This window comes from Pithys albifrons, chromosome 1 (genome assembly GCF_047495875.1).
Source record: "Pithys albifrons albifrons isolate INPA30051 chromosome 1, PitAlb_v1, whole genome shotgun sequence".
Lineage (NCBI taxonomy): Eukaryota > Metazoa > Chordata > Aves > Passeriformes > Thamnophilidae > Pithys > Pithys albifrons.
The window spans coordinates 10,049,465-10,337,822 of record NC_092458.1 but is presented as its reverse complement, the minus strand read 5'-3'; the positions used below and the strand labels follow the sequence as shown (position 1 = coordinate 10,337,822).

At 39.0% G+C, this 288,358-nt stretch overlaps 1 protein-coding gene across 3 annotated transcripts; it reads left to right on the top strand.

Moving 5' to 3' along the window:
- Window positions 1-133,795: 133,795 nt before the first annotated feature.
- GLRA2 (glycine receptor alpha 2) lies at window positions 133,796-269,978 on the top strand. Of its 3 annotated transcripts, none has more exons than XM_071569625.1 (9): window positions 133,796-134,148; window positions 136,311-136,444; window positions 160,857-160,924; window positions 167,709-167,932; window positions 184,763-184,845; window positions 186,851-186,988; window positions 189,236-189,450; window positions 239,897-240,046; window positions 268,462-269,978. In XM_071569625.1, the coding sequence occupies exons 1-9, from the start codon at window positions 134,081-134,083 to the stop codon at window positions 268,741-268,743; spliced, it is 1,362 nt and encodes a 453-aa protein (XP_071425726.1). In that variant the 5' UTR covers window positions 133,796-134,080; the 3' UTR covers window positions 268,744-269,978. The 3 variants fall into 3 exon arrangements, with proteins under 3 accessions (XP_071425726.1, XP_071425709.1, XP_071425718.1); XM_071569608.1 differs by lacking the exon at window positions 160,857-160,924 and adding an exon at window positions 160,693-160,760; XM_071569617.1 differs by lacking the exons at window positions 133,796-134,148; window positions 136,311-136,444 and adding an exon at window positions 160,749-160,760.
- Window positions 269,979-288,358: the final 18,380 nt, after the last annotated feature.

The following is a 288,358-nucleotide window of genomic DNA, read 5'->3' as shown; positions in this document are numbered from 1 at the left end:
TGTTTCTTCCATTTCTTAAGCCAAATGTGTGTCTGAACTTACTGAGCCAGGACTTAGTGGGCAGGAGCTACTTTTGACAGAGACAGAAAATAACATCCTATATTTGCTAGGTCTTATTAAAATAATTAGCTACTCTGGGATGACAAAGAAATGTCACTTAAGCTGTTCTGAGGTGGACTCATGTTAAATGAATTTGTCTAAAAGAGTGGATCTGCTCTAAACTAAACTGTTTATGGATACGCCTTCTCAAAAACCTTTCATATAATCTACTCCCTTTGGAAGTTCTAATTCATCCACATTGACCACAGCTAGAGAGAAAACAATTCTTTAAGTGAGAGATAAATTTCAGATGGTAAAAACTGAGTTATACACTTCCATTTCAATTCAGGAACACTTGTAGCTCTCTAAAACAACATTTTCTCTGGTGCTAAAACATCATAATTTGAAATCCATTTGTAAAGTAGGATTAATATTGATACAGTCCAAGAACATTTATGTAGGGGCACATCTTCACCTACAATTCTTTAAAGAGTTAGAGCTGTTATTTAGGATCAGAGAGCTCATCTCTATTTCCATGTGTCCTGGTTTTTGCTGGATTAGAGTTCATTTTCTTCATTGGAACTCATACAGGGCTACGTTTGGATTTGTGCTGGGAAGAGTGTTGGTAATATTTTAGTTATTGCTGAGCAGCACTTGCAGAGAGTCAAGGCCTTTTCTGCTTCTGACCTCATCCCACCAGTGAGCAGGCTGGGGGTGCACAAGGAGTAGGGAGGGGACAGAGCCTGGACAGCTGACCCTATCTGACCTGAGGAATATCCCATGCCATCTGATGGTTGTCATGCTCAGCAGACAGAGCTGGAGGAAAATGGAGAAAGGCAGAGATGTTTGGACTTCTGGTGATTATCACCAAGTCACCATCACACATTATGGAGCCCAGCTTTCCTGGAGATGGCTGAACACGTGCCTGCCAGTGGGAAGGGGTGAATGAATTTCCTGTTTCGCTTTGCTTGTATGCATGACTTCTCCTTTACCCATTAAACTGTCTTTGTCTCAACCCAGAAATTTTCTCACTTTTTCTCTTCTGATTATCTCTTCTCTCTGACTTGTAGGGAGTGGCTGTGTGGGGCTGAATTGCTGCCTGAGGTTAAGCCACAGCAAAAGCTCTATTTGAGTTGGCAGCTTTCACTCATTCCAGGTTCACACGGCTTGGTATATGGTTCCTAGTTTCTGCAAAGTGCAGCCCTTGTCTGATCTCTGCCCCCATGCCTAATAAGCCCTTCCAATTCCCTAAGACTTCAATCACAGAATTATAGAAAGGTTTGCATTGGGACTGACCTTAAAAATCATCAAGTTCCGACCCTCCTGCTTTGGACAGGGACCCCTTCCACTAGACCGTATTACTCAGAGTCCCATTCATCTTGGCCTTGAGCACTTCTAGGGACAGTGGGTCCACAGTCTCTCTGGACACTCTCAAGCTGTTTTGGGACATCTTCATTGTAATGACAATGTTCATTAATCACATTCTGGTTAGACAGTGGGAAGAAAAATAAATCCTATCAAGAAAGACCTTTTATTTTAAGAACCACTGGTTTGTATGACTTTATGGGCAATGATGTCCACTCTGAAGTTTTCTGAATCATTATTTTAACACTAAAAACATTTTTTACCAAAGCAACAGATTAAGGCACTCTTACAATGTTATGATGCAATTTGCCTGTCCTTGACAGAATGATTTTGACTGTGCAGCTTCAGCTACAGGCAAAGATATTTGGAATAAAACCTTAGCCTACAAATTCCCATCTATTTGAGTAGAACTAGAATTCTCTATTTTTGTTTCATGGGAAGTGATCATGGTGTTTATGTCAGCTGAGATCCTGGCTTGAGGTGTAGTAAAATAGTGCCATATTGTTAGATATGATGAAAAATGCAAGCATGCTAGTAAGGCCAGACCCAACCTCACGATTCAGAGGATAACATTCCTATATAGCTGAAGAAGAAAAGAAGACAAGAATGGTATTCAGCTGGATTTCTCAACACTTAATGTTAGGATTGTGAATAATGACAAGTCCCTGCACTGCTGTGCCCAGCTCCTGCAGATGCAGGTTATAAAGTCATTTCTACTGCTTAGAAAGTGAAGAAAGATCTCTGGTTATAATAGCCGATTCACACTTGACATTTCTATCTGTCTTCTGGCCCATGTGTAAGGAAGTGCATATACGAACTTGTTGGGGAACTGTATTGTTCACTGAGGCATAACAAGGTCTCTCAGCTGTAACTAAAACTGTTCCAGTAAATCCAGCACAGTAGCTATAAAATTCCTTCATGCTGTTATTGAAGCCAGCAGCAGATGGCAAAGGTCATATCTACAGCATGAGATATGAAGCCAGAGCTCCTGAACTGTGTATACTTCAGGGATGGCAGTACCTGCATAGGGTCATTGCAGAAACATCTCACCACTCAACTCTCCAGAGAGCTTCAAGGAAAGGAAGTGGCATTAACATTAGATACCCACTTCATCTCAAGGACAATGCTGTTCTGAGCAATGTCATTCATGGATTTGTTTCAGCTAAATACACCAATGCCAGGAAAGAGTCACAGGCTGACATCAGCCTTATGCTCAAATCCAGGGTATGTTGATGATTTCCTGTATACATTGTGCCCAGGCAATGATAGCACAACACAGTCCTGTAGATGGGAATCACAGAATGGTTGATTGGAAGGGACCAATGGCCTGCTCAAGCAGGACCACCCAGGACCATGCCCAGGTGTCTTTGTATATCACCTAGGTGGGAGAATCCACAACTTCTCTGGGAGACCTCTGCCAGTGATCAGCCAACCTCAGTGAAAAAGTGTTCAGAAGATGTTCAGAAGAAGTCTCCTGTGTTTCAGTTTGTGCTCATTGCCTCTGGTCTTGGCATAGGGCACCTCTTTTCTGTCAATCTGCTTTCCAGCTGGGTAGTCCTCAACACTTACTGGTGCATGGGGTTATTATTCCTTATCTGTAGGCTGAGGAATAGCAGGGTTTGCACTTGTTGAACTTCATGAAATGCCCTGAACTCCACCATCTCATGATTACTGCAGCCAAAACTGCCTTTGACCCTCACATTCCCAATGAGACCCTCCCTGGTGAGACCCTCATTAGTTACTCCAACAGAGTAACTTTCCTCTCTCACTTGGAGGAGAAAGATATTATCAATATACTTCAGAAATCTCTCTGGATTGCTTTTTTCCTGCTATGTTGTCCCTCTAAAAGATTTTGGGGTGGATGAAGGTTCCTGTGAGGGCCAAGACCTGTGAATATGAGGCTGAATTAATGATTTGAAGTAGGTTAGTAATCTGTGATTGCAGATGTCCTTCCTGACCATATGCTAGGAAGTAGTATGGGCTCTTAAGGAACAGGAAACTTAATTCAATTGCCTCTTTGTGGTCAGGAAGCATCTGGTCATCTCTAGATGGAAACTGGCACCACTATCTTTTCAGCTGTGGCACAGCAGTACAGTACTAAAAAGCCTGCTGTGACAATTCCTGTGACTAGTTATGGAATATTTGTATACTGTTAGTCCTGAACTGATACCACCAGTAAGTATATTAATTCTAGAAATGTGGCATGCCCAGTAATATAAGATCATCAAAATCACATCCAGTATTCTCTGAGAGAAGATTCAACTACTGTAATCATGAGGAGTACTTTTACATCTTGGTTTTGTAAAATCAGTCATCAGACTGTAATTTGGGCATACTGCTATTGTATATATTTACTTGCATATTAAGTCCATGTGTTTCAGAAGCTGGGTATTTTCCTCTAGAAACTTGAAAATGCTGTTTCCCAATCATGTCATTGATATCAGTGAAACAAAAAAATATGTATTTGTATCAGGGTACATATACCTTATGCTGACTATTGCATCTCCAATGAATAGTTCAGGTAGAGCCCAATTTCAGTCAGTTATTCCTCTTCTGCCAGTGAGGCAGTTATGACACACCGAGGGCAGTCCAAGAGATAACTGTTATGGGTATTGCTAGAGATGCCCCACTGGGATCAGATGGACACACTCCAAAAATCCAAAGAGATGAATATTATGTGACCTGACAGTAAAATTATACGAATGATAGCCATCAGATCAGGTAGCCTTGGAATTTCTGGGGAAAAAAATCCCAAACACAGAGCATGAATTTGGCACCCAATTCTAAAATACAACAATATTCGGCAGATATAATCACTCATTCATATACTCTGGTCCTGCTGCTATCAAACACATACATCATAATAGTTATCTTTTTACTCCTTATTGCCTTGCCACTTTTGAGAAATTAAAACAGAGAGGGCTTTCTCAACCTAGTATTGCAATGGTCAAATTATGAAATTCCTGCTCTGTGTACTCAAAAGCCTATCACTATATGTAAATACCTTTTCTGTTTTCATCCCTAGAAGGTTATTAAAAAGTAGTAAGAATCAGCTAGAACTTTTCATACAGCATTTTAAATAGGAAGTGAAGCTTTATTTTAATTCTTCCATGTCTGCTCAATGTTTACTTCACTGAGGCAGGGTAAAATTTTTATGAATGATGACATATAACCCAGTTTTCTATAAATACTTTGGATGTGTCATATAATCTCAGTGTCTCTGGGTAACTGATGGAAAGAAATGGTATAACAGCATTTTATTTTTTTGCCTTGCTACTGTGGTAGAAGCTGTTAGACCCATCAATGTGATGATGAGGAATATACCTTCCAGCAGCCTAAAACCATGAAAAGAAAACCTTTCCAATTACTGTTCAAATTCCCTTGCTTTAACCTAATTTCCTTAATACTCAGGTCTTTTTCTGGTGGGCAGTGTATTTTTCTAGCACATTCCCAGCTAGGAGGGAGTACTTTCTTGTTCAGTGTTTTTCTCAACAATTTTCCTTTGATTGAGGTCAGTAACCAGCTAGCAGTATCCTGCTTTGGTCCATTCTCCTAGTTCTTTCACTGCATACACCTATTATGTTGCAAAAGGATTTTCAGAATAAAAAAAGTTACGTTATTGTTCAGGTTTCTTTCAAGTTCTAAACAATGACAGTTTGCTGTCACTAGAATAATCTGTTACTTAGTACTTAAGATCCAAAAGTGGATGCTATAGTTTGAAAAGCAGTCACCAAGAGCATAATGAAAATATGTACTAAAAATATTTACTTTGTATGGTGGATCTCATTTTTTATTTTAAAAATTATTATCCTCTGGTGAATATAATTTTCTCACTGTTAATGAAACTGCTTGTGTTTGTGTCAAACTTTTCTCTTCAGAAAAGGCAGCAGTAAAGACAGATCTGATGAGGTTCTACCTACCTTACTTTGGACCTCATAAATGTAGTTAACTAAATCTAAGGCAGCCCTGCACAGCAGCTCCCATCAAAGTCATTGGTGAGAGATAAGTATTTCTGGGGCATGACTCATCTGCTTTGTTTTAGACTTCTCCTTTGGGATGAAGTGAATCACACCTAAGTAGCTGTTTCTCTGATCTGATTATAAGAGATGATTAAGGTGACTGTGTCTGTCAAATCTCACCTCTCCTGTCCACACTGAGCATCATGGGTGATTGACATGATTGCAATTCCCAGTAACTCAACATCTCAGCTTGAAATGATGGTGTCCAAAATGATAAAACCATAGAAACATAGAATCATTAAGGTTGGAAAAAGCCTCTAAAATCATTGAGTCCATCCTTTGACCGAACACCATCATGTCAAATAAACCATAGCAGTAATTGTCATGTCTAGTTATATCTTGAACACCTCCATGGATGGTGACTCCACCACCTCCCTGGGCAGCCCATTGCAATGCTTGACCACCCTTTCTGTGAAGAAATTTTTGCCAATGTCCTACCTGAACCTCCCCCGGCACAGCTTGTGGCTATGGCCGCTTGTCCTGTTGCTAGTTGCCTGGGAGAAGAAGAGGCAGAATCCCATCTTGCTACAGTCTCCTTTCAGGTAGTTGTAAACAGTGATTACAAGTCCCCTGAGTCTCATTTACTCCAGGCTGAACAGCCCTGAGTTCCCTCAGGCATTTCTTGTATGACATTCTCTAGACCTTTCACCAGCTTCATTGCCCTTCTCTGGACTTGCTCCAGCACCTCAACATCTTTCGTATACTGAGGGACTCAAAACTGAACACAGGATTCAAGATGTGGCCTCACCAGTGCTGATTACAAAGGGACAGCCACTAGTCACCTAATCATGTTGGCCACACAGTCTGATACAAGCCAGGAAGCCACTGACCTCCTTGGCCACACTTCTGGCTCATGTTCAGGTGACTACTGGCACGCTCAGGTCCTTTTCAACCAGGAAGCCACTTTCTCCCAGGCTGCAGCACTGCATAGTGTTGTTATGATCCAAGTGCAGGATCCAGCATGTCACTTTATTGAATCTCATACAATTGGCCTTGGCCCATCAATTCATCCTGTCCAGATCCCTCTGCAGAGCCATCCTACTTTCCAGCAGATTAACACTTCTGCCCAACTTGCTGCTGTCTGTGAACTGGCTCAGGGTGCACCTGGTCCCCTTGTCCAGGTCACTGATAAAGATACACAAACAGGACTGAAATGTAAGAGATGAGTAAAGTTTTGTCTACTCAGATGAGACAATTAGCTTTAGGATGGACAATTAGCTTTATAAACATAATGGAGCAAATTATATTAAAAATATATATATAAACAAATTGGGCAATTATATCTTCCAACATAAACTATAAGCTCTTTTTGGTACATTAGGCAGCTATGCATCTTTCATCAATGATAGGGGACTAAAAATAATAATAAGCTTGATGATTGAGTAACATATTTGTAGAATTAGAATTGTAAATGCACTGGATGCTTTCCCTTGAAAAGGATCACAAAAGCCTTGACAAATGCGGCTAAACAAATAAGGGACTGCTTTGAGTGTGCCTGTTAGGTATGACAGGAAAAAAGACACTTCCTGCTAGCCCCAAGGTGGGGTTTTCAATCGGAAGGACAGTACTAGTAAGGTCTGATACATAAAGTTCTGAAATAATCTTGTTTGGTTTTTTTTTTCCCCCAGTGAAATTTAATAGCTGTTTTAGCTTAAAGAAATCAAGAAGACTGAAAATGCCTTTAGTCCACTTGCTGCTTTTATGCAGCAATAAATTGATGCATGAATCATATTTTCTTCAGCACAGACACACAAAAAGTGCCAGGGAAAGCTTTACCTGCATCTGATGCATGTAATATGCATTTTTATAAAGTAAAAAATTTTTCTGCAATCATGTGGTCTTGTTTATTTTTAAGGGCAAACCATATGTGGAGTGAGTGGAGGGAGTCTTCCAAATCTCATGTCAATACCATTAGCTCAGAGACTGTTGTGACAGTCTTGAAACACAAAGACCATATCAGAGAACTTCACAGTACAGAGGACATAAATTATTTCTCAAAATGATTAAAGACTCTTCTTGCAGCAGAGCAGTACAAAGTCTACAGGGTTTATTTCAAAATCTACTAGCCCTAGGTACAGACATTCCAGTCAGTTTTCTGGTCTCTACACACAGTCAGGTTATAGATGTGCCCTTGGATCCTTTGGAAAAGGATCTTATGCCTGTGTTTGTTCCCTATGGACATAAGTTCCTGCTCTGGTGTTGCAATGTTCAGTGATGAATGTATGAAACAGCAGCACTTTACAGGGTCCAAAATTCTCCATCATCTGGTCAAGAGCATTTCTTCTGTGCATAGCCCTGCTGGGAAAATTAAAATGCCTAAGGCTCATCCCCTCCTGACTACTACTGTCTTGTCTTGAATATAGCTTTTCTTGCCTCTACTTCACTCTTCACACAAATTTTCTTAAATTTCTTCAAAGAGAAGACTTGAAAATGACACTACAGCTATGCTTTAGACTTTGATTTCTGTAGCTTTCTGCTACTCCTGTCACAAACATAAACCTCTCCTTTGCTTTTCTCCTTTTTGCTTCCATGTTATCTCCCAGTGTCTTCAGATGCCTTTCTTACACTTTGACTGTTAGCTGAGAGTATTTCCCCATTTTCCATACTTAAGAAATCCACCCAGAACCTTCAGCTAACTTTCTAAACCCTTTCCAGAACTTTCTTTCTCTCTGTTCCTAAGCTTGTTATTACTCTAAACCCTTTTCTTCATCCCATGTCCAGTCTCTTCTCTCCCCTATCCCTGACATATCTCTAAAACTCCACTTGCCAAGGCTCTTGATGACAGCAAGCTGCATTTCAGATCCAAACCAGTCAGTTTATCATTTTCAAACTATTAGGCACCTGCAGCATTTTTACCAGTCTTTTCTATCTGAATTCTTGTCCATCCTCAGGAACTCTGTCCTCTCTGGGCTTCTTTCCTACTCTCTAATCACGTTGTTTTGGAAGACAATTGCTTTAACTTCCTTGTAAGGACTTAAAGAGCACAATTGCATGTCTCAAACATTGTTAAGACCACAGAAGGACTTTTTCATGAGATAAGCATAGAAAGGAGTGACAGGATGGCACTAACTCTGGGTCTGGTAGAGGAAAGATCTGGTAGGCACATCCTGGGTAGTGCATCCAGACAAAAATTCGTCCTGTGATGAACTGTGTAAAGAAGCAACTGTTAGTATGCATATCACTGGTCAAACAAAGATCATCCCAAGTTATGGGACAGATGGCATCTGAAATCCCTGAAGCCTGCACCCACTCTGAGTATGCCTACATGGGTACCTGGAATTTGGACTGTAATTTAAGCCACTAGGATGGGAATTGGAGATAAGACAAAGGGCTAAATAAAACCAATATAATTGACTTCTGCATACAGTCTCATTTGCAGCTTAATTCTGGCAGATGCAAGTTTCACTAACAGGATCATAAAATTTCTCTGGGTTTTCAATAGGTGTTTTGTGTCTTTTTCTGTGTGTATTTTCTTTGGTTAATTTTGTCAAAACACAGACTCAGCTCCAGTCTCAAGATCCTGGTTTCTCTCTTTGATACCCCCTTCTGGGTGTTCAATGATCCAACTTACTTACCTGTGACTAAAAGCAAACTCATTTTCTCAGGGCTACTTGGCTGATTTATGTCCTATTTGTTCAGTCTTTAGTCAATGGTGTTATGGCCGATGACTGGAGTGTTGCAGCAGTATGACAATTCAAGTAACAAATAACTGTAGAGTTGAACTAGATGGAAATAAATCAATAGAGAAATGAATGGCACATTACCTGGGAGAACACATACATAAAGAATATTTATTGGCATTAAAAAATCCATATTTGAGTCAACTGTTCCATGTAGTTGAGACAATGTCTTTAATAATTCCAAAACCAATACCAACAGTATCGGATGATATGCATGTAGGTTTTGAATACAATCTGGAAACCAAAACATTGCCAATAATTTGGTTTGGCTTGGTTTTGTTGATCTGAAGAATGAGAAAGTCACTAGATGTAAACTGGAGATATACCGTAGGGATATGGAGTCAATGTGATACAATTAAGATCGGATTGTTCTTTTAGAATTACAATGTTAAAAAAGTAGTAATTACTCCATTCCAAGCTTAATCTTAACACTAAATTTGAAAGCAGTGAACTAATAAATAGTAAAGGCTTGTAAAGGAAGTGTGCTGGTGCAACTAAATTTCTATCTAGCTTTTCACTGCAAAATCAATATTGTGAAAAGAATTGCACATGATCAAGCAATTGTAAGGGGATAAAATAGCATATGAGCTTACAATGATCATCTTGGGTAAGCCATGGCTTTATGTGTCTCTAATGATTCTCCTCTTTTCCTTTACTTGATACTTCTTGAAAATCTTCACATCTAGGCACCTCTGTTTTCTCAAGAATTTACAAACAAGACTGACAAGTTTATGTCCATATTCACCCATGCAGGAAAGTACTGGGAGAAGAAATGCATTTTTCTTATTCTTCTGTGAGGCTCTATTGTTCACCATGTAAGAACAGCTTCTTTTTGATTCTCCCTCTCATCTGTAGAAAAATGACATATTTATCTTGATTGTCTCCTTTGATTTCCTATGTATGTTGAAAATAGCTATTGAGTGAAGCAAACTTCCATATTGATGGTTTGAAATTAGATTCATAGAATCATTTAGGTTGAAAAAAACTTCTTAGATCATAGTATACCCATTAATCTAGCACTGACTGCCAAGTCTACCACTAAACTATGTCACTTACTCACACATCTACCCTTCTTCTAAATACCTCTAGGGATCATGACTCAACCACTTTCTTGGGCATCCTGTTCCAATACTTGATAACCCTTTTAGCTGAGAAATTTTTCCTAGTATCCAATCTAAACCTCCCCAGGTGCAACTTGAGTTCATTGACAAGTACAGGACCTGGTTCGTTGATTCATCCTGTTGATATCTCTCTGTGGAGCCTTCCTACTCTCAAGCAGATCACTCCCACCCAGCTGGGTGTCATCTGCAAAATGACTAAGGGTACACTCAAATCCCTCATCCAGATTGCAGATAAAAGTATGGAACAGGACTGTTGCCAGCACTGAGCCCTGGGGAACTGGCTGCCAGTTGGATATAACTCTGTTCACCACTCTCTGGGCTCAGGTTTTTATCCAGTGAAGAGTACATCCATCCACACCATGGGAAGACGGTTTATCCTGGAGAATGTTGTGGAAAACAGTGTCAAAGACTTTACTAAAACCCAGGTAGACAGGTTGGCTTTCCTCCACAGCCTTTCTTTCATCCACCAAACAGGTCATCTTATTATAGAAGAAGATGGAGTGAGACAAGCAGGACCTGCCTTTCATAAGCCCATGCTGGTTAGATGTGATCACCTGATTGTCTTATTACATTGTTTATTCATTACAAATGTAATAAAACCACTTGGTATCTAATGCTTTATCTGAGTATTAAATCACAGACTCATAGAATATGCCAGATTGGAGGGGATCCATGAGGATCATCAAGTCCATCTCCTGACCCTGCATGGAACTATCCCTAAGAATCATACCTTGTGCCAAGAGGGATGTCCAAACCTCCTTTGAACTCTGTCAGGCTTGATGCTGTGACCACTTCTCTGGGGAGCCTGTTCCAGTGCCCAACCACCCTCTGGGTGAAATGCTGAATATAAAAGAAATAGCAGTTGTACTTATTCCCGTGTTTCAAACTAGATTCAATAATATACCATACTTAATATCACTCAACAGTGTATAATATAATTATCATTTGAGGCATGGGATATCCTTGTTTCTCTGATTCAGAATATGTGAAAACCTTTATCAGGAAGAGTCTAATAACTGAGATTTTAAAAAATTCTATCACTTTTAATTAACTTGATGTCATAATTCACTTCTATACTCAGGGAAAAACTCAGTTCTTTGTACTAAAATTGCTAGGGCAATGCTCTCAGGGCCAAAGTTTCAGCTAGAGTAAATTATGTGGTTTGAAGGAATTATGGAGATACTTACCAATTGAGAGTATAGCTTTGGCTTCCATCTTATAAAGTCATTGCTGCCTGTGGGCTTCCTGGCATTCATTTTAGTCAAGAGCTGGTGAGAGCTGAAAGCATTCAGATGATCTTATATCTCTGCTTATAAGGCTTTCCACAGTGTAATTTAATGTCTGTAGTAAATACTGGCTTTGTTCTAATAATGTCAAAAGATTTGATTAATGTTGACAAAAGGGTAGACAAAATTTGTAAAATGACACATATCTGTGGCAAGATCTTTTTCTGTTGTAGTTCACCCTATCCTTGCTAATGTTAACCAGTTGCAGAGCATCTGAAGATCTGAATGCTAATATTACATTTAGGTAGAAATTAAAAATAAATCTACTACAAATGTAAATTTAGAATATCATGCTGTTCTGAAATTTATGTGCTTTTCAGTGGTGTTGTGTTTCAATCAGTTTGTTAGAGTGATTAATATAACAGTTTAAAGCTGCAAGGCACAGAAACACCTTTTTCAGTGTTTTGCTCTTGACTTGAACACCCATTATCTCTCAAGTCCTACATGTAGGACAACTTTCTTGTGAAACCTGACAATATCATAGCAGAATCATCAGACCTCAGATGTGGGGTTTTTTTGGTTGTTGGTTTTTTTTCTGTTTTGTTTTGGGTTGTTTTGTTTTGTTTTGTGTTTTGTTTTGTTTTTTGGGGTTTTTTTTTTGATCTGGTAGTGATATTTTGAAGCACTGGTAACCATAGCAACCAAATAGGTTTTAAAGGCTGCAAACAGTTCAACAGTCTGTTGAACTGACAAGATGGCATGCTCCAGACAAAACGGTAAAATGAGTTGTGTGCCTCTTGGGACAGCTACATGAAGGGATAAGCTGTTTTGTTTGAGATGCTATTGACCTTGAATAGGAGTTTATTTTTTTCCAGATGTGAGTATAAAATAAAGTGTCTGAATACTCAAACAAGTACTGCTGCAAATTTCATTGTGGATGGCATTGTAAGTCCTAGTTTTGTAATACTGCAATCTCTGCCATGGTGGTGTTTGAGTTGCCAGGGAGAATATGTCCAAACTAGGGGCTGAAGAGTGCAAGGGGCCCAGCATAGATTTCTGTCTTACCTGGCAGTAGCACTGCAAACAGAGAGCCCTGGGCATGACCCTGGGTTATGCTGCTGAGCTCTGTACATGACAGAGCATCTTGAATGTGAGGAAAGGTGGCTTGGTCACAGAACCAGGAGAGGGGCAGTATGGCAACCCTGAGGTCCTCAGTGGCTGGTTGGGGACAAGGGACCCAGGACAGCTGCTTATGCAGCTGCTGAAAAGCCCAGTCAGGGATATCCAACACCTCTTGTGCTCTTTGGCTGTCTATTACTGGAGAAACTGGGTACCAATTCTTTTTTCTACAATATGTTCAACTGTGTTATGAATGTAGGGGATCAATTAAAAACCTGCCTCCTTGAGTGAGCATGATCCTGGGATTTTCTGGTCCGCAATTCTGTGTGATTACTTTTTTTACTTGACTGTCAGTATTTCAGGGAAGGTCATAAGTCTAGCTATACTTTATTTGAATTCTTTGGCTGTTATTATTTTTTTTTCTAATCTCCTAACTAAAATCCAGTACTTTCACCACTTTTCTCTTCTTCCTTCTGAAGGATTAATTCCTTCTTCCTGGTTCTGGTTTGTCAATGAAGGTTGTCCTTGGAGCACAGAGGAGGGTTTAAGTGCTAGTCTGCTGAGCCTACTTAGGTTCCAGGGAATTATCCTGTGGTAAATGTAGTGTTGAAATTGGAAGATTTGTACTAAGAATCTATTGGGTCCATTGCTTTCATCCCCACAGTGACACTCTCTTCTGTTCTATATCTCAGTCTAAAGATTAGATCCACTTCTAGGCAGCAGAAACCTAAAGGGAGGTGGAGGTGCAAAGAAATTCCTATTATACTTACATTATCTATTAATCGTCAATTAATTGTTAATTGAGCTTTTCTTAAGTCCACTTTTCCTCATTACTCAATTTTACTCGTAAGTGTTCATGGAGGGACAGGTTTAGATTGACTTCTGAAACATTCTTTAGGGTAAGAGAGTGAGAGTCCCACCAGGTTCTTGTTTCATTGTGATGAGTAGACCAGACCTGGTCTGGTTGAAGACGTGACAGTCTAGATTATGAGCAGGCATTCTGAGCTCAGGTTTCTGTCAGTTGTCAGGGGTGGAGTAGACCCTAGTTCAAGTTGAACAATACCCAACAGTCGGGCTGGAAAGCACCCAGGCAGTGTGACTTTTATGCTTACATATATTCCTGAAGCTGCTATTTGTGTTTCATGGCAAGCAAGAAGAAAATACTGGAGAAAAGAAGAAAAAAGAAGGGATGTAATTCAAACATCACTAAGAAATTCTGATCAGATGTTAAGTTGCAGAAGGCATCTAGAAATACTAGAAGTTAGAAGAATACAGAGTCTTAATCCAACTGCTTTTTCTTGAGTTCTTAGACTCAACAGTTTATTTTAGTTGGAGATTGAAATAATTATTATTCATTTTTGTGTGTGCATAGCTTTAAATTTGGAGTTGGTGAAATAACAGAAAACTGTTGGTAGGTAGCTCAATCACTGAATTATAGAACAAAAGCATTATAAATATAATGTTACAGAAATAGTGAAAAATGCCATTCTTTTTGTCCAGCCCCATTGTATGCTCATGTATGTGTATAGAGGTACATGTATATCTACACACACATATGTAGCTGCAGGTAGCTTTACTTGAATTCAGGGTCAAGTTCCTCAAGCAAAGTGATTCTGTGTACATAAAGCCTCCAAAGGTCTGTACTTAGGAACTTTCCCTTCCTTCCTGCAGCCCTTTGCCTGTGCTTCCCCTAGGCTGCATCTCCACTCCAGTCTCTGGAAAGAGTGTATTTGGAGACTTGGTGTTCATCTGAAGAAAATCTGAGCTGCAGCATGACTTGAGACCCATGCTAACAAATGGAGCAAATGTTCTTCTCTACTTTTCTACTCTGTCTGCAATAGCTTTATAGCAGTCTTTTTCCAAGCAGCCTGCTCCTTACAGAAACTCTGGTGTCCTGATAGATCAATTGCCTGTCACCTTTTCATAATTAGTTCTTAAGGTCACAACGAATGCCTGCAAGCATATGGAGAGTGCTGGTGGGCATAAACAAGAGGTGGGTTGTAACAGTCATTGACAGGGCAATACATCTCTGTGGTCTGGTGTCAGCAGATGGATTGTTCATTTTAATCTGAAGAAACTCCTGCAAAATTGTGTGGAGCAAACTGAGTGTATAGGAAAGTGAATGAAAGCAGTAGTACCAGATGGACATACATATTTCTTAGAAGTTTGTTTTTTTGTTTGCATTTTTTTTATATAAAACCCCAGATGGCTGTAGTTATCTTGTCTTTAGTACATTATAGATGTTTTGCTTCCAACCTGTTTTGACTTCTGTGTTAGTAGCAACTGGCAGTACAAATCACTCCACTTGACTTTCAAGCCATAATACTTAAGTTTAAGCTGGCTGAAGATCAGGCTTGGCTCCTATGGACACACTTAGTGCATCTGCAGAGGAAGCTCAATCTTGCCTTTTCTGGACACCTGTCTTAAAAAGCAATGGATTGCAGTACTGAATCACCTCTTTGTCACTGCTGAATATATGGGGAATCTAAACTTTGGCTCAAGGTGATATGACTAAGTTTTAGAGGACTGATTATAGAGAAGAGAAACCGTGTCAAGATCTATGTGAAGTCTCCCATGCATTGCTGTTCTTATATATAGTTGGTAAAGGCAGAGCTTTAACTGTTCTGTCTTTTAAAAATGATGTGGGTATCTTACTCATTTGGAGAATCATAACTGTCCTGTCCTGGACTCTTAAGTGTACCTGTTTTTCTCCAGGATGTGATGGTCTGACAGGTAAGAAAGGCACTCAGACTCCAAAAGGTGTAATTTTAAATGCTATTAATTAGCACTAACACTGGGAGAACAGAATAGTAGAGATATTACATCTCTTTAGATGTTAGAAACCACAGTCTGTGCAGCATTGAAGAGTCCTCTGATCCATGCAGTGCAGACATCGCCCATGGAAGAGGTTGGCCTGTTTTCATAATTTGAGCTATTATAGAATTTTCTTACAAGAAAACAGCTTTATTCATAATTCTTATTGTTGAACTTGAGGATGTCTTTCTGCACTTTTAGATAAAGGTGAGATCAGGCTGGTGGCACAATCCCTGGGACCTAGTGGGGTACCCAGGCTTCTCTGTTAAAGTGGTTGAGTTTATTTTGCATTCAAGAGATTTAGGGGGCACAACACTGCCTGATGGCCAGGCTGGACTTTTCCCTAGCCTCAGTGCCCAGAAATACAATGTCCTTTTCATACTTGGTTGATGAGTTTTCTTTGTTACACTGATTCTATCTGATTAGGCAGTCAATTTTTTGCTGCTTATGGAAGTTCCAAAACTTTCATAGGGGTGCTTTTCAAGTTATTCCAGTCTCTTAATCTTTCTTTTACAATTTCAAGGTTTTGTAATTGTGTATCTGGCTGTTTTCCATACAAGTTGCCTTCAAAGGTCTTTTGTTTCTATTCATTTTTAATTAAGAAATAATAATTTTCCTCTGTAAATTGAGTACATGCTCAGATTGCTGAAATAAACTTTTTTTTCCTTATAACTTGTATCTAACCCATTTATGCTATCATTCATTCACCTGTCATGAAGGACAGGACAGAAATCCACAGTTAAGGTTTGCTGTAGCTTGAGTTTAATTTTAAAATGTTGACTCAGTGTGTACATAGGATTGATTTAACCTTGATCTGATCACTGTAGACCATTAGATTTGACTTCCTCATTCAGCCATAGAGCTGGTCTAGATGAATACTTGGTGCATTAATTATGGATAATTCTTGCCACTTATGTACCAGAAAAATTTACAAGGGTACTCACAATTACATGTGTACAATACTAGGCATAATAATCATGGTTGCAAGCTAATGAAGATTAACTTAGGTCAGACACCAAAACAGTAAAAAGCTCTTAAAGTAAATCTTAATAAAAATTAAAAACTCCATAATCCCCAGTGTTAGGATTTAACGAAATAGACACAGACTTGTATGATAGGTCTTTATCTTGGATACTAAAATAGTATGATATTTGAACTAGTGTCTGTTTGATGATTCTGTGATAACAGAAAAAAAAAAGTGCTATTAAATGAGATTCCTTCTGCCAGACCTTGAGCACTGAAGTCCAAGTTGCTCCTCTGTTCAGGTGTGTATGTGTTGTTAAGTTTGTTGATGGCTATTTTTGACACAGTATTTCATTAGTTGAAATGCTTCATTAATGACACACTGTGCCTACATAACTTTTTATTGTTTGTAAATAACTGCATATTGACCAAACTCAATTTCATAAACATCTTGGGCCTTGTTTTTATCTTTCAAACAATTTGTTAAGAAAATGCTAGAGTTAAGTAAAATACCATTTTTCCAGTAGCATACTTATCTCTATTTTCAACTTTCTTAGATACCCACAGACTTCTGGAAATGACAGGGTTATTATGAGTATTTGGGAAAAAACAGCTATCATAACTCTTGTGGCTAGCTCACATTGCATTGTGGATCTGAGTGTCTTAAACATTACCTGTGTGTCTGAAGGTAATACTCTCAGATCCTCAGGAGTATCATTCTATTTGACACTGCAGTTCCATGGTTTTCATATTGCTGTACTTCAGTCAGTGCAAATCTGATTGCTGGATTGGGTCCTTCCTTGTGTAGGTTGGGTTTCACACATCTGGATCTGCCTGTACTGAATTATATAAAATCTTTGCCTTGGAGAGTAACAAATGACTCTACCTCAGCATGATGAAGAAATAGAAATTTCCTCTCCTTCCTCCCACTTACAGCTGTGACTTGTTTTGTAACTCACAACTCACAGAGACCTTATTTCACCTGTTTCAAACCTTTTCAACAATACAAGACATTAATTTGTGTTATTGCTTTTTTTTTGCCTACATTGTAAGGGTCTGGCCTCAATATGAACCTTGAGAGATTGCCATACAGGAACATTAAAGAGATTTAAATCGCTTAGTGTTCAATGCTTTAAAAACTATTTTACAATATGCCAATTAAAGGTGACATGTTGCAACTCTTTAATTGTGAATGCCTAGAGAAACAGGATCCAATGGAGTACATTACAGATATGGCTCAATAGAAAATTGGCAGTATGTCATATTTCTCCTTTTGCCATTTCCTTGTTACCTGAAAATTCAACTTTCAAAAGATAAAGAATTCAATACAGATTATTGCTGGGTTGAAAGGTGATGTTTTTATGAAGGAGGGGAAGTTGTGTTTTAGAAGAAAATAATGGCTATCCAAAGTGGGTAATTTCTACTGCAGGAAATATAACTCCTGGAGATGAGGAGCTCTGCCCTCATAAATATTTTCCAGAGAAAGCTATTGAAAGCTATAAACTCCAGAAGAAATGCTAGAGATGATCAGTCTTAACGTTCAGATGACCTTTCTGACCTGTCCTTATGATCTATTTCAGTTGTTTGTAGATGGGACAGTGGATGGCAACTACCACATTTGGGGGACAAGAGAAAACAGAATAGATTCAGCACACTTGCTCTCTTGTTCTCAACACCTTTGAGAATTGTTTAGTTTCTCCTGTACTGCTTAACCCATAGTTCTGATTAAATGGAATAAGATGATGAAGGAAAATGTATTCTGGCCAATTCTGAAGCCAAATCTACCTTTTGTGGAACTAGATGCAATTTCTGAGAAGTCAGGAGAGTTGCATCCTCATATATTACAGATATGTCTGATGAACTTGTATTCTCCTTCTGTTTAATCAAATGGATGGATTAAGAAAAGGCTTTACATGCAGGGAAAGGTACAAGACAGAATTGGTTCCTTTTAGTGCTCACCTGGGAAATGATAGCCCCTCCACAAGTACTGCTCAGCAAGGGCCCTTCTGTGGTCAAAAAAAGTGGAACAAACCAGATACCATTGCAGGTCTGAATATTCTCCATATATTCACTCCTATCCAGTGCCTGAATTAAACTACAGAATTTGTTTTTAAGATGGCATACACAGTTTGTGGCTGAGCAGCTAATGAAGTTAACAGATGGAAGGAGACACAAATGAGTCTTCCTGTTTCTTAAGTTCTTTCATAACTTGTCTGTTAACATCTAAATACTAAAAATTTATCACAGTTATAAATCCAGCTCTCCTACTTACCATCCAGGAACAGTATAGCTATTGCTAAGTGGCCTTAGCTGAGCTATAATCAAGCAGCATTCTCAGAGATGCTCCTACTAGGCAAAGCATATGCCTGGCTGGTTTTTTTTTGTTTTGTTTTGTTTTTGTTTTGTTTGTTATTTTTTTACATTAAGAGTATATTATGTATTCATTTTACATACCTCTTATCTTTGCCTTGCCTCATACTAGAAGGCTCTTAAAGAAAGCAATTTAAAATCTCTTCCCATATAGGATGAACGAACACACCTTACTGTGAATTGCAAAATGTCTGTGTATCTTTGGTTCATCTCATGCCCTGGGTAGGACTGGGGTAGGGCTTTGTTCTCTTCAAAAACAGAATGCCCTTTCAGAAAGCACTTCATTGATAGGAAAAGATCCTATTTTCTGTCCTGCTGACATCTCCTCTGTTGTGTGAGGGGACAGCTGATAATCAGCATGCCTATCCTGAACCTTATCTGTGGCTCCAGTGGAATGTCTTGCAAAGCAAAAGCCAAAGTCTTGAAATTTGCTGTTGATAAGAAAAATACATTCATTCTCAGATTGAGATAAAAGTGACAGATGTGAAAAAGAAGAAAGTCTTCATCACATCTAACCTATTTCCTCAAGCCAGAGACTCCCGACAGACACTGATCTCACACAGCTGAAACAGGGATTGTATTTGGTTATTGCTCAAATGGGAGACTTCAGCTGCAAAATCCCATGTGGATGTAGAAGCAGAGTAACCAGGTGTCAACCATCCCAATCTAGCTGACACCTGGAAGGAGTTCAAGGGAACAGGGGTAATTTCATTTGCAGCTCAGGAAGAAACCCGAGGTCTCAGGGCAGGGGTCTGCTTGAAAACAGACTTTAGTGAAACCTGTTTGAGAGGTGATCCTTTCAGTTCCTGATTTCTGCAGCAGTTTGTGGCCCTTCTCATTTTGGTCAGTGAAATCATTAGTGAGGCTTGTATAAATTGCATCAAGCTATAGTGCAAAGGTGGGAATGAGAGGGCAAGGCAGCAACAGCTTGAAGAGATTTTTGCAAACAGAACTATTTTCTCCTGTAGGACTTCGCACCAGTATAGTCTTTATCAATCCTTTTTTTTTTTTTTTTTGTGGCAAGAAACAGAAGCATCTAATTGGGAAAGTGTTGATTTCAGTTTCCATTTTCCACAGAGAAGAACAAATTGTAAAATTTGTTTCCTGCTCTTACAACGTTAAAAAAGTTACACTAAAAACTAAAGCATTTTACAGGAACAGTGAAATTCCATTTCCAAATATTTAATAATTTCCTGAATTTAGATGTCTTTGTGTAGGTGTCCATGTGGGATCAGATTTGTCTGACTTCTTCACACAGAGGGACCTGATGCCAGTTGAGGTGCTGTATATCTCCTTGTCTTCTGCTGCTGGTTCAAATGGATCTGGGGGTCCTGTCCAGCATCCCTATAATATATGTGTTCAACACACTTCTACAGACTTTAAAGGCAAATCTGTTGGATAAGATGATTGGAACATATGTCTCCTATTCAGAAATGCTGAGTTCAACGTGTCCTTGAGTCTTGGGAGAGGGGAAATAAAATTCATCCCTAAATAGCCCAAAAAAATGGAGAAAGGGCCATCTAATTACTTCATTACCCCAGGCAGATCCTGTTGTGAGCCACTCAGCGTGGTTGCTTCACACTCAGCAGTGAGAAAATGTCAGCAAGAGCAAAGCTGTGAAGCCTTGTGATCAGGAATTTTGCCTAGAAGGGATTTATGTGTGGCTTCAATTCTTTCAGCAATTTATTCATTAATTGTTTAGAGTAGATGCACAGGCTCACAACCAATGTGCTAAGATGTGGTGTGTATTACTTAAGTGCCCATGTTTCTCAGTCTCTAGACTGATAAAGCCTGAATTTGTTGATAAAAGGCAAAAAACCTAAAACCAAAACAAACAGGAGCAAGAGCAGGTGAGTGGCATGTGTGTGTGTGTACTTCTACATCCCTTTCCTACCATTCTCAAAGCCTTGTGCTTGGCATATTCAACAGAAAGGTCACATCCAACATTTGGATCTGAGCACTAAATGATAAGAAGGAAGGCCAAACAAGTCCCAAGTTACTGGGCAATTGCTTCACCAGTAGAGCTGCAATAAGAAATCATGAGCATTGACTTCAGGGATACATTTGAAATATTTTGATATTGCCATGGTTTCTGGTTTTAGCTGAGATCAGAAAAGAACAGCTTTTCTTGGTCTAATGTAAGTGTAATGATTTGGATGAAATCACACGAAAGAGTTTTCTTACTCTATAAGATTTTCTGCAAAGGAGAGTTACAAGTATCTTAGGCTGGTATTTTTCTCATGTCTGCTTAGTTTTACAGTAATTGATCTTTTCTAAGTCCCCAAACAGTGTAAGATTCTGGCCAAGCATTTCACTAAAATGCAGTGCAGGAATCAGATCTGCACACAAGTAGCACCTATTTTGCAACAAATCTGAATTTCTATCTTGAATCAGTGGAACAAACAAATACATTTAATGAAAAATAACTGAGAAACTTTAAAATTTATGTATTATGAATGTGAAATTAGTCATCTTAGCATCCAGTTTTCAAAATTTGACTATTTGTACAGTGAATTCCTAGGCTAATGTTATTAGAATGCTGACCGTAATAATTCAGAGAAGAATTGCAGTTAAATCAATTAGGTGTAGCAGTTCATCTACCAGAAGGTACTCTTACATCAAAGGAAGGTTATATTCAACCTTTAAGAAAAGAAGAGATATTACTAGTCTAATCAGGCTAACAGTTGTTAAAAATTCTTTTCAAGGTTTCTTTGAATACATCTATGATTGAAGAACAAAATTTGTGAGAACATAAGTATCTACATATACAAAGCTAACTAGCCATCACTACAGCACAGTACATAGAATTTCCTGTAGTTCTAATGTTGGAAAAACCAAAACTAGACTTCCAAGTTTTGCTGGAAACTATAATATCATAACCTTGAGAAATATGCAAGGACTCAGCAAATCAATGAACAGAATCATATTCTCCTTGTAATATAGCTCACTGTCCTCCTTGATGATAGCAGAGAAGGGACAGTTTAGATTAGTGTTTAATCAGTAGGTTCTCTAACTTGGTCTTGAAATGTCAGCTCTTAATCTCCCTTACCTTGAAAAGTGAAGATATTGGGGTTTGATATAAAAGCTTTGTCTGAGAGGTATAGTCCTTCTGTCAATACCCACCTCACAGAGAGGCTTGCTCATAACCCAGAGTGCCCTGCATTTCCACTGCCCTGGCCCCACGCTCTATTTCCTGTGACTGAATGGCAAATTTGGAAGTTTTCTCTGTACATTTTTGCAGCCATTTAATTTAAATGCGAGTTTCAAAAACAAAAATAATATATAGCAGTAAAAAACTAGTTCGAACAGTGTGTACGTTTAGGGAAATTGCATGAAGGAGTTATTAATCCTGTGTGTGCTAAAAGTTATGAAATCATAAAGGTGAATTAAACCCCATAAATTAAAATTAAGTACCTAAGCATTTTCCTCTCTGCCCCAACATATCATTATATAGACAGGGTAGTTAAGTAACTGATTTGATGGAGAAGGCTGGTCACATAAGAAAGGAGATATCTGCCAATCTCTAATGACTTTTCTATGAGCTCTGTGGTTAAAGTGGGAAAGACTGATGAAAAGTGAGTAGGATCAGCAGAAAAAGTAGTGGTTTCATGTATATTAAATCCAAATACTAGTGCCTCTGGCTGCTTTATAACTTACTTATATTGCAGCAAATCCTAAACTAATTTCTTGAAGGCTCATCTGCAGTCTTAGCCGGTCATTCTGTCACAGTGAACTTTTCACACAGAAAAAGCAGTAGAAAATATAGATTGCTGATTTTTCATTTGATAACTTAGATCAGAGTTGGTGTTGGAGTGACTATGTCTTTCTAAGGAGGACTTACAAACTACTCCTATTCTCCATGAGTTTAAGCTATACTAAACCTTAGTCCTCAGCTGGACCAGCTTTAATTATATGAAATATTTTTAAGTATAACAGTAGTTAAAAAGTTATGTGCCCTATCCAAAGTTAAGTCACTGAAGTCAGGGAAAGATTCCTAGATTATGTATGGAACATAAGTGGCTTTGTGGGCACCTAGCACAACCATGCTTCTCAGATATCCAGGCTGCAAGACTGCCAGAGTGTCCTGCTTCTGATTTCTATCCTCTGAAATTTGCTTTTTTTCCCAGCGAATTGAAGTAAGGGATTAAAGGGGAGAAAAGGTGCACAGTATTTTGCCCAATTAGACCTTCTGGATGAGAAGTGCTTCCAAATCTGTTAGCATGAATCTATCCCATATTATTTCAGTAGACTTTGGGTGTAACAGCAGACCAGCACTGAAGGTCAAGTTTGAACAAACAGTGTGAAATTAGTGGAGGTAATGCAAAAGAGACTATGTTGCATAATACTTCTTAGCAAACGATATCACCTGCATCTTACTTCCTATGGTATTTTAAAAATGTTTTTCAAACTAGAGTTAATCCATTAAGAAGTTGCAACTAGACAGCTCAGTAAGAGCTGTACAGAATTCCCTATCATGGAACCTAACTTCACCACATCTTGCAGAATTTCTGCCACGCTGTCTGAAGGTGGGATGCAGCAATCAGTGACCGGAGAGGATGGCCATATACTCTGTGCACTTCCAAGTTTTCATTTGGGAGTGCCATGCAAATGAACAAAGAAGCAAGTAATCCCTCTCTGGGCAACCTATTTCTGTGTTTGATCATCTTCACAGTGGAAGAGTGTTCTCTTGTGTTTTGATGCATGTGTATTCAGTTTGTGCCCATTGCCTTTTGTGCTGTTGGTAGGCACCACTGACCACAAGATGGCACCGCCTTCTCCATTCTCTTCTATTGGGTGTTTATACATGTTGGTGTTTCCCCTAAAACTTTTCTTCTCCGGTCTAAGCAGTCCCAGCTCTCTCAGCCTCCTCTCACATGCTAGATATTTCAGCCGCTTTATCACTTTCATGGCCCTTTGCTGGACTTACTTCAATACCCCTGGGGAACCCAGAGCTGAACCCAGGGCCGCAGATGTTGGGTCCACCAGTGCTGAGTGGAGACGAATCCTTTCCCTCAGCTTGCTGACTATGCTCTGCCTAATGCAAGCCCAGGAGGCTGTTGACCTTCTTTGATGTGTAGGCACATTTCTGTACCGTAGTCTGCCTGGTGTCTCTTAGGACCGCCGGATCCTTCTTATAATACTGCTTACTGGGGTGTAGCCCCGAGCCTGTCCTGATGCCTGGGTTTATTCCTCACCAGAGGCAAGACTTTGCATTTCTCCTTGTTGAATTTCATGGCATTCCTCTCAGTCCAATTCTCCAGCCTGTCCAGATCCCTCTGAATGGTAGCATACCTAACTATTGTTAGCCACTTGTCCTAGTTTTGTATTATCTGCAAACCTGCTGAGAGTGAAGTCTCTTCAAACATCTTGATGACTGATAAAATGTTAGACAATATTTGCCTCAGTATTGATCCTTGGGATATTCTGCTTAAAAAGTATGTACAAGGCACTAAGAATATTGAGGAGGACTTCTGTTTCACCATGTGTTTTCCTTACATCTGTAATACAATTTTTGTTCTACTGAAATGAAGCTTAATCACAACTTCCCTAAAATCAGAAATCTCTGTCATCACAATGCTGCTATGTTATGGTGCCAGGGATGTTAACAATATGTTTTCTATTTATTTTTAGCTGATCACATGTTATTGAATCCTAGTTAATTTTACACTTTTTTTTTTTTTAACATGGGTATAATTGACAAATGTGAAGCTGGAAAACAAATTTTACTCAGTTACTTTGTACGAATGACAGAGTGTCACTCTTGCAATCTTTGTAGGGTAAAGTGATACCTTTTCCTGGACTGACTGGAAAAATATGGAGAAGGTATATATAAGGCCTTTGCAGATCTGAAATGGAAGATGGGTGGTGAAATAGTCACATTGACCCTCAAAGGTAAATACAGATGGAGAACAATTGCTTGGACTGTAACCGAACAGTGTTAACCAGTTTAAGAAGAGTTAGCTGTGATGCATAGGAGCGAGGAGAAGGAAATGAAGTTGTTAAGAGTTCAGATCACATATACTGAGGCAATAATTTCCGTATATCACGTGCCAGATTCTTCTGCCAAGTCAGAAAGTGTCATTGATTTCACCCACAGAGAGTAATGCCAAAAATGAGAGTAAGCATCATAAATCTTTACCAAACACTGTAAGTGAAGTCTGTTCATCACTGCTTCCTCCCCTTTCCATCAAAGCATGTGGGACAAGAGTCCTCAAAAGAGGAAAAATTAGGCAGGAGTACAAAAAGAAAAAGTGATAGGAAAAATGAGTGGGAATTAAGTCGTTTGCTTACAAGAGTGGATAGCATGCCCTACATAGCTGCAAACAAGTTGCAGCTAGTAAACAAGTGAAGAGTGGACTGCCTGGTGGATGCTGGTTGGAATTTTCACTTTGTGCCATTCGCTCTGCCCCATGGTAACTTTGTATGTGAGAGGGAGTCAGAAATGTCACCTGCCTTCTCAGCAGGGATGACTTTGTCCCTGATCTCAATGAAGGAAGAGCAAAGAGAATATTTGCTGTCTGCTCATAGATACAGCTCTTCCCCAGAATTTCCTCTTTAAATTGCTGATTTTTGATGATTTTCACTGACAGTATGATGGTGAAAGCTCTGGGAAACATTTCCTCAGCTATTTTTTTTGCTGCTAATAATCTGATGAGAACTACTCATATAAGAAAGCGAATAATGTACTTCCTGTTTTGGTTTCTTATAAATGTATTTGGACACTCATTTAAATGTTACTACGATTTGTATCACACATTTATACTCAACACTTAAAAATCAAAGACAATCTTTTCATTCAATCAAATGGTCTCATGGGGAAAAAGGTAGAAAAATCCTGCAGGGGAGGAGAGCAAGAAAGAAGAGAAACAATTTCAGTGCTTAGGACAAGAGTCTTGACATTAGATATATTTAAGATAGAGCAGTTTTTGTGAAGGTTGGAAGAAACGGTCAGAGGGAGAAGATCCTGATAGGTGTGCAGAATGGGAACAGTAATATTTGTGATAGCATCCAGGAAGACAAAGGACTGAAACTAAAAAGACTGTGCTGAGAAAAATAAAGCATACAAAAATACAGGAAAGGAGACGTACATTTACCCATTCCTAAAATTCAGCTCTATAGGTTATTCACTCTATCTGTAAATATGGTGCTGTCAGGGTGCCTTGCTTCAGTGGTCACTTCATAGGATCATAAAATATCCTGAACTAGAAAGGACCCACAAGGATCATCAGAGTCCAGCTCTTGGCCCTGCATAGGACAGCCCCAAGGGTCACACCATGTGCCTGAGAACATTGTTGAAATGCTTCTTGAACTGTGTTAGGTTTGGTGCTGTGACCACTTCTCTGGTCAGTGTCCATTCCAGTGCACAACCACACTCTGAGTGAAAAACCTTTCCCTAATATAAATATCTCCTATATTATATATCACTTACATCTCCTAATGTCAATCAGGCAACAAAAGCCTAAGACACGCAAATATTGAAGCTCCTGTGAAAAAGAATGTCATCCTGACCCATTTTTGCATCTTTCCTCACAAGGGAGGCCTAGAGCAGGTAGGAAAATTGTACTAAGCAGGGTACGCAACAGAAAAATCCACAGGGCAGTGTGAGGATATCAGGTGAGGTCTCCACACTTGTGACAGAGAAGAGGCCCAAGCCTGCATCTCCTGCCAGAGGGAATGAGTGTGGTATATACAAAATGACACACCCCAAGCACTGGCAAAGACATGAGTTCCTCGAGCATATCTCACACCCAAATCAGAGGTAAGTGTTTTGAGCGCCTTCTCTGTGCAGATACTGGGATATCTGTTTCAGAAATCCAAGTCTGAGAACACAAAGTTTGGTATACCCGAGGATATCAGAGCCACTGCCCAGGATGCTGGCAGGCAGGTACTAGTGACTGCACCCCCGTGGAGCCTCCCTGCGGGCCATCCACTACAGTAACACTGCAGCTTAGCTCCTTGTCACAGAAAGTGTGGACAGGTGATATCACAGCACATCAACTGATGTTCCTACTGCTGCTAATGTTGATGGAGCTGAATGAGCAGATGAAAAAATTTAAAATATGAGGGATTAGAGAGCCCAAAGTAAATATGCCCCCAAATACGAATACTTTAAAGCTGTTATAAAGGGGTTAACTCCTATAAGTATTCCTAAGTATTAAAATGGGATTGCTCATGTGAACTCGTCAGGTCTTATGCAAAGTTTGGGGTATTTTTCTTTCCACATATGAGGTTTTAATGTTACTAGTGTTGTCTTTTCTTACAAAGAAAAACAGATTTTTAGGGTGGCATGTCATATTGTTACCTCTTTCTAGTTTTATAAATACTCCTTTATATAGATAATGGGTTTGATATTATTTGCCTCTCTTACCGTATCATTGGTAATGTCTACATTTGTTTCAAACTGATAAGAATGTTTTTATTGCAAGTCATTTCATTGACTATATTGGAATGAGTCGCGAACATATCTCATACACAATTTCCTCTTATATCAGTAAATTCTTGTTCCTTTTAATCACTTTGTATGACTGCTTGTTTTCTCAAATCCAGTATACTTTGCTTTTTTCTTTTATCTTTTTCTTTTGTAGATATTGCTGACCTTCATCCAAATGCTGTTCCCATAATCAGGTAATATAAGCACAAACTTCAAGCTTCTTCCCAGCTTTATCCTTTCTCACATATGAAGAATGATCTCCGTTTAATCTATAGCCACCAGTATCATTATTCAAGTCCATGCACTGGAGATAATGGGGAGCTTTGCTATGCCTAAGGGAACTGAAATACAAGGGAATGAGGGAAGTTGAGAACTGCAGTAAGGGAGTTTGACAAACTTTATCACAGGACAATGATGGTGACCTGTTCACTCTCTTCTATTTAAGAATCAGTGGAAATGGACTTTACTACAGTGCTTGCTCAAGCTCTGCATTTCCTTTGAAAAAATTGCTATAGCTCTCAGCCTCATTAATAATGTGTACTTTGTCACTGACAATCCAAATCACATGTGTTTTACCTTCTTCTTGGCCCAAAGTCTCATTAAATCTGTGTAGATGGATATGTATATTTCCAATCTGCCTACATATTTCTGTTTGCAAACCCATGGCCAGTAGCCCTGACTTCAAATTTCCTGCCATGCAATGGACATTCAAAAGCATATAAAAAGGAAGTGAATGGGGTTTTTGAATGGACATTTACATATATTGTTCTGCAATATTTGCCTATACTTAAAGTGTTTATAGAACAACAATACATGAAACACAAACTTCATGTACAAATAATGCAAAAATTGCCTAATATAGGCTCCAGACAGCAAAGAAGAATACAAATATTGTATCTGACTCAGGCAAATTCCACTGTATAAATCATTACCATTAATTAATGGATTAATTGATGATCTCAGACGTGTTCCAGCCTGCTGGACAGTTAACACTATCATATATATGATATCATTATTGTATTGATTTGCAAGCTTGCAAAAGAGACAATGAACAGCACAGGTAAAGTAACTGAAATACACCTTGTCTTCAAAACATGCTGCGATGGTAACTTTTATTCCCACTGTTCTTTTGTGACTTCTTTAGGTTGAAAAATAGAATTTTAAGGTCTCTGAAATAGAATCAAGATCTCCAAGCAGGTTTCTGCAATTCCTACATGAAGCTAGTCGTTTTCCTGATAGAATTTTATAAGAAATGTTTTCTAAAAGCTTTATTGATGACTGGAAAATGAGACTTTATTTACAAGCAACCTGATCCTTGGAAAAAAATAAGTTAGTTAACAAAAGCAAAACTAACAATGTGCAAGAATGCAGCATTAATTAACTGATTTATGTGGGAGGAAAATCAGACTCTTCCATGCATCACTTTAAGCTGTGTCTTGTCTTACTGACTACAGATTTGGGAAGCAGATTATTTCCCTCTTCCTTATACTGGCTTTTGATGTACTTCTGTATTTTTCTCATACACCTTGTTCAACATTCTCCTCTTGCTGCCAAGAAAACTGAGTTTGCTCAGTTCTTCCATGTTCTCTTGACTTCTGAAGGGTTTTGCAACTTTCTTATGCATTATGCCCTTAAAACCTCACTAAAATGAATTCCTTCCTTTTTTATCCCTAAAACCTTGTCCTGTGATAGCACTTTTGATTTGCTTGACAAGTTTATCCTCATGGCCTCAGTCATAACCCATGTACTTATTCTTTACATGGTAAGAGATCAACTCTTCAGCTTTCTCCTCTCTAAAGTATAAACCAGATGTGAAGATTTTCATTAATGATTAATAGTTGGTTTTGGTTTATTTTCATCCTTACTATTATGTCAGTCTTCAAGGAACTGAAAACATAATAATATGGTATGAAATCGAGGGTTTGAACATTCTTCGAAGAGCTGTCAATAAAGAATCAACTCAAGTATAGCATAGGAGTGTCATTAAAACCTGTAAAAATTCCTGAATTCTTATCTATCTGATCAGCTTGTCTTAGAAGACATAACAAAGAATTTGAGCATCTGTGTCAAGAAAACATCAAACAGAACTCAATTCTGGGTGGCCACTGCAAGGTTAGAAGTTATTGCTATCTCAATGACCCTTTGCTCAGTATGGCATTGATGAAACATCAGATAATCAGTGGAGAACACCAACAGCATCAAGCTGTGTAACCAGGTACTGATAAAACATGTCACGTAATAGAAAAATGAAACAGATTAGTCTTACTCATATCAATTCATGAATTACCTGGAAACTTGTAGTACAAGTAAGACAAGAATTATTGAGGTATACTGATACTTTCAGTTTCATTTAGTAGTTTCTTCTTCTAAGATTGTTTTCTCTTTGGGAAATTCTCCTCACAGGTTATTATAAACCCACCTCCCTTACTGTTCATAGTATTTCTGTTCTCATATATTTTCATAGCCTTCTCCCCAGACATCACTCCTGAGGTTGTGAGTAGGAAAAATAGAGCAACAATAAAGCCAGAAAGACTTCTTGCTCCCCCATGAAAAACAAAGAATAGCAACATGTATAGAAGATCCCTCTCACTTCCCTGCAGAATAAAACTAACAAACATGAAGTTGTCTGCTGGACTGCTCTCCTCAGTTCCTCTTAAGAAAATAAAATACACAAAACATCAGTAATGAATTCCTGCCTTGTCAGTTAGTACATTCTTAAAACCATGCTACTGTTGGTAAGAATCATATAGAATAAAAGTAATATGTCAATAAACAACCATTATGAGTTTTGGGACAATTTTATCTTTGAGAAGTCTCCTTCAGGGGCACCCCAAGCAGACATTCATGCAAAGAATAAGAGTGCTGGAGATGGAAAATCACATCTGCTGCAGAGTTTGTATCCTGTATAGCACTACTGTCAAAGAGGCACAAAGAAGGAATTATGCAGAGAGGGAAATATGGAAGTTTCAAGTGGAATTTAGGGGAAGAGGGAATTCAGGTGTTGTTTTAGGCCTCCTTTGGATGCATGTTGGCTGGCAACCATGTACCTATAATCCTCTTCTCCCCTTTCACCAGACCACCACTAGATTAATTCTCATGTCTATTGCTGACAGGTTTATGAATTACCTCATTAGTTCCTGTGAGTCTGCATTCTTCCATTCAGTGTGTGAGAACAAATAAGTAAAGACAAGACAAAAACAAAAATTCCAGAGCAGCCTGGAATTAATTTGTCAGGCAACACAATGCTATGGTATAAGAAATTAATGCAATAACAATAGAAAAAATCTTGGTCAAAAAAGTTACATTTCAAGTATGCCAGCCACAGAATGTAGTATCTGGTTTGATTGTTTATTGGAACACTATATTGATCAATCTTACAAGCACATTTTCCTGGAGACCATGTACTCAAACTTTACCTACACTCTATGCTTATTGAACTACTGTTAAGTTGGCATGAAATTATTTTCTTCTTTTTTTGCAATCATTTTACAGTATTAGGTTTGTGCTAACAAAGTCCAGTTTTATGAGTACTGTTTTAAAAAACATACACCATAGGAATATATATTAAAATGTAAACAATAGCTACAACTGTGTATGTGTTTTCAAAGTGAAAAATGGAGGGGTTTTGCACATATAAAACATTTAAATACTATGTATTTATTGATTACATAACAATCATATAATTTCTAGATTAACAACCCTGTTTTGGGGAAGGAAATGCTGCACATCTATTTTTAAAGTTTGAAACTCGGCAAAGCTTCATAAAGTCTTATAACCATGCCTTATAAGAGCTAGTTTCAAGACATATGTTCATAAAGCCCATATTCTTATTGCCCATGGTATGCCATGTTTACAGCATAGCCTGAAAAGTAGTATTCTCTGCAAAACAATGTACACAAAAACTGTGTTCTTTTTTTTGTTCCATGTTCTCTGTTCTGCAAAACATGAATGCGGAAAGTCCACTGTTAAGTGCCTAAAGCATTTTTTTTTTCATTAGCACAGTTAGCAGCTCGCATGCACATTTGTGAGGTATTTTGACACTTCTGAAATACACTTTTTTTTTTTTTGGTTTTTGGAGGTGACAGACTTGGACTGTAGTCTGAGAGTTAAAATGGGTGAAATAAGGTGTCTGGATTAAAATTTGCTTTGTAGACATCTTGGAAGGTAGGTGGAGGGTAGAATGAATGAATTACAGAAAGTAACAGAATATAAATGAAATAAGATAATGTTGCACCATAGTATGTTTTTGTGGTGGAAATTTCACACACAAATAGGCAGAGCAAAATGTGGCAGCCATGTGAAGGACAGCCTATGTAACCAGTGGTGCCAATGATTGTGGAGAGCCAGTGACCATGGAATGATGTGTACTAGAGTCATCCAGACAGGGAGGGATTTTGGAAGGTCTCTGTGTCAAAGTAGGGCCACTTCTAGGGAATGACTGCATTGCTCAGGGCTTTGTCCCCTTGAGTGTTTAAAACCACCAAGGACAGAGATGGTACAGCCACCTTTCAGAAATAATTGAACATGGCCTTGCAATGACACTGAGTAGCTCTCTAACCACTTAAGGATGTATCTCATCAGGTCCCATTGGCTTGTGTATGTCAGATGTTCCTTAACGTGATCCTCCTCCACCTGGCATAAATTTTCCTTGCTCCAGACTTCCCCCCATGTTCTCAGGAGCCTGGGATTCATTTCTAAAGACCAGTGTTGCTAGGAAAGAGTGAGATAAATAAGACACCAAGAAAGTTCAGTCCTTCTGTGACTTTTGTCAGCAGGGTGGCGGCTCCATTCAGCAGCAGGCACGTTTTCACTTGTTTTTATTTTTCTGCTTATGTATCTGTAGAAGCTGTTCTTGTTGCCTTTCACATCCCTCACCAAATTCACTTACAGATGGGCTTTGGCTTTCCTAATTCCATCCCTTGAATACTTGTACAGTGTCTCTATACTTCTCACAGATCACCTGTTCTCCTTCTCACCTCCAGTGCTTATCCTGTTTGAGTTTAGTGAGGAGCTCCTTTTCCATCCATGAATGTCTCCTGCCACCTTTGCTCGATATTCTCCTTGTTGAGTTAAATAATTCTTCAACTTGGAGGTGACTTATGAGGATCAACCAATCCCCAGGCCCCCTCCTCTCTCCATGGCTGTATCCTTGGCTGTATCCTATGAAATTCTTCCAGGCACATCTCTGAATCTGGGTTAAGATCCTGCAGTTTTTTGTTTTGTTTCCTCCTCTCATGAGCCTGACCTCTGGCATCTCATGGCAGCCAAGGCTGCTCCTGGCCTTCATATCCCTGACTTTTCATGTTTTGACTTCTAGTTCAGCTGTGTTGGGACGTTGTTATCAATGCACTTCAGAAATCTCCTCAATTGTCTGTCCACAACATATCCTCCCATTCAGCAGATATGAGGGTCTGAAAACCTGTGACTCCTTCCAGTTATCTGAAGGACTGCAGTTATGCAAGCTATGCCACATGCTGATAAGACTGTATCCCTACAACTGCATACAGAACTCTACTCCTGCCATTCTTCATGCTGCAGAAAGCAGTGTACAGAATTTCAGAGAGGCACTCATGCTGATTTCACAGGAAGAGTATGAGATTTTTTCCCTGGGAAAGATTCCTTTGGAACGCCTGGGAGACTTTTTCACTAGACTGAGGCTAAGAAGGAAAAAATGAGTAATATCAAATGTTTGTAGCTTCTCTGGCCTGTTTCAGATACAGGAAAGTTTTGTCTCCAATATGTATTGGTTAAGTATCCAAACACTATTACACACAAACCTTAGAGCACATTGCCCTACCCATAGAAAAACAGCTCCTGATTTAACCTAGGGCAACATACAGGGATTTGTTTGAGATAGAATTATCAGTCACCTATAACAGTGGAGTTAGACTGAATATCCTGTTAAGTGAAAAATACCCCACCAAAATGGATGGGAGAGTCAAATTATCCAAAAAATAGCAGATGATTAACTAGAAAGTGGCCAAAAGCCTGACAGTATTGCAGACAGCATGGAGACTGTTTGAAGGCTCAGACCAATTTTTTGTGTCAGTTTACATGCATCACAAATCAATGTTTTAGGTTCAGAGTAAGCATATCATAAATCAGAAGGGACTTGAAGAGGATCTTAAAAAAAGAAAAAAGCCCATACCAAAAGAAGAGAAAGAAGGAAGCTCTTGAAAATAAGAAGGTAACTTTAAAAACCTGCTCACATGAGGAAAGAAGAAATAAACTCTGGGAAGTTAAAGGTTAATTCAGAGCAAGGCAAGCCAAAAAGGTTTTGATGAGAAAAGTGCTTAAAACATTTAAACTAGCCATAAAAAGACAACTTTAAAAAAATTATTGGAAGCAGGATGTCTGCCAGAGAAACCATGGGGCTGATAGCTGACATAAGCATAGAAGGATTATTCAAGGACAAAAAGTCATAAATTCTCTGTATTAGTGTTTTTTATATAAAAAGTTAACAATATACCTAAATGGGTTTTAATGTTTAGTGGGACAGGAGTTTGAAAAACTCACTCAAAACTGAGGCATCCGTGGAATATACTGTAGAATAAATTGTCAAAAATGTTAAGACTTTACTTGGACAAGATGATATTTACACATGGATTTCTAAGGAGTTCACACAGTGAATTACTGGATTGCAATGGATAGGTGTATATTACTGCCAGGAAAAAGAACCTCAGTATCAGGCCAATATGAAAGGACAAAAATGGAACTGATTCCCTTAAAATGAGTCTAAGGGTGTTCTTTAAAAATCAGACTTTAGAAAGAAATGTATCTATCAGATTTGTAAAAATAATAGCAAAACATAAAATGAACAGATGCACAAATAAATAGTAATATAATGATCAGGACTCTGTGAGAATTCTATAGAAGAAGGTAATACCTTATAACATTTTTTAAGTTTTGAAAGGCCCAAGAGATGGAAAAAAACAAGAGTGTCTGTTCTCTCTAGTATACATGAATTCTGGAAAAGCTTTGGCAAGGTATGTCAGTAGAGATTCTTAAAGAAATGAAACAGAGATTGAAAAAGGAAGGTGATCTCATGAATAAATAACTGCTTAGAACCCAAATCCCAACAAAAATAGATAAATGGATTGTTTTCAGAGCAGGAAGAAAGATTGAGCATGATCAGCGCCACCCTGCTCAGTGCCACTCAACATTTTTATAAATTATCAGGAAAATGACATGAAAGAAGAGGTGACAAAATCTGATGAGAGTATAAAATTATTCAATATAATGAAAATTAATGCTGCCTATGAAGTTCTGCTAAAGGGTCTGCAATATGGAGATTTGCAAAGATACAATGGCAAGTGATAGGGCTGTGCTAAAAGGGTAATAACAGTCTTTTAGTATTTACTTCTTAGTTTTCATTTATTTAAATTATCTTGATATACAGTGAAAGGTAACCAGACTGGTTCTCTTTGTGGATGAAAGCTTGAGCAGAATATTACTAACCCTTTCTGTGTTACCTGCCTGTACTGTGTCAATGCTTTCACTCATTGGAGCAATGTGGAAGTCAACCAAGAAAAAGAATATTTTCATGCTTTCTGGTATGAACAATTAGAGTCCACATCAATTTATTTTGATTTGGAAATTTAACTCCCAATTGATTGCTGTAAAGATCAGAAAATGTCTCCTAAGCCTTACTTTCATCTCTTGGCAAATATTTTAAAGAGGAAGGATTTTTGTCGCTTAGTATTTGGCAAGAGTTTTCCACCTTGCCTCACATTGATCCGAAACTCCCTTTTTTAGGATAAAGACACTGTAGGGATATGTTTGTGCATTATTGCCTTCCATATTCATTATGTAATAAATTTAATCTGTGTGCATCCTCAGCAGAGATTGAATTTTAAATGTCAAATGGATCCTCCAGGGGCACAAGAAACTGAAACGGCAATTCAAAATACTTTTTGGAATGCATTAATGCAAAAATATACAAATGTAGTAAAGCATCTGTAAAGTACTTCTGCGATGATGGTTATTTTGGAAGACCTATGCCTAGTGTAGGTGGAGTGGTCCTCCATTTGATAGTTATCTGGGTTGGATTTTATATGTTTCTCTTGAAATCACTAGCAAACCATTGTGTGTGATTTTTCCCTGCTCGCAGCCAGACAGGAAGAATTTCTGTGCCTGTGTCAAATCTAACTGGGCCTGAAATGTAATACTGGTGGATTGCAGAATCAAACACCCTCCTTGGGTCAGTACACTGACCTAGGCTACTTCATTAAGCATAAATGTTAGTCAGGAAAATGTCTGTCTGGAGACGTGAGGACTACTAAGAGATCAACCATCAAAACTCCACTCCTACAAAACCTTTGGTGTTACTGATTCCTGCAAATGCCTTTGCTTTGCAGATGAGAGAAACAATCTAAAAATTGCAGACTTGGTTTTAATGGAAAATTCACAGGGGAAAAAAAGCTATAAATTTCTTTTACATGATGTTTAGACAAACGTGTATCCTTTTAAAAAATGGCAACAAAACTGGTTTAGCACACCCACACCAGCAGTGAGTTTGACCCAGGAAATTTAATAATGTTATGTATCAGCAAGATATAAACCATAAGTAGTGTATCTGAGACCTTCAGTCAAAATAAAATAGAGTATTTTTTTTCCAAGTGCAATAACCAAGAACACAGTTACTAGGTCTCCTCTTATATGAAGGAAGAACTCACTCTTTGGAGAGGTTGACAATCTTGAAATGCTTTTAAGAAGCTGGTGGCATGGAGCAGCTCAAGCACTCAACAAAATCCATGGCCTTGGTATGTTTTGCCCTCAGCACAAATCTTTACCTACGCTGCAGATTAGAGCATTGCACTGGACAACTCAGAACAACTTTGCATCTGGAATTTGGCAGGGTTAAAAAACACTGTTCCCTGAGAAATCAATGATTCACAATCAGAAATTCATTGTTTTTCTTTTTCTCTCTCTGAATAACACTTACCCTGTATATACCCATAGCTATGCTCACTTTAGCATGCAGAGTATGAGGACTTTTGGATGCAGATTTGCAAAGTTTTGGCCTTCTAACTGAAAAAAAATTTCCAAGTTCTTCCATTAATGGGTATAATCCATTGCATCTCCATCACAGGAAAGAGAAATTGGGGTGATATTAATTGCTTTCAATATTGCTTTCAAGTGCAATGAAATTACATTTCTTCCATTGCTAGTGCTACCAGTGTATGGATTCATAATTTTATGCCTTTTCCAATGAAAGACCTATAAGATATCAGATTTAATGCAAGAATAGAAACAAACAGAAATAATAAGGATAAATAGGTTTGAATTCTGAGAACACAATAACTTTTTTTAGGTCAGAAAAAAGGAATGAATTCTTCAGAAAGAAGGCACATGTTTTGTGAGCCATTTTCTCTTTAAAATCTTAATGAAACCAGTTAATCTACCCAGAATTCAGACAGTCTTGTAGAAACCTTGGCTAAACAGAGACCACTGGAACAAGAATTTTTTCTTGATGAAATACAAGGTCTACATGTTTGTTTTTCTCCTGAAACATGAGTCTTTTGTTTCATTCAGAAGAATGCACATGCATGTACCTCTGTGGTGTATTTGAGAACTCAGGTGTGTAAAATTGTGCAAGTCAGATTTTCTGGTAGGCCAGATGTCAAAGAAATCATATTTTCATTGAGTATGTGCAAATAATAATGTTGATACTGAAATTACTCACTTCCAAAATGTAGAATATTTTTTCCACTTTGAAGAAAAATTCTTCAGCCTTCTTTCAATCACCATTACAATTAGCTGTTACTCTGATCAGACATCCCTCTGATACCTGATGCATGTGGCCCAGTATGAGACATATGTAGAGGTAAGAAAAAATAATTTTTAGTAAAACTATGAACTATTGGCTTATATATCCAGATGTTAGTATATGTTTTTTAGCTTTGTGGAGTTTGTTGTGTGCGCTTCTGCTTGATATTTTCATTGTAAGAAGGGAACAACTATTGCCTTGTTGGTAGAAGTCAGTAAGTGCTCAGCAGCTCTGTTTGTAACTACCTATTACCTTTTTTTTATCCCCCAAACCACTCTGTTTATAGCTTTAACTATGTTAAAACCAGTTAGATTCCATCCATCTGAATACCAAGTGTATTCTAAGACCTTTGCATGTATAACATTGTAAGATCTTTTTGCAACTTTCATTAGGTCTACTGTCATACAGCCAAGGAGTTGCTGATGCTGTCTAGGAAACTAGGGCAAAACCTGTGCTCATGAGTCCCTGAAAAGGGTGGTGTGAGGACCTTGACTGTCAGGAGGGGCTTCATATGTCCCCATAAAATGTCAGCAGGGAAAACAGACTACTGCTGCAGAAAATGAGAAAGAACAGGTCTTTTAAATACTGTATCCTTCACTGTAAACTGGTGCTCTGGACAGCTGGTTGCCCTATAGTGTCTTGACTTGTGGTAAGGTGTCAGTTCTGGAACGTGGTAACAGAAGTTGAGCTGTGCATGGGCATAGTTTCTGGCCAAGGTTTGTTTGCACCTTGGGAACAGAGGCAGGGGTTGTCACCAAACAGGTATTACATTTTTTAAAATTCTCCCTTAAAGAAAGAATCTTCACACTGACAGTGCAGGTTCATGCTGTGGACAGCCTATATTGTGTGGTCATGCTGTTTGGTGTCAAGCAGTTTAAACTGTAGTAAGTGAAGGTGTGCCTTCATCCTTTCATCAATAGAAAGGATCCTGTCTTTACCATTACATTGTCCTAGACTTTGAGCTGGCAGAAGTTGGAACAGTCTTTGTGTGATTTGTATATACCTAAATGAGACCATGGATGCATGCTCTGCAATAGTCAGAAAAATTACTAAAAAGAACCTATTTCTGGGCTAAGTTCATGCTCCTTGTCACATGGAATCCATTCTGGCTTTTCTGGCCTAGTGCCTTTTAGGAGAGCTGGCTATTGAGCATTGGACTTGCTGTAATTTTGTCTTTGTTTCTTATAACCCAATGTGGGGACTGTAGGATTTTAGGAATGTTTAATTACACTCCCCCAGTCTAAACTCACCTCACCACCAAATAGCTCAACCCAGATCTACTGGCTAGCATGGTTATCTAACAGCAGAGGTATAAATGGGAGTGATAAAGGGTATCTTTGACAAGCTGGATGGTCTTAGTGGGATTTCCTCACAGTTGAGTGTGGCCTCTCATTCACCTGCCTTGTTGTATTCTCTCAGGGGGTTGAGTCCTGCACAGGCCTATATAGACTCATGTTGGTTCCACAAGGAAATTAAAAAGGTTTTGCATTTTATACAAATCCTTCATACCCAGGAGATTTTCTAAAGTATTCCAAACACCCCCAAAAAGAAAAGAAAAGAAGAAACCTGTACTTTTCTTCTGTCAGAACATCAGAAAATAAGGGAGAGACTAAGTGCCTGCATTTTCCTACCTGTCACAAACCTATTGAAAAGGCTAGTGATACAACCTGAACCATCACCTTAGAAAGAAGGCATAGGTGGAGATTAAAATCAGGTTATTGTTATGATGGAACTGACAAAAGCAAAAGCTATAGAAAGAGACTGTTCTGAAAAATAATTTGAAAGATTAATTGGTAAAAAGACAGTCTTATTTCAGAAGTTCCCATCAAGAAAAACTCACCCACCTGAAGATGTTAAAAATAGAAAAGTATGAGTTTTGAGATTAACATTTCAAGCTGAGGGAATGCCTAAGGAGAAAAAAAAATTCAGTGTTGTTGCCTGAAACATTTTCACTTATCTGTGCATATTAAAAAAGAAATTGAGATTCTGTGTGAAGCTATGGGCTCTGCTGCTCAGAGATGCCTCTTTGTAATCAGAATTCTGAACATTCTGCTTGCAATGCCAGGGAAATTATCCTTAGTATGAAAGCAAGATATTCAGAATCCTCCTGAATGCTGAAAAAGTTTGCATTACAGAATTGATTGGGAGGAAGAAACACCTTAGTTTGAGGATCCAATTTTATCCAGGCTTAAAATTATTCAGAGATTGACAGATGTTTCTTTTTCCTTGTGTGGGATGTAAAAATGTAGTGAAAGAAATCATCATTTCATTCACAAAGTCAAACTGGGCATGCAGAAGTTGCAATGATCTTATAAATGGTGCTATGTCATACTACCACTTCAAAAACATACACCAATACTTTGTGTGTCGAGTGTTAGGACAAGTTGCAAACACCCTGGATGAGTGTTCTCACCCTGGTACTTCTGAATTTGCATAGCAGGTGTCTACGTGGCCAGTGAGATCACTGCTGTCACAAGCAAAAGAGATCATTAAGCATAGTCTAGATTTATTCTTCCACCCACACTCACACTGTGTTACACTTTGCTAGGCATGTGCTTTACCAAAGCCCCTGTTCCTTGCAAGAGACACCAAATCCTTTTTCTCAGTTGACTTGCTTGAAGAGTATATGGGACATGGTATTATTCAGTATGATTAAATGTGAGAGAATATGTCCCTTGTTTTTAGGACATAGTGTCTTTTTTTTCTCTTTCTCTTTCTTTGTTTTCTTTTTTTTTTCCCATTTGAAAAAAAAAGCAATAGAATAATTAGGGAAATTATCAAGTCTGGTAGTGATCAGCTGCCAGGCGAGTGACTGAGACATCAGCACATGAATTAGACCTTCACACAGTTGTTTGTGATTTGTTCTTGTGCTCACAGTTCTACAAAGTGTTTGGCATATACCGTAGAATGGAAGAATGATATGGTACACAGTGGCTATGATTACATTTATGGATAAATAAATAACACGCAGACCTGTTGCAGTAATTGCCTCTTCAGAGGCTGCATTTTCCTGATAATTAAGGGCCCATTGGAGTCAGTGTCATCACTCCTACTGATTTCTATAGGAACCAAACAGGCCCCTTGTTTTCTACTCTGTTAACTGTAGACTACCTTTCCCACCCATAATGACAAAAGGTGTGAAGGAAATGTCTAACGCTGTCTTCCATTTTCCACTGTGTCCAATATACAGGGATTTCCAGCAGCAGAAGAGTGATAGCAGACTTTCTCTCCTTTTTCTGTGATAATAAGCTCTTGCCAGATGTTCTCAATGTTTCTGAGTCCTGCTCCTGCACCTGTGGGAGTCTGGATTCAGCAGGGAACCACTGCAAAGGCTCTATGTACCTACTGTGATGGTGGGAACAACAAGGGATTTAGTTGTTATAGCTCCACAAGGCAAAAAGAAACAAAACCAAATCCTCTGCCATGCCAGAAAAATGTCACAGAAGTCATTTTATTTGCTGCTTTAAACCAAATCTATTCCTGTAGGAAACCAGACGTATCACACAAATATCCTCATGGGCTTCTGAATCAACCTTTGCCTTATTTTCATGCAGTGATTTGTATTCGTATGTGAGCGGTACAACTTGTCCATGATTGTGGTGTCTGAAAGAGTTGTGACCTTTGTCTTCCTCTTTGTTAAATCCATTTTTCCAAGGAACACTTGATGCTATTTTAATAAATATATAACCATTTGTTCTTTGGACCACTTGCCTTAAAATTCCTTTTTAGCATTGTACTGAATTCAACTTGATACTAGGCAGAGCCCTTGCCATTTGGCAGAAGAGGCTAATTTTATGCTTGCATATTAAACTTATGACATGTGAGTAAAACTTGCTATTGCTACTGCCATAAGCTGTTTTAAATCAGCAAAAGTATCTCAGATGTGCACTGTGAATCTTCTTTTTATTAAGACCATATTGGAATTTAGCCCCTGTAAATCAAGGGGTTGTCAGTGGGAGAAAAATAGAAAGTATAAGAAATTAATATTTTAAAGTAAGCTGTAAAGGAAGTCCTTGCTGAGAAAACAGACCATACCTTTGTCAAACTACTTTTTTTTTTAATTAAGAATCTCTTATTAAAAATGAGCAAAATAAACCTGAAGACAGGCAACAAGAGAAGCAGTCTTCTTTCCCTGTGAAGATAGCAGAGTTTTTGATTATCACTTTTCAAATCCTGTTGCCATAACCATGACAAAAGGACAGAAACTTACTCTGAATACATTAATGAAAGAACTGGGGCAAATGCAGACTCTGGTAGTGAGGTGCAGTGATTGATGCACTTGTCTGCTGAACTACTCCCAAATATGTTACTCACTTTCACCCTGTGAACACTACTGGCTTATGCAGGATGTGAGGTTTGCGGGTTTCTCTTCCAGATGCTTGTTAGAGGCACAGAAAAACTCATAAAGGAAACCGTCTAGAGACTCACAGTGAGCCTGCGCTTAAGTTAGCAACAGGTTAAATCACACTGCTCATGGCCTTTACCAGGGAAGTCCTGAACACTTCTTCAGGAAACAGGTTCCGCAGCTCCTGTGGAAGAACTTGTTCCAGAGTTTGACTGCTTTTGCCATCAGAATATTTTATTCTAGTATCTGATATCTAATATCTAATCAGAATTCCTCTTGTTGCACCATAACTTTGGCCTGTCTTCTTTTCCACTACGCAACTTCAAGAGAAGTGGTAACACTTCTTTTTTCTAGCCTCCAATTAAGTGGTTGAAGACAGCAGTAAGTTTCCACCCTCAGCCTTCTCATCTGAAGAATTATCAAAGACAGTAGCCTCAAACTCTCCTACATATTTCTGTAGACAATAGCATAGAAATAAATAAAAAGAGGTTTTGGAAAGACAGTGGAAGGGAGGAAGGTCATTGATAGGCTGTCAGATAAAAGATGAAATATATGTTTAGAAAATATTAGTGACAGAGCTATATATCAACTATGGAACTAGTTACAGAACTAAATGTCAATACTTGTGGAGTGGAGATTTATGTTTGTGAAAGTTCTGAGAAAGAGAGAAGGACTCATTTCAAGCACATCTAGCTATATAGCCCTTCTTGCCATAACTATTTTGTTGTCTCCTAGTGTATTCTCATGTCTTCCAGTTACTAAGACAAGGGAGGGTTTATAAAATACATTGATATTATTTTGTTCTCAGCAGCTTTTCATCTAATAGAAACATCCAAATCGTCTTCTCTTCTTTTCTCAAAAATCTTTCACAAACTCCTTCCTTCTTCAGAAGTGCTTGGATATGTATTGCAGTGCAGTACCTGATGTTTGCCACTGTGATAAACAGCAGATTTTATCTCCTTGATATGTGTTGCAAGACTATCACTCCCTGCAATCACAGTGTTTATACAGCAATATTGCATTTCAAGCAGAGATCTATTTTGATTTTCAGGTGCAAGTTGGAATATTTTTAACTCTACATATTTTAAAATATTCCACAGAAGTGAATATCTATGTTTTGAATTATTCCACTCATGGTCTACCTGTTTAAAACCTGACCTTATATTTTTTGTTTCTCATCCTTTTTTCATTTATTCTTTCACCATTTTATTAGTGATTGTAATGTTTCTATTCTATATGGCCAGCAACATGATGTTGACTATTTCCTCTAGCTATGGAAGATTTTAAATTGCTGAGTAGGATTTCTTGCACCAACTGGAATATGCCTTTGCCCTGTTCAGATCTATATTGGCACCTTGTCAGTATTTTTTCTTTTTGCTTCTATTCCTTCACAGAGTTCATTAGTCCTCTAACCTGCCATCCCATGCAAAACAAACCATAATAATTTTTACTATCCAGTACAATAATCACCCTGTAGTCTTGAACAGAGAAATGTTTTGAAGTTTGCCACTACAGGAACCAAAGCAGACAAACAACTGCATATTCATGAAAATGAGCTCATAAAAGTATAAGGAAACATTACGAGTCAATTTAAAACTCTAGGTTATAACTATATCATATGTGAAATATCAGCACAACAATTAGAGACATCATCTTTGAAGAACTTGCTAATATATATGTATATATGGAATTGTGTTATTAAGTTCAACCATTTCTCCTTGCGACCCTCCACACTTTTGAAAATGTACATGTGTTTTTTCATAATAGGATGAATAAATTTCCAACTTGAGATGCTGTAACAAAAGAAAAAGAAAGGCCATCAAATGATATCGGGACAAAATGGTGAATGTCTGAATTTTTTTGTGCCAGGTTATTTCTTTTCCTTTATTTCAAACTCTCTTGCTGTTGGTTTAAAAATCCCACTGGAAGATTTTTTCCAGTAAACTGACAGGTACAGTCATATGGGACTAGACAGAAGAGGCCTTAAAGCTAAGCCTTTACTGTCTTTTGAGGTAAACTTTAAAGACATCTTACTTTCAGCATGCTGCTCCATGTGGCCTCTTTCATGCTCAGTCAGACACCTTGCATACCTTGCCTACCTTTGCATGCAGGCCAGCTGCCAGCACAACTCTGATCCCTGCACCATTCACTCAATTACAAGAAGCTGTGAAATCTTAAAAGGTGTAAAATAGCTGCTATTCCATCTCTTACACAGCTGGGTATCAGATACTTCCAAGTAAGGTTCATGACTACTAGTGGTGAACAGTTTAGAAAGCAATTTTAATCACAGAAACATGGAATAATTTTGATTGGAAGAGACCTTCAAGGAGTATGAAATGGTGGGAAAGTATTATTCAAATAATTCCTTTAGTTTTTTTCCATTATTCCTTCCTTTTAGTTTTTGCTTATCTTGGCTTGAGATTTGCTAATTCATAGAATCATTAGGTTTGGAAAAGACCTCCAAGATCATCAAGTCCAACCTTTGACCAAACACCACAGGGTCAACTAAACCATAGCACTTAGTGCCATGTTGAGTTATTTTTGAACACTTTCAGGGATAGTGACTTCACCACTTTCCTTTCTGTTTCTGTAATTGCTGGTGACTTCATTCAGATTTCTGTTAAATCTGGTAATTATTCTGTATATTCCCTCTTTTCTATCTTCTTCCCTTCCTATAGCTGGTGGTGGGTTGCTACTTTCCCAACTGACTTCTCTTGGGTCAGATTTATTTCTTCTGAATAAGGTCAACTGCACTTTAGTAGATTTTTAACTTTAGTACTTAACCAGCTAATTTCCTTGGCTATTGCCTTATTTTTTCGACTCATCACATAATTTTATCCATACAGATAAAATTTTAAGATATTTCCATCATGGCAAGAAGAATTGAACTACAAATAATATTCTGGGAAACCCCAATTAATCATAATCTGTCTAAAACACCTGTTGCTCAGCCCAATAAAGGCACTTCTTTTAATTAAGTATCAGAATGGACTTCTCTGATGGAAATTGGGGGGGAAATACCAGGAGATAAAGAAATGAGAGCTTTTCCTGCATGGAGTGTTTTAAGCAGTGACCCTGAAGTCAGCTTTAAGTGCTCCTACAGATAGGAAAAAATTCAAAGCACAAGACAATGGCCTTTAAGGTGAAAAATGAATACTGAGGGAACAAAAAACCCCTCACCCAAACCACACATATATAAAACCAGTTTCTGGATTTATAGATTGCTTCAGGGTACAAAGGTGGTTACCTTGTTCCATTTCTGTAAATCTTTCTAGGTGGAAAAGTTCTGGATTCATAATCAGTAGTGCTCCTTGTATAGTAACTATACAGTGTAAAATATTAGATAACTTTCTTAAATATTATTGGTAATAATTTTTTGTAATTACTCAGAAATCCACATATATTTATGATTTTTTGGAGTAAAGTAAGCTTGTTTTTATACCTAGAAGAGAATTCTTTGTGAACCTCTACCCTAAGAGATCTGTTTTTCTAGCTTTGTTATTCCTGGCAAGAACAGAAATCCACAAGGGCCTTCTTCTTCATAACCTACAGGTTTCTCTACCCTACAGCACTTCTGAGTATTTAACGAGCTAGTTTCTGAGTCAGATGTGGGAAGGAGATATATTTACAATAAAATAAAATTGCCAATGGAAGTCTGTAAACTGAACTAGTTATCACTTTCTTTCTCTCACCATTTTCATCATATCATAAATTAGTAACATTTTATTCTCTCTGAAAGGCCTTTGTCGCTACAAATCCAAATGGTTATAACATGAAGACAGTTCATTCTTCCTCCTAGCCTTTAATTAATTTGCATCTCTGCCACTGGTCTCAGCTGAAAAATAAAACTTGGTGGAGAAAGCCACTGAGTTTTTTGACATTTTCCTCCTAGAATTCTGAAATGCTAAACCTTTACATCTCTTGGCTTCATTAATTAACCCTGTTGAACTTGCTGAGAACCACAGTCTGTGCCACGGGATTTTCTGTTTTCAGTAGCTCACTGATTCCAGTGTTGCTGCACTACACTGCATCTGATAAGTGTTGGCCTGCATGATGCCTGAGAGGTTCTGCCCTGCAAAAGTGCAAAACCTAAATCATATCCCAGGCAGTCAGAGAGTGACTGCTGTTCAGGAAGGATGAATGTGCAGATATTCATTATGTTGCATCCTCAATGCTCCTCACGTCCATGTGAGATGCCATCTGTGCTCATGAGAAAATGAAGACTGCATTGGTAGCCAATCACTATGCATGTTCTCCCTTGGATTCATCTTTTTGCTCTGGTAAATGTTATTTAGTAATATTTGGGGTTGTTGTTTTTTGTTTGTTTGTTTGGATTTTTTCTCTCCTGAATCTGGAGCTTGTAGAAAGTGCCAACTGTCCAGGACAGAGTGAAAAGGGTTCCTCCTCCCCCCAACAAGCCAAGGGAAAAAAGAAGAGGGAGAGAGGGAAAAAAAAACTTCCAAAGCCAGGTCTATGCTGAAACTAACTACATGTATTTATATAGAAAAGAGAAAATTAAGAGGAAACTACAATGTAACACACACTTACACAAGTCATGTATAACAAGAAATAACTTCCCACTTCCCAGTAAACACAAATTTTACTATTTTAACTACAAATCATTCTAGAGAAGTTGGTTCTTCAGAGACAGACTTAAGCAGAGAGAAAAGCTAGGAACAAATATTTTACTTCCTTCAGATAACATGATGTTAAGCCGGCGCTCTGGGCTTGGGCCTCCCCATCCCTCCTGGGACAGCAGAGTGTCTTGCTGGCACCACAGCTGTGAAGCAACTGCTCAAGCCACACCCACACACCAGCTCTTACCCCTTTTGAGATGATGCAATATGGTATGGAATACAATATTATTGGCTAGAAGAAGTCAGCTGTTAGCTAGCTCAGCCCAGCTCAAGTCAGCTGACAATTCCCAGGCCTAGCTGAACTTTAAAACCTAAATTTAGGCCCACCTGGCTAAACCCATAACAAGGTACTGTTAAGAATGGAATATATATAGGGATTTTTTCCCAAATAAATTGAAAAAATTCCTGCATGTGTGTTTTCCCTGATTATTTTTTTGCTGGTGGTATTTCGAGAAGGATATTGGCTACAAGAGTCAGTTGGTTCTGATAGTTTTCCTAATTGGAAAAGAGGTTTGAAGAAATATTGGAAAATATGTTTGGAGAAATATGTGTATGAACCAGCAGTCTTCCTACTTTAACATTCATACGTGAAAAATTACTTTATCTCTTTTAAAATGGTAACAGTTTATACACAGATTTAAAAAATCACAGATTGAAAGAGAGCCTTTTAATGGGTGCTGGAAATTACATATTTTGAGCATTTGTTCCAATCAAAAAGCAATTCAGGTTTCCTTCCAGATATCTGATTCCTCCTCCTTTACTGGTGGAATCACATGGCAGTCCTTTCACAGCCTCTGCAATCTGATGTGTGCATGAGAGAAGAAGCAGAATGATTTCTGTGCTTCAGGTGAAATGGCCAGGATGGCTGAAATGAATGGTGATCAGTAGGATATCCACTGTCAAGTCAAGTAAGCAGAAAATACTAAACCAGTAAGAATCCTTCAAACTAATGCAAGCACTGGAACTGTAACCTTTAAAGGCCTTTATTCAATTATTCTAATTGTGCGACCATTTCCTTAATGTTATTTTTCTTCGTTTAAAGATCTAGGTCTGTGAGAAGTTGAAAGGTATGTAGGCACAATCTAGTAGGGTGTCTAAAATGCCAAATGCTGTACCGTATTTCAGTACAACAGAACAGTGTTCTCATGCAATATTCACTGGAGTCCTAAAGAAACTGCTCTGTAGTGCAAAAAGATTTGACTGTGATTTCTGTGGAAAGAGGAAGAGGGGTGGAGAACTAACCTGCCTGTGAGAACACACATGCAGATGCTATATCCATCTACCAGTGCTGTTTGAATAAACTTCTGATTCTCCAGTGAAGCTTTCCAGACTAAATTCTCTTTGGCAGACATACATTACTAGTATAATAATTTATACGCTTTTTTAATATTCCAACAAAGTGTTTCAAATCAACTTGGCATCCTGTATAAAACCCAGACAGGGCTATGTGAATACCAATTTAAATACCTCTAATAATGAGGACAATCAAAAAAGTAAGTCAGTAGTTTAATGTAATGCTTAATGTTGTCCAACTTTATTTTTTAAAGGAGCATCTCAATGCTTCTTTTAAAAAGAACTATTTATATTTTAATTTTCAAATTTTGTTATTGGAGAAAGGTAAGATCAATATCCCTCCCCTTTAAATGCATTGTCCCCATTTAATTTCAGGAAACTGTACCATAAACATATTCCAATGACTTGTCTTCTGTGATCAAAATTAGCAAGCTAGCTCACACTATCATCTGTGGTTTAAGACATTGTGGTTATGCCTTCTGAGAAATAAGATATGCAGTTACACCTTGTGCAGTCTATCAGGAGGAATTCTACAGATTCTCAAATGCTTCTTGTAAATTGATTTTTTTATTGATTTGTTATTCCCCGAGTGTAATGCATTCCCTGCAAAGGGTAAACTGCAGAGTATACTAATGCCTCTTTGAAGCTAGAGGGAATTTCCATATAATTGGTTTACTCATTAACCCCACCTGATTCCTGAATTTTAAATTTAAAACTTTCATTAAATTTGTGATTAGGAGTTTCTCTGATGATCTTTATATGATGCACAGAGTTTGAGGGAATCACATGAACTTCTAAGGTCTCTATTGTCTCACTGATGTTGTACATCTTTACCACTTTTTAGCCCTGATGTTTTAAATTTAGAAGTTGCAATAGATTTTACAATGACAAGTTTACTGAAGATAACATTTCAAGATGGGATTTACTTGAACACACACTGCTTTGCATCCTGTTGACCTGTTAGATGAGAGTCTTCTAAGTCAGAAAGGACCAATGTAGTATTTTCTCTACAAACACATCTGAGAGAAAAATCAAGCCCTTATTTTAATGTTTTTCAGACATCTTCAGACATCAAACCTGCTGCTTTCCAGACACGTCATATGGATAAGAAAAATAAACCTGTAAATAAAACATCTCAGTAACTATACATTTGAATCAAGTTTTGTACATCTGACTCTTGGCCTGCCTTGTTATGTAACTTAAATACTACTTAACAGACACCTTGTCTAGATTTATATTGAATTCTGATCAATACCAACAAAACTTGAGAGAAACAAAAAAGGTCAAATCTTAAGAGAAACAAATAAACCGCTATGAGCCAAGCTACTCTTTCTTTCTGGAACTCCTTTTTCAAGAAGTTGAAGATAGCCATGGCTAGCTGACACATTTGCTAGTTATTTGCTTTTTTGACACAAAGAAACTTGGATGTACAGAAATTAAGCCAAAACCGCTGATAAATCCACACTGAGCCATTCGACTCATTCAGATTCTGAGTGTCTTCCTTTTTTGTAAGAATCATCACAGAGAACATGCTATTACAAACCAAGCCAAAATTAATGCTCATAAATATGTGATCAGAGAAAGGCAGAGTCCCAAGATAAAAGATTAATAATGGCTGAATGGCCTTAACATATTGCCTTTGATTCATGGGAGCATGGTTATAGCATGGGGAAATGCCATTGCTTTCAGATGAAACAAATGGCTCTGTATTGACTATCGAAAGCAACAGATGTTCTGCAAACCAGTACTTCCACAAAGAGACAGCCTTGGAACTGTTTTGTAAACAACCTAGCTTAAATTTTAATACATGCACTTTGAGGATGGCTGTGTGACAGAAGCTTGTGCAGATGGGTCTGGGAAGCTCTGTAATGCAAAGGGCATCTAACTGAATTTGGATAGCCTCAAGCAGTCTGGTTTGTTATTTGGAAAATAAAGGCTGGGAGTACTTGCCTATGCTTGTACATTTCTCTGTGTGTGTGTGTCTTTTGCTGTAGGTAAATATGAGAAAACGAGAGCTCTTTCTTAGAAATGTTCTAAACCCATTATTATTATTGATCACTGTAGATACATACATGTAGTGTTTTTCCCCATTTGACTGTTGTTTTTTTTCATTAAGTGATGAACTTATGAATGGATACTGAATGAAAACATGGTTGAAAAGCAGCTGGAAAACTCAAATGGTACTGTGAAGCCGTTAAATTACTGTCCTCAAGATCTGTGTCTCCTATGCAATTCCCACAATGTGCAGCTTAGAAAGGTACATCAGAGCACCATGAGGTCCTCATCAAGCATTTTCTGATGCTTCATAATGAGAATGGCAAAAGAGAGGTGCCGTTTCAAGGGAAACTGCTGTGTTGGACAGGTGTCCAGCACATACACCTGTGGGATCTAATTTTTGCCAGCTCTGCCTGCTTATTGTCAGGGGAGAGTGAGAACTGCCTGCTCCCTGAGGGACTGGCACTGCTGCAGCATCACCCAAGCAAAGGTGGATGGTCTCAGGCTGAGTTGAAGTGGGACTCCTGAGCTCATGAAAGTGGTGGTGGTGACTGGGAGCAGACATTCAGACTCTATTGGTGCCCTCAGGGGCCTGACACTTCACTGCTTTTGAAAATCAGAGAGCTGTAGTGGGATGACCATCAGTTTACACAAAGCAATACCACTAGACACAATTCTAATATTTACTCTTAGGATTTGCCCTGTTTTAAATTGTAAACATTGCAGGACATAATTCTTTGATGAATTGATGACTACAAAAAAAACTAGAGGGACAATTTAGAAAGGCAAGTAGGGAAAGGACAAGGTGGAATGGTTTTAAAGTGAAAGAGGGCAGATTTAGGAAGAAATTCTTTACTGTGAGGGTGGTGACACACTGTCATAGGTTGACCAAAGAAGTTCTGGATCCTGTAAGTCCCTGTAAGTCTTCAAGGCCAGGCTGGACAGGGCTTTGAGAAATCTGATCCAGTGGAAGATGTTCCTGCATATGGTGGGGGAGTTGGAATTGAAGACTGAGGGAAACCTCATTGCGGTTACAACTTCCTTGTGAGGGGAAGAAAAGGGGCAAGCAGTGATGTCTGTGGTGACCAGTGGCAGGACCAAAGGGAATTCCCTGAAGGTGTGTCAGGGGAGGTTTGGGTTCAATGTGAGAAAGAAGTTCTTCACTCAGAGGGTGTTGGGGCACTGGCTTGCCATAGAAGTGGCCACAGCACCAAGCCTGACAGAGTTCAATAAGTGTTTGAATGATACTCTCAGACATAGTCTGACTCTTGGGGATGGTCCTGTGCAGGGCCAAGAGTTGGACTCGATGTTCCTTGTGGGTCTCTTCCAACTGAGCCTATTCTGTGATTCTGTGATCATTAATGTTTCTTCCAACCCAAGCCATTGTATGATTCTATATTCTTCCTCATCTCTCTTGTGCAGAGTGGAGAAGCCCCAAATGGTGCTGCAGCAAGACCATATCACCAAAATCCATTTGGGGAAGGAGGGAGAGAAAGTCCCACTTGCTGCAGGGTTGGTAAGGCACACTGAGAGGTCCTCTTGGCTCTTGCTGCATCTAGTGGTGTGCTGTGTAGTGGGAACCTCCTATTAGGACTTTTTCTAGCTGTTGATGTACAAGATGCTTTCCCAATACCTGTTGAATGGGTTCACCTGGAAAATCAAGACAAATTTACACTTTTTTCATTTTACACATTACCTCTGATGGCTCCGGGAGATATACCAGCTTTATATTGTAGGAGTCTTTGCGACTACCTATTATCCATTCTTATATATCATAGTCTTCTCTGAGAACCTCCACCCACCATTAAGTTTCAACAAGAAAAGCACTTAAACTCTTTTAAAATTTCACTTTCTGAACGATATCTCAGTGAAGAGAAGAAAAGAATAAATATCCTCTGGATAAGGCAATTTTCTAAGTTTTTGAGGATTTTTTTCAGATTTGCTTGGCTTTTCATTTGTAAGGGCCAAGATTGCAGAAGGACTGAATGTTTTGAAGTTTTGCATAGCCTGTGCACCTCATTTTTATGAAACAGAAAAAATTATTGAAGTTATGTACATTCAAAGTCAGTGAACTCTGATTGCTTATTTCAGCAGTTATCATCATTGACAGACATTTCTAGGCATCACTCTGCTCTTCTAGTATATATATGGCTGAAAGCTCAAGTTTTAACAGGGCTCATGTGCATTGTTTCTCCTGCAATTGGAGAAACAGTTTGTTGATTGGGACTATACACAAACATGCATGGTTATCTGGCCTTAAAGATGAAGTTAAGTTCTTTATTGAAAGGAACATAAGCCATACTTTTAATCTCACTGAATATGTGGGGTTTTCAGAATGTACTTCAGTGCCTTTCCAGTTGTTCTCAGAGCTGACTGCTTTGAGAGTAAAGGTAGCTGACTTAGAAACCCAGGCAAAAAACCCAAAAGCTATTGACCTGTCACTTGTAAAGTAGGTAGAAGAACAATACCAGGCTGTTTGGGGTAGATCCCAGTCAAAGGAGGAACTATTGTCTCATAGACTAACACGTATGAAAAATAGATTGCTGTCTGTTTTAACCAACTTGTAAAAGAAAGTGTGTTGAGGTGAACCTGGTTAAGGTCTTAAATAAAATGACTGAATGACAGTGAGGTAATGTATCGTTAAAACAATGAAAAAGAAAAAAGAAAGCTAGACTAACCTTCAAATCTGCATTACAATGCATATTTTCCATTTCCAGAGAAATGTTGTTTGAGATACTTTTGTGTGGATCATGAAAGGTATTGCTCTGGTATTGCCCTTACGTAGCACATACAGTAGTGTCATGTTACCTCCAGGGACAGATTGAACAATTGCTGTGCTAGTGCCTTTCTCCTTCAAAGATAGTAATTTGCATTGGATTCGGATAAGGTTGTCTCCTGAATGCAAATATGATCCTAATTAATACAAGGAAGGGACAGGCATATACTGTGCTATTATGGTTATACTGTAAAATCCATTATGTTTATAGGAAGCTCCTGACAGAAATAGCTTGCCTTCTTAAATAGCACTAATGAAAAAGAGGAGGACAAAAAGTCATTGATAAACTGCCACCACCTCTATGTCCTTGCAATATATTATCCCAAAATAGCACATTGATGATGTATAAATCTATGGAATTACTATGGAGAAACATGAAAGGTACAAAAGCAGGCATTTCCAAGGGCATTTCCATTATGCAACCAACTACAGTGAGTCAATAGACTTAATGTGTCACTGTCTGATAATTAAAAGGGGAGGGTTACTAAGGATTTTTTACTTTATTGATTTATCAATGTACCAATGGGAAATTAGCATATTCTGAGACCCAGATCTGTCTGTCTTACATTAGAGTTTCTCCATAACCAGAGTAAAGTTACAGTTTCCTTTGACAGGCACAGTGGTGAGTCTTCCAGCTGCTGCTGAAGTCAATAGCAAAATTCCCACAGATACTGGAGTGAGATTTCTTGAAAGGACATTGAGGTTGACGTTGTTATCTACATCTCTCTTCTAAGGAAAAATTACCTCAATTCTGGGGCAGGAAACTTGGTGATCATCCAGAAGATGCTGTCAGCCACTGCCCTAAATCTTGCCCAGCAACCTCAAGAAGAGATAACCTGCCCATAACTGCACTCCTATACTGAGACACACTGTAGTGCCTGTTGGCTTTAGCCCTATATAGACTAGGGATACTTGCTAGATCTTCTCTGTGCCCACCAGTCTATGTGTGAACCAGGATCGATCTTAATGCTGCTTGGACCAGGATGGATCCATGGCCACTTCAAGCACAGAGCTGCTTTGATGGCCTGGTCTTCACTGTGCATGATCCCAATGACCTCTGCACTGTGCATGGTCCCCATGTCCTGAGATAAGCATAAATGCTCTTGGTTTTGTTGTGGTCACAGCCAACCCTGCACAGTAAACAAAGAATGAACAGATTGTGGAGGCATTTCTATCAGCTGAGTGGGAGGTTGTGGTGGCAGACTGACGCGGGGTTTTGGCAGGAGCTTCAGGAGAAAGATGTATAAGAAATTAATTGCTGGCCCTAGCAGATGCCACATACTTCATTAATAAGAGTTAATATTAGCAACACTAATAAAGTGATATTACTCTATTAAATCTAGTTTTGAATAATTTTCTTCAATGTTAAAGTTAAATTTTAGTTTAAAATAAAATTCTACAGAAGTAGTGAGCCTTTATGCAACTAATTTAAGGCATTCTGTAAGAACAAGGACTTACAACGACAGCCTCAAGAGCACATTTGATTTAATGCTTTCTAAGTATTATTTGCTTTCCCTCTGGCAGATATAATTAGTGGCTCCCTAACATGCTCAAACTCTGATTTGCCTTAATTTAGCATAAATTCATGAATCAATTATTTTTTAGATCTGTCATGTATCTGTAATACTGATCAAGAACAAACTGCATGGAATTAGCCTGCACTGGTAGGTAAATGCTTGCTATTTTTGTCTTTGTGTGGGGCTTTATTTTTTTTTTTTTTTTTTTTTTTTTTTTTTTTTTTTTTTTTGGTAACAGAAGGCTCATAATGGCACATCTTGATGTTTTGGGCATATTCCAGCGGAATTTAACCAGAATTTAAATTCTAACCAGTTGCATAACTGAAGTGGTCACTCTGGTTCAGTCAGATCCTCATGTGCATTCAACATGAAATATAAAGATTCACTGTTTCAGTATGTACTGGAGTTTGCAATTTCTGGGAATTGAAACAATAACCTTGCCATCCAACTCTTGTTTTGCAATATCTTGTCTTTGCAACTCTGCCTGTTCTGAGCATCTGAACATCTCTGGATACCATCAACTGCTTGAACATCATTTGCTCACTGGCCTTTTCAGTATTTTTCATTTCTTATTTTTGAAATCTCCTTTATGTGCTACAAAAGATTTGAGGTAATCTGGTGAAAAGACAGGTGAGTGTCTGTCAACAGGAATAAAGGAACCTAGCTATTCCCTGGCATGCAATACAGGCAGCTTTCTGAGTGTTTTATTAGTGATGTTTACAAGCCAATGCAGAGCAATCAAACCCAGACTGACAATCTGAAACTCAACAGAATACGGATCCAAGAGTGAGCTATGCAAAATGCAAGCTGAAAAACAAAGGGCTAATGCTATTTATACACACAAGAGCTAGTTTAAGAAAGCCCTAAATCATCCCTTTTCAGTGACAGTGAAATTGTCTTCATAGTACAACAGTGCCTAGTCTTTTTCTTTGAAGCTGCAGCTAGAATTGTCCAGTATCTTTTCTCTGCTGTGGCTGCAGTTCATTTCAATTCAGTATTTCATTTTGCCATGTTACATCTTACCCAATCAAGTTAAATATTTTAGTACTTATTGATAGTACTGTATCCCACTCCATTCCACGAAGCATTTCCACTTCAAGATGGGTTGATTATGTTGTGGCAAATGCTGCTGTTATAGGAAGCTCCCTGGTAGATCATCAACAACCATGGAAAGCATTTGTGCTGGTACTTCCAAACAAGTTATTGTGAGTATGTCCCTGAACTAAACAGGCATCGTAATCTGTGGGTATTTGTGGGAAGGCAGGAGACCTGGAAGTGGAATACTTTCAAAAATGTGTTTGGGGTAAGCCTTGTGAGTCTTGCCATTTGCTGGAGCAGATGGAGAGTCAAGGAATGGTAGCAGAGAAGATATTTGAGGGAAAGAAGGCACCTGGAGAACACATTATTGTCATGGCACATGACCAAGGGAACAACCAGCTCTTGTAGAGCACAGTCTTCTAAATGTTCACTTTATTTATTCTTAAGAGATTTGATACATCTGGCTTCTTTCAGCAAATCAAAGAGGGACTTGGCAACTAAAAGGGGGAGAGAAATTGGGTCTGTTGTTTTCATAGAGACCAGGGGCACTGAAGAAGAGTTTTCCAAAGAAGCAGTGGAAAAGCTCAGCAGGACTAAGCATTCCAGCCCGAAGGCATGATATCTCCACTACAGTTATGCACAGATGCTCTCCCTGTCACTCATGCTGGAAAAGCCAGACAGCAGGCCTGGCATATGTACAAACGCCTGTGCTCAGTTTATTTAAATATATACTTGGAGGGTTTTGTGTACTGAGGTCTGCAAACTTGTTCTGTCCAACCACTGTGTTTTGGAGTGGAAGAAAAAATGAATCTTGTCAAGATCCCAGCATTCTCACAGTCTGACTCTGCCCTGGGGAGCCCTGCAGATGGCCCTTGTCATCTGTGAGGGAGCAAACCAGCTTCCCAGCACACCTGACACTGGCTCTGCCTGTTCCCCTGGATGCTGAATCCTTGATGGGGGCAGGTTCAGTTTGGTCCTGCTGCTGTGAGAAGTTGCAGCTCATTTAAACCAACAAACTTCATGTACAGGAGGCGGTGAGCAGGATTTATTTCCTTTTGAGCTCTCCAGTTGGTCTTAAATAGAAGGGTCTTTATGTTCTACACTCCTCTGCATACAGGCATGCTTGAAAATGTGTTCATACATTTAGCGGACAGAAAGTACAATATATCAGTCATTCTTGCTGGTCTACATTTAAGACATTGAGTGAAAGGAAAATATGTGTTAATGGCACAGTGTGTGGGAAAAAGAAGTAGGCTGTGATGACTAAAATACTACTTTCTTAAGGAAAGTATATATCCTACAAAATATTTCATAATCTATAGGAACCTCACAGATCTCAGTTTATCCCTCATCTCTCAAAATATTGTACATGTGAATCATCTGCTGAAGATATGTGTGATTCAGCTTGCACTAGAACTTGTTCCTCACCTTGTCAGTTTCAATATGGACAGATTCCAGAGAAATAAATACATTCGAGAGTGGGTATTCCACAAATAATGCAAATTCTCATGTGCTGAAATTTTTCAGAGGACATAATTTCTGTTAAAAATTCTGATGATAAGAATAGGCACAGAGAAAGCACATTCTATATATTTGGTCAGAGACTGTTTCCCAAATGACTGAGTCTTCTGTGATGGATTTCACAAACAAATTTCATTTTATATATGAAAGGATGTATCATACAACTCACCCAAAGTGGCAAACTGGGTTTTTCTTTTCTTTTATCTTTTTTTTTTTTCAAAAATCTGATTCTAATCATCACACTTGGGATTAGAATTTCAAAAGAGGACTTCATACAGTTTTGCAAAAGCCCTCTTCAGTTGAGATTTACAGGGCAAGACATTGCCTGTGTTCTGTTGCCAATGCAAGAAACTTCCACATAGTCAGAAATCTTGTAGCTTTATTAAGAATGTAGTAACATCCACATGCTTCAGTGGGCATCTACTACATGGCAAAGCTTTTAAACTGAGCATTTTTTATAAAATATTATTATTATAAAACATATATATAATATATATATATATATGTATACATATATATATCTGTAAAAGAATTATGTCTGTGCCCAAATAACTACTGCACAGCCAGCACTTTTTTCACAGTTACAACAGTGAGTTGTGGCTGTTTGTCATGGCTAGTGACAAAATGGCAAGGAGTATGAATCACAGTAGGAGATGGAGAAACAGAGGCACTGTGAAGCTGAGATTTTTCTCCAGGTCCCTCATAGGGTGATGGAAGATCTGGCAACAGCGCCTGGTTGAAAGCCTACATAAAGCAGCTGTGGGCCGAAACATGCCTTGTATTACAAGCCCCAGATCTGCAGGTCTTTATTCTGTTCTATAGAATCTGGATATATTTTTCAACTGATTTGAGGCCTCCCAGTCAGAATATTATATGGTTTTATTATAATCAAAATAGAGCTTGAGATGCTGAATTTATCTTTAGATCATTCTCCTGCACTTAAAACACTGCAGGCTTGAGAAATGTCAGATTACAGCAGTGACAGGGAGTCTTCCCTAACCAAGCACCCCCTTGGGTGTAAGTATGATTCTTTGCATGAGCTATTTATAGGTATATGATCTGTGGCAGAACATCAGCCTCAGAACTACACTATAGACTTCTTAGCAAATAATCTGAGAAAATCCATTATTATGGGAGTTGGATTCTGGGAATATAACTAAGTAAGAAGTGTACAATCCTGTGTAAGAATAAAAACATACATTATATTTTGTTTGTCAGTAGTGTGCAAAATGTTTACCAAAATTATGAAAGGGAATAAAGGTCATCTTTCATTTGCACAAATTGATTTTAATTAATCTGATTAATTTTCGTAGCCTGTTGTTTCTGGCAATAATGAATACTGAATTGTGCCAAACATATACTATGAATCTGATACAAAGACATTTGGCAGCTTCGCATTCAATAATTAGCAGCAACATGCTAAACCCTAACAACTGATCCTTCTGTGATGTTTTAGTGCAAACTAGAAAGATAAATTGGAATTTAACTGGGCTGGATAAATGAGCCCATTACCAAGGGTTTAGTTCACTGTCATTTTGAGATGACAGTTAGACAAAAGATCTGTACTTTACTTGGTATTACAAATAAGTCATCATTCTAGATTTTTTCAAGCAGATGCCCCTTTGGAATTAATAATTTACTTATTCCCATTATCTCAGTATGTCTGGGCAACATTTTGTGGGCTGCATTATCAGCAGAAACACAAACAAGCTGGATGCCAGTAGGAGTCCGTTGCAAGGGCATAGGTTGATGTAAATACACCTTTACAGCTACTGTGCATGCATGACTGACACTCTTCATTTCCCTTCTTTGTCTGGCTGGGATGGTTATTTGGGAAAAATTCACATGCTATATTCAACAAATCACATAAGGATGGTTTTGAAAAATGGGTGCCACTGTGACATCACCATAGACATTTGGAAAATTCTTATTCCCCTCATTTTCAACATGCCAGCAACTGCAAAGCAGTTTGTTTATGACTGGTCATGAAGGGCCTATGCTTTCTAGGAATCCCCTATGACAGGTTTATATGTTATCAGGGATTAAAAGAAATGTCTGAATTTCTCCTCTGGAGGGAGCCTAAGTCCTGAGTCGTGGGTTTGTTTGATTTTTTCCTTCAGTGAAAAAGAGACCTATTTATCCAATGAATTATCCAATTCCCAGGATAGTTTCTAAGGTCAAAAAGGAAAAAAGCTCTTATGTTGACTTGAGGCAGTGTTGGCTGCCTGATATATGTCATTTATTCAGAGTTTAATGCAGTTGCCAATATACCTATCTCTCCATACCATGGGCATACACAGACCTAAAGCCATGATCAAAGCTGATGGATGAGGAAATATTTCTCACAGGTCCAGAAAATTTCATTGCAGATCATGAAAACCTGTGCCAGTAGAGCAAGTTCGTCAAAAGGAAGCCAATACCTGCAAATGCAGATATGTAACACGTGGGCAATCACTGTAAAATCTCTGAGTACTTACCATGGTAAAGAAACTCTCATAATTTATTTAGCATTATAAAGTCTTTCAGAAATCTTTGATGGTCATTTTAATCATTGCTATTGAAAATTTTCCAAAGAAGAATTACAATTTTAACAACTCAATCCTCATTTGTCTAATGCATTATCTTTTACAATGTTTCCCAGAATGCTCTTTATATCCTTTCACCCTGAACTATCTTCCTGAACCCCAACAGGTAGTCAGGTCTACACCTGAGTTGCAGGCACTGTGACTGACCCTTTAACCTGTGCATTATTCCACAGTTGTAACAGAGAGCAGACTTGAAATTCACCTCTGATATGCTCTCCTGACTCACTATAAACAAATCAATCACCTGCCTGCCTTTTCTCTGAAATTACAGTCACCTCTGAAAGAATAGGAATCTGCATACGTTAGATCTTTTTTTGAGCTTGGCTTTATTACCCTGACAAGAACATACCATTTCAGGCTGTCACTTCTTGCACATTCAGCTGTAGATGGGTTTCCTAAAGGTCAGGTTATCTCATCTGAAAGAATATCAGTATGGATTGAAAAGTGTGTAAGGGTGTAGCTGGCGTAGCTCTCCAGTGAGACAGCAAGGCTGACTGAAGCAGAATTCAGAGGTCATTTTCTTCTGGTATCAAAAATATGCCAAATTAGAAACCTGCAAACCAGTGACATGGTGTAAGTCACTGACCTTTATAGAATGTTAGGAACTGGAATTAGGTGCTGGATCGCATGCCAAGTTCAGGAGAGCAATACAATAATTAGTGTTCAGCAGAAACCATGAATATTTCCTTGTCTCATCTTTGTGAATACCTACAACAGGATGTGCTCAAGAGTACTTGCAAAAAAAAAAATTCCCTGTGGCAGCCATGCTTCTTCAGTGCTCTGTATTCCCTGAGTCTCTGTCTTTCCCTGCTTTTTGTAGAATTGCAAGGATACTGGGAAATCAACCCAAATCCTTGCACAAGGACATAGTGAAGTTGAATGCACATATTCAACAATGATTAACCAAAAGTATGGTTTTTTCAAACCTTCAGCAGGTGCTGCCTGCAGAGCAGCATCCTAGTGGCATTAGAAAGAGGAACAGGTCATTTATTCAGAGTTGCTCAATCCATGGATTTTGTCTCACTGACTCCACATATGAAAGGTAAATGGAATCTCTGTACACCACTGCTACCTTTGTGATCTGAAAGATATCCTTGAGAGATTGAGACATACTGATCAAAGAAACATTTAGTGACAGAAACAGTCATAGTTCAGATCTATGTTGATCACCCTACAAACAATAGGATATAAAGTAGATCCAAAGTGTCTGAGCATTCCAAAGGAATCTGGTATAGAAAAGAGCATGAAGCCTGCTTGCTTTTTCTTGCACATATGAGAATAAAGCCCTCAAGAATGATTTAGTGAAGATGGTTTTAGGTATTAATCCTATGACTACATGCTTCCTCTTAGGCAGTTGACCATGGTGATTCTTCTGATGTAAAGTTGTGTCTTGTTTATATTTGCTGATTTCCACATAGCTCTATAAAATTCAATATAATAACATAAATACATGATTTCTATATATAATGTTGTATAAAACTTTCACCCCTTACACATTTTTTCTTGCTTTTATGTTCTTTACAGCAATTGAATATTGTAGAACAAATATGAAATTCTTGCTTATTTTTCTGTTTTTCAGAAGTGCAGCAGTGATTCAGTGATGGATTAGAATATGAAAAAAAGGGAAGGTGATGTCCCTTGAGCCAGGGATAACAAGTTGTCACTGTATGTGGTGCAACAACAATTGTGCTAGAAAGCAAAGTTTAGATTGTTATCAATACAGGAAAGGCTGCTTGAAAAGGGCAATACTGTAATATTTGAATTAAAATATCAGTATGTCTGTGTTTTAAGAAAACAGCAAAACCAAGTAACTTAGTTATTAATGTGTTAGTGTAAGAAATATGTAACAAGGTTGGATCATACAAAATACAAGCTCTCATTTTATCAGAGGTTGTGTAGAAACCTTGTGCAGAAGAAAAGCTTTCTGAGTAGCAGCTGGTGTCTAGACTGTTTCTGCTCTCCCAGACTTTTCCATTGAATGTTGTAACCTTATTGACAACATTTCTCCTAATCCTGATTTAATTCAGAGAAATAAAAAGTGAACATTGGCAAGATTACCTTCATAGCCATGAGCATGGCCCAGAGGTCAGTAGGCTTGAAGTTAAGCATGTGTTAACATATATTTTTTTCTGAACTGAGGTTGATAAAACAACCAATTGTTAATTTTCAACTTTCGGAACTTTTTACTGCATTGATAAACCTAAAGTAGAGTTTATTACAACTTCACATAAATGCCTGATAACTACCAGGCTTGGTGATATTTTGCAACCTTCTACTTGCAAACAAGAAGAGAATATTGTTTTATTTGTATAGCATTTGTGGAAGAGCTGTTTTCATACAGATTTAGTATGAAGCTGCCTACTTAACCACAGACAAGAGTTTGCTTTTTGCTATTCATAATTCTTTAGCTTAAAATATGGGCATAAGAACAATGCCTTATGAATTATCTGTCAGATGCACGAAGCAGTCAATCGATCATGTTTAAACACTCATTAAAAGGGACTGAGTTCTAAATTCTGGAAAAATCCAATTTGAATAAGCAAATCTTTAACACAGATTTGAAGGGGTGTGCCTTGTTTTCATGTTTGATATATTTCTGAAAGACATTTGTACTCTGTGACTGTAAAGCTTTTATCTTACCCTCCTCAGACAAAACATTGTTGCACAAGGGCACACACAGTCAAGTCACCTGCAGGATGTCAAGAAAAATTGTCTCTCAGGGTGATCCAACAGGCTATTTCTTCTATGGGATTGACTATCCAAATAGCTGAGGGCTTGAGTAATTCCATGCTTATTAAGTCATATGGGTCTCAGTCTCCATTATCCTGATGTTGTTAGATTTGAATGCATCTTTAAAGTGAGGGGAGCTACTCTCTTCAAAGCATCTTCAAAGAAAAATTGGACCCTATTAGAAAATGGGAGTATTTAGCACTCTTCAGTCAGCTTCCCTGCCATTTTATTTTTCTGATTGCCACTTGAGCCTGAAAACAAGTTTTTGCAGTTCCATGTAGAAATTATTTTAAGACATTTAGAAATCTATAAAGAAAGTTGTAGTAGGGATATATATCCTGTATAACTCATGGCATGGTGCAGCACAGGGTGTAGTCACATGCAATCTAAATTCTTTGGAAAGATGACGGAAGACAGGCTTTATCATACACATGCCACTCTATTCAAATGAAAATATGGATCTCTAAACTTAGGTTTCTTTTAAGCTTTATTTTTCATTCTGTCTTCGTACAGTTGTGCAGACATGCTGTCTGAGTAATTGCAAGAGTGGAGCTTTCCTTTAGAAGAAAAGCCTAGATTATGCTATGAGGCTTCCAGTAAGTTTGCACACTGTGATCATTTCAGCAATTTCCATTTCCAATCACCACATATCTCATAAACAACCTATTTCTTTAACACAGAAACCTTGCATAGGTGTTGTCTGTTTTCACTCACATCAAGGATGAGCAACTCTGTCCAAACAAAACTAATATCTGGAAGAAGCATTTATTGAAAAACCTCAGTCAGCTCTGAATGCAGCCAGTTGGGATGTAGGCTTTCATATGGTCCTTCTGCTAATATTTCTCAGGGACACGTCATGAATCAGAAGGAAGACAGAATTTTGGGCCCTGGATGAATCTGGTATATTTTAGCCATAGACCAGACATAGAAATCTGCAGGAAATAGCACAAATTACTCTAAGAGAAAATGCTGATGTTCTCAGAAAATGAAGTCGTTAGAAATATCATACAAAATCTGTTCTTGCAACTTTGTCCGTGGAATTTCTTAGAACAAACCTTTAGAAAGCATGTATAATGGAGGAATTTGTCTTAAACTAAGAATCACTCCCTTGGCTTTCTTAGTAGTCTAGAAAAAATTAGCTGGAACAGCATTTTCTTTCAGTAGAGCCATTCCTCTCCTCAGCTCCAATAATCTATCTTACTGGCTATAAGTAATGTGAGGATGTTTAATGTGTATCTCTTCACTGATAAATAAATCCACCTTCTCTATAGGGTCATGTATCCTCCTGATATGAGCCTATTTTTTGAAAAGGAGGATGCTATTCATGGAACAAACAACTCTCAGAAATAGCACTGTAGAGGAAAAGCTGACCTTGAAGGCAGCAAGGACATTTACAGTTTCCAGTAATGAGGCACTACATGACAGATGAAGGGAACTTCTGGAAATATGGCAAGATGGTGTGGGACGACTCATATGATGTCTCTGTGGAGCAGTTGTTGAGGTCAGCAACTCAGCAGAGTTCTGTGGAGAAGGAAAGTGTGGGAGAGTTCAAAAGACCCTTATGACAGTCACTGTGACTGAAAAGCAGCCATTTTCCTATTTGCCTGTGGCAGAAGACCAGCTGAGAATAAAAATGCTGGTAAAAGGAAGCATTAGGTTACCTTCCTAGACTGTTCACTTGATTGTGCAGCATTGTTCTCAAAAAATGGACCAATTTCTCCTCTTTGCCATGAGATAATTTTAGAGCTCAGATGATTTAAGGAATTATCTGTGGTGAAAACCCCTCAACTTTCTGACACAGCCAACTTTACGCTGAATGTTGTATAACTATTTATACTGCTATACTGCCAAAGAACATCTGATTCTCTGCTACCCTCCACTCAATGCACTGTTGTTTCGGCTCTGGTAATATGTGGTATCCATAGGCACAGATGTAATTACCTCAGACAGAGACCAATTTTGGAGCTGAGGCAACCAACACACAAGGCCCCTTGCTAACCCTTGGCTACAGCACACAGGTTAGTCCAATGGGAAGACATCAAGCCTTCCCTCATTCTTCCAGCCCTTGGGGGCCACCATAAATAAAGACCTGATGCACTGTGATCTGACACCTGCCTTTTACTTTTCCCCCCGTTCTGCTATATTTTTAAACTGAATAATTCAGCTACATCATATACTCTTCTATTACTGATTTCAGCTGCAGACATGGAGAGGCAGAGGAATCCATTTCATCTACATTGCAGGAGTACGACTTCAGCATGCCTGTGAAGGCTGCCATGGTGTTTCAGGATGTCTGAGAAAGCTGGGGCGAGGGAGGGAGGGGGGGACTGAAGCCTGATGGCCTTTAAGGTCCCTTCCAACAGGGACAGAGACAAGACAGAGGTGTTTAATGCTTTCTTTGCCTCTGTTTTCAACATGGATGATGAGCCAAGAAGGTCTTGCGCCCTGAGCTGGAGGACCATGACTGCAAGAACGATCAGCTCCCACCTGGATCCCTACAAATCTATAGGGCCTGATGGGATTCATCCAAGAATCTGCAAAAAGCTGGCTGATGTCATCACAAAACCTCTCTCAATGATTTTTGATCAGTCTTGGGAATCCAGAGAGGTCTCACCTGACTGAAAGCTGGTGAGCCTTTTCCCAATTTTCAGAAAGGGCAAGAAGAAAGACTCTGGAAACCACAGGCTTGTCAGTCTTACTTCAGTGGCTGATAAAGTTATGGAGAACATTATTCTGGGAAGTATTGAAGAACAGCTGAAAGACAAAGCAGTCACTGGTCACAACCAGCACAGGTTCTTGAGAGAATAGTCTTGATTATCAAACCTGATTTTCTTTTATGACCAAGTAACCCACCTAGCTGATCAAGGGAAGCCAGTTGATGAAATCTTTCTAGATTTCATTAAAACTTTCAATACAATTGTTATATCTGGTTATTATAATTACTAGAAATGCCTCTGCACAAATTAAGGTGCAAAAGAGACCATGTGCCAAAATCAATACTATGGATTTTATTTAACAGTAAATATGAGGCACAGAGAGAGATATAGAACGAAATAGGGGAAAAGGGGGTGGGGGGAGAAGGAGAGTCACAGAGATTAATTAGAAAATGTATCACCCCTCCATGGAACCTGGTGGCATCCCATGGGTCCTCTCTTCTAGTCTTCTCTGTGGTGAGGGTCCCAGAAAACAAAGAGTCCAATGGATTAATATAAGTTCAGGAGATGCCCAGGCATCTCCCCTGAGGGAACAAGCTTTTCAGTCTTTTGTGACAGGCTCTGGATTTGTTGCACCACTTGGATCATGTGCAGTCCTCTGGTGGTAAAAGGGCTCAGAAATGAGTCTGGTGGTGCTTTGGGGGCCTTTGATGGTTTATGTTGCCTTCTCAGCTGTCTCTCACATGAATGGCAAGTGTGTGTGTGGTCTTCCTGGAGCAGGGCTTTACTCCTAATGTTTGATGTGAAGATATTTTGCCATCACACTCCCAAACCCCTTCTCCTCCTCCACCTGCTGAACATTGTTTACTTCTCCTTAGGCCTGAGATAATTAGGAAATAGTCATATCTCAAGTTCCTGTCACGTCCAAATTCTGGCCAGGAGACATATTGTGGTGGAGGGGAAGTGCTTCAGTAGTTGTAGACTGGCAATTGCTTCTTTGTGGTTTGACAAAAAGTCTTTATCTGATTTTGACAATGTTTGATACATTAAAATTTCAGTCTATCATGACAGTATCTTTCCGGAACAACTGTCCATCCCACAGCTTGATAAACACATCATGCGGTGGGTGAGTGATTGGCTTACAGGTTGAGCACAGAGGGTAATAGTGAATGGCATGACATCAGATGGTGACCTGTCATTAGTGTGGCTCCATCTTAGGCCCTGTGCTTTTCAACATCTTCATAAGTAGCTTGTACACAGAATTAGAGGGGATACTAAACAAGTTTGCAGATGACACAAAACTGGGAGGAGCTTTTGACAACCTTGAAGGCAGGGAAGCCCTGTCGAGAGACCTCAACAAATGAGAGGACTGGGCAGTCACCAACCAAATGAAGTTTAACATGGGAAAGTGCCAGATTCTGCACCTGAGATGGGGCAACCCTGGATGTTCATACAGACTGGTGAATGAGATGCTGAAAAGCAGTGCCATGGAAAGGTACCTGGGGATTCTGGTTGATGGCCAGGTGAATACAAATCAGCAGTACCCTGACAGCTAGGAGGGCCAGCTGTGTCCTGTGGGGCATCAGACACAGCATCGCCAGCTGGCCAAGGGAGGGGATTGTCCTGCTCTGCTCTGCTCTGCTCTGCACTGGGGCAGCCTCACCTTGAATACTGTGTGCAGTTTTGGGCACCACAACATAAAGGCATTAAGCTATTAGAGAGTGTCCAAAGGAGAACTGTGAGGATGGTGAAGGGCCTCGAGGGGAAGCTGTGAGGGCAGCTGAGTGGCATATGAGGAATGGCTCCTCTACTCTGTTCAGTCTGGAAAAGATGAGACTGAGGTAAGACCTCCTTGCAGTTTTCAACTTGTGAAGTGAAGAAGAGGTGTCGTCACTGATCTCTTCTCTATGATGACCAGTAGTGGGACCAAAGACAGTGGCCTGAAGTTGTGTCAGGGGAGGTTAAGGTTGGATATGAGAAAAAGGTTCTTCACCCAGGGGGTGACTGGGTGCTGGAACAGGTTCCCCAGGGCAGTGGTCACAACACCAAACCTGACAGAGTTCAAGAAGTGTTTGGACAATACTCTCAGACATATGGTATGACTTTTGGGGATGATCCTGTACAGGGCCAGGAGTTGGACTTGATGATCCTTGTGGGTCTCTTCCAACTGAGCCTATTCTGTGATTCTGAGATTAGAGGCAGACAGGGCTCCTGTTAAGGGCCCTGTGCCCCTGTTCTCCACTACCTTGGTGTCCCAGACCTCAAAGCATCAGGTAAATGAAAAGCTACTCATATCCTACAGAGTCAAAAGTGCTTATACTAATTTGAGACACATGGTGATTTTCAATGCAGTGGAGATGCATGACTTTGTATCTTTCTGAAACGCTTAAGTTGTCTGTGATTTCATGTCTCTTACTACATTTCGAGGGGTGCTGATGACTTTCCATTTCCGTGTCCCTGATAAGCAGACCCATGATAGGCTTCGAGCTGATCTAGGAGGAACATGCACCACGAGCTCAGCTGTCACTTTACTCCACATACTATTACCATTTCCAGTATTATCTCTTATCTGCCTTCCCCTCTGCCTCATGTATTAAAGAAGATAACTCAGTGCTGCTGGAATAAATATAGCACACAACTCTCCTGCCAGGATTCTTTCTTCATTAGTCAAAGAAAAGAAATGATTCTCACAGTTTTTCTCCTTGTAATTTTCCTGAAGACTTTTTTTATTTTTTTTTTTTTTTTAACTGGAGGCCCTGTATGTGTAGTCAGCCAAAGCATATATTGCTTAAAACAATATTTGAGCTCTCTGCAAGTAACCCTTTCAGGAGGATTACTTGTTTTGGAGGAAGAAAGGAATGAGACCACAAGGACTGAGAACTGAAATCTCAGACATTTTTTAAAACACCATTGTTAATTTATTGTCTTATTTTGTGGTGGGCTAGTCAGTGTTGGGTTAACAATTGGACCTGATGACCTTAAAAATATTCTTCAAACTAAACAATTCTATGATTCTATGAATGGTTCATCACCTTCCACAAAGGGTTTAGTTCAGACAAGAATCAACCTGGTTTTGGACAGTCAGACAAAAATTAATTTTGGAGGAAGTAGTGAGATTTTGCAGTCAGGCAACAATCTCAATTATTAGCAAATGTCTCTAGAACACATCTAGACAAACCTAGGAAGGAGTGATTCTTGCCTGTGATATCTCTGTTCCCCATTCACCACGTGTCAGGACCGCAGGCCACAAGGCAACTATGGTGCCATGTCTGCAACAAGCTGTGTACACTTGGACCCCCACCTTCCCATTTCTGCTCTCAGGGGAGTATGGATAAAAGGCCTTTCTTAACAACTTGGAATCTGGCTTTGCTGCTCAATGTGGCTGTGGGTGTGCATCACAAGGGCAATCTTTGCAAGAGCAGTTTTAGTTTGAATATTTCAAATTTTAACAAGGTTTAAATGGACACTATGTCTCAGTCATATGATCTCCTTTCTGTTTCTTTATTTAGAAATACAAGCCTGAAATATTTATTTTAGTCTTTTTTTTAAATTGTTTTCTTCCAGTTTCCTTCCCCACTAAAAACACAGGCACTGTGTACTCCAGTTCCCCAGACAATTCCACGGCTGAGTGAAAAAATCACAAGTTTTTACCATGAGAAACACAAAAGCAGTGAGAAGTGAGAAAGAGGACATGGATTTTTAGCCGTTACTTAAAAGTCTTTCCCTTATCTGTTTTTTCAACTCTTAGTTTATTCAAGCACCTTCCAAACACGCAAGCCTTGAGAAAACTCCACAGACCAGTTTGTCAGTGTCCTAGAAAGGCATTAAAAAATTGAAGAAGACAGCAGATTATATCTCAGAGATAAGAAATAAATGGTAAGCAAAAATCTTTAGAAAAAGAAAGAAAAATCAAGTTTGCCCTTCTTTATGCAAAAGCTAGCTGAAAGAAAGCACATGTTTTTGTGTGCCTATCCAGTGCTGAATAACATGAAATAAGACACTGGGGGCCAGGAAGATTTATAAAAAAACCCTTAATATGAAATGAATCCTAATTTTAACAAAAGAATTATGATTAACTTTGCTGATCAGGAAGAGTGAAAGTTGTATTCTCTGCAAAACATACTGTAGTATATTCCAAGTGGCAACTCCTACATGTAATCAGAATTTCCAGAGGATCATCTCATAGAAAAATATTCACTAAGAAACAGGTTGCTGCAAAACTGAGTAGTATGATTTATCTTGCCAGATGTGGTTAAACTGTAATTTATGGTCAATGGCCTACATATCATGCTTAAATAGTTGCACACTCTTTCAAATAATAAGTATTAGGGTCACCTTTCTTTCTCCTGTGCTAAGCAGGGCTGTCTCTGTTTGGATGGCTGATTCCTGAGCCAAAACTGGGGAATTTTCTTGATGCTAATGGAAGAAGACAGAAGATAGCATGTGAATCCAATTTTGAGGATAATGAGTCTGCTTTCCACTTTCCAGAGCTGGCAGGCTGTTTTCAGATAGAGCTGTAACAGCACATTTTCCTCATTCTCTGCCCTTTCCAGAGGTTGTTTGACCTGGTATACTCTTGTCAAATGGTACAGATTGCAAGAGAGCTCAGACATATCCAGAGTGTCTCAAAAGGTATGAGGTGGATTTTTCTCTCAGAGTAGATATTGTTGCCAGAAGAATTGTTTGGGACTCCACACAGGAAAGACTATGACCATTAGCAGAGTCAGAGCAGAAGGCTGGATCTGAAGTGGCGATGATAGTAGATAGTATCAGACAATCAGCAGGAGGAAGGCGCAGAAATATTTTGAAGCTCAAATACTTATTCCTTTTCTTTCTCTCCATGAAGATTTTATAAAAGGAATTTACTGAGACCATCCTCTGGCAAACACAAAGATTCAGGGTAGTTCTTACGTGGGTGGATACCTATTGTTGCATCTGTAACCTGCATCCCAACAGCTTTTGCTTCTCTTGTGGTCCCTTTAGTTGGGTTTAAAGTCAGAATAAATGACCTGAGGGTAGAGATACAGCTACTAAGGCCTATAATTTGGTCTCACATGAACACATGGCTTTTGCAGTGAAGTGCTGCTAAGTTATAGGCAGGAGAGAAAAGAAAAATAAATAGAGAAGATTAAATAAAGCTTAAGACTTATTTCTGTCCCACAGTCAGTTTCAGGGAATGTTTATCATGTGCATTTTTGAGTTAAACTCTGCATTCATATTTAGCTTGTTGCCAGTTCTTGTTCTGTCACAACTTAGTCCCTCATGTGGAAATCATGCCCTATTTCTATGCAGTTTATAGTGTCTCATTCTGAGATTAGTCTAACAAACTGCCAGGTATGCATGGATAAAACTGCTGTACTAGAATAACTTGTGTGAAAAGCTAGATATTTGCATAACAGGTTCCTGGCACACAACTGACTCTATGAATTACTCATCCTGATATCCCAGCATGTGTTTGTACAAAGTAATTAGCTATACCTTTTGTTCAGTTGTAACTAACTGAGGTGTTAGTGTGTATCAGGGACTGCTGGTGAAAGGAAAACCGGTAGATTAAGGTGATGGTGAGGCTCTTATAAAAGCATTTATATACAGAGATTGTTAAAAAGGATTGTTGAAAAGCCCTGTGCTGTGCAGGAATTCAGGAAGCACTGACATCTCCATCTTGTAGTTCCAACTTAGATACAAAAATTGACAGAAAGTCAAAAATTAAGTACCAAACTAAGCATAGTTTTATGAGGAGAGTCCTTGCTAGCAAGGAATATGCCCTTGTAATCATCACTGTTAAAGACTGGATACACATGCGTCTGACCAGTTCTGCACTCTTGCTCAATGAGGAGAGATCTGTCTTCATGAGAGATGAGCTCTGTGACCTAGGAGTAGTTTCTAGCCTTGCTAGAATTGGATTGAATGATGAAGGAGGCATCTTATGTCTCTTCTCTTCATGGGGCAATGCAGAGTGCAGGACTAGAAATGTGGGGAGCTGAGCAACAACTTCATATCTGAAGTCCTAGTAGGCGGTGCTAAGATCAATCTGTGGTAGAGCTAGGAATGATAGTGACAAAACATTTGGGATGAATTCTAAAGAATTTCAGTAAAAAACCCCAAACAAACAAAAGCAACCAACCAACCAAACCCAAATAAACAAAAGTAGAAAATGGAATATTTTAGAAACAGCTGCTGAAATTAAGAGTCTAACAGGAGTTCACCTTTTTTTATGCTACACAGTTATGCACTTAAAGCAGTACAGATTTTCCTCCTTTGCCTAACAAATATTTATACTAAAACTGACATCATATTGCAGTCATGTATCGGAGTCTCACACCCAAATCCTTGTTAATATCACAGGCAGGGTTTCTGCCAGTGTTTTCTCAAGACAATGGCTCTATTTCATGAAACAATGAAACTTAAATTTGTTTGGTGATCTAAAAGTCATCAACTGCATTTCAGGCTTATAAACACAGTGGGAAGAAAATGATTCCTGAGAAATGAGAGTAGAGTCAAATTGGGGATAAATATCTTAAATTGTAATCTCAGCCACAAATACCGTGTCAGGAGCAGAGCTCAGCCAGGAGAGGTTGTGATCCAGACTGACAAGGGATGAAATTTGCAGCGCTGATTCACAGAATCTAGCACAAGCATGTTAAGCACAGCCACTGAAAGAACAAAAAAGGAGATGCTGGGCTGAAGTGACAAAATCAGACAACAAAATCTGATTTCCTAAAACAATCCATAAAAAGTAGAGTTCCCTCTTAGGGTCAAAAATTACTAAGGTGCAAAGTCCTGTGCTCAGTTACTCACACTCTACTAAAATAGGTAGCAAGCTGCAAGTTATAAAATCAACAGTGATAAAATCAATAGTACATAGGAATCAACCAAAATAATTTCTAACTGAAGTAAGTAAAAGCCTTTCATACTGATTTATATGAGCTCTATGGGCTGTTTATGCGTTTGAATACTAGTGACATTATAACTGTTTTAGATGAGGTCCCTTCTGGACCCAGTGTCCCATTTTCTATCACAGTAACATCAGTTAGAGAAGCAGTTGTGTAAGATGAGAGCTATGCCTGATCACAGTATGAGTCATGCCTTATGGAAACTATGCTAGCACATTTTAACAAATGGATAACAAGGTACTTGGATGTGGCTGAGATGTGGTCATGAGTGACCAGCTCAACAGGAGGATTTATTCTGAGAAAGCAGGGTCAGTGCCCAGCTATTGAGATACTCAAATCACCCCTAGAGAAGACCAGCTTGGCTTGGGAATCTTCTTCTGAGTCAGAAAGGTGCTTGAGCACTGTTATACATTTTTTGCTTGAACTGAATCCAATGACACTAAACTTCTAAGTTCTTCATCTCCTTCAGGGGTTTATGCTTCTTCTGAGCATTGTAACACCAGTCAGCTGAATTTGGAGTTGAACTATTTTTGAACATCCGTTTTAGATGATACTTTGTCAATGTCTCGTTAATTTGTGTTTTGTCTTTTGCAATGTTTTTTGAACCGAAAGTTTAATAGCACATACCAATGAGGTGATACTGCATAGATCTATTTTCTCCTTTATACTGTGTCCTATATGTGGCTTTTTCCCTCTAGTAAAGTCTTCTTCCCATCTCTGATAAATTCTCTGCCAAGCTTTCTCCTTGCCCTGATTCTAAGAAGCACCACATTTTCTGTTCTACATGGCCTGAGACTTAGTTTTCTGTGACAACTGTTTTTCTGTGTTTAGGCTCAGTGGTCTAATTTGCCTATTCAATGGAAAGGGCAACTAGGTGCAAGCGAAGCAAAATTTTGCTCTTTGTTTTTGACACATTTTATCCCATGCAAGAAACAGAGGGATGAGGTAGGCTTGCTCTCACTGAAGCTCTGCTGCAAAACTTTTGATGCTCTTCATCTCTGTGTGTGAAGAGATGATGTCCCAGCAAGAGCAGCTCTGAAAGTCTCTTGCCAGTACACCTCCTACATAAATGGGAAACAGTGAGAGAGACAAGATCTGACTGGAGATTCTTCTGTGAGTTTGTGAGGGGACTTTTTGTTTGCTTGTTATGTTTTGTTTGTTTACTTTTTTTTAATGTAAATGTTCCTAGTGAAAACTCAGTTAGGAAATGATGGCCAGGACTAAGATAGCAGTGATACTTGTCTGGAATGAGAAAAGACAATGTACAGTCTTGGCTAGAGTAAATGAGAGGCCTGGGGCAGGGAGGAGGAGCCTAGTGTGGGAGAGAAGTCTCCAAAGATATTTCAGATGGACCTATCAAAGAAAAGCTGCATGTGTTCCTCCTTCTGTACCTCCTTTCCTAAACAGGAGGCAGAGCACCCCCTTCCAGTCACCCCTTGGTGTCTTCTGATTTGTCCTGTATGTCACCTCTGAAGGGCAGTAGTACCCGCAGATGGAGAGCTTCTTCTGTGCTTTCCCAGGGATGCTTGAGCAGACTATGTTCTTCAGGGTGATTAGTTTTCATGCCAAATTGCAAACAGAAGCTTTAAGAGGTTACTCAAACAGTGGTTTATCCAGAGGAAATCATGTGTAGCTTGTGACATGATGTTATTGTGGCTGATTCAAATAGATTTTGAACGCTCACATATGGTGTTACTGAGTCTGGATTTTGTTGTTCAATGTAGTTTGAGATCAGTAGGCAGTGTTGAAAGTGTTTATTCACGGAAACACAGGGAAACAAGAATCTTATAACTCCTCCCTTCCTGTTCATGACATTCATTTAAGCATGGTGAGAAACGTCTCAAGGAGAAGAATTTTTTATTTGTTTTGCTCTATTTAAAAATAGATTTATGGGAGTGGTGGTGGGCTGATCCCAGCTGGCAGCTAAGCCCCCACCCAATCTCTTGTTCACTCCTCTGTCAGATTGGAAAAGAATTGGAAGGACAAAAGTGCAAACTGCTGGTTCAAGATTATAATAGCTTAATAAGTGAAGGAAAGCTGCATGCACAAGCAAAGTGATTTGTTCTCTGTTTCCCAGTGGCATGTAGATGTTTATTTAGTTCCTGGAAAACAGGGCATCAGCCTGCATAATGGTTACTTGGGAAGGCAGGTGACATAACTTGAAATGCCTATCACTTCCTCCTCAGTTCTCCAATATTTATTGCTAAGCACAATGTCATGTAGAATGGAATATCCCTTCAGGGAATTCAGATTGGCTGTCCTGGTTGTGTCCTGCCTCTTTCTTCTAGCTCAGGATGCTGGGTACCTGAAAATCAATCATTCTTGTTATTGAAGACTGAGGCAAAGAAAGCATGAAGTACCTCAGCCTTTTCCTCTTCCTTTGTCACCATGTTTTCCCTTTCCTTCTCATAAAGAATGGAGGTTCTCCTTAGCCAAACTTCTGTTGCTAATGTGCTTATAGAAACATTTTTTATTGTCTTGGATGGCGGTAGCCAGATTAAATTCTATCTGGACTTTGTTCCTTCTCATTTTCTCTCTGCATTACCTCAAAACATCCTTGTAGTCCTCCTGAGTTCCATGCACCTTCTTCCAAAGGTCATACACTCTTTTTTTTTTTTTACCTGAATTCTAACTCACTGGTTGGAGTGGTTCCTCATATAGTGCTTCCTATAACATACAACTCAAATCATGGGTTACAACAATTTAAAGTATGCCTAAGATTAAATTTTCTAGATATTTCACAGAGCAGAAATGTTTTGGTCTGACTGTTTCTGGTCACCCAACTGGGTTCCCCAACCCTGTGCATAGCCCAGAATCCCATTTCAACCCCTCAGGGTCATCCCACCCTGTTCACAGGAGGGCTTCCTCCTCCCACCTTGTTTCAGCTTTTGTTTGTTTTCCACTTCCCACATCCAAACTGAGTTTCTTGCCCAAGCACAGACCTTAGACATGAATCTTTATAAACAACCATAACCAAAAATATTTCACAGACAAATTATGATGTGTTTGCACTCAAGAATACATTGACTAAAAGGCCAAGTTTCAAGAAAGGGTAAAAATGAACAGAACACAAATTAGTCAAGAATAGTTTGTAGGCAGAAATATGGAATATAATTTATGTGTAATTGTGAAAGTTGTTGTTCTAATGGAATACAGAGTGTGGATATTAATAGAGGTTGACCTCTAAGAAATAACTTACAAACAATTGTTTTCTCCAGTGTCATTGGTTTTGATAAAATTAAAGTGTTTCTTTTATACTTTTTCTGTGTTCTAGACTGATTCTTACTGCTTTATTTGGGCTGAACATTTGTAATACATTAAAATATTCCTTCTGCAAAAGCCTGAGTGGATGTTTGCACTCACAAAATTCCCCTTAGTACTATCATTTTAAGTATTCAGCACTTTGTTGCTACAGTAAGTTTTCTCTGCCATGTTATGTGTGCAGTTCTTCATGCCTGCTTTGTAAATTCACAGGGTGAACAGTCAGGCTACGTCAGGTCCAACCCCCAGTCAGAGATGAGTGTTGCTCTATTTTCTGAGAGGCTGACACCAGGAAGAAAAATGACTTCTCATTCATGTTTTTAAGGAGCTACCTTCAGACTGTTAAGAATTAAGCACTTGACCTCATAACATGGGTATTTAAGGGCTGGGTCAGGTTTGTATTCTGAATTACTTCTTTTTTAATTTTTAGTACTGCTGACCAAAGTACCTGGATACTGTGATCATTGTTGTACACACTCTACTTTTTTAGAAGAAACATCCAAAATTCCAAGCCAGCATTTCAATTAACAGGTAGGAAAGTCTAATATACAACTGGCTTGTAAACCATATGTAAGTGGACCTTCCAAATAATTTTTTTTCAAATGAGAGATTGGCATATTTACAAGGAAGTCAGGGGAGGTAACTCTGCTACTATAGGCAAATAATGCTTATTTCTCAGCCAAAGCTTAAAGTAACATCATATTTCAGAGCAATTTAGAAAGCAATTAACATTTATTTCTCTGTGTACATTCCATTTCTCTTTTGAATGAACTACTAAAGGAATTCAACAAAGATATGTCAATCTCCTCCTACTGGTGACAAACAACCCTGAAGCAGATGATGTAATAAAATTAACAAAGCAGCACAAAGGAGGAAGAATGAGAGCTCTGATTCTGGCAGCTTGAAGCCAGGATATATTCAAAATTTTAATGCTGATGTAGTTTGACAGCTCTGATGAAATCATAACACTATGTGTGCACATTCAGCAAAAAACCCATAGCCATGAACTCTATCTGTCTTGACACACTGCCACTTGAGTGAATGCATACTTGATTAATATTATCTTTATTCACAGTGCTGCTTGGCATGAGCAAATGAATTTCAAAATATCGAGCTAAATGCTTCCATAATTCACTATTGCAAGAAGGATACAGTGCAACTGTGACCAGGAAAATTAGTCCTACATTAAACACAGTCCATCACTTTTCCAGAAGTTTGGCTCCTTGGGGCATACAGGTAGACTTGCACATTACAATAATCACTAGAACACATATTTTACATAAAAGCAGTTTAAATGCTTATCCATGTTAAAAAAAAATGTTTTACTGATTTGCTGAGCACGGTCTTTATCTGAAAAAAATACTGTTCTGTTTCATGAACTCTAGACTATCATTTACTATACTTTTATTTACCTTCAATTGCAATTTGTAAATAAATTAATTCTCCCTTTAACAACTGAATCTAGAGGTAAGAGGATCCACCACAAAAGCTGTCCTATTGGAAACACATAATTTTGTAAAGATAAAGATTCTAGGAGGAAATTCAGGAACACTTATTTTAATGTGATTTCCTTGTACTACTAACAATGTTTTGTTCTTGTTTCTAGGGACCCATTTAGAATATCAGGGAACCTTCAGTTACGCTTTCCCTGTTGTAATTTTTGTTCCATAATTCAAGCTGCTGTTATATAGCTTGGCTTCTCATGGAAGCTGTCAATGCTATTTCTGGTTGCAACCAACATCGTAATATGAGAGATACTGCCATTTTGGCTTAAAGGAAAGGAAACACATCTATGATGTTTCTGTATTCTTTTAGGTGCAGAATGGCCCTTCTTTGGCACAATTGCAGCTATGTATGATTTGGAAAGAGCTGTGCTAAGATTTCTCAAATCTGTACCAGAAATTCAGTTCCTAAAGGGCTTAGAAATGGAGGATTTTTTTTCTCTCCTGGCTAGAAAACACTGGTATAAGTGAAATAGGAACCACTTGGTGAGAGGAACCAAAACTTGAAGATTATGTTACTTCAAGAAAGAGTTTTTGTTATACTCCCAAGATTTTTACCTTGCAAATCATAGGGTACTATTCAGTTGCTGATGGGCCAGTGTCTGGTACCATTTGAGATGCCTTGAGACACCTGAGACATTCATAAGGCTGCAGGAGATTGGTACCCCTTTAGTTGTAGTCCAAGTGGAACTAGGGAGACTTAATTGACACAAGATGTCTCATGTCTATTTGGTAGATTTCTGTATATGTCATCTCTCAGCTGAGTACCCTGTGGTTGTAAGGACAAGGCAAAGAGAAGGGAAGTTCACATTGTATATGCTTAGAATGTATTTTGTAGGTTAATGTCCCACATCCCTGCCACAGCTGGATGGAAACTCATGTTTGACATAGCATTTAATGAGTGTGCCTTTCAACATCTGAGTTGCTTTTACCATATTTGCTCTGAAAACTTGCTCCTTTCTCTGCAAGAGTTGTGATCTGGAGAAGAGGAAGCTTGAGCACATCAAGGCATGGATACTTTGTAGAAAATCATGCTACAAAGACTGAACTGACTTAATGACCTTTATGCATAAAAATATATTTAAACACATTTATCTTTACTGTTTCTTCGAATCCTGGCACTGAGAAAGAGTCAGACTGGTTATGCTGAGGTTCTCTATTTGACAGAACCAACAGAAGGAACTGTTCACTACACAGCAGTTCATGGTCAAAAAAGGGTTTTTATGTAAACTGTATTTCTATTGTATTCTTATGTCATGTACAAGAAAATTCAAGTGCATTTGTTTTGAGTTTTTATTCTGGGAACAGGAAAAGTTCTCACAGCATTTGTTTGAACATGCCCTAATTTTCTTTCCCAATCTAGGACAAGGTGTTTTGGAAATTGCCTTAGTAGACTGCTCTGGGAACTGTTCCCAACTAATGAACACTATTAAGTAGCCAGATCTAGTTCAAGGATGATGGCTTTGGTAATTCTGTGTAGAGAAGCATGCTGGTTTTGCATTGCAGTATAATTAGTCTGTGCACAATGCACACCTGTTTTATTTAAAATGTAAGCCCTATGCTTGGTTTATGAAAACTGAACATGTGCCATAGAGTTGTTAAAATATATACCTTAAAATATGCTTTTGATCTGCTGCTATGCATCTTAAGAGGAATAAACACAAATGCATATTAATATTTTAATGCAGAATTTATGATTGTTTCTCATTTAATTCGTAACTCTTCTCAAGAACTGTACTTTTGACATGAATAAGTCACTTTGTCTAAAAATGTCTTTCATACTTCTGAATCACCTTTTACATATTAACTGGACAGTTTGCTTCTCTCCTAGAAAGAATAGATCTCAAGAATTTCTCTGCTTAATAGTACTTGTATTGAAGCCTCTTGACCATGGTTTAATGAGGTGTACCCTTAAGAGATTTAAGACCAGTTTATCTTCTGTCAGTTTCTAACAGAGAAAGAGGCACTGATTGATGGAATGACAATTTAAAATGCCCCACATATTTGGAAATTGCCATAAATTTTCTTTTTTGCAATGGCATTTGCAAGAAAACTACTAAAATATATGAATAGAATAGACGAATGTGAAGGTCAGGCTGATTTTTCTGCTGTAACAAAAAGTTTAACAACCTAAGGGGTGATAGCTTTTACTAATGAGAAGCCTTTCTGAACAGTGTACTAAGCTTGGTGGAAGTTTTTACTTTATCTCTCCTGATTACTGTGACTAGAACATACACTTAATACATTTTATAATTAAATTGTCTAATTACCTCATGTCAAACTCAATAGTACTACTTCAGCTTGTACTGAAATCAGCAACCCACCAAAAAAACCTTGGCAGTATTTTCATCACTGTTTTTAAATTACAAGCTTGAAAAACAAACTAAAACATGCATGATGGCTTTTTTTTTTTCACTGAACAGCCTTTAGCCAATAACTGATTGCTTACACAGAATAAGAACAAGAGGATAAATCTTGCTCCCACAAGACCCTAAAAGTGAAGGGCCTAAGATTTCATGCCTTTCCTATAAACCATTGAAATCTCCAATTACAATTTTGGCCTCCAATTACAGGAGTACCTTAAGATATTGCTGTTAAAAACAGCAGCGATTTGTTCTGAAGGTCATTGATGTATTTCATGTGAGGAATTATTTCTAAAAATCATCTGTTTCCTGAACAGAGATTGGATAGCAGCATAGTATAATGTTAATTCAATGTCTTCTCTTACATTTTCTGCTTGGATTTCAGTGGGTGTTTTTTAATGGGGGAGGGGGGTAGGGGGGGAAAGACAAGGAGAGGCGAAATAAAGAGAAGAGTAGATGTCTTTAAATAAGGCTGTGAAAAATAACTGTGACATTCCTGCAATGAAGTATTCATCTTATTCAGCAGACAACTGTATGGAACTGTCTTTCATTAAAAATGGACAGTGCTAAATTGGAAGTATTTCTCAGGGATTTCATTGAGTGTTATAAAAATAAATTTGCTTAAGCTTCATTTCGAATTAAAAAAAATATACAGCTTTGTATGCTGTGTGTTAATGGTAAATTTGAAATACATCACACTAACATGATTATGTATGTATAATATGGTATCATTCAAGTGTTTTAATTTTTAAAAAAGAAAATTGGTACTTTAGGCTGAGGGCATTCTGAGTTTCAGTCAGTGGAAAATTTTTATTTTAATTACAAGTTTTGTTTCAGGAGATAAACAGTGAACAGCTCTTCATGTAAATAAAGTTCTGTAGCAGATGAGTTTGCTACCTACAATGAGAAATATTCTGAGATGTTACAAATCTAATCTGTTTTCACATACTTGGCAATCTTCAAGAAAGGCATAAGCCAGCACAGGGAAAACTTGGGAAGTCAGTGATTCTTACTACTACAACACTTTAAGAGGAGGAACTGAAACAGAACTCAAAACCAGCTTGTTCGTTTTGCTTTCTTAATACCTTAGTGCATAAACTAAAACATAGTATTGTTTTGCCTTATCCATTTGTCAAGGAGAGAGGAACTTTAAGTTTGTGCCTCTGTTTTTGAAAAATGCAGCTAGCAGCTAGTACATGAGGGAGTAACCTTTTCATCTAAACAGCTTTTCAGTGCTTATATATGTTTGCAAAAAATAACATTTTTTTTCCTAGCATCTGTCTGGAGGGCCATCTGCTACTATGCTTCAGGCAGCTTCAATTGTGTAAACCCAGCTTTTCAGTTTGCCAAATGTAGTGGCTTTTAAAATACATCCCCATTCATCCCCTACTAAGACATTTGGTGGCTTCAGCAGACCCAATGCAGAATGTGCCAACCTTATCTACAGTGAAAACATTTCTTGTTTCTTCACGTCTGCCTCTGCCTTCTCACATGCTACAGACACTGGGTAGAACCTTAGGGACAGATAACACCATTGTGTCTGCCACTAAATACACATCTGTAGTAATTTTTAATTCCTTTATTGGGTTAACACCTGCATTCACAGCTTTTTAACATCTGATAACATTATTTTCTCACGGCTGCTGAAAGACTGAGTGGCAATATTATTAACACACTCTTCTATGTTGCATCAACCTGAACCAAAACATAAAGTCTTGTCATTTTCTGGACTGCTTGGGTAGCCATCACTTATGCTGTGCTTGTACAGTTATATATCTATTCCTCTGCTGAATAACCTTAAACTTTCTGTCATAGGACCTATGTCCTGTCTGTCCCCACTACAATCGCAATGTGTATGGACAAAATTTATCTGTATCCATGGGATACTTGGCACACTGTTGTGCAGAATTGATGTTTGTGGGGTGTAGCCCCAGTTACTGAATGATACACACAACTGAGTCCGGGAATTTTTCTATGGAGTGTTCTGGGTGTTTTGGTTGTGTTTTTTGTTTGGTTTTTTTTTTCTGGTTTTGTTTTGTTTTGTTTTGTTTTTTGTTCCTTCTATGTGAACAGCTTCCACTTTAGAACAGCCATCTTAGAAGTCTTGTCATGGCTTTTGCTAACATGAGCTTTCTGCATTTTATTTATAGGAATGTGAAATAGTCCAGATGTGAAGATCCTCAGTGAGCAGTGCAGAGAAGTCAGTCAAAAGGTCAAGTTACTAAAGACTTCTATGGCTTTATGAAGGAAAAGTTTTAGGGGACAGGTTGTGGGGAACTTTTTCCCAGCTGAATCTGCAGAAGTACTTGGGCTTTTGTACACAATAGCCCTACTTGAGCTCTGAAGGAGGAGCAGTGTCGCACTTTGAGTTTAGAGCAAACTGGGAAAAATTAAGTTAATTATGTTAATCTATATAAAATTGAGAGAAAAGATTCATTGGCACCTTTTGAGCAGAGAAAGATGCTAGCAAGGGAAAGAAAAGTTAATATTTTTAATCATTTTGATTCAACAAAAATAAAAGCAGGTAGTGATTACCAGTGGAATTGGGAGGGTATTAGAGGCGATGGTAGGAGTAAATATTAGTGTGCTAAAATAATATTTCTGTGTCTGTGATTCTAAGTATTCATTCAAATGATGAACTGAGTTTCCAGTTTTATCCTTTGGGTCTCAATTGTCCATCATCCCTGAGACTCAGGACTGAATCACCTAGAGACGGGCTGGTTGTTTTGAGGAGCACCTTCTCCCACTATTAGCTGTGCAATTCTGCCCTTCACTGACCATGAATTCATCCTTGTGAGTGCAACACATATTACAAGGACTGCAAAAGATGTGTTTGACCAAAGAGAGTGAAGTATCCTACTTGACTTTCTTGAGATGTCTTGTGCTATAATCAATACTGATCTCCATTTGAGTCTCTGTGTTCCAGCTGAAGAGATTTGCAGACCCCAAGAGACACAGATGCTATTTTGTCCTGTCTATAAACTTCTCTCAGAGGAAATGCATACCCTTGAGGAACTTGTGCAAGGAGCTTGCTCATCCTTCTGGGACCAGAATGCATGAATGAATTAGTCTGAGACTGTACCAGCAGGAACAGGTTTCACCTGAAGTCTTTGCAAATGAGCACAGAGTTTTTAACCTGGACAGGAAGAACCTGAATGTGAGGGGTTTTTGCAGTGCAGATGCACTCCTACTGCAAGTACTGGCAAGATATCTTCCTATCCTGTACCTTCATAGCCAGGGTGGAAGACATGAGTGTCTTTTCTTTACACACAGCATGCATCAAATCTGTGGGTAGATTGTGGTAGGTATTATGCAAATACATGGATAGTATTTGCACTACAAGAGCTTCTCAAGAATGATGTGAATCACAAGACAACTTGTTATGGCAAAGACAATGTGTTAAAGCTTTCTTCTGCTTCCTCATATGATTTAAAAAAGAATTTAATATATTCCAATGTCAGAGAAGGTCTGATTTATACACTTTTAATTGCTCCTACGTAAAATGGAGAAAATGCAAAAGTGAGCAAAGCTGTAGGAGTTGGTGGAATCAATGCATAGATCAGAAAGTAGAAAAGTTCATTAAATTCTAATGAGTGGTAGTGATTTTAAATGTAGATGGTTTAAATCCCATTAAAGTGCCAATTGTCACTTTTTGAGACTCAAGCAAAATAAATAATTTTTGTACCTTAATGTACATTAAAGTGGATCATAATATGTTCTATGGAAAAAATAACAGAAATTTACCAATTGAAAGTGATTGTGAGATGAAGGGTCGAAAATAAAGAACATTAGAGTTCTTGTTAGCAGCAGGAAGCCAGGAAGCTGAGGCTGATACATGCTCAAACCTGTTGCTCTTGGGACCTATAGAGCTGCGTGTCTTGGAGCATGACTGTACACATAGAGGAAAAGGCACAAGAAGTTCTCATCAAATGAAGCTGGATATGTTCCTCAGAGGTGACTGTACAGTCTGAGACAGTTGAGTGAAAGCAGTGGTAATCTCACATAGCTGAAGAATTAAATTTCTTTTGAAGGTGATGACAGTGCTATTAGTCTATAAAGCGACAGGTGAATGTAACGTGATGCTTTCTAGCCTCAAGGATCCTAGTCTTACCCTACACTGAGATGGTAAAATGAAGAAGTGTGGAATAACTATATGTTAATGATCTAATTTTAGTAAGCCATCTGATAGTCTGCTAAACTATGGCAGCTGGTACTGTCTTTACAGTAGCCTGCAGAAGCCATGTAGAAGTATTTAGTCCCTCTCAGGTAATATGGAGAAAAGAGATGTCCCCATACATGCAGAGTATTAGCAACATGTCTCTTTTTTATTGAGTATGAAAACCATGGACAAAAACTACCCTTGTCTATATACATACATGAAAAGTATCTTGAAGGCTACGATTTATGACAGAGAAGACAAGGTGACTAATTAATTTCCTGGAACAAAGTGCCTGGGTACTTAGTAGAGAACACAAGTGCACTTGGACTTGCATTAATAATAGCTGGTAGCAGTACAGGTGAGAGACCTTGTCTGGGTAGGAGGACACCGGTCCAGCTCAGTCTGACTCTAAGTGTGCAGAAAATTTCTGAAGCTGTGGAGCATACTTGGCTTTGTTGCTAGAGAAGCCAAAGCTTAAAATTACTTACTGGACTAAGCAAGGCCTTAATATCTCTAGTACCTCCATGGAAACCAGACTGATGAAAACTCCAGTTTCTCTGAGAGTTGTACTTAGCATCTGCACACTTAATTCACCAAATGAATAGCTCTCTTGTTGTTTTGTTTGTTTGTCTACTTTTTTTTTTTGAGAAAAGCAGACCTTCTAGGGTTAAAAGAGCCCAGGTTCACAAAGAAGCAATTAATTTATTCTCTGTGATTCCAGAAAACAAATATATGTTTTCTTGGAGTCCTTCACATGGAATTGGGGCAGTAGTGGAATAGGTGGGGATGGTAATACCTAATTCCACCACCCCCTCACCCTCACCCCCCGCCCCGAGATTGAAGATTCTTAATGCAAATGTAAGACAAAATAACCAAGGATACAATCAGCCCTAAAAACCAGACAGAACACTTATGGTAAAGAGGTTGGATTTTGCATTATTGGGGAAATAAGGAATGTTCCTGTCTGAAAGCAGCTAAGCAGCATTTACCTATGCAAGAGAATTAAGTATTCTTATCTGGTTATGACCCTGATGGATTATTCTTTTCAAGCATTAAAGGCTTAAGAAAAACAGGGAGGAAAAACCAGGGACAATTGATATCTCAAATCAGAGGCACCATTCACACATTATCGCTGGGATAATCCACCTTCTGCTTGATCTTGCCAGACTGACATAAAGCGTTGTAAATTATGTAGGAAGTGGAAGCACTAGAGGGTGTCACAGATGGTGCTGGCTGTTGGACTTCTGGTCCTTCTGTGATGGAGGTGAGCTGGACTATAATTCTCATTCCTAAAGTAATTATTTTTCATGTAAGTAACAACTATGGACTTTTTGAATGGTAAAACCAAGAATTTTTCTTCTCAAAGCTGCTGGTTTCTTTCTTCTGCACTCAGACTGCCCCTCTTCCTATGCTCTCTTCCTCATAAAAACAAGAACATAGAAGTGATACAGCCAGTAGATGTAATTTTTTTGATGTTGGCAAAGCTTTTGATACTGTCTCTCACAGTATCCTTCTGGACAAAATATCCATCACACAGCTGAATAATTGTGTTCTGTGATGGATGAACAACTGGCTTACAGGTGGGACACTAAGAGTTGTAGTGAATGGGGTGACATCAGAATGGTGACCTTGTCACTAGTGGCTCCACCTTAGGCCCTGTGCTTTTCAACATCTTCATAAGTGACTTGAATATAGGACTGAAGGGGATACTAAACAAGTTTGCAGATGACACAAAACTGGGAGGAGCTTTTGACTCCCTTGAAGGCAGGGAAGCCCTGCAGAGAGACCTCAACAAATGAGAGGACTGGGGAATCACCAACCAAATGAAGTTTAGCATGGGAAAGTGCCAGATTCTGCACCTGGGATGGGGCAATCCCTGATGTACATACAGACTGGGAAATGAGATGCTGGAAAGCAGTGCCCGGGAAAGGGACCTGGGGATCCTCGTTGACGGCAAGTTGAATCTGTGTCAGCAGTGCCCTGGCAGCCAGGAGAGCCAACTGTGTCCTGTGGGGCATCAGGCAAAGCATCACCAGCCAGTCAAGGGAGGGGATTGTACCGCTCTGCTCTGCTGTGGCTTCACCTTGAATATTGTATTCAGTTTTGGGGATCACAATATAAGAAAGGCATTAAGCTATTAGAGAGTGTCCATGGGAGGACTGTGAGGATGGTGAAGTTCTGGAGGGGAAACTGTATGAGAAGTAGCTGAGGACACTTGGTTTGTTCAGCCTGAAGAGGAGACTGAGGGGAGACCTCACTGCAGTCTACAACATTCTCATAGTGGGAAGCGGAGGGGCAGGTGCTGATCTCTTTACTCCCATGACCAGTCACAGGACCCAAGGGAATGAACTGAAGTTGTGTCAGGGGAGGTTTAGGTTGAATGTCAGGGAAAGGTTTTTCATCCAGAGGGTGGCTGAGCACTGGAACTGGTTCCCCAGGGAAGTGGTGGCAGCATCTGCCTGAGTTAAAAAAGCATTTGGACAATACTCACAGGCACACAGTATTGATTCTGCGCAGGGCCAGGAGCTGGACTCAATGATCCTCATGGGTCCCATCCTGTACAACATATTCTATAATACTGTGATCCTAAGGCTTTCAGATTAACACTGGTGAGGGTGTTGTGTCAATAAAGACATTAGGGGCAGTAGATGTTCTATGAACATTTTTGTGATTAGTGGTTGATGACACTTGAAGAAAACTGTCCTTGTCTTTGGAGATCAAGTTGCCCCATGCAGTGGTGAGGTCCTATGAGTATCACTGGGATATAGCTCATTATATTACAGCAAATAACTTGTACAGACAAATTTTTTTGCTCCCATTTCCAGGACTTCTCTATACCATTGCTTTACTTCTGTAAAAAAAATTTGTATTTTCAAATAATATATAAAAATGTAAGTTCTTGGTGTATTTGACAGACATTTCTAACATCCTAAGCTAGCATCACATATACTCATATCAACTTTCTGGCTAACTGCAAGTACCTATGTCCTGCTGTTCATCATTTACCAGGAACACTGCAGGTATGTCAAGTGAGTAAGTGCTAGTTCATAGCTTAAATTTAGTCTAAGTAAAAGTTGCAGTTGATACAAACCACTACATTAAACAAAACTATTTGGTTGCCTTTGCAGTCAGCATTGTCTATATCATACTCAAAAAATATCTGCTATATAAAGGAGTCTAAAACCCTTTACAGATGGCCTTTATTGGAGATGAGACATATTGGACATATCAGTGTGCTCAGCACCATTCAATGAAAAGCAGAGAGATAAAATTATCAACTAACTGTAGATGTGTGGGTCTGCTGCTGTTGATTTTAGTGCAAATGAGAGAATATTAAGGATTATTTCATTTATACCAGTCAAGAACGGCCTCAGAAACTGAGTTTGCTGCAGTGTAGATGGCTTTCCCATCTTCCTCTGGATTCAGGAGAGTGGATTTGTTTAAGGCTTATATGAACTAATCAAACAGGCAGACCCCTGCCCTACTCCCCCCCCCCCCAACATTGGATAACACTAATTGCAGATGAAGCTATGTAACTTCTATAGGTGCTAAGTTTTATGTAAAATGTTAGGCAAAAATTTAAGTGTAACTGAATTAAATTAGATTCAAGTTTCCCAGCCCATAATCTGTTTCCAATGTCAGTCCAAATCAGGTAGCCAGGGAAATGCATCAGAAAATGGGTGCATGCAATACTTTGTCCCTTTTTTGTCCTGCCATGATTGCATAGATCTCTGCATATTTCCCTCACCTGTATCTCTACTATGCTGAAGAAATTTAATTACAAAGTCATTATGCAGAAGCCATTGCTTATTTTTGATCACTTCCCTTGCCCTTCTTCAGCTCTTCTCTAGTTACATTGTATCACTGTTGATATAAAAGGAGCAAGACTGCATAAGCAAATGATGCATTGACATAGGGAAGTCAGTTATTTTTCCTTCCCCTTTTTCTATTCCTTTCCTAATTAGTTCTACCACTGACTTGCTGTTTTCGTAGGTACTAAACTGAAGTTTTCATTGAATTATCTATGATATGGACTCCTGTGTTATAACAGACATCCCAGTGCCCATCATTTTAACCAGTTATAATAGGTGATTTTGCATCCCTTGAATATAGAATGCAATATACTCAATTTCATCTGCCCTTTTATTTACAATCACTTGACTTGATTGCCAGAGTCTTCTGGCAATCTTGATGACTGGCACATTTCTTTGGAGATGCTGTTCAGTCTTTGTATGCTCCACTTTTGGTCCATTAAACTTCTTTTGTCCCACTGTGCTTGTTTACAGGTATCTGGAGTACTTTTTGCTATTTGCTTGTTATCATCCTTGTGGCTTGGCTCAAGAATAGTATAAAACTTTTTAGGTGCCCTGAGTGAATTAGAAGACTGTTGGTTTCAATACATCTAGGCATCAATAGGCCCTTAACATGTAAAAGTTTGTCATGCAACAGATTTTAATATCCATTCTAGTAGCTATCACAGGGAAGATAAGACAGGAATGTAACCTTCAAAATGGCAAATCAACATGCTCACGTGTTTCAGTCTTAAATATTCATGAATATTTCCCCCCTTGTTTCTTTGAAGAGTTTTGACATTTACTTAAGTAATTACTGTCACCTCCAAATGGCTGCCCATATTTTGTCCTTTTCTAGTATTATTTATACCTTTGTTCCATCTTAGCTCCTTGAGCCAGGCCTTTATCGTGTCTGCCAGGTGTACTGTGCACACACATTCTGAATTAATCTCCCTAGTCTGTCAGAGTGTAAGGAAGTTTATTTATTCAAAGGATGAGGAACGAGGGAAGGAATTCAGCCTGAGATACCCTGGTCTGGGTTGTCTTTGTGAGTTACTTCTACTGAGCAAAATGCTGCTTCCCACATGAACAGTTTCAGTGCAAGCAAAGACATGTCAAACACGAGCAGCCTCAAGTCAAATCCTTTGCCATCAACATGCCTCAAAACAAGCTGATTAATTCTTCAAACCTTTTAGTCCAAGAGCTTTGCTGCACTGCACACACTATCATCATATACGATCTCATAGCAATCTGCTTTCTCATCAAGAGTGAGATGGCAGACCTGGTTTTGCAGCTCAGCACTTTGCAACCCATCTCATTGTAGCATAAGTAAATGATTTGTAGCTTTTCACAGCTGGGCAAGTAGATTTACAGGTACAAAATGACATGAAAAGCAGTACAGTTGCATGAGTCTACTTTATGGAGCTGGTTTGTCTGATCCTTCATTGGAAGGCTGACTGGCTGGGAAAGTTTGAAGCATCACATTGTGGTATTTGAACATCTCACTGATGAACTGGGAACTCAACCCTGGGTCACTGGTGTTATTCAGTCAATAGTCAAATTTAAATAATCAGGAATGCAGAATAAGTTGGCAAGGAGATGAAAAAAACCTGGAATATCTTCTCTTTCAAGTCAGGCTCATCTGGACTCAATGTGACTCCTTCCAGATGATTTGGAAGAACTTGGCTCTTAAATTAGAAGAAACAGTGTCTCTGAGTGACAATTTTCGATTTGAAAATGAAAGGCGGAAAAGGAACTAGGAAGAAACAAATTATAAGTATATTGTGAATAAACCAATGCTGTTATTTAAGTTTAAAAACTGTTGAAGAAATATATGAAGTGAAACTGCTCGCACAAATTGGTGAAGACAGTCCTGAGCAGATTTTGCAGTGCACAGCGGGACTGTGTGAGAGCTCTTAGATCCTCTTGAGAAGGAAGGTCTGTGAGAATGCTTTGAAGGCAGATAATGAATACAGGCAGAAAGAAGCAACTGGGAGATGTTAGGAAAAGCCCAGTGAGTGCTGAGAAGAATCACACTGGATATCCATCATCACAGGTTCTGTCTTTGATGTGTGCTTTGGTACAAAGTTTTGGGAGAGAAGAAAATACAACTAAAGAAGAGGGAAAAAAGTTATTTCATACTTCATATGTTGACAAGGATTCTTTCTCTTTAAGTTAGCCACTACAAAGCCTATCACATCTGCGTTCAGCTGATATAAGTGACTGCTATGCCAATAGATGTCCCTGAAGGTGCAGTGATGTGATCCATGATGTCTTCTTTGAGTTTAATTGCAGTCTAACTTCAGGCCTAGGGGGAACTTCAACTGGAGAAATCAACAAATATTGTTTTAATTTTTTTTTCCTAAAAAGTTGGTTTTAAAATTAAAAAAAAAAGCATAAGGATTGGCATTTTATGTTAGACACCACTGTCAGATTCTTGGTAGACAAAACATACAGTGACTGGAGAAAAATGAATGAATGAACTTTTGACCAGTCGTATTTCCTAATTCAAAAAGTTGCAACCATGTAAGAGTATTCTTAAAAGACATACAGAAAGATCCACAAAGGCATGCATCTAACCTTTTAAGTCTGCCTGCAGCTTTATTAGTATTTGTTTTCCAGCAAACAGCTTTGTCATTTCTTACACTTTGAAACACAACCTGCTTGCTGGATGAGCTGCCCTGTTAAGTTTCATTCCATGTTGGTGCTTTGAGCTTTGTCTCTCTGCTTGTACATCCACCAGTGCCAGGAAAACTCTCCTCTGGTCTACTGACAGGTAGCCTGGCAAGCCCTGAAGCCACCTGAGTGGCCACCCTCAAAGAGTGGGTGCAAGAGTTTTCTGTGTGAGGGAGCAAAGTAGGTTTTCATGTGCTGGTGTTTGTGAGCTGCGGTTTGTGAGAGAAGAGCAGACAGGCTTCAGTCACATGCTGGGAAGGAAGAGAGAAGGAAAGCAAACTAGCATGGTCACAGGAGAAAAGCCCTCCCGTGTCTTCTCCCTGTTGAACCACTGTAAGAATGCCAGCAGGTATGTAGAGCAAGGAGAATTTATTTATCTTTACACATGAGATACACAGGAAAGAAGTTCTATGAAGAGAAAACAATGGAAATCAGTTTGGAGGAGAGAACGTAGGCCAGTTTTGTTTTACCTCTGGGAACTGCAACTAGAAAAGTATTTTAAAAAGTTTCCTGTTATTCTTGTATTACTTGTGAATTTTTTAATCTAATTTTTTGTATTATATTTGTCATTGTTCTCTCTTGGTATTTGTTTGCTGTTATGAATATTGTAATTGCATTAAAAATACAGAAAGAGAGTAATAGCCTGATTTCTTCTGTGTTATGATGCCTGAATGGCACCTATAAGTGTACGCAAACTATTTTATTTGTCTCACTTGCCTACTCAGTACCTTCAAAAAGTTCTTGGTAACTACTGAAAAAAATATACTTATTACAGTATTTACTGAGAGGAGTTTTGGTTCTTAACTTGTAATTTCAGAGAAAACCTCTCATAATCTTTTTTGCTTTCCCTTTCTGTAGACATATGTGATTAATTTTCTTATGTCATAAGCATTTATGGAAAATGAAACTTACTTGCTCAAACATTCACTTAAAACAAATTTAAATTCTTTCTCCATAAGCAATTTTCTCATCAGGTAATCATCAGACTTGACACCTCTGTTCCCTGAAATCTTACAATCTGTTGACTTATAAACCTGTCCCTGTGGCTCTAGCATGTTCTATGCTCTGGGTTTATTTACCAAACAGACCAGATACAGATTTCCTTCCCTCTGCTGCAGAGTTCACATTAGATACCCTGCAGTAGGTTAACATTTTGTATGCAAGAGGAAAAAAAGATGTTTTTTTTATTTTACTGTTCTGTATTGAGGACCTGTAACTCCTGCCATCTTCAAAGGATCAAGACAATTTGTGAGTTAATAGACTAGACATGATCACACTAAAGCAATTTCAATTTGAGTTTATGGAAGTAAGCTGTAGTGGCAGGTTTATGAACCAAGAGATCATAAGGTTGCAGTGAACTGAGGTTGCAAATTTGATGCTTCTGTGCTCAGAAAATTGCCCAGCTTCCACAGAAGCTGACAGATACTATAGTTCTGACACTCTTGTTACTGTTATGATATATGTCCTTTCCATTGCTGTAGGCCTCAAGTCTTTGGGGTTTGTACACAGAAATGGCTTTAAAACACTGCAGTTTCAGTTTGGGACTGGACCATGATTGAGATGGAAAAGAATCTTGTACTACTCCCTCTCCTCAATTTTGCATGTAATACATAGGAATGGAAGAACCTTCATTGTAAAAGGTGCAGTCTCTCTGTTGACTCTTGCTTTGCCCTGTGTTTAGGAAGACATTAGAAACTTGCCAGAGCAGCCAGTTGCATCTCACCTGTTTTGCACATTAACTAAGTGGCCCCTAGCTGGGCCTGTGCATTTTCATCATGATGCTTTTCCTCAACAAAGGGCAAGAAATGTGACCCTTTGTAAGCTAACACAAGTAAAGTGATTATACTCTTTGCTACACTGTGAGAAAGGTAAATTGCAGTACTTGATTCCCATAGCCAATTTGTGTCTTCACATCATTTTGGCAACACCAAACAACTGCAAGCCTGTCCAGTTAAGTGTGGCTGATGGCTGTTACGTGCTTCTGTTGGAGTGTAAACACAGCAGAGCTTGGCAGTGACTGTAGCACATTGTAGCTGTGAAAGAATTGCAAAATCACAGCCCAGTTCCACCCGTAACTGTGCAATGCCTATGTACGGGTTGAGAGGATGCTCTTCTCAGCCCTTTGGCTCAGTTGGTTTAGGTACCTGGATGTACATGTGCTCATGGTGACTGACCGTGAATGACAGAAAAGCGTATTTCTTCTTGGTTGGTTTGATATTACTTGGAGGAAGGGCTATAAGAGCTATGTGTTATTGCAACACAGATACAATATAACATGTACTTGCAAGAGCTATAGCTCTGCTCTCTGCATGAGTGTTTACGAATCTTCTGTTATTTATTCAGTCACACCTTGTTCCGTTGCTCACATGGAAGAGGTGTGCTTAGAAAGCTGAATGCCTACTGCACTTGTCTGATGTTGGGCTACGCATATTTCTCCTGTTAGTGTTCAGACACATTTCAAGATGTTATCAAAATAAATTAAATAAATATGAAATAAAACTGATTTAAAAGTGCTGATATTTTTAAAGCATAAATTCAAAACAAAACCTCCCAAAACCTATAAAAAGCTTCTAGCTTCTCAACTTGAAAGTAATTCCATTATGTGTCATGGAGGTTGTAGTTTGGTTGCCTTAAATTTCCATTCCCTTCTATATACTACACGTAACCAGAAGCAAGAGTCACCTTTCTAGTGAGAGAAGGTCCTTTTTTATCATGTGTCAATGATCTGAAAATGAAGTGCAGCCACTGAATGCAGCCAGTAGGGGAGAACTAGTACAGGAGATTACTGAAATGTAACTTTTCTGAACAAGAAGAAGGGTATTTCCTTGCAAAAATTGCAATAATATTTTTATTAAGGAGAAAACATGCATTTTGCCAAAACTCTATTGGGTACTGATAATAGATTAATCTGAGATTTTCAACCCCACAAACATGTGCAGATGGATATACTCATTAGCTATTTAAACTTCAGAACTCACAAGATGGCTTGTTGCTCTCTTTTTCTCACGAATCACTCCATGTTCTCACCTTTTAAAACCTCTCTCAAGGAAATTATGGGGTTATGTAGAGCCTGCATACACACTGGGAAAGATAGGAATTTACACTCAGAGATTTAATTATAGATTCTAGTTTGTTCTCTAACCATTTTTTTCTCTAACAATTTTTTAAAAAAATTATCAATTCAGACTGCTCAGTGTGATGATTTCTAAAATCAACTAAGTGTAATCAAATGAGTTCTCAGTCTTTATAATCTTTTACACTTGTGTTTGAATAAATAGAGAAAATACTTTAAAATTAGCTTTTTAGGCCCTGTTTTCACAATTCTGTGGCTTAGAAAACAAGAAAAAAATCAGAGAAAAGTTTTCAGTCTTAAAGTTGTAAAACATTTAATATAAAATTGCCCATGTCAAGCAGATGCCTTAGAAATCATCTACTATTCCCTAATTTTGGACTAAATCTCTTTTATGCAGTCATCTGAGTTGCTAACTCAAATGTTGCTGAATCTGCTGGCAGATATTCATAATAAAAAAGGACTCATCCACAGCTTTAACATCATACAAGTGTTCCAGATCCTGAGCTCAGGCACACCAACAGCTTGGTTGCATCTCTAGTCAGTGCATAGAAAATGTGGCACATAAATGAATGCCACAATAATTCAATAAACACTTTTATGTTTCCAAATGCCAATATGAGAAAAGCACACTGAGAGATGGTTGAGGCAACTGGTTAGCTTTTGAGAAAACTAGGAAGTAAACTGGTAGCAACAAGTTTATGTGTTGCCCTCTCTGACCCCAACTAAAGTGTCTTGACTGTGGGTGAATTTGATCTTTTTGAGTTCTGAAGTCAAAAGTCTTGGCTTAGACCACATTCACAGTGGGTGCTTGTAATACAGCTTTTGACCTTCACATTACTTTACACTGTATTTTGCTCATGTTCAACTCAGCTATTGGGGTCACAGAATCACAGAATCATCAAGTCTGGAAGACACCTTCAAAATAATCTAGTCCAAACATCAATTCAGCACCACCATAATCATCCCTAAACCGCAACCCCAAGTGCTGCATCCAGATGACTCTTGAATACTTTTAGGGACAGTGACTCCATCACTTCCCTGGGCAACTTATTCTGTGTTCTTATGCCTAATTACTCTTTCAGTGAAATATTTTTTCCCAGTATTTCAACTGAACCACCCTTTGTACAACTTATGGCTGTTCCCTCTCATCCTTTCACTCAAGACATGGCAGAAGAGACTGACCTCCACCTCACTACAATCTCCTTTCAGGTAGTTGTAGAGTGCAAAGAGGTCCTCCCAGAGCCTCCTATTCTCCAGACTGAGCAACCCCATTTCCCTCAGGGACTGTAGAAATTCAGCCTTCAAATTTAAGGTATGTACATTTGGTGCCTGAACTTGGGCTGAACTCCACTCCTGCTGCTTTAAAAGGTTGTAAAATTAAAGCCTGCCAATAAATATATGGTATTAGCATATGCTGCATTTTGTCATAAACCATTAGTGATGTGAGGAATTCAGGGATGAAAAAGAGATGTGTAGATGTATCATAATTACATTGGAGACAGATCCACTTAGAGTAATGAGATAAACTTTCACACTTCAGGACTTAACCAATTCTTTTTGTTCACTTCCTGAAAGACATTGCAAGAGTGGTTGCTTAAAATAGCAAGGGATTGGATTCACTGATCAATCCTTGGTTCTGTTCATTAAGACCCAGAGCATGAAAGATTATTCCCTCCATGAAGAATAATTCCCTTAATTGTCCATGACAGGCTGTTTTTGTAGCATTCTTTGAAACATGCACCACTTACTGCTCTTGGATATCGGGTATTGAACTTGATTAATCACTGCTCTAGGCTTAGCCATCCCTGCACACTGTATCCAATCAGCCACTTTTGTTATACAGTCTTTATTAGCCTCTAACCTTTAGGCACATTAAGCAAGATAAAGCAACATCTTATTTCTGAAATGCTGATGCATAAGGCTGAGTGGTGTTGGGGCCAAGGGACCTTGTTCTCACTCATGACCTTTTTCTCTGTGATGCTTTATCACAAGCAGCTGTCTGCATCACTGGTGAACCATTCTGACCTTTGTTTATTTTTGCTTATCTGCTTTTGTTGCAGATGCTTTTCTGCCTTACTTCTGTGGGGCAGTAAAGCATTAATACTTAGTATGATGCCCAAGAGACTTGCTGACAAATTCCTGGTTTACAGGTGGATTCACTTAGAGTTTATACAGTCTTCTGCTCTAATGGCTATGTGCCACAAACTTTGTGATATTTGCAAGGACACTCTCAGAGGATCTTTCCGTTTCAGTTTAAGATCCTTTTCTTCTTGTATTTGTTAAGTTGCCAACTGAACTTTCAGTTTTTGAGTGTGGACTTGCAAAGTGCTTTTTAAACTCACTAATAATAGCTTTAATTCTTCACTGTAGACCTTAGCATTTCATGAGACAATTATGGCATCAAAATAAGTTGTAACTAAAGGCACTGAGTGGCAGTCAGCAGACTCCTCTGATGTTCACAGCAGTGATGGGAAAGCTGACATTTCAACTTGGGACAAAGGATTCAATTTCCACTTGCACAAAAGCAGAGCAGAAAGAAAAACAAGCATGAGATTGCAGCTGAGCTAGATCCTAACTCAGGGGTGCAGACAGGAAAAGCAATACAAAAAAGTCATCTTCTTGACATTGCTACTTCCCCCGCAATGTTCTGAGATAAGTGCTACAGAACACTTTCCAGATGGATGAAGAAATGGACTGTGTGTCACATTTATTCTTTTTAATGCTTCTGAACTAGTAATACTGCTCGGGGGGTAACAATTTTTTTTCTTTTTTAAACTTATATTTCAGCAGACTAGGGTGTAGTGTGTTGTTTTTGACTGTTATTGTTACTAGTCATACAAATCACAAAATCAGAGTCACAGAGTGGCTGAGGTAGGAAGGGACCTCTGAAGGTCACCAGGTGCAACTCCCTTGCTCACACAGGGGCACCTACAGACTTTAAAATATCTCCAAGGATGGAGATACTCACCTACTCTCTCTCACTCACAGTTCTCACATTCAGAAGAAAATATGTAAGTGGTTGTATATGAATGAATTAGTGTGTGCACACCTGTGTGCTTCCCTACCCTTTTTTAATACTGTGAGGAGGGTCTGTACAAGAGATAAAACTCTGTATCTCCTTCAAGACCCTATAACTTTTTATCTCAGGGTAGGACTCAGTTCTATTTGATCTACATAAAAAATCAACAATACTTAATGATCTAGTACAAATCTCTTTGGTGTCCCTAGAGTACAGAGCCACATGAATGAAGCTGCAAACTCCATAAGATATTAAAAGCAGTAGACTTGTCAGTGTGTCATTATTAATTGATTGCATTAATTAACTGTCAGTATAGCATGAAAACTTTATGAAGTATTTTACATATAAGTAAGAAGGCACCTTTTTTTATCCCCCAGTGCAACATACTTAGAGCAAGAGCCTACCTTTGGAGCTGATCAATTATCCCTCCTCCCTTTGTTTCTGTTTTCCTGGAAATAAATGTAAGAAAAAAAAAGGCACTTCAGTGAAAGGAGAATTGCAATTCTGAATCTAGATTTTTGATCCTGTAGGCTAAAGTGCAGGCAATTTCCTCAGTTCTGCAGCAAGCTCCTCCGCCTCGGGGCTAAACAGTATCAAGAGGGGAGAGCCTGAACCTTTACAAGTGAGTGTTACAAGTTAGTCAATTGGTTCAGGAGACATCGAGATTATGGACACAATACAGAGATACCCTCCTTAGGGTGTTTCATTCCTTTTCCTGTTGTCTTGTGCAGAACTGCTCATATTCAAATAATATAATGCAGCTGAGATGAGTGGGGTGGAATAATGGCATATAGTAAGATAACCAGGGCAGTAAACTTCGCAGTGCATTTCCCATTTCTGCAGCTTAAGTTCTGACAGTACTCAGAACTGAGCCATCTCCATCAGAAGCAGGAAAATCAACTCAATCTCTCCTTAACTTGGTGACAGAGTTCCTAAAAAGAATCAAAGACCTTAAGAGTCCCTCCAGGCACATCACTACACTTTTATTCATCTTGACAATATTTAAACTTTTGATTTGTATGGATTTATGATTTCGAAAGATGCCAAAGGGAGTTAATGTCACATTGAAGGAAAATATTAAAATGTACAGCTGCAAGTTTGAGACATAATGCCTTGACTTAGATACAGGTTGCACTTAACAGAACTTCTGAAGCCTCTTTATATGTCATTGTGCTGTATGTGATATCTTTACAGCCTGTGACTGCCTGCCTTAAAAGATTCCATTTTACTGTGCTCTGAAGCATATACTGACAAAAGAGCCTTCAGAATCACCTTTGGCAGTAGCCTGCATGAGAAATTCTTGGTGCTGCATTTCATTGGAAACATTTATTCTTAATTTGTGTTTGCATTGCTCTTTAGTGAGTTATAAAAAGTTATAGTAACTGTAGTATAGTTACAAAATAATGGATAGAGAAAATTGTAGAGATACAAGTGAAAAAATAGCAAGAAAAATATTCTTTCCTTTTTCCCCTGCTACTGCTTATGCTAAGACTTCAGCACTTAATGTTGTAGATTGTCAATATGATAAGCACCTGAACACCTGTAAGGACTCCTTTCTTGCTTTGAGGGGTACATCTGAAGTACATTGAACATTGAATGTGAAGAGATTTCTGGAATGTTTTCAATAATTCTATGAGTTTGATATTTTAAAGAAAATTTGAAGTACATATTAGAAGTACTTGGTGAAGATAACTGAATTTAATTGTCTAAGTATATCTTGGATATAATTTTTTTCCCTTAAAGTATATGTACCAAAAAACTCAAATGCTTTCAGCTACTTTACATTTGGTTTGAATTTTTTTAGTCACTCAAATTCAGTGAAATACAGTAACAGGGAAAAAAGCTATATCCTTTTATATATTGAAGAAAATTTACACTATATTTAGAAAAAAAACAATAATTGGGATTTTATATGATATATATAAACTTTGTATGATATATATATATATACTTACAAAATAAGGTGAAATAATCTAAAAGGAGACACACATAAAAACATTTTGAGTAGCAAGCTTGGAATCAGTTGCCTCTTTCAACTATTACTCTGCAGAGCCCATTTGATGGTAATATAAAAAAAAGGAAAAAATAATTGTTTGAGTATTGACATTGTTCATTGGGATGACATCTGACTGATTGACTTGAAATACAAAAGCATATGGTACTCTTGATTGCCCCATGGTTAAGAAGGATGGCATCAAGTCTAGGCAGAAGAATGCAGGTACTACCCAGTGACATTTGCTTTTTTCCTTCAGTGAGGCTTAAGTAACTGACAGAGAGGTAATAACTTAAAAAGTGTAAAGTCTAATTTGAGTCATGTTTGCAGCACAAATGCTTCATGATAATTCAGTGTGTGGGAACATTATTCTTGGAGAACATTATTTTTTCAATCCTTTAAGAAAATCTCTTCAGACTCCAAAACTGGTACATTTTCTTCCTTCCTGTAGTACATGATGGTGTGGATTCTAACGGGACATTGGAAAGGCATAAATAATCCATCTAAGGCTACCCAGCTTGGGAAGTGGCTCAATATAGAAAGTAGAGCTCTTTGAAGGCTGAAATATCAACATAGAGCAGCTGTTTTGCATCTATGGGATCTTCATGTTCCTGCAAGTAACTGCCATGTAAAAAGGGGCTTTTTATTTATTTGGTTTTAAGTAAGTCTAGAGTTCTTCTGTCTAGTGACAGAAGGCTTGCTAACTTTGTTCTCAAGCAGTACTTTTTTATGAGCTGAAAAATAAAAGCACAGACCTGTTGCAAACCAGGGGCCAGACTGCTACACAAATAACTGAGAAACAGTGAGTCTTCTATAGTTTTGAACTGCTTGTCTTGGAGGCCTGACAGATAAGCAGTGTGCTGTGTGTGGACACTTCCCTTTCTGCTGCACATGGAAGAGGAAGAGTATGGGAGATCTTTGAGATCCATGGATCTGCAGCTGCACAGCTAATTTGGCACCCTGGAGGGATATCCAGAAAGTAGCCTCCCCCACAGGAAAGGAAATGAGTAATAACTGACAGAAACACCATAATTTAAAACCTGCTCAGCAAACACTGTAGGAAAAAAATAAGGACTTATCAAGCAGTTGTCTGAAAGCAATACCTAGCAAACTAGCAGCTCCCATGTTTTCATTTTAGGTCATGTCTCTCCAATCACTCTTCATAGTGAATGGGCCTTAAAACTCCTCTTTCCTCATTTCACCAGCCATCCAGCTACAACATGCTGCATGAATTAGCACAATGAAAATAGAAATGTAAACCACATTCCACTTGTAGTATTTTATCAACAAGTTGGCGACTTCTCTTTGAGAAAGTAATAGGATAAATCACCTATTTGATTTAGGTGGCCAGGTCTTGCATGGTCAGGTTGGGTCCTGGCAGAAATACTAAATCTAGGACAAAAACCTACTGAGTTAAAACAACTTGAAGAGCAGAATGTTCCCATGGAGACAAGGTTCTGGAGCAAACATTCTTCTGGGGCAACTGGCAGGGCAGAAACACTTTGCCATGATCTGATCTCCTTGTATGGTCTTCTCTGAAGTAACTGTTTTTCTCTATAAGATCATTCTTCATCCCATCTGTAGTTTGAGAACTTGTTGACAAATGTTCATTAAATTTTCAGAACTGGAATTTCCCTTGAAACACTTTTCACCACATTCGGCCATATCTCAAGCCAGTTAGAACTGCCTAGTAAACTTTAACAGTTCAATGAGGTTGAAGGGGGGTGGACTGTGAAATTACTTTGGCTCTCAGGGTCCAGGTCTTGGCCTGCACTAAAGGCATAAATACATGTCACTTTAAAGGGATGTCCAACATTGCCTCTAACAGGGGCACATGTACAGATCTGTGTCCTCGGAACTCTGAATGAGCTCTAAAGTGTATTACAAGCTAAAATTCCTTTCAGAGGTCTGCACAGAGAGTGTGGGCTGCAGTGAAGTTGGCATATGCTAAAACAAAGTATTCCATTTCCAGCATCCACTTGGGAAAAATATCTGCAATTTGACCTCCACAAAATGCCTGAGATACCTGAAGGCAACTTTTTGAAGTGTGACACCAATGGTGTTCAAACAGCACAAGGGCCGGAAAGCTCAGCCGAGGCTGGGAGCTGATCTGGCAGGATGAGGGTTAGTTAGTGACACAGCAAGTCATAGGGAAGGTGAAACAAGAGAGAGTGCTGTGGGTCGAGTAGAGGCATATCTGTCTACTTATCAGAGTTAATTTTTCATAGCAGCTTGACATTTAAGTCTTTATCTCAGATAACGGCTAATGGTGTCCTTAAGTTATCTTTGCTTGAGTAAAAGGATTGTGTGTCTTGCATGCAAGAAAGGTTAGGGCTTTTTCGTGTGGTTGTTTTTCTTTTTTATTTTCTTTTAATTTCTTTTTTCCCCCTCCTTACAGTAGTAGTGTTCTTTTATCTATATTACAACTAATGGCAATTCCTAGAATACTGAAAATCATGGAATTGTGAGGCGGTATCATTCTCTGGTCATTCTGCAAAGCTTCTATATTATATTTACCATACTGCAGGCATGATAAATACTGAAAGAGTTCTTTTATCTCATGGTGTATAACATAAATGTTAAGCATGTTCTAGTATAACACTAGAATGCTCCAAAAGATCCTGGTACTTGCACTTTGTAGTCTAATGAAATAAAATCCATTAGAGAATTCTGCATAAAAGTCTGTTTCTGGTGCAATCAAAATCGGTGGTTGAGTTGTGGTACTGCTTGTACCTTGCTAAAATGCTCATGGGAAACTGAAAATATGTGCAGAATATATATATTTCTGAATTCATAACGAGAAAAAACTTGAATTTTATGGGAGTAGCAGTGAAATGAATCAATGGATTTCAAAAAATTTGCAACCCAAAATCTTTTCCTTATGCAAAACAACAGACCATTTCTCAGTACACACAGAAGGAGGTATTGACTCTTACATACTTCTTGTCTGTGTAGGGTACGTGATCTCTGGCTTCTGCACAAGGCAGAAAGAAGACACAGATCCTTCTATTAGTAAGTAACCAATTTAGAAGAGGAAAGTAGTAGCTGGTAAAAGTAAGAGGGTAAGTAGTTATTTAGAGAAGGATCATTGCTACTCTCAGTTGAATGCAGTGGGGAAGGTGGTGTCTGTTTGGGAACACAAAACTTGTGAGAAATGTAGAGTGATTCCAAACCCCTCTGATTTCTTATTGGTTATCTTTGTTATCAGAGCACAGGGATTTGCATAATGTGGGGTTGTGAAGGGAAGGTGCAAACAGGTAATTTATTAACTCATCCAGATGGAAGTGAGGGTGCATATTGTAAGTCAGATGGCAACAGACATTGTAAGCTGATTTCAGGAAAGATGGTAGACTCCTACTCACTGAAATATTCTCTTTCCCTGGCACAAGCTAAAACCCATTACAGAAACTTATTGCTGCAAATGTCCTGATGGTTGAGAAGCTGATCAGCTCATGGCTGGCCACATCTGGGAGATGATCTGTGCAATCGCTGAAATTGTCAGTGAGGAAATTCACTGCCAAGTGCCTGATGATGATGTAGAAGGCTAAAGCTAGAGAGGGATGAATAGAGGAAACTGCTTTTCAAAACTAAAAGTTTTAATAAAGCCTGAATGAATGCATGGTTCCTGGGATGCAGTATTTCTCAAAACAATCTGGGTGCCAGGTTTAAGGAATCAAAGAAGCTTGCTGGATTATTGTCTCAATCCCCAATTATGATAGGGAGGGGAAGTTTTTAAAACAGTGTAGCAAGTAATGAAAAGTGATCCTGAGTACTTCCTGCTTTAAGGATGTGGGATGGTTACTTCTTTTTACTCTTCTTTCACTACACTAATATGAAAGACTTTCCTCAGAAATAACTGTGAGGAAAAAAATACAGACTATGCCCCATGAGCATGATTCTCAGTATGTGAAGGTGGAATGTGAGTGGAATGAATCTCAGGCAGCTAAACAGCTCTTCTCTCTGTGAGATCTGAATAGCTAACAGATGGGTAATCTGACTGGCATAAACCAGGCTGAAAAAACCATGGGAAAATGAACAACAATGGTGCAGGAAGAATGCATTTTGAAGAGTAAAGAAGCAAACAGCTTTCAAATTTAAGTTATAATTCTATTTAAGGGGAACTAAATCTTCCTTTATTCATGAAGACATTACTGATACCTTCAGTGTTCCACATAACACATTCCAGATGTGTTATGAGTGTACTCAGAGACTGGCAATGAAGATAAAAATGAGGCCTTACAATGTTTAAAAAAAGCGGGTGTTAATATATAGAATATGCCTTTAGAGTGATTAATTTCTAAGAACTTACTCCTTATTTGCTGATATTTAAAGTATTAACATTGGAAACAAACTTAGTATACCTATCTTTAGTTATACATACACTGTTGTATGTAGTTCGCTAATAAATGGAAAAATTGAGGTTTTGTGCTAATAACAGTTCAGATAATTTGAAATAAGGTATAGCCCATGGTAACTCAAGTATTCATTACCACATTTTTATTCCAAGAAATCTGTTTTTAATAATGGATGCAAAGTATGTGTTACTGTCACAGTTTGTTGTTTAATTAGTTTTCTGATCAAACACATTAATGAAGGAAGACCTAATAAATCATGCAAGAGCAAAATGAAGTACTTAGTTAATATGTGTTGCATTGATTAATGGTGATATGAAACCACAGCATTCTTGAACCAGTGGTTACAGTGGTTATGTGTGACCATGCAAGGGTACCTTCAAACATATTTCTTAAAAAAAAAGAAAAAAAAAGAAAAAGAATAAAGAAAATAAGAAAAAAAAAGAAAGAAACCCCTCAAAAACAGTGGAACACGAAATTCTCCTAAAAATGAGAGTGCCTGGGGCATTTTCTGACTTGCTCTGATTTGCAGGCTTCAGTGGTGATGGATTAAATATATTTTGAAGTCCAAGTGAAAACTGGATTGCTGTGGTTTCCCAGCAGTGCTGCTGTGGTCAGTGCAGGTGGTGCAGGGTTGTGGGAAGGGGATATGAGAGATGAAGTTGAACCCTTAATCAAATGAGCAGTAGTTTAGTACAGGCTAAAACAGACAGACCTTCGTATAAATCTGAGTGAGTTCCCTCTAAATTTCAACTGGATTGCACTTTAGTGACTGCCTCCTTGAGCTGAGACCTCTCTTGAGGTTTGAGATTCTTTATGAGACTGAAAAATCCTTCTTTACCCAAGGTGGAGAGATTCCTTATTCACAACAGATCGTAAGGAAGTGGCTGAGAGTGTGCTAAATCAATACCAATGAAATCCATGTAGCTAATTCCTTTAGACATAAATCACTGTCCAAGTCCAAGACTATGACTGGACCTAGCTGCACCTAAGATCTATCAGGAGTTCAGAAAGCAAGAATGTCCACTCTGAGACTCATGAGTTGATGGCAGAGTCTCCATTACCCTTTTGAGTCTTCGGTTTCTGTGTGAATTATTCTAGCTCAATTCTAACTCAATTTTCCTTTGTACATTTCATCTATATAATAACTAACAGAGTGAAACTTACCATCAAATGTTTTAATGTCACACTTTTACAAATTCATATTAAACCCACTTTTGCTGATACCATTGACAGCGATTCTTTAAGTAACCCTCAATCACTCATCCACCACAGGGAACTCTGCAGGGCATAATGTGGTAGCATCTCTGTCAGTAATCAGGAGATTTAAGGTGAAAGTTGTCAATTATAATGGCAGAAAATACACCTCTTCTTGCTCCAGGAGAACATATTGGACTATCATTTTACCATCCCCTAACACTAATACTATTGACTACATTATTCTAAGCTTAGGGCCATCTGGCTGTGTTATGGTACTCGCAAAAAACGTGGTTGGAAGCAAAAGGGTAAAATAAGCAAGCATGACATAACAGAAATATGGCAGACTGAATGGAAAAATATGTGCAGATGATAAAAAAATGAGACTGTCACCACGTGGGTCTACTCCATTTGGTAGTTGAACCATAGAATCATTAAGGTGGAAAAAGACCTTTATGATCATCAAGTTCAACAGTCAACCCAGGACCACCACTATGTTCACAATTAAACCATGTACTCAAGCACCATTAGAACATATATGAGAATTGTGTGTTATGTGTGAAAGAGTAGGATACCCAGATCTCTTGAGCCTAGAGAGATATATTGAGCTTTCAATTTTCATTTATCTTCAATTTTCAATGTGTAAGCTGCAGATACCTACTAGAGACTTACATTTTTTGTAGTGCTGCACATTCCCCTCACTCCCTGAAGGGACTGATAGTACCTTTTAGACCCTTTAAGTCTGTCCTCTCACCTGCCACAGCACCCAGTGTTTGTGGCAATGGGCTCATGGCTAAGTGAGCTGTCTTGCAATTTGGCCTGTTAACATGGGTCTGCAACTAAGGAAGGTTTCTAGGACCATCTGTTTCCCACTTAGCTCTGGGCATTTTTGAGTATGTAATGCTCAGATGATCAGTCAAATCTGCAAGCTCTGAAGTACCAGAAAAAAAAGGAATTTCCAGTAAGTGGATGGAAAGCACCAGAGTTGCTCCAATGCTTTGGAAAATCCCAGTGGCCTTTGATTGTATCTATTATGTGCCAAAATATTCTGAAAACTCTTGCCCTATACAGCTTACTCTAAGTTCCACTGTTGGTATGTGTTACAGCAAGGTCTTCCTCAGCCTACCCTCACCAGCAAGGCAACTGCCTTGCCTTGCCTTTGCACTGTCTCCCAAATGGCTTGCTTCCTGAAGCAAGAACTTGCTTTTCCTCTCCTTGTACAGCCCCTGAGGAGATTCCCCCACAAACTGCTATGATAAATGTATACATGATCAGCTTCCTCTCCAAAAATTGTTCCTTTTGATTTCTAAACAAACAACAGAAAAAGGATGGAACAAGTTGTTCACCTGCCAGAGGAATAGAGAGAGCTGACCTGGTTTCCCTGAGACACAGCCATAACTGGGAAGGAGAGAGTATGAGTTCGGTTGGCTGAGCCTTCACAAGCACTTTATTCATGCATTGCAAACTCCACTACCTTCCAGCTAAGAGAAAAGTGAGGTTACAGTTTTCTTTTTGCAGCACACCTTCCTATACTTCCAAAAGGATGCAGTTGTTTCTTTTGAGTTGATTTCACATGAGAATAAACTGGTTGTTTACAATATTCTTGGACAAGGCAAGAAACACAAATTAGATTTAGGATCCTGTTGTTGGAGTATCTCCAAAATGAAAAGTTCATATCATATAAGTATCATATAATTTGAGATGTTTAAAAATGTTCATGTGTGGTAAATTCAGGAAAATGATAAGAAAAATATGTGCTGGATTGTGTATATTTGATTGAATATGTTTTAAAGAGGCAGAATAGAGGTAGAGGCAGAACAGAATCACACTAATTACCTTTTGACTGACACCATTGACAGAAATTTTCCTTTAGAAAATGGAAATGAATTCATACAACCTGATGCCATTATGAAACCAAGGGCCTAAGCCCCAGGGTCTGCTGGAAAGGAAAAGGAAGTAATGCCATAAGCAGATAATTTTTATCTTTGTATTAATGTTTATATTAATTCACTTTGGTAGAATCTATTCATTTTTTTCAGTAAAATAGGAATCTTCTTGGAAATTATGGCAGCCCAGGCCTCTCATGGTGAGGTGAATCTGCTCTATTGTCTTTCTTAGAGATACTAGGGAACTCGCTATCGAATGAGTATTGAGGATGGGGTCCAGAAGTAATTTTCTAGCTTTGTGTCATCCTTGTGGGTTGTGTCACTGCATAGACTTGAAGGAGATGACATGCAACATCTTCCTCAGAAGTGAAAGACAGACAGCAAGAGCAATATGATTTTATGAACTAGGAATTTTTATGGTAGGTTACTGTGGCAGCAACTTTGGTTTAAGTAACAAAAATTGAACCAAGTCAGATTAAAGTGTGCAATCTGTAATCCCAGACTCCCTAGAACAGGAATAACAAATTTATAGTGTATATTCAGACACAACAATCATGAGATAGTATCTCTTCCTATCGTGTTCACTTCAAGACACTTGTGAGATTCTGCGTCTAAGGGTGTCAGCCTCTGTTTCTGAAGTGGAAAAGCAGGCTCAGAAGAGGTATCCTCTGGATATTTTGGAGAGATGAAGTTAAAACATTCATTGTTCACTCTCTGTTTATGATAACTTTTGTACCACTATAGAATTCCTGACTTTGAGAGAGACAGGATTTCATTTCTGGCATTTGATCTCCAAAATCTCAGATTTCATGATGGATTAATTTTAAATAAATTTCTTTTAAATTAGGAGAAGAGTGATTGCAATTCAAGCAGAAAGAAATATTCAGATTTATTAAGAACTATAGGGAGGCTCTAATCATAAGTAAAAAATAGGTTTTTCCAAGCAGTTAACTTAAACTAAAAAAGTGAAAAACAGAAAGATTTTTTTCCTTTCTACAACAAATTCTCTAATGTGAGCAGAAAGCCTTGAACATCTGTTTTTTCCTTCATAGACAACAAATAAGTGTATTGAAATGTTTCATGAGAAGTGGTGCAAAAAGACAGTTGTCCATTGGAAGAGTTTTCTATTGCTTTCATTAATTTTACTAATTGTTTCCTCAGCCTAATAAACCAAAAGGTTGTTTCCTGCTTTTATTTTCTGGTGAAAAGATGAGTCTTTCAAAGTCTTTTTCTCTGCCAGTCAGAAAAATCAGATGCCACTTTGTTCCTTGATCAATCCATCAGTTCATATAGCCTGTGGGGATAAAAGTGAAGATAAAACTTCACATTGAACCTACCAAAGCGTTGGTTTAATGTGAAGTTCCATGGAATTCTCAAAAAGTCACTGGGCTGTGCTAAAAAGAAACAACACTTGCCAGAAGTACAAGGTCTGAACAAATGACAAATGTGGCCAGAGTGAATGAGATTCAGGGCACTTGTCTTCCAGTCCACAGAGACCACACCTGAAGAAGTGAGGAGACTTACCTGCTCATCTTCCTGCAGTGAGAAGAACAGCTTGCCACACCTTCAGCTTCCACATTTCTTGAGGTGAGCTCCATGGGTGATGAAAGGGAAGGATGCTACCCACTGAACAGAAACGTCTACTTTCTTTGCCTAATGAAAGATGCCTCCAAAACCCCTCCTTTGCTTACCACACCATGCTAATAAAAATCCAAAGGATTGTTTGAAAAGCCTTCCCAAAGATTGTGGAATCAGAGATCAGGCATGTGTCATGTCTGCAGGGGGCTCAGATCACTTAGAAAAATTATATATCATGAGGTATGAGAATTGTCACAGCTTCAGACAGCTGAGTTGTGATTTGAATAATCGCTTTTTACTCTTCACCTATTTTAATAAAATTAGGAGTTACAGACATCAAAGACATTTGTGCCCTGTGACAGTTTATTGCTAGAATATAAATGGTGAGATCTGATGCACATCACTTGGGTGAAAGACTGTTAGGAACCCCTGCACTTTCCAGCTATCTGCCCCTAACTGTCTGATTGGAACAATAAAGAGCTGATTCACCACAGGTACTTTAAAACCGCCTTTAAAGGCATAGATTATGCTAGAACATGTGTGTTGCTCTAGGGCATCTCAAGAACAATGTACATAAAGCACCATGAGAACATTATGAGCTCCGATAGTACAAATTAATTCAATACATTGTAAGGTTAATGCCTGGATGCCCACAGGGTGAGAGAGACTGGAGGAGGTCACACTTCTTTTTTTTCACTGACACCCCCTCCGATTTCTGCACAAAGCTTCAAAATCTCCTATGTCTGAAACTTGTTTGAGCCCTTGCTCAGTAGCCTGAAAGCTGAGTGATGTGCCAGTCTTTACAGAAGAGATCAGGGCAGGGCAGCACTGTCACACTGACAGCTGGGGGTGGATCTGGCTGCAGGGGGGACCCCAAGGGCATAGCAAATGGAGCTACCTGCTCAGGTGAGCAAAGAGGGGTGCAGGGTTTACTGTTGTAAATACGAGAATGAAAACTCTAAGAAATGAATGGCATATCACTTCCAGAAATACTGTGTGTTTCAAGATTTAAAAATCAATGATTCTGTCTTTGTTAGGATGTTGAGGGTTTATCTGGATTGAAAATACTGGACACTGGTTTATCACCTTTTTCCTGAAACAGAAATCACAACAGTGAAACTGGGGGCTGGACTAGGTGATCTCCACAGGTCTCTTGCAACCCCAACCATTCTGTGATTCCGTGAAACCAGTAGAGTGAAAACCTTAAACTGTAATTAGAGTTCCACCAGAGTACAAACAAAACCAACCTGAACTATATAGCACTAGACTGATTTTAACTTAAAATGCCACAGTATTGATAAATACAAACTCCATAAACAAAGTCAGTCAAATATTATACAGACACCTTTGATGTATATTTATAGATCTAAGCTTGCTGGCTGCATTTGCTTTTAGTTAGAACAAAACAACATCAGAAGAAACTGACTAAAGAGAGATAATTACATTCTGCTATTGCTACTTGTAAAACCTTGAATGGGAGAGTTTCCTGGCCAAACACATACACCTGTGCATATGCTCATAAGAAACATGCACCCATATATATAGTTCTGACACTATTTATGTTTATAATGCCATCAAAAGCCATTGAGAAAAATATTTATATTGACTTCTGTCTTGACAAGACTGAAAACTTTTTATTTGATGACATCAAAAAGTAGATATCTGACCAGTACAGTGTATTACAACAGTTAACAGGATACATGTGAGGGGTGTGGTGAGACTCTCACTGTCAGAAGAGGCAAGGGCTGAGCATTTTTGGGACATCTCCATTTCTGCTTGACATGAAAGAAGGGCTACAGCTTCTGGATCGTCCTCCCTTACAATATCTCCTGGAACTATTCTTATTACTTTCACATTCAGTATATTAAACACTGTGAACCTTGGTTGATATTGTTATTTGAGGTTAACAAAACAAATTGCTTCAGTCTAACTAGAAAGCATTTAAGAGTGTATATTCTGTTGGCTATACTGGCACATCAGGTCTTTATTCTATTTCAAGTCATATTTTGCAGTTGCAACAAGGTTTTTCTTGGAAAGTGCTTTCATCAGAGGTCAGACATCAGCTAGTGTGTTGGTTTAGGAGATACTTTCTAACAAAAAGTCCATTTAATGTAAAATGATTACATGGATTGTGGCTAAACTTACTTTAGGTACTCTTTTTGAGTATTTAAACTTACTCTTTTTAAGCAAAATTATCTCAACTTTGATGCAAAATTCTGAAATTAAAACCAAAATTAACATTCTGTTTCTTAAACTAATTTAATGGATGAAGTCCATCTTGTTCCCATCTCAAATATTTAATTCAATATTTCATTAATAAAGGTAGTTTTTGTCAAGATTAGAAGGTATATGCTGGTGTCAGTAGGAAGAAGTAAAAAAAGTTTAAGCATATCCTAATCGATGCTAATATTAAAAAGCCTGCCATTTTAGTTCAGTTCATACACATGCAAATACTTTACTGCAGACTGACATTTTTAATAAGGGCCAAGGCCAGAAGTTTCCTGCAATGCTTCAAATTATACTGCCAACAGCAAATTTAATTGTTGTTTGCATACGGCACATTAACATTTATTTACACTTTGTGCCATCTTGAACTGCACTGCAGACACAAAGGCAAGATTGTAAGAATTGTAAGAATTAAAATAAATGTCATAGGCAACAAATTTATGCCATGTCATACTAAGGTATCTTTAGGGCAATATCCAGTAAACCTTAAAATCATTTAAAAACTGACTCTGAATGCCTTTCATTGTGCAATGGTTTATATGACAGCCTGCAGAGGCATGAGAAAGAGGTTTTCAGTGCCATTTCTTCTTCCAGTATTTTGTTACAGGCAGGTCTGTTTCTATTTCACACTGAAATTCTTAAATTCATCTCCCCCAATTTTCACCACCTTTGCTAAATGGCATCAACATTTACTGCGTTATCTGGTGAAGAGTCGGTTATCCAGTTAATCTGAAGAGATGTAATGATGAATCATTTCATCTGGTCACCTGTTCTTGCTTGATATTGGATAAAGACAAGGTGCTCAAAAATCTCAAAATGTTAGCATGTTCTCTGGTGCAGTTTTAGTGGTCAGCAAACACTCTTCATGCAAGGCCAAATGTGGTTTAGGAAATAGCACAGACCATGGAATGTTCCTAATGGATGATACGGATAATACTGTTTTGGTTTTGTGGGTTTGGAGGCTTCAGTATAGACATGCAAGCTGTCCTGTGACTCTGCTGAAAATGAACAGGCATAGATGTGCACTGCTTTTAATGCTTTGATAGACAAGTGTCTAGTTCAGAGAAGAGTAAGCCAGAACACTTATCTCTATGGCACGGAGACAGTGTTCTTTTTTTTGCTGGTATACATTTTATGCATAGATACTTTGTCCTGTATAGAGTGGAAGTAAAATTCCAGACCACTGAAGAGAAAGAGGTGAAATTGACTTCTGTTCCCAGTGTTTTATCTTATGACTGTAATTTAAAGGTTTTTCTCTGCACAAATAGTTCCAGTAGTTTCCTTGCTCTGGTACCTTCTCAAGCCTGCTGACTGTATTTCAGCCTTCACTGTCTCAAGCATTTGCTTTCTAACTGTGAACAATTTTCCTGTCCTGAGAATAGGAACGGAAGTTTATTGTTGAAGTAGGTAGAGAATGGGAAAAGTTTCCAACAAAACAAGTAGAAAGAGGAAAAGTATTTCTAAAAGTAGCTGGGATTGAATCTTGTTTCTTTGTAGAAGGATTTATGAAATTTCACTGTGCTTTATATGACAATGTAGTGCTCAGTGCATCTGCCCCTCAGTGATGACTTGTTGGTTTAGAGCATGATTACACATGATCTTCTGTTGTTCTTTCAGATCTTTGTATAAAATATGTTTTATTCTCTAAGCACTGCTCAGCAATAACAAAAGCATCTCTCTATATTATCAACCCTCTGTTCAGCACAAATCCAAAACACAGCCCCACACTAACCACTGTGAAGAAAATTAACTCTATCTCCACCAAAACAAGCAGACCAAGATACCTTGCCTAATTTTGTATCACTTTTAGTTGTATTTTTGTGCTGGTTTGAAGGTGAACCAGCAGGGGAAATGAACTCACCACGAGAGAGATTATAAGTCAGACCTAAAATTTAATAATAATATTACAATAACAACACTGACACACAAGGGAAATTGCTTTCAACTCACAAAACCCCAGCAGTATAACCCAGTGTCCTGGGGCACAAACCCAAGGGGGTTTGTTTGCCCTTGTGCTGAGACCCCTGTGGTTCCCCCAAGAAAAACCTGTTGGTGCAGGTGAGGGCTGTGGTCTGGGCGAGAGCGGGGATCTCCTCCTGTCAAGGTCCTGCTGCTACTCTGGATCCGACAAGAGGTTCCCGAGGTCTTCTTACCCACCACTTATGTACCCTCAGGGAGCTCTCAGTCCCTCCCCCTGGGCGGGGACTCACACAATGGGTGATTAACTCTGGGAGCCAGGGGGTATTGAACTGTTGATGGCCCATTAGCAGCTCCGCCCCCCTCAGGCTGGGTGTGAAGGTGATAATGGCTCCCTGGGCAGCTGCTGCTAATGGCCCATTGACCTTGGGGAATGAATAGAGGGGGTAGAATACACAGCTTTGATCACCCCCACACAGGGTTAGCTGGTCCCTCCTGCTGAACTAGGACAATTTTTTATTAAGTAGGCAATACTTATTCTAGTGTTTGTATACTTGTATGTTTATATTTTGCTGGCAAAAATGGCATGGATTGCATATATCTTCTTATTTGAGGCACAGTCAAGCTGTAGACTTACCTACTTTAGGCTGTTGTTTTTTATCTTCTGTTTTATTAGAGTTATTTGTAAGTAAATTTCATCTTTGCAGGGTGGGATCAGCTAACCTGAAAATAAAATACCCGGATATGATGGGGGACATGTAAAGTTTACTGCTTTTATTTCAATACTAGAGAAGTTGTATTAATAAAGCTCATGATACCTCTAGGTAGACCTAAATGAAAAACTTTTTATCAACTATTGTAGCTCAAAAAAAATGAGTCTGTTGCGTTCCTAAAAAAAAGATTTAGAAATGGGCTTTGCAAAATAGAATATCATTACACATGCAATTTCATCAGTTTCTCAGTTACCCAGAGCAAAGGCATAACTGCCAAAGAGTTTGCCACACCATCTGGGTTTTTTAATTTCAGTTCTCAGTGCTTGTGATACTCAACTCCTTGATCTGACTGCTGTTTTTCAGTTCTCTAAAGAAATGTGTTATCCATGCTCTTCATTTTGAAAATTGATCACCCCAGTTCATTTAGTAATAATACAGTAAGAAAGAAAATAGAATGTTCTTAGAATTTTTATGACTAAAGTATGGTATAAAAGTATGCATCTTCAGTGTGCTTTGGCAGATTGGATTGGTGCTACCACTGCAGTCAGTGCAACCCCAAGGAGCTCAGCAGGGCTCCACACCTGGGTGAAGGTGGGAGTGCATAGATGGATGGGTTGGACTGGGTCAATCAGATACTCTCCTGTGTCGCTCTGCCAGCAGCTGGAGACTGACAGCAGACATGACAGCATTAGGTAATAGGAGTAGGTGGGGGTCTGGAGTGTTACAAGAGTCTGCTACACAAACTGGTCTCAAGAAAGTAGGAGAGGTCAGGTGTTGGGCAGTGTACCTGGTGAGTAGGGATCTGCTCATTGATCTGTGCTCACCCTACAAGCAGGCTCTGTTAACAATGATGAGTTTTAAAGTCAAGGTCAAAATTGGGGTGGTTCCACGATCCACAAAAAGCCCCAAAAGCTTAAGGAAGAGTCTCTGTGAAACAGAAGTGCAGGGAAATAGATTAAAAATGAACGAATAATCTTCCTTACTATGTGTGTGCTGTAGTGAAAACAGATGGCAATGCACGAATTTATGAGGATTATAAAGTAGCAATTAATCTTTCTTCAGACATGGATCAATGCTTCCTTCATTCAGTGCTTCACAGGAGGACAGGGCCTTACTGAGCTCAGTCCCTTTTTACCGGAAGGTGGTGCTGGCTGGTCACCCTGACCTGCCATCCATTATTGACAGGATTATTCCAGTGTAACTTGTTACCCTGGGATGCAGAAGTGCAGCACTGGATTTTTTTCAAATCAGTGTAGAGCAGCTGCTACACAGAACTATTTGGATGGCATCCTACTGACGGCAGAAACACAGCAGTACTTACAACTTGGAAATTATATTAAGAAGAATGTCCACCTTTGTGTTGAGGGTGAGAAAGAAAACCACAAGTGTTTGCAGGCACTTTTAAATAATTTCAGAGAAAGAGCTGATGGTGTTGGAGTTCAGTTATTAGAAATGCAAATGATAGTTCCAGCACAAGCGGTGGACTCTCCTGCCTTTGCTATGATGGTAGAGACAAGTCATTTCATGCTTCCTTGCTCTTGCAAAACATGTGAGCAAATTGTTTCTGAAACATAAAATATTGGGGTGGTCATATGGATGCCAGCTGGCATTTATTTCCAGTTAATATAAAGCAAAGATTTTCTCTTTCTACCTTTAATACCAGCCTGGAGAAAGAGGTTGATAATGAAACACAGAATTTGTCTTTGGCAGTTGTCAGACTGTAAAAGATGTTTTGGATATTTTTCATAGTAGAAATCTTAAATTCAGTGCACAGGTGTTATGCAGACTGTGTTTACACTGAACGACCTTCCCACAGGAATTAAATAGGTTCTTTAAAGAGCGATAGAAGGTGGAAGGTGGAAGAACTTGATCCTGATAGTAAGTGGAGAAAACCCTTGAGAGAACAGAGCACATCACTGGTCAGTAAATGGGATTTTTTTAACTTCCTTGGAGTAACATATCTCTGTAGAAATGAGACTAATGATCTGCAGCTTCAGAACAGAAATTCTTCCCATTACTGGCACAAAGAATATTTTTATTTTTTATTAAAAAGAATGAACTTATTTGGACAGCAAGCCGTAGAGCCTTTATGCAAGAAGACCTCAGTAGAATAGTGGAGAAAATACCACAAGGAAAAAAATAATCCATTGAAATTCATGATGATATTCTTATTTAATTCATGGAGAAGTATACCATCCATAATTATTATACCCTGTTGCGCATGTGCTTTTTAATAAAGTTTTGTTTGTGTGTATGAAACTTTCATTATTAGAAAACTAAGGAGGCCTGTGGTGTTTATCGTCTTTTCTAGCTAGCTGTTAAATTTTAATTATTGTGTATTTAATTTTATAAATTAACGGATTTATAATGACAGACTTATTTACTCCAGACAAACAAAAAAACCACCCTCACATGTCCCACTCATCCTTGACTCTACTTGTTGAAAATATTATTCAAATTGTGGATCTATATTTCTAGAAATGTTACTTTTCTATTTTCTATTTGATATGAACTTTGTAAGAGCTGCAGACTAACAAACAAACATCAACTGCTTATGGAAAGCACATAAAAATCTCCATAACCTTTATTTCATGGTTAGGCTTCATGAATGAAGATTTGGGAAGGGCTCTCCCCACGTGGGTGTGTCCTTCAAGCCTGCGCAGTGGATTTTTTACACAGCGTGCGCAGATCTGGCCCCACCGTTTAAGTCCTGAGGTTCATCTGCCACGGCCGAGCGAGCTTGGACAGTGACAATGAAGTCCTCAGGACTAGAACCTACAGCCCCCGGTATTCTCTGGAGGTCTCTCATCCAAGTACTAACCAGGGCTGACTCTGCTTAGCTTCCAAGATCCAACAGGATTGGATGTCAGGATGGCATTTAACTGCCTACATAAAAATCTAATGAAATATGAAAACTCCCAACTTTTTAAACTATTAAGAATCAAGAAATATCTATCCTACAAAAACCCCTCAAACAAACAAACAAAAACCCCAGAAAACAAACCACACAGGTCTTTGTCAGTTTTCATAAACCTTATCAAAAGTTTTTCACTGGATTTGAAGTTTCCCCTCCATGGAAAGGCAGAAATTCAGGTTTTATTTGGCCAAACAATGCACAGCATTCCTGTTGTTATCCAAGCCAATCCAACAGTCTGAATAATTCTGTCCTGTTTCTGTCCTGTGTTGTGCCAGTTGCTAGACAACATATGGAACATCATTGCTTTGTGCATTTCTTTCTGAAACACACCTACAGTTTTGCAGTGAAACATCTCTCCTCGATTCGCTTCTCTCAAAGAGCCGAACAAACCCTGTTTCACCTCTTTGGCTCACAAGTACTGCACAGGCACAACGTGCAGATATTATCACAGTCTCATTAAAAGTAATTGCAGACAGTAACGCAGGTAATTATTTCTGACTGACTGAGTTGCTGATCTTTTTGGTTCAAGGAAACAATATGAAGGTCTTCTGCCCTCTTTCCTTGTCTCTTCCTGTTTAATTGACATGGCAGTATTACTTACAATATGCTGCAGATTGCAGTCTCCTGTCAGAAGACATTCTGAATTCAGAGTATAGTCTTACACTGCTTTGCTGCTAAGGTTAATTAACAATTCTTTTTGCTGATATCAGAGACAGAAATATGAAGAAAGAAAAAAAAAACAGGTGTAAATGGAAGTCTGCCAATTATATTCTGAGAACTCAAGTTTAGATATTACTTAGTGACAGCAATGAGAAAAATAAATTTATCATTTCTATTTTGTAGAAAACATTTTTTCCATATGCAGTAGGCATTTGTAACACATAAACACCATCCTTTTTGTCTTTTAACTGAATTTTTTAGGGCAATAGCTTAATTTACTTAATTTTGAGTGACCCTTAATTCTTGAATATTTGCCCTTAAATATTTTCTTAAATGTTTTTATTATTTATGTTAACTCTTCCCCAAAATAGTTCCAGTGCAAGCCAGTTTTTTTTTTTTCACTATTCTACCTTAATAGAATTCCTCATCTTCATTTAATGATTTCTCACTCTTTTTATGGCAATTATTTCCAATTTTCAGTTCCTACAGTTTCACAGATTTTCTTTACAGGAAAAAATAATCGCCCACAACTAAGTCCACACTTGTATCAAGGCCGAGTAAGAAAGCAAGTTTCATTGAAAGTCAGCTGCCTCTCAACTAGCAGGAGGATTAGTTCCTTCCAGCAGCTCTATTTTGGAAAAAGAAACAATGCTTTTAAAACTTTTCTTGAACACACCCCATACATGGAGATAGTGGTGGACTGTAATGTAACAGTTATAATAGTTGCAATACTGCAAGCCAAGCAGGATAGATTTAAGATTAACTTTGAAATGATGAGAGAAATTTACAGAAAGGACTTTGAGGTCACCACTCCTCCCCAAAACTCTTGTGCCACACTGCATAGTTGTTTGCCTCTTGTGACTACCTTAGTGTGAAATGGCTTTATACAAATACAAATCCATATTTCCTTATGAACAGAATTGTTCTGCCTCTCTCAGTCTATGTTCATCCACTGGAATAAACATTCCTTTTTACCTGTTGAAACTCTAAGAAGGGTGTGTGACCAGGTTCATGAGAGGTGTTTTGTAAGGGACATGCTCAACAAACACTCATTTAGGCAGAGCCATAAATGAATGTGTGACCAGTGAGAAGAGCATCCTCATGGTAGCCACGGTGCACATGATTCACTGTTTCTGGCAGATTGTGTGAACTTGATGGTTAGGGTAAGCTCATTCGAGGTGTAAGTGCACTTCAGAAATCCCAAAAGGGAAATATATTGTGACGAAATAGGAAAATATCAAGGAATTTGTCTATTGAAATCAAGTTTCAGCTAGAAGGAACTGGAACCCAAAATCAATGTGTTTGTAGCAGCTAGAGAAGCCCAATATGTTTTCTTTAGGATTAGCCTTAGACTAAAAGAGGAAGGCTGCTGGTAAGACTTTTCTGTTTAATTACTTCATCACAGAGAGATTTTTATTGGTGATATTCCAGAATACCCCAGAGTACACTTCTTTGGACAACCCAGAATGTAAGAGAAAAATAATAATTTAAGTTAGGATGTAATACTCTGCCATAGGAAGTGGGGAATTATCTACTTTAATGCTTACAGTGAATACATTGTGTTGTTGGCGTTTTTATTTATTGAACTAGACAAAGCTACTGCATCAAAATGGGATCTACAGGAGTAGAGTATGATAGGTTAATTGGATCATTACTGTAGGATGGCACAATGCAATTATCACTTCTAATACAATGTGGAAGTGTAGGTTCACAGTATATTACAACCTATTGTAAAATCTCACGACTGGTATGAAATTAACTATGTTCAACATTGTAATATGGAAAAAATAATAGTAGAAATAGTGTTCGCATACTTCCAGTTCCTTAAAAATACCCAAACTGTTCTTCCTAAATTCAGTGTTCTGCAAATTAGAAATAAGTACATTCAAATTGATTCTGTCTCTTTGGGACTGTATTGTAATTCTGCAAAAGGCACATTATTAATGGTAGAATATTTTGAAGACCTACTCCAAGAACACACATCAAACTAGGAAGTGGAAAATTTCATAATAACCTTAGAATTTTACGTACATATTTATTTATTTATTTCTATGAGACAGAGAAAGCAAATATAAGATTATGTAAATCTGTATGCTTTGGGAATATCATCAAAGATTATAACGGCAGGAAGTCCAATAGCTCTCCCACAGAACAGGTAGAAAGTTTTCACCTTTCATCATTCCTAACTGACATTTGTCTTGTCTATATCCAAATTCAATGATGAAGACTTCAAGACATTCTGTAGAAGAGTTTACCTGTGGATTTTTTTAATGGGCACTGTCTAAAACAAATCTGTTGCTAAGCTAACTTGGTTTAAACTGAGTCCCAAAAATGCCAAGGGCCTCAACATTGCAGTGAAGGCAATGGTGGGTGATGTTTGCTTTCACACTGAAAATCAGGACAACATCTTTCTCACAGTAAGACACCAAGTTTCAATTCCTAACCCAACTAATCCAACACAGAAAGCTATTATCCAGCTAGACACAACTGTCATACATTTCGTGATTTTACTGAAAATTAGAGAATTCCCATAGCTGAACATTTACTTTCTGTGATATTCTTAATATTTATATGACAGAGATTACTGAAAAGGCATAGAAAGGCTCTGAGGAAACATTTAGGTTGATGAATGGCAACTGTGCTGTGCATTTTATTGTGCTCTTAATTTCCAGGCTCCAATCTAGCTGACCATTTAGTTTGGTAAAACTAATAGTTACAGTTTTTGCATTTGTGGAGGAATGTTATGCAGCTGAAATGAAACCTGTGTTCTCTCTTATGGCTTTATTGGCATTTAACATTTGAATAGGGGAAATTATAAGAGGTGTTCCCAGAGTGCTTTCTGTCTGCTCTTTGTAGATCTGAGCAATGTCTGAAACTCAGTAGAATGGGTGTCTCTCTCCTCAGCCATTCCTGTTGATTGCTTCACTGGTCCCTGGAACTATTCCTTGCAGCTCTGGTCTTCAAATCTTTTTATTTAAAGACATGGATATTGTGAGTAATAAGAAAAATAATTTTCCAGAAGTACACTGATTTCAAACACTGCTTCCACATGTCATTGGATTCAGGGTACTTTCTTGTTAGCACTTTGATAAATTTTCTACCTCCATTTGCAATAATGTCTATTGCTGTTTCTCCAGACATGGGAATTTGTAGATGCATTAACATCTGTATGCACCTCCACAGATTGTGAAAGATAACTGTTCTTCTAATGGGAGGGCAAGTAGACAAGGATACATAAAGTTTTAAGTTATTAACAATTCAGAATGAAAGCTGGAGGAGATAGAATATTAATTATAGAAAAGACCATACAAACCATGATGGACACTTTTCTCTTCAAACAACAGCAAAAAATATAATGTCCTGATGGGGCCTGACCAACTAGGACAGTTGCAATGTAAACTGGCATTGTTTGAGCAGGTAAATAAAACCAAATGACCTTCAAACATCTCTTACAAAGTAAATTACTCTTTCATTCCATAGATGTATTTTTATCACGTAAAAAACATAGAAAATTGCACTGCACAAGGCTTCAGGAAACCATTTAGTCCCTCCTTTTCCTATTCAATGTTACCTCTTCTCGATATTCCTGTTTCTCAAAACTGACGTATTGGGAATATCCTTTGTGGCTGTACATTTATTTCTACAGCCTCCCAGAAATCTGTTCCAGAATCCAAGGATTCTTATTATTTAGAACACTTCCTTGACATCAAATCTAAATATCCCCTGATGTAATTTAAGCTGATTATATTTGCCCTAAACTCAGTGCTGGCAAAGAAGAGTTCATTAATCATTTGTTTTGCAGCTACCTTTTCTCTATCAGAAGCCAGCTGTACATCACCTTAGGCTTCTATTCCCTAGACTAAGCAACCCAGATTTCTTCAGTCTACAGGGCATGAAGACATTTGAGCATCCTTATTATTTCCCTTGAACCTTCTCTAATGACTCCATGGATCTCAGAAAAACAACTCCCCACCCTGGACCTAGTTTTAGAGGTGAGCCCTTCACAGTACTGTGTAGAGCAAGGATTATTTGAATTGGTTTAGCAATGAGCCTCCACTTTGTAGATCACAATACAATTTTACCATTTTAAATCCAGCGTAATATCACTGACTCAGCTTCATCTATAAGTATTTTAAAGCATAGTCCTCAATCTGAATGTTCTCAAACATTTTTCAATTATCACATTGCCATTATTATGTCTTTTGGTGAGATACAGCTCTCTATAGAAGCTAGCAGAAATTATAGAACACTGAGTGGAATGCTGTGGTACTCAGAAGAGATGTATTTCATAGGAAAATGTGAACATGGACTTTTCTATATGTCTCCATGTGCTAAAGAAATACATGATGTCTTCTGAAAGGAAGCAATGAATACTTAGAGCCAAGTAATAATATCTTAGCATATATTTTCAATTAGTTATTGCAAATACTGTGTGTTGTTTTGTCATCTGCTATCAGACAGAACAGCAGGCTGCATGGAATTTCCTACTCATTGCAAAGGAGTGTTTTTTTTTGTTTTGGTTTTTGTGTGTGTGTGTGTTTTGGTTTGTTGGTTTTTTTTGTTTTGTTTTGTTTTGTTTTGTTTTTTTAAATAAATAAAGGGAAAAAAAGGCACAGTTCCTGTGCCTGGTTGGCTTTCCTTATTAGCTACAGTACCTTTTACATTGCAATTTTTATTCTGTGTTCTCTGCAACAAAATACAATTGTTAACAGTCATATTCTGAGGGACATCTAGGAGTAATGAGGAGGCCTGTAAATGCTGCCTTCCCTACCAACAAAACACTACCATTTTAATGAATGCTTCTAGGAATGCCTCGGAGTATTATGAACAGGATGGATAACTTCAGATTATGTAAAATAATGATGCCTTATAGAAAACATTTTTAGCTCTTTCTCTCTCAAACTGTGACAAAAAACACCAGTGAAATATTGACCTTCAAATCCATCAGTGGTCATTGGATGCTTTCCTGCATGAGGAAAACTGAGACCAGAGAGAATTGTGAGGCCAGTCTGCAAGAGATCTTTGACAGAATGAGGTACATCTAATGAATCTTGGTCTGAAAGATGCAGAGCTATAGGTTATTTAAAGAACTGAAGGACAAAATGTGACTATTAAGCTTAAAGAGGTATGCCATGCAATGTTAGGTTTAGGTACATACTGTTTCTAAGGTATACAGATGAAAGAAGGAGATAAGGAAAGCCATCAAATGGCAGGAGTGCTGGAATTGTGCACTTCCTACTGAACTCCAAGGCAAATGCAAAACTTCCCATTCATCTAATCAGTTGTCTCTAAAAGTGACCATCAGAGTCATTGTCTAAATTACTGCCAACTTCCACAACTTTTCATGGACCACTGGGCATTCTTTGTGTCAAACTTTTATCTGAAGAGAATTTTTTTACCATTTCACAGACATCAGTGAATTGTGGACCATTGTTGTGAAGTCATTAATCTGAAGAGACATAGATCACAAAGCTCTTGCTGTTTCCTGTGGGTATAAAAGGCAAAATAAAATTTTAGTTTGAGTAGATGTGTCACAATGTTAGCATTTCACATACTTACACCAGCAATATGGATAAAATAACTTCCAATGCATAGCATCAAATAGAAAAAAAACAACAAACCAAACAAAAACCACTTAGCACTTACAGCAACAATTCAAGTTATGTTAGGGAAGTTTATTTTCCTTGTACACAGAAATAAATTTAATGATTATTTCAAGCTGTTTGATCCAAAATCTGAGGTAGACTTATCTTTTTGGTTTTCCTTTATTTTTATCTGCTGGTTGTTGGCTGTTTCAATCCTTTCATAAAATCAACTGTAGAAATTAGGTTTTCCTGCAATATTAATCCCCCAGTCAGTAAATCACTACAGAGTCCAGGTAAGAGGAAGAACAATGTGAGTTCTGTATGAAGACATATAGAAATCACTGATACAGGTCAGGGAAGAGAATTTAGATATAAAAAAAAAATAAAAACAAAAATAAATATGAAATATATTCCTCTCAGTGTATCTGTGGGGAGAGGGAGGGGAAACCAACACTGATAGAGGCCAACATTCATAAGTTGGATACGGAATATGTTAGTGAATTTAACAGTGTGAAGCTTTCCTTGTAAACTGAGGATAGTTTCCTTTTCCAGATGAAATTAGGTAGCAATGTAACATTAGGAAGTGGTCAGAGTATGCACCAAATAAATATTTTCAATTCTCTGGGCTGCTTATTTACAAAAAGCACCATCAATGATATACAATAAATCCTCAAATAACCAAAACAGGTTGGATGAATAATTCATGGATATATCTTCAGCAGTACTCTGAAGGAATCAGTTAGGTCCACTACATAAATAAATCTGAGTTTTTAAAAGTCTGCAAGCAACTTACCTGCTTGCTAGCAGAACTTGGTACAGTATATCACACTTCTGTTTGGCCTGAAGCACATTTGATTATCCTTCTTGGTTAAGCACACTGGGAAAGATGATTAATTAATTACGCACTGATTACCACTTATCCTAAGTTTGTGATCCTTTTTTTTTCTTTTTCAGTTGTTCCAGTTACTTTGGGTTATCCCCACAACTGATACTGGAGGCTATATTCCCACATTAAAATATTCCAAATAATCATACCACCAAAAAGAAGATCTCAGCATCCTAGCAAATGTTTCTTAGAACGTAAAGAAGGAATAGAGAGTTAACTGAAAAACATGAACTTCTGGTTAATTCAAAGACATAAATTGCTTTCCTAACACTGCGCTGGTTTAAAGGTAAACTGTCAGTAGAAGCGAACCCAACACAAAAGATTACAACTCAATAAAAATATCACAATAAATGCAATGATACAAAGAAAAATTGGTTTTGACCCACAAACCCCAGAAGTATAATCCAGCACTCTGGGGCACAAATAGAATGATGTTCATTAGCCCGTGTGCTGAGCCCCACATGGTTTCCCTGAGCCCAAAGTAAAAGGAAGGGAAAAACTTGGTACAGATGACAGTCACAGTCAGCTCAAGAGTGGTGGTTGCAGTCCTGTCAACATTCTGATCCTCCTCTGGATCCAGTGAGTGGTCCCAGAGGTCTCCAAACCCCAAGATTATGTGCCCTCAGGTTCAGGTGGGAACGCCCAGTACCTCCCCCAGGGCAGGTAGTTCCACAATTGCTGGTCTAACTCTGTGAGTCATGGGATATTTTTGGAATCATTGATGGCCCATTAGCAGACATGACTCCTGAGGTGGGGTGTGGAGGTGCTAACGACTCCCTGGAGGGGAGTTATCACAGCTCCTATCTCACAGGCTTCTTTCACACCCAGCTTTCAGCCTGAGGGGTCAGGTGTGCCCTGAGCAGCTGCTGCAAATGGTCCACTGTTAACAGTTCCTGAGAAATGACATAAAGAGTGGAGAATACACAGCTTTGGTCACAGCCACACGATGATAAACTGGTTCTGGCTACTGACCTAGGACAAAATATTGTGAATTTCCAGTTCCACAGCTCTGAAATAGTAACATCAGAAGAGCACATGCACCTTCAGTTGAGCTTCCTGTATCTTAGAATTCATGAGAATTCACAAGATGCAGATGAAATTCACTGTTTGCAATGGCTTGAGTAGGAGAGCATAAGGCAAGCTAACATTACTTTGAGTTATCTGAAGGTTTTCTAGAAAGCTGCCTTCAGGTGCCCAAAGGTTTCACATGCAAGTGAATGGCAAATCTGAGTTTAAATACTGGGAAAATTGACACACTGATTGTCAGCTCCTTCAAAATTTCTTTAAGAATATGGTATGGAATAGCTACATATTTGCTGTGATGGTGGCATTTCCCCTGCATTTATAGTATAAACATTAATTTTCTCAACCATGCTCCTAAATAATTTTTGGTTGGCATCCAAGAGAGCAAAGTTGGAAGTGCTTACAAATTGTTGAAACATCAGATCTGGCAGCCAGGAGCAAAAGCTACCTTGGTTTGCACCAGCAGAGAGAGGTTAGAGGATGTAAGAGAGTTTCTACTTTTTCCTGGGTGATAACTTGTTGTTTTCTGAGTCTCAGTGAAAGCTTCACAGGCTTCAAAGCTTTTCTACATCCTGTTTTCCCAGATCAAACTTGAAGGATGTTATATACTTGTACTGGAACTTTTATTCATGCTATGGGGAGGATTTCCTTTAAATGAAAAAAAAAAACATGATCCAGGCTGGGTAATTTTTTTTAATGGTGCCTTCTTCTGAGTGTCACTAACAAAACCAGAATTTGTAGGGTTTGGTTGATTTTATTCTAAAAATATTTTCCCATGGTTTTAAAATACTGCTGAATTCATGTGACTGAGTCACTCAACATTAGAAAAAAAATTACATGTTTGAAATTTGAAGACCTTAAGTTTAAGAGAGGAGTAGAAAAATTGGGGAGGCTGGAAGTCCTGGAAGTCCAGGGTCCCTGTGTCTCTAACTGAATCGTGGAAACAGTCTAAGTGTATCACTAAGTCTCTCTAGATATGCTTTGGGTGCTGAATACTCCTGTATCTATATTTGCTTAAGTAAACTTGAAAGCTGTCTTTCTGTATTGGTGTCAACCTTTATGTTGCTAACAGGATTAATTCCACAACACCATAACTTTAACTAGTAAGTGGTTAATATCCTTCTTTCAAAAAATCAGTACTGTTCTAGCCTTTTTACACAGAGAACAACCACTGCAAGACAATCTTAGTATTTTTAGATTATATTGCTAGAAAAGCTTTAGATTTATTAGTGTTTCTTTTATTTCTGATTCTTTGTTATATTAATAACTATTGGAGCAGCAAGAGCTGATCACTTCAATTTGAAAAATATATATTCCTTCATGAATACCAGATTCTGGAGTTATTCTTAAGGTATACCATCACCAAATGATTTTAGGAGAGGCAGTACCTACCTAACTTGCCTATTCTGCACTGGCCTTTTTAGCCAGCACGCTTGCAGCAAGTGTGGGTAGAGCCCTTCCCAAATATTTGTTTGCAAAGCCTAGCCATGATGATATACCTAACTATAAAATGCAGCTGGTGGAGATGATGGAAACCTTGGCATAAGCAGTTTTACTGAAGCTTTAACTGCTTTAGAAAGCAGGCATTTGTTTGTTTGTTTGTTTAGTTTGGGTTAGCTTTTTTTGTTGTTGTTTATAAGAGCTTTGAAGCAAACCTGTTTAACAAGCTGAATACTATGATGTCTGAAAGCTCCAATGAAACTCCAATTGACTTTAATTTGGTTCATACTTTGGCAGGAAAGGAGAAAAGCCTGGGAGAATGACCTTTACTTATTCCCTAGAGTGTAAACAATTGAGAGATAGATATGAATAGATCCACATTCTCTGTAGGAGACTTTTTCTCCTCTCAGTGCGCACTGTGTAATGAATCTGTAACTCACATTGGTGTCGATAGTAATTATGTACATGCACTGGGAGGGAATGAAATTTTAAATTGGTAACTCTTCATAAAATCTTATTACAACAGTTCTATAGGGCACTGTTCAATGCAGTGGGTTAATAAGTATTAGTCAAATTCCTGTCAGGGCATAAGGAATAATACAGGTAAAATGTTTAATAGAAACTTGTTGCTTAACTACTTCCCATAGAGAAAAGAGGTTGACTAAAATGTATGTTTTGTAATAATTTTTTCTTTATATTGGCTCTCTGTCACTCAGTACTGGTTTTGTCAGTGAATACCACCAGATATGAGAATATAATTTAAACTACTGAATTAATAAAAATTTCATATACCAGTCAAGGTGCTATGTTCAAGAACATAGACCTGTATGGTTAAGCATTCCAGGAAATGCACAGGCAATCTTCATTTTACCCCATAATGAATAATGCATTACGTTATAGCTTTTAATTATATGATTGTATACCACTTCTTGAATAATGAAATTTTCTTTAACATGTTTTAAATACTGGTTTATGCAATTTTTCTAGTATTATCTATTATTCAGTGTATGCTAGAAAGAACCCAAGAAAGACTTTTATATAAAATGATATAACATGCTAATGTTGCTCAATACATTTACAAATAAATCACCCCTTTCTGGAACACTGTTCATCTTCAGATCTCAGACAGCCTTACAGGGAACTGAGACATAATTCAACAGAATTTTCATTCCTTTAGGTCCCAAGAACCTGACCCTGCCACAGCATGAATTGCTGTCATAGGAAAACAAGTGTTCTACAGTTAAGAAACAATCATGGCTCTAATATTATTAATGACTTAGCAGATACCTTGCAGATATCTCTATTCACAGAGAAAACTGATTTTGAACAAGCATACCAATAACATGCAGTCTGTGATGCTGGAGTCAATATATTGCTGGACCTTTTCTCTGGTTTTGAGGTTCAATAGACTCCTTATCACAGGAATATCCAAATTCTGCCTGCTGCCAGGCAGATGCAGAGCTAGCAGTGAGGCACTGGAATGCAGAACCTGAGACCCCTCCTCTACACTGCACCACAGAAACTGAAGAGATTGTCAGCTGAGTTAGAAAATACACTTTCTCTCCAGTAACTAGAACAGGGGAAAAGATATGGGCAAAGAGTTTATGCACCCCCACTTTCACATGGGTTTGCTTCTGATTCTCCTCTCTAGTAAACTCTAGGGGAAAATATAGAAATGAGATACTTCTGTGGTGAAGAAAACCACAAAATATTTTCAGAATACACGTTAGTATTTGGTTTTAGATGTTGACACCTTATTGCATACTCCACACTACTGTAGTTTTATGCCACAGGTAAATATCCTAAATATCATCTGAATGAAGTAGTTCCCCCTTTCTGTTCTGTGGGGTTTCTACATCTGTTAGCAGTATTGAAAATGAGTATGTGTCTGCATTTTGGTTTTGCTAGAGAGTGGCTAATCCTGGTAAGGTAGAAACCAGCACAAGTGGGACACACATAACTATCTAAATCATCTGTGTTTTGTACCATGATTATTTTTATCACAGTCTCCACCAGGCATATGAAATTAAAAGATCAGTTTAAAGAAACCCTTGTAATCCATTTATAAATAAATTAAGCTTTACAGCTTTTCTTGAGTCTCCATACATGATTACACCACTCAAGATCTCAGCATCCTTATGGCTAGATCAGATACCATATTGTAAAATCTGTTTTAAAATGTTATTTTGAATCAGCTTAATAAGCATTAAATGGGGTAAAAAAATTGTTTTGTTGCAAGCCAGGAAGAATGCATACTCAATTAAATATCAAAGACCAAAATTTGTGAAATAACACCATGAGAACAGAAGCAAACTTAGCTTACAAGCATTAAGGGAAGACATGATTAAACTGATTACTATGCACAGCATTAATCATTGTTACTATACAATTCTGCTGTCTGCTGAAATCTCTAATCTACAATACAAGTAAGATATTTTGTCCTTCAAGTTAATATATAACAGCTGGCACAAAATAATTACTGCAAATGAAATCAAGAAGTGTGACGGTATTTTCATGTATTTATACATAAATATATTGGAAGAAAGTGTTCACAACATAAATCATCTTAACATAGCAGAGCTCTTTGTTAGTCACCTTATCAGACATACATTAGATAAAACTCTTGTATAGTTCTTTCTTGTTGCTGTTTCTGTCAGAACTTGAAAGAATCGAAATGTTAATGATTACTGAATGCTGGTCAGACATTGAATTTGGCTACCAAATTCTAAGAAATAGATGGCCGGTTGATCTCTTGTGAAAATCTCTTCTCTAATAGCTGTGGTTAGCTCAGATAAAGTAAACAAAAGAGGTGGGTAGTGGCATATGTGTGCCATAGTGGCATAAATTTGTTGAGTGCAGGTTTATGTATGTATGTATGGCTAGGCTCCCTGAATGAAGATTTGGGAAGGGCTCTCCCCACGTGGGTGTGTCCTTCGAGCCTGCGCAGTGGATTTTTTAGGTGAGGCACAGCATGTGCAGAACTGGCCCCACCCTTTACTCCTAAGATTCATCTGCCTCAGCCGAGCGAGCTTGGAGGGTGACAGTGAAGTCCTCGGGACTAGAACCTACACAGCACCCAGTATGCCCAGGAGGTCTCCCGTCCCCTGCTTAGCTTCTGAGATCTGATGGGATCGGGTGTCAGGGTGGCATTTAACTGCATGCTACAGGTTCATATGTATGTATGTATGTATGTATGTATGGCCAGAGTTCGTGAACGAAGATTTGGGAAGGGCTCTCCGCACATAGGTGTCTCCTACCAGCCCGTGCAGTGGGTTTTTTAGGTGAGGCTCAGCGTGCACAGAACTGGCCCCACTGTTTAAGTCCTAAGGTCCATTTGCCATGGCTGAGCGAGCTTGGACAGTGACAGTGAAGTCCTCGGGACTGTCACAGCACCCGGTACTAACCAGGGCTGACCCTGCTGAGCATCCAAGATCTGACAGGATTGGGTGTCAGGGAGGCATTGAACTGCCAGGGGACACAGATTCATATACAGTAAACATAAACATACCTTAGTTCAAGTAATGGATTTTCCTTTTGAGTGGCCCCCTTTAGTAATCTCAATGTGCGTGTGATGTATTTCGTAAAAATTGTAACTAATGATGTTTCCATTCAAGTGAGATCAAAACTAGAGTTTTAGTTGGTTTAAATTGTTTTTTTCTGTATTTTTTATGATTTAGGGGTGGTGATCCAAATCACAGACACATACAAAGGAACAAGAATTTATCTCAATTCACTCAACTATACTTTGGATATAAGTACAAACAAGGTTATCCCTAGACTCTATACAAAGACAGGTGATGGATACTACCCTGTCAATTCAGGACACCTTCTTTGCCTCCTGGCTATCATAAACTGAAGTAGCACAAGACAGAGAGGGAGAGATCCACTGCTGGAATGGGTCTGGAACCACTTCTGGCTACTGGGGTTCCTTACTCTAAGCCATCATTTCCAAGTAAGGAGGGTCTGATTTCACATGAAGTGATTTAAAAAAAAAAATCAGTTTAATGTTTAAAACTGATTTTTTTCATCATGACTGGAGACTGACTTTGGAAGAAGAGTCCTCTTTGGATACTTTCCTGAAATGTGCAATGTAAAATACATCTTGTCTTAAGGAATTTAAGTCACAAATGACAGTTAAGTGCTGAGAATGACCCTGATTCGTATCCAAATTGCCAGGAGGAAATATGAAAGGTGAAAAAAACCCCAATTTTGTGGTGTTTCTGACTACCATTTTTTCTCCTTCTTGGGTATCTGACACCCCCTTCCAGTATGAACCACAGCTGGGGCTGAAGGTCAAGGACTGAAAGAGTTGCTCATTTTCACCTTTCTTCCTTCTTCCACTGGCATTTTGAAGTACAAATAACTTTATATTAATATTTTCTCCTTATTTCTAACATTGTTGTATTCCAAATGCCAGATATTTTCACTTTATTTATACAAAATGCTCTCCTATTCTGTAATGGTACCACATGAGGAGTAAAGTGTTACCAATCATGCAAACCAGGAATCTAATAATGCCAAAAATCAATAGCTGAAACTACTTGAGACAACTGGCAAAATTGAAGCCATTCCCTACATACTGACACTGTAAAATATTCAGACCATTAATTTTCAAATGAGATTTAGTGTATTCTTTAATTCTTTTATTTTTCAGTGTAAAAAAATTACACCAGAAAATCATATTATAAGGTTCTTTATAATGCAAAGACAAATACATGCCTATATTAGATTGTTATGTATGTAGTATATATAATATATATTCAAGATTTCAGAAAACAAAATTCAGATATAGGAAGCAAACTCAATATGTACCATATATTTAAAATATCTAATTCCATTTCAAACAAATGTATTATTCTCTCTTTCCAGTTCTATTTTACTGTTTAAAAGGGAAAAAATCTGCATAATAGAGAACAATAAGGAATTTCTATGTGGGAGATTTTTTTAATTAAAAAAAAGGAAAGGTGTTAAAATATTTTTAATATATAAAAAATGGAGCTGTACTGACAATGTTGGATATAAAAATGATTTAAGTACATCATTTGTTTTTAATACAGACAGCTGAGAAACTACCTATTGCCTTGTCCCAATATAACTAAGGCTATCACTGTCATTCAGTGAAAGAGGCTCCTTATTAACAGAGTTCTCAAATTAAAGAGGATTTGATTACATTGTTTGAGCCTTTACACAGTTTGTTATGGTTCATACACGGTTGAATATGGTTCAAAATACAGGCCAGTTTGGTTTCTTATCCTCAGCTCAACATGCAGTCATGTTAGATTACCTTCAGGTTTTTGTTTTGGCTTTTTCTTTTCTTCACTTTAAGTGGATATTTTACATAGACTGGACTCTTTATTCATTTATATTTGGCACTATATTGAAATACACTTGGCATTGTTAAGCAGAATCCAACAATTATGATAATTTGACATACCATTTTAGAAGTTATATTGAATTTTCTCTTCTTATAGACACTAATTGCATATTTGAAGTGATGGATTTTGTTTCCTCAGAAGCATGCTTCTGGATCCCTTATTTATCATAATTTGAGGAAGTGGTATGACCTTATTTCTTCCATTTCTTAAGTTTTCAGAAATGCATAAACAGTGCAAACAAACATAAATCATGTGCCATCAACTAACTGTTATAAAATCATTTACATAGAAACAGGGAGATTCTGTCCTATTTTCTACTCAGTAGTTAGTGCTTAAGAAATTCAGGTGGAATAGAGAAATTGGACTGAATTAGCTCATACTTTAAATAATATGCCAAATTTGGTACGATTATTAAACTTTTGTATATGCCTGGGGATCCACAGGGATGTGTTATTTTTAGCCTTTTCACCTTAAAAGCATTTCTGTCTCCTTCACATCTCTGTGCTGTTTTACTACAAGCATCCCCTCCCATCCCAGGTGGGAGTCATTGACTCCCATTCATTGGCCACACTTTTGATATGAAAAATGTGTTGTGGGAGATAACAAATCAGTGATACTTGAAAGAACCACATCTGTGCAATTCAACATACACAACTCATCCAGAACACTGCTGCTCATCAGTGGCTCTCCTCCTCATAGCTCTGGCACTGGCACAGGAAGGGGACACCAGCAAGTGCAGTGTACACCCAGGCACAGAGCTCCCAAATGGTTTCACCTGGTCTGCAGAGCTGTAAATCATCCCTCACCATCAGGTGTACATTTTATAAACACTACTTAATTGTGAATGCATGACACCTTGGAGACTTACAGTACTCAAATCAACTATAAACAACCTTTTTATGTGAGGAGGATGAGGTGCAAGAAACGTGTTGCAAGAACGAAAGCAAGAACTTTTTGATGTATGTGTTAACTTATGGAAAAGTGGTGATGGACTGAAATCTGAGCCCCCTTTCTCCTCTAATATAGATGGGAACTTGAACTGGATTTGAGAAAATGATTGCTCTGAGCCCTTAGAAGGTCAAACAGAGGGCTATTTGAATGACTGTTGTTGTTATTTAAATAATCATCAGTGACATGCTATTTTCAACCCTTACTAATTGAGTTTTGTTTGACACTTGTATTTAACCACTATGCTCAGTAATATGTCCCTCAACATTGGGCATTTGGAGGTGTAAGAAATGATGGAGCAGGCACTTAAAATTTTCATTATTACATCTTTCATGATGTTTTTCAGTCTTCAGTTAAGGGAAGGATGTTTTGAAGAACTTCCTGCAATTTTTATTTAGCATTTCAAATAGCCATGAAGAGCAGAAAATGGCTAGTAGCAGCTAAATCTTGGAAAACAGAATTTTAAGTAGGGTTTCTTTAGTTAGAAAACTTACAGAAATGTGCAGTTACTTTCAGTTACCAAAAAGGGTAATGAACATTTATAGGTCTTTAAAAGCATGTCATGTCATGAAATTGATAGTTACAGCCTGATTGGGAAGGCATCAGTGACTTCTGCATTAGAAACTCTGCAAGCAGTTCTGAGATTCCTCACACTTTTAAGCAGGTGGCAGTGTAGGTTAAAGAGACATAGATTTTTCTTGCAGCTGATAAAAATCGTTGCTCTTCAAATTTTCCATTTATCTTAAACTAAAGTAAAAATATACAGCACTATTACTGGGTTCTTATCTAGATGGGAACAGGCACAAACTTTGAAACACGTCTGTTGACTCAACACTATTCCATTATTTCCAGGTGCAGCTTTGTGAGCTTTATTTCTCAGAACAAGATACTGCAGTAAGAGCAACACAACCTCTCTTTTTTAATATGACAGTAGAAAGACCTAGTTTCTGAAGAGGTTAGAGGATGTTATAGTGCAGTGATTCAGCACCAGCCCTCAATGCCTAATGTTAAACATTGATGGTTTTAATAAAAACAAATTCAGTGGCCTTTCTTCTACTGGACCTTCTTGTATGCCACTGACACAAACTCAGCAGGTAAGGCAATAAGGGATTTACCTTAGATTTGCAGCTTTGGGCTGCTTTTTTCCAGTTATTTCAATTTTTTTGTGCATAAAATGCTGCACTACCTAGTGTTTGCACCTATGAATCACTGTTAAGGTGGATTTTAACATCTTTGACAACAACATGGATGGTGGAAAGAGTGCACCCTCAACGAATTTGTCGATAACACCTATGTGTGTGATTTGGTTGACACGCTGGAGGGAAGGGATGCCACCCAGAGGGTCCTTGAGAGGCTTGAAAGGTGGGACACATGTACATTGTGAAGTTCAACAAGACCAAGTGCAAGGTCCTGCACTTGATCAGGGCAATTGCAGCACAAATACAGGCTGGGTGCAGGATGATTGAGAGCAGCCTTGGGGAGAAGGACTTGGAGGTGTTGGTGGATAGGAAGATGTTGGTGGAAATGAGCTGGCAATGTGTGCTTGTAGACCAGAAATCCAAATGAATCCTGTGCTGCAGAAGTGTGACCAGCTGATCAAGGGAGGTGATTCTTCCCCTCTGCTGTTGTGAGACCCCATCTGAAATGTTGTATCCAGGCTCGGGGTGTCCTCAGTACAAGAAGGACTTCTGAGTCCTGATCTAGAGGAAGCTGTCCCTGTCCATGGCAGGGATGGAGGTGGAACTAGGCTATCTTTAGGGTACCTTCCAACCACAACTATTCTATGATTTTCTATAATTTTTATTTTGTGTATTTTCTTTATTTTTTTTCAGATACATCCTACCTTATTAAACTAAACTAAACAAACAAAATGCAACAACTGAGTTTCATTTAATGAATGGTATGTGGCTTTGATTTTTTTTCCCAATGTGTGAACAGAACAACTCCTTTTCAGAAGCATTTTTGTCCAGATTACTACATACATGATAACAGTGCCCATCAGGAAGTAGCATTTTTTTTACTTGAAGATATGAGAAAAGCGTGTACATGAAAATACCTTTGCGAAGCAGTGTTCAGGTAAACTGGCTCTGTGGCAGGAGAATATAGCTGGACTTAAAATTACAGCTCAACCTAAAACTGAAGAAAAGAGCAGTAGTTTGTTTATTTTGGGAGTGCAGGATGGGTAAAACCAACATCTTCAGAGGAATTGATTTCCACATTGTTGAAATAGATTTGATCCTGATTTACACAAAATTAAGGCTTTTTCAGTGGGAACAAACTGAAAGGGTGGGGAAGCATCCAGCTTCTTCTCAGGGAGATGCACAGCACACAGAATCAGATACTAACTAGTGGTGATAGGGAAGGCAAACCATGATAATAGCAGATGAAAAAGCATTTTATATTCCCTGAACACTACAAGACAAGATTACCCAACTCCCTATTTAAAACCATGTTACCAAAATGCTCTAAGGATTATGGTATTTGTTGAACAGGGCTTCTATTCAGTCACCAGCTGTGCTTCAGAGGCACCAGTTATTCTTTTCCTCCTCTTGAAGGACATGGTGCCACAGTGACAGCTTGGGTTTAACATGAGAACTTTTAACAAAGCAACTGAAGATGTGGGAATGGTTATTAGAAGGACTGTGCTTTGGAGAACGACAAAACTGGGCCTAACCTCTATTATGACACTGGTCTTCTCTGGGGTCTATGGTAATTACATTCCCTGCTCTCACTCCCTATGCATAAAAAGAAAAGGATCTTCCTAAATGTTGGGGTCTAAAGATGAAAACATCCCCTAGTAAGCTGCTGCATTGTTTTCTTCTCTACACCATGGAGAAATAAAATTGACAGAAATGGAGATTATCCAATCTTCCCCTTTGGTTTTTCCACAAACTTCCTCAAACTGTTTTCTTTTTCCACTTCTCCTGCTCACACCCACTTGGGTCTTCATGGAATAGCTCCCACAAAGGGTCCAACTCCATGGGACGTTCAGCTGCAGGGACTGTCCTCTTCCACACCCACCATAAAATCACAGAATAAGTCAGGTTGAAAGGGACTACAGTGGGTCTTGTGGTCCAAGCTCCCTGCTCAAGCAGGCTTATCCCAGAACACATGGCACAGAACTGGATCCAGACAGTTCTTGAATACCTCCAGTAAGGGAGACTCCACAGCCTCTCTGGGCAATCAGTTCCAGTGCTCAGTTATAGGCACACTAAAGAAGTTCTTCGTATTCAGGTGGAATTTCCTGTGCATTACTTTCTGCCTGTTGCCTCTCGTCCTAGTGGCTGGCACCACCGATAGGAGCCTGGCACCCCCCGCAGTAGATATTTGCACACATTAATATGGTCCCCTATCTGTCGTCTCCTCTCGAGGCTCCCTCAGCCACTTGGGTGCTCGTCCCTTCCCTTCCCATCCTCCTTCTCCTCATCGAGGACGGGGAGCTCCCTCGCTCTGCCTCTCCACAGATACCAGAGGAAAGGCGGCACCTCCCGCCTGGACACAGACCCCAGAGAAACGGCGGCACCTCCCGCCTCTCCCCTGCCCGTGGAGCGCCCGCCCCAGTGCCCGATGGTGCCGCAGCGCCTCCCGCGGCGTGTGCTCGCACCCGTCCCCCGACAGCGACCCCGCGGACCCCACGCGGGACTCCCCCACTCACAAACACATCACGCGAATACACACACACAGACACATACACACAAACACACACCCACACAGCCACCCCCGCACTCACAGCCCCCCGCTCAAGCAGGAACACCCCCACGCCATGCAGGGACACCCCCACGCCACGCAGGGACACCCCGCAGCCAACACACCCGCGCGTTCCCAATCGCCGAAACACACGCCCCCGCACGCCCTTCCAGGGGATACCACCCGCTCCCTCCCCGCAAAGCCCCCGCACACGGCATCCCCCGCGCGCGGCCCCGCACCCCGCGGGCACCCCCCGGGCGCGCCCCCGCAGTCCCCCCCGCCCCGCATGCGCAGCGCGGGCGCGGAGCTGTCCGAGCGCTGAATGCGCGCTCCCTCCCGCCCCATTCCAGCACAGCGACCGGGGCTCCCGCGGACCCGCGCCCGCTCTCCAGCACAACCTCTTTCCCTTCCTCCCCGGCAACGCCGACGCTTCCCTACCCAAAAAGGGGGAAAGCGGACGAACCCAGTAGCCCCACCACCGTTCATAAATACTAATTTTCCAAGCGAAAGGGGAATTAAACATACCGGCAACAGAACTGCTGCCAGCGCTCTTCCCTTTTGCCTGATGCTCCTCGCATAGTTGGGTTTCCTCTTCTTTTCCTTTCTTTCAATTTCTTTTCTTCTTTTCTTCCCTCCCCTCCACCCCCCCCTCCCGCCCCCCACCTGGCAATCACCAAAAGCAAGTCGGGGGAACGACTGGGTTTGATGCCTTATCTCTTTTGTGCTGGGTGCTGGAGATGAGCCTAGGCTTGACCTGACCATGATTCCAAGGACTGGCACTTCTCTTTTACCCCCACTTTATAGAGATCCAGACCTTCTCTTCCTGATTGTCAAGAAAATTAAATTGTAGCTGAATTTGGAAATCTAGACAGCAGCAGCAGCTTACTTTCCCCCTGCATCTCTCTGGAATCGTTTCTGGGATATTTTCCAAATCATCACAGAAAGCAGAAGGAATGAACCGGCAGCTAGTGAAAATTTTGACAACCTTGTTTGCATTTTTCTTAGAGACAAACCATTTCAGGTAGGTGATACCACTCTGTAATAATATTTGTCAAAAGGTTGTGGGAATCATAAGTATAAAGATACTACGTCACATTAACCTAGTTTGTTTGCTGTATTTCAGAGTGTTTTGTGTTCATTCTATATAGACTATCCCTTTTACACTCGGAGACTCGTTGCTTGGTAACAAACACAAAAAATAATAATCTCAAGTTTGGGTGATCTATTTCCCATTTTCTGATTCAAAGACGTGGTTTTCTTTTCACTGAATATCAATATAGCTAAAACCAGTTTCTTTGTCTTTTCTTCCAAAATGCAAATTCTGTGCTCCCAGCACAGCTTGTTTAGGAAGTTGCTTTGGTTCCCTCCTCTTTGAAAATGATTGTACCAGTTTTGTAAGGGATGTAGTTATTTGAAATTAGAGAACCAGCCCTCTGATTTTGGGAAAATCCTGGGTCAGACCGGTATTGTGCTCACTTAAAGTAGCAGTGTTTCTAAATTTTTTTTTTTAATGTTTCATGAGCTTTGGCTCAGCTATTGACTTTTTGTGGTAGTAAGCAAACAGGTCAGTATTACTAACCTAACTACCATTTTAGATGAGATTAACTATCATATTCTATGCTGCTCTGCATCTGTAAATACAGTTGTGTCTGTGTGTAAAAGTGTTTTTTTTACAAGTGATGAGGTACACATACAGTGACAGAGTGAAACACAGTGTTTATATTTCTGAGCCTGAGATCACAACACAACTCAGAACTAGTAGGCTCAGAATGAAAACAAAAGTAATTTGTCTAGGAATATCCCAAGTAGGTGTACTAGATTAATTTTTCTGTTTTCATTACCTTAAATGATTTTTTTTATTATTCATGTGGGATATATCATCTGCTATGCATTAAATATTAAAGATATTTTAAATAGCATCATGTCACCGACAAAAGCAAAAAGAAGCAACCACCCCCTATAAGTGGAACCTGAAAAAGCGTATGGAATCACACCACAAGAATTTACTTGAAGAAGAAATCACCTTGCCTTTTAACTATTCTGGTGCTTTTGTAAAGACCAAAAGGATTTCATATTTGCTTCTCATTTCAGATGATCACATGTATATCTGACTTTCCATAGTTGCATATAAATGCACAAAATACCCCATGAAACATTCCTAAAACTTAGTGGTTCCCTTTGGGCATATATATAAATGGAGAGTGGCTAAGAAGTCAGTCAGAATTACTTTTAATTTAGCTCAAAGATAAATTTGAAAGAGGCACATTGAAACTGGTCATTTAGGAATCAAGATAATGTTTTATTATTAAATCTTGCCTCTACAAACTAAATATGACGATTTCATTCTACTTCCTTTCTCCCTAGGGAACAACTATGGGGAACTCCTAAACTGTCTTTCTCTACAATACATAATGTGCTTGCAATATGTAATATGCTATGTACACAGCATTTCACATGCATCATATGGTACTAGAAGTTTGCTCTTAAATCTTGAAAACAGATGTATTTCAAGAGCTTGCCTATAAATACCAGCTGATGATAATAAATTTTATTAGTCAATCCTCATTGAGTGGGGGCAAAACTCCCATAAAATCAGCTGTGACTGACTCCAGAACCCTTTTTGCCATGTTGTGGACGAATACAGACATTTACTAGCGTGATTTAAATCTTTATTTGGTAGGATCTGTAAACCCCAGTTTTTTTTTTCCATCTATATCTTTCCCAGCATTAACAAACCCAGCATTTTTCAGTGTTTCTTGGAAGGTGTTACAGGCTATTGTTTGGAAGTTTAAGACCACTTTAAATCGGTGTTAACATATAGTTTTAACAGCATGCATGTAATTAAAATAATGATATGAAATAGGGTATCAAAGTCAGTGGAGGATTGCTCTACACATTAAGGTGGAGAGTAAATTGGATCTTCTAAGGCCTTAAAACTATGCTAAATTTATTTTTAAAGCTAAGGTTTATTTTCTGAATAGAAAACTGTGTTCATGCATACTACCTAAAACTCATTTTTATTTCTAGAATAAAGTTTTCAGATGAAAGAGTATATTATTCTATAAAAATATTAATCACTACCTTCCCTGAATTGAAACAATTTTATTTGGTGCTATAATTTCTCCATGACTTGAATACAATACAAACTAAATATCAGCTAATGGTGGTTAATAATTTATTTAGGACAACTTTCTGTAAAGAACATGATGCAAGATCTGGAAAATCCCCCTCACAGACCCTGTCTCCTTCAGATTTTTTGGACAAATTGATGGGAAGGACATCGGGCTATGATGCTAGAATCAGACCAAATTTTAAAGGTAAGTTTTTTTAAGACTTCTGATTAATTAATTGCTACAACTTTGGACAAATTTTAGGTTTGAGGGGTTCTTACCTCTGAGTTTGGATTATGTTTTCTACAACTTCAGTTTTCTACTGTTGTAGTGTCATGGAGAACAGTTGATCCATGGGGAGGACTAGGAGACCAGTATAGGTAATAAGGTCCAGAGCTTGAAAACCCTCTTTTAACATGGCAGTGATGTTTAGCTGTCAGACAGTGCTCCTGAAGACCTTACTAATTTAATATGGTAAATAGAATTTCAGGTTTCATACTAAAAGCAAATGAGATTACTTGTTCTTGAATTTTTAAAGCCATGAAAGCAATACCATTAACACCTCCATGCTGAGCTCCTGTCTTCTCTATAACAGTGTCTGAAGCAAAGGTCCATGCTTTCATTCAACTCAAGGAAAGTAAAACCTTCTTCCCCAAAATAGGGAGATAGGACTCAAGGAATGCAAAGAGAAGATTTTATCCTGCAAATCTGAATGACATATAAGAACCTATGTCTCAGGATCCCTGAAAAATATATGGACTGTATTCTGTTTGGTGCTTCTATGACAGCTCCCTTTTCTTCCACAATTAGACTGAATTGTGGAAAGTCATCACCAGCATTCCAGCACAAAGAAGATTGTGTACTGGAGGCTTCTTTTGCAAATATTATTACTCAAAGCAAGTTTTCCTTCCTGTAGTCTCATAAACCCCGATGGAAGAGAGCACAGAGTATCTTATGTATTGTATGAAAGGAGTTGGGAGAGAAGTTTTCATTGCAAATATTTAGCATTTTGGGAGAGCCCTATAATCCCACCAAAACTGGCTCTTCTATGCTCAAAATATGGCTTGTCTTTGAAAACTGATAAAATGCTTTGTCTCTTAACAAATCTCATACCAATGGATGTTTGCACTCATACCCATTACAATGCTTTGGTTGCTGAAATGCATTTTTTCCTGTATTAAGCCTTGTTAGCTGTGCTGTGAAATATGGTAATGACTGGAAAAAATTAAGAATTTCTTAGTCTGTGAATGAACTGTAAGGAGAGAAGAAGCTTGTATGTCAATGAGAAAAGTGTTTAATTAAATTTAGATCAAAGATCAGTTTCTTCTCTGTGTTCCAATGTGTAAATTACAAGATTTGGAACAAAGTGCCTTTTTGACTGCTTCCTATGCCCGAGTGAGGAGCAGCCTCCTATGACTTTCAGATCCAAAGGTTTAAAAGCTGACGAGTTAAAAAAACAGTTAGTAATGTCTGAAGTCTTAATTTCAGAGTGCTTATTGAGTTCCTGAACTGGTGTCCACATTAGCTTACAGTAAGTAATATTGCAGTCGGCTCTCACATTCATTTTGAGTGTTTGTATGAGTAACAGTGAAGGTTTAGAGAATGCAAATGAAGGCAGAAATTGCCTGAAATGAGCAAGGTAGCATTCATTAAGAAGTTATTCTTACCCTTCCAATGAAAAGGGCATGAAAAAAGCTTTATCTCTTGTAGCTCAGATAAAACCAGAAACAGCAAGTCATAGGATGATTTAAGGATAGCTCTCTATTGCTCCCCGGTACGTGTCTAAAATCATTTAATGAAAAAACATAGAAGACAGATTCATAGCTTTGTTCCCCTGTTTCAAGTGGGTAGAGCAGGTATGTTGTGCACAACGTTTGCACAGACACAGCTGTTTGACAGACACTTCTCACCTCTGAGTCCCATGTTTTGTTTGTGTTCCCAAAGTGAAGTTGCTGCCTCTCAACAGCTATGAACCTGTACTGGGAAAGCATCTCTTGTTTCTTATTTTGATTTTTTTCAGTAAGTCACAGTCCAGAGCAGGATGGTCTTTTGCAGCAGTTTGAACTGATAAACAGATGTTCAATATTTTCTCTTAACTTCATATCCGTGAGCTCTCCCAGAGCTCTGTCTTCTGGTGAGGGGTCTGAAAGGTTTTCTTGTTCTTTAATAAATTCCTTTGAATGGTATTTTGGGCCTCAGAGTTCAGAACTAGAGAGTTAAGGTTTTGAACCTCACATCACCATTTACAACCTTGTCAGCTGATAACCATGTTTCAGTCCACATGATGTGCACTGATATTCTAGTTACCCAAATCTTGTTAATGTTTAAAAGAAATTGAAAATGCTTATTGTTCTATATTGCATACTTCTTCCTTTTAAAGTGTAAGGACAGCTGCAAAAAAGTGAAATTAAATTTATTTTTCTTGAAATTAGTATAATAAAGATTTTTTAACTGAGTCTTTATTGTGATCATAATATAAATTGTTTCAGTTTCTACTGTTCACAAATATATTTAAGATAATTTTGGAGATAAAGGCTATTTTAATGTAATTTGTCATTATAGTCTAAATTATATAAATGGATAAATGTATGAAATGTTGACTTATTTACTGACTTATAGCACTTATAGCAGTTTTTCTATTTTAAACAAAAAAGACGCTGCACAAGAAATGGTTTAAACCATGGATCTTCTGTCTGGCTTTGATTTTAGTCTGGGGTTAGTATTTGTTTGCTAGGTTTCTCAAAAGATGTGGATCAGGATAGTCATGCCAGTACTCAGCTGCTCCTTGTAGGGCCTAGAGGGGCAGCCATATGAGGAGTGGCTGAAGTCACTTGCCTTCTATAACCCTCATTGCAGTTACAACTGGGGAAAGTTGAGGCAGGCACTGGTCTCTCTTCTGCAGTGACCAGTGACAGGACCCGAGGAAATGACCTGAAATTATGTCAGGGGAGGATATCAGGAAAAGATTCTTCACCAAGAGGGTGGTTGGGCACCAGAAGAGGCTTCCTAGGGCAGTGGTCACTGCACCAAGCCTGACATAGTTCAAGAAGTATTTGAATGATACTTTCAGGCACATGATGTGACTCTTGGGGATGGCCCTGTGCAGGGCCAGGAGTTGGATTTGATGATCCTTGTGGGTCCTTCCAACTCAGGATATTCTATGATTCTACTCATGCATTTGTTCAGCTTTTTCCTCCTTAGACCAGTTACATAGCCTTCTCTGGGTCCACTACAGGCATTTTGGAGTGTCAGAAAAATCTGATTTCATGGAAGTGCAACTGAGCAGAACATATTTATTTTATACTACTGATTATACAATAATCAAATATACTTTTATGACTAGTTCAAATTACTGGAAAACAGCAGCTATTTGATTAACTTTTGAAATAAAGGCTATGCATTCTAAAGAGAAAGGAAAATGCTACTTACTGGAACAAGGTGTTTTATCCAGATAAAGCATTTTGTCATTAGCTACTGCTTTTTCCTAACTTGTTCTTGCAAATTAAAAATTGAGGAAGATAGTGTGAGAGCAACAGGTGAATATATAAACATTCAGACATCAACAACATGGATGTTTGAGGTATATTTCGTGTGTGTATTTTTTTTTTCAGAAGTACGGTATACTGAAAGATCCTTTCTTTTCTTTTTGTATTTTTTTAATACAATCATTTGAAAGCAGAGAAACCTATTTCTTGTTCTTCCTAATGCACCGAGTTGATGGGATACAAAATGACCAGGCTCTGAGGGGAAATATTCCCCTGATGAGAAGTCAGAAAGAAGAGCCAGACTGCCAGCTTTCAAAATGTTTTTTCTTTAATCACTCTCTGTCAGATATTTAATGCATACTTTTTCATCTTCCACTTATCTTTCATTGAATTTGAATAGGCTAATAATTTGTGTAAGGACACAGAGGGGAATACTTTTAAATGTAAATATGATAACTGTAATCTAATACTAACTGAAGTCCCTGAAAGCCTTTCTGTTGACTACAAATATATACTCATAGCCCTGTGAGTTGATTTGGTTTCTTCTTCACTTGCATCATCAGTTGAGCATGGTTTCTGTAAAGCAATAAAAGATGAAACTTGCATGGTTCATTTTTATCTAATTAATATTAATTTTCTAGTTTTTTAGTGGTAAAATCGGTGAGGAGTGATGTCTTTTACTTTTTCCACTGCTCACTTTGCTTTCAAAGTGAAATAAAAAACCAGAAATAGCAGTGTACAGCACCTGTGTTATAAAACTAGTGAAGAATGTGCTTTCTTATTACTAGAAACTGGGGATTGTGAAGTGGTGTCTTGTATATTCAGCTCAGGCTCCCTCAGGAGCCCTGTATGTAATGCCATGATATAAAGGATCAATCTGCAATTAAATCACAACATGAGACATGGAACTAATGGAAAGTCAACTTGAATTTAACATTTTCCTAGCAGGTGTTGATTTTCAGTGGTTACTAAATATTCCCATGTTTTAACAACTTTATCTTCTAATACTACTTAAAATCTAAACATCACCTGGAAATTATCAGATAGAAAAACAACATCAATAGGCACCCCTACATCCCTTATGCTAAATACTTTCAGTAGTGGGCTGGCTGTTTTGCACTGGGTAGAGAGCAGGGTAGTTGGTCAACAAGAGCTTCAGAAGTGTTATCTTCTGGTAGGGAAAACATTTTCAATGAAGATGATAGTGATTTTCTTTTGTATTAAATTTTATTCCATGTTTTAAGTTCATTCTTTCCAATTAAACCATTATTTATTAGAGAATATTACTTTTTTTTTTTTAATGGAGTTACATGAAGCTGTGCAGCAGCAATGCCCATCAGTGTTACCCTCATCACTGGATGGTGCAATGCAGCCTAAATTAACTTGCTTAAAAGCTACTGTTTTGTTACTGATTCAGTTTGGGAGTGTAGTGGCTATAGTTGTAGAAATTAGTCTATGATTATAGCAGTGTAGTGTCATTTTCATGCTGAGTCAGTGGGTTTATATCTGAATAATAAACACATGGACTAAGTAATTTACTGTAAATTAGCTTGACAACTGTTACAGGAAATGGCTTATGCACTTTAATACTTTAACTCCTTGGCAGCAAGGGTCAGTTTTTCCCACATGTTCAAGGCCATTGCTTACTTATTTTGCCCCAGAGTTGACCAGTAATGAAATGCTTAAAAAGCATGAATGGAAATCATTGAATGACATTTAAGGGTGAAACCAGTGGCATCAAGCTTAATAAATAAAAACACCTTGTGTACACGTGATTAGAGGATCTGTCTGCAAAAGCTGACCTTAATCTAAACACATAAAAGATGAAAAACATACCCAAGATAAGCTGTGGTACTGCTGTCATTTTTTCTCTAATGGTTAAGAACCTTCCCAAAGCAACACTTCAGTTGGTAACAACTACTGGCCATGAAGTCAGCTGTGCTGAGCATCTTGTACTGGGCTATTTTTCACACAGTTCAAAGACTCAAATGGCCAAGGGCAATGGAGACTCAACTCCTGATGAGGCACAACAGTATATAGTAGGAAAGGGCACATTATTGGTGCATTCAAGTTGTAGGGCACAGGCTGAAGACACATTGTAGGAGAAGGGAGGTTACCAAGCCAGTTTTCAGATGTGGCCAGGACATGGCACTACCTAAATATACGTTGCTTGAGATGTCCAAACATTCATTATTAGGAAGGTAAGCTTCTGGTTTATTTTCTGTCTTGAAACACACTTAAAACTTTACACTGTTGTGTACACACATCTCGTTGCACAGTAAGATACTGCACAAGAATCTTTACATGCAGAACATTGGGTTGATCTGGGTTTGGTTTATTATTCTTCAACTACAAAAAATAGGTAAAGAATGATGTTCAGCCCCTACCCTACGTATGCACATTTCCAGGCAGAAAACTTTTACTGCAATTATGCAAGGATCCTTTTAATTGTGTTTCTTTTAAAACTGCTAGGGTGAAAAAAAGGAAGGGGAGGAGGGGGTTGGGGAGGGGAGGGGCAGCTGTGGACCTTGTTCTTCTTCCTTCCTTTCTTTAATTTCAGGTTCTTTCTGACAAAATGAATAGACTGGCTGAGTTGCATGGCTAGATATGTGATGTCTAGGCTACTAGACAAATGGGGGCAGACAGCAAGCCCAAGGCACCCCTTTGATTATCTAGGCTGCTTAGCTGTTTGCTCATTCCCTGAATCTCTGTCCGAGCTTCCTGCATCCAGCTGCCTCCAAAGCAAGTCAGAAAGGCTGTAAGCATGCAGCAGTCTAAAGCACAAGCTAACTAGTGCTGCTTGGCATCCAAGCTGAGGATCAGTCCTGGTCTTCTTTTATATTTATAAGATTAACCACAGTGATCCATATCATATTGGTGTGTTGCCTTTATTCAGAACCAATTATGTAATTAAGAGATAACAATGGATTTGGTCACCGTCATGGAATATTTTTCAGCTCCTACATAAAATGCCAAGGGGATTTATGAAAAACAAATGTTAAAGCAGAGCCAAAGACCTTTGATATCAAAGAAGCAGATGCTATTGTGTTGGTCATGTTCTAATTTAACTGTAATATTTTTATCACATCCAGTGTCATGTTCAGATTTAAATTATCTATACAGTTGAAGCCAAAGCCCTTGGGTCACTCATTAAGCATCTTGTTGTGTTTTGGCTTTCTTGGAAAGTATGCAGTTTATGTTTAGAATATATAAAAACATGTACACTAAATTTACTACAAGTATACCTATTTATAATCAGCAAATCTATTTCATACAGTGATATAGTTACTGGAAATATGTATTCTTAAAACAGAAATATGCAACTTTATTAGACAAACTGTCTCAGGTTTGGCCTAGTGCTTTACCAACCCTGGACTGCCTCCCTCCCCCTCCTCCCAAAGCCTTCCCAGCAAAGGAGGGGAGAAAAAAGTGAAAAGAAAATAGAACTCAAAAGAAACTGAACTGACTTAAAAAGAAATTGTATTTTCTAACATCCACAAACACGTATGCAATTTACACACTAGGTGGGGCCCCACCCGGGGCGGGGTGGGGGGGGGGGAAGGAAAAAAAGGGAAAAGGGAAGAATGCTTAACAAGAAATAAGGGGACACAAACTCAAACCACAAATGAAACAGACAAATACAATTAAAGACTTCAGGAAAGGGAGAACAAGCATGAAACAATCTCACCCACATCCCGGGCCAGGGAAAAAAAACCCAACAGAAACAGAACAGATCGTCCAGGCTTCTCCTACTCCCACCTCCCGGAAGAAGGAAAGCTAAACTCCCTTCTACCTCCCCTCCTCCTCTGTTACATGGAAAACACATGTGGAGTACCTTGTAGTGTCCACTTCCTTAGTTACACCATTTACTGAGGAAGCCATGGATCAAACCCATTACACAAATTAATTTTTTCCCCTCTGAAAATATGAATATAGAATAATCGAATCATAGAATGGTTTGTGTTGGAAGAGAGCTTAAAGATCATCTAGTTCCAACACCCCTGCCATGGGCAGGGACACTTTCCACTAAACTGGGTTACTCAGAGACTCAGCAAGCCTCTCCTTGAACACATCCAGGGATGGGGCATACACAGCTTCTCCGGGCAACCTGTTCCAGTATGTCACCACCCTTACAGCAAAGAATTTCTTTCTAGTATCTAATCTGAACCTACTCTCAGTTAAAGACATTACCTCTTGTCCTGTCACTACATGCCCTTGTAAAATACCCCTCTCTATCTTTCTTGTAGGCTCACTTTAGGTACTGGAAGGCTGCTGTAAGATCTCTACCTAGCCTTCTCTTCTTCAGGATGAACAGCCCCAACTTTCTCATCCTGTCTTCATAGAAGAGGTGCTCCATCCCTCTGATCATTTTTGTGGCTCTTCTCTAGATCCGTTTCAACAAATCCACAACTATCTTGTGCTGATTACAGAGGTGGATGCAGTACTCTGTTGGCCACACTGCTTTTGATGAAGCCCAGGACAGGGTTGGCTTTCTGGGCTGCAAGCACACATTTCTGGGTCATGTTCAAGTATTTCTCCGCAGGGTTGTTCACAATATATTCTCTGCCCAGCCTGTACTTGTGCTTGGGATTGTCCTGACCCACACACAGGATCTTGCATTTGGCCTTTTGGAACTTCTTGAGGCTTGCATGGCCCATCTCTCAAGCCTGTCAAGATGACTCTGGATGGCATCCCTTATGTCCAGAACTTCAACCACACCACACAACTGGGTGCCATGAGAAAACTTGCTGAGGGTGCACTCAGTCTCACTGTCCATGTCACTGACAAAGATGTTAAACAGAACCAGCCTCAATACCAATTCCCGAGGAATGCCACTCATCTTTAATCTTCACTTGAGCAATGAGCCTTTGACTGAAACTATTTGAGTGTGATCACACAGCCAGTTCCTTATCCACTGAGTGATCCACCCATCAAATTCATGTCTCTTTGGTTTAGAGACAAGGATGTTGTCTACGACAGTGTGAAATGCTTTGCACAGGTCCAGGCAGATGGCATCACTTGTTCTTTCCTTATCCACCAGTGCTGTAATCCCGTCATAGAAAGTCACCAAAATTGTAAGACATGCTTTGCCTTTTGTGAAGTCATGTTGGCTGTCACAAATGACCTCCTCATTTTCCATGTGTCTTAGCATAGTTTCCAGGAGATCTGCTCCAGTAACTTGTAGGACATAGAGGTGAGATTGACTGGCCTCTAGGTCCCCGAGTCTTCCTTTCTACCTATTTGAAAATGGGGGTTATGTTTCCTCTTTTTCAGTCAGTGGGAACTTCACTGGACTACCATGACTTCTCAAATATGATAGATAATGGCTTAGCCATTTCCTCCACCAGTTCCCTCAGACCCACAGAGGTCATCAAGTCCTACAGATTTTGACACCTTCAGGCTCATTAAATGGTCTCAAACCCCATTTTTGCCTATGGTGAATGTTCTTTCATTCTCCCAATCCCCGCCTTTGCCTTTGGTGACTTGGGCAGTGTGGCTAAAGCACTTGTTGTTGAAGAAGTCATTGAGTACCTCAGCCTTCACCAAGTTCTGGGTGGTTGGGTCTCCTGTTTCCTTACAGAGAGGACCCATGTTTTACCTAGCACTCCTTTTATCACCAAATGTGCCTATAGAAGCTTTTATTGTTGCCCTTACTATCCCTGAAAGGTTTAATTCTATAGGGCTTTACCTTTCCCAACCTGATCCCTGGCTGCTCAGATGACCTCTCTGAACTTCCCCCAGACTATCTTTCCCAGCTTCCACATTCTGTAAGGTTTCTGTTTGTCTAAAAGCTACTTGCTCATCCACACAAGCCTCCTGGCATTTTTTCCTGACTTACTCTTTGTTGGGCTGCATTGCACTTGAGCTTGGAGGAGGCAATCCTTGAATATTAACCACCTATCTTGGGCCACTCTTCACTGTAGGACTCTATCTCATGGCACTCTACCAATCAGGTACCTGAAGAGGCCAAAGTATTCTCTTCTGAAGTTCAGGGTAGTGAACTTGCTGTGCACCCTCCTTGCTGCCCTAAAGATCCTGAACTCCACCATTCCATGATCACTACAGCCAAGACAGCCCTTGCCTATTCTTCAACAGCCCCTTCTTGTTGGCAAGAACAGGGTCCAGCATGGCACTTCTCCTCATTGGTTGCTCTATCACTTGGAGAAGGAAGTTAACATCAACACATTCCAAGAACCTCCTGGATTGTTTATGCCATGCTGTGGTGTCCCTCCAGCAGATGTCAGGGTGATTGAAGTCCCCCACAAGGACCAGGATTTGAGGATGTGAGGGTGCCCTTAACTATGTATAAGGACCTCACCCACTCAGACTTCCTGGTTGGGTGACCCCCACTATAATGTCACCTGTCCTTGCTGTTCCTTTAATCTTGACCGATAAGCTCTTGGTCAGCTCCTTATTCTTCTCCAGGCAGAGATCCATTCACTTCAGCTGGTCATTGACATAGAGGGAGACACCCTTTCCTTATGTCCCCTTCCTGTCCTTCCTAAAGAGCCTGTATTCTTCCATTCGAGAATTCCAGTCACAGTTGCCATATTACCACAACTTCATGATACCAATGTGATCACACCCTGTGGGTGTGTGCACGTCTGTAGTGCACCTGGTTTATTCCCCATGCTGTATGTGTTTTCATAGAGGCATTTAAGCTGGGTCTCAAGGAAGCTGACTTACTGGATGGTATTGGGGAAATTCCTTTGGGCCACCCTTGAGCTGCCCTCCTGCTGACCTGCAATCCCTCTTCAGGCTCTGGATGTCTCTTCCTGGCACTGCCATCAAAGTGGTAGGAGTGGGGTGGATTGAGCTTGCCCTCCCCTGACAACTGTAGTGTAAAGCCCACTTTCCCAGCTTGGCAAGCCTGTGACTGAAGACATTCCTCCCCTTCCCTGACAGATCGACCCCATCAACCTCCAGTAGACCACATTTCTCAAAGTGAGTCCCATGGTCTGACCAGTCAAACTCCTGCCTATTTTGCTGTAGCCATTTGCTGATTCACTTGTTTTGACTAGCTCTTTTAAAACCCTTCCCTCTACTGGCAGGACTGATGAAAGAGCTTCCTGTACTCCAGAGTCCCTTATCACCACCCTCAGGGCTCTGTAATCCTTCCTGATAGTACTCTGGCTGTATCACAGGTGCTCACATGAAACAACAGTAGCAGGTAATAGTGAACTGTGTGAGGGTTGGTAGTGTCTTGGAGACACCCCTGACACAAGGCCCTGTAAGCTGCACACCTCTCTAGAGAGCATGTGTGGTCAGCATGTGGGTGCCTCTCTCTGCACCTCTCAGAAGAGGGTTATCCACTACCTTCAGCTGTCACCTTTTCTGAGCTGCACAGGTTGTTACACAGGGAGCAGATGGAGCTGCCTTGCTCAGCTCCAGTGTCTCTCTTGATGTGATGGTTCCTTCCTCTGCACTCTCCAGAATGGTGTATCAGTTCTGTGAGGGCACTTCAGGCTTTAGGGGAAGTTTCTTCCTTCTGCAGGTCCTTTCCACTTCAAACTTCCATTCTTCTGCATTGTTGTCCCCTTACCTGTGTGTGTGCCAGTGAGGTTCTTGGCTGTTTGGCCATGGGCTGTGGCTCCATGTAAATCTCTGATTAAGTAATCAATAAATGTATGTTTGACAGTTCCTCTTCCAAATATGCATTTCACAGTCTTTCCAGGAAATGAGTGACTTTAACAGTCTGCAGAGAGCAGTCCCTCAGATGATGCAGACACAGTGGTATAAGGACTGACAGCTCTGAGATGAAGGGTGCACAATGTTTGGCATAAATAATGACCTACCAATATCATAAACACCAAGTCCATGATTAAAATTCAAAATTTACAGAAATATAAAAGCTCTGATTCTGGAAACTGCAAGATCTGAGCAGTGCAGTACAGTACATGAGAGAAAAGTGTAATTCACCAAGCATTAAGTTACTTATAAGGGATAAATCAGAGCAGCCTAGTGGCTTATTTGAACTGTGCAAGCTACCAACAATCCTCAAGTATTGCCAGGGCATGAAGACAATGATTACTCCTTATGCCTCAACTATGTGTCTGTAGCTGGGAGGCGTTGAAGCATAAAGATTTCATGAGTCAATATAAGAAAGGAACATTTAAAACATGACTTAAATGCCCCAAATCAACCCTCTCTAGAAATCCCTCATCCACCTGCTGTGTACCTGGCAGCATATTACAGTTTTGCTTTAAAGTTCCTCAGTTTCTCTCAGTTCTGCTCTTGAGTGTGGATAGAACTGTCCTAGTCTGCCTCACCTAGCACCCACCTCAACCCTAACCAAAATTCAGGCTCTCTGATGAGGCACTGATCCATCTCCATCTCCCTGTATGGACCAGGTATATCAGAACCTGCCTTATATTCCACAGGAAAGGGATTCCTCTCATGGTGGATCTGTAATGACTCAACACTCCACACTCCAACCTGCAAATAAACGGTGTCTGTGGGTGGCTTGCCTTCCTCTATAATATATAGAAATTTGTTGGTCCAGTTTTCCCTCAGCTTAAATGGTTCAGTATCTCATCCAAAAGACTATAAATGATCTTGAGAGGTCTATTTTTCAAACTTAACTAAGCCAGGAAAAATATCCAAAGGGAACATGACTTTTCAACCTTGCAGTGTAAGTGCTTGTTTGAAAGGGGAGAGCCTCTTGACCACTTTGATGTGATGCGCAGAAGTGCCTGTTGTAGCCAGTACACCTTAGAGGCAGCTGATGTAAGTGTTAGAGAAAGCACTGTAAGGACAGAGATTGAGAGCCAGCACTTCTCTCACTTTTGCTCTTTATTATCCTGATCGCTAACATAGAAATATTTGTGAGTGCATTTTCCCTCCAAACGTTGTATCCTGAATGCTTTGCTACCCAACTTTCTGGGTACAGTAGGCTATCTACACCTGATATTTTTAGCAGTGACCATAGCTGCACTTTAGGATGAATCCTATCTCCTCTGAGTAAGAGAGAGTGAGAGATGTCCCACCACATTTTCAAAGAAACCCACAACCTTGTAGCCTATGAGGTGCAAGTTGGCACCCCTTCAGTCTAAAGAAGGTGTAGAAGCTCTTAGAAAGGACCCTTTCTGCACAAAATCTCTGCAAGTTTTTTATTGGCTGCAAAACTGTGTGTGTTGCAGACAGAAACACTGAAAATTTTGACTGATTTTTCAAAGATTGTAAATGTTGATCTGTTGTAGAATGGCCTGAGCGGTGATCTTGAATCAGGTACCTCAGCCCTGCTGAAAAGCAGTTTCAGGAGTGCCCACAGAGTCCATTGCAGATTATTTGTTCTCTGCAAGTGGTCTGCTACTGTGCTGAAGCATCGTGTTCTGCCCAGGGAATATATGAGATCCTTACATTTCCTCTACCAGGATCTGGGTATTATTCACTGCACCATCAGACATTGCAACACCTTCTACCTGCCATGGGGCTGAGATTTTTTTGGCCATAGCAAACAGTGGACTTTTTTGGCCATAGAAAACAGTGTCGAGGGAAGCACAGTAGCAGTATGATGCCCTTCTCTGAAAGCTAATAACCCCTACCTGTGTGTTTCTGTGTCTCCAAAGCCCAGGGCTGCATAGAAATCTCTGGGCACATCTGCAACTAGCTGAGTTGTGGTCACTTTTCCTTAAAGCATGATAACCAACAATGAGTTGTTACACACTGCATGAGCAAACTAATTCTTCCTCCAACCCAGGAACACAACTATGGGTTATCTCCCTCGCTTTAGTACTTGGGGAGACATATCTGAGAAGAGGCTAAATGCTTTCCTTAAACTGGCATAATTGGTCAGGGAAAAACTAGGATTAAAATTTGCCAGACCAATACTCATTATGTTAGCCTGCCTCTAATCCCAATGTGTGTTGCTTTTATGTCTATGTTTCAGGCTATGAAACCAACTTACCAGAATTACTATTTCTTCTTGTACTGTTTACTAAGTCTGAAAAAGGATTAGTCCTAAATAATAAATTAAATAACAGAATAGTTGTGCTCAGAATGCTATTATAAACTCTCACAGTTTAAAGCAGTCATTGAAGAGGTGCAAATTACATGCATGGTGCCAAACCAGGAACACATGAACAAGGTCCTTTTTTTTCCCGATATGGATGTAACCTGTTGCCTGTGCATAAATGCTTGCACATGCTCTCTCCATGTCAAACTAAAAATGAAGATGTGTTCTCTTCACATAAGTTCTTCTTTTCCAACCAGTAATATCCCATCAGATGGAGCAGTTGGAGGTGTTAAAGACCTCTGGCCAGTCTGTTTATAGGAAGCACCCTAAAATAAGCATCTGGGAGAATTTTGCAGCTCCTTGGCTCTGTACTCCCGAGAAAAATTATGCACTTTTTGTCTACATGCCCCTGACAATTTTGGTTTTGTCACACTTCTGAAGTGTGTTTTGTGTGAGGCAAAGCACATAAAATCTGTAAAAACCAGATTTAACTCCTTGGGGTTTTAATAAAATAAATGTTTGAATTAGCAAAATTATAAATAATTAGGGACAGATTCAATTCAGGTCAATAAACTCCTCAATATGGATATAGTTTTATTTGGATGACTTTGTAAAAGACTTGTGCTTGTGTGACTATTGGTGGTAGAATCCAGAAAAAGACCAGACGCCTGACACTGCAACATGGTTTGTGCCAGCAGAGCTCTGAGCCTCTGCGAAAGCCATGTGATGCTCCTCACAGAAATGCAGTGAACATCCTGCATCAAAAAGTAAGCCTGCCAATCCAGGAGATGCTTATTTTCTAGGCTGGTGAAGAGTTCTCATTCATGTCCCATTCTTCCAGTCATTTTATATATAGGAAGAATTGATGACTGAAAAACCTGCTTGTGAAAGACATCCAAGAAATACCTTAAGGATATCTTACAGTAAAAATACAAATCCTTTCTGGCATTTTGGATGTGGGAGACCAGATAGGAGATTCCCGAAAGAAAAGGATGTGTAAAGGAGAGGGATAGAAGGCTGAGTTAAACAGGCAATAGATCAGCTGATGAGAACATTGAAGGGGACAGTCAGGACAGAGGAATTAATTTCGAAGCAATCTTCTGCAAAGATTGTATGGAAATGAGTTGAACTGTAAGGAGGTAAAAAAGGGGAAAGCTTTGAAAATTAAAGGGAAATTTTATTTGATTAATACTAGCTGTGTTGAGTATATCGGTCAGTGTATCTCTGATCTGTTGCAGATTGACATCCATACCAAGTCCTGACCATTTCTGCTGTTATTTCTCCCTATCCCTGAGTCATTCCTTTTGTCCAAATCCCATTGTTCATCTGTGTCCTATGTATCATTTGGTATAGAATTCCATAGCAGCCATAAATCAATGTCTGCTTTGTAATGTTAGTCACCCAAGATGCTTTCTTTCTTCAGACAGTAAAGCAAGAAACATTATGGAGACAGTAAAGGAAAAGCTGGCAGAGTTGTGAAATAAAATGAGTGTCTGAGGCTCAGAGGAACAAGAAAGGAGTTAAAATCAATTCTGGGTCCTCTCTGTGGCCACAGAGAGAAGTATTGACCGAGCCCTGTATTTGAGACTGTACCTATCGAGGCTTATAACTGACCTTCCACTAATTTTTTGCAACACAAGATCAGAATCACAAAGAAGGAACAAATTAAGACATACTTAGAGAGAAAGGAAAAAGGTAACGTCTTTTTAAAGATATATTTTGATGGAAGTATGCTAAGGAAAACGAAACAGTTCATTCTTGCTTAAAATAGAAACCTTGACTGGTTTTATTTTAACAAAACATTTTAAAATTATTGTTAATACTTTTTTTTTAATTAAGATCTTCCCTCCTGCCTTCTCTTCTCAGTGGATATTTTTATCTTGTGGTTCCATGCAGTCTTTAAGATGAGTAGGTTACCCTGGCTTCATAAAATATTATTAATAACACAATTACCCAGAAGGAATTTATCTGACCCTACACTGGAGTGCAGAATTCATGACTATAGATGTAAGACCATCTTTCATTTAATCACATTTAGGAGTGTCCCAGGGCCCTGCACATATTTTGCAATTCACATGCTGATCAGCAGAGAAGAGCTCTGTCTTCATTAATGCAAAGGAACTGAGCAGTTTCTCAGGATCAGCTGTGAGAAGCATCTCTGCTACCTACTTGCAGTGAGGCTGAGAGCCACTTCAGTGAGGTATGTTTTGTGATAAGAAAAGAAATAGGTGCCTAGGACTTTTCATATCAGAAGAAAAGCAAACAAGTCAGGTTCCCCAAATGTTGTCCATTGTTCTATTGCACTGGAAGAAGAGAAACTTTGGAAAGAGATGCCTTATAGTAAGGCGCTTGTAATGATTTGGAATAGGAAGATTTGAAAGATTAGTGGAAAGCTCAGAGAAAGAGAATGAGTTTGATGGACATATGAAAGATTAAAGCATTGATTTAAATATTTTTAAAGTTGACATACATACTAAATAACTTTGCACTGTAAGCTTATAATTCCAATGGGAAGTTTCCAGATGTAATATTTCTGACTTTTTTAGATTTATTTCTACAGTCTCATTTGCACATGGAAGACTTTAGCTCTAGGACTGGCCACACTTGGTCACAAATATTGCTGAGGGTTGTGTAGGAATATCTGAGTTACCTTTTAGGTAATTTGCTCAGAGGTGCTCTGCACCACACTGAGATGATACAGAGCTCAGCATATACTATAATATCTGAGGTTAATGGCCCCCAGGGAATTCCAGCCTGTCATGACTACCTTGGTACCATCCCTCAAACTACCCAGATGAAAGCCAGCTCTAGAGCATTCATACAATCTATTGTGACTGCTATGGCAATATATTCTTTGTAGACTAGCTCAGGTTAGCTGGGGAAATCAGGAACATGTCAACTGTTTAAAGGGCTTTTCTTTTCTGAACTCCCAGTTTGTGAAGTGAAATAAAATAGTGCCTGAAAATTGTTCTTGTGCAGTGTCTATTAGATAACCTGTGTGGATATATCCCACTGTAACCCTGAGTTGACAGCAATATATGTTTTTGTTATCAGCCTCAGCAGAAAGAGTCAGGGAAGAATGAACACATCATATGGACTATCCTGTAATGCCAAATGCAGACCCGAAGAGGTTTTGTAGTGTGAGACTTACCTTCCTCTTCCAGAACTGGGTCTGCAGACAAAAGCATTCACTGAATGTGAAGCGTGCCAATCCAACAATTTTCAGAAGCTCTTTAAGGCACAAAAAAGTGCATCTTAGCAGGGATTCTCCTTCCTTGAAATGCTGATAGGATTTTATCGGCATGACTCCTGTTACATTTAGCAGTAGTCCTACAGCTGAAAACTCACATACCACTTCAGAAATTGACTACTCACTGTTTGAGTTCAAACTGTGTCAATGTATATATGGAGAGATGGCTTTAGCTGTACTTATTGCAGAGAATTTTCTGTCTATGACTCTTTCTGTAATCGTCTGGACCTGACAATCATGAGAGTATTTGTCTTGTGAGGCCTCAGTGGAATTTTGCTGAGGAAGATGTTTCAATTCCGGAATGTCACATGACATTTTTCTATCCAGGACATGTCATAAGGCCATGTTCTTGCTCAGATGCTTTCTCAAGGATCTAAGGGAAGCAGCTTAAATCTTGATATATGAATAGAGTTCTCTTTATGTTACTTTGTTCATTTATATTTGTGTGTGTGTCTGCATGTGCACTTATGGAAATAGGCAATGGGAACTAGAAAAAATTGCACTTTCTGCAATTTGTAATGCTTTCCTGATGATTCTACTAAGCATTGCCTCTATCTCTCACCTGCTGTAGGTGATGCATGTTGTGTCTTCCCCAGTCTGTAAGATTCTGTTGTCATAAATGGTGTTGCTCATATATATATGTCTGATAGTTGGTAATTTTTGGACTGAGTGATATCAATGGGAATGAAAGTACTAAGAAGAATTTCAGCACCAAAAGACCTTTTCAGGTTTTTCTCTGGTTCTCCAAATGCTTTTGGGGCTCTTGGCCTTATTCTGTTGATCATTAATGTATATTGATTACATAGAATATGATTCTGAGTCTTAGATGCACCAGTAAGCAACCAAAACCATTGCCGTATTTCTAGCAGGAGAAGTGGCTTTCTCAGCAAGCTAAGTTATTATATATGACAGATGAACTTTCAGAGGATGTTTGTTTTAGCTTGATGAAGCAGAACGATAATTTTGTCTTTATTTGATTTTACCAGCAAATTGCATCAGTGCAAAATACCATACAACTACTACGTTCCTTGAGACCTCTGCACTTCCACTTTTTTTTTTTTAATTTGGAGTTCTGTTTATTTGTTTATTAGTAGGTACAATCATCATCAATGAATAATAAATGACATAAGTTTAATAATCCACTTTGGATTGTGTTGAACACTTCTAAAAAAGAAGAAATTCTCTGTTTACTGGACATGATTATACTTAGGAGGTCAGGGTGATGCACTTGCCAGAAATCCTATAGAAAGACAACCTCATAAATGAAAGGCGTCATTCCCCAACAAAAAATGCCACCATGATTTGTAAGCCTTAGTGTAACTACGTTGTCTTGGTGCCATTAATTTTGCCTCCTGTGACTAAGCTGTTAACACTCTAATGAGATGATGATACTTAAATAGAGGAAACCATTGGTTTTGCCCAGAGGCAAAATGATAGGGAAAGAAAGAAGTCTTACCGAGGTGCTTGCAATAAAGACTACCTGTGGTCTGCCTTCTGCTTTCTTACTAGAATCTTAAGCAAACTCATTAAATCTTGTGAATTTTCTCATCAGGGTTTGTGCTACCCATTATACAGGTCCTTGAAAACAAGTGTGCAAGCTACACTGCATGTGGAGGAGCTGCAGGATCCCTGTGACACAGAGGAACTTTTCCAGTGCATCAAAGCCACCTTTCTCTTTCTGGCCCAATATCCACGGTCCCTGGCCACAGGACAGGCTGAGCTCCAGTCTTTATCCTGTCTGCCACACTCTGAGCAGGGAGGAAGCCAGGATGATGAACAACTTACTCCTGTCTAATGACCATGGTCAGCTGATGTGTCCCAGCAGCAGTTCATCCTTGTTTGACTTACAGGAATGTGCCTGCAAGGCCATGAAGAGGTGAATTGCCAAGCTCTTGAAGTGGTAATTCAGGCACCTGTAGTACTGCAGCTGCAGAAGTAGAGCCCTCCACAGGGGTTAGCTCTGTTTCAGGTCTCATGAGGGCAGTGCTGAATATTGGAGGCTGCTTAGTTTGTTTGTGGAAAAATGGTTGCTAAACCTCCAGCTGTCTCCAGCACTGACAATTAAAAACTCATTTCCAACAAGTTCCTCCACCCTTCTCTGCTGTACTAGGATATGTGTTACTGGTACTTTGGTCAGCATGTGGGTTTTTGTCCTGCCCTCATTCTCATTTTGATCACCTCCCTTGTTTGAGCTCAGACATGAAATTCCTGCCTCACAGATGACAGGATGCTCAGTCCCTAGTGGGATCACTGCTTCGTCCCTTTACCCCTTGATCCTGTTCCTGGATCCCTGCCTATCTCCACACCACGCAGAATTGACTTTAGTAATTTCAAACAGTCCTGATGTTTATCCTTCTCTCTGCAAGGGGAGAAGGGGAGTTTGGCTCACCTTTCTCCCCTGTGTATGGAAACAAAATAAACCATCCAAGATGGTAGAAAAAAACTCTATGCATTTTGGCACAAGGGCCAAAGTGTATGTGTAGAACTTTGTGTAGGATTCTTCACAGATCTGTAAGTATCTTGCCAGTATTTTCACTGTCATTCTGTGAGGTGGTTCTGCCTCATTATCACTCGTTTTTGCTTTTGCATCTCTGCTTTTCCTGTAGTTCTCTGTAAGTATGTACTGCACTTTAGTCTGCCTTAGAAAATCCCTTAATAAATACACATATCCAAGAAAATTGGCAAGTGCACAAGTATCATTTTAAATCTCTTGTATGATTATAATATTCCCACTAAGGGCAATTTATCTATGTGGTTGAAATTACTGTGAAGGCAAAAAGGCTGCCAGGCACAACCTGGAAACTCTACACCAAAAAAAGGCAAGATTTGGGATGAAATTGAGGACACAAATATTATTAGTTGCAGTTAGGATGATGTCCAGGGCAACAGTACAAGCAAGTCTTCTCAAGAATATACCGAATGAAGGCAGATTTGTGGCTGTGTGCTATCAATACTGGAGAATATTTAACAAAGGCTGGAGTTAAGAGCTGGATGGGGATCAAACACTCATCACTCCATGTGGGGACTGTCCCACACATTGAGATGGGTTCACCCCCTCTGGCAGCTGATAAAGAAAGGATTCATTCTCTAGCCAGATGGAAACAAGATCACAGACACCTTTGGTACAGGTGTTTTGAGGCAACATGACAGAGCAAATTTGGGGAAATATTTGGTATATTCAGGTTTCCTGTGGTTAAGGTGAGCAGATGACTGTTGAGTTACTCTAAGTGCTAAGTGCCCTGAAGTCACAGGAGGTGTATGACACATTATAGTGTCAGGGTTTTTCAAGAAGGCAGTGTATCAAAAAGTCCTTTTGACTAGCAGCAGCAGACCCTCTGGGGAAGTAGGGAGGATGGAGCTGCAGGGAACAGAAGTGATATCTTAGCTGTTTATCAGAATACCAGACATCTACTTTCTGGTTGATTTGAGCATTAGCTGCCTAGTTTGGTCTTGGTTTGTGTTTTTGTTTCTGAGTCCTTATAATTCAAAGACGACTTTGATAATCTTGAATGTGCCCTTAAAGGCACCTTTTTGCATTGGAGATGACAAAAGGAAAACTAGAGATAGAAAAGAATTTAGTTATAAAGTATGGTTTGCTGAATTTTTTTACCGGTAATGTCAATTCATTTTAGATTTTAGGCGGTAAGGTCAAATTAAATTTTTCCATTGGCTTTGATGAACTTTAGATCGTGTTCTCAAACCTTGGCTATACTTCACAGAAGTTTACAGCTTTCATTTTAAATGAACTATTATATTAGACAAATCTTACAGGATGGAGTGTATTTTAGTTTAAAACTGCTACTCCTTGTTCTATTGCACCATGCCCTGGTGAAAAAAAAACTTGTTCCTGTCTTTCTTACTGGGCTGCTTTCCAAAATGATGTTTCCCTGGAGCCTTCTCTTCTCCACGCTGAGGAAAGCCAATATACTTTTCCAATTTACAGAGGAGGATGTTGTGGAGGACTGTGTCAGATGCCTTACAGCAATTCAGACTGATGACATCTGTAACCCTTCCCTCTTCCAATCATGGAGTCACTCCACCATAGAAAGCCACTAGGTTGGTCATACAGGACTCATCCTTGGTGAAGCCATACTGGCTATCCCGAATCACCTCCCTGTCCTCCATGTGCCATAGCACATCTTCTAGAAGGATCTGTTCTATGATCTTCCCAGGCACAGAGGTGAGATTGAGAGGTCAATAGTACCAAGGATCTGCTTTTCTCCCCTTTTTAAAAATAGGTGTAATGGTTCCCTTTTGCCCTTCACCAAGAAATTTGCCTGATTACCATGAAGAGTATCATCGAGAGTGATTTGGCAACTACATCAGTCAATTTCCGCAAGATTCTGGGACTCATCAAAGCAGGTCCCATAGAATTGTTTATAGTCAAGTTCCTCAAGTGTTCACAAACCTACTCTTTTTTTTTTTCTACTGAGTTTGATGAGTTCTTGTACTGTTCCACATTTACCAGCAGAAGGCAAGTAAAAGGCACTATATAATTACAGTAGGGAGGTAAGTAGGGAAATGAAGGAAGGTATTTGCTTTGTTGTAAGATACAGTGCTCTAGCAGATACCTACTCAGTGTACTTCTGGATTGCAGTCTGTAATGCAGTAGCACGTTTCCTTACATATGTAAGCATGCCTTCATCATGGAGTTAGCATGTTTACTACATACTTACTATGTTCTGCTGGCATGTTCTACTGGCACTCAGGAACTGAAAATGTCATGCTCATGTGTGAAGGTTTTTGCAAGACAACACCTTGATATTAAAGAAAGCTTTACAAAGTGCATGGGAAAATGCCAAGGAACTCAGCACTTCCTTCACCACAGTCTTTACTCTTAAGAATGATCTTCTGGAATCCCATGCCACTGAGACCTGTGAAAAAATCCAAATCAATAAAAACTCAGTGGAGAAGAATTAGGCTACACAGCATTTAGACAATCTGGACACAGTCAAGTCCATAGGAACAGATAGGAAACACCCACAAGTAGAACATGGTGGTAATAACACCAAGATTATGGGTTTGATTCCTGTATTGGCCATTCACTTAAGAGTTGGACTTCATCACCCTTGTGGATCCCTTCTAACTCAGAATATTCTGTGAAAGTGCTGTGAAAGCTAGGTGGTTGCATTCTTAATTATCTTTGGAAGTTCATGGCAACTGGAGGACATTCCTCATTACACAGAAAAATAATGTCATGCCTCTGTAAGAAGGACAAGGAGGAGAATACAGGAGCTACAGGCTGGTCATGCTTACCTCAAAGCTTGGAACAAATCCTCTTGAAGTAATTTCCAGAAAGGAAGATGACTGATGTTAGTCAACATGGATTTATGAAGGGAAAATCATTACTTACAATGCTAGTAGCCTTCTATGAGGACTTGAAAGGTTCAGTGAATAAGGGGAGAGAATTGTGTATCTCAGCTTTAGCGAGGCTGAAACAGACTATAAGAAGAGACTGGCTACAATTATGTGGAAAACTGACAATTAAAGAGTTGTGATCAACAGCACAAAGTGCAGCTGTAGGTCAGTCCCTACTAGTGTACTATGAGCATTGATACTGGGTCAATACTGTTTAACATCTTCATGTATTACCTGGATGATGGGATATTGTGCACACTCAATAAATTTGCAGGAGATCTAAGACTGGAAGGAATTGTTAATGCCCTAGAGGGTTATGTTGTGATTCAGAGGCACCTGGATAGGCTTCAGAAATGGGCCAGCAGGACCTCATCATGTTCATCAAAGGGAAATGCAGTCTTGCACCTGGGAGATGACCAGCTGGAATGCAGCTTTGCAGAAAATGCCATGGGGGTCCTGGTGGACACCAAGCTGATCATGAGCCAGTGATGTGCCCTTGCTGCAAAGGCAGCCAATAACCTCTTGGGTTGCATTAGGCAAAGCGTTGCCAGCATGTTGAAGGAGGGGATCCTTCATTCTGCTTAAAACTGGGGGGACACCTAGCATGCTGAGTCCAGCTCTGGGCTCCCCAGTGTGACAGACATGAACTAACTGATATGAGCCCAGCAAAATATCATGAAGGTAATCAGAAGACTGAAGGACCTGTGATACAAGAAGTTGTTGAGATTGCTGAGGCCACTCAACTTGGAGAAAAGAAGGTTCTAGTGGATCTCATCCATGTGCATGAATAATGATGAGGTTTAAGTAAAGAACATGGAGCCAGATTCTTCTCAGTGGTGCCTAGTTACAGAAAAAGAGGCAGTGGGCACAAACGGAAACACAAGAAATTCCACGTAAACATAAGAGAAAACTTCTAATGTGAGGGTTACTGAGAACTGGCACAGGTTGCCTAGAGAAGCTGTGGAGTAACCATCTCTGGATATCTTCAAAATCTGATGTGGCACAGTGCTGAGCAACCTGCTCTAGCTGAGCCTACTCTGGGACTGAATGGACTAGGGGAACTAGGTGATCTCCAGAGGTTCCTTCCAATTTCAATGATTCTGTGGTTCAGTTTGTCTGGATGTAGAGAAGCATGTTGGTCAAGGTGCCCAGCCAGTAGAAATTCCACCAATTAAAAGGAACAGAAATGATAACATAGAGGGAGAATAGCAGACTCTTTGGCTTGTTTTGGCTTGGTGTTGAAAGTGAAAATTCATTTGCAACATAAAAAGGAAGTGTCTTAAAACCAATTCTTATAAAAACCTGAGTTGAACAGCACACTTCATTGGAATTTAACAGCCTCCAAATGCATTACTCTTGTGATTCTGATTCCCAAAACCAACATGCTTGTTTCCTTGTAGGTGGGTGGTCTAGCACTCAAGAAGCTGACAATGTACTAGGTTTCACTGTGCTCAATACTTTATCTTTCCCCTTTTCAAAAAAGAAAGTAATAATGCTTCCATCTTTTCTAAATTAATTTCAGATCTAATTATGAAGCCAAATATTGGTATTTATATTCTCTGCACTGACTTTTTTATTTATAAGGAAAATTATGTGATTAAAAAGAATAATGGGAAAGGAATGAAGAAAGTAATTGATAGGCAATGCTTGTACCAACTTTTGTGTCACTGAAATTCAGGCATTTATCTTTTATCCTTGTTTATTCACTTAAGAACCCCTGTTTATTTCGTCACGCCTAAAATATCAAGGAGGCTAATAGACAACTAATTAAATATTAAGTCCCCATTCATTCTGCTTCACATCAGTGACTGCTGAATACCAGCAAAGGAGGTGGGAGGGAAGAGAAGACAAATAGCTGCTTAGTGAAAGCTGTGTCAATCCAGAACAGATATTGCTAAAATATCTGTTCATGGTAAGCCAGACATCTCCTGATTAGCTCAGAGAGCTGCTTGTCTAAGTCAATTTTCAGTAGAGTAGAGTCAATGTGAAAAGTGCTTGCTGGGAATTTCAGTGGCAAGCCTTTGCCTACAGAGTGGAGTAGATGTGGAGAGACAATCTTTCAATTTTAAGTCCTGGAGGAAGGGAGAAGGGAGAGGGAAGTGGTTGCAGTGCTAAAGTATGTTTTGTGCTTGTACTGTGGATAAGAAAATAGCTCACACAACTCTCTTATGCTCTCTAAATGCAAGGATTTAGTTCTGTGTATTTATATAGCAGCTTTCAATGTAACTAGGTTAAGTAAATTAGTGTTGATAATAGTGTTTTTCTTTTGATCAAAATTTACTTGATCTGTTTGGGAAAACTCACTCTCTACTTGTTTTCAGCCACATCTGTACCAGATTGTACGGAGGCTGAGGGATCTGTACTATTGTTTCAATGTATATTGCAACATTTTTATTGCATTCCACAGGTCCTCCAGTAAACGTTACTTGCAATATTTTTATCAACAGTTTTGGATCAGTCACAGAAACCACAATGGTAAGTGCTACGATGTCATTGGCAAGAGAAAAACAGTACTTAATATATGTCATGAACACAACCTGTCAATTTTTCTATTTATTGTTCAACTTGCAGGTCCTCCTGTAAATGTTACCTGCAACATATTTATCAACAGCTTTGGTTCAATAGCAGAAACTACAATGGTGAGTGGGGCTAGTCATTGAAGCCATCTTGTGAAGGAGTGGGATGTGATGCAGAATAGGGATGCTCAGGACGTGGGGACATTTACTAAGTTTTTAAGTTACTAAAAACATACTATCTGAATAACAATAAAATAATATAACAAAAAATTAACATAAAATAAGAATATAAAGAGAGATATAAATTATTAAACTCACCTATCTAAACATACCTATGTAGGGACCCCACCATGATGTGCAGTGACTGTGATGGCAGCAAATATAGGTGTGTGGAAACCTGCTTTCTCAGGTTTTATTAGCACTGAAGAGTCAAAGAAATGGCTAGAGCTCAGCTGTGGGGCTCCTTGCCAAGTGCTCCATATCTGACTGTGTTTTACACCACATGCTGAATTATCTGTTGCTTCAGCCAACAGTCTTGTTTAGCTTCGATAAATCTCTGTGAATTGCAGTCACATCAGTAACCAGAGTGAATGAAAAACTTGAGTCAAATGACTAGAAAATATAGCTATAAGACTCAGGTATTTTGAGGTTAAATTAGTACTAGGAAGTGATGGGATTTCACCTGACTGAAATTTGTATTTTGACGGAATGCAAAGAACACAAAAAAAATCAAACAAACCCAAACAAAACAAACAACAAAAACAAAACAAAACAAAACAAACTGCTAAAATTAAAATGTCGTTTAAACATGAGATTTTTATTTTAAAAATGTCCAAAATTTAAGATTAGCAAAATCAAGCTAAAGAAAAGAAAATTAAAATTTTACTCCAACATTTTTATTTTTTAGTCTAGAAGGCTAGAAGTCTTTTCTTTTTTCAATGTTTGCTAAGAAAAATAAAAGATATCTTCTTAGTTAATTTAAAAAGATTCTGAGTTTTTAAATCTTCTTTTTCAAAATATGAACAAAAAAGATCAGTTGTTTTTTCAACTATACATACACCTGACTAAAGAGATATTTTTGGTGGCTTTCTCACCGTAATGTGATAAACTCATCATACTTATTAGGTGCTCATATCTATGGCACTTTTGAAACAATGGCAATGTAGTTTCACAACTCTGTTTTCCAGTGATTCCTACAGACCATCCAGGTCTTTCTGAATTTGCGGAAGCTAGAGACAATAAAGGTGCTTGGCTTCCTGTAAGACTGAGATCCTGGTAATTAAAAATGAACTTGATACCCATAAAAAGACTTGAGTAAACCAAAGAACTATTTTTTTTATAAAATGGAATAGATACTGTCTTGCAAGCCTTGCATTACGAGAAAAGAGCAGATATGTAGCCTGACTTATGCGTTTTGTTTAATATTCACTTAGATTCAATTGTAATTCCTGCCATAATTTCAGAAAGTGGTGCCTAAGGAATGTAGAAACACAAATCTTCTGCTCCTAAATAGTTCTGTGTAAAACCCCCACCCTATTATTTAAAGTTTTCTAGAGATAAAAGAAAAATTATTGCTAGGCCAGACAGCTTTCTTAAATAGCGTGGGAAAGGCTCTGCTATAACTGAAAATCTTTAACATACAGAGCTATAAAACAAACAGATAAGTTATTGCTTTAGAGTATGCATCTGTAATATTTTGAGAACACTTTAAAATAAAACTAAAATTAATTTAAATGTAACAGGGAGAAAACCAAATAATGATGTAACATAATTATCAACAGACTTCATTTTCATTATTTTTGGAAAACTCCAATTGTTTTCTGTGTTTAAAGGATTCTGAGAAGATAGCTCTGAATGTAGATTTGTACTCAGCCATGTCTGTTGATCCTGGTTTGCAGAGCCATCAGCATAGCATTAAGTAGCAAAATCCTGCAAGTCACTAGCTTTACAAGATGGCATTCAATGAAAATATTTGCACGACCTAATGCTGATTGCATTAATTAGACTCCTTCATTGCTTTGATTAAATCCCCTCATTGCATTTTACCTTCTATCAAATATGTTAATGTGCACCTTTTCAATGTTCATTAACACATTTTGCTGAAAACAGCCAAACATTCAAGTAGATAAAAACAAAGACTATTGGCTTTCTTATTTTGCTTTGTTCATAATATCTGCTGAAAGTATGGAAAGATTTCTCTAGGATGCTGTTCAATGATTTGATATTGATTTTCTTAATGCTGTCACTTCTTTAATGACTATTTTGACTAGCTTTACGAGTCTACTCTGAGAGGCAGACATCAATTACTCTTCTATCTACTTTGCCTTTCTGAAATAGATATAATCATGTGGTAAAACTGTTGGCATCCCTTGTGATAAATGACAAGTTTTGTTTGACTCCTAGGAATTGTTTTACCCTATAAAATGCTCTTGATGGTTTTGACATAAAACTAAACGATTCATTTAGAAGCCTGGATTGGAAATTCAATAGAGACACTTCCATCTCAGAGGAGAGGAATGCTTAGTGAAACCATGTGTATATAGTGAAGGGACATTATCAGAATATAACTTCGGCGATCTACAGCAGTTCATTGGAAACATGGGAGATGCAAACTTGTTTAGAGCAGCTTTTAGTAGGAGAAATTAACATGGAAAACTGTATTACAGTCCCAGACCTACTAAATTCAGTAAGGCAGATTCTCGATAACATTAGGAAGAATAGTTTCTGTTTTCTGATTAAGACAGAGAGAAGAATAAAATTTCCTCACTGTGTGAAAAGCCAGCACAACTCCAATGTCCAGCACACTCTTCTGAAAGCTAAGACTTTCATTCAGAGATAAAACAGGATTTTGTACTCATTCCCATGCATGAATTCCACAGACTCTTCACAAAATTTAGTCCCAAAGATCTATAGAAACAAAATGCATATGTATCAGTCTTTCTGCACTAAAATACACATATAGGACAGTATCCCAATGGAATTTTTCTGCAAAAGAAATGTTTTTCTTCCATATTAAAATGATATGTATTATACCAAAATGAAAATAATAAAAAAGGGATAGAGTCAAGATAATATAGTTGGAAATTTTCTTCATTTATTCATTTGTCTTTCGTTCAAGCCTTAATTTTCAAAGAAAGGGAAAAAGATGATCTTGAGTAACTTCACTGATTAAAACAGTTATGCCAGTGAGCTCTGTTTCTATTTTTCGAACCATTCACACATGCAGTATTCAGCAAAAAATTCACTGTACATCATGACTGCAGTTAAGTATCACAGATGAGTAATCTACATCAGCCTGGGCAGCTTCCCAAAGAACTCAGATGTTCAGTGCTGCTAATGACCAGGATTTTTTAGCTATCAAACGTAGGAGAAGCTAAGAGCAGTCTTTACATTGACAAGCTAATTGTTAATTACAGAAATGACTAACTGTGAGGACACAGCATTGTCGTTATGCTCTATAATCAATGACTGACACTATGTGGCAGATTCTCTGTTGGGGTGAATACATCAAACTCCAGTTGTGTTTCAAATACTTATGTTAGCAGAAAAAGTTGCCATTCCTTTATTATAAAAGCTTGGCCGTGGTTGACGGCATGATACTATCTTCCAGCTTGAAAAAAACCCCATAATTGCAAATAAGCTTGTAAGATCATGGCTCATTCACATGTAGAGTTTTAACTACATAAAAGGCTTCCACTGAAGCCATTCAGGACACCTTGCATGCTTAGGTGCATAGGTAATGAAGTGCTTTTTCTACTGCATGGCCTTGAAATAGGTCATTAAACTGCTACTTTTCTGTCAGCATTCCTATTTAGGATTTAAAAAGAGAGAATAGTCTTTTTGGTAAGCCACTCCAATTCATGGAAGCCCAGATAAGTTGTCTGTTTGTCTTAGCCAACTCAACTCCTGGATAATCATTGCTCTTGGAGGGGAAGATGGGAGGAAAGCTAAGATTGAAGATAAGTGTCAGTTCAGAGACAGAAAGCAGCACTGAAGAGGAAGGGGAGGTCCACTGTGCTCCCCATTCCACAGCAGTGCCTGAAAGTAAAGGGATCCAGAGCTGAAGCTCTGGGCAGTGGATCTGGATTTGGATTTGCTGAAAGATGATTTCCATCTACATTCTTATAACATAAACTAAGTATATATGTGGATTGAGTCCCTAAATCTTCAGATAAAGCTACTGAAACTAATCAGATTAATATTCCTTCAGTATGTATGTATTACTCTGATCTTACAGCTTGAGAACAGAGGAAAGCTGTTTATCTGAGTTGCCTGGAGCTATTGCTGGCATTGGTGTTGCAACTGAGATTGAATCTTCAGGTCCACACTCCTTATTCAGAGCGGTGGTGCTGTCAGAAAGAATTTGCAGAGCAGGTGTACTTGTGGTTGTGTAGGAGTGCATTACTACAGTCCACCCACTTCTACCCTCAGGACTTTGAAAGATACACACTGTAGTCTGCCTTAGCTCTATGTTGTTCTACCATTCTCAAGAGAATTTTTCTTCAAAAGATAGTTACAATGTTAGCACAGGAAAAGTAAATTTAAAATTCTGCCGTGATTAGGTCTGAATGTGTAAACACACATCCCTCTCAACTGCTTATACCACAAATATAGGAGAAAAAAAATAATGCTGTTTTTATGATGTGCATGTTATATTTCCATTTTTATTTCTCATTAAAATATCTACACATATATATGCAAAGCCTATCAGACATCAACAAAGGTTTCAGTTCAGTTTTGCTTCTAACAACAAGGATTGCAGAGGGAAAGCATTTCTAAGTGTATCAATGTGATGGCTCTGATATATTTATGAAGGGACATACTGAAAAATGTAGTGTAATCCTATTGATATTATTTATGATTTTGGTATAATATATCTTCATCATATCAAGCTCTTCTATGAAACAAGATTTTTCAGACTGTTTTTTGTTATCTAAATCACCAACCACTGAAGTTCATGAAAGCACTTTTTTAAAAATATATTTCTATATAATTTACTGATTTGACTTATTTATGATTTCTATATCATGGAGGGGAAAATCCCTCTGCTTTCCATAGAATTCATTATATATCTTATTACAAAATAAAATTAAAGGCAGTGACACAACTAGTTGTAGCAGTTTTTTCTATCGGCAGTTGCTAATGACAGCTTCTGTCTTATTTTCTGGAGAATTAAAATTAAATGCTTTCCTGGATTTATATCTAAAGCTGTCCCATATAAAGTTTAAGACATATATAGACTTAAAGACACACATAAATTTAAAAACACATTATAAACATAAGACACTCTCAGTTTCTAAGACCAAGAAACAAGACATAGTATGCTTATGGATAGTCTGTTCTCCCAAAATGTGATGATGTTTTATGAGCTCAGAACTGCAAGTAGCTGTTTGATCTTTAGATTTCTGAAACAAGACCAGTATAAAAAGCACAATATGGGCTTTTCTAAGTGTCTTTACTAAACATGTTATTCTTGACACCTCTGTCAGGTCTGTCTTGCTCTGATTTGTAGATATTTCCATTTTTTCTCTTATCTACCCAACAGCAAAATGAAACTTAAAAGAAAAAAAAAAAGAAAGAACAGTCATGGTCATAGTGAGATTGTAAAGCATCATCCCATTGGGTTAAAAACCTGCATTAGTTTGGATATCAGAAATGTTCTGTCAGGACAGCAGAATATCCTCACTACCACCCTGCTGAGAAAAGGGTGAGAAAGCTGAAGTTTGGAGGGGTTCCTTCACAGATTCCACATATAGAACAAGCTGCAGCTCTAATCAGAGTAAGAATATTAATCTACATTTCAAGAATGATGAGTTCTTCAGACTATGCTGCTTGGTTGCTTAGTAAAACCCAGGTCAGCTCATACATTTTCCAAGTCAAAAGAACAGTCCTGCCATATTAATGTACTGTGGTTACCGTAAAACAAATCCTAAATGGGAGTAGTTTGTCCTCTTGGCAAAATTATTAGACAAAATATTTCTTCAAATATTATGATCAATATAAATATTATTAAATATTTTTCTTTTAGAGGAAGAGTAGATATATTTCTAAAAGACTGTTCACAAACAAATTGAAAGTAGTAATTTCAGGTAAACATGCTATGAAAGCAAAGGAAGTTGGAAGAGATGAAGCTCTTATTTGCTAACTTTGGAAATTCGGGATTAGAATAAAAAGGGATTTGTTTCTTTCCATTCCCTCCAAGAGTTTAGATCCTAAAAGCTCTTTTCACTCTCCCTTTTAATAACCAGTTCTTGATAGTGTTAATAGTGGTTCTAAACGAACCTCTGAATAATTGCTGCCTTTCCCAGCTGTAACTAGCAGACCACTGAGCAGAAGAAGACAATTAGGCCAATTTTAATGGGATGCAGAGAGGGAGGAGTAAATGAAGGAACATACAGAGAAAAGGACATAGTAGATAGAAAAAGGAAACAAATAGTAAATAAGAAGTGCTGATTTAATTTCTGCTATTCAATTTTGGCTTTACTGGAATTAGCAACTATTCATGAGTACATTAGACATAATTGATTTGCATATTGGAACCAAATTATTTAAATTGGTAGCTTCATAGAATCTTTGTTGAAATTGTATATATCTTGCTGCAATATTTTTGACTTTCTAAGCACCTCTGAGTTAATTCATAGAATTTGAAAAAGTATTATATTTAATAATAGAGGTTGCAGTTCATATATTTCTCACCACAGAAGGAATTTTGATTTGGAAAATGTACCTGTTGGTTCAATGCAGCATTTTGACAACTTTATTTTCAAATGACAACCTGAATGTTCAAAAGATAACACAAATGGTTGCTATAATCCTGGTGCTGTAGTAAGTCTAAGACCATAAAGAAAGCTAAAAGAGGCTTTGAGTTTTGGTGGCTTAGTAACCTTTTTACATGGCATTTCTGTAGGACTACAGAGTGAACATTTTTTTGAGACAGCAGTGGAATGACTCACGTCTGGCTTACAGCGAATATCCTGATGATTCCCTGGATTTGGATCCTTCTATGTTGGACTCTATTTGGAAGCCAGATTTATTCTTTGCCAATGAGAAGGGAGCAAATTTCCATGATGTAACTACTGACAACAAGTTGCTGAGGATTTCTAAAACTGGAAAAGTGTTGTACAGTATCAGGTAAACCAATTAATTTTATTTTTTTCCTCTTCATCCCCGTTTTTCTCCTCCCTGTTTTTCTGAATTCAATGTACATATTTAACTTTGTTGTCCTATGTGTACAGCTTAAACAAAACTTAATCATAGGAGAGTAGAAGGAAAATTTACCTCTGTTCCTTTGCAAGGCTTTTACTTTTCACAAAATAGTCTTAAGTGGCACAGTGGTACTTAGTCTTGTGGAAAACTTGAGATTGTCTCAAACTTTAATGGTATGCCTCAGTAATTCCCATTAGAATTAGCTCAAGTCCCTCCTCTCACAGAGAGAGAAAATCAACTCTGCAGTCTGTAAGTTGCAATTTAAAATTAAAGAGAAATAGTATTTTAAATGACTGCTCAACACTAGGGAAAAACATGCTTGAAATGCAATAAATTTGATGTGCAAGTCACTGGTTAATTCCATGGATCTATTCATATTTAAAAATAACTGGAATTATGGAAAGTGTTTTTTTGATACTAAGTGCGTTGAAGTGTGTGTCATGTGACTAGATTTAGGCTGAATTAATCAACACTGACAAAATATGATTCCGTATGACCTAATGAAATGGGACATGTGCAGAGAAACAGAGTTGCATTTCACAGGCATAAACAGCAGCAAACAATTTGCAGTATTTATTTGACATTCAGCTTACTGTGAGACATGAATTGCTTAATATAGGTAGCCAAAGATGAAAACCACTCTATTATTGCTCTTATGATTGTTCAAAATTAAGTAATTACTGGTTTTTATTTGTTCTTTGTTCCTGGGAATGCTTCTTGACTTTTGCCTTTCTTGCACTGTAGAAGGTAAACATGATTGTATTTGTTTAACAGGTTGTTTAGTGAATTTATTCATCTGTAAAGCAGATTAGTTTAGAAGGCAGTTGTTTCTGATGGGGTATTCTGTTTGTGACTGCATTTTCATTAGAGGAATTATTATTGATCCTGGCTCTGGATAGCTGTGTTCTTTTGGAGGTTAAATAAATAAATATTAGCATGGTACTTTCTCCATTAACATAATTCTTTTCGAAATTCCATGATAAGAGCCCAGTAATATTTGGATGAATTAAGTGTGGTGTAAAGCAAATGGTTACTGAGCAAGGTTTCAAATTGGTGTACCTGAACAGTTTGAGAAAAATAATAGGATACAAGATGGAACTAGCACTAGCAGAGTGATACATATGCTGTCACTTATGAATATTTCCTGCTTCTCCCTGAGAAAGAAATTAATGCATCTGTTTGTTTGAATGACATTAGACACTATCTTGTTGGAGGAAACAGTGCAGTTAGGTGCTGTTGTGAATGCAGATGGATAATTTTCCTGACATTTGCTCATGTGGCAAAAGTAATATTTTGAGCTGCCATATCACATTTGTAAAATTCCCACAGCCAAATGCAAATTAATTTGAAGCAGAGTAAGCAGCATTCCAACAGAACACTAAGCAAAGCTCATTGCTTCTCATTTGTATCACGTAGCAGTAACAGAGGCTTGCCTGGCACCTCTAACATGGCACATATTTTTTTAGCACTTTAAAGAAAACTTTCCAGAGTATTGAAACTTGAAAGGAATTATAAAAACAAGTCTTTATTCTTTACATACTGGGTTAGATGCATCTGTGTGATGTCACCCACTTGTAGTTGTGTTGTAGGTAAACAAGAATATTTTAGTCATTAGTTTTAGTCTATTGGGAATGTTCTACTGCTGCTATTTTCACTACTGCACCAAGCACTTCACCTGACATCATGACATTCTAAAATTTAGCATTTATTGTGCTTGAAGGGTTTAAAGCACTTCACAAACGTATCTGAGATGTTGCAGTGTAGGCTGTTTTGTCATAGTTCCAAATTTAATGGAATCAAAGTCAAGTTAATCTCTCATAAATACAAAGTATTCTCTGCATAAAATGAGTTTAGAAGTGCTCCTGGTAATTAATGGATAAGAAGCAAGGAGTGTGTATTGTATGACAATGGTATCCCTCTTCCCTATATACTGCACTGAGAACATGGAAATACGCCATGCAGGAGGCTCAACTGGCTTGTCCTGTTAAATGCTCTCAGAGGCCAAACCTGTCCTTTGTGATCAGAATTTTGAAGGTCACCTGGAACAAAAGCTCATGATCCATATTTTACTAAAACAAGACATTTGATGTAGGATATATCTGCTTGGATAAGTCGTGAAAGGGTAAGTGATGGTCTGGCCTGTGTGCTACCAGCACTGCAGTGCCTTGACTGTGGGAATTATCTCACCCTGTGGTAAGCATGAGGCTCTTCATACTTCTCTCAGTGAGGTATACGCCATCCTGCATTTACTGGTTATGGTAGGCATGATGTAGATTTCCATCATAGTTTACCTTATAATAATTAGTTACAATGCTCATGCTTGCAAATTTCTGCATAAAATAGTTGTTGATGGTTTATGTACCCACCTATGAATCATAAGATCAGGGATCTAGTCCCATTCTTAGATGCTTGCTGCATGCTCAAATGACTACCTAGACAATTGTTTTTATCTCAGATAGCACACTGTGTAGACCCTCAGGCTCTCTATCTGCATAACTGATCTAAACCTTTGGGTTTTGCAGGGAGAACTAGAACTGTATGGAACCCAGCACTACTTAATACTACAAATATATGCTATTGCCACTAGAGATGTAGCAACTGCTCTTAGAGGCACATGTATTTTGAGAAGTCAGCAGTTACAGCAAATTTATATTCAGCAACCAATTTCACTTTAGTTGAGATCAGTCTCAGCTGCACTCTCAAAACTGTTAAGTAGCTGTAACTTCTATTTTAAAGCACTCTGCAGAGAGCAGTCAACACAAAGGGTTTGTATAGCAGAGTTCAATGAAATTACCTTAAGTTGTGTTTATTTTGTATGCTGTAAAAACAATGAGAGTTAAAATCACAACCTACATAACATCACTCCCTGGATACACGTGACTCACCCGCTCCCAACCCTTGACTGATGTCTGCATGGATTGGGTTTTGGAAGGGGTTATGCACTTGGAAAATGTGGCAGCACTGTGTAATGTTACTATGGATCCTGTTCCAGACACTCACTTTCTGTATGACACCTGTATTTTGCACTGCATACACCACTGCATTGGTTTTATGTTCCAGGGACAAGAATCGTATCTGCTCTGCCCCATTGAGGACACCTGGAACATCAGGAAAATGCTAAATAAACTCACAGGAGGCTTCACATTCTCTCCGAGCCAGCCATTTGTGGTACCTGATTCCCACAAACTCATTTCAGGCTGTCAGCCAGCTCAGAATATTAGCATCTGCCTAAAAGCTTATTTTAGCAAAGTGATAGAAAGTAGTTTTATTTAAGGTTTGTGTACTTTTTTTTTGCTTTAATTGCCTCCTTCTCTTTTTAATATTTTCAGTGCATTTCAGCCATATGGGATTGATTCAGAAAGTGACACAATTCAACTGTAATGTTGATCCATGGCACTGAACCTAGAGTATATTGGTCAGGAAGGTACACACATTGTAATTATATCCTTTTTTTCTTTCTTTTTTTTTTTTTTTTACCTGCTGCTTCAGGAAAAACTCCCAGTTGCCTGACAATGTGGTGGAGCTCTGCTCTGAATTGTAGCGTCAGTGCACTTAGCCAGAAATAGTTACAAAGCAGATTACTACATAATTTTTAAATATGAAAAGATTTTAGAGTATGTTGCATAATTTGACACGAGAGCCACTTGGAATTCTAGGGAGCAGATCTGTGCAAATTCAGAAATTACATTTCTTCCCCTATTTTTGCTATTCCTGTTCAAAGAGCAATGAATTAGGTATTGAGACTTTCCTCAAGTCTTTCAAAATATCTGTTTTTGATGTCTTGTTTGTATTCACAGTGTCAGAAATGTTACAGTTATGTAGACAATTAGTTCCTCATGGTTTCAGCTATTGACCTAGTTTTAATTGTAAATGTTACTATGGACAAGGGCAGAGTGTCTACTAGAAAACATTTCTTTGCTGTAGGGCACCAAGAAACAGAGAAGGTTGAAGCTATTGGATTGCTCTATTTGTGTAGCTGTTCTAGAGATGTTTACCAGCCATTCCATTTGGCAACAAGTAGCTGGCGGTGACTGGCCCATAAAAAAGCCCTCACCTGCTTATGCAAGCAAAGAGAAGCATCTGTGAAAACAGCACATTTATTTGCAATGCCACCTCCCACGACTGCTGCCTTGCTCAGGAGTTTCCAGGGTCAAGTCTTTTTGTGTGGCCGTAGTGCTGAGTGACAGAGCACTGAGTCAACTGTACCCCCACCCCCCTCCCCCACCCCACACACGACTTTGTGTTATATTAGGAGTTACGACTACCATGTCCATCATGTCAATAATCAGAAGTAATCTACAGCACTTTTATAATTCAGCTTTTCTGAGTGAAACTGCTGTGTTTTGTTGTCTTCTCTGTTCTTTGCCCTATGGGAAAGAAAGGCAGATTAGGGAAATACATAAGTAGCACTGCTAGTCCTTTTGCAACAAACTTCTCATATGGAAAAAAGTTCACTACCCCTATGAAATAATTTTTTTTTTTAAATAAGAACAGATCTTGGATTTTTTGCTTGGCTACTATAGAATATGTTGCCATGTTACAGTCAAGTCAGGCATAGGTTTTCTAAAATAATTTTGGGGTACGGAATTTATCAGCTACATGATATTGAGGTCCCATTTATACCCACTGTATGTAAATCACCTATGTCATGGCACAGTCTAGCCTGGCAGAATGATAGAAAATATTACATTCTACAGCTCTCTGTGCATTCTGTGCTTTAATTTGACGACTTCAATTTTATTTTACAATCTAATGTTGGGATTTAAGAGGATTTGGACTTTACTAACAGCATTGTCTTTCCATGTGACAGATTAGCAGAGATGGGAGCAGAGAGATATTTATCATGATTGACACAGCTGTTTACTTTTTAAACTCTGCCTTACACTATCATATTTATTAGCTCGGGTCCTATCAGAATAATACTGGTATTGACAAGGTGGGGATTTTTCCTTGGAAGTTCATGTCAATCAGCACAGGGACATTTTCATTGAAAACTATTTAGTTATTGCATTAGCAAGGCTGCACATTATCCCATGCTAAATGCCTTTATTTGCAAAAGCATAAAAAGTCTTCATATACCTCAAACTAAATTTTCCACATTTAAAACTAACCAAAACATTGAAGGTTAATCAATGCAGAAATGCTAACTGAAATTTAGAACATATCTTAAAAAAGTTTGGGGTTTTACAGTGATTATATACTGTAGGCAGAGTTCTTACAGTACTACAATCACTAAACTTTATTATACTGCACAACATTACTGGGACCCAGTGACTTCCAAAATTGTGGCTGTGTGCTATGTGAATCCAGTAAACTTGACAAATTTATCTTCCCATGGGCATGATGACAATAATAACAATGGTTTTAGAGGCTAAAATAATGCAGCCTTTTGTGGGACAACAGCCGTTCTCATTATGGCTGAACCCAATTTCCTTGCATTGTCAGTAGCAGCCCTCTTTTCACTTTTCTTTTTTCTTTCCTTCTTGCCCTTATTCCTGCCTCTGCTTTAAGCCACACTCCCCTTCCTTTTGGGGTCTTTTAATTAAATAGACTCAGATTCTTCTCATCCTTTGGGATTGTTTCCTAATACTCTCTCAACTGCATCATCCACTTCCTTCTTTCTCATTCCCTCTCAATCCTCAGATTCAGTCTGAGGATCTAGCCCTGCATTTCCAATACCCTTACTTTCCTGTTGTATTTAAAGTACTTGGTTTGAATAACAAATAATGAATTCTACTAAATAAATAATACAGCCTAATGTGGGCACTTTGCTATGCAACTAACACGGCTATTGTGAAAACCCCATAGATCATACTGCTTACAGAAAGAATAATTTACATTTTAATGACACAAAACCAGTTTCTTTTTCACTTCATAAGACATTTCAAGCAAAGCAGAGATATGGATATTATATCTGAGGAGGCACTGCCTCTCTCCTTCCTCTCATGCTATGCACATCATCAGCTGACTCACAAGAGGTGAGGTAAATACAAATGCAAGAGGAGAGCTGCATAGCCTGAAGGACAATGCTGCCAGGAGAACAAAGGGCTATGAACTGGCCATAAGTAAGCTCAAAGAGGAAGTTAAAAAGTATACAGCCATATACACCTGGAATTTCCAGAACAATATTCCAGTGGAAATGGGGATACACACACACACTGGATACCATTAAATGAACTTTGATTATTTTTGAAAGGGATGAGATGACGTGACTCTGGAGGGTAGCAAATGATCAGATTTTATGATGCAAGATGTCACTTCTGTAGCCCTATATTCCTGTGTCTCAAATAAAAAGGAAGACTTTGCTCTAAGTTAAAAAGTGATAACTGCTACTGGAGACCAATTTATACATGTAAAGTTGTTCTTGGCTAGCAGGATCAAAAATATTGGCAGGTGGTTACTTCTGGATGTCTATGCCAATGGGACAGTTGCATAGCTGAGTCACGTGTCTGTGCGCTGGCTCTCCTTCTGGGTATTGGCAGTGCCTGTCCTTGATTGCTGGTGATCAATCACTTCATTTACCCATTGAACTTGCACTGGAGCTGTTAAAGGCTAGGTGTAAAATGATGCAGGTGCAGGAACCCTTTTTAAATGGTACAAAACCCCATGATTTCCTAGAACATGGTCCCAAGGCTGAAGGTCTTTTGGCAATTGAACTGTAATATATGGCTTAGAACAGAGATGTTATAATGGCAGGAGGAAAGCAACACCATACTAAACACACATTGCAGGAAAACTAAGAGAGAAAATGAAAGGGGAGAAATGAGAGATGAAATACTGCTCTTCAGGGAAAGTTACAGAATTTAACTGTTACATGCAATCATACTTGAATTTAATTTCATAGATTTGTTTGAGTAATAATTGAAAAATCATTTGCTGGCAGCTCATGTGTTGACATTGTGTATCTGCAGACAGTGATTGCATTACAATGAGAAGTGGGATGCCTGTAATGAGAAATCCACCACCCTGCTCCGTGCCAGCTCCTATGTTAAGCAGTACATGAAGCAAAGCAAAGCACTGAGGAGGGAGTGAGAACAAGCTTGGAAACAGCAGTACATGAAACTCCGGTCTATAGCACATTTAGCCATAGCAGAGAAGGCTGCATGTCTTCTCTAAGTTTGACTTCAGCCCATTCCCATCTGACAGAAATGAAGCTGCAGAACCTGACAAATATAAAAGAGGAATTCTAGCACTCCTCAAAAATAAGGGAAAAAGCAGTCAGGTTGACTGTTCTGTTTAACGGGACAAAGACTGTAGATTGTGAAAAATTACCAGAATTGACATTCAAAATGATGAGTCAGGTCCCTGAAAAAATAATGAGATGGACTACAAAATGTAAAGCCCTTTAAAAGAAGAATACCACTGGGAACTTTGGGAGTTTTTGTCTTCTGATATATGAACATTGTGTCTGCCCTTCTTTCAGGCATAGATCACCCAAGAGAGAGGGCTGGGAGGAATATAAGGAGAATTTAGATTCTTCTCCCTGTTTCAGTGCCACTAGCCTGAATGGCATTTGCTCCTGTGTCATGCAATGCTGTCATGGTTGCTGTGCAACTTCATCTCCCCTGTCACTTTAGTGGCGAACTTTGCCTGCTTGTGCTTAAGTAATATTTTTATGTTATTTCAGTAGCTCTAAGGATCAGGATTTTAATCTTTCAAAGCAAAAGTGTGCCACTAAAAATATTTTTACCTTTATTGTCAGCTTAGATGTTTAAGAAAAATGCCAGAAACCTTGCAATTTATGATAGCATCTTTAGATTTAGCATTACTGGGGGGAAAAAAATCCCACTTGTCTCACTAAATCCAACACTGAGGGGTTTGCACAGGTATGTCTTTTCATAAAAATGGCACATAGCCAATGCTAGCAGTGATCACGCATGTGCTATTTATGCTCTGGTATTTGTAGCATAAAGTCCTACATTGTGAAGCCTCCTGTCCCAACAGCTGAGGTGCAGATGGGCGTAGCGTGGAAGAATGAAGGGATAAGAATAGAATCACAATGTTATTTTTGACACCATGCCTACTCATGGTGAGGCATTTGTTGCTTTTCAAGCTAGTGAGGAGCTAATCATAGGGGTTTTGTGGAGAGAAAGGATTTTCAGCCTTATCTCCAGGACCATTAAAATTCCCAACAGTGTTTCTCTACTTAATTAGGACTGATCTTAGTTATTTATCATTAGAAAAAACTCTGTGAGGAGGCTGTTTTTCTGTAGCCCTGTCACAGACAACCAGTCTCACAGGATAACTCATCATCATCATGGCTAGGCTTCACGAACGAAGATTTGAGAAGGGCACTACCCACGCTTGCTGCAAGCTGCTGGTGGCTAAAAAGGCCGACACGGGATAGGGCAGGTCCGGTCACAAAAGGCACAGTGGAACATCTCCCTAAGTGATATTGGCAAGGAACGGTTCTTTCTGCGTTGTCTTTTCTCAAGACTGACTCTCCATGCATTCTCAAAGGAAGCAGCAGCGTCGTGAATGGTGTGTCTCCATGAATCCCGATTGGAGGCCAGAGTGGACCAGTGGTGGCAGTCAATATGGCCAAGGCTGAGGTGTTGTTTCAGGGAGTCCTTGTATCTCTTCTTCAGGGCTCCTCTCTTGCAGCAGCTGGTGGTGAGTTCACCATAGAGCACAATCTTCGGAAGGCGGTGATCCTCCATCCTGGAGACGTGCCCTGCCCAGCGCAGCTGCGTTCTCATCAGCATGGCCTCGATACTGCTGACCCCTGCCTGTTCAAGAACGGACACATTGGTCATGTAATCAGACCAGTGGATGTTTAGGATTGAATGGAGGCAGCGCTGATGGAAGCGTTCGAGAAGCCGCAGGTGGTGGCGGTAGATGACCCAGGATTCAGACCCATATATAAGAGTAGACAGTACAATGGCTCTGTAGACACTAATCTTTGTACTTTTCTTCAGGTGTTTATTGGATCAGACTCTTTTATGGAGTTTTCCGGAGGCTTTGTATGCCTTTGCTAGCCTGTTGTCTATCTCTTTGTCGATCTTACCATCTGAGGAAATGATACTTCCCAGATAGGTGAACTGCTGGACTGACTTAAGCTCTGAATTGCCTATGGCGATGTGAGGATGATGGAAGACTTCTTGAGGTGCAGGTTGGTAGAGAACTTCCGTCTTCTTCAGGCTGACTTCCAGCCCAAAAAGCTCAGCAGCCTCTGCAAAGCAGGATGTAAAGCACTGCAGAGCTGCTTCTGTGTGAGCAACGAGGGCGGCATCATCAGCAAAAAGCAGCTCATGGACAAGGTGATTCAGGGTCTTGGTGTGGGCCTTCAGTCACCGTAGGTTGAAGAGGCTTCCATCGGTACGATATCAGATGTAGATGCCGTTTTCTTCATCGAGGTCTGCTGTGGCTCTTTGGAGCATCATGCTGAAGAAGATTGTGATAGAGTTGGTGCAAGAACGCAACCTTGTTTCACACCACTGGTTATTGGGAAGGGCTCAGAGAGTGCATTGCCATATCTGACTTGTCCACGCTGATCCTCATGTAGCAGAATGATCATTTTGAGGAACTTGAGGGGACATCCTAAACATTCCAAGATCTGCCACAGGCCTTTTCTGCTCACAGTGTCGAAAGCTTTGGTGAGGTCAACGAAGGTTACATAGAGACCTTTGTTCTGTTCCCTACACTTCTCTTGCAGTTGTCTGAGAACAAACACCATGTCTGTGGTGCTCCTACTGGCTCTGAAACCACACTGGCTTTCAGGTAGAAGATCTTCTGCAATAGTGGATACTAATCTGTTCAGAAGTATTCTTGCAAAGATTTTACCATCAATGGAGAGTAAAGTAATACCTCGGTAATTTGAGCAGTCTGATTTTTCTCCTTTCTTCTTGTACAGGGTGATAATGACTGCATCACAGAGATCTGGTGGTAGTTCCCCTTGTTCCCAGCAACGCAAACAAGCTCGTGGAATTTGGCATGGAGTGCTTGACCTCCATGCTTTCAGATTTCAGGTGGAATTCCATCAACCCCAGCTGCCTTGCCAGTTTTCACCTGTTGTGTGGCCTTGAGTATCTCTCCCATAGTAGGGACTGCATCCAATTCATGTTTCACCAGTTGTTGTGTAATGTGATGAATTGTTGAGCCTTGAACTACACAGTTGGCACTGAAGAGAGTCTGAAAGTGCTCGACCATCGGTTCAGAATGGAGGTTTTATCTGTTAGAAGCATTTGACCATCTGCACTGAGTAGGGGGCTTTGAACCTGGTGTGTGGGTCCGTACACTGCTTTCAGGGCCTCATAGAATCCTCTTTGGTCACCCACATCTGCACATAGTTGTATCTTTTCTGCTAGGTCGAGCCACCATTTGTTCTGGATGTCTCGAAGTTTCTGTTGGAGCTTACTGCATGCAAGACGAAAGGCGGCTTTTTTTATATGGCAAGATGGCTGAGCAAGGTGTGCTTGGTGAGCAGTTCTCTTCTTCTTCAGCAATTCCTGGATCTCTTGATTGTTCTCATCAAACCAGTCTTTGTTTTTTTTGGAGGAGAACCCTAGGGACTCTTCAGATGACTGCAGGATGCAACTTTTAATATGTTGCCAAAGCGCTTCAGGAGAGGGATCTATGGGATTATCTTTAAGTCTAGTTTGAAGGTTTCCCTGGAAGCTGTCTCTCACGGTGGCTGTTTGAAGATTGCTGGCTTGGAGTCTCCTCCTTGGAATGCTGCCTCTCTTAGGTTTGGGCTTGAAGTGGAGGTTAAGTTTGCAGCGCACAAGGCTGTGGTCTGTTTGACATTCTGCACTCGGCATCACTCGAGTATGATGGACATCACTGACATTTCTCTGTTGTACTAAGATATAGTCAATGAGGTGCCAGTGCTTGGATCGAGAATGCATCCAGGTTGTCTTCAGGCTGTCTTTCTGTTGAAAGATAGTGTTGGTGATGGTGAGCTGCCCTTCTGCGCAAAACTCTAGCAGGAGGCGTCCGTTGTCGTTGCAGTTTCCAATGCCATGCTTGCCCAGGACTCCTTTCCAGGCTTCAGAATTCTTACCTACTCTGGCGTTGAGGTCACCAAGGATTATGATCTTATAATCTGCAGGAACATTTTGGGTGAGGCAACGCAGGTCTGTGTAGAATTTGTCTTTTTCGTCTGGGTCAGCTTGGAGAGTTGGGGCATATACGCTAAAAAGAACAACACGTTGCTTGTTGTGTAGAGGGAGGCATAAGGACATAATGCAATCGGAATGACCTGTCGGCAGATTTTCAAGTTTGGAGGCAATGGAGTTTTTAATCGTGAAGCCAACTCCTGAAAGGTGTCTTTCGGTTTTGGGTTTGCCTGACCAGTAGAGTGTGTAGCCAGCACCATGTTCTTTAAGGCTGCCTTCCTCATGAAGACGAACTTCACTGAGAGCAGCAAAGTCAATGTTGAGCCGTGACAGTTCGTGGGCAATTAGAGCAGAACGACGCTCAGGACGTCCACTATCCCCAGTATCAAGCATGGATCTGATGTTCCAACATGCGAGTGTTAATTTGAGCACACCTTTGCAGGCAGGTGTATGCCTTTGAAATCTCTTTGTTTTTGTTTGACTGCATGGAGGATGCCGGTTGGCTGCAGTTATCCAACTGGGTGTGGAGATGAGCTTTGTTTAGGCCACCTTTGCTAGGCCCCTCTCCGTGTGGAGCAAGCAGTGCTGTCCCTAGAAAAGGCTGCTTGGTCATTCAGGATGCTGCCGCAAGAGACTGTCATCTCCGGGGTCAAGTCTCTAATGACCCATATCCTGAACTGCCTGCATGCAGGGTTGGGTCTGCGGACAGGATAACTAATGAAAAGGATATTCCCCTGTTATCAGACACCTTGTATTATGATCCACAGGGCCTTTCTCATGTATGATCAGTGTCCTCCTATGTGGCAAGATGTCACTTAGATCAAGGGAAGGTTTGGAAGTGTTGCAGCACATCAGGTTGTGGAGTGATAGCTGCTTGTAAAGAAATGAGTTAGAATACACTCTAACAGCTGCTGCAGACTAAGTAATATGTCAAATCTCAGTTAAAATTACATATTCTCTTAAATTTATTGATAAATATGTTCTTGGATTATATAATGTATAAACCTAGTTCCCCAAGATTTGAGCATGATACTTGCAATTGGTTATTTCAGATTTGTCTTGGGGACCATTCACGAACAGTCTGTCTGTGTAGTACTGTGAAGCATTTTTCTAGCATTGTGACATTATCAGAGAAGTGGTGTGATGGTGGTGAGTCCCGACATTCAAAACACCCAAGTGAAAGAATGAGATTGGAAATCATCTTGAGAATAGTTCATTTACAAATATTTTATTCCTAATAAATTTATTTCTTTTTTACTATTCCAGATCCTTACCCTCTACTGCTTTGGGAGTTAGTTGTCAAAGGGCAGACTGGCCTTGAGACTTAATACCCTGAAGAGGGATAGGAGTGGCGTTTGACAGGAACTGGGTAACAGGAAAAGCAGGGGGAAAGGGTACAAGGACAGACTAGGATGCAAAGGAAAGACTCTGGGCTCTGCATCATGTAGGTTACTCTGGGAGAAGTGAAGGATAGATGGGCAGACATTGGAGAATGTGGGAAAAGCATGTTCATGCTGGAGAAAGAACAGGACAAAGGCCCATATGGGTGAATAGGAAACATGGTATCTCAGCCCCACTACTGAGCTCAGGACTTGATTGTATTGCAATAAATACCTCTGAGCCCCCTTGGCTGCACATGTGTGTCATGCCCTCCACTGCCATTTCCACATGGGAGGATGGCTGGCTACTGCAGCTGCACTTAGGGCAGCAGCAGTGCCTGTACTGAGCTCTACTTCTGGCCCATCTGGGGCCATGGCTGCTCACACCAGGAAAAAACACTGGCATTACAAAACAAAATGTTCAGGTGTTAAAGATCACAAGCATGAGGGTTTCTGATTAATAGTAACATGTTGTCAGGCTATTTATTTTTTTCCCATGGGATGCCTTATTTTGGCTTCTGTGACAAAGGAAGCCACAGCCTGCAGAACTTTTACCTTCCTGTCTGCAGAAAAACAGAGAATGCAGACCTCCGAATGATGCTGTAAGGGAGTTCCTGGGGTGACCAGAAATTAAAGATTTTCAGCTGGGGTGGGAAGAGAGACAGGCCCACAACCTATGTCTGAGTGATTTCTCGGGACATTATAATGGAACCAGGGGATGAAAGAGGGGAGTTTGAATGAAATGCAGAGTGAAGAAATCCCAGCAGTGCCTGCTGCACTTTGAAAGCATTTAAGGTCTCAGCAGATGCTGCTCAGGACTTACCTAGTGTATGAGGGAATCGTCAGGAAGAGGGTCCAAAGCTTTAGACAGACAATCCTGGAGTACTTGGATTACAGCCTGGTCTCTGTTACAGTTTTGCTCAGTAATATTATTGATTGATTTATTTATTATTTTTGTCACAGTGACAGCTAATTGTTCATTCTTTGTTTTCTGGCTCTGATTCTGCATTTCGTTCTGTTCATACTCTGCACTATTCCAGGGCTTCATTCTTCCTTGGCTGTGGGGTGGGTGAGGGAGCAGGAGGGAAAGAAGAGAGCAGCTTTGCCTCTCCTCTGAGGCGGTTTGCTGTCGTTGGCATTGTGCCTGGAATGCTGAGGTGCTGGAGACGTGACTCTCTCCTGCTCCCTCATGAGCCCTCTCTGCTTAGCTGGAAAACATGTGCCCAATCCCACAGTTTTCTGTGAGCCTGTTGTGCCACCTGAATCTGTCCAGCAGAGGATAAAGGGTGCACAGGTAACTGAAGACAAAATCAAGTTCTTGGACACCTTCTTTTTGCAGTTTTACAGATGGTTCATAAAATGCTTCCCATCAGTGTTTTATGGTTCTACACCACTAAATCTGTTGTTTCTACATCTCAAATGCCTTGGTGGTGGGGTGCCTGAAAAATAATTGTTCTATATCAGTTTATTCTGTTTTATTAATGATTGAAGTATTCATCAGTGTAGTTCTCTATTAAATTAGCTCTTTGCACCAAATCTCCAGGGGCCTTTCTTGACTTTGCCAAGTGTGAAGCAATCATTTTGCTGAAACATTTTCTGTCAAGGACACTGTTATTATCAGCAATGTGTGCAGCTATATCTACCTAACACTTTCCGTTTCTGATGCTGTATCCTTAATAATATAAATATATGTAGTGACATGGCACCTAGGTTTGGAAACACTTGAAGGATCCTATTTTTACTGAAAAGGAGTCAACTGACATAAATTGACCCACCACCATGGACTTCAGTGAATCTATTTCAGACTCCAGCAGTTGAACATTTAGCATGTAGTAATCTTGTTGAAAATCAGTGGATCTGTGGATGATATCAGGCTATAAGGATTTGTTTCAACACTTGCATTGCTCCTGGTAAAAGGGATTACAGAGGTAAAGATTTTAACTATGAATGGTTACTTCACTGAGATGAGCAACAGGTAGAGGCAAAGCTAAAAAGACATGATCTCTTGTGCCTGGTCTTACTGCACTGGGAATAGAAACTATTTTTTATTTGTCAGGGCGAAGAGAGAATAATTTAGTCTTCCTGAAAGACACCAATGATTAGGAAGTGAAAGGGCAATGTCAGGCTTTGTGTGGACCTACATAATAAACAATTTCTCATCTCACCTCCAGAAAAAGAAAATAAAAAAATTGTAGAGATAGGTCAATTTTCCCTAAGGCTTGAAAGCTGCAACTAGATGTACTTGTTTTCTCATGAGTTTGAGATTAAAATGACAAGAGACCTCCCTGACCATGTATGTGGTCAAATCCCCAGATTGTTTGAATTTTTGGAGAGTAGAAAGGAATTAAGAGGAAAGGAAACAAAGTCAGTGTTCAGTCCACACTGATAGTCAGTAAAATCCAAGGAGCGGATAGGCCATGTCTACTTCAATGAATGCAAACAAATGACATATTTACAAAGACTGAATTTGCATGGAGAAATACTTGAACTTAAAACATCTAAGCTGTATTTAGAAGATGACTGAAAAAAAGAAGAGAGTTTGATACAGCAATTTTTCATAAAAAAAGGTGGAAGCAGGGTTTTGTTAATACTGGGGATTAGCAAATTAATTAGCTCAATGTTTAATGCAGGAAATTAGTAACAATGAGACTAGTTAACATTTGTGAGGCACTTGCAATATTTAAATGACGAAATGACAGATTTTCAATGACATTTATATGTCTACTAGATATACTTTTTCTCTAGATGACAACTTTTTTTAATGCTTATATTATTTGCTCCCAAAGGTTAAATGGGAGTTTATTTACTATGATGATGTTAAGAGAAGTACTGGGGATTTCTGTTCATCTCAGTGCCCTACACTGATATATACAACTGATTTCTAATTTCCTGATGTTATCCTCTCATACACTGAAGACTGTGTCAAGATGAAAATAATGTGTCTTTCTCTAGGTAGCCCACAAGTAGGCAACAGCAGTGATGTTGAATGTGATCTTTGATCTGGTTGAGACATTGTTCAATATTGATCTCAGTTACCTAAACATCATCTTTTTAGTCATAGTGATTTTATGATAGGGTGGTAGGGCTAGAAGCCTCAGTCATGCCATCCCCAAAAATTCACATGGTGAACAAATAGACTGAAAGAGCTTGAATCAGCTCTGTGTGGTAAGAACCACAAATTCACCATAGGAGACAGAACTTAGTCAAGTATTTCTCCATAGAGATCACATATGTCTGTGGGAAAACATAGTTTCATGGTTATATTTGCAAACAGCTGGCCCATGGGTTCACTGACATAATTACAAATTTATTCTCATTGTACTGTGTTTATGTTTCAGTGTCCCTTCAGATGAGACAATCTCATTACTGTCGATGATAAATAAGCACAGAGGGGCTTTTTTATTTGCTTTCTTTGTGTCAGAATGGGGGTTTGTGCTGAAAGTGAAATAAAAATGTATTTTTAAAATATGATTTAAAACAAAATCCTAACAATTATTCTGTTTTTCAAAGCATCTAGTTGTTTGTAATTATGCCAGCCTACTACCTGGGTTTACTAAAAATGGCTTTTTCTCCTCAAAAAAAAAAAACAACAAAAGAAAGAAAGCAAAGAAGTCTTGAAAAAGATTTCAATCAAATGTGGAAAGGTAGAATCAACAAAAAAAAAAAAAAGAAGAAAAAATAAACATTAAAGTATTCCCATTCAAGTAACGTTATGCTTTATCTGGGACAATAACAACTGAAAAATTAAAAGAGAAATATATTTTGTATGATTTCATTCCTTTAGGCTTACTTGATTCTATCTGCAGTCCTTTAATGTGATGTGATTCTAGCTTTTAATGTATAATGTTTTTTTCTTTCTTTTAATGCTCAGCAGTAAGAATGAAGTATTGCAAATGGGACTTGTACACAACAAAAGCACTCTGTTGAAAAGAACCCATGGTTATTGTTTTCTTCTTTTGCTTTTCCAAAATAAAGCTTAAAAACATGTGTCATATGATCAGTCATTTCAGCTTTTGGACTATTTGGTTCAGTATTTTAGATAAAACATTCACTGGTACATTAGTGGAGAGCATGTCTTGCTATCCTGATGCTGTTTTGTCTGCCTTGTTCTGCTCAACCAGTGCAGGCCACAAGTGCCCAGTTTGCTCACACACTCTGTCTTACAGCTCTTGTGTACTTAAAAGCTCACCAGAGAGATAAGCCCAGCATCTGAGGTGCTAAGATTTGGTCTTGATCCTTTCAAACTCTAAATATGGGGCTGTAGATAAAATCTGTAAATGTCTAACATTTTTTTCTTTATTTTGTTTTCCTAATTTTAGGCTTACTTTAACCTTATCCTGTCCCATGGACTTGAAGAACTTTCCTATGGATGTGCAGACATGTACGATGCAGCTAGAGAGCTGTGAGTGTCCAATTCCCTTATCTATCAAATAACAAGATTTTACCCTAATGTTTGGTGGATATACAGTATCTATGTCATTTCATCTATGGGATGAGACTCAATATTCCTATTTTGTAAGGAAAAATAATGAAAGAACAGTGCTTTAACTATTTATCACCATGAAGTGTGAGTCCCTTGTTTCTGTGTTGTGCCTGGTCCCTTCCTTTTCCCCCTCCTGGGTCACATCAACTCACCCATCAGGGCTGCATCCCTTCCAGGGGTAACCACAGCAATGCTGTGCGGGAGAAATCATTAAATCCAAGAAAGTAAGACCAATTTGTACATAGCCAGGCATTCACTATGTTGCATTGCATTGGGTTGTGGTCTTTTGTAAAATGGAGGAAACATCCCTGATGAAGCAGAGGTCCTACTAATGTACTTAAGTTGGTAAGGTAAACACAGCCAAGGCATGGACTGGGGTACCAGCACACACCACAGCACTGCTTCAAGCTGAGTAGGTAACAATCCAGCAAAACCAGGTGTGGCTCAGAGAATGGCATATGCCAGTGATCATTCCCAATATTTATTAGGTACCAGTCCACCTTGGTTTTTTGGTTTTTTCTCGTGAGGGAGGAAGGGGTTTAGCTGTATAAGTATGAACTGCAGGCTATCACATGCCTTTTTGCCTAGAGAATCATAGAATCATAAACTGGTTTGGGTTGAAAGGGATTTTAAAGATCACCTAGTTCTAACACACCTGCCATGGACAGGGACACCTTTCACTGGACCAGATTGCTCAAAACCCTGTCCAACCTGGCTTTGAACACTTCCAGGGATAGGGCATCTGGATACAGCTTCTCTGGGCAACCTGTTCCAATGCCTTGCCACCCTCACAATAAAGAATTTCTTTCTAATGTCTAAACTAAACCTACCCTCTTTAAAGTTTGAAGTCATTACCTCATATTATATCATTACCTGCCCATGTCAAAAGTTCCTCACCAGCTTCTTGCAACCCCCTGAAGATACTGTAAGGCTACTATAAAGGTCTCCCCAGAGCCTTCTCTTCTCCAAGTTGAACAATCCCAACTCTCTCAGCCTGTCTTCCATTGCTTTCATGGAGCAGAGGTTCTCCAGCTCTATGACGATCTTTGTTGCCCTCCTTTGAATTCTCTCTAATGGGACCATGCGCTTCTTGTGTCGAGGGCTCCAGAGCAGGATGAAGCCAGGTGGAGTTTCACAAGAGTGGAGTACAGGGGGACAGTCACTTCTGTTGACTTTCTGGCCATGCTGCTTTTGATGCAACACAGGATACAATTGGCTTTCTGACCTGCAAGTATTCACTACCTGGTCATGTCCAGCCTCTCATCCATCAGTTCTCCCAGGTCCTTCTCCCCAGGGCTACTCTCTATCCATTCTCTGCACAACTTCCATTTGTGCTTGGGATTGCCCCAACCTGTGTGCAAAACCTCAAACGTGACCTTGTTGAACTTCATGAGCTTCACACAGCTTATTCAATTTGCCCATGAAGATGTAGCAGTACAGTCAAAAAGACACTTCAGTGGGTTGATGCCTCTCAGTGCTAAGATCACAGCTTTACAAAAGTTGCTGTTTCTTTTCAATAAGAGGCCAGTATTCTGCAGCCTAGAAATCCTTGTTTTGTTGGTGCATGCCAACTCCATCATCAAAGAATGATGAAAATAAAGCAAAATGCAAGCTTTATACATATACACAGAGAAACTTCAATTCAGGTGTAAACAGCATCTTGTATGAGCCAGCAAAATTACTTTTTTAGTGGCAAACCAGTGCAATATTTCAGACAGTAACTATTTACTTGTTGCTTTCAACAAAGTAATAGTGCAGTAATAGCAACTGGCAACTAACAGGAATAGTGCTGTTGTTAATCAGATAGTTGGAAAATATAATAGGGATAAGATATTGTAATAAGAGTTGCTTTTCATGCATAACATTGGATTTTGATGTTTTCCAGTCAGATGTCATCTAATAAATTCTGATTTTTTTATTGCAGTTGGATACACTATGAATGATCTGATATTTGAGTGGCTAAGTGATGGACCTGTGCAAGTTGCGGAGGGTTTAACCTTGCCACAGTTTATTTTGAAAGAAGATAAAGAACTTGGTTATTGCACAAAACATTACAACACTGGTGAGCATTATTCTATTTTTTTCCTATCAATTGCTCCAGTGGTATCTATTGTCAATTTTAAAGGCAAAATGTGGGTAAAATAAAATAAAGAAAATTAAATTAAACGTTGATTCAGCCACACATTTTTAAATCTGAAAAGAAAGAAATTTTCTCTTTTTTATTTTTTTAAAAATTTTGTTTCCAAATTTTCTTTACTTTCATTAAAGATATTCTAATATCCTTACAATCATTAAAGAAGTTAAAATATTTAAATATTATAAAAAATTTACTTGTTCTGATATCCTTACATTGAAATGTTTTTAACAAACTAACTCTTTTAGCAAATATTCATCATCACTGATTTTTCTGAACCTAATGTGTTTCTCCAGCATATCGAATTGCCAGTGAGGAAAAATATCAAATTTTTGCCAGCTTTTATGTGTGGCTTAATTTATGAGATGTATTAGTATGTGAAAGGACTATGTTTTCTTTGCTGATCTGAATAGTATGCAGACATGAATTGCTGGAAAATGAAATGTTTGTTAATGCTCCAATTTTTTTTCCTTGCATTTGCTGTTTAGCAGTTTCTAATTCTGTGTTTTCAATCTTTAGCTTTACAGAGAAGAGAGGACTCTTAAAATTTTTATTTAGCTGCTTGGAGTTTATTTAATAAGGACAGCATTTAGAGAACAGTTCTCTGGTTGTTTTCTGAGATTAAATATAATCCCTCTCATCAAAAATAGCTTTTTCATCATTTTCAGCATAAGAGCCGATCTGGTTGCAACAAGTACATTTGTTTCACTCAGTGAAATAATGCAACATGAGAGGTTCTGCCTCTACTAAAAATAAAATCACACTTATTTCTTATGAAAATAAAACTACTGCTTTTAATTTTTATAAACGCAACTTCTTATTTCCGAGCCCAAAGTACCAAGAAAGGAAAACATGGTGATTGGCACTCCCATTACTGCCTTCTCTGTAGTATGCTCCTTCAGTTTTGGTGTGAAATTAAAATGTCGGTAAAAACTATTACTCAGCCTTCTCCTAAACTCCCTGTCCAGGCTGTGCCACAAGAGTCTGGAGAGCCTTTGACAGATTGGTTACTCTCACGCCATTTTTGTCACACATGGCCACCACACTCCTTTTCCAGATCCCTTCTGTATGGGCAAACAGCTCAGGAACAGCCACTAGTGAGGTCTCAGCATCTGCCTTTCGAGTCACAGGTCCAGTCACTCAGTCTAGAACTTCTGTCCTGTCAAATGATATTATTCAGTTTGTCTCCACTCCTCTCTTTCTCAAACAACCTCTGAATTCTCCTTTGTGCCAACTGTTGCACCCCACTGTTCAGTATTCTAGACTAGCAGAAAAATACAGATATATCACAAAGAGGAGAAAACAATCTAATTTCCCCTGAAAGAGTGAAGAAGTGACAATGCATCATCATGCATTTGACAACCAACACAAACCATTAGTATGACACTTCAGGAATTACACGTTCTTGTAACCTGCCTGGAGAGTGAGAGCTCTCACAGTATCTAAATCACAGTAACTTGGAGATTGGCACGGAGTGATTACATTAGTAACTGATGACCTGTTGCAACTCAGGACTGTGCATCCTCTGCTGCTCAACTAGCTCCATTGACAGGCAACCCAAATCTTCTGTCCTCCACAAGTGCTGTGGAGCAGCTATCTGTTGTTTGAAGAATCACTCACCTCTCATGAGAGATTGCTTTTAGTTTCCTGTAGTCAGACTTTTAGCAAAATTCAAAGTAGACTTTAAGTCGTTGATACCACTGTGAGATATAATTCACAGCCACAGGCAAATGACACAAGCAGAATGAGGAGGACTGTGATCTGCCATAAGACCGTAAAACTAGTAGTTCACAATTTGTCTGTTCAAATATGGTTGCTTAATCTCATGTCTATAAAAGTCTAAAATGCTGTCCCCTTTTAATACTAAACATTATATTTGACTAAAGCAAAAGCTCATTAAATTTTGAGAATAGAAACATTATGTTAATTTTTTCTGAAGGTGAAACAATGGTGCTAAATTAATTTTTCTCAGTTACCACGAAGAACTGGGCACAGTCTGCTTCAGTGGTCCCATGCTTCCCCCCAGCTGGCATGCAACAAGTGGCTGACTAGCATTTGTGTATCAGGACCTGCTTATATTATTAGGTTAGAAAACAGGCCATGCATCTAACTTATGTTCAGAAAACAAGGTAAAAATGTGCAAAAAGCATTTATGAAAGTAATTTCATGTTCTAGGAAAGTTTACATGCATTGAAGTCAAGTTTCATTTGGAGCGTCAGATGGGATACTATTTAATCCAGATGTACATTCCTAGCCTGCTGATTGTCATTTTATCCTGGGTTTCTTTCTGGATCAACATGGATGCTGCTCCAGCCAGAGTTGCACTGGGTATCACTACAGTTTTGACAATGACCACGCAAAGCTCAGGATCAAGAGCTTCCCTTCCAAAAGTAAGAAAATTATTTATTTTGTACCACAAATTTGTTATTAAGAAATACTTGTCCTACTTTTTTAAGTTTCTGAAAGGCCTGTGTAAATGTGCATCTGATGAGGATATGTGAGAAAGTGGTAACACTGTGATTTAAACTGTTGCAATAGCCTTGCATTTGTATTAAGGTTGGTTTTTGCTGTTTTATGGGATGGCTGAACAGTTCAGCAGTATGGTTTTTTAATTAGTTTCTACTAGTTTTGACTAATTCTAGCATTTAGAAACCAGGTTTTCTGAAGTATTTAGATATCTGACTGGATTTCTCTCAGACTGGGGACTTTAAAAACACTATCTGATCTTTTCTGGACTGTTAGACTCCCATATATCTTCATGTTTCTAGATATGGCACTTAGACCAATGGATATATAAATATACTCCCCCAAATATATATATATATAAAAGATACATATATATGGCATGCATACACCTTGAAGATTTCTCTGGAGAACATTTACAGTGTGGAACTGCTGATGTCTTTGTTTCATGGCAGAATTTAATCGTGCTCATTCAAGTGTCATCTGAAGACCTTCATCCTACCTACAAACAGAAATATCCTCTCATTCAGATTTTGTGGTCTTTTTAATCCCGGTCAGATGCTGTAGATGGATTTACAGATTACAGGCAGGGTTCCTTGTTTAGTCATGCTGACAGCTCTTTTCAGCATAGGCACAGCCCAAATGCTTTAGATGATAGCATTCCCAGAAGAATTTCATGTACATGCTCAGGTTTTGCACAATTTTCTAGAAGAGAGCTTAGAGGTAGGTCAGTTTACAGTAGTCTAAGGAGGGAGATGTGAGATATATTCCCTGAAGAGTATTTGTACAGCATCACAGGAACTGGAGTCACAGCATCAATGAAAACCACAAATTTCGATTGTTCATGTAGATCATGGTCCATTCCAAGAAATCATGATTTATATTGTACCCTCAGTATCATATTTAGTCTCATTCCAAATACTTCAATTTGTTCAGTGGAAATACACATAGGGCAACTTCAAAAACTGCACAGATTGTGTTACTGTTGTTAGTAATGACAAAGTACCACTTAAAAATCTGGTGACTACAACATTTCGTTCAGCTTCTCTTGTTTATTTGGAGATATGTATAATTTTCCATGCAAACTGAAAGCCTCTCAGATATTAACTCAGAATTTCAAATGGAAAATTTTTAAAATATTTTTCCAGACAAGTCAGTAAATATTACCAGTGAACATTCTGAAAAGAAAGTCTAAATAGAGACAATCTTGTTAAGAAACATACAGGCTCTGTAGATAACAAGTCTGGAGTCACTGAAGACTGTATCTGATGGTACAATATGACTCCATGTGATATATTTTGACTTTCTTATAGATTAACTGGTTTAAGAATTAAAGAAAGTACAATCATTGTAGTGGAGATTTCCGCCCACATTTCCTGCTAGGCAAACACACCCTGCAAAGAAGCTCTACAGTGTTAGCATGTCCCAAGTGCTAATGCTTTAGAAAGAGTTTTCATCATAGACTTGGATCCAGCTGAAGTGTTTTCCTTTTTGCATTGTGTTTTGTTTAAGCAGAAAAGTATTTGCTCAGTGGAAGAAATGGGAAGATCCAAAGTATGTTGACTGTGACTATTTGATTATCAGAGTGCTTTTCCCCTAGTCACAGGATTAAATACAGCAGCTGTCAGAGAAAAGTGATGCTTTGCCTATATTCCACTCTCTCCTGTTCTGCTGTGTTTCTTTGCCAACACAGGCAGTAAGAAGTATCTCACCAGAAAGCCCAACACACTTACTTTAGTCAGGCTGCACCTGGCTGTTACAACTTCATTGTGTAATTCACCTGAGTTGCATTTTATAGGTTTGATCCCTATATATTGGTTAATCCTTCTGGGGACTCTTGAAGGTGCATCAACTGACTTAAAAATGTGGTTCTAATTAAATGCTGCCAAACCTTCCAGCTGACTCCCACCTTGCACGACTCAGGCGTTTGAAGAAACATGGGCACCATACAAGTCTCATATCACCAGTCCCTGATTCCTTACACATGGAAACAAGCTTTTCTTGCTATTGCAGGCACTTAGCTATTTTAAAACCTCATTGTGACCTAATAGCAAAATTGTACCTATTAATAAAATCTATCCAGTTGAAATGCATTTAGAAATAAAAATGAGAAGAATCAAATCAGTGTCAAGTCTGAAATCTCAAAATGCCTCTTTAAAGTCTTGTCCATATATTACAAAGACAGAGGAAGTTAGGCTGCCAATAAAACATCCATTTAAAAATTGCTCCAAGCATGAATATCTAACAGAATAAGACATGTCATGAGGGTTATTTTTGCAAAAATTCTGAAAAAAAACCAAAACAGATGCAACTTTGTTTTTTGAATACAAGAGTTATAATTTCCCCATTTTTATTTGTGTCCTGTTCTTATTAACACAGAGTCATGCAATTTAACTTTCATTTATCCAGTCTCATGCCAAGATTTTCTTTCTAATCTTTGTATTTTAATAGACCTTTACCACAAAAAACAAAAACATTAAAACTTGACAACTTTAGAGGGAATAATTCCTTTACCTAAGGAAAGGCAAAGAATTGTGGTAAGATTCCTTAGGGTTTTTTGTCTGTTTCCAAGTTACTATCTACATGACTAAACTGTTATTGTTTAGAAGTAATTACCTACATATTGTTCTCAATCCTGGTATAAGATAGCATGAAAATGTTCTGTTTGCTTAGAGCTGCTCTTTTGCATATTAATAAATAACATTCATTTTGATACACAGATTTTATAATAGTAGGTCATGGCAACATAGACATTAGGAACTCTGTTGTTGAAAATGAAACAAGACTGAGACTGCTGAAAAGACAATAAATGAAATTAATTCCATCTGAGGCTCATATTTGCTGCATATAAGAGAAGCATCTAGAAAGGCTCTTCTAGATGAAATATAATTGTATTTCTTTGGGAAATTTTGTAGTATTTGTGTGGAATCACTATATTTGGAATATTTTGAAATCCTGGGTAAGAATATCGGGTCAAATTCCAATCTCAGCAGCCTAGTAATAAAGAAATCAATATACTTTCTTCTTATTATTCCTCTGCGAAGTTGATTTCTTCCATACCAATGGCAGGAATAAACCATGAGACAGTTTACATCACAACAAAGCTACTGTTCCAGGAAAGGTGACTTGCAGTGCCTGTTTCAGAAAGCAGAGTTCTCTTCCTCCACAATTTTTGTATAAACTCAGCAATAGTGCACCCTGCCTCCTTCATGGGCATGAAGTTATGATTTTCTGTATAGGGAGTATTGTAAAGAAAATTTCACCATAGTGCCAATCTTTCTTAAAGTGATGAAATTATTGTATGTTTGTTAGAGAGGCATCCTGTAACCAGAATTACCCTAGTTGGCTGTGTTAGGGGTTGGTAAGGAACTCATCCATAAAGCTGAGATAGAACACCCTCCGTCATGTTTGACTAATCCATCTCTGGGATTCCCAGAAAAGGTGATCCCAAATAGCAGACTTCCTATGATCAGTGCCTGTTCCCACACTTTCACGTGTACAAGTCTTACCCTAATCTGACACTTTATGTCTGAATTCCTCTGGTCATGCCATCATTTTCCACTTAGAAACTTTGGCTCGTGTGTTTTGGCCTTAGCTTTAGCCAGGCCTAGATTAGGCCTTAGTTTTAGTAGGCCTCAGTTTTTGTAGGCCCAGATAGTGTTACCTAGAATAGAAGGGACAAGGGTCACTTGACTTAAGCAACCAAAGAGATATTTCATATCATCTGACGTCAAAACGAGTATAAAGGAGTGAGGGAGGTGCCTCTGTCTCTTTTTCTTCATGGCTGAGGTGTGAGGTGGATGTGCTGTGCTATTCTGAGAGGATTAGGCCTCTGTGCTGCTCATCACTACTTTTGCAGTTGATTTTGGTTCAAGAAATTAAACAAGTTATTGTTGATTTTTTTCTCCTCTCTTGCCAGGTATCTCTTGGGAAGTGTCTTTTGGGGTGTTTCTGTGGGTCTGGGTGGTGAACTCTGTATTATTGGGTGGGCGAGTCGGTGGGTTTGTTGTTTCTTTTCACTTTTGTTTATATATGTGTTATATCGTATTCTGGTTTTAATTTTCTCTCTTCCATGTAAATATTAATGGTTTGCCATTTTAAGTTTTAGGTTTTTTTTCCGCCCTTTGGCTCGGGGCTGGGTGGGCTCTGCTTCTGTGTTTGCCACTTGGCATTTTGCTCGGTCAGCCCACTACAGGTGTGTGTTTGTGCCCCTGGATGCACCAGTGGCTCTGGCCGATCAGCTGAGCAGAAATCCTGGTGCCCACATATCTATAATGAAATCCTTGTGAAACCCTGAGCTTTCTGTGAGACTCCTGTGCATGAGCCACTGTCTTGGGCTGAGTTGGCAAAGTGCCAACTGCCCAATACAGAGTGTCAGAGCCTCCCTCCCCCCCTGCTGAGAAAAGGGTGGGGAAAAAACTGGAAACTCTAAGAGTTAAACTTAAACTAATGATATATATTTTTATACAGAAAAAAGAAAATTAAAAGAAAATTACAATATAACACACACTTACGCAAGTTAGAAATAACAAAAGATAAGTTCCCACTCCCCATTGAATACAAATCCCACTATTCTAGCTACAAATTACTCAAGAGAACTCAATTCCCTGAGGGCAGACTAAAAATAAACCTTTTACTTCCCTAAGATAACATGGTGGTAAGCCAGTGCTGGGCATGGTGCTCGTGTCCCTCCTGGGACAGAACAGTGCTTCCTCCTGGGACCACAGCTATGAAGGAACTGAACTAAGCCCCTCTTACACTTGCTTTTATATTCGAGATGTTGTCGGACTATGATAGGGAATACCATTGGCCAATGGAAGTCAGCTGTCAGTTGGCCCGACCCAGCTCAAGTCAGCTGATTATCTCAGGCATACTCTGGAAATTAAAGCCTACATTTAGGCGTAGCTCAAACCATAACAGCCATGGAGATGTCTTGCACCCAGAGTTTGCTGGGCTTCATGCCTGCAAAAAAACCCCATGGCACACAAATTAGAAATCTGATGTAATGTGCCGTAGATTCATGCAGTGCTCAGCACATGTTTGCCTTCTGGAAGCAGGAGACCAGTAGACCAAAACAGAAGTATGTATTCATCAAAATATGGACTGTGGATTATCTGGAGAACATAAGGAACACTTAAACATCGAATATGTCTTTACATATTTTATTGACCCAGCTGTGTATGAGCTGGAGAAGTAAAGGAGAGGATGTCAAGGTCCAGTAGTGCAGAATTGTTGAGAAGTGTCACAAAACAATTTTTTCCATCAAAGCATTGAAGGATCATTTTCATGCTATTCTATTTATTTGTAAATGGCTCTCCTTCTGTTGAATGAGGATTTTCAAAAGAGGCATTTGATCGAATAATGAGTTCTCTACTGTGCTAGTTGTGTATTTTTTAGATTGTTTTCTTCTTAAAACACTTGCATAAACCAAGCTTAACAACAGTCCAAACCAATGAATTACTTTTAATGCCATAAAGCAAAACATTTGAGGATATTTTAAGTCAAGTGAGTGATAGCAACTGTATTTTATATAGTTGCATTCATGTTGTGTTACTTTAATGCGCAGTGCTTAATGAATGCATGTTCTTTCCCCAGGGAACAATCTGTGCAGCAAAAAACTCTCATTCAAAGCTCACCAAAACCTCTGGAAGTCCTTCCATTTACTTCATTTTACTTTGAATCACTAAATGCATTACCAAATGCAATAAAAGCAATCTATTCTAGTAAGTTCAGAGACTTGCAAAACCAAAGTCAATGAATTCTATCCCCTTTGGCAGTAAATGACTGCTTTTATGTATCATCTACTGTCACCAACATATTTGGAGGCTTTTAAAGAGTCTTGGGCTTCTGGCAGACCAGACTCTCCTATTTTTGAATGCCAGAAGTTATCAAGTAAAGAAGATCCAAGAATAGAGTACTTTTAAAAATTATTCTTTTGAAGTAAGGTTAAAATGATGCCATAGTAAAATTAAAAGAAAAAAAGTGAGGAACAATAGCAATAAACACAAAGGAATAGATGCAGTTATCAGTGATAATTTTGTTCTATGTTCATTTGTTTTCATAAGAAATAAAGTACCTAAGGGGATAGCTTACTCTTTCATTAGCAAAGCACACCTAAGGTGATAGTTTACTCTTTCATTTGCAAAGCACAGAGATGATATATTTTGGTGCTGCATTATGGTAAAAAAGCAATAATGAAGTAGCTTGGAATGGAAGCAATTTTTTTGACAAATTACTTTTACTCTAGTCTCAGGATCTGAAGAGGAAATATAGGAGTAATTTGGCAATCATGAGACTTGTTAATTGGCACTTGGCTCATGTGGGTGTCTGAGTGTTTTGCACAGTGTTTAAATAATTAAGCAAACCTATTTTATTGCCGTTAGAGACCTAATGGTCCTAAAATATTACCTCAATATTTAAATATGTCTTTCCTATGTCACATATTTATGCATCCTGATAGGGGTACTGCAAACAAATATCCACTTTTAAAAAAAAATTTCAAGATCCTTGAGTTGATTTTCAAATTAATATTCTACTGATTGCCAGTTTTCTAAAAGAGGTTATCCTGTCCAACCTCTTGGGAAGTCAGGCTACATGGTCAGGTAGCTGAAAGAGATATTACTCAGTCATGTGCTTACATGGAAATGTTTAAAACTCACTTATTTTTTTAATTTCCAGCACTCTCACACATCTTTATTTTTCCTTCACATCATAATTTTAACTTACAACATATATCCCTTCTTTTACTTTTATTAAAAGATCAAGAAACCTGCTTTAACATATTTTTGGAGGGGATTGACAACTATATTTTGTATTGAGACAATGTTTTCAATATCAATTTCATGCATTTTTTGAATCTGGATATAGACATCTGTTCCATACTACACGACAAAGGCGATCACATACACTAAACTTACTCTTCAAGAAAAAAGTTCCAAAATAAAAGAGTTCTAATTAAGTGAACATTTCTTCACATACCACGGTATGTGAACTTATTCAACAATTAATTGGGAACAAACTGATTTTGACTGAATATAGACTTTTATAAAATAAACAGTACTACAAAATACTATTAAAAAAATCCTGTCAGGAAGTTTATAAGCATCTGTTCATAACTTATAGTTCAAAAAAACGTGTTTTCTGATTCTACCCTACAGTTTTCCATATTCCATTTCTTTATTCTTACTTCTTCTCCCTTTAATTTTGTTTTCTTATGAATGGTTTTGAGGCAGGATATTAAAGTGTTTGTGCTTGAGGGCAGGAGAGTGTTTGAACTGCAATGGGAAATGTGGTACTTGTATCAGATGACTTGTGATGTACCAGAGAGAATGTTCTGGCCACTTCAAACATTGATGGCACTGTGGCCATATTAATACCAGCTTGAAAATACATGCTCAGTCCTGATTAAAAGAATGTGTCGTGCCCAAAAACTTCTTTGCTTCTTCCAACTGCAGCAGCCGGCCTTGTAAAAAACACTCCTTTCTTGCAAATTTTACACCTTTGAGATCTAGGTAGATTCTTACAGAGCAAGCCTGTACAGTTACAACTTCACTGGGAGCAGAAATCTCAATTAAAACAATGTTGGATGAGCTTTGGCACAGTTATATATGCTGTGATTGTACATTCATAATGGGAAGAATTTTTTTCTTCCATTTTGCAACTATTTCCAGTTCATAAAAGTGAAGTCTTTAGTATGCTGCATGGGTAAGAAGTAAAAAACCATCAGGATACATGCTTCTTGTAAGGAGAGCAGAAGGAAGGTTGTAGATTCTAAACAGAGCACCTAAATTTATTGCTAGAAATTGTCACATTATTCTGTTATCTTGGCCACAGATATGTGGTGTCCTGGACAATCTTTGGGTCTTTGGGTTTTGTATGTACTCCAGTGATTCCCTCTGCCCTTCACTGTGCAAAGCTGACTGATGAGATACTGACTGGTAGGCTGTCTGATAAACACTGATAAAGACCAGTACATTAGGATCTATAGCAGATTCTACTCTATGGAAGGAAAAAACAAAAGACTGAGTAAAATGGTCACTTTTTTCACTGTACCCATCTAAACTTTAAAGTTGACTTTTCTGTATAGTGAAGACAGTGGTATTTACTGTACAACAAAAACAGTAGTTGTTGTCATGTGTGACAGCTAAAAATATGCAATAAGATGTGTCCGAATACCTCTGGGATGTAGTTTGAGTACTCGTGGCACTTCCTCAGCAGGTTTTATAATGTAGTCATCTGGGAGGGCTGACATTCAGTGGAGCCTATTTCAAGCATCAGAGGAGAGTTGAAGTTATTGTGCACACCAGTCTGCCGTTTGTTTCATAACCATGGCATGGTACTGGAGCTCTTTGACTTCATTGTCACACCCTCTAGGACTTTCTGGTGGCTTTTAGTGTCTCTCTGAGGAGTGCTCTATGCTTCTCTTTCACAGACATAAGCACTGCAAATCCTCTCTGAAGCAATGACGTTCATTGTTGTGGCTTATTCATTTCAAGTAATTGCAAGTCTCGACTCTATTAGATCATCTAGAACTATGACTTATGAATATCTTCTGTTAATATTTCATTTGAAATAATGTTGATGGGATCCCCTGGAGTCTGGGAAAACCACTTTCAATTGCAGTTTACCTTAAGGCTGCTGCCTTCCAGTCTCAACATCCGTGCATGCTGCACTTGGCTGCTGGGGCAGCTTGGCCATTAACATCTTACTCCCAAAAGTTGCCTGTGAGTGACAGTGGAACTGTTTGAATTCTATTATTTGAATGACAGGTCTTTTTTCTTTCCTTTGGGAAACATTTTCATGGAAAAAAAAAAGCTTGTTGATACTGATACCTAGAACTATTAAACCCTTCTTCTCCTCTCCTCACCTCTTCCCTGCAAGGAAAACAGAGAGAGACAATTTACTTTTTTCATGGAGGCATCAAACAAAGTTCTGCAGGTGGAGGAACTAAATTACTCACTGTGTCTTGCTTTTACATGCTATACCTGTGTTATAATATAACTATGACTTTAATTTGCCAATTTTGTGGCACAATAGTCTTTCTTGTAGCAAAATCAGCTCTGGAAATGAAACAACTCCAAACTAGGCATTGGCAAGAAAACAATATAAATTGTTTTTAAGGCACGGAAATATTGTCATGCATTCTAGAATGTCTCATTATTCACAGATCCTTGTACTAAAGTTTTAAACTCTGAAGAAATGCTCTCTTTTACTCCTTATTTCTTCTTCCTAGGAGCTTGGAGTTAATTGAGATATCTTGTCTCAAAGAGAAGGGAGCATGAGAGTAAAAACCTTTGATCCTCAGCAGCTTCTATCTGGTGTTGGGCCTCCCTGTCTGTGAGAAATAGACAATAGTGTGCAGTCTTTCCTCATTCTACCAAAGGTTAAGGCTCTGGAGAACTGAGCCTGAACTCTCTATATGTCTAGAGAGAAATGTAAGTGACTAATCACAGTAGAAAATACAAGTTGCAAAAAGGGGAGAACACATAACAAATGTTCCTCAGTACATGAATTCATTGAAAAGACAGTATGATAATGTTAAAATAATTATCAATAATGACACTATTATAAGGAGAACATATCAATATTTGTCACATATGGAAGAAACCCTTCCTGCTATAAGGTTGTCTACAGAGAAAATAAAAATTGCCCTAAATTATTTCATCAATATAATTACTGCATTTTCTGACCCCTTTTTTGCAAAAGGGCATTTTTCTTTGCATATGTAATAGCAATTGAAACACTTTACTGATTGATTTGTGCTAAAATTTGATTAACAATGCTACTTTTAAAATTTATCTATGGTCAGAAGGCACTGATGTCCATCCCTTTATAGGGAATGATCAGCTTGAAAACATGACTAAATTTCCAAGGGAGCCATATCAATGGTCACAAATGGCAATGAGAGCACCACCCTCTTGGATCACACCACTCTGTGCTTGAGCGTGCTCTGCTCATAAAAAAACTGACTTAAAACCACTTTAAATTTGCATAGAACTGACAAAGGAAAAAAAATGAAAAATTAAGAAAGTGAAGCAACCCAAATGTCAGGATTATAATAAAGGCTCTTTAGAGTTAGACAGTGTGTTCTGTTGCTTTTTCTAATTCAAACAGTCTAGCTACTCACTTGTTTTTTAAGGAAGCTGTAGTTGTCTGACAGGATCTATTTTATGAGTTTGTTGGCTGCATTTTGCTGTCTCCTGAACCTTCAAGCACAAACAGAATCTGCTTAGAATGAAAACAAAATCCTGTCACCAGGAGTGATGTGAACTAATGCATTCAGATGATCAGGCTTTGCTGCTGCCTTTATTTCTTACCAGAGCTCCCCAAAGTCAAGGATGACTGAGCTACACTGAGAAGATAGTGTAGAAAAATTCAGTTATGCATAAATCTGTCACTGGATATGAAAAAGAACACCCCAACTTTGCTTTTTTGTATCTCAAAAAGGCTAAAATGCTACTTTAGGAAGCAACGTGGTCTTTTTTTATGTCTCGTTTTCTTTATCTGTCCCATCTAGTGAGTGGGAAGAAAAACACATAATTAATCTCTTAATTGGTTAATTATTCTCTCTGAAGTGGGTTCATTTGTCATGTTTTAGTAATGGTGTAGTGTTGATTCTAACTGGGTAGTGATTGGGGTTTCTCAGCAAATAAGAAATAAGAACTCTTTTTTTTTTTGGGGGGGACACAATTTTTTAATGCCCTGTTAGGATAAACACTGCACTGCTCACACTAGAAAAGTGTGAACCACACAGCTGCATATAGAGGTGACTTCTTATCCTTTCCTACACTGGCTGGAACAGGAGACAGATGTTCCATAACAAGTTAGAAATGTTTGTACTACGTGTCCGTCTAGGCAAGACTTGTAGCTTGGCAAATGATTTCATGGTGAATTGTTTAAAGGTAAAACTCTCTCAGTGAGTGTAGCTGTAAGAGTTGATTAGCTTCTTACATTAATAAGGTTTCAGTAAAAGCTTTTCCCAAATTGAAAGACATATCTAATTAAAGACTGTGGATTGCCTGAGAATAGGAACTGCACTTCAAGGCAAGTTCATGTGGGCAGTTTCATTCATGATTTCCATGATTACACTGACTGCCTCCAGATGTGCTTCCCTCTTACTTAAGGAAGGGCAGTGTCAATAGCAGCTGTTGACCACAGCAGAGTCCTAAATCATCTTATCTGGCTCCTCTCTCTGTCATCTGTGAAAGAGACTTTTAAAATAAATCTTTGGCACGGCTAGCTGTTGTTCTCACTGTAATTCTTTTTTCTCTTCTTTAATTTATACTCTTTTGAGATGCACTTCTGAAAGGCAAGTGAAAATCACCCTGAAGAGAGAATGAAAATGAGTTTTCAGATATGGTATCTTCAGCTAAAAACAAATGCTGGTGTTTTCAGCTAAAATCAAATAAATAGTTCTTCCTGGCTCCTCTTTGTCTGTGTAGCACATACTGTATTAGATCTGTGCTCCAATAGTGATATACACCTTAGGTGTGGTCAGGCACTTTATTGGAGTAACTGCTTTTGTTTTTAAAAAACAAAGGGCCTTTTGTTGAAGCTATGCAAAGGGCACTTTAGAATACTCTTTTCATTTACTGGAAAAATTATCCAAATAATTTCTCTTGACTTCCAAACACCACTGATTTCTCCAAGACACCTTTTTTATTTATTTTTGAAACTGACTTGATACTTGGAAATCAAAAGTTAATCAATCCAAAAATATCTGAAAAGTTTGACATGAAAATGGAAATTATATAGATTATTCAATAGACACTATTTTGTAAAAAATGAATTTCTGATTTGTGACTTTTTTAAAAAAATTCTTTTTTAAAATTCCAATTTAGAAGACATTTCTGAAATGTCAAAAATCTCCAGGGAAGAGAAAAATCACATCCCACTCAGATCTAACATTTACTGATATACTGGTAGTCACTTTTCAAGTATGAATAATACTAAGAGTTCAGAGAAAATTGCCCTAATTTAAACCTTACTACACAAGATCAAGCTCAGGCACTGAAACACTGAGAAGAAGAGAATAAAATCAAACTGCCTTGAAGTGAGCTCCAGCCATGCTCATTGTAGCCAGCATATGAAACTTCAAGTCATTGGAGCGTAGTTTAGCCAGTTCTGATGTGGCTTAGTATCTTGTAGAAATAATTTTCCAGGTCCAGAAGGGAGAATGTGACCATCCAGGATAACGTTATTCATCCAATTTCTATTACAATTGTGTTCTATAAATACTCTATATTTGGCTCGAACATGTCTGAAAACAGCAGTCTTGTTTTGAAAATGAAGTTAGGAAGTTTATTTAAATAACTACCCAGGCACAGTCTTAGAGGGAAATGGTTTTTAGACATGGTATTTAATTCTCGTCTGGTCTGCAAATGTTTTCAAGTCCCAGTGTCTTTTTTCATTCAAGAAATCTCATGATTAAATCAAGCAATCTTTTGATTTTTTTTGTTTGTTGATTTTTTTTTGTAAACTACGTGGATTGAGCTTCTTTTGTCTCTCACTCATTCAATGTCATCTTCAGCCTTCAGTCTGTATCTTTCTCACTGTGCCAATATGACTGTTTAAAATATAGCAACAACTACACTACAGTGGGAACTCTTAATATAGTTTTATTCTTCCTCCTCCTCTGTTCTGTTTATAGACTCAATAGTCATGTTCCCCTTTTCCCCACAGTTTTGCATAACTGATGCTCTGTTGCTGTCCCTTTCTGTATGTCTTGTGGTGCCTATTTATTGGTTCTCAGTTTCCTCTGAGTTTACTTTTTAAGTATTTCCTTTTTGTCTTTTTTCCCATCATACTGCTTATTTCTACTTCTCCTGTAATGCCAGGAAGGGCATGTAAAAACAAGTTTGACCCATTTGATGGTTGTGGAATTGCAGTTACTAAAATTTTTAACTCTTGTACAGTTGTAGCATAATAAGAAAATATGTGCAACAGTCCATGGTTGTGCCATGTAAACCAGGAAAAGTTATTACTGATTGTAAAGGGTTAATTCTTAAGTGAGAGGAAATTTACAGAGAAGGTTGTAGCTGAAAAAGTATCAGAGTGTAAATAAGAACAGAAAGGCAGACTCTGAAAGTTTCCCTTTTTTATAATTTTTGGAATAAGAAGGTGTACTGAAAAGTTAATTGAAAAAAAGGAAAAGTTTGATTAAAATGTGTAGTGATTTAGAAGGAGTATCAGAAATGGTTGTGAAAAATAGCAATATAAGTGCAAGAATATTCTAACCTACACCTACTATTTGTGTGTGATTAAGGTCCAACTTGCATTTAGAAAATTAATTAATTTTTTCCTTCTCATTCTTTTTCACATGCAGTGACAACAGGGATTAGAACAAATGGATTGTAGATGAGGTGGCATCCAAATGCTTGTTTCACTACAGTCTGTTACACATTTGTTAATCTTTAAAACAAATAGATTACAGGAGGTGACTCTAAGACCCTGAATAGAGAATTTTGCCCTGTGGGCAAAATTCAGTTTCCAGTTCCAGTTTTCTAGGGAAAGAATTTGCTATCACAAAGACTCAGTTTGACTCTTGGAGCTGTAAATTAGAAAAGTAAATTGAATACATACAAAGTAAAAATAATTGAAACGTGACTTCACAGTGGATTAAAAAATCAATTCTCAACATAAACTGGCATTCTAGGAGGAAATGAGAGAAAGGCTGATGCTAGTTAGTCATTTCTTCAATTCAAGCATTTCTAGATAAAAATGATTTAAGCATTTCAAGAATGGATTGTCACCACCTAATCTTATCAAATCCTCCTGCTTATGAAATGGTCACATTTCATAGTGACTGGAAGCAATATTTATTTTCTTACACCTTTTTGAGTCATACACCAAGGGCATTTTTCCACTTATGCATAGGTCTGCTATGCATGGAGCATTTATATGATGAGAGCTCTGGGCTGCATTTATTCACATGGTGAATTTTCAGGCCTTTGTGGATGTTGCTGTGATTATGCATGTTTGAAGGAGGGAGAGGCAAACATAAGTCTCTGATGCAGGAGGTATCTCTCCTGCTGTGCAAAGACCAATGCTTGAGTCTAGTGTATAATGTCAGAACTTCTCACTCATTGGGGTCATGTTTTGTTTGTTTTTTTTGTGTAGATGCATTTAGAGTTCACTACATGCACAAGGTTAAAAGTGTGTCTCAGAATTTAATAGAAAGTATTTAACTGAGTCCCCTGCTTCAGTGTGCCAAACAGGCTACATGGGGAGATTTTACTACCTTACTGAAAATAAAAAGCTGAACTTTACTCATTAAATTCCTCGGTATTATCAGATCTGTGGATCTCTCATTCTCATGGAGCAAGCACACACCATAAAACTGAGCTGTACTTTTCAGAGTGGAGGCTAAATCTTCAATTCCTTTAAACTGACACAAAACCTCTGACTAACTTGCCAACTGGAGATGTTGTTTGAGTACATTTATTTTTTAATGGAAGATTTTATTTTTCTTTTTTATTAAATCAACATTCTGTGGATAAGTACTTTCTTTTAATGCAAGATGTAGGGATTCTTTTTCAGATGATTCAGAATGGAAATATCCAAGAAACATTTGAAGTGTTTCCATTGGGTTACGCTATTGAAATTACATCAGGAAAGTTTGGAATCACAGAGGATGTAGTTTTCTGTGTCCTTCCCTGACATTTCACATGCTTCATTGTCTTCCATATTGCACTACTGGCTTCTTCCAAGAGAGTGTACTAAGGGACATGTAGTCTGAGCTGAAAGAAAAACCTGTAGAGTTCCTAACAGAACAAAGAGTTAAACCATACCTCAGAAAACATGTGGAAGCCCTCCCTTATTAAATGATTTTTGGTTTGTTCCAAATTTGAAATGTGATGTATATGCTGTTGTGTGTGCTCTTGCTAGTTTCAGTGCTTCATTGGATGGAATATGCTGTTAGCATTTCAGTACTGTTCACATAATTATTTACTTGATTTACAATCTCCCTGTGTTTTCTCTTGGCTATTTCTACAATCCAGGGTCCTAAACCAGCAAGAAGTTTTGCTGATTAAGGAAAACAGTCCTGTGAAACCACAGAACCTGTTCCCAGTGTGCTTGTCTTGTGAAAATGCTTTTATTTTACTCTACTAGATAATCTCCAGTGCAAAAGTTTAACTCTAAAACTAGCAGTGGTCACATGACACATCACTTTTTGTATGCAAATATTTAAATTTTCAGATGTAATTGTTTATACATAAATTTGACCATAAAAGCAGAACATTTTGTAATTTAGACTTTGAAAAATTGATAAAGTGCAAGAACCCTGTGACCAGATTAAATCAGAAATGAAATTATATTTTATCTGGCAAACAAGCACATACTTTTCCAACTACAGAAAGCATTCTCCTCCTCTGAGAATTTTATCAAGAGTATTGTACATGTTCAACAATTCTGCTTACTGCTACATCACAGAAAGCCTTCAACTATTTCACCAGTGCTACCAATGCCCGGCAATGACAGTAGATAAGAGCAGTGCAACTAGGACTTCAGTGTTAAAATAGAATTGCAGGAAAGTGATTATCTTGCATACTTTTTGCTTTTAACTGTCATTTCTGATTCTATAAACTTGGCTGAAAATCTGCAAATTGGTGGTTTCATACAAAACTAAAGCTGCTGTGGGAAAAAAAGGTGCACAAAGCAATCTGTCCTTGCACCTTACATGTCACTTGCAGAAATGAAACTGAAGTGAACACATTAATATAAATATTTTCAAACAGCCCCACATCATTCCCTCTCCTACGTCTCCTCCCTCTCACATAAGCACACTCCATCCAGAGTTGCGAGGATACTGTGAGAAAGGTTGTTTTTGTAGGGCTCTCAGCTGTGACCAGGTACAGAACTGGGGTTGCTTTGGAGAGGGCATCTCTTCATGGGGCTTTCTGTCATGTTGGCAGATTCAGGAGATGTGCATAAGAGGCATCTCCACTATCACTCTGAATGAGGCATATCAATACACGAGAATACACTGGAACATGTGCTCCTTGAGATCTGCTCCTTCCAGTGTGTCTTTCACATTTGTTTCAAGTAAACTTCACTGACTTTGGGATCACCTGGAATTTATCGCTCTTGGAGGAGCAGCAAGAAGATTCTGACATCAACTACTCTTAACCCTCCAGCAGTGTACAGAGGTCCAAGGAATGCTTTGGACTCATACTTCTGGAGTCAGGTGCCCAAGTTGTCTGGAGGAGAACATGGATTTTCACCTTACTGGGGGATGTTTTTTAGCACCATATTTTTTTTTTATTTGAACAACCTGCTTTGTCAAATTCAGGAAGGTTTTCTAGAGAAAGGAGGCTGTTTTATGATCCCAAGATAAGTAGCAGATGGAAGAACAAAATCATGAAATAGAGATTGCTAAGTCTGATTTTACTCCAACTACTTCCAAGAAAAAATATATTTTCAGGATATTTACATATGCATGCTCACACTTCAGGAATCATGGTTTAGAAACCAGTTTTATAAATTATAGTGGACAAGCAATTATATAAAGACTACAGACAGATGCCATGCAAAAGGGGCTAGCTTGGTGCCTGGGCAAGTCAGACAGGAATGGGAACGGAAAGTTAATTTTATGCCTTTATATAGCATTTTTATGACCAACATTTGTATTATGCCTTTTTTATGTGACCAGGCAAAATAGAACTACCTGCTTCCTAAAACTAAAACCTGTATTTTTTGTGTAATGGCCCTGGATACGGTTTTACTCTCATCTGGTTTTTGCTGACATTACCAACTTCTTGCATTCTCCTTTTTTCACATTCTGCATTGAAACTCTTTGATGTTGTCCTACCATCTTTTACAATAAAGTTCTTTGTGGCCTGATAGATTCATGCAGGTAGCTGCAAGTAAACACACTCATCACTTACACAGGGAACGACAACACTGGCACTGACAAAAGTGATAAGGACATTTTTCAGACTTTCTTGCCCTTTTCATTTGTCCTAAGATGTGATCCAGAACTGAAATTCGTGTGGCTAAATTACTTTACAGAATTTCACTTCTCTTTTCTCTAGTTTTTCTTTGATAAGTGAAAGTGAATTAAGAACCAAAACTTACTAGGAGCATGCCTATTTGCTTAGCTGTGTCCAGGATGTTAGCAATGCCCTAGCTCAGTGTCCATCCCAGCTGCACTAGCCTGGCATCAGCTGTCTTGGATACTGTCAAGGGCACCACAGTAAAAGCCAGTGGCAAATGACACCAATCTCTGAAGTTCTATGCTTAAGCCTGGCTTGCTTTATGGCCCTCTAAGGTGTATGTGAACTCAGTGAACTATCATAGGACAAGTTATTTGAGTGAAGCAGATAGATTATGCCCAGCCAGTATCTTCCCTAACATACTCCATTAGGTTTTGTAGTGATATCATGTGGTCAGCATCAAGCAGAAGGTTTATAGGTCCCAAAAAAGCTCAGTGTCCCATGAGACAAGGACTGACAGCATTATATTATTTAGGGGCCCCATAGGAATCATTACTGGCAGTTTAATCCTTTAAATGTCTAAGCTCTTTATGTTGTTTTAACACCAGTGTCACCTCTGACCTGATGAGAATGGAGCAACCTGAGCTTATGCCAAAGCCTTGGAAGAGGGTCTCAGAGCCAGAATATCTCACCAGCCCAGTATATGCTGTAGGCATTTCCAGAGAGGGGCAAGACATAGTCATGTCCTGATGCCAGTGATGCTTCTGGTAGGTGAAAGATCTGGCATTAACTTCTTGCACTGCCCAGAGCTAAAGGCAGGAAGTTGTTTCTTGAAATGTGTTTCATTAAAAGGCTCATGTTATTTGTGTAGTAGAGAAAAATCTTGCTCTTTCCTTCTCCCTTTTTTCTTCCCCTGATCTTTTGACACCATTCCTATCTCCTAGAGTAGGCAATATCTAGGAGGTAAGATGTCCAGCTGGTACCTGTTTTTCCCTGAATCGTGTAATGAACCTTTTCACACCTACTGAATCCTTGCTCTGCACCAGTGGTGCTCAGCCTTCACCTACCCCAGGCAACAATACAAAAAAACACACTGATGTGGTTGTCAGTCTGGAAAACAACATAGACCCTCAGCAGCAGTGGTAAGATCACAGCTCACTGTGGGCAAGACTGGAAACTACTCAGTTGCTGCCAGCTGGGAGATTCATTCTGTGATGGTGTGCTGAGAGAAGTAGTTTTTGGTCCCTAAATCCAAGGCAGTGTCCATAGCAAAAGCAGAGAGTTAGGTATCTAAGTTTTTTTGTTTCTCTCTGCACCTCATTCCTGAATAGCTTAGACATACTTAAACTTGGTTTCTGGATATGTCCTTGCATGCCTGGCTTTGCCCAGAAAATGGAAGGACATAGGAAGACAGAAGAGGATAACTCTCACCCTCAGGGCACAATTGGAATTGGACACTGAACCCACTGGGTTCATCTGAAGATCTAAGCATTAGCCAGCAAATGTATGGCACCTAATCCTACAGTAACAAATAGAAGAAATATCAGGCACCAACAGGCTGCTCCCCCTGCCCAGGCTTCCTTCTGTAGCAAGGGAAGAAGTTCAATAGAGTTGTGACACCACATTCACTGAAATGTAATTGCAATGAAGCCAGTTTAAGATCAATTTATCTCATAATTCTTAGTCCTACATTCTATTTGTGACTCGCTTGTCACTTCATCCTCTTAAGAGAAGAGAATATCATATTCTAAAATAGTTATTTTTGATACTGTTAGGACCTGATGGCCTTGGCTTGCCCTGATGTGAGAAACCCTGAACTTCACTATGAAAATTATTGACCAGGTGTCCTAGTTCAGCAGGAGGGACCAGCTAACCCTGTGTGGGGGTGATCAAAGCTGTGTATTCTACCCCCTCTATTCATTCCCCAAGGACAATGGGCCATTAGCAGCAGCTGCCCAGGGAGCCACTATCACCTTCACACCCAGCCTGAGGGGGCGGAGCTGCTAATGGGCCATCAACAGCTCAACACCCCCTGGCTCCCAGAGTCAATCACCCATTGTGTGAGTCCCCGCCCAGGGGGAGGGACTGAGTGCTCCCTGAGGGTACATAAGTGGTGGGTAAGAAGACCTCGGGTTCTTCTCGTCGGATCCAGAGCAGCAGCAGGACCTCGACAGGAGGAGATCCCCGCTCTCGCCCAGACCACAGCCCTCGCCTGCACCAACAGGTTTTTCTTTTCCTTTTGCTCTGGACTTGGGGGAGCCACAGGGGTCTCAGCACAAGGGCAAACAAACCCCCTTGGGTTTGTGCCCCAGGACACTGGGTTATACTGCTGGGGTATTGTGAGTTGAAAGCAATTTCCCTTGTGTGTCAGTGTTGTTATAATAATATTATTATTAAATTTTAGCTCTGACTTATAATCTCTCTCGTGGTGAGTTCATTTCCCCTGCTGGTTCACCTTCAAACCAGCACACCAGGTCTGGATGTATCTTAGGTTCTGTCCTGGTTTCAGGTGGAATAGAGCTACTTTTCTTCCTAATATCTGGTACAGTGCTGTGTTTTGGACTTAGTACAAGAATAATGTTTATAACACATTGATGGTTTAGTTGTTGCTAAAATAGTGTTTACCCTAAGTCAAGGACTTTTTCAGTTTCCCATGCTCTGACACAGAGCAGGTGCAGAAGAAGCTGGGAGAGAGCTTAGCTAGGACAGCTGACCCAAACTTGGACAGAGGGACATTCCATACGTAAAATGTTATGTGTACCATACAAACTGGAGGGAGCTGGCTGGGAGGCACTGATTGGTGCTCAGGGACTGGTTGGGCATCACTCAGTGGGTAGTGAGCAACTGTACTGTTCATCACTTATCTTCTTGGGTTTTATTTCCATCTCTCTTCCCTACCTTCCCCCCTCTTCCACCCCACACCTTACTACTTCTATTGTGATTGTTATTAGTAATATTTTACTTTATTTCTATTATTAAACTGTTCTTACCTCAACCCATGGGTTTTACCTTTTTCTGATTCTTCTCCACATCCCACTGTGGAGGGAAGGGTGATCAAACAGCTGCATGGTTCTCAGCTGCCTGCTGGTGTTAAAGCACAACATACCCATATTAGACTCTGCATCACAGGTTACTTGTGAACTCGAAACTCATTCAAGTGAAATAACAGTCACAAGCTGGCACACAGGAGGTGAGCCAGTGCTGCTCTCTGCTCTGCTCTGGCCAGCCCACTGTCACATGACCACTTTAAAAAAAATAGTATTGTTGCTATTAGCATATTGTGGTGTCCTAAGGTTACAGAGACACTCTGCCCCACAGAAAGCAGCTGGTGGCATCCTCAGTTTTGCAGCAACTGGTTTGTAAAGTCATCAATGATACTTCTTGTTGAAGTGTGGGTTAATCCTGCTTGATGAGATGCAGTCTCCTGTAGGCTCCGTTTGAGGAGTCCCTGACAGACATCTCCTTGGGCATCCTCTGGGTCCAGGAGGAGAAGTCTGGAGCACTCCTTCCTGTCTCCTATGTGCTAGGACTCAGTCCTGCTTGAAAGGACCCAAAACTGGAGGAGGTTCCTTGCACCCACTTCAGAGACAGACAAACAAGGCCTGTGTGGAGAAACAGAGAAGTTATCTGGTAGATAAAGTGCCATTTCTCTGGAGTCATTAATCCCTTTCACTGTATGTGTGTGTGTGTATGTGCTCTGCAGTTGACCATGATATCTGCATATTCACAGACATGGTTTAATTAATCCTCTTATGGACAGAACCTACCATGGCATTAAGAGAGCAAATATTTTTAGCCTGTATAAAGAGTCAGTCCTGCCCACTCACATTAAATACTTTAGAAGGCAACTTATCTACTGCAGGTAGCTAGGATGACAAAGGAAACTGAGGCTTAGATTATAGTAATTAACGTTTATCAGGCAAAGGAAGCCCTGTGTGAAGGGACAAGAATAATTTGTGTCTTCACCTTACAGAGAAAAAGAACAATCATTTTGAAACATTCTGGTCCTCCCCCCTGCCCTCAGGACAGAGATCCTACCATTTTTGATTGTGACTTTTATAAAGGTGTGAAAATAAGCCATGTTAACTGCTGAGTTCCCACAGATTAGCCTGATAGAAACAAATCGCAAGAACTGAGACAGAAAACACCTTGAGAGAGGCAGGATTTTACGTAAGCATTATGAAAAGCATCACTCACCTCTTTTTGTTTGTCAGGCAGATTTGTGCCTGTTCAAAACCATTAAGACAATAGCACACATGAATTTTTAATAACTGCACAAGTGCTAGAAATACTGAAAAGGAAAAGTGAGTTGCCCTTTGCCCCCAATCAAAGAAACTACAAACTCAAATGGAATGTCTGCTGGTGATCAGCCTCTATGTTCATGATTTAAGTATAGAAACCCCCTATAAGGACACCTGCATATTTTTCCTGACTATTAATAATGTTTTTAACAATATTTAATTACTTTCTTACACACTTAGAACTGAAATAAATGCTTACCCTGAAGGTCATATTTGCTTTCCCCAAAGCAACCAAGTTCCGCATTCTTGAAGAAAGAGCACCAATGTTGCATTTTTGTTGGTTCAGGGAAAGTGCTTGGTGAGATGGGCAATGGGAAGGACAGCCTTACAAATACCTATGGGAACACTGAGCTGTGGCAGCTACTGTGCTGAAAGTCTGTTGGAGGAAGAGTACTCAGAAACTCATATAGTTGAGATGTTTTAAATCTTTCCCACAGCAAGAAACTTTCTCCAAACCCTTTTTATGACCATTTTTTTATTCAGAGAGTATACACAGCTTATATGAGAGAATTGCTTTCTGAACATATTTTATTTCCTTGGGATAGAAATTCAAACAAATATTGTGAAGTTGGACAGACAGAACTGATTTTTTGTAAGAAAGAGGTATCAGTATTAAAATTAGACCCACCTCACTGTATCAAAGAAGTAGTTGTTAGTGTTTTGGCTTATTTAATTTTTTACTAATATTATTAAATGTAGGAAAACTAATTTTATGCATGCCTGATCAGGATAAAATCAATTCTTGACTAAAATCTATATGCTGTGAACTCCCAGCTTAAGTTCTTTGAAGGAGGACAAATAAATTTCAAGTGAGGTTAGACAAGAGAACCATTTTCCTTCTGAACTCATTATATACTTCCAGTTGTAAGTAAAAGGCAGGTTATCCTGACTCACATGTGCAAACATGTACATCAATCTGGCACGTACACAGCAGCCAGTCTTAAAGAGCCTTTTGAAGTCCTCTTTGACTTGTCTTTGCCATGCCATCCATTGTCCAGCCACAGAACTTTCTGCCTCTCTCCAACTGAGATGGGAAACAGAGGAGTAGTCAAAGAAAAGGTGTAACTGCATCTAGAGTTCTCTTTTGCCTCACTGAAGGTGCTTTTCAGTTTCTCCTTGACAACCTACAGTTTCACCTTAGAAGCTTCTGTGGACCACCCTTGCCCCTGCATCTTGTCAGCCTGTGGCAGTCCTTTTACAGCAACTTCTCAACTAAGTTAAAGCAGGGAGGATGTAGCGTTATTGACTCTGTTGCAATCAGAGGGTTAGACTGGCACTTTAAGAAAACAAAACTGGAGGAAGACACAAACACCTGTACTTTCATGCACATTTCCATCTGGTTCTTACATGCCCTGGGGACCTCCTCCCTGCCTCCTCCTTCATGAGCACAGATCAGCTGAGAGTTGAGTTGGTGAGGAAACCTCTGAAACAGGGACCAGAGCCCTTCTAGGTCAGACCTACAGGATGACAGAGGTGAGAGCAGAGAATCACCTCATGGAAAGGGAGAAGGGTTTAACAGTTGCTTTTATTGTACCTGTGCTGGTTTGTTGGCTGTGAGTATTATGATTATAATGGGTCTCATCCCCAAACCAATCTGCTCTTCTTAGGAACATAGTCTGCTTTAATAAGAGAGAATGCATCTCTTCCCAACCAGTTCCTTTTGAATTGGTAGACCATCATGGCTGCAGCAATTTCTCTGCTGTTATTTGCTTGAATTCTGCTGAACTGCAGTAAATTTCAAGTCTCAGCTGCTCAAAACAGTGCTAGAAAACTCAGTTATACAATTATGTCCTTCCTCAGTGTCAATGGGACTCCTTCTGGATGATCCTGAAGTAGCTCTGACCAAAGATCTGCCACAATTATCTTCTGCAGGTTTTGTACTAAAAACCTGTACAGTCAAGACAACCCTTCTGTGGGCTGCATGGTCAATTTAATTGCTTTTTTTCCTCAGAAAGAGAAAATCCATGTTTCAGTACATATTTTGAGCAGCCCTTGTGAAATGGATATTGAATATCAACTGAGTAATAAAATACATGGAAGAAAGATTTTGAACATGGCAGGGATTCACTAATGGAAATTAAAACAATATGCATCTCTAGTTAGTGCTGAGTGAAACATCAAACATCTGCTGCAGGTTATTATAGAGGGGAAGCCAAATGAGAATGGCAAATGTGTAGTCTCAGCAGCAGGAGCTGGAAGGAGACAGCAGGTATGTGCCATTTGGAGGAATCCCTGATCACTCTGCATTGCTCCTTGGAAAGCCAGGAGCTTTTGTGCTGGACTCCTCAGCTCCTGAACAGAGTATATGAAGAGCTGGACACACTGGGTAAGCTCTGGCTGTGGGAAGCAGAGAAAAAGGCAGCCCAGGTTGTTAGTTATATGTGCTGGGATCAGATGGGGAGGCAAGAGGGATCCCAGGTTGATTCCATTTGTTCTCCTGTGTGGGAGTTAATTAGTGGATTGGGAAAGAAGAAAGGCTCAGTAGAAGTGCTTCAACACAGGGCAGACACTGAGGAACAGGTGTTTCATAAGGAATGGCTCTGAGCCTAGCAGTCTCTAATCTGGGCACAGTGCATCCCTACCCAGTGCATCAGGTTTAGATCCTGCTGTTTAGGTCCTATCACTAATTAAGGACAACTTTTCAGTGTGAGATACTCTGGAAACACAGTAAGTACAGATACAGACACAGATGAGGAATTCCGGGATTCTTTGGGTCAAACGTTCTGAAATTCAGGGTCTACTCCCAATTTCATAGAGGTTGCTTCTCATGCTGAGAAGCAGCCTGATTATGAGAATGTCCAGACTTGAGAAAGCCACACACACTTCAAACAGAGGTTCCTCACTTGCTCTTCTCTTTATGTTTTCACATTGCAGGCACCAATACATATAGTCCTACAGAGAGATAGTAACTATGCAGATAGAAGCAATGGGAGATACCTTCAACTCCTGGAAGTGCAGCAGGCTCAGACAGTGGGTTAAACTGCTTGTAAAATCCCCTTCTAGACCAGGTCTACTTGGCAACATGAATGCAAGCACTTACAAAATGTCACAGTTTCACACCAACCAGTTTCAAGAACCTACATTTTCCCTTGCACCCTGCAAGTTTAAAACACTGGCAATATATTTGTGTTGTGTTTATCCTCTCCATTTTCACATCAAGGGAACCTGCCCATTCCCAGTTTGCTGTGGGGGTGGGTCCTGTACAGGAACACTGGAAAACCATCTGCCAACTTTGTCAGCTCAATATATCATAACACATCAGGCCAACACATCAGGCCAAGCACAGCTGGGTGGTTCTTGCTCCCAGCACAAGGCAGAGCTTTAGTGTAAGCACCTAAAGATATGTGTATAGAGAGACAGCAGTGGCTGCACCACCTCAGCTCTCACCTTTTCCCTTACAGGCAACGTCAAACTAGTCAGGCAACCCATACAGCAATTTTGCCTCTTGGGAATGTGCAAACTGGCTTCTCTGTGCCACAGGTCTGACCCAGAAGCTTTTCTAAAGGGCTGTTCGTTGTTCTTGGCAATGCTTTAGAAACAAAACCACCTTGTTACAGATGTCTTTACTCCAGAAACTCATATTTTAAAAGTGACAATGAATTTCTTCACCTTTACTGACATTCAAACATGTTGCAAATTTTCACATAGTCAATAGTGTGCTGATTAGAGTGGTCTCAAATTAATGTGTCAGTTCAAAACCTTATAACATGCACAAGAGAAATGAGAGAAGGACTTTGTGTGTGTTTTCCTGAGTAGATGTCAGTTTTCCTTTGAATATGGAGCCAAAAATCAAATTAGCTAACACAGTGCTCTGCATGACTGACTTTTCCAAGGAACTTAACACCCAGTATCATGTCAGCTAATTATGATTAAATAGCTGACAGAGAGAGAGCTCTTGTCAGTTAATGTTGAATATTATTGGCTAGTCAGTTGTGTCAGGTTAGTCACATCATTAAATTGTGTGAAACCACGTCCCATGTTTGGGAGGTATGCACAACAAACATGGATGTCATCAAATGATAGAGCCAGTAGTCTGTCTTCTGACAGAGCAGAGTTAATGAGAGAAAACTGGAAACTTGCTTGTTATTGTAATATTTTTCTGGAGTTGATAAAAGACCAGTTTTGCTCTTCTCGAATTTGACTAGCATTGTGTAATCCTTGCATATACACCCTTCCAGGGTCTGGCTATCTGAAAGGTACATAAAAGTCATGGCAGAGAAAGACAGTGAGTAAACATGATGTCCAGCAAAATTCCATTGTGTTAGCATAGGCAGATTTTTACTTGTATTTTAAATTCAGAATCAGAGCAGGGTAAAAATGTCATAATTGGAGAAAAAATTTCAGCTAGACCTTTTTCAGAGAAAAAAAATAATCAGATTTGTAAAGAGTAAATAAGAAGTTTTTCTTACCCTTCTCAAGGTATGAGTAACTAGTATTAGTCTTTTTCTCTTATTTTTTGTATGGAGATTATGGAGGTATCATACTCATACTCTTCCCACAACACACCCACATTAAATACATAGGTCATGCTAAAATACTTATACAAAATGTGAGAAACATCTCACAAAGCCATTTGCAAATTATGTGCCAATGACACCATCATTGAACTTTTATTTCAGCATGCATTCATGTAAAAAGCCTGAAGGAATAGAAGGCCTGCTGTGAATCTTAATGTGATTACCCTTTTGTTAAAGAAACCTAAAAGATGCTTTTATTTTGCCCATGAACTTTGGTATTTCAAAGGTACTTTAACATGAGTGCTATAGATTCATAAAACTCCTTTTGAACACTACTTCATGGGCATACTTTAGAAATTGTCCCCATAATAACATGAAGCTTGTTCTTCAGAAGAATTCTTTCAAAATCTGAGTGATATAAAGATGGGAACAGAGAAAGTTCAAACCAGCAGCTATCTGCTGTACTTTCCACAAGGCAACAAAATAGATGATATCACTGAGCTTCAAGTATGTCCTGCTCCACAGAGGAACAAAAGGGCAGGAATTTTCTAGTCTTCCATCAATAGCTCACTAAAAAATGTGGCTTTATTTCTAAAGCATTGCCAAGAACAACGAACAGCCCTTTAGAAAAGCTTCTGGGTCAGACCTGTGGCACGGAGAAGCCAGTTTGCACATTCCCAAGAGGCAAAATTGCTGTATGGGTTGCCTGACTAGTTTGACGTTGCCTGTAAGGGAAAAGGTGAGAGCTGAGGTGGTGCAGCCACTGCTGTCTCTCTATACACATATCTTTAGGTGCTTACACTAAAGCTCTGCCTTGTGCTGGGAGCAAGAACCACCCAGCTGTGCTTGGCCTGATGTGTTGGCCTGATGTGTTATGATATATTGAGCTGACAAAGTTGGCAGATGGTTTTCCAGTGTTCCTGTACAGGACTCACCCCCACAGCAAACTGGGAATGGGCAGGTTCCCTTGATGTGAAAATGGAGAGGATAAACACAACACAAATATATTGCCAGTGTTTTAAACTTGCAGGGTGCAAGGGAAAATGTAGGTTCTTGAAACTGGTTGGTGTGAAACTGCGACATTTTGTAAGTGCTTGCATTCATGATGCCAAGTAGACCTGGTCTAGAAGGGGATTTTACAAGCAGTTTAACCCACTGTCTGAGCCTGCTGCACCTCCAGGGATGAAGAGTTTATAGGATCATGGTTTATGAGCACCTGGTCCTTGGCTCTGAGTGACAGAGAAAAGGGTGAAATACATGTTCACTGCTTGTGAGAGATGAATCCTGTTTGTCCTCCTGCCTGATTTTGATGTAAATGAGGGATACAGGGTGTGCTCCTGCTCAGATGCTGCTCCCTGGCAGAACAAGACATCACCTCAGTCTGTGGTGCTAAACTGTACTTCCAGTGCATCAGGGCTAAGCATTGGACTTCAGTTTGGTAGAGAGCAGAAGATTTTTGAGGATGGACTCCAGAATTTTACTCAGCTCAGGCAAGCTTGGGGATGGCCAAACTGTCCAGACACACATGGCCAGTTTCTGTGTCCCCAAGACACAGTGGCTTCCATATCCCCACCTCTCTGTACCTCAGAGCAAGGAATAAAAAATAGACCAAAGTTTTCTGGTAGCCTCAGAGGTCCTTATCCATAAGTGCAGCATTTGAATTGGAAGGAGCCAGCTGGTGGTTGGGTAAGGTTAAACAGTATCTCTGCACCTGTGGTGCCAGTAAAACACAAGATATGTTTAGGGGCTTTAGCATGATGGCCAAATATAGATTAAAAGGAATTCAAGTGCTTCATATCTCCTTTTGAAAGAGAAATTCCATGTTCTACAGGGAAAGGAAAATGATTTTATGTTGCATATACATATGCAATTGTGAATTAAAATTCTCAGAATAGCTTTACCGATTGAAAGCATATAAAATAATAATGTAGGGAAGGGTGAAGTTACTTTCACTTGTCAAAAGTCACCATACTGGATTTATTAGAATTTGTCCTGTTGGGTGCTGAGTATTTCTACTTTGTCCAAATTTAGCCACAAGTTTCATTTTGGAGCTTGTGAACTGTGAAGCTGAAGTCCTGCAGTGCAGCTGGGCACTGACTCAAGAGTTCGATGAGTGTTTATGAGGAGACTGTGTGTTGCTGGAGACTTCAGTTGATTCCCATCTGCTGCAGATAAGGGGCTTCCTAGGGATACTTCATAAGGCAGGTTACCATGGCACTGGCCTTCCTCAGATGCCAATGTAGCATTATATTGTTTCACTTGTCTTCACAGGACCAAAGAAGTGATGTGTATATTTTGTTGCATTTCTCAATGTAGTCATCTGTAGTCTTGTATGAAACCATCAGTAACCAAAAATCATGGATTTCATGCCATTGCTTAAGGATAGAAATTGAGAGAGGAAGTTCTGCCACTACTCATAAATTATGAGCTTAGAAATAACAGTGGCATTGATCAAAAGTGAAATTCAATGAGCCACAAAATGTAAGATCAGGTAAAGAAGCTACGCCAGATTCTTTAAAGTTGAAATTAAGACATCTTTTCACTCATGTAATTTGTGTCAGGCTCACAGGAGTTAAGGGGGAAATCTCTGATATGCAGGAGCTCAGTAAAGAAGTAAAAATAAAAAAGTTTCTACCTGGCAGTAAAAATTTCTTTGACCATAAAGTCACTCAAAACCAGAAATGAGGTTTGAAAATAGCCCTATTTTGGAAGTTCTTGTATTCTACCCCAGATTTGTGACTGATGACCACTTTTAGAAAGATGATATTCATATTCTTAACAAATTGCTCACATTCCCCTTTTGTGATACAGTGCCCATTAAAAGCAATGATTTCACATTACATATATACATAATAAATATATACATAATAAATGTTCATCACTACCATAAATGTTAGAAATGGTATAAATATTAGTTCATCACTGCTCCTTTTATTTTTGATATTAGGGGATCAAAATAATATCATCCTGTCTACTTTTTTTCTTCTTATGAATTTCATTCTGATTCCAATGCAATCCATCTTAAACCCCACTAAAACCAACTAATTATGGCCTATGATGGTTTCGATGTCATTGTTTGAGCATACTAATACAGAAATCTTTGTAGACAAAGTACCATAATTTGAAGACAGAATTTCCTAACATAGTATGATAGACTAGAATAAAATTTTCAAAATTGCAAAATTACTTTCAATTTTTAATTTCCAATTTTAGTTTGTTCTGGATTATTGAAAAATAAAGTGTTCTGTAAGAGAGAAAAAAAGAGAAAGATTAGAAGTAAAGAAGACTGTGCTTTCTGGAAGGAAGGAAGGAACCATTCAATTACTGTTTTCAGAGAGACAAAGAAAGGACACACTTGGAGAAAAAGTCAGAAATTTCCCCAAAGAAGCTCTCTGTTCTACTCATCCCTATCTGTGAAACAGGGCCAAAGACAACTCAAGGAGTGCAGATGCATTACCAGAAGCCTCAGCAGGACAAAAGTCTGGAGGGCCTCCTTGAGCTGTATCTGTTGGAGAATATTTGCTGTCCTGTAGGTACCCTGAAGTCTGCTATTTCTTACCAAACTTAAAGAGGGAAGGATGCCTTGAAGCCCTATAATTTTGCATCAGTAGCTTTTAGCCACCTTGCTGTGAATTATGTGTTTATTTCTTTTGTGTCTTTTCTCATCAGATTTGATAAGTTAAAATGAAACCATATATATTTATTTGAGTCCAAAACTGGACTTTCAGTGGACTTGAGGTTCCCTAGGATCACTATGATCTTTACATGAAAGCTCTGTAGCTTTCATATTTATACTAGAAAACTACTTTTGCACACTAAATATTTTTGACAGACGTTTAGTCAGAAAAATATATTCTCAATAATAATATTTATTCTTAAATTTACGTAATCAAAGAATATTTTAAGTTAGAAGGGAACCATAAAAATCATCAATTCTAACATCCTATTTCTTGCAGGACTACCTAAATCTAAACCATATGACTTAAAGCATTTTCCAGATGCTCCTTGAACTTTAACAGGCTTGGTGCTATGACCACTTCCCTGGGGAAACTGTTCCTGTGCTCGACTGTAGTCTGAGTGAAGAACCTATTCCTAATGTACAATCTGAAGTTCCCCTGACACAGTTTCATACCATTTCCTTGTGCCTTATTGCTGGTCACCAGAGAGAGGAGATCAGCACCTTCACCTCCACTTCCCCCTTGTGAAAGCTGTAGACCACAATGATGCTGGTCACCAATCAGCTTTCTCTTCTCCAAACTGAACAAACCAAGTGACCTCAGCTGCTCTTCATACAGCTCCTTTCTAGACCCTTCATCATCTTGGTTGCCCTCTTCTGAACACACTTTAATAGTTTGATATCTTTCTTGTATTGAGTGCCCCAAACAACACACAGTAATTGAGCTAGAGCTGCAACAGTTCAGTGTAGAGTGGGACAACCACCTTCCTCAACCAGCCGTTCATGCTGTGCTTGATGCACCCCAGGACATGCCTGGCTCTTTTGGCTGTCAGGGCATGCTGTTGACTCAGTTCAACTTGCCATCAACCCAAATCCCCAGATCTCTTCCCATGGAGCTGCTCTCAAGCTCCTCATTCCCCAGAGAGTACCTATAATCAGGATTATCCTGTCCCAGGTGCAGAATCTGACATCTGCTCTTGTCAAATTTCATATGGGTAGTGATTGCCCAGCATTCTAGTCTATTCATCTCTCTGTCCAAGTCCTCTCTACTTCTCCAGAGTGTCCACAGTGCTTCCTAGGTTAGGATCATGGGTACACTTAATGAACATTTGATTCATGTACCCAGATAATTTATAAAAGCACTGGCCTTAAAACTGAGCCCTGGGGAACCCCACCAGTGACTGGCCACCAGTCTGATGTAACCTCATGTAGAGCAACCCTTTGAGCCCAATCTGTCAGGCAATTGCTCACCTAACATACCATGGACTTGTCTGGCTGCACACTGGATAATTGATCCAGAAGAATACTGTAAGATACAGAATCAAAAACTTTGCTAAAAGCCAAAAAAAGCCACACATGAACTGGTTTCTCTGATAAGACAAACTTACTAAACTTACGTCAACTATTGATGTAGTAGAGCAGGCAGAATTTTGCACTTTGTTCTTTATAAATTGAAATGTCTTCAGTGTCCAAACCCACAGCAGTGGAAAAAACTCACAAACAGTGAAACAAGTAAATGACTGTGATAAAGGCAGTGATAGCCAAATGACATCTGTCAGGGAGCACCATAAGCTGAGGGAGAGCAAGCTGGGGGCACAAGATATCTACAGTGCAGACAAGGCCAGTGCACTGACCCGTAGGATCTGGGCAGGGCTGGAGTGGTGACTGTGATGAGATCCACTGACATTCCTGATGAGGTGATCCTCATGAGGGCAAGAGCTGGGATACAAACAAGAACAGAGACAGGACTGGAGGCAACAAAAAGATATCCCAGATCCAACCAGTATTATCTAGCAATCCAGGCTAATCTAGCAGCCAATGAGGACAGCTGGAGGCCATGCTGGTGGTAGGACTAACTATATCGCAAGTTAAAGGTTGATGCAGGAGACCTGGCTGAGCTATATGCTACAGCCCAAACTAGGATACTCCTGGTCCCACAGAGAAAGGAGGCTTGTCTGGGGGCTCAAGTGAGGTTGGTCAGGGCAACTAGGCCATGATGAAGCCCCCAAGGACTCAACAATAACTTCATTTTCCCCTTCCACATCTGCTAGTGACTTTGTTTTAAGAAGGGGTTTTCTTAAAAAAACACATTCAAAAATGGACCAACATTAAGCTGCAACTGAACATTAGAAAGCAATGTTTTATTTGAACTTTTCTGCAGTAATCATCATTTCTGCAATAATCAAAGCTAAGTAACAATAATATACGAACAGCAGGATAAGTCTTTGTCTCCTTAGAGAATCTAACTAAGGCTTGTCACAGTTTGGTGCTATGGTCTCTCTAGCTGATTAAACAAAGCCTTCATAGTGTGGGTACCAAAAATAAAAAAAAAATTCTTGAGATAATTCACTGGAAGGATAATGAATACAATGTAATTGCAGTATGGCTATATTTTCTACAATTACACCAAGAAGTATCATTCAAATGACAATTATGAGGCGTGTACAACTGCAGAGTCATGACATATTGTGCATGTTATGGCCCAAGCAGCTGAATAATATTTGATGTTTGTCTGCCCATATCTTTATCTCTTTTACTTTGCTTCTGCTCCTGTTTTATTGTATACCACATCTTCCTTTCAGCATACAGAATGAATCATGAGAGCAGAAAAATAGTGATGTAGTTTTGCTTTCTGTAGCAAAATACTCCATATCTAGGAACAAACTGTATGACAATGAATGCAACACCTGAGGAAGTATTGTATTTCTAAGTGTTATATATAAGTATATGAGTGGGAGGTGGCTTTGAAATTTAGACTACTTCAACAGAACAAAAAATCTGAGTCATGTTATTTGCATTCACACAGTTTCTTTTTTTTTAATTTTTTTTTTATTATTATCACTGTCTTTACCCTGCAGGGAAATTAGTACTAAGAGACTGGCTTCCACCTTGGTGTGCAAAATTGATTGTGTTCTACCCCTGTAACCATTTTAATTAGTTGTGCTGAAGGCCTGAAATAAAGGATTATTATTAAAGAAGAAGAAAATTCACAAGGCCTCATGTCCTAAGCTAATAAGTCCTGTCAAACTAAAGCATATCCAACTGTTTTAATCTAAACAGGTACTCCAGTTTTCAGTTTCAGAAAACATTTGCCATTTGTGCCAAATTAGTATGCTTGTTAGGATGTTTTGAAGCAAAAATTAAGGACCAGCAAGGTTCCTTCAAAAGGCCAAATCAATGGCATAAATGACATTCGCATGTGCAACTGCAGTCTGGTGCATACAACAGTATTAAACATTTTTGCAATAAAAAGCCATTGGCCTGGAACAGCTCGGCTTTCTAAGCTGATAACATTTTAGTGAGAAAATAACTTTAATAATCCCCCTGAACATCATATGCATGCGCAAATTATTAGATTAGGCTGTCCTAGTTATTTGGTTATTACAAGGCTTCTGCAGGAATCACACCCAAGCCACAGAAAACACAGATTAGAAAACTCCAAAGCCTAAAGATAGCATAATTACCAGAGGGAAATCGGTGATTAAGCAATAATATTTAAAATAAATAGCAGTGTTGAAAGTCTTTTCCAGACTGTGTTTTAATAATGTTTGTCTCTATTAAACCTTGGAGATAAATAGACAAATCAGTATAAAACACAGGAACTTCTCTTCCAATTAAGAGACTATTCTCTGCAAGAACGAGGGCAGAATGAGTCAGGGAACCCTACTGCTTTATAGTTCTTGAATTGAACCCCAAGTTAACTTAATTGGTTCTTCTCCTCTATATATCTATCCTCCCTTTCCTCCTTCTTTGAATGCCTGACCTGATTTCTCAAATCAATTTGGCTGACAGGTACCCTTTATCATAATGCCCTCTGCTGTGGGTGAAATTGATCCTTCCAGAGAGCCAATTCATCCTTTGGCCAATCAACATCCAAAGTAGATGGTTTGAAGTCTACCCTGGAGCTGTCTATCTGTCCAAATGGTGAGCTGAAATGTCCTCCCATTATTCACATAGCTGAGGACCGTTCCTTGGACAGCAGAAGTACCATTATTGCTAAATGAGCAGAGACCAAAAACTTACCAATCAACTAAAGTACTTCTTCGTTCTAGCCAATGACTGACAACATACAGGAGACAACTAAGGCATACCTTGTTTTCTCCTCCTCCTTTCAACAAAATTCAGGAATACTGCTTTGCTTTCTGTTTAGCAGAACAGCTCCCATTTGACCTTTAAAACCCCTTCTCCCTCCAGCTCTGCTTATGGCCTGCTATACATATTGTGAGAGGCAGAAGAGATGCACTTATATGCTATCAGACTTGGGAGGGCATATAAGGTGTATTTCCCTCTTCCTTGGTGAGTGCCAGTACTGCAAAGCTTCCAATGGAAGGGTTGACATGATTTTGTTTTACTATTCCTGCAGATACTGAGGTATTGTTTTAAAGGACCCGAGGCTGTCAGTGTGTGCTTAGTGGACTCTGATTAAACTCCTGTATGTTGACATTGCAGCTCCCAAATCATGTTTAGACCCAGGCTGGAGCTATGTACCTCCCTGCACACAGAAGGAGAGATTCTGGGCATGAGCAGAACCCAGTTGCCCAGGAAATGTTGAAGTTAAATAATGAAGGACCTACTAAATTCAAATTATCCCTAGAGTTAAGCAGCAGCTGAACAAAGGCAAAGTGTTTGGACTTAAGCACTCAGATCTTTTCTGTGTCTGTGATCAAAGGGATTGGACAGAGAGCAAAGATGAAATAAACAACCCATCCAGTTAATTGTTATCCCTTTGTACAGCTACTGGGTGGAAAAGAAGAGAGTAAATACTTCAGATAGCTGGGTTGTTAAGGCCAAGAGGAGAGCATTTCTTGAGCCCAGTTGAAAGAAAGAACATACTATAATACAGCAAATTACTTTACAGGTCAGTGGACCTAATGCAGTCATGAGAACTCACCTGCCCTGTAAAAGTGGGACATTTTCCTCAGAATGAGACTGTGAGGTTTTATTGTAGCAATAGAAAATCAGTGCCAATGCACGGGTTGCACTGCAACACCCATGCCAACAGGAATGTTAACTTGCAGCCTTCGTGAAGATATATTGAGGAGTACTCAAAAATAACAGCCCTCAGATAAGAATGCAGACAGCTCCACACAAGTTCAGCAGATCCTCTCTGGAGACCATTCTGCTTGGGGATGGCTGTTGCCAGACCTGCTGGGCAACTCTGAAGATATTCACTAAAGATGAGAAGCTTTTGTCTTAGGACACTATGTGCACCCCTTACTCTGCTAAAAGCATATTAGTATCAACTGAATGGCAATGGTGGATTTTGATGGGACATGCAAGAAAGGCGCATGATGAGCACATCTGTTGAGAAACCTGGTCCTGCTTGAGGCTTTTTCTGTGCTCTTCTGGAGCTGGCTGCTAGGGATTTTAAGCAGATGCGGGTTTGTTAGAAAGAGGAGGCTCTGTAGGCTCTGTTCCTTTGCTCCCCTCCCCGATAAATACCACTTAATGTCACGTTTGTGCCTGTGACATGTCCTGTGTGAGTAGGGTTGAATGGCTGTGCTGACCCTTTTCCTTGCTGTCCCCACATTTCAGGGTGGGGCTGTGTCTGCTGTGGCACACAAAACATGTTAAAGAAGCAGCCTTTAAATTTTAATTTCCATACTTTAAAGTGGTTTTTGTGTAGGAATTTTCTGCACTTCAGCTTCCTGATGTGCAATCAATCAATGTCGTGGTTGCTGGAATAACTTTAGATTCAAGGTACCCTTTAGGCAGGGTAAGTGTTGAAAACTTGACAAATTTGTTTACAAAATAAACATTGTATTGACAACTTAAGCAAAATCTCTCTTGCAACTGCATATGCTGGAACACTCTCCCCCTAGACTCCCCCCACTTAGCTACCAGTATAACCTACACCAAAAAAACCTATATCTGTTTTAATTTCTCTTCACTGCTTCTTACTATGTCCAAAACCAAGTTGACAGTAACATCCAAGAAGGATTGGGTACTTTTATTGCACATTTTTTCCTGGCTATCTCCCATTCTCCTCCTGACATGTCTGATAGTGATGCAGAATATACATTTTTTTGCAGAATCCCATTTGTAGTGTGGTGGTGATGCAGTTTCCCCAGGAAAATTCTTGTGGATGTAGGCAGTTCTGTGGAACAGTCAGCAATGTAGATCTTTCTCACAGCCATGTGGGAAGGATGATCTGGACTTTAAAAGATGGATGAAGTAGCCAAAAGTTTAAGATTTCATCCAGAACTCTACCACTGGCTCCTCCTGAAGACTTGGGCAATGTACTTATTATACACACACTTCAATTTTCCTATTTGTAAAATGGAGGTAAGAATATTTCCCTACATTGCACATACTCATTGAGAAACAAGTTGATTACCTTCTTTAAGACTCTTCATTAAGATCTTTCAGCAGGAAGAGGCAGAGAAATACTGAGATCTTTTTTGTAGTCTTTGAGTCTCATTAGATTCAATATACTCTCTGCTAACATGTCCTGTTCCACACAGAATAGTTATCTGATTTTTTTATTTATTTGTTTGTTTTATTTTTCACCTCCAACATAATGATGAGTGAGGAAATGTCAGTTCACGTGGGAAACACACAACAGGGTTCACCAGCCAGGCAAGTACTTCCCCACAGCTCTAATAAATAATGATAGAGCAAGTGTAACTGAAATTTCTGACATCCATTAATAACTTATCAAACAGAAATATAGCTCTTAAATATAATATGAGGTGTGTGTCTTTGTATTTCTAGCCATGTGTCACTCTCTTCAGAAGCTTGATAGTGGGGTCAGACGTACTAGGAGGTAGGGATTTTTCAAAAGATACATTTATTTCTGTGCAACATGAATACTGGGCAACACAGCAGCACAGGCTGGGTTTCTATACAGGACTAGCAAATGCTTCTTTGACAGAAGTCAAATCTGTGTAATATGTGTTAACTCTGCTGAGTCATAATGAAGATGGAACTTGTAATGGCCATGTGGATATAAGAGATGTAGGTGTGCATTCCTACATTTAGGCTAGTAGCAGGAACAGATCAATATTGCAGTAATATTTAGTGCTGCAAAGAAAGCTTGTGGTGATCAGCTACTACCCTAGACTTACCAGTAAGGCAAATGCCTACAAAATGGTTCAAGAAAGATGTATGTTCATTCCCAATTATGCAAATAGAATTCCTGGCTTAGGCAGTTCATTAGCGTCTCCTGAGAGACTTATAGTTTGACCCTGATCTTCATGATTTAAAATTCTGACCAATGGGTTTTCTGAGCTTAGAACTTTCTGAGTTATAAAGAGAGAGAGAGAGATAGGGGGAAGGGGGAAGAGTGTTAACATGACTCACTTCAAAGCTTTGTTCTCCTCCAGCTACTTATGGAACTGACAGGGGGAACATTATATAGGTTGTTATTTATATATATGCTGTTTTCTTTTCTTGCGTAGGCTGACTCAGTTTTGCAGCTTCTTTTAAGTTACACGAGTCATCTGAGCATGTCAGCATTGCCTGAAAGTCAGGAAAGCTGTTCCCTTTCTCTCCTGCTTCTGAGGAATCTAGGGATTTGTGCTCGTGCAGCATCTGTACCAACTGCCCCCGACATCAGAGGGAAAGCAGAAAACAGGCGCTGGGGCACCAAAGTCTATGACTTTGCAGGACAATCAATGTTTGTGTGCTACATGGCTGCTTCTTTTCAGGGGCATTGCAGGGTAGCTTTGATGAATATGGTGGCTTTTACTTCTTTCTCTAAAGCCCTGGGAGTACAGAGAGGAACATTAGAGGAAATGCCCACAGACTCTGTGTGGGACACGTGAAAGGCTGGGCAGTGGCTGAAAGGCCCAGCCTCTTTGTTTTGTGACATGGTGCCTGTGTCAAGACCTGATATCAGCTAGAGCTTTGAAGTGGATGTGCCTTTATCTTCTCATAGTGAGATGCAGCAAGAGATTAAAAGTTTTAGCTGAATTTAAAACTGATCCATGTTTCATCACGACATGAATAAAACAAGAAAGTTGATTTTGTTTTGTTTTGTTCTTTAATAAACATAGGTCAGAGCAACTAGATAAGACTAAGCAGGAATGCAAAAGTTCATACACAGTCCTCCTCCCACCTACTGCATCCTCAATTCTGGCCATACCAATGATTTTAAGTGTCAGAAAACTAAGCTTGGTTCCCTCTGGGCTTCCAGGAAATTATTCTGTCCATCATCTCTGAGGGATTCTCCTCAGCACAGTTTCTCCAGACCCCATATCATTAAGACTTTTGAACTTTCTCCGTTTGAACAGGACTAGCAGTTCCCCAAGAGTGCAGAAGTGACCGCTCCCTGTAGGTGGCTCAACCCACCTAATTTACTGTTTACAGACACAGCATGTGACATGAACAAGAAACACAAACACACACAAAGAGAAGTAAAGGGACCTATATGATAAATTATAATGCCATGTTAGCAAAAAAGATATAAGCCAATACGTATAGGCAAGAGTTTATAAAAATGCAAATAAGAGAATCAGCAGTCATTTATTCCCTACTTCCTGCACAGATGAGCAATCTTCTCTGTGAATCTTCGCTGAGCACTGGTGATAACCTCAGTAGCTCCCTCCAGCATTGTTAGCTCCCTTTAGGTTGTCTCCAGCCTTTTTGTGAGGTGAACATTCATCTGTCAGTATTATGAAGTCATTCTGCCAGCAAGATTTGGCTTGCCACAGGGCAACAGACTTCAAGAAGTCTTGAGCACGTGGTATCAGACTGGCATGAAAACCAATCCCTTTACTTGTGCTGCAGTGCTTTGAACCTTCAGGGCCATCAAATAGACTTTCTGAGAGCTACCTGCATGATCCTTCAAATATCTCTCCATCTGTACTCTGGACTGCTTCTGTCACTTGTACCGAGAGTGTTATGGGCACTGTTAGTGCTCAGTGGTGAGTGGCTCTTTGGAGAGTGTCTGGATGCTTTAACTACAGCTGCAGCAGATAATACAGAACAAATAGAGTGACTGCGTCTTTTGAAAAAGGATGAGGAAAAAAGAGCAGTTTATAGGAGTAAACATTGGCTTTTAGGCTAAGCAATCAAATAACCTTCAGAAAAGGATTTTCTCATTATGAAAATCCAGTACTTTGGCTGAAAGTTAAGCTGAGAAGATGTGCCCCAAACACAGGCCTTCATGGCTAAAAGGCTTCTGCAGAAACATCCTTCATTGAGAAGTGATGGTGTTCTTAATTATTGTTTTTATTATATACTTGCACTAGGTTCCTAACTAATGTGACTGAAAATGAGTTCACTCAGCCTGGTTGTGTGATGACACTGTTTAGAACAAAGCTCTCGGTAAAAGAGTCCTGGAGACAATTTAACACTACAGTAGGATTCAGAAAGTTCTTGGATTTACAGCTCAGGTGAAAATGAAATCTTGTGAAAAACGCAATAGCTGCAAACAATACCTTAGGACAAGACTCTGCTTGGAAGCAAAGGCTCAGAATTTGGGAGGCCTAATTTTCACTATAAATCAACAGAATTTTTTTTTTGTCTCTTGAATTGCCAAGGAGAAAATTATGCAGCAGCCCATCATCAAGCTATTACAAATAATCAAAATTTGTGGCAGGAAATGAGCATGAATGGTGACTCTGACTCTTCTGTGTTTGAGTAGCCTGATGCATCCTTGCAGGTGTTCCTGGTGGTTCCACATGAACACAAAATGGCACATTCCTATGCTGAGATTTCCTGCTTTTTTGTTCCAGGGCTGGTCTTCCACAAAGGGATTGAAAATGTAATTCAGTTAATAACATTAATTTGTCAGACATGTCTGACTGGAAATGACAGGGAGATCTTAGTTATGAAGTATTACCTGACTTTAGAAAAGAGGACAAAAGGATCGTTACATATCAAAGAATGGGAACAGGAAAAACAAGGAAGGAGGTACATGCCAGTAGCTTCAAACTGGCTGTGCAGGTCTGCTTCTGCCACAGATCCTGGTGCACCAGGAGACCCCAGGCCCAGGCATTTTCTTCAAAAGAGATGGTGCAGGTTGATGGCCTGTAGTTGGTTAGTAGAACCCACAGAGTGTGTCAGGCAGGTCCTTGGCTGGAAGAGTCCATGGGAAAGTATGAATCACTTGGCTTTCTGCACCATTCCAAGTGAGGTCACCTTTCACACAACTAAAGGTGTGGGTATGCAACCTGCACTTCACCACATGCAGCATTGTTTCAGGATGTGTGATAGGTACATGTATATTAATTTGGCAGCTCTGAACCCTTTTGAAACTGATTCAGTTACATTAAAAAAAAGAATTGCTTGTACAAATCATGCTACATGTTGCTATTCTCTCCCTTTTATTTGAATTTCATTTGCTTTCCTTTAACCTGCTCTCTTTAATCTATTTTCTTTCTTTCTGTTTATTAATATTCAGACCATCAATTTCTTTCTACATACATTTTCACCTTTCCCATATTCTGTTATTCCCATTGTACACCCTCTTTGAATTCTGCATTTTCTTAAGTGCTTTACTGCACATGGAATGCGACTCACTCACACTTACAATTGGAATTCAACCATGATATCCTGCCAGAGCCTATGTTTGCTTTGATGTCAGTTTCAGGATCTGTTTTTATGGATGTTTTTATTTTTCATTTTAAAATCTTTTTTCCCCCCCAAAGATCGAAAGGGAATGATTTGATGGACTGTACATACAGATTTATTTATCGTACCATTACTGCTAGTTACATATGGCTTAAATTATCCACAAATAAAGCATTTTCCCCTTCCAGTTTGATCACATGAAAGAAGAAATTCAGAATCCAGAGCCAGAAGAATCATTAAAAATGATAAGTGGCTCAGGATTAGTAACCAATCAAGTAATAGTCAAGAAACAAGCATACGGAGGTACTGAGTAATGCAACAAACCATCCCATTCAAGATTTTTCAATCTGATGTTACATTTATTATTGATAAGGCAATTTTCTTTTACCAAAGGATTAATCTGATTTGCCCGTCTCTAATCTAGACTGGCAGTCATAAAAATAAACAAATGCCTTTTCCCACCAAATTACACTGCTGAAAGTCCTAAGAAATCCAGAATTTAGGAGTATAATTTTAAGGAAGAATTAGAAAATAAACTATTCACAAGCAGCAGAGATTGAAAGTGGAATTAAAAAAAAAGAATATTGCCCTAGGCATCCTTTTCTAATTTTAGGTTTTTGTTACTTGGCTCAGTGAATTGGATCACTTTTAATGGTTCACTTAGTTGTGACTACAATAGGAAATACAACACAGAAATGTTGCAGAATGTTCTGTAGTCATCTGAGATTTAACAGAATTTTTATGATACCCAATGGAGAAATAATACCTAAATATGTAGGTACAGGTGCAAATGTTCTTGGTATTGATCATGGTAGCTACACTGCCATATGCCAGTTCTGTGATTCTTACCTGCTTTACTTGGAAGGAAGAGATTTGTTCCTATTGCTACAAAAATAATATCCTGACTTGTGATTTGATAACAGTCATGCATTGAGTTAGTTAACTCTTCAAAGGTCAAAGAATAATGCAATTGGGCGCAATTCTTCCTAACTGGGTGGCAGAGGTAATAACTGAATCTGGCATGACTGGCTGAGTTGAATGAAGATTACTTTTCACCTGAGATGGTTGAAGGACTTTTGGGTCTACAAACAAAAAAAGGTTTTCTGAAGCTAAGTTAACAAAAGCAAAAACAAAACAAAACAAAACACCACCAACCCACTCAAAAACCCAAAATCAGAAGCCCATGAAAAACCAAAGAAACCCCAAATTAATAAAATATTCAGAAAAGTGTAATTGCAGCAGAAAAGCTGGCATTAAAACATAGGGACTCTATCTGTGCTCAGGTAAATTGGATTCTTAGTTCAAATGAATCTTAACTATAATTTTTTTTTGGTTAAGTATCAGAATTTTACTCTGTTTATGAATTTAATGAAGTTGTTTCAAGATCCTGCTAGTGGTTCTTGCTAGCAATCATGTTTTCTTTCTCATTTTGTTCTCCTTGGTGATTGTCTTTATCCAAGCTCTCATCCACTGAAGAATTTACCACTTAGAGTCCGTGGAGTCAAGTGGGCATTTAATGGCATTAAAGAAATATTATCTGTTAATTTCACTGGGAAGGAAGAGCCAGAATCTTCTGTTGTAAATAAGCCCCAAGACTGATATTTTCATCTATCTGCAAGGACTAACAGTATGTGTATATGCCCGTGCTTTAATGCAGCCACATATAATTCTCAATTTGCACTGAGCTCATTTGGATGTGGGGGTGTTTCTGTGTGATAAATGTCTTTCAATTACTTAGCAATAAGAAGCTGCTTCCTTGTAGCAGAGACATCAATCCTTATTTGTCATCTTTGTAAACTGATCACCATAGCTCTACCAATCTGTTGATTACTTCCTTGGGTTCATACACAAGAAATGTCACAATTACTGGCATTATTTATTTTATTTCTGCCAATGTGAGCTTCCTTTTCTGCAAGGAGGGATTAATTGGTAGGCCACTGTGATGTTGTAGTAATCTGTGGAGTGTCTGTGTGCACAGGGAGTAATAGGGTTTTTGTGGGGGCAGGAGGCTTTCTTCTCCCTTTGACTGTAGAAAGCCTAGTTGGTTTCAAAGGAAAAAAATTAAAAATAAATGGTTGTGAGTTCTTATTCAAGGCCAATTTCCTTAAGACAGAAGAAGACAAAACATACAAAGTGAGGCCAAGTAAAAGAGCAGAGATACTAGTGGGAAAAAGCCAATGTTTCATGTTGCAGGTTTATTTCTGAGACAGCTCAAGCACAGACTACAGGTCTTAATGGTTTCTCTGAAATCGGACAATACAGTACTGCCTCTGCCTATGACACTGGGGTAGGATTGCCTGCCTCTTGGTCTGCAACACTACTTATTTGTCATTCAGCTAAGCCAGAATCTTTTTACTAAGAGGGCAGAGAGAGGCAACCACACTGGAGTGTTCCAAGAATCACAAATTCCTATTTACACATAGTGTCAATGATGTGGCTGAGCAGGTAGGAGTGTTGGTGACCCCAATGTGTTCCTGCCCAGTGTCTTTCAGAATCAGGTCAAGGAGAAAAGTCAGCAGTGGCCTGTGCGTGCCCAAGTCCTAATAAATGATGAACAGAGGAATTTGCTTTTTTTCCTCTCTGTCGTTTATATAGTTTTGTTCTGTTTTCATAAGGGGTTGAAAAGAGACAGTCAGAAATAAATAATCTCTTTATGATTTGGTCTGTCTTGCACCCTGATGCAGTTCTGCTCAATCTTAATACCCCTCTACTATTATTTACAAGATATGAACTCAGTGGCGACACTGTCACCATCCAAACTCACTTGGCCATGGCAGATGAACCTTAGGAGTTAAAGGGTGGGGCCACTTCTGCGCACGTTGTGCCTCACCTAAAAAATCCACTGTGCAGGCTCGAAGGACACACACATTTGGGCAGAGCCCTTCCCAGATCTTCCTTTGTGAAGCGTGGCCATACATACATGAACTCAACACAGTTCTTGGGCAGGGCCACCAGAACCTCCAGTTTGCAAATAATTCAGCATTTCTCTTCTCTTGTTAACTGTTTCTGCAGTGGTCTGAGCCAGACTTGAACTCCTGGCCTCTACATTTCCACTCTTTTCTGTCAGCTTACCGAGAAGTGGTACAACATGCAGTTGACTACTGGTGTGTGAAAGTGAGCTTTTGACCCTGGTTACAATTTCAATTAGTGTAACTTGATGCTCAGTAACAGACGTCAACCTGTTCCTGTTATCAATGCATAACAAAATTGCACAGCTTGTGTCCAAAGCTGAGTACCAGTACCATTATCTGTCCAAAGCACAAGCCTTTGTTTTCTCACCTATAACCTCCTTGGTTAGAAAAACTGCATTAAGCTATCACTCAGAATTTCCTTTACATATGAAAGATAGTCCTCCTATTTTTTAAGGAACTTGAAGACTTTTGAATCACAGAATGAGTAAGGTTGGAAGGGATCACAGTGGGTCATCTGGTTCAGCCTCCCTGCTCAAACAGGATGAAGTGGAAGTGGTACATCCTGTCATAAATTTCCGGTACAGAAAGTATGAATTGTCAGGAATGCGAAATACAAGGCAACTACATCATATAATTGCACAAAATAACACATGATGAATATTCCAGTACTTCATATGGATTTAGTAGAAAAAGCCCAAGCAGTCTTGGTTTCACCAATCTGCTGATTTTGTATGTATGGTATTACATTTTTCAAAGGTGGAAATTTGCCTTTTGAGAAGAAAGATCAAAATGTGTGAACAGACACTGCCCATGCAAAAAAAAGGAAATATATTATTGCTTTTTTAAATTGGTTCTACTTTACCTGGAAGAAAAGTTTATTTCTTTTTTTGTCATGTGTCCTATAGAATACAGTTATATAATTTAAAGAACACCAGTCTTTGGTGTGCAGTTACTCCCCTGTCCTCTTTTTATCACATTATGCAGGATGTACCATAACACAGTCCTGTCATCTGAATCAGGTGTTTGCCATGTGCTGCAGAGCTTCACAGTGTTGGATAATGCCTGCAGTTTCTTGGGGGCCAGCCCCACTCTGAAGGTGGGGAGCATCTTGCTTGCTCTCTTCAGTGGGAGTAGGACTGAACTGGCCCAGCAGTAGCTGTGACCAGTCACAAACAGGTCCTGTGTCTGCAGCATCTTGGGCTGGCACAACAAAAGTAGCTATTAGCCCTGTTAGTGAATTTTTTTACATGACTGTGCTCGCCTCCTTCCCAGAGGGCCCTCTGAGCATACTTGTAAATATCTTAACCCCTTGATCTTCTTCAAAGACTTGGAGAAAATTTCCCTTCGTTTTTGAAGGAAAAACAAGTCATAAACCTTTCCCATACTTTTCCTGGCTTGAAGGTAGTCAGCATTTAGTTCTGCCTCAGCAGTGAGTGGGAGGTTTAGCATCTCATGACTTGGCAGAACTAGTGATAGAAATAGAGCAAAAAAATTTGGATGAATAGTTTATTTACTAAAAAAAGGCAATTTTTGGTGGCTGGAGCAACTTGTGAATTCCTACTGAGTTAGGTGGATACTTTCAGATGAAATCTGAATAATAGAGAGAGGGTGGTTGAGTTCATTTCAGCATTTTTAAGTTAAATATTTCTTGTTTGTTTCTTGTTTTTTTTTAAAATTGCCCACATTTCATTTAAAAATAGAAGCTGAAGCAGATGTTCCTGGGGGAAAAAAAAGAGAGAAAAAGAAACAGAAAAAAGAGTTGAACACAATATTTTGGTCAATTAAAAATAGAGTCACTTTATTAGAATAACTGGGAAAAGTGTGTTTCACATCCACCAAATACTGCTATTTTTCTATTCACTTGACAACCAAACCAAATCAGTTATGTCAGCATCTCAGACAGGCATTTTATTCTGTGGGTAGTCACTTGGTTCCCGAGTGGAGCATTTGGGACTTGATTTTATTCAACCCTTCGGCATCTAAAAAGAAAAGGTCACCAGCCAAGTTGATTGTCTTCCCAAGCTGCCCAGCAACACCAAGAGTGAGCTGATGAACAACACCAACAACATCCACGGGACTCATTCACTAATGGCACATCTCCTGTCAAAATCTGCCCTACACTATGAGAGCTTATTTTCCAGTAACAGAATAGTAGCTCTCATATCTTAACCTTTTTCATTATAATGTACATTTTGGAAAGAATATGAGTATCAAGGTCTTGAAGAGGCAAGTGAAAGTTTACCATAGTCATAAAGACAAAAGTTCTCAGTCTTATTGCCTCCTCTGCAGAAGCAGTCTGTTCAAGAGCAGGTCCCAGAGTCAGCTGTGAATGAAGTTGTTTTAGTTGTCCTCTCCTGAACACATGATGTTTTCCTTACCAACTGACCAATCCCATTGATTTTAAACTTGGTAAAAACTAAAACACTTGCTGCTTGATGCCATACTGTCCAAGTGAAAAAGTCTTGTTGACCTGACCAGTCAAGGTATTGCACAGTAATGAGGATCCTTTAAAATTGCACAGTCTACAGGATAATTGAGAGGAAAACCTTGCAACAGGTGAATAATATAAAGGGAGGGTTTAGGACTGAGGAAGTAATTTTCATTTTCTGATATGAATTTGATTAAGAATTATCTTTCATGGGGTGAAACACTTGAGTGAAAAGAAAGATCAGAATAAGAGCAGAACAAAAAGAAAATACTTTTGTTGTAATACCAACTGACAGCATGTTCTTCATTCAGAAACTTCTTTGCCTGGAAATTGTGATGAAACCAGAATGGGTACTTTCGGCTGCAGCTATATAAAGCTAATATGAAGGATCAGTTTCTTTATTAACTCAAGATTTGAAAAAAACCAAAATAATCATGTGCATTTTATGATAACAGAATTTCATGTGTTTTGTTGTCTTGTTGTTTGGTTTCTTTTTTTTAATTAAAATTTAATACAACATCAATGCCTTTATTGGAAAGTAGTTGGACATAACTTTTGTTTCAGTTTTGATTGAAAATGGTACTTTGTTCTATTTCCACCCTTTCAATCTGAAAAATTCTCCGAAACCTTTTTCCCCAAGAGATGATTTTAATACACAGGAGAAGTTAATTTCAAATTACAGCATTTCCTAGAATATTAAAATTTTCCTCTTTTAATAAAAAACTTGCCTAGAATGTGGTATTGTGTAAAAGCAGAGGTTTGAGACTTCATATAATGAGTCAAAGATATTTTTTCATGAAATTCTATCAACCAAAAGAAGTGAATATATGTGGTTTTTAACAAACTGAATACCTTTCTCTGAATATTGAAGTTATTTTCACAATGCAGATCTCTGAGAGAGGATGGATGTGCCTTTATTTCCATTTTACACTTGTGCAACAGAATCAGAGAATTAAAGCAGTTGTCTGGAGTCTCATGAGGCTGGCATTGTAGCAGAAACAGAGCTCACATTTGGTTTGATTCACAAATGTCAACAAATGACAGCTGCTCAGCTGCAGGACCCATGACCATGTTTTCCCCCAGCTTCTCTTTGCAAAAGCCTGCTTCGTTCTGGTGGTGACACATGGCAATATGCCGGAAGGTACCCAGAAGCTGTAAGAGAGTCACAGTGCTAAAATAGAAAGAGCTGGAAAAATGGAAGGTTTAATCCTTGCAAGTCCTTCACAAACAGTGCAATCCTTCTATTTTCATTTCCAGGAACTTCACTGGGATAATTGACACTGCAGCAGTGCTGTACAGAACACAAACTGGTCTTTTTTTACATAGTGTTTATGGCCAAGTAACAAATGAGGGGAATTATGAGGGCAAAGGAGTTGCTTTGTCACATTTACTACACTTAGCTGTATTACACTTGGCTCTTGATGCAAACAGCTCTAATTCTGAAAAAGTTCCCTCATTAGCTGGCCCTAAAACATTTACAAAGCATCTGAATAATTGATATAATTTATGGTTTTATTGGTGAGAGCCATTAAACACCCTCCTCCCAAACACATTAGGGAGGAAGCTCTGCAACATGCAGTAAGAAATGGAGCAGCTATTTAAAGAAAGAAAAGAGCAAGAAAATCTTATTGTGCCTTCTGAACATGATAACCCTGAATAAGGCAAAGTTTCCAAATATCCACTTCTGATAGTATTGCAAAGTAAATGGAGCCAAGTGTGATGTCAGGGTTATAGGCTTTTCAGAGAAAGTTTTACAAGGTCTACCATTGGAAAAAAAAATCACTACTAATTTTTCATTTTATACATGTCACCTTGATAATGTGAACTTTGAATTTGTAGTGTAACTGCATCCTGTCCTGCAAATAAAATTATGGGAAAGGGGGCAAATGCTCATGTAACAGTCTCTATTACATAAGCTCATGTGGGGTAACTTCTGTTATTCTGCTCTGTTCATTTTAGGATTATATCAAGATATTGGCTAACAGAGGTAATTCACAGGCTTTATCTAACCAAAGTTGGCATATATCAAGCAGACATATATACCTGAATGAGCCATCCAAAACTCTAACCTTGGTCAAAAACGGGAGACTGACATTCTTAGGGTACAGTTTGCTTGACTATAGTATAGATATTTTTGTTCCACTTGGTAGAATTTTATCTTAAAATTGTTTGTTTCTTAGCATTAATTAAAATGAAACCCCACATATTCATGTTTTAAGTTAGGTGAGAAGAAACTTCCAAAAAATCAGTCTATACTGTCCTACATGTACACAGTGGAGCGTATGGAGCATGGAACATGGTAGTTAAGAAAGCTGGAGATGCACTGCTGTTTGATGAGTCCTTAGAAAAGCAGATGATATAAGTCTTCTAGTTGAGCAAACATGCACATTTTCATGCTATACTCTAATCTGAGGAAAAAATCCAGCTGATAACATTGGTTTTGAGTTTGGTGGAAGAACAAAGGAATGCATGCCATGATATACTCGGTTTTGCAGATTCCAGCTTCCATAAGCATGCCAGAAAATCACATAGGTTGTTAGGTCTTAGTAGCATAATTCTGTACATAGTGGAGGTTCACAGGTAAGCTACATAAACTGATTTGAAAACAAAGGTGTTGGCTTTGACTTATTGCAGAACTTTGCCATTTATTTATTTTTAATGTGGTGCTGAAAGCAATTTCTTTCTGTTTTCTTATTTAAAGCTTTGCTATGGTGTGGCACTGGCTAAACAATAGAACAAGCTTTGTATGTGCCAAGTATATCATGATTCTCCGATTCCAGCCCAGCAGGATTAAAATAATCCAGCTGGCTCAGCAACTGAGTGGAAGCCATTTGTGGTAGCACTGTGTAAGTGGCAGGAAGGCTAACTCAGAGCTTCCTTTATTATTTTGCCTTCCCTGCTTTAAGCCCACCAGGACAGGATTTGCACAGTCAGAAATGCTGATTCTTGTGACTTCAGCTCCTTGCATTGTGCTGTCTCTGGCAGCACAGTCCAGCTGTTTGTGCGTGTCTAATACATCTCCTAAGGGCATTTGTAAAGGAAAACAAACTGGCCCTCCAAGGAAGGTAACAAACAATCTAAACTCAGCAGCATTTTACAGAAATTACAGTCACTTGATTCCTACTGCGCCTCAGCCTGTGGCACAGAGTGTCTGGGACATTGTTGAGTTTTCACTGGGTTTCACAGCTGCTCAGTAAAGATGTAACTTGTAAAATTTTTTATGTGTGGGAAAGAGAAATGCATACCTGCTGTGTAACTAATTGAAAGGCACAGATTCACAGTGTCACCTCAGTCTGCTACATCTCAGCCTATGCATGTTGTATTGAGGGAGCACACATTACAGTGTGGAGCTGCACTGTAGCTACTGAAAGGTACATTCCTTGTGATGCAGGCTGAATAAAAGGGCTTGGCTCCCCTGAAAAGTCTGGCATAGTGCTCAGGATCTGCAGGATGGAGCTCTGTATTCTTTCTGTCATGTTTTAAATGCCAGTTCCTCTGCTCATATTGCTTGCTGAACCACCTAGTGCAATGCATTCCATTTGACATTAACAAATGTTCTGCAGACCTTGAAAAATGATGCTATTCCACCACATGGCACATAGGAGCAAGTCCCACTTATACAGGTGTGCTTCCTTCCATCATGAAATGGTTGCCCATCCATAAAAGCAGGTTTGTCTTGAGCAGTGTATGCAAAGAGCAGAGGTGGAGTTTTCCAAGATGGAGATTGGGTTTCCTGAATATGAGTATGTATGTGCACTATAAACCTTTACTGCTCTCTTTTTAGACCGCTGTATCTTTTGACAGTATTGGAATGTTTGGTCCTCAGGATATTATTCAAATGTTAAATACATTTGATTATAATTTTTCAGGGTTTAGTTATGATCCGTTTGCTTATCTTGATTCAGTTGTATGGGGTTTCCATGGGTCTCTGCCAAACTGAGGTGACCTGGGTATCTGAGGCATCTCCAGAGGACTGATTAGTGTGAGATACTGAAGGTTTGTGCTCTGCTGAACTAGCAAATGGACTCTAGGTATCTACTGTGGCAATTTGTGATGCTGTTATTTAGACAAATGATAAAGTCCCATGTGTCTATGTTTACAAAGCTGTTCTGAGCTCCTCTTCCCAAACACGAAGAAGGAAAAACTCTATTTGGATGTTATTAATTTCATTGTAGATAAGACATGTAAAACAGTTCAAATACATTGCATCCTAGAAATGTCCCTTCTTTTTCATTCCTTGATTTATTTATATCAGATTAGGTTATGCAATGAACTCATATGTACATTGTAGACATTGAAAGTCAGATGATTTTAATTTCGCCTTGGATGTAATACCTGATAAACAACAGAGACAACCTGTTGTTGCCTAATCATAAGATCTCTGCTTAAAAACTGAAAGACTACAAAGAAAGGCAGAGACCTAATATACCCATGGAGAATGTATCTTTGATATGCATGGTGTGTAGCTCAGTAATTTGCTACTGTTTGGCCCAGTGTAGGTAATATGATAAAAATCTTGACATTGCAGTGCTGTAATATATCTGATTTTATTCTGGACCAGTAATTTCAAATCAGAATGGGCTTTTAGTACAACAGGGGCAGCTGGTATTTGGGTGTTTTCACTAGATAATAAAGGTCAAGAAACTAGGTTTGAATACTGAGTTGGTAAGGTCATATCAGCCCATCAGACGGAACACTCTGAGTTTATTTTAAGGCTGTGGATACCAAATGTAACTGCTTAATCAATATGGAAATTGGTTTATAAAAAATTTAAAAGGTGAAACCTATAAACTTTCTACAATTGTTTTTCAATAGGTGTTTTATCACAGCCTGTATTTCTTCTTCAAAACTTTGATTTGGACCATAAGAACACTTGTATTTTGTTAAGAGTAATCCTGATTCTTTTCCTAATGGCAGCAGCTCATAATTTGTGTATTTTTTGTGAACATGTGTTTTCATTAATAGTTGGATTATTTATTTGTTATGAGTCAATAAATTAACAAATCAAAACATAGAATGAGAAAAACCCTACCTCCCTAAACAATGGGAAATCATGATGTGCAAAAATGTCTTTATTTTTTCACTTCAGTATTTTCAGCTTATGAAGAAGTTTGAGATGTAAGATGCTGTGTCCTGTTCTTTCCTAGGTCTCCTATGTAAAAGCTATTGACATTTGGATGGCTGTGTGTCTTCTCTTTGTCTTTGCTGCTTTGCTGGAATATGCAGCAGTCAACTTTGTTTCACGGCAGCATAAAGAGTTTCTGAGGCTTCGAAGAAGACAAAGGAGACAAAACAAGGTACCGCTGCCTTTACCTGGGGTGACTGAGTCTGCCGTGACAGCATGCTCATATGCAGTTGATTCCTTGCCTCAGTTCTTCTTGCCCTTGCAGGATCCTCTCATTCTAAAGTTCCTTTTTGAGTGATTTAATCCTTGATAAAGAGCTGATGATGGGCTGCTGGGTTTATTTACAGTCTATAAAGTTATCAATAAATGTCAATAGATTGGTCACCAATTCCAAGAATTTTCTTCTCTTTGTGTAATTGTTGAGTCAGCTGGACCTTTACAAATGCTGTGGTACTACTATGTGACATCTACCAGTGGATAAGGAACTGTTGGATGCAATGACAGATAGAGGAATGATATTATCCAGATATGCTAACATTAGAACATACCTGAGACCTGTCTTTTCTAAAACTATCCTGGCTAGTCATGCTAAAATGGGAGATTCCTCAGGGTAGTCCATTGGAGTGTTTGGCCATTCTGCCCTCGCTTTTAAATCACCAGCAACTGCTGTCTTTCCCAGCTGAGAGCAGGAAACACGGACATTTAAAACACTAGAATGGTTAGGAGAATTTTCTCTCAAGATTCTACCATTTCACTGTTCCTTACTGATAGAAACTTCAAATTTTTAACAAAAAGCCTATTTGTGAGTGTTGTTATCCCATCAGTTTATGCCAGTGACTGAAATGTTGGCAAAAGAATTGTTTGCAACCTAGATGTCAGTCTAGAAATAATTTTAGAAAGTCTCCATATTTCCTGGTTTATTTTTTGTTTCAGTAAATGCAAACACAAGAATAAACATTGAATTGAATTTTAGTCCAGTTATGATCATTCCCGCATCTAGGAAATGTGGGAATTATAAATGCTTCATGCTTCCTGTATCTGTGTCACTGGTTTTCTGTATCAGCAGAACTATTTAGGTTTATGCTGTACATATACATTCTAGGTGAAATAAATATTGGCTTGAGCTACATAAATGCTTCAAGCAATAAATAATGGTTTCCTTTACAAGACAGATGACAACAATGGCACAGGGCACTTGTGTTTTGACAGATCTGTCTAATAAATATTCTGTAGCTAATGTAATATTTGATGGATGCTCTGGGAAGCAATCCAGTGCTGTTCTTCGGTATAATGTTATTGTCAGGTGAATTGATACTCCGATGAAGATTAGATTACAGGATAGAGCAGAGATGCTTGTCTGTCTGCAGTCACATAGGCCACAGACACTGCCACTGGAAGCCTTTGTTTCCATAACCAGCAGCAGAAGTTTCTGTAAGGGGTCTGTAATTTCAGGTTTGGATGCAAGGTCTTTTTTAGAGGTGAACAAGTCGATGAGAAGCCACCCTTGGTAATTAACAGTATCCAGTGGTGTTACTCCAAATTTTCAGGTTTTGGTCCATGGAAAGGGTTATTCATCTGCTTTGGAAATTATTATTCTGGTGATTATTAAAAGAAAGCTATTTAAAACCAAATCATCAGAAGACTTCTGTTTATCCTAAGCCAGTTGGTACATGGATTCTTTGCAAAACGGGTAGTGCCCTACTTAAATACCAGGATATATTCTGCTGAGTAAGAGACACCTATCCTTTTGCACAGGCTTGCTTTCACTTTTCCTATGAATCTAGTTGCATGAATTTAAAAATAGGGAACAATGTTACTAAAGCCATCTCTTCAGGAGGTGTTTTCTGCGTCTCTGTACTTGATTTTGTCTCTCACAATTTTCTCCATCTGTTTTGCCTTGAAAGCGATTCACGTTGTTTTGCATGATGGTCTTCTCTAACCAAGCCATTCTTCTCTTTGCGTGTTGTGTATGTGTGTTGTCATGTTACCACTGTGGTTTTCTCATTCTTGCTGCTGCTGTCTATGCTGACACTCTGGGGACAGGCACAGACTATGACTGTTGGGAATGAAAGCGTTGAGTCCGTGCGGCGCATGAATGGCTTGCGGAGCAAAGAGTCATCAGCTTACGGGACAGTGAATCAGATCGCCAATTCAAGTTTGAGGGTAAAACAGTAGTGAGAAAGAGAAAGCAAGAGAGTTTTAGTATGTGCAATGATGCCATAAATCATCAAAATGGTCAATTTTGATGGCATCTCTAGTAGTCTCTTGCATTCTCTTTGCTAAATGTCCCCACAAAATGCACAGTACTGTCCCCAGCATGAACAGCAGCTTCATGTTGTACATTCTTGTGGTTATGCTTGCTTTTTACTGTCGTTGACTTATGCCACTCTGTTCCGAACCTCTCAAGGAAAGTGCATGTATATTCAGTTGCTTGGTCCTGTATAAATATAGACTTAATGGGGTGGGGGGACAGGACCATAGGAAATGCCTTGAGATAGTAAATCACACACTGTGTCATCTTTCAGAAGAGCATATTCCAGCAAAATTTGGTATGTATAAAAAAATGGATTTTTATTGGTGTGCTACTTTTTCCTGAACTGTCAACCTGCAGTGTTCCTCATCATGATGTCCTGAGCCCTGATTAGTGGAATATGAGTATCTGTGAATGTAAAAATATATGTCTTAGTTTGAGGGAAGAAGCCAAAATGTTTACCAAAATGCAGAGGAGAGAATTCCTCCACAATAATCACGTCACTCTTCATTAAATTTAAGAAAAGGAGTTTTAATTAGAAAATGGATATAAGAAGGATAACTGTTCTTAACTACTATATATAGAGAGGTATATATGTAGATATAGATATAATGAGATATAACCAGAGCAAACTACTCCCTCAACACCACAAGTTGAAACAAAAGAGAACAACCCCCAAAGAGTAGGCTCCTCCTGGAGCAGCTATATATATGGACAGTGTCAGTGCCACACCTTGACTAGCTGCAGGGTGAGTTCTCTTTTCCCAGAGAGGTAGAGACGAGTGGTGAGCACTCAGATGAATTCTCTCTCTCTCCTTGTCCTTTGTCCCAAATGAAGAAGGAAAGCTGGGAGTGGAGAGCTGCAGCGTGTCCCTAAAGGCAGCTGTGACTCCTCTTTCTCGGGTCCCTGCTCTGCTGGGGTGGGCGGCCGTGACACTGCTGGCGACGGTGAGGCTGGAGTGGCGACCAGGGCCCCAGTTCCGAAACCAGGAGAAACAGCAGTGGCAAGAAAAAAACTGGCTTACTCCACAGGAGCAGCGAGGAGCAGGAGAAAAGGTTTCTCCTACAGCCAGCACACTCAGCTCCAACCTTCCCCCAGAGCTGTGTGATGTCCCACCCAAAACGATCAAGAAGGAATTGGTAGTAGTTAACTATTTCTTTTGTTAACTAATGGTATAGAGAGTTAGTGGCAGGGAATTTACATCTAAACTACAACAAGGTATTTCATTGGTTTCCTTTTATTTGCTTGGAGAAGAGGCACAAGGCTGAAATCTTTTACATAGTGTAACATGTAGCAGACCAGAAGCAATATGATATCATCTAATAGATCCAGATTACAGGTGAGTTGTTGAGGTAATAAAATCAGTGATGGAGATAGAAATGGGCTTAGTATGCAGCTCACTGCTTGCTACTAATGGCTGAGAAATAAAATGTGTTTATTTAAATAAAATAAGACTGGGATTTTAATCTTTCAGGTCCTGATTTCCTAGAACAAAAACATTTAATGATCCACTTTTGAGCTGTAATGGGCCTCTGACTTTGATCAAGCTCTGTGAAGTCATGTGATTGTAAGATACAGATGATTTCAATGGATTTTGTATACTGTAGAGGGAATTAGTAACTTCCAAAATCAAAGCAAAAACCACAATTCATGTTATACAGCAAAATTAAGATAGGTTTGCAATGCAATAGATCACTCACTTTCAGAGCTACAATATCAAGTAACGGAAGAGGGCCTTAATTTCTGAACACTTTCTATTGTAGAAATAATCATATTTACACATACAAAACCTGAATATAAAAAGAAAAAAATCTCGGTCTCTCCAGAAGATATGACCAACAGTACTGTGCTGCCACTGAAAAGCTGATAGCATACAACTACAAAAGCAGTTCAAGTAAGTACTCAGGGGTGCATGTCACAGCACTCACAGAGTGCTGGTAGTCCAGCTAAAGTTCCTGTACGTCCCTGTTATCCTCTTTTTAAGGGAAGCTTGCAGAAACCTCTCTTGTACTTTTGAATGTTGTGTATTACATAGACAGACAGGAGACAGTACAGAGAGGGGTCGTGTCACTGCAGTGCTTTTGCTGCAGAACCCTAAGAGCTGGAGCTGCACTGGCATTGGTTTCCCCCGGAGAATTCCCATCACATAAGCGATGTGCATTGGAGAGGTCAACAGAGGAGACATAGCAAGGCAGAGGTTTCTGGAGCAATGCTACCAGGGCTGCAGCTTGGTACTTTTATGCTCAAGAGAAGGATGTTTATATACAGAAGAGAACATATCAACAAAGCCAGTGGTGCCACAAGGAGCCTCACAAGCAGGGAGCTTGGCTTGCTGAGGTATTGCTCACTGAACCAAGGTTTATGATGAATGCAAATCTAAAAGTCATAGTCAAGACAGTGTAAGAGTGTGGTTGAATATCTATATTGATCACTCAGTGTTAATCTAGGGAGAGAAAAAATAGGGTGCTAAATCACATCTGACCAGGATTTCTGGATTTATCAACTTAATCTACAATATAAGAAAAGAACTGTTCTCAGTTTTGTAAGCCTGTATCTCTGGCACTGCTTTCATTATTGCTTCTGCTGGGCCTTGTTCTTAGTGCTGCAACTCTCAGAGAACTGCATGAAAGCACAAGAAACCTTAAAAGACCGTCAGATCTCTTAAGATGAAGACCAGACTGGTTAATGTTTTTCTGGGAAAAAAGTCTAGGTTGTGTTGTTGAGGGTCCAGAAATTGTATTTGCAGATTTACCGTTGACCTGTCATTCCGTTAGAAAAGATTGCATTATCAGGACCTGTTGGCATCTTCCACACAGACTAAAAACCTGCTTTCACCTGTCTCTCTGGCCCATGCAGTTTCTCTTGGAGGAAGCATTCAATGATTGTCCTAAAGATTCACGTGGTCTTTTCCCTCAAGTTAAATACACCCATCACTAGTAATACTTGACTCCTGAGAGAAATGGTTGTCTACATCTTGTATTTCTTGATACACAGAGAGCAAACAGCCTGCAGAATCTACGAGTCTAACAGTACTGAGGATGTTTCATTATATTAAAATCTAAATTTTCATGGTGCCACATCACTTAAAAGAAAATAACTTCTTTTTAAAATATGATTTTTAGTAGCCAAACAAGATTTGTTTATTTTTCAAAATTATGGATTTCCAGGCAAGCAGAACTGTTTACACAGGTTCAATTACCCCTTTTTGAAAACAATAATTTTTATGTTATATGATCCATAGTCAAAATGAGTCATGGTACACTAGTTTTCATTCCATCATCTCAAAAATGACTTCCTAAATTATAAGTGTGACCAAGAGTAGAAGTTAAGTTTGGGACTGTTAGTGTTAAAAGCAATACTTTACAGCTTGAATGAAAAACTGTGCAGCTGGAAGCAGTGACAGATTTAGTCCCATGTGCAGGGGACACAGAGCAATACAAATAATAATGCTGCAGACAAGGGGGTTCACATGCATGCAGATCAGCTAAGGGAGGCACAAACAATGTTTTCAACTGAAGAGCTGCGACTAAGCACAAGTGATTACAGAAGCAAAGGATAACTCCACTAAGCAAAGATGGCAGTGCCTGGCTGAGTGCTTCAGAGAACTGTTGGTCTTAGAGCTGCCAGTGGTAAGGCAGGTACTGCAAGTGCCTAAACAGTTACCAAGGCTCTCAAAATAATGCAGTATTTCCATCATCAAAAAGGAGAAGAGATAAGCATTGAGTAACACCAGTATTAATAGGCTGTATCTATGGTTTCAATCACCTGAAATCCCTCTATCAGATCCTCCAAATAATTTTAGCATTTTCTTTACTTGCCCATAGAAAAAAAAATCAGTGCCTTCATCCTGACTTTGCCTTTAAAACACTTGGCACTACACTACTGTCCCTGGTGGAAATGTTTGCCTGCTCGCATCCATGTGCACCACATTTAGCGGGATGTTGTGTACGCTGTGCGTTATGTAAGGTGCCGCATCATGTGAATAATGGAAGTGCTCAAGGAAAGCCCTTTTGCTGAGCTATTTTTGGTACTCACTGAGCGAGCTCAAACATGAGTTTCATTGTGAAAATAGGAATCAGGCTCTGAATGACTTTTTCTCTCTCATCTTGCTTATTTAATGAATTAAAGAGCATGTAGCTTCTGCTGTAGATAAACACCCTCAAGATACTGTGGTTACTTTTATTTCTCCAGGGCAATTGCATTAGCACTTTAATGCAACTGTGCAGAAAAAAATCCAGCAGAAATAAATACACAGAAATGATCATTTAGTTTGAAGTTATAGTCCCACATACAACTGCAGTGAATATTTAAATGCAGTTAAATAATAGGCACAATTCACTGCAACATGTTGCCATGTCACCTTGTGACTTCAATTGAATGTCCTTGTCTGTCTTTTTATTGTGAGCATGGATAGGCTAGGAATGGCCCTAGTTAACATCAGTCAAAGTACCTCTATTGTTTATTAAATGGACATACATTTACTGCAAACATTTAAACAAAAACATCCTCTCAGATTTGAAAAGCATCTTGATATAAATCCTTAGTCTAGCTCTAGGCACAAGTCTAAAGAGAGAAATGAGTCCCCAAAGAAAGAGCAAACTGTAGGAAAACAAGCAGTTTAGCCATGGGTTGATATACAAATAATATCAAAAGATTTTAGTAAGAGCAGTCTATCCAGATGAACAGTAATCTTACTGGAAATGTAGATTTTTCAGTGAAAAGCAAACACAGACAAAGAAACAGTGGAAGAGAGAAATCGATTTTTATAGAGGCCTGTCATGGAAAATGAAATGGAAGCTTTCCCCTTCCTTTTTGGAGAAGGGAATGTTGAAAACTCTACACAAATATCTGTGTTTCATGTGTTTTACAGATAGATATAAGATGATGGACTATGTGGGGTAGATTTTTCACTCCATCCCAAGAAACAGAATGGTTGCATTTCAAGGAAAAGAATTCTGAAAATCAAATAAAATCCAGGGTACAATAAACATTCTGTAATCAAAGGCAGAGAAATGTATGGAACATGCAATACCAGTTCCTGAGAAAGACCTCAAATATCAAGTCCCAATTATCGAAACAATAATTAAAGCTGATAAAGTACAAGTGCATAAACTGGAGTAAGGACATCCAGGTGCCAGAGTAGAGGCAAGGCCAAGAGAACAAAATCAGAAGAAAAAATTAGAATTTCTGGGGGAAAAAACCCCAAACAAACAACAGCAAACCAAACAAAAAAAAAGAAACTACAGGGGAACAAACAAACAAAGAAAAACCCATAAAAATGAGAATAGTGAAGCCATGCCTGTCTAGAGGTGACTGGTAGGGAGTTTATAAAGCTGCAGAATCAGGAATCTTTATGCCCACTGAACTTATCAGTGTTACAAGTACTCTGTGGGGCAAGGGACAGATATTCAAACTGCAGAGAGCACACAGGGCGCCAAAGCAGCACCAGAACACGATACACTGTAATGACTCATGGTGGCTTTCTTGCAAATACTTAAGCAAATTATTTGCTAAAGTTATATAAGATAAGGACAGGATATTAGGTACAGAACAGCAATATTGCAGATGATGAAGAGACTGTCTGCTACATCACTTGGGACAAGTAGGACTGGAAAAGTCAGAAGGAATACTTGATAAAGTTTTTTTGGTTTTTTGCTTGGTAGTGGAGGTTTGCTTTAGAAACTTCGAGTCCTCTCTTGCACCTACTCAGCACGCAGTGGCTGAAAGGATCATCTCTGCACTGACAAACCTTAGGGACTGAAATTTGTACTTCACTTGAGTGAGTTTGTCCTCGTAGTTACTCATGAACAGCAGGAGACACGCCAGAAATGAACTCTGCAGTTTTCCAACTCATGAAAGGTACTCTCCAGCTGGGTGCAAATGTCTCATTTCTTATTATACCTAGGGGAGAGTGCAAACTGAAAATAGAGCAGAGGAAGTTAGAAAGAGACAGGAAATGGTGTTCTTATTTTTGATGCTTTAAAGTAACAAGAAGTAGCTTTTCAAGAACCATCTGCCACAGGCACAAGCTTTTGTTTTCCAGATAATTTTAGAAAATGGTTATTCTTTTGTTGGATATGTTCTAGCCCTCCTCATTTCATGGGAAAAAACCACAAATAAACCATAAAATAATTTTGAAATATGTATTTAATTATAAAAAAGAAGGAGACTTAAGGAGAACTATGTTTAAACTAAACTGCCCCTATCCAAGATTCCAGAAAGAGAGTGAAAAGCCACCACAAGGTCAAGGAAACAACTTTGCCCCAAACTGGCTCCTTCGTTTTTTCATTGTAGGTAGCTTGCCTTTGCTCTTTCCCCGACTCAACACAGGACACAATATCAGGCCCTGGTCTCAGGGTTTCTCACTGTTATGATAGCCAGGTCCACATTCCAAAGGAGGAGATGAAGACGCCAGGAGGAGAGCAATTTCTGATAAACTGTTGCCAGGGTCTGTCATGATACTTCATACCAGTTCTGAGTTCTATCCCAAGCCTCATTTTAAACAGCAAAGTATTTCAGTGTTAGTAAATATAAATTAGTATTTCTGCAAGTGAATGAAAGGGTCAAACAGAGCCAAGCATGATGCAGGCTGAAAATACCAGCACTGCTGTATCCATGTATTTCTACCCTGACTGGCAACCATGCTCACCCTGTGGATCTCCAGAGCATACTACACCAGTTGTATCAAATTACATGGTAAATTGGTGTAATGGGCAAGTGTTCAGTAGGATCCATGAATTGCATATTTACATCTGACCCAATTAATCCCATTCTCCACAGGGGATAGAAGCTTCTATTTGAATGTAATTAATTGTGAAGCATTCTGTAATGATGTTGTCCAAATGACATTGTGAAAAACCAAATTGTATTAACTAGACTGTTGAAACCTCATGCTCTCCCAAGGACTGAAAAACTTTGTTGTTTCCAGTAAAATTCAGGTTTTATACTATTTTTAAAAAGGTAGTGTTGAAGCCATTTGTTTCTCTTTTTATTCCTGAGGGAAAAGAACACTGTTTACAGTCATTCCTGTGGAAGTTGACAGCCATTGCTTATGGCAAACTGATCACTCAGAGCCTGATTCTGACACATTTGGCTTGATTTAATGATCAGACATGCTTATTTCTCTTGATCCATTGCTAGAAAAAGATGTTATTTACTGAAATATGATAATCTGTACTTGGGTATTTCTCTTGAGGCCTGATATTTTAATTCTTTTGTTACTGGGGGTGTGGGGGGGTGTGTTTCTTGGCTTTTTTGTTTGTTTATTTAGGTTTTTTCTTTTCTTTTGTTTTTGCAATAACACTAATCTGTCTTGCACAAATTGAAGCAATTGACCCAAGGACAGATGGATAGGTGTGGAAAGAGATTTTCTTTGCTACAACATGGGCAGGAGGCTAGGGATAGTTACAATGAAAGGAATAAACACCTTGAAACTCTACATATTTTGAGCACTTGTTGCCGAGTGTTCCCAAAGTCCTCACAAAGACTCATTTCAAGTTGGGAGCACCTGAAAACTCCATGAAAAGCCCAGCCATGGATCACTAAAAGTTTTCCCATTTCCACTCTCGGTGGATGGACTCTCCCTATGGCATCAGAGAGCTGGCACAGCCCTGGCTCATCCCACACCAAACTTCACTACATCAGAATCAATGTCAAGAAGGACTTACTATTGAAAAGCTCATTTTTCCAGGGGTTAGTTGAATATATCTGGCATATTGAATGTGTCAGCATGTATTTAGCTCCTGGAGGAAGAGACTGGAAAGGTCAGAAAAGGGTGCTGTGTTTGCCAAAACATGTGAAGTGCCAGAAGTCCAGAATCCTACCTGTGAATTTCATCATCAAGCCTGCAAATTCTCCCTGAGCAAGAGAATAACTCTTCAAGTAGTTTAATTTCTAATTTGTATATCTAATCTCTCACACAGATACTGTGTGTGCATTTGTACACGAACATTTATAATCCACTTGCATAAGTGCAAGTTGTTTTACCAAGAGTCCAAGGTTCTAATTTCTCTGTAATATCATGACTCTAAAAGACATGACACCTTTTTTTTTTCATGTTCCACATCAGTCTCTTCAAGTGGTTCTCTGTGTAGTTTTCTAGGATAACTCTTTCTGCTAGTTATGTGGAAATGCTCTGCTTTTGACCAACTCAGTCAGTTCTCTGTTAAGCCTTCCCAAGCCTGCTGGTGGTAGGGACTTGTCTTCAGGAGCTCTGTAATCTTCATCTGTCAAATGAATTAAGACGAGATCACAAACTCTGATCATTAGAGATTATCTGAGTTGCAAAATGTGAACTCTTCCACACCATTCTAGGAAAGAAATCTGTGTGTTTCCTCTTCAGGGTGTAAAGTCTTACAAGTATCTGCATGTAGCAACCCCAACACTCTAGCAAATACTTAACCAGAAATTCATCTATCTGTTGTCTGTTAACTTATGCCAGCTTTCTTTTTTGCTTCCAGAGAGGGCTCACTTTTTTAATATGGTTTGTTTCTGGTTTTAAATTGACAGGAAAGAGCTGTGCAACAGATACTTATGAAAAAAAAAGGCTTTTATCACATTCACGGTCTTCAGGTTTTGCAAAGCACAGTGCAGAACCAGACACCAAGTTACTCATTTGCCCCATCTGCAGAATTTTCATTTTGTAGGCTTTTTTCTGTGCTAATCATGGCAGGCAAGAGAAATTCTAGCAAGTCTAATAAAGTGTGATGCCACTCCAGGCTGGTAAGATAGAAAGAACTTGTGCATCATAGGATGCTGTTTTGGAGTCCTTGGTAACTTCTGTCTGGAAGACATACAACGTCCTAATGTTTGCTTTTTGGTTTTTTTTTTATTATTATTACATACCTAGTTAGATGAATTAAGACATATTTGTCTGGTCCCAGGTGTTTCATTGCATGTCCAGAATGGGTGTGTACACTGCATTGTCCTAACTTTGAAAGACTTGTGTCACTGTCAGTGTCATAAGAGTTCCCATGCAAAATTTGGGAGGAATCTTGAGCCAGCAGATATTTACACCAGTGAGTGGATAATCAAGTATTCTGAAAACCACAATGTGCTCTTGCTCAATAGTTTTCCAGCCCTATCCATAGACTATATATGTATTACCTTCCAATGGCTCTTGTAGAAGAAAATTACCTTTCTTTCAAGGTCTGCAAGTTCTTGCCCCATCCTTTACAGAGGAACAGTGGCAAATTACATAGCTATTTGACTTCACTTCCTTTCTTTGACCAGAATGTCAGCCACTCTTTCATCAGACAGGTCCCTCCCTGGGTATTAGTGCATGTATGTGTGTAGGTGTCCAAAATGGAAAAGCAGAGGAGATGTAACATATTTTAGATATTATTCTCCCTACATTAGCTTTACACTGCATTTCCCACATAGTTCACTGGTCCTTTTGTGCCTGTCTACCTATTAATTGCCAGTTTCCCCATATATTGTCATATCCTCAGATGCCTGGGTTTCAGCTTTTCTGAATTTATTAGTTCTAGTTCTCTTTCTGAGCTTCTTATTTTAGTTATCATGATTCTCACTCCAGGTAGCCTCACCAATACTTCCAGCAATGATTTCCCTAGCAAATCTAAAGAGGATTAGTTGTTTTTTTGATTTATCCTCTACCTTCAAAATTATTGCTATATATAGCTTCTTTTTTTAATTACTTCTCAACCCTTTCCTACCAAGCATAAGCTTAGTTACTCCTCCTGGTTTGCAAATTTGTTTTTTGTTCAGCTTACTCACTGTGTTTTCCATGTAGCATTTGTTTTCAGCTTTACCTTTCTACCTAGCAACAATCTAGTTTCTTATCATGGACTCCAGAAAACTGGATCCCTATGAGAAATAAGATATATCTCTTTTACAGATTTTTTAAAAAATGCTTGTAAACAATTGTTTTAGTAATACTTAAGGAAAGGTATAACATTGGATTTAGATTCTTATGTTCAGGTTTACACTTTAGGTAAAATGGACTTACCACCTGTATAAGCTAAACATAGAGCATTTTAGTCAGAAGGCAAAGGAACTTGGTAGGAACATTTGTTCAGGTCATTATCTAGACTAATAAGTTAAACAGCCAGTGTATGTTTGAAACTCATGAGGCAGTTGTTCAGCAATCAGCTGCACCTCTTTGCTGTGGGAAGCTCCATCTGGAGATGACAAATCCCAAGCAGGCTGTTCTATCTTGGGCTAGGACTCTACCTAGCACAGGAAGCTCTGTGTCATGGCAATGCATCCTCGATGCATCCACCTGGGCTCCAGGACTTTGTATCTCACATACTTTCTAAGCCAAAGGTGGTATTTTTGTCATGAGTAACCTTTACTATTTATGGATAGAGCAGTCAGTTCAATATGATGATTTATAAATTATTATAACACTTTTCCAAAACTTGCTGTGAGTTGTTCATTTTGAGCCCTTAGCCTTATGGGACCAGGAGTACATATGGCCACTGGAGCCAACAGGAGTGTGCACCCGAAGTGAAAAGTACATTGGATGTGGAGGAAGATCCTGTGTGAGCTGAATCTAGAAACAGAAATAACCAAAGCTGCGTACTAGATGAAAGCAAACAGGATGACTAATGGTTTTGCCAACTGTAATGCATATTCACGGTGATCAGTGGGTATTTGTTATGAGCAATGTAATGGTGAGTTCAGTGACTGTGCCTGCAAGGAGGGCAGGGTTGAAAGAGAAAGGAGGAGAGCTAGTTGTGCTAGTTTTCTCTCCTTGTCTGATATATTTTTGTTTGAACAATTACGTGATCAAGGGCAGGAACAATTTCAGCACATTGAAAGATTCAGAATAAGATAAATTCATTCTGCCATTTCAAATTTCTCAAATGATGGGTGGGGGCAGCTGGTGGTCCATAGCCCATGTAAGCAAAGAAGTAAAAACAGTGGGGAAAACAAGATTATTTGCTCTTATAATTAAAAATCATAAGAAAAAGAAAATCATGACACACTAAGTGCTCCAAGTCTTCACCTTAACATTGACTTCAGATTTTACAAAAAAACTAATTAATTAACTACTGTTGCAGTTCTTTTTTTAAATGTTTTTGAGCACACCCATTTTGATCCTTATTTTGGAGATGTCCTAGATTTTGTCTGTCACGAACTCCGGTGGAGTCAGTTCTGTATTTTTTGCTAATGAATTAGTCTTTTATTATTCTGCCCTTACTGTTATCTATGCTTGATATTCATGCAGTGGAGATACAAACTATACTTTTTACATAGCGACCAAACAGGAGAATGAAGAAAGAGTAATAAAAAGTCCAGAGAGTGTAGCTTTTTGCATGCACAGAAAATGTTGTCTTGCTTCCTACATGTAAATAAACACTCTTTTTTTCAAGTTTGCACAAAGGATGTTTTTCCACAAATACATGACAGCTCTTTTAAGAATCTCTGGTGCTGCATGCTGCTGTTCTATTACTCCTAGATACTGTGGATGCCTGTTTGTGCTGCCTGTCTCTTATTTGCTCTTTGATCCTTGATCACTTTCCCTTGCGGCTTATATTGTGTTATTTTGTTGTAAAAATAATCTATTTGAATTTTACTTTTTGATGCATGAAGACTGATGATTTTGTCACACTTCTTTGTACTGTTACAGCTTTCCTCTATGTTTGGTGAGTTATTCTGTGGGTATTTGTGTAGCTGGGTTTGAATATCAGACTTGTATCATTCTAACATATCTTTTTCGCCAGACACTGTGTTTGAATCTAACAAGCTGCTATTTCACAAATATTTTTCAAACTGCACATGAGGCTTAGAGATGGTTTTATTGTATGTGGCATCCCAGCGTCTCACTTTTTTCCTGTCAGTGTTATACATTCCTTGCTGTCACACCTGATTCTTTTGAGTCTGTTAAATATTTGCCTCCTTCAATGATGAAACAAGAACCTAGTTCTCCTGCATGAGGTCTTATTCATCTAAGGGGAGAAAGAAAACTATTTAGCCCAAGGCACCACCCAGGGGTACAGGGGTGCCCAAGGGGTAATCAGTGTGCTATGGTGAGATGTGAATTTTGACCATTCCTTTACTATAAGCCTTCCCCTCTTGCCTTCCATATCAAAATGGTCTTAGAAATTAGTACCAAATTCATATGAATCTGAGGATCTTTTCTGCTGGCAGTTTTTGAACCTTCTGAAGGAAAGAGGCTTAGACTTCGGCCTCTTTGCATTTTTAAAGCATTACAATTTAGTGAAAGCTGTTTGGCCTGGATGGTTATTGATTTCTATTCTGTTCTTCAAACTACAAACACAGAATTGTAGGATGGCAGAGAACAGGACCAGAAGAGCCCTTGAGAGCCAGCTGGCAGAGCCAGCACCAGGCAGTAAGCTGGACATTTTACAATTACTGAAAATATTAATCAGTGCTGTTAAACAGTTTCTTCTGTGATGTGCCCACTAGATCAGGAGTGATTTGAAGAGATATTTGTCAGGGATTGCTCCTCAGGGAGACTGTGAGCTAAATTATTTCTCTTTGTGGATATGCTGACCCACAGTTGAGTATTTTTGATTTACACTCTGTAATTCTCTTTGACTTCCAAGTACTCCTGAAACAAAGGTCAGTAAAAAAGTCTCCAAACAATTATTTACCATTCTGGACAGGAATAGTGATAGGCTCTTTCTATCCTAGGAGTCTTTCATTTCCCTTCCTTCTGCAGGAGGACAGGTTATAGCTGCACATATGCTACTGAAATACACAGGTTTGTATTTTGTATTTCATATCAATCTATTGAGCTGTCTGCTTTCTGACTCTGGCCTCTCATCTTCTCTTAGCTGCCCTTCACCCTTTAGCCCCTTTTAGAGGCTGCTCCTAATTTTAACTTTTGTCTTGACTCAGGAAAAATTTCTCAACACATAGATGAGGAATAAGGATTAATCCAATACTTATTTTGACAGTGATATAAAACCCATAAATGCATTATACAGCCTAAAAACAACCTGCCCAAGCAATTAGCTCAGTAATCAGACATTAAAAAACAGCAGCAGAAGAGCAGAGCTACAGATTACAATGCATGATGATTTACTTTATTTAAAAGAAAAGCACACAGAATTTTAATTATGATCAGGAGATTTTGCATTTGCTGCAAGTACTCATATGGGTTGCTAATGTGACAACTGTGATTTGACAAGGAAGGACTACACAAGGCAAGACTTAAGAACTGGCAAATAGGAATACAGTGACTATTTCTTTTCAGACCCTGCAACAGAACACATATCTGAAATGAATATGTGACAAGAGGGAAGTATTGGATTTCTGTGTGAGGAGCTGACAAGTCAGACAAACAGCAGCCATATATTATCTGTGATGGTGAAAAGATCACATCACTTATAACCTTTGAAGCAACAGGAAAACTGAAAGCGACATCATTTTATAATGATCTAAGAGAGAAATGTCTCTTTTTTTTTCTCTGCCTGGTTATATATAGATACTAGAGAGAGCCCTGCTGAGCGGAAAATGGAGCATATGATCAAGGGCAGTCCAGTGAGTCAATTTACTGACTAATACTGTAGATTATCATGTCAAATATATAAAACAAGCAATATGAACAATAATGAAGCCTAGTCTATTTCTTTCCTGTAAATTGAAATGAAGATGTGATTGGAATTGTCACACCTTGTATATATGAGCCAGATTCTCTTAATCATCCAAAACAAATTGCCTTATTCTTTATAGTGACATTTATTTTAAGAGCTATCCCACAACTGGCAAGCTGAAACCATCTATTTAAAAGCGTCACACGTGTAAAATATCCTCTAGACTACTGTCCCCTCAGGTTCAATGGTCTCACACTTTGAAATACCTGCTCCCCTCAGATCCAAAGAAGGGATAACTCAGCCTTTCCTCCTGTGGGGAGAAATCATTCAGTGCAGTGTCATGTGGACACACTACAAATGAGCTCCAGTATCATCAGTAAAACACCCAGCCATGAAGCCAACAAGGAAAAAGGCTCATAGAAACCCCAGATGGCCATTAAAAAGAGACTTTCCTTTCTGGGTTCTCTATCTTTCTGTGACTCAAAGTGTCAGTGAGCAATCATGAGGAGGGGGGTATTTCCAGTATCGTGCAGGCTCCATGGGTCAAATTGAATACTGACTAAAGAGATGGTACTGTTAGAAATCTGGTATAATTTCCACTCCATACAGGAGTTAATTTTAATTTATGTGTACAATACCAGGCTTCTTGTGTTTTACTGGTGTCCAACCACCAGGTGAAAGTCTGATTGCCTTTTGGTCTGTCAAAATTCTAGCATGACCAAAAACTTGCAGAAATAACATTTGAATTGCAAATCACTGCCATTTCTTTGGGGTTGAGAATCAGTCAATGTTATTGATTACTAAAGTCCTTTGTCTAAGAATAGAGACAAGAGTAATGGAAGAGACATTTACTGTTTGCTAATAAGTCACAAAACCCAAATACTGTATGTCTGTTAAGTATAATTTCCTGAAGGTGGTGTGTAAACTTTTATAGAAATTAGCACAGTGTTATAAATTTAGCACATATAAGGAAAAGCAGATGGTACTGCTGTGATTGGACAAGTCATTGGAGTATTCTAGTACATGCCAAGTCTTTAATCTATTACTATTTGCATTTGCTATCACTTTACTCTGTTTTCAGTAGACTAGGACAACATGTGCTATGCACAAACAACTCTTTTTGCTGAGCTTTAAACTTAGAATAAAAACGAGATCCCATTTGCTGGTTTTGCAGTACTCACTGTGATAATTTTCCAAAGCCTCCAAATGGCTCATGTTACATGTTCCAGGTGGTGAGAACAAAGTCACAGACTGCTATATGGGCCTCAGGATTTGGTGAGCTTCAGCATTCCATGCCAGCGTTGGGACATGCTGTATGTCATGAACTGTAGATCAAATTAGATCAAAATGCTTTATGGCACTGGAAATTCTTTGAGCAATTATCAGCTCTCTTGATATCCAAAATGGAAGGTTTTAATTCAAAACAAAACAACACAAAACCTATTTCCTGGTTATTCTTAAACTGTAGAATAACACTTCTCAGTTCAGAGGTGGTCTTGGCAAGGTGGATCTCTACTTTTATGATTTTTCTGTTCTTTGGAGGAAGATAATTTAGCTGTAAGAAGCAGAAAGGGGTCACAGCAGATAGGGCTTGAGGAAGGAATTGAATTTTGGAAGCAGAAGATATAGGTCACATATATGCAAAACAGTGAGGATGAAGGCATCAGTGAGGAGGTAGGGAAAAGCAGATCTGTGTAGTAGTGAGGCAAAATGTGTGGTGGAAAAAAAAATTAAAAAGGAGCCAAGAAGAGAAGAGACAGGTGCATAAAAAAGGAGACAGGGAAGCAAAAGTACCTAGAGAAAGTATCAATTTACCTGTGTTTCACATTAGGGGTTTTAAGGCCCCATTCATGTTTCCAGCTCAGAGAACAGGAAATCAGTTTAATGCCCACTCATAACTGCACAGTGTGTGTGATATCCCATTGTGCAGTACTTAGGTTGTTACCAAACCCATCATGTTGTCTGATCCTAGCAGAATGCTCCTGCCTGCTACTCATAAGGCTTTTGGATGTTCAATGAAGTAGAAATCTGTGTTGCTGGGTCTCCCTATATCTCGAGGGGCTTCCTGCACTGTGTTATTCTCTGGCTTATTAGCATATTTTCTAAATAGATCCTTCTCCTGGTGTCATCCCTGCTCAAAAGTGAAATCCCTGGGTCAGGACATCGTAAGCCCTCACAGTAAGTCCTGATCTCTTATGCATACCTAATGACAGGCTTCTCCACAGCTCTGGCACTGCAAACACTGATTTGGAATTTCTCCAGGACACATAAGAGAAGAAACACACAACATCCACATTTCAGGGAGGCTCCTGGGATAGCAACCTTTTATTTTTGTGTTAGTCTTATGCTCTCTTCTCTAGATAAGTTAACTGAACATTTCTGTTTCCTTTTATCTTGATATTCTTGAACAAAACTTGAGTTCATATGACTATCTGAGATCTTCTCCCAAGAATACTCCTTCTACTGTGTAGCCATGCTTCCAGATTTCATCTATCTGTACCTCTCAGCACTGAGTTTTCTTATGCAGTGCTAAATCTATTGTTTCAGGTTATCTTTTAAACAGTTTTGCCAAGTAATGAAAGGCCATCATCACAGGGGATCTGTTGCTTAGCTACTGGTCTGGGCAGATGGTCCTCCTGGAGAAATGCCAGCACCCCACCAAAGAGCCTGTTTATGGGCAGAGAGGATTGGGCAGGTTTAATGACCCTTGTCCATGTGTTCTGTATCCCTGCTCCTCAGAACTATTGTGGGGGGGAAAGCTACTATAAAAGATAGCATTTCAAGGAGTGATTAAATATGGACTTTGCAATTTGATAAATGCTCTGAAGAGTGCTCCTAATCTTAACATGGAATAAAACCACTATCACTAGGCGAGCTTCCCACTAATGAATGCCTTCAGGGAATACCTTAGATGACCAGATCAAGTAGATGCCCACATCGATATGTATGCACATATATTTCCATGGGTGGGTGCATACAGGCTGTGTGTGTGTACTTCTGTGACTCTGTGTGTGTAATACAGCAATAGAAAACTATCAAGCCCATTTTAAATGAAATATTATTTTATTTCCACTGTATGCATACTTTCAATGACCTTTAGGATTTATGGATTTATTACTTGTCAGATGAGAAAAAAACACCCCAACAATGCTGTGTAAAGATTGCACTATGCAGTTGCTATGCCACTTACTGCCATTGATTTTTACCTCATGAGGAATGTTTATTTTGCAGAGAATAAATGATATTAGAGTTTTATAGAGCAACCCTCAAAGAAAAAATTAAAAATGAAAATCAAGAAGTCTATTTGTGTGGTAAATTTCTAATACATTTAAACAGTCAAGATGTTTCTAAGATGAAACAATTTAATATTGAAAACAAGTTTGAAGTGCGGGTAGCTGGAAAATATTTTGTTTATCTCAATCATGCTTTGGAGATATGTAAAAATAGCTAGAGAATCCAGATTGAGATCCTGACTAACAATGAGAATTAAATGATATGCGAAGTCAGAAAGTATGATTTCTGTAATAGAAGATAAGAAAAGAAAACTAACCTCAAAACACTATTTATTGGAAGCCTGGCATTAGGAACTGATAACTGAAAAAGGGACGTTTGTCTCCTCAGGAATGAAAAAAAAATTACCCACACAGAACTTATAAAATTTGCATGTGAACACTTTAAGATTGTTCAGATATTCTTGACTATTTTTAACTAAAGGATTTAAATTATAAATGCAATTTGCAATATTTAATTCATTTTGTGCAGTATTTGCATAAATTAAATGCATGAATGTCTGAGAAAGCTCTGGTAAACTCTGGCTTTGCTGGGGTTCATTCTGGGTGTTTGTTGTAGCAAATGACTTGAAGGAGAGAATCCACCAACAGAGAGGCAAAAAGCCTTTTCCTCTTGCTTCCCTTTCTTATTCTCCTTCCTATTCCCATTCCTCTTCCCAGTACTGAGCACGAGGCCTCAGCAAAGTGTACAGATGCCACAGGTCCCAGTGCTTCATCCCCAGGCCTGGTTCAGGAAGGGAGGATGGTCCCCACTTACACTGGCCTGCTGCAGGGTGGAGGAGCTGAGAGAAATGAATTTTAACCTTAAAAATCCCTGGCAATACATTGTTCTAGAGGGTAACCTGCATGAATCAAACCATGAATGCTGTTTATGGGCCCTGTATGTACATAAAAACTTTCTCTTTTTTAACTTTCAACTGACTGAATAATAAGACACTCAGATGCCACAGTCAGGGCATAGAAGTGGTCTAAGAAAATTGTCTGGGATGGTGGTGACCTGTGACAGGACCCGAGGAAATGGCCTGAAGTTGTGTCAGGGGAGGTTAGGTTGGATATTAGAAAAATGTTCTTCATCCAGAGAGTGGTTGTGTACTGGAACAGACTCCCCAGGGCAGTGGTCACAGCACCAAACCTGACAGAGTTCAAGAAGCATTTGGATGATCCTCTCAGGCACATGGTGTGACTCTCGGGGATGGTCCTGTGCAGGGCTAAGGACCATGATGATCCTGATGGGTTCCTGTCAACTCAGCATATTCCGTGACCACAGTTAAGGCAGAGTCCAATGAGAAATTTCCCAAAGATGCGATAAAAATCATCTTCCCCAAAATATTTGAATCTGCTCTGAGAAAAGGACTAGAGAACCTGATGGGAAAAATCCTGAGGAAGTGGGTGCTCAAATATTCCTGTCTGTGAGCTTCGGTGCCCCATGTGTGACATTGGCTGTTCCTCCAAGCCTGTCACACACCTGGAGACACCATGTGCCCTTGTCCTGTGGCAGGACTTGTTGGTTGCTGATGACCCTGCAACAGATTTCAGGGCAGGAGAGCATTGAAGTCTGAGGCTGTGGCTTGAACACAGTCAAAAGGATGTAGGTGAGAGTCTGTCTGTCTCTCCTGGAACAGATATTTTGCAGCAAGCAGGACAAAATGGGATAAGTAAGTTTTAGGTGCATTTGCATTGGGGTTTGGGGTTTTAAATGTTCTAAAACTTTAACAAATGTAGTCTTGGTTTACATTGTTTAACTTTGATGTTCCCATTAACAGGTATTTCATGTTCTGGCTGAAATAGTCACATATTTAAAAACTAACTGCAGTTTGTTCAGTCATGCATGCAGACAGAATGAGCAGAAGTCAATTGTTCTGTATCAAGCAGATTTCTGGTCAGAGCAGATTATCCTTCAAATCTAGGTCCTCGACATGTATTTGTCTGATATAAAACACTTATGCCCCATTCCTGCTGATAAACTGGTCAACCTCTGCTTTCATTGGCAAGAGAATGGCAGAAGTTACCCATGAGCAGTCAATTCTCCAGAATTCACTGTCCTAAGAGGATTTAATATGCAGTTAAATATACCTATAAGACACATTCAGGTCACTGTGTCTCAGTATTTTTAGGCATTACTTTCATTTAAAACAAAGAGAAACCAAGATACTGTGTCAGGAATCAATCTGCTGTCTTCTTAGGAGGAATAACCATCTCTATATCATAGCATCTATGATGCTTTGCAAAACAGCATTTCATCTGGTTCTCCCTCCCCCAAAATGAAATGATTAATAATATTATCTATAAAACTTGAAGAAGAAATCTTCATGAACTATGTTTGCAAGACTGAGACAAGGATGTCTTGTTTTACCAAAGAAAAAGGATTTTTTTTTGACAACTCAGTCACCCTTACTGACTATATAATCTTTATTATTAAAATAATCCTTGAAAAATCTAGATTCCACTTATAGATATTTCAAGCCAGGAAAATATTTTTGCTCACAACATGTTTAAATTATATTAGTCTTTCAGTTGGATAATGTTCAATTTCTACTCAAAAAGGGTGAAGCCACATTAACTACCATTTCATTATTGTATTAACAACAGTTCACTTGCTGTTCATACATACTGAGTAAGTAAATCACTCATGCTTCAGAGATTCTTCTGCTGCTTGTTGGACACAGAAGATATTACTAGACACAGCTTTCTAAAACACATTCAAATTTGTCCATAGGAAAGCCTTAGCAAAGACAATGATGACCAATTTCTCTTCCATTAATAAAAATGTTTGTGCTATTTATAATGCAGGGTCTGTTTTACTTAGATTTTATAAGGCATGAGCGTTCAAACAAGAGCAAAAGCAAACCTCAGTGAGCATGAAAATCACTGTTAAGAGTGGCAGAAATGGGAGGAATGCCACTTTAACATGCAGAATGGTGATTCCTGGTGGAGGGGTATCATGCAGTAGGATTCATCAGAGACTGTTTATGTTTTTGATGAAAAATCTTGGTGAATATTCAGGGAAAACAATATTTAGACCAGAATCTTGAAAGAGTTTTGTCTCTACTTCTTGCAGGATAGAGTTTGGAAGGTGGTACTTTTACATCACCTTCTGTTTCTCTGAAGTTAAGGAGAATTGGGAATGGCATCTGGCATGGGTGAGCTGAGATCCAGAGCTCTTCAGAGTGTTAGAAATCAGAGAAGTTTCTTAGTGGCCTCTTTATTGCCAAATATCACCATAGCTTGTTCCATCTTTCCTTTTAACCCCAAATAAGAAATTGCAACACGTAGGTTTGCCATGTAACATTCACTTCTTTCTCTGTCTGCAGGATTTAGTCCCAAAGCAAAACTATATGTAAGAAAAACATGACATTCAAAATACTAAAACTAGGAAAATTCAAACATTTTTCAACATTGGCTCCAGCTCCCACTACATTATGAAGAGGTGAAAGATCTGAATTCCCAGAGGACATGCCATGTTTGGTGAGAAGGAATGACCTCTGTCCCTGGATCCTTTCTCCAGCAGTGGTCAGGCATGGATATCGTATTTAAAAGCTCTGAGACAAACCTAGAAGAACTTTTCTGTCTTTTGAAAATAAGCAACCACTTTTGCATGAACTAGGTTGCAATTTCAATAACTGCACATGGACCCATGAGTCTGTATCATTGTGCTTTTTTCATCATCTGAAATGGCCTCACAGAAAGATTTACACACATAAATGAAAGATAAACTTCCTTTAAAAAATTTCCCTTTCTCTTTCATCATGTTATCATGTTTTATCCTATTTTCTGCATTGAAAACAAGAAAAAAAAAAGCCAACATAAACTCCTAAAACCATAACCTACTTATTTTCCTTCCATTTATTAATTTTCACTATGATTATATGATCCTGTGATATCATCCCCCAAACACAGCTTTTCTAAGATGAAGAGATCTCATTTATTTTCTTCCTTCTAATGCAAAAAAAGTTTTTATCATTCTTGATGTTCTTCTTTGTATTTTATCTAATTCTGCTATGTTTTCACTACGTTTGAGTGACTAGAAATGCCTCATGTATTCAAAAACTGGTCACGCTGGGAGTGGATAAAATGGCAGAAAGATATTTTTTGTTTTGATTGCCCTTTGCCTGACTGCTGCTTAGAAGACTAATGTTGTCAGAATCCACTATGTGGTAATTCCCCAGATTCCCATCAAGGAAAAAAAAGCCTGATGATTTTGAACCCATTACTATCTATGTGTAATTAGAGTTATCTTCTGCAATGTGCTTTATCTTGCACTTGTTGTCAAGCCTGTATTTCATTTTCTGTTATTTTGTTACTTAGTCACTCAGCTTTTAGAATCCTTCTGGAAAGTCTCCTTTAAATGTCCTTTTTCACCTGTGTACCTCCCTCAAGAATCTTTGCCCCAGCTCATTTATAAATCAATTCCTTCTTATTTGTTCTCACACAGATTCTTGGAGATTCCCTCCAGCAAATCCCTCAGTTATGAAATCAATCTTTTAATACCAAACTCCATTACTGCCTTTTAAACAGTTAATCTATGAAAGGACCTTCCCCCTCATCTCCTGACAGTTTAGCTTTGTAAAAGGCTCCTGTGAGGAGCCAAAGGGGATTTGAAAGTCCAGACATGCTTCTCAGTTGAACTACCTTTGTCCACACACACAATGACTATTGAAAACTGAAAACATGTCTCAAAGTCATAAATGCAATTTAGGAATGAAATCTCCAAAGATATTTTGGTGTCTATTTCCTATTGATTCCATTTTGCATTCAACTCTGAATTGATTGTGAGTTTCTAACTTTGTGCTTATGAATACCAAAAGGAAAATTTCTGTGATGCTCTCTATCCTACACCTAAAATTAATCATCCATGTCCTTGAAATTTAATTAAACCAGATAGTCTTTTAAATAGTTTTTTTTGACCATATGTTGGAAAAAGAGTAGCAAAATTAAAAGAATAAATCAAATCAGAGTAAATTAAATACACTGTTTGAAGCCAGTCTTTCTTGTATTTTCTTCATTGTTAAAACTGAGTCAATGCTGACAATAAGCATTTAAAAGTGGTGAGGACAAAGCACTTCAGAATGCGTTGTGCAGAAAGCTGTGCATGGAAGGCATTGAATGGGCTGGATTTTCTAAAGTGTTTTCCCCATTCCTGATGCTTTGGTGTGAAGCTGGTAGCATGAAATACATTCTAAACCTGATGGAATAGAAACAAAAGCTTCACAAAGATGAAAGATGAAGAAAGAAAACCATGTCAGAAATATTAGCCCATCTCCATTTACCTACAGTTGTTGCCTACTGTAAGCTAAGTCAAGAAAATCTAATGCCTTTACGTTGTAAAGCACAGGAAATTACTAAACTCATAATAGGAAATTAAAAATTTAGAAAACATGTAATTCTTGTTGATAAAAATTGTTTAGAGCCAATACTCAAGCCTGCTCACTATGACACCATAAGATGATACACATAAACCTATACTGAAAAATGATCTGTAGAAAGAATTTGCCCAAATCCCAGGAAATATATTTAGTTTTCAAAGGATAATTCTACTAAAGTATTCAGGATGTGGACATCTGAAAGAAAACTATCAAAAGAACACTTTTATCTTGCTATTTATTTTTTTCTGTTTCTCATCCTTGCTTGTGACCCTTTTCCGTATGCTTTAATCAAGGGCAGATGAAGTTATAACTATGCATTATGTAACACTAACATCATATCCCTTTAGAAGAATAAAGTTAAAGACTTCACTGGCAGTGGATTCTGCCACTCCAGTTGATGTTCAGTGGCTTCCAGCTGCTCTTTGATTTTGCTTTTAAAATTTGTAAATACATAAATAGTCTGGGATTTGTGCAAAGTAGATCCTGTCCAGTTTAAAATTAATAAGTTTTAAGTGTTAAGTGTAGTCTGGTTAACATAATAGTAGAGATGTTTGCAAATTAGTTTGGGCTACTTTGCCAGTGACTAAGCTAGTGAACAGGAGAGGTTGAAGACTGTCATTGGATGAGTCTCCATGTTAGATATGTCAGAGGCTGTGAAGTGAATACAACCTTGAGAATAAAGAGTCACTCTGCAACCCCATCAGAAGGCACCTTTGGTAGGTTTCCCAGTAGTTCACCAACACACTAAGTTAAAGGAAGACATATCCACTACTTAATGGAAGGCACCTGAAGTCAGTTCTTCATGTCACACTTTGAAACATGATTGAAAAAAGGCTCTCTTTGTCAAAGTATATAAATTCGTTTTTCTGTCTGTAACTATTCCCCCAAATCCTTTATATGTAACAGGATGTTGGAATATTATCTGAAATTTCAAATTGTAGTTTTGTCATAAGATTAGGGTGTTTTAGAGACAGCTTACTACATGCATACTGCTGAAGTAGATTACAAAAGGGAATTTATTGTTCCTGAGGCCAGGTATCACCACATGACTCATGTAGGATCAGTCCACGGCAGAGTAGGTTCATCTGGGAGAAAGTACGTTGGTATGGTCCATGCCAAAGTGAGCTAAACAACAAGCAGCATGAACAATGAAGTGCCAGCACTTGGGTTGATCCCCAGCTCCCCTCAGCAGCATGGAGAAAGTCTTTCTGTGCCCACTGTTTCATTTTGGGTGGAACTGGTTTAGAGGCTCAGAGGGCCAGAAGTACACTGACTGTGCAGTCTCATGGGAAAAGTATCCTCCTAACACCTACATGTGGGTCTTAATATTCAGGGTTTCACTGTTAACTTTCAATACCATTAGCTGATTTTATTGGAAAGGTCAGAGATCTCACTACCCTGAGGTCTTTCAGGTGGTGTCTGGTCAGATGGGAGAGCTCTGATGGGCTCTGGTCTTGCCTATGAGACCTGGCAGAGCTCAGGGTGTGGGTGCCAGATTGCAAAGCTCTTTCGGCTCCTGAGTGATTTTACTGCTTAAAATCCCATGATGGTTGTGGAGCTGCAGCATCTCTATGGCTGGAGGTGGGGCTGTGAGGAGTCTGACTTTCTTCAGTTCCAGTGGCACTTAGGTGATCACAAACCTTACAGCTTGGGTGTCTCCAGCGCTATGTTTGTAGAGTGTAATACCAAACACAATGCCATTCTCTTAATTACTTATTTAGTCTTTGAAAAAGATTTTTCTGATAAAGGTTAAAAAAACCCCTACATAAACACACACTTTTTTTTGCACCCAGCAAACAACTCTACGTTGGGAAAACAGGTAACAAACTGATCAAATTATTTATCTGGGAGAAAGAGATTCAAATCTGCTCGAGCAGAGAAGGAAAATGAGCATGTACTCTTCATACCCCAGGTGAATGCTGTTCCTCTTGTATCCAGGGTAAATCACATCTACTGCAGTCCTGAATAAAAAACTAACATGAGAATTGGGTGCTTCCCTCTGGGTTTTGTGAGAAGTAGCACAGAAACTGTCTGGGTGGGGAAAGCAGAGCTCCAAATCCCTTTGGGAAATAAGTGGCTCCTTATAGTTAAAGGTTGGGTGCTGAATACCTGAAAGAATGTGATTTAAATATCCCTGTCCTTAATCCCAGATGGCTTCACACTCTGGTTGCCAAAGTGTAAGCTCAAAAGGAGGACTGACATAGAAGATGAATTGCTCTGCTCCATGTGACAAAGCCGTGACCCAGCAGGGCACAGTGGAAGTCAGGACTCTCCAAGCCTGCATTGAGCTCAGTGCTTTTTTTTCTCTTCCCACACATCTCTCAGGAGCAACAGAAATTAATTTTTTTAAAAATGAATGAAGTACATATGGCAACACAGCTGCTGAAAATCTGTTATCCTTTTTAATCACCTTGCATGTCCTGGGCATGCATTTTATCCTTCAAAGTCAGTAAAAGGGAAAGCTTTGAGAGGAAGGCATCTCCCTGTATTTTTGGGGGACTTTGCAGTGTTATTAAGTCATGCAAGAAAAGCCTTGCCTATGAGGCTAGCCAGAACATAGGTCTCAGCAGGTTCATCTTCAAAATACTTGACATACTTATAATCACTATGACAAGCAGAGTTTTTCACAGAGGTACTGCAAACTGCAAATAAATAAAATTGAAAAAGGAGAGGACCATTATTTTTCTTAATGATGGTGAACTTTTGAAATGAAAAGGTTATAACTACTCAAACAGGTTGCAATGACCCAGTTTTCCACCTGCTTATGGGTACAGTGTAGAACAGTCCTCAGGCTGAAATGGCAGTAGTTCCAAAGTAATGTTTACTGCCTATCTTCCTTCCATAAACATTCAATGCCACAAGCAGTCAGAGTGACTATTTCTCATTTGGTAGCCTTGAATCACACCACTGGTTATTCATGTTTGCGTGTCAGCTCCAAGGTAAGGAGAGCAAGTCAGGTGATATATTTAATTCCAATGCTGCAGCTGGGGAGAGAGAAAAATGCAATTATTGAAAAAGGTGTTTCTGTGAAGGAGCAGTGGTTTACATCCTGAATAGGTGCAAATTTTCCACCCTTTCCATCCCCAAGTTCAGCCAATATACTTCTTATTCAACATCTTGCTGCTGTGACGCTTTTCTTCTTTCTGTCTTTGATTCTCTTAAGTTCAGAAGGCTGTGGTTTAGTAAGAGATATGAGGGACTATCCCCTGTGAGGGAATGCACTCCTTGTGAGCCCAAGAAGTGGTCATTTTCAGTCCACAGTGAAGTATCTCTTGGTCAAAGAGAGGGCCTTTAACTAGGGCAAGCTGCTGAACCTACAACTGATCCCCTCTGAAACAAAAAATAATAGAGCTGCTTTGTCTGTTGGTTTTGGTTCCTTCATGGAGGGCTGCCAGCAGCTGTTAACTTGTGTATTATTGCGCTATCAGACAGGAGAAATGTCATGAGAATTTACCAGCACAGCCACAAGCCTTTCATTAGGCAGTTATCATAGCAATAAAGTTCAGTGGTAGTTACTCACCTCTCCAAAAACAAATATCACCCACTCAGACATGAAAGAGAATGGATTTCTGCAAGATGGTGACACATTAGCTCATGCTATTGCATCTAACTCCCAGTTACCACTAAATCCAAGTGCCCAGTGCACTTTGAGGTATTGATTGTCAGAACACTCCTCCTCATTTTGTAGACTGGAGACAGAGCTGCAAGGCTGTGCTAAGGCTGAGTAATGGAAACACACTGCCTTGAGCTTGGGCCCCTGGATTGCTGGGACATTCTATTCAACCTGGCACAGACTCCCTGATACCAGCATTACCATGTTTCCTCCTCACAGAAAGCCCAAGGAGAGCAATGAGAAACCTGTGGAGTCAGATCTCTTCCCTGTGGGACTGCAAAACAGATTGCTGCTCAGCGCACTTGATTCAGTCATAAATAGAAAAAATAAAGCTCTGATTCACAAACATTGGAAGATACATAAAATCCAGATATTTTATGCAAGTTTTAACTGCTTGTTTGTCTTTGAAACCTGGATGTTATATCCTAACTTAACCAATGGATATGCTGAGGTGCTTTGGAGGGGTGCACCTCAACTACACAAGTGCATGGCATGCTCAATAGACAGATGATTGTGTGTCTTATTTGTCTTCTTTATTCTCCAGGAAGATGAAGTTGCTCGTGACAGTCGATTCAATTTCAGTGGCTATGGCATGGGTCACTGCCTCCAAGTCAAAGATGGCACAGCAGTCAAGGCTACTCCACCCAACCCACCTCCACCACCACCACCAAAGGATTCAGATTCCATCAAAAAGAAGTTTGTTGACCGTGCAAAAAGGATTGATACAATATCCCGTGCTGCATTCCCACTCGCTTTCCTCATTTTCAACATCTTTTACTGGATTACATACAAAATTATACGGCACGAGGACATTCACAAGAAATAGGCAACTCTGGTTTGCCAGGACTTCTTAGCCAAAGTGATCCACATGTAAATAAACAGTGAAATGTCTTTATGTAACTTGGACTAAGGATTTATTTCCCACTCCCCCAGAACACTGGAGAAACTAGCAAAGAGGAAAAGAAGTACAGAAGGAAAAGTGATTGCATGACAATATATGCTGTGACACCAGTCAATGAGGTTCCCCATATGTACTCTCAGTGTGTTCTTCAAGATTCAGCATTGATCAGACATCTGTAATTGGGGCCAAGTTTTACCCAGCTTTATCATGAAGATAGAACCTTCCACAAAAAAAAGAGAATCAGAAAACAAACAATTCTTGTAAAACATCTACCAAGAGACTGTGGTGGCTACAGTACAGTGAGTTATAAGAGGACCAAACCTTTTCAGGATAATGTTGCCTTTCTATTTGAAATAAGTCTACTGAGCTACATTCCATGACCGTGTCTGTAGGTAGTGGTTTCACCAAGGAGTCCTTTTGTGGGTTGTAAATTATTTCTACTGATAGGGGAGAGGAAAAAAAGAAAAAAGAAAAAAAAGATTTATACTTTACTATCCTTGTGGGTGTGCATTTTAATATTATCTTGCTTTACTAGAATTGTAATTTCCAGGTTGAACTTGTGTGTCGTGTGATTTATTTGATAGTTGACACTCCAAACCTAGTGAAACTGCCTGGTTTATTTTTGTTGGGAGACCGTGCACTTACTTCATTTTATTTCTGCTGATTTTACATGCAACTTGAGGTGCCAAACTGTATTTTACCTATTGTGCTACCCTGTACCACACTACTTAGTAAGAAATTGTTTCCTCAAAGGTGTAGCTCAGTTTAGCATTGAGTTTCTATTACCGCTCTCATTGTAGCTGCAGTCAATAGCTCTATAGGTAAACACAACTTGTTTACAGACCTCTAATTTATATCTTTACTCAAAGTGGCTATCATTTTAAATATCATTAAATAACCTAAGAATTTTGAAACTGTACTGTGATTTTCAGGACCTGTTACCTTTTGGTGCCAGATCTGCGTTATTCAAATCCTTGCTACATGTTTTAAAGTAGAAAATTAAAAAAAAAGAAAAGAAAAAAGAAAAAAAAAAGATGGTATTTTTGCTTACATGGAAGAAGACAACCTGTATCATAGGATGAGTCAAACATTAAAATTTTACACTTGCTGTAAAAGGGTTTATTAAAAAAAAGGTATTTGTTCAATTTCAATAAAGCTAAATGTGGTACTAATATTTCTTCACTCTTTTCTTCATTTGCAGCAGCAGCAGCAGCAGCAGGGCTGTTAGTGCCACAGCCCAGCTCTTCTACCACTGTCAGCAGAAAGAGGGTGAAAAGCAGCCTTCTGCTGACCTGGCTTGGCACGCCAAATTTTGCTATCTATCCTGCAACAAAGAAGGGGCTGCTGCGGCCCCTGGGAGTACGTCAAGGACTGTTTCAGAAATGGGGCTAGGATGTGATGTGAGAATTTGTAGAACATTTGCATGTGCTGAGCCAGGCCTTGGGGAGGAGACGCTGCTCCCCACTCACAGAATCCCAGGTGCATACCAAGAGCACACTTCAGCTTCACATGTGTCATGCCTGGCTCAGGGGTATCCTAAACCTTCTCCTGACTTTCTTACAGCTTTACAGCTTTGGTGAGCTGAAGGACAGGCTGAGACGGCCTATGGCAGGTACCACTATAGACATGGGAATGACCAATACTTAAAAAGCAAATTAAACCACGTTCAGTTTTCTGCCCTTCCTTTGCAAGGCCAAACCACAACCTGTAGCTGCCCAGCACAGATACTTTTTTCCCACTCCCCTAATGAGATGTGGCACAGAGATGTACTGTACCTGCAACACTTCTCACTCTACTTTCACTCCTGGACCAGCTTCTGCTGAGAGGTTGTGGTTACAGGTTCCACAGGCTGTCCGAGCCTGTATTTGTGTATCTATGTGTCCCCATGTCTCTCCACAGAGATCTTCACAACTCTGACTCTCAAACAGTTGCATAAATTAGTGGCAAAAAGCCAGTTGTACATTTTATCTCCTACTCTTTTGTCACTTACACCTGTGATGCAATGGCAACAGTCACTTCCATCTCTTTGAGACCACAGATCTGGGCATGACTGACAGACCAAGAAAGGGGAACCAGTGGGAACTCAAGACAACTGTCCAAACTCTTCTGCTTTGCAAAACAAGTTTTTAATGCAAATTTAAGTATCATAATATTTGCAATATTTAGAGTATCAGATCTGCTTTTATTCCTTTTTAAAATGGAACAGTATTTGATTAATGAATAATATAGTAGGTGAAAACCCCAATGCAATCCTAGTCCCATAAGCTTCAGAAGGGTCAACTGTAAACTGTGTTTCTGTGGGAAGTTAGGAGCCTTTACTGGTACATACACATTTAGAGTTCACTTTTACCAGTCCTTTCTTCCAGAAACTTTGTTTTCAATGAAGGTGTAATGTCAGAATTAATGTTAATCCTCAGTGCCCAGATGTGTTGCTCATGAATGTCAGAGCCTATTGCTCATAGTTTCCACTGCAATAGGAATGCAAAACTATTCTCAACTGATGGATATCTGTGTCCCTTTCTGTGGGGAAGCTCATGTACCTCCAGCACCCACACCACAAATTCAACTGCAGGCTTTGCATTGTTTGGCTCTCAGCATTGACTAAATAGTTCACTAAAATATTTTGCTGATCAGATTTGAGGTTTGCTGACAGTATCAATGGGAAGCCTGCTTTGCTGCTGACCTGTATATAAACGTTGGTTCAGTCATGAGAATAATCTATGTAAAAATTCTGAATAGGTTTCTCTCTCTTTTGAAGACAGAAATTATGACTACATGGCAATTAGGCAATTAGTCATGAACCTTGAAATTATCTAACTAAATTTTAGACACAAAAGATGCATGCAAATGAACGAGTCCAACTGAACATGTTAATTAAGAATGGCCACATGATACAGAAGAGTTCTCAGCATGCTGGTTAGTGGCCTGTGAACTGTCTCACACTGATGTGGTTTGATACCAGATAGCTATCAAAGAACCTTCTCTCAAAGAACTTGGCTGGCACCAGAAACTGGCCAAAAAAGTGCCAGCAGAGAAAAAGTCAAATATCAAGGATAACAAGACTTACAGAAGGAGACTCTCCTAAACAAATTCTCAGTAGGGTTAGCAGAGAAATCAGACTCAAAAAATGGTCACCTTGCACTCAGGGAAGTAGCAGAATTAAAGCAGTTTCATTTCAAGACACCACTGCATGAGGAAAAAGAATGGCTTAAAAAATAAGTTCCAGACAAGTAATATTTGTTAAGCAGGACACACAATGGAATGGAAGGAAAGAGACAAAGGAATAATTCTGAAGAACTTCCAGCCATATTGGAAAACCTGCATGTTACAACTCTAGGAGGTAAGATAAAATTAATCACTAGGGCATTTAAACTATTTGCATTTAGCTATAAAACAATTATGATGGCTTCCAATTTATCAAGAGAGCTTAAAAAGCTTTAGGCATGTCTTTAAAGGAAGCAACATCCAGTCAGGTCATTGCCATCCTGTTGTTACAGGCTGGACCTGAATGGTTGAGTAGTGAAGGAGAAAGGTTTAGCCACCTCTCATTGGATAGATGCTGTCAGGGGCTGCAATAAGACTAATTGTTAAAGCATATCTTTAAGAAAAATGTTATTGCATTAGGAGAAAAGTCGGGGGGGGGGGGGGGGACAGGGGGAAGGAGCAATATGAGATGAGAGATCTCTCTTTGTTATTTTCTTGTGGTTTTATTTCCATATTTTTTTTCAGGTGGCAGAGCCATCACTTGTGACATACTGAATCAAAGGTGATAGGTGGTGTAGCAATAGAGGCTACTGAGGTATCTGAGATACCAACATTCATAACTGCTGGAGGAGGACTCCAGGATAACACATATCTCTGGGGGTAGATTTTTTTGATGTGTTGCAAGGGTGAAGGAGTAAGGGCAAACTTCATCCAAAGACATTGAGACTTTCTGACTTTGATCCACTTTTCCCAGCACAAGAAGCTGAAAGGGAAGAGTTATGGGAAAATATTGTTCATCTACTGAAGGCTGAACTGCTACAGCTCTTCATCTTTGTGCAAACCTGCATTGACAGTGGTGGCACAGGAGCCGCTGCCCAAACACAGAGCACCTGCTAAAACTTACAGCCTTTTGTAGCCGACATTACTAAAAACCTTGTGGAGTAATCTGGAACTAAACTTTGAAATTACAGGCATGAGCATTTCATGGAAGAGGCTCTATCTGGGCTGAATTGGTGTCTTTGACTCAGCAACAGGATTCTGCATCTGCACATGGAAGTCACATTTCATGAACTTATTTGACAATATCTGACTCAGTCCAGTAATGACATTTCTGTATTTAGAAACATCTTTCTAAATACAAAAAGAAATATATTTGAGGTGTGGATGTAAAAAGCATATGCACGAATTTCTAGTCCTTCTTACTTTGAAATTCAAAGACAGCAAGGAATAAAGAAACAAGTTCTTTGTACAAAGAATGAGCTTTGTATTACACAAAGTAGTATGAAAATAACTTTATTTAATATTTTAATTTTCATTATTTATAATATAGTATTTAATTATCCATAATATAATATCTGTGGAAAATTTGTTTCTTCCAGACTTTTAAAATAGTTGATACTAATGTTTTTTGACATAGAAGTTTGTGTCTTACAATGTTTTGGAAAACTAGAAAATGAAAACCAAGGCTGCCTAGAGGAACTTCTGCCTGGGAAAACAATGTGAGCAAGGACATGCTTTCTCCATACATGCTGCTTACAGATTTTACATTAAAAATTAATCTTCTCTACTTTAACATGAGGAGAAAAAGAAGATATTTATGCCATTTGAAGATACCTTTCCTGCTTTTGTGATGCAAATGTGAAATGTCATCACATTTAGGGCTAAGCTGCAGAACAAAAGAAGTTTCACTAGTTCCAAATGAACTCATCTATCCAATTTACTTCCAAATCCAATACAGTGCCCACTGAAAGCAGAAGGGAAAAAAAAGCTTCAATAGCTTCTAGATCAGTTCCTAATGAAGGATCAGTTTCCAACACTAAGCACTAGAAATAATCTGGGAAGAAAAATATTCAGAGTGGATTAGTTCTCCTCAGTATCCCCTCAGGAGAAATAGAAACTTGAGTCAAAATAACCATCTCAGATAATAATTAGGTAAACTGACTCTGTGAAATGCATACATTCAGTTCTTTAAGTTGCCACTGAAACAAATATTCTAAGTTGACGTCTTTGCTATGGAGAAATCCTGTGAGGCAAGACTGATAAGGATCCAGTGAATACTGGGAGTTCTGACCATATTTTACCTCTGCTAAAAAATGCGATTTTTCTGGGACAAATTATACAAAATCCTCTCTCATCATCTGAACAGCTGTATAACTGACTCAGAAACAGCTTCTTCAGATTATCACAAGGCCTGAATCTGATTTTCAGCAGAGTGGGTTCTTGTGGGAGCATGGACAGTGTGTGCCATGCCAGGGACGTGGCAGCTGGATGCATCCTTCCTCTTTTCACAGGAAAAACAGCAAGATCCCTGAGAGTGCCCAGTGGGAATATATTCCTTAGCAGTGTTTCATGAAAATGCCTTTAGGCAGAGGAGTTGAAGGATTCACAGATTTCCACCTTACCTGTGCTTTGGTATGAATCTGTTTTTCCTAAGGTCATAAAGAGTGCCACGCTTGACATCACAAGGCCAGACCCTTGGCTGGACGTGTTTGGAAATCACATCTTTATCCTTTGGCTCCTGGAGAATGCCTTCTCTCAGCTGCAAGTCCTGTTTGCCTGCTGCAAAGGGTCCCTGGAGCACAGCGAGCCAGACATGTGCTTGATGAACAGCTTTGAAGGTCACTACCCAGCACCCCAAGGCTCCCAAGCAGGGACACAAGAGCAGGGAAGAGAGGATGCATGACCAGTAATTGGTGTGGGAGAAGGACCACATCTGCAAGAATGCCAGACAGCCCTCTGGGGCTCACAGGTTAGGTTTACAGCACATCATGAAGTGCTGTGGGTGCTGAACCTGATTTCAGTGCAGCTCAGAGACCTCTTTACTGGCACTTTCAGCCAGTACTCCATAAGATGTTCAATGGGCTTGCAGTTGTGGCTGCAGAGATAGTTTGTTAAATACTGCAGCACTGAAAGAACTTCCCTGTTTTCCCTTCTGTCCAAAAAGAGAAAAGAGCTATGCCAATGTATGAAAGAGAAAGTAAATCAAATGTATTATTGGTATTTGCAGTAGTGCTAAAGACCCTTGTGTGAAGATGTGTCCTCAGAACAGCCTGGGCACTGCCTGTTTTTCCCTGCCCCAGGTGCCAGAAGAATGCAGTGAGGGTTTTGAGGAGCTCAAAGGCTGGTGCAAGAAGAAAGGGCGCTCAAGGATGCTGGCAGTGGGGAGATGTGGGAATGAGACTGCCAAGACAGACACCGACTTGGACTGCTCTGCAAGCCTGGCCTGAGGTGAGAGCCCGCTGTACCCAGCACAGGGCCTCTGGGCAGGACCAGGCAAGAGGAATGAGGAAAAGGGATTCCCAGGAATGGGAAGTGGCCCAGTAACAGCCACAAAGCAGAGCAGGGGTGGGGCCAAGAGAAGACCCCACCCCAGATCAAACTAACACGAAGGGGAAAACTCATCAAAGATGAGTCAAATCTAAAATATGTATTTAGAGAATATCTTCTGTCTTGTCTGCTGGGTGCAATCTCAAAAGTCAAGACCCTACATAAAAAGACTTGCTAGAACACACGCTCCAAAAAAGAAGAAATTGTTGCATATGGAGACAATCTTTAGCAGGGTTTTTCAGTGAGAAAAGGAGAGCACTAGTCACTTATATCACACTGAAGACACTACTTACTGCTCTATCCACTTTGTCAGGCAGAGATGGTATGAAAAGGCAGAAGAGTCTGGAAATCAAGGAGCCTGTCACTATGTGGTTAAAGCTGTCCTCTTAGCCATTGCTTGGAGTTCGAAGGGGACCTGTGGCCAGTTGCATCTGGGGGAGACAGCATGGACAAATGTCTGTGATGAGGTAATTAACCTTTAGAAAAGGAGAGTGAACGCATTTTTCCTTTAATAAGCTAGTGAACTCTGTCCTCTGGAAGAGATGAGGGACATCATCAGTGATGCTCCTAACAAGGGTTACCAAAGATGCTCTTCAGAAGAGGGGTAAAGAGTAGGGCTGTTACTGAGTCATTACCTTAAAAAGTAAGAGCTGAAAGTGCTTCCTGCTGCAGGAAAATTGAATTCCCCTCCCATATGTATTGCATTATATTTTATAGGGCTCTGAAAGCTGTTATCTGCTTGGAAGAATATCAGAATTTTCCAGTAATCTATGAAAGAAGCAAAAGGAGAAAAAAAAGTAAAAGTATCTTTTTCTTGAAAATTTTTCAAAAAGTGAAGCCAAGAGAAACCTTTATGCTGACTTTGGATGTAAGCAAGGCTGTTAGGGGTTGATGGTGAAAGTTTCAGTGTGGGCAAGGTCTCAGCCTGCATCTTAGCTGTCTGCTCTTATGGCACGTTTGCTCCTCACTTTGGAGCCCTGTGACTTTGTTTCTTTGAATTACCACAATGAAAGGTTTCATCACTGATCCTTCTGATGTTGCAAGTGCAGTAAGTAAGGTCAAAAATAAAGAATTTGCTGAAGAACATTTAGAATTTCAATAAATTTTTTCTCTCATCACAATCTGTGTGTATAATAGTGTTTAAGAGACCTTTCCCAAGGGACACTGGTAGAGGCTAAAGAGCATTTGATTGTTTCCTTTGATTTATTAACACTAGCTCAGTTTTTAATTTGCAGAAAAGAAGTGCTCCATTAATACACACAGTAACATTTCACATTAAACATCCTAAATGTGACCTAATCTATTTTTAAAGGATCTAATTCCTGTGCATTGGCTTATTCCAGGAATCACCAAGGCTCAAAACATGAGGCCCATTCCTGACATGCAGCAAGTTTTCCTTGAACAGCTGTGCTGTTATTTTAGCTGTAGCTTTCTGTAATAATTTCAGTGGGCAAGACTCGTTTTATGACACTAAAGAAACAGAGGATATTTTAGCATAAAGGAAATTTGCATATTTGCTGCTATAATAGCAGAGAGAATTTCACTGAAAACTGATACTTTCTGCAAATTGAAAAGCTTGTATTGCATTTGTGCACAGACATACAGGCACAAACGCATCCCTTTCACTTTCCTTCCCTTAATCTTATTACAGTATATCTTTGACTGATGTCCCTGAAAATTTCATCTGCTACACAGTGCTAGCTAGTGCAGTAGCACAGATAAATATCTACCTTCTTTTCCTCTGACCTAGATGTGGAAAAGGTCCAAAAGTTATCTTTATCCTGATTAATCTAAGTCTGATCTGCTAATATGCTGCCATGGATTAAATATATATATATGTCATCTGAAATAGCTGAGGCAGAGCTCATACATCCTGTAAATGGCAGCATTCGGATGGACCCATAGTGTGTTTTGCTAAACAGGCACTTTGCCCAGTTCTCTCTGATAAGACTTCTGGGTCACAGCTGAAGACATTAGCAGAAAATATGATTGTGGGTACTATGGATGGACATCTTTTCTGCAAATTAAAATTCAAGCTGATCTTATTAAATCAGGAGGGAAAACTTTACTCAAAATCCTGGGGAGAGCTCTTCAACCTCTCCCTCTTCCTGATGCTGGCAGAAGAACCACAACAATGCAGAAGGACACCAAAAGACCCATTGGCAGCTGGGAAGGGTCCCCATGGCACTGGTGCCTCGAGAAGCAACCTCAACCTACCAGACATTCTGAAGGGCATAGGGGTCCTGCCTTGTAGCAACAGACAGGTTGGGGGACATCCAGACTACACTACAAGCGATGCTGATCCTTGAAGCAGCCCAAGATGAGGCTACTTTACAAGTGGTTTATTCTTGTCATCACAGTGTGATCAAATTGTCTTTCCAAATTTTCTCAAGCCCTAATGTTCACACTGGTGTTTCCAAGCCATGGTTCGATGGCCACATGGTTACACACTGGTGGCTTTTGCAACTGCCTCATGCACATCTCATCTCTGGCCATTACTGGCTGAGTTTGCTAGCTGTCCTCCTGGTTTCACTAGCTATTCCCTCTTCAGGCCACATGGAAGAAACAAGCCAAGTACTCTTTAAAACAAGACATATGGAGAAAAACCAAACTGCTAACACCAAACCACCTAAAGCGCTGCTCCCCAGGTCAGCCACACAAGCTTGGGAATTTCCCTGTGAGCCGATGAAAGGGTGAGAGGGTGAGTTTATTTGCAGCATTATGTGTGCGAAAAAAAAGGTGTAACTGAAAAGAAGAGCAGGTGTTGGAGACACCTCAAAAAGATCAGTCTTCAGGAAAGTGCTAGCAAAAAGAGGAGAACTCAAAAGAGAGAGTGGAGAAAGAGCCTCCTCTTGCTTATTCCAGTGGTGCTTTGAGGAAGACAAACAGGTGTCCACCAAGGATATTGTCACCAATTCCTCTTTTAATGAAAATTGCCTGGCATAACCCCAGTATAAGCTACTCACTCAGAGGGGTTTTCTATTATTAGGACAGTCAGCTGGGAGAATGGCCAAAGTTTATATTAGCTCCATTATCAGCCAGCTTTAATGAGTACTGGAGAGCACCTCTGATTTTGGAAGTATAAATGCATCCTTTGGACACGACTCCAAAGTTTCTCTGTTTTAAGAAGGTCAGCACTGCCCTCTTAGAAGAAAAATTGAAATTCTAGACTGAAATCATGGAACATCAAGGTGTGAATGACCTCAAGAGACTGCACAATCTACTTTGCCCAAAGGAGGCTGGGACAGAGATGGAACACTGTGTGTGTGCCCCCAGGACCACCTCTGGCTACTGCTGTCTCATTGCAAGGTTTTTGTCATGCACAGTATGATATCCTCCTGAGAAAAATTCAGTTTTTCTTCCCAAAAACTTGCAACATCATTAGTAACTTTTCCTGTTTCATGGAGTTTTACGAAAGCAATTATTAAATTTTAAAACAACTAAATCATTCAGCAAAGAAACAGTTTGCTACAGAATGTACCATTCAACTTTTCAGTGTTGAATATACAGGTGTTTATCTAAGCTATAGAGCATGCTCATTTGAAGACTTCCTGAAAGCCTATTGTTCCTGCTAATTCCTGTAGACTCCTGTATTTTCTAAACTACTGTATGCCTGTCCTAGGGTAGTGGCTTACTGGGAGGTTTTGTTTGTTTGTTTGTTTTTTTAATTATATATTTCTCATGTAGATCACTTGGCTTCAAAGACAATGTATTTTTTTATTATTTTTATTTTCATGCATCATTGGGGCACCTGAACAACCTCCAACAGATTCAGAAAATCAGGCTGCATGTAGTGAATGAATTCTTCAAAAACAGTGATATTATTAGCTCTTCTGTGTCATTGAACAGACAAGCTAAATGCTAAAACCAGAAATTTCATTAAAGATTAAAGAAATATCATTTCACGTTTCACCTGCTCCATTAATATCAAATATGAATTCTATCTTTCATGACACAACTGAAGTGCAGTGTAAGATTTCAGATATGCTGTTATTCAATCTCTTTCAGAGAAAGAAAAAAATGTTCAAAATCCTTGAAGAGCTGTGTCTGAGCATGACAATGTGTTTTGTCTGACCATTTTAAGTCACTAAAGTATATCTTGGCTTTGCGATTTAATAACTCCCTTTCTTCATGCACCACTTGAAATATGTTAATGGAGACATAACTTAATGGAGATAGGAAATACCAAGTACTTATTCTCTGGGCATAAGGTCTCCAAAGACTTCTCTGTTGGAATACCCAAGAAGTGACACATTCAAATTCATAAAGTGCTTTTGGAAATCTCAGCTTTAAATATTAGCGTCAAACTATTTCTTTTACCTGGAGTTTTTCATGGTCATTTACTTGTAGCTCTCTTTTTTGTTTGTTTTTTGGGTTTTTTTCTCCCAAAGAGTATTTTCTGAGCAGACTACTGACTTTTTGCCTGGAGCCCAAAGCCCTAGTGGCGAAAATGACATGGTCACAATGTCACACCTTGCATTTCTACAGTGGCAAAAAGGACTGCAGGAGTTGCCTTAATAGAAGAAAAAAAATACAAAAGGTGCCTGTCTGACATTTTTGCAAGTGCAGCATCCTAGCAAAAAGTCCAGAAGGTCATTCCATCACATTATCATTCTGTATGTTTCTCAGAGTGGAAGATTAAAAAAGAACACTGAAATTTTCCCAGACAACACATCCCCATTGTAATCATTTTCAGCAGAGGCTTTCAGAAAAATATCAATATCCAAGAGTATCATAGAATCACAGAATATGCCAAACTGGAAGGGACTCATCGGGATCATCAAGTCAAAATCCTGGTCCTGCACAGGACACCCCAAGAATCACACCATGCTGTGACCACTTCCCTCGGAAGACTATTTCAGTACTCAACCACCCTTTGGGTGAAAAGCTTTTTTCCTCTCATATCCAACCTAAAGCTCCTCTAATGCAGCTTCATGCCTTTTCCTTGAGTTCTGCCATTGGTAACTGTCCCACAAGCATATTGTAAATCTCAATTATATCCTCTGGCTGGAGCTATGCATATGTATGTGTTTGCCACATCAGTTACAGTACCCTCTAGCAGGAGCCATGGAGTGCTCTATCAGGATTCTCCATGGTCACCATTTTTTGCTCTTTCTCAGGATTTCAGATCCCTGGGTTTTTTACCAATAGCACATACTAGTGTCAGCATAGGACAGGCCATGGGGCTTTGCACAGGGAAGTGTATGAGCTTCTCCCCTCCACAAAAGGAAACCTCTCAAGAGCAACATCATGCTTATGAAATGACTCAAGTTTCTTCAGTACCCGTCAGGAAAGAACACAACGAGGATTGCTCAGCTAGCCTTTCCCTGCAGATATCCTTATCCTGGCTTTGGTAGAACTGAGCAACTTCCCATTCCATTTGTTTGTGCAAGATTTTGAGGCCCTATTTTAGGGAAAGAACAGCACTAATGAATAAAAATGAAAAGAGAATAAAAGTATGCATTTTAATAAAGCTACAGCCCCAGGGCAGCTTTATTACCCGAGTCCCTGGAGTGCAAGGAATGGCTTTAGTCTCCATGACGCTTTGGGGAGGTGGTTGCCAACCCTTGGCTATATAGCACCTGACAGGTCTGTTCCTGCTCCTCCTCACTGCCCTGGCCCATGGGCACAAGATAAATACCACCAACAGCCCTCACTTTTGCTCTAGCCTTCCCTGGGCTAGGGCTTATGGGGGCTTCTCCTTTTAGTTTTGGCTTTCCTTCTCAAGGTGGGTGCAGAGACGATTTAGCCACAGACAATCTGCCCTTCTCTCCCTCCCTGAGCCCGTGCAGCCCACAGGGGTAGGGGCAAGCTGTCCCTAAGTGCTCCCAGCTGCCTCAGCCACATGGCTCGCAGATGCTGGAGCAGTTCAGGCAGCACTGCCAAACCCACAGTGACAGGTTATTGGGTTCCTAAAAACGTTAATGTGATGTTTACTGCTCATGCTGAAGTGCCACATGGGCTGCAAGCTGTTTCCTCTTGGCTGAGAGCTCGAAGGGAGACAACCCCAGCTGCCTGGTGAGTAGGGACATCTTCCCCTGCTGCCGACCAAGCCGAGCAATAGCTTTGTTTGCTTTTTGTTTGCAGAGAACTCCTGGCAGAGGTGCATCAGCTTTATCTCAGCTTCTCAAAGCAATCTCTTTCCAGTAGATACTATGTGAGGCAAGGGTTTAGAGGGGGAAACACTCTCAAATGTACAGCTTTGAAAAAAAACCAAGCTCCCTGACTTTGCAAGGAACACAGGGATTGCCAGTCAATCCTGAACAGATACAAGCCTTCCTTTAGCAGCAAATAACCTCCGCAACCTGACATTTGCTCCCAGTCTAATTCTCCTGGCTGACCTTCAAATCCTTTTACAAAGATTCCTGATCTTCTCACTGCCCTGCCAAAAAGATTGCTGGAATTGGTAAAGGTTGGGCAAGTTGGGCAGAAAGAGGAGAGCCATTGCAGCTGACCTCCTTGTTGGTCCTGACTTCTCAACCCGTTAATTGCTCAGCAGTGCAAACAACTGGAAAACAAACATCTTCTGTCTAAAGGAAGGCTGCAAGCATAGCTAAATTATTTGGGCAAGAGAATCCCTTCAGAGGCTCCTGTTTCCCTGACAGAAAGTAAGCTGAAGATTTATAATGAAAGGAAAGCATCCTACCGTGGTTTCTGCATTGAGGCTGCCATCAGACTACAGCACAAATTTGAGGTTTTTCAGAAATTGTTTCACAATCCCTCAAATAATCCTATAAATCCTCCTACAAACCTACTATTATCCTTCAAGAATGTATCAGCAAAAGATTTGTATTTTATCAGCATTGAAATATTTTAGGATTAATAAATTTAACCTTCAATAGTACTATGGCACATTTATTAAAGACAACTGAATTCACGTTTTGGTAGATTGAAAATGTTGCATTAAGAATTTTGATTTAAAACTTTCTAACCTGCTGGTCTGGCAAAATTATGTCATAGGACACGCTATGGATGGGAACAACCTGTTCAAAACACCCCTTCTGAGGACCTGGTAGATACCCAGTTGTATAAAGTCTCAAGGCATTGTCTCCTTTTTGGACAACTTCCAGAAACCACTTGAGTAATCACAATTAAAACTGAAATCCTCATTTAATTAAAACTGAAATCCTCATTTAGGGCCTCTTCTTGTGCCAGGGCCTGGGACTCCATCCTTCTGTATTTCACGGGTTTGAGAGTGGCAGAGGTGCTTTCAGGAGTGACTCTTGCCCTGAGAGCCTCCTACAAAGACTTCCTTTTATGCTAAAGTAGTTAATATTGGGATATAGGGCTAAGACAGCCTCTGAGGGTGATAAATAGACAGTCAGGAAAGTATAATTTTTGTATAAGGCTTTCATACACAGACATTCATTTCAGCTCATTACCTAATCCAACCTCCTTTAATTTACAAAGCTTCACTCAGGTCACTATTTCAGTGAGATACCATGTTGAAAAGAACCCATAAACGCATTGACACTTGCTGTCTTCTGGGGAATGGCTAGAAGGACAAACAGGCACTCTGAAATACTGTTGGACTTCTTTGGAGCCACTATCAAAGGACATATTTTCATAATTGATCTATGAGACTGAATTCTTTCCTTTACTGCTTGAATCCATATAACCCTCTGTAGATCTGGCCAAATTCAACTTTGGTAATTACATTTTCCAGAAACAGAGTATGCTTAAATCAATAATTAAACAAAAATTAGTTAGCACTTTTGATTTACATTGCATTTTGAATGTAGACTTACTGAAAGCTGACATAATTTGTAGACATCTCCTTCAAACATGTTCAGCCTAAACTATAATTTAAATGAACTGGAAAAAAAATTACTTCTATAAGTTGAATCAATATGTCATGAATTGACATACTGCATTAAGCAGGGCAAATAAAATTGGATAGAGCAATTACACATCCTAGAGTACAAGGTGACTGCTGTGTTCTCTGAACCTCAACATTTGCAGTTAATGAGTGCTGAAGAGTGGAACAGGTCTGGATAACTCAGTGGTCTGACTTTATTTTCTGAAAAGGAAAAACATTCTTACTTTGTCTCCCTGTGGTGTAAGTCTGGGTTGCTCTGATGTACTTCATTTAAAAACATAACACAGTTTGTCTCCAGAGAAACACTGCCTATTCATGGGTTAGGATGTTTTTGCTGTAGTAATTTATTTTTTTTTTAATTGTCACTGCAAGTAGTTTGATAAAGTAATGCCATAGATTACTCAGATTTTTCACATAGTTGTATCTTCTGCGCCTGAAGAAATTAAATCACAACTTACTAATTCACTATCAGTGTTCACATTTGATATGTCATAGTCATAGGGACAAATTAATGGTATATGCCACTCCTAAATCATGCAGTTTTTCTTATACCTGTGATAAAACTCAAGGTATGCATTGTAGCTTTAATTTTTTTAAAAGGTATGATAACAATGCACTGAAACCTATGCCCTGTTATCTTCAAGCTGTCCAAGTCATCTGACACCCTGGCTGCTTGGAAAATGGCTTGGAAATGAAGTTTGTGTTGCTTTTATCTGAGCTGATATTGTTACTGTGATTGAGCTTGTACTGTTATTGAATTGTTTTAACTTGCTATTATCATTGAATTAGTGAGGTTAAGCCTGCTTGGATATGCCAGCATATTTAGCAATTACATCTGTGGCTGCAAAGTAGACACAAACTTTGAGGGTTCAGGGGCAGTAATCTGTGATGATTTTCCCTCTGAATGATTTGCACATTGACATGTTTTTGGTCTGATGGTGACTGCCCTTCTAGACTCATCAGTCTGGGCCAGGTCCCAGGCTCTGTACACCGTGGGATTTCCACTCCTCATTTCTCTTCTTTCACTAGGCAGCAACCAAATTTCCCCAAAGTCCAGTGTTAAATGATGACTGTGAAATCCACCTGCCACAGAGAGTGTCTGCATGTGTAAAGACAGGCAGGAGGAATCCTGATGATGGTCCACTAAAACTGAAATATGCAGATAGGGGCTGATTTCAGTAAAGAGGCTTTTGGGCTGAGTGCACATGGTCCTGCTGAAAAAGAGCAACGTTATTTGAGAGAACAGCAGCAGAGGGTGAGAAAAAAGGTGACTGGAGGTATCTGAAAGCTGTTAGGGGTGTGAACTGGGGGGCGTGAACAAATTCTCACTAGCATGAGAATGATATGAGCTAGGATAACAGTCACAGATTTCAGCCCACATCTAACCTCCAAGTCTTGCTCTTGTGTTCAGATTTCAATTCTGAAGGGGATTTAATAAACATATTTAAAAGAAAATATTTTGAGATTGTTGTATAACATGCATTTTAGATTACAGAGATAATCAAAATGCTGGTATTTTCTAACTTCGGAATGACTGAATTTATGTTTCTTATAATGCCCTCTTAATATAGTTAGTGAATGTAATTAGATCACAGAGGCTGATTTACACATCATCACAACTGCATCACAAGTGGAGATGCTCAGCTTAATGGCCCCTAATTGCATATCTCTCTATACATCAGCCAGGCTTGCTTTAATTCAGATTCCCCCCATACTACCCACTGTTGATCCAATCAGTTTTCCTGGAGGTAGCTCTGATGTTCTGCTACTGACAGCAGAAGTAGCAATGTTAATATGTCATTGTTGGCAGCAACAGGAAATGTCACAAGAAAGAGATGAAGGGCAGATAGAATGCAGTTGTGGGAAGAGGAGAGGTAGAAGCCAGGTTCCTCTTACTCCTCCTCATTGTGTGCTGTACTTGACTAAGGAGGTGGGACAGCACAAAAATTCAAGAAAGCCTGAATTAAAAACATCTAGAATACAGGATTGGAATGAGGACCACCAGAGAGAGCCATCTTGTCCCCCAAACACGCAAATGAACTTGATATGCATGAAGCAACTGAGGCTAAGATGGGTCACTTTCCAAGGCTGATTAACTCCCTCACTGAGATGAACATTTTGGGCAAGCACTGTGATGAAGATGATTGTCACTTGCAGCTGAGTGCATTACATACAGGACACAGAATAACCAGGGGGCTGTACAGGTACCAATCCAGCTACTACTAGAATCCTCATTCACTTCCATGGCAATAGAGTACCAGCTCCTTTATTGAGGATGCTTAAATAAGACATTACATCTTCTCACACATCTCTGCAAGACGTAAATAAGCAAGCAGGCAAGTGATTTGGTAGGATCTGAGTCACAGTAGAAGAAACTTCCCTAGCTCACCTACTGGATATGTTTTATGCAGTAGCTTGGAGTCCTAAGAAAACAATTTTTAAGAACCACTGCTTTTGAGCTAAATGCAACCAAACTGCAACTTGAACTGCAATCAAATGTGGTGGTAAGGTACATGTTTAACATACCATACATGATATATAAACCCCAAGTTCTCATGGGGAAAAAAATAAATATTTTAATCTCCCTGATGAAAAGATAGGCAGATTTCAGGTGCTACACCTACTCTTAACAACTGCTTGCTGGGCAATTGGTATGTATCTTCCCCTTAGACGGAGGTGTCACAGAAGCCAGACAAGGTAACTAAAATTACTATAAACTAGGGAAGGTTTAAAAATATAAGGCTTTATTTCTCCTATTGCAAATAGAATGAATAACTGATTTTTCCTCTCACAGGCTACTAAACACTCCTCCCAATGACATAACTTAGGAGAAAATAATAAAAAAGGAGTCCATCTCAATGGCTGTTCAGCAAAGAGGCAAGAACTCTAAGTAAGCCTGTGTTGTTCTCCCTAAGCCTTTGAGCACCTGCGATCCCAGGTAAAGAGGCAGGCGGTGCTGACAGCCTCTTGGATTCAGTACTTTCACAGAAAATTAAAGGGTTGCTGAAAAGGGCTGTCAGTAGTTCACTAGTGAGGGCAGCAGCCCTACTGCAGGGATGGGCAGGACATGTGGTATCCCAGATTGGTGCTTCTCTACTGCCAGCAAGAGAATTGCTTTTCAAAGGGCTTAAACCCAATGCCTTAGGCATTCATAACTCTTCCTCTTCCCGGGTGAACTACACAAGAATGGAGAAAGACGAAGAAGTGAAGAAGAATAACACAAGGAAGACCAGCATTATATGGAGATGTTGTATTGCCTCCAAATGATGCATTATTTACCCAACGTGTTTGTAGTTAAGATTTTATTTCAAAGAAAAGCAATCAGTTTCAGGAATGAAAATACACAGCTGGCGCTTGTAAATAGCCTTAAGTCTACCCTGCAGTGACACCTTGAGGGGAAAACATTAAAAATAAATAACCAGGACATGCATTTTAAATCAATATCAGAGAAAAAGAAACCACAAGACTATCTGGATAGACAGCTCTCTGTTTTTCTGGAGCAGCTCAGGACAATGTGAAGCTTTATGGCACCATTTCTGCCAAACATCTTTGTGTTTACCAGCTCTTAACTTCTCCTGTACACATTCCAGATTTCTACTGTCTCATTTTCCTTTCCATTTTTGCTCTTCCCCAGAGGAGATACAAGTATTTCATGATTTTCAAAAAGTGTTTTGGATCAAGACTTGGTTTTGACATTATTTCTGCAATTGAAAATTATCTTTATCAGAAGAGGCCACCTCTTATTCCTTGTATCATTAGAATAAATTGCTCGGTCTCCTAGAGAGCAGTGAAAGACCCCAGGGTGACCTGGTTGTGGCGTCCTCATGGTAGTCTGGTCTGGCAGATTTGGTTGTGGGGTTGGCCTGGTAGTTGCAGCTAATCAGTTCTTGTCTTTCTCCTTCTCTCCAGTCTTTTAGTGATGCACATGAAGACTGATCATACATACAAGTCCTTACAGAAGCTTTTCTCTAGACGTGACCCAAGAATGGCATCAGAGATGTGTTCCTGGAAATGGCCCCCCTCTTAGGGCTGTGTGGTCCCACCTCTGCTGGCATAAGGCTTCTATAGGTGTGAGGGGCAATTCTGTGCTTTGGGGTAAAATAGCAGGTCAGCATTAAAAATGCTTTATAACTCTTCCAGTGGAGCTTTGGTTCAGTGAAGCTCAACGAAAGCAAATGGGGAAGAATAGTCCCATATACCAGTACAGGCTGAAAAGCAGCTCTGCGGATAAGGACCTGTGACATCCAGGTGGACAACAAGCTGTCCATGAGCCAGCAGTGTGCCCTTGTGGCCAAGGTCAATGATATCCTGGGGTGCATTGGGAAGAGCATTGCCAGAAGGCTGAGGGAGGTGATCCTGCCTCTCTACTCAACCCTGGTGAGGCCACATCTGGAGCACTGTGTTCAGTTCTGGGCTCCCCAGTTCAAGAGAGAAATGGAGCTCCTGGAGTGGGTCCAGCAAAAGGCAAGAAAGATGGTTAAGAGACTGGATCATCTCTCTTATGAGGAAAGGCTGAGGGACCTTGGCCTGTTCAGCCTTGAGGAGACATGACTGAGAGGGTACTTGGGTGGTGCCAAGCAATAGGACAAGAGGCAATGGGCAGAAACTGATGCACAGGAAGTTCCACCTGAATATGAGGAAGGAGTTCTTTACTGTGCGGGTGACCATGAACAGAAAATATTGCCCAGATTGGCTGTGGAGTCTCCCTCTCTGAAGATACTCAAGAACCATCTGGACACAATCCTGTGCCATGTGCTGTGGGATGGCCCTGCTTGAGTAGGGTAGACCAGATGACCCACTGTGGTACCTTCCAACCAGACCCATTCCGTGATTCTGTTTCAGAGTCGGGATAACACAACAAGGTTTGCATAGCTTGCAGGCTTCATGTTTTATGAGTAAACACAAGCAGTTTGAGTTCACCTTGGGGAAACAGGGAGAGAAAGTGCTCTAGAAACACTGATACCATGTACAAAGCACTGTGTGCTTTTGCTGGAGAGATAAAGGGCACGGGCACAGGCACAGGCACAAAAAATTTGTACATTGGTTGTTACGTGGTCTGGCATGTTAATATGAATTAATTTTAATTTCTCATCAGTATGTTTAATTTTTAAAGCTTCAGAAAATGCAATTGATGTCATTTGGGAAGGGCACATACTAAGAAAATGAGACTTTTTGAGTACAAAATTCATA

Bases quoted from the DNA above. Each gene is read 5' to 3' on its own strand.
- GLRA2 (XM_071569625.1), top strand. From the start codon at position 134,081: ATGAACCGGCAGCTAGTGAAAATTTTGACAACCTTGTTTGCATTTTTC. The intron at 160,925-167,708 runs GTGAGTGGGGCT...GCATTTCTGTAG, and splicing joins CAATAGCAGAAACTACAATG to GACTACAGAGTGAACATTTT. The intron at 167,933-184,762 runs GTAAACCAATTA...TCCTAATTTTAG, and splicing joins AAAGTGTTGTACAGTATCAG to GCTTACTTTAACCTTATCCT.